This window comes from Xenopus tropicalis, chromosome 10, assembly GCF_000004195.4.
Source record: "Xenopus tropicalis strain Nigerian chromosome 10, UCB_Xtro_10.0, whole genome shotgun sequence".
Classification (NCBI taxonomy): domain Eukaryota; kingdom Metazoa; phylum Chordata; class Amphibia; order Anura; family Pipidae; genus Xenopus; species Xenopus tropicalis.
In genome coordinates, this window is record NC_030686.2 from 19,029,782 (window position 1) to 19,310,487 (window position 280,706).

General features: G+C 40.5%; 7 protein-coding genes, 2 long non-coding RNA genes and 1 pseudogene across 15 annotated transcripts in view; 6 read left to right on the forward strand and 4 right to left on the reverse strand.

The window, feature by feature from the left end:
- tgm3l.1 (transglutaminase 3 like, gene 1) overlaps nt 1–9,060 on the forward strand; it is an 18,099-nt gene extending 9,039 nt beyond the window's left edge. The window contains exons 9-13 of the mRNA XM_031894851.1: nt 1,048–1,287; nt 5,214–5,504; nt 6,704–6,864; nt 8,284–8,420; nt 8,612–9,060. Of these exons, the coding sequence (XP_031750711.1) occupies nt 1,048–1,287; nt 5,214–5,504; nt 6,704–6,864; nt 8,284–8,420; nt 8,612–8,762 (980 nt within the window). The 3' untranslated portion in view covers nt 8,763–9,060. The remainder of the gene's footprint in view (nt 1–1,047; nt 1,288–5,213; nt 5,505–6,703; nt 6,865–8,283; nt 8,421–8,611) is intronic.
- A 9,867-nt stretch (nt 9,061–18,927) lies between these two features.
- Nucleotides 18,928–45,889, forward strand: tgm3l.2 (transglutaminase 3 like, gene 2). 2 transcript variants are annotated; one of them, XM_004918780.4, is made up of 13 exons: nt 18,928–18,984; nt 22,135–22,323; nt 22,584–22,799; nt 27,820–27,932; nt 28,852–28,980; nt 31,374–31,548; nt 37,502–37,637; nt 38,683–38,786; nt 41,153–41,395; nt 43,148–43,450; nt 44,633–44,790; nt 45,161–45,294; nt 45,613–45,889. In XM_004918780.4, exons 1-13 carry the CDS (start codon nt 18,978–18,980, stop codon nt 45,788–45,790), a joined length of 2,085 nt encoding a protein of 694 aa, XP_004918837.1. In that variant the 5' UTR covers nt 18,928–18,977; the 3' UTR covers nt 45,791–45,889. The 2 variants fall into 2 exon arrangements, with proteins under 2 accessions (XP_004918837.1, XP_031750710.1); XM_031894850.1 differs by lacking the exon at nt 18,928–18,984 and having other exon boundaries at nt 22,177–22,339.
- A 5,546-nt stretch (nt 45,890–51,435) lies between these two features.
- tgm6 (transglutaminase 6) lies at nt 51,436–135,266 on the reverse strand. Of its 5 annotated transcripts, none has more exons than XM_031893973.1 (13): nt 71,454–71,500; nt 63,822–63,995; nt 63,197–63,445; nt 62,980–63,098; nt 60,326–60,454; nt 58,568–58,745; nt 57,988–58,123; nt 57,356–57,459; nt 56,773–57,015; nt 55,702–55,995; nt 53,823–53,983; nt 53,047–53,180; nt 51,436–52,229 (listed from the first exon to the last, which is right to left on the reverse strand). In XM_031893973.1, exons 1-13 carry the CDS (start codon nt 71,458–71,460, stop codon nt 52,049–52,051), a joined length of 2,109 nt encoding a protein of 702 aa, XP_031749833.1. In that variant the 5' UTR covers nt 71,461–71,500; the 3' UTR covers nt 51,436–52,048.
- Nucleotides 75,753–79,044, reverse strand: LOC116408074. The gene is made up of 2 exons (XR_004220719.1): nt 78,827–79,044; nt 75,753–77,604 (listed from the first exon to the last, which is right to left on the reverse strand). It is a non-coding gene; the product is annotated as an uncharacterized LOC116408074 (long non-coding RNA).
- Nucleotides 118,437–144,600, forward strand: tgm3l.4 (transglutaminase 3 like, gene 4). Its single transcript, XM_031894848.1, has 13 exons — nt 118,437–118,567; nt 124,711–124,851; nt 126,219–126,461; nt 127,366–127,484; nt 128,260–128,388; nt 130,014–130,191; nt 132,469–132,604; nt 133,219–133,322; nt 137,188–137,430; nt 138,577–139,281; nt 139,680–139,837; nt 143,033–143,166; nt 143,364–144,600. Exons 1-13 carry the CDS (start codon nt 118,561–118,563, stop codon nt 143,509–143,511), a joined length of 2,445 nt encoding a protein of 814 aa, XP_031750708.1. The 5' UTR covers nt 118,437–118,560; the 3' UTR covers nt 143,512–144,600.
- A 4,507-nt stretch (nt 144,601–149,107) lies between these two features.
- tgm3l.5 (transglutaminase 3 like, gene 5) lies at nt 149,108–180,741 on the forward strand. 2 transcript variants are annotated; one of them, XM_031894004.1, is made up of 13 exons: nt 149,108–149,398; nt 154,481–154,654; nt 161,644–161,886; nt 163,597–163,715; nt 168,269–168,397; nt 171,464–171,641; nt 172,911–173,040; nt 173,753–173,856; nt 174,763–175,005; nt 177,689–178,054; nt 178,300–178,457; nt 178,897–179,030; nt 179,525–180,741. In XM_031894004.1, exons 1-13 carry the CDS (start codon nt 149,392–149,394, stop codon nt 179,718–179,720), a joined length of 2,181 nt encoding a protein of 726 aa, XP_031749864.1. In that variant the 5' UTR covers nt 149,108–149,391; the 3' UTR covers nt 179,721–180,741.
- An 8,028-nt stretch (nt 180,742–188,769) lies between these two features.
- Nucleotides 188,770–201,887, reverse strand: LOC100485776 (BPI fold-containing family B member 4). Its single transcript, XM_031894611.1, has 17 exons — nt 201,819–201,887; nt 201,291–201,432; nt 199,887–200,421; nt 196,943–197,047; nt 195,936–196,079; nt 195,531–195,594; nt 194,924–194,984; nt 194,735–194,826; nt 194,474–194,659; nt 194,336–194,389; nt 193,595–193,765; nt 193,446–193,513; nt 191,519–191,561; nt 191,276–191,339; nt 190,108–190,184; nt 189,069–189,110; nt 188,770–188,975 (listed from the first exon to the last, which is right to left on the reverse strand). The coding sequence occupies exons 2-16, from the start codon at nt 201,415–201,417 to the stop codon at nt 189,087–189,089; spliced, it is 1,815 nt and encodes a 604-aa protein (XP_031750471.1). The 5' UTR covers nt 201,418–201,432; nt 201,819–201,887; the 3' UTR covers nt 188,770–188,975; nt 189,069–189,086.
- Nucleotides 201,888–211,576: 9,689 nt separating this feature from the next.
- On the reverse strand, nt 211,577–213,276 carry LOC116408035. The gene is made up of 3 exons (XR_004220684.1): nt 211,915–213,276; nt 211,754–211,817; nt 211,577–211,663 (listed from the first exon to the last, which is right to left on the reverse strand). It is a non-coding gene; the product is annotated as an uncharacterized LOC116408035 (long non-coding RNA).
- Nucleotides 213,277–252,502: 39,226 nt separating this feature from the next.
- On the forward strand, nt 252,503–259,964 carry LOC101733875 (coiled-coil domain-containing protein 77-like). Its single transcript, XM_031894840.1, has 4 exons — nt 252,503–252,568; nt 253,212–253,434; nt 259,453–259,525; nt 259,837–259,964. The coding sequence occupies exons 1-4, from the start codon at nt 252,531–252,533 to the stop codon at nt 259,947–259,949; spliced, it is 447 nt and encodes a 148-aa protein (XP_031750700.1). The 5' UTR covers nt 252,503–252,530; the 3' UTR covers nt 259,950–259,964.
- Nucleotides 259,965–260,253: 289 nt separating this feature from the next.
- Nucleotides 260,254–261,401, forward strand: LOC116408000 (annotated as a pseudogene).
- The last annotated feature ends 19,305 nt before the right edge of the window (nt 261,402–280,706 follow it).

Sequence of the window (280,706 nt, forward strand, 5' to 3'; positions counted from 1 at the left end):
ATTAGAATGGTTACATGTGGAGTCCAAAATTTAAATGAAAGAAAAATGTACAATTATGAGCAAGGGAAAACCATATGCCTTGCCAAGGTACACATCTCCCTCTGCCAGAAAATGTGGTAGTGCCCTCCCACCCAAAGAAGCAGCATATTTCTGATATCTACTATTAAACCTGCAATTGAGTTTGTGAGATGTAGGGCAGGTCTAACACTATCTATGGAAATACATCACATTACATTCTTCTAGCATTGCTTGCCCATAATAACTGTTAAAATCCTTATATGCAGCAAAAAAAACATTTCAGCCTATTTCAGGTTACTTAAACTGATACCTCTAAAAACCAGTGTGTCATATGGGGTTGTTTTGGGTGCTTTAAATGACCCACCTTTTACCAAACCAAACCTTAATGCCAGCACTTTAACACCTGACAAAAGCTGCTACAAACATTTTTAGGGTACTTAAAATGGTCCTATCTAGCACTGCCTATAAGTTAAGGCTCTAAGGCATCATTGAATATCATTAGATATAGGGCTAACATGCTTGCTGTATCAGATCAGGTGAAGAACTAGTGTGCAAAATGCTAATGTTTTCTGTGTAGTCAGGTCTTGGGTTGCTACCTGGGCGGTCACTGTCCTAGCGGGTAAAATATCAGCTAGGGCTGGGGCCAGTATTACAAATTTAACAGCAATGTAGCTGCTAGTAAAATTTGTAATAACTTCTGCCCTTGGCCTGCCTCCGATCCACCTCTGACCTGCCTCCCATACCCTCTCCCAGCAGCCTTTCTAGCCTGCCCTACTTACTATTTCCCCTATATGCGGCCCACCAAAGTCATGCCCCATTTACAACACAGCTCTGCCCTGATGTCATGGACCTGTCCCCTGGTGGACCCAAAAAGGGTGATAAGGACCTTGATCTGCACTTCTGGTAGTAGTGAGTTCCTGGTGCAAAGATGGTCACATAAACTCAGATGTGTTATAGCAGTGTTGGGAGGGCTATGATAGATTTGGGTAGACAACAATTTGCCTTCACCTTTTTGACATTTAATTTTAGGTACTTACTGCTGTGGGCCCGCTCCCGTGAAAGCAGTGAAAGAAGGTGACATGGATGTCAGTTACGATGTTCCTTTTGTGTATGCTGAGGTCAATGGAGATGTTATACATTGGGTTGTAAATGAGAAAGGAATAAAACAAGGACAGGTAGACACCATTGCTATTGGCAAGAATTTTACCACCAAACGCGTTGGAAGCAATGACAAAGAAGACGTTACAAGCCACTACAAACATGCAGAAGGTACTTAGAAGCACTATAATATATTTTTAAACATACTATTGAGATTTTTTAATTTTTTATTAGTTATTAAGTTAGGCATTTGAATTGTTTAATGATTATTTTACTCTTCTAATACTGTATTAACAATAGTAAGTGAGCCATAGTTTTACAGAACTTTTATTTAAAGCAACATAGGTGGTTCTTCACAGTGGGGACAGTGAGGTTGGGGAATACCCTTCTGGGAAATGTTGTAATGGCAAATTCTTTTAATGTCTTTAAGAGTGGCTTGGATGATTTCTTGAACAAGCATAATATCAAAGGCTATTGCGATACTATAATCTATAAATAGCATAAATATTGGTACAAACCGGATTCCAAAAAAGTTGGGACACTAAACAAATTGTGAATAAAAACTGAACGCAATGATGTGGAGGTGCCAACTTCTAATATTTTATTCAGAATAGAACATAAATCTCGGAACAAAAGTTTAACCTGAGAAAATGTACCATTTTAAGGGAAAAATATGTTGATTCAGAATTTTATGGTGTCAACAAATCCCAAAAAAGTTGGGACAAGTAGCAATAAGAGGCTGGAAAAAGTAAATTTGAGCATAACGAAGAGCTGGAAGACCAAATAACACTAATTAGGTCAATTGGCAACATGATTGGGTATAAAAAGAGCTTCTCAGAGTGGCAGTGTCTCTCAGAAGCCAAGATGGGTAGAGGATCACCAATTCCCACAATGTTGCGCAGAAAAATAGTGGAGCAATATCAGAAAGGTGTTACCCAGCGAAAAATTGCAAAGATTTTGCATCTATCATCATCAACTGTGCATAACATCATCCGAAGATTCAGACAATCTGGAACAATCTCTGTGCGTAAGGTTCAAGGCCGTAAAACCATACTGGATGCCCGTGATCTCCGGGCCCTTAAACGACACTGCACCACAAACAGGAATGCTACTGTAAAGGAAATCACAGAATGGGCTCAGGAATACTTCCAGAAACCATTGTCAGTGAACACAATCCACCGTGCCATCCGCCGTTGCCAGCTGAAACTCTACAGTGCAAAGAAGAAGCCATTTCTAAGCAAGATCCACAAGCTTAGGCGTTTTCACTGGGCCAGGGATCATTTAAAATGGAGTGTGGCAAAATGGAAGACGAGTCACGATTCGAAGTTCTTTTTGGAAATCTGGGACGCCATGTCATCTGGACCAAAGAGGACAAGGACAACCCAAGTTGTTATCAACGCTCAGTTCAGAAGCCTGCATCTCTGATGGTATGGGGTTGCATGAGTGCGTGTGGCATGGGCAGCTTGCATGTCTGGAAAGGCAGCATCAATGCAGAAAAATATATTCAGGTTCTAGAACAACATATGCTCCCATCCAGACGTCATCTCTTTCAGGGAAGACCCTGCATTTTTCAACAAGATAATGCCAGACCACATTCTGCATCAATCACAACATCATGGCTGCATAGGAGAAGGATCTGGGTACTGAAATGGCCAGTCTGCAGTCCAGATCTTTCACCTATAGAGAACATTTGGCGCATCATAAAGAGGAAGGTGCGACAAAGAAGGCCCAAGACGATTGAACACTTAGAGGCCTGTATTAGACAAGAATGGGAGAGCATTCCTATTCCTAAACTTGAGAAACTGGTCTCCTCGGTCCCCAGACGTCTGTTGAGTGTTGTAAGAAGAAGGGGAGATGCCACACAGTGGTGAAAATGGCCTTGTCCCAACTTTTTTGGGATTTGTTGACACCATGAAATTCTGAATCAACATATTTTTCCCTTAAAATGGTACATTTTCTCAGTTTAAACTTTTGTTCCGTGATTTATGTTCTATTCTGAATAAAATATTAGAAGTTGGCACCTCCACATCATTGCATTCAGTTTTTATTCACAATTTGTTTTTGGAATCCGGTTTGTATATATATTTATATGTGGGATTGTATAGATGGGTTGGTATGAGTGTGTGTATCTATATGTGCGCTGGGATTTGTTTGGAGGGGTTTGAATATGATGGACGGCTCTTTTTAACCCAACTAGTAGGGTTAACAATTTAACTGTACAGTGATCTGCTATTTTCCCAGCACTTAATTCTACCATTCTCAAGTTATCAATTCCATCCTGCTACCAAATTCTGCCTTTTAGCACCTTGTTGAAGGGATTTTGGAAGGAAAGTTGTACAGAGGCTAATTGAGTTTAGGTGCACCATAAACCTAGAATAAAGGCCAGCAGATCTATAATAATTTACTTTGCATTGCTAAAGGAAAAATATTAGGAATATAAAACAAAATCACATTTTAGCAAATTGACTGTATTAATGAAATATGATCTTCTAAATCAGGGATCCCCAACCTTTTTTACTTGTGAACCATACTCAGATGTAAAAAGTGTTGGTAATCCACAAAAGTATGAAAAAAGTTTTTTTGTGAATGCTAAATAAGCACTATCGTGGGCCATTTGGTAGCCCCATCTGGACTGCTAGCCTGCAGAAGGCTCTGTTTGGAGTAAGACTGTGTTTCTTTGCTTTCAAAATTTGCCTCCAAGCCAGAAATTTAAAAATGGGTACCAACTCTGAGGTCACTGATAGGAAAATCAAAGGGGAGAGCAACATGTTGCTTGCAAGCCATTGTTTGGGGATCACTGGTCTAAGGCATTCTGAAGGGGAATGTCCTTCAGGCAAGGGGCAGTTAAGGTACTGATACATACAGAAATGCGGTGTAGCGGAATGGACAGGGTATAGAAATAGTAACATAGTAAGTTGGGTTGAAAAAAGACGTACGTCTATCATGTTCAACCATAATGCCTATATATAACCTGCATAACTTCTAGTTGATCCAGAGGAAGGCAAAAAACCTGAATCTGAAGCCTCTCTAATTTGCCGCAGAGGGGAAAAAATTCCTTGCTGACTCCAAGATGGCAATCGGACTAGTCCCTGGATCAACTTGTACTAAGAGCTATCTCTCATAACCCTGTTTTCCCTCATTTGCTAACAAGCCATCCAGCCCCTTCTTAAAGCTATATAATGTATCAGCCAGCACCACTGATTCGGGGAGGGAATTCCACAACTTCACAGCTCTCGCAGTAAAAAAACCTTTCCGAATATTTATATGGAACCTCCCTTCTTCTAAATGGAGTGGGTGCCCTCTTGTCCGTTGGAAGGACCTACTGGTAAATAAAGCATTAGAGAGGTTATACCCCTTTTAATACAGCTAAAAACCTTGTTTGCCCTTGCAGCTGCTGCCTGGAATTGCTTGCTACAGCCAAGTTTATTATCTACAAGGACTCCAAGGTCCTTCTCCATTATGGATTTGCCTAGTGCAGTCTTATTAAGGGTCAAGATCCTGCTGCAAGGATGCCACATCCTGGATAGGAGTTGAAATGAACTCGAGAAAAGGAGTGGAGCAGGAACAGGTCTGGAGGGGCAAGAGCTAGGGACTAGCCACAGTGCTCAAGCATAAGCTAATGAACAGGCAAGGAAGTGAGGTAACTGAAAGTTTTATATACGTAGAGCAGAGTTGACTCTGATTGGCTGACCATTCAGACTATATCTGCTGATGTGAGATTGGAAAAGACAGGTGAAAAGTACTGAGTGAATTTGCCAGCTGCTTTCCTGGCCTAGTGGTTAGGGAGAGAAGCCAGAAACCCAAAGGTTTCTGGCTCGAGAGCCTTACAGAAATCTTTCTACTTCTTCCTGGCAGTGAATACGTTTCTTCTTAAGTCATCTGCTCCTTCCTAGTACCAAATGCCGTCCTTTGCAAGTTACCTACAGGGTTATTCCCAATAGTGAGTTATTTCCTTTTCAAGTCATCTACTTCTTCCAAGTATTTATTGAAATAATTTCATCTACTTGCTCCGCCTCCTAGTAAAGCATTCCATATGTTTCAACTCATCACTACATTCTGTCTTTCTTCAACTAATTTGTTTTTTCTACTATTTATAGGATCCCCCCAGGAGCGAACTGTCTTTGCAAAAGCAACCAGTGCAGTCAAGTCAAAGAGGCCATTCTCAGCAAAAGAATCAGGAATGGCTTCAGACTTTGAAGTATCCTTAAAGTTAGCAGAGACACCAATGATAGGACAACCCATCGTACTCTATTGTAGGATTTTGAATAAAAGCTTTGCAGCTAAGAAACTATCAGTAAATATGAGTGCCCAAGCAATGCAGTATAATGGGACACCCCTGGATCAGTTCTGGCGAAAGAAATTTGATGTGGACGTTTTCCCAAACCAAGGTGAGCAGTCAGGGTCCCGTTGAACTATGTTCATTTAATAAACACAATATGTTTAAGCACACAGAACATGCACCCATGTAGACTTGAATCATAAGTAATTGTATTTGAACTCAATTAGTATGACAAAATGGTGCAAATTTTGTGTTTGGTCTGTTTGGAGTGGATACTGTAACTCTCATGCCTTAATATATATATATTTTTTTTATTTTTTTTTTTTTAATCATTACAAGATTCATTTCTATAGGACAATGTGGAAAGTAAATTGGGAGAAACAAAATGCAGTGACCTAGAAGATAACATTTGTAAAGTCTGAAAATACTTTAACACTAGGGTGAAGGTTGAAAAACAGCTTATGTTTTGCATCATAATTTGTTTATCTTCCAAACATGTGAAATAGTTTAAAAACTTTCTGATGGATCAGTTCCAAATAAAGCATTTCAAAAGATTTTGGAACAGGAGGTATTAATGTCTAAATGCCTGCATTCTATAGTAAAGTAAAATATTAATACAGTTTCTTATTTAGTACCCAGCAAAGTGGGAGTGCTCAATATGTGCTAAATGCTCATATTTAGTAACCCATAACAATCAGATGTTCGCTTTCAAACAGCTAACTGGTTAATGCCACCTGCTGATTGGTATGGGAAACTAAACCTATAGAAGAATTAGCACGTATTATTAATTTAACCCATAATATAGTAAGTAGAGGGGCATGCATATCTGCCTTAGAGCTTAAGAATAATATTCGATATGTAGGGAACTTCTCATACCACCCCCTTGGTACCACCCATTAGACATTGCAATAGCAATGCAGCTGCTATTAAATAACTAACAACCCTGGAATATACTTGTAGGACTGCAGCCACTTGTTGCTGAACAATTGTAGTTGCTCCAGATAGTAAATGCTTTGCATTTAGACAGTTGACCAATGAGATATTGTTCTGTTTAATTGTCGTTGACCTTGTTGGTGCTGCATTATTCTATTCCGAACCCCATATCCCCAATTAGAGAATAAAGTTATCATAAAGGTTTTTAGGTTCAGTGTTGATTATCATTTGATGTTGGGCTGATGATTACAGAGCATCAGATTTTCATCTATTGCATCTATTTCATCATTACAGTATATATTGGACTATTCAAAGTTATTTGATTTAACTGACACTGCCCTGAGTTTATGTTCAACAAAGCAACTTCTTTTCCAGCCACTGATGGACAATTTCCGATACATCCCCTTCAGTACCAGCAATTCATAAGACCTGGTAACAGCATTCGAGTAACTGTTCTAGCTACTGATCTCCAGTCCAAACAGTTTCGGTTTGCAGCTCAGAATGTTGTACTTAAAGAACCAACCATAGATATAAAGGTACAGTATGTCATGGCCTACAGGTTGCCACTCCCAGTGCTTTATGTGTGTTTCAATGCCAAAGATTGTACTTTGTACCGTATAGAAGCTCTGTAAATTATGCCTCTCCAACTCATCCTCTCAACTTCCAATGCAAAAAGTGAAGCTTTTGCTCCAATTTCAAATCATATCAGCAGGGTATAATTACAGGAAGTAATGATGGGGAAATCCATACACTGACTGCCCTATGATTGGAAGGCATGTTCAAGCCTACTGCTCCTATAAAGAGAGGTACCATTCGACAACTGCAATTACTGACTGGCCACAACAGTAATAACTTATCCTCAGGAAGAAGAGAATTCTTTTGAATGTTTAGGGTCAGCTAGGTCCTCATGCAATATACAATACAAGTGGTTATAAAAGATATCTGAAGGAAAGGTTAAGTTCTACATTTTATTCAACCTTGGTTTTTTTATCCCTGCTTTACATTTTCAACAAACATATGGATCTTTATGAGTATGCCCAGCATAACATTTTATAGAATCCACAGAGAAGACAATCTACGCATCAGTCAACTGCTGAGGGCACTTTATCTCTTGAATACAGAGTTCTGCAGAACATTGCTATTTCAGCTATATATTGATATATAGATATATAGTTATATCTTCCTTTCCATTCCCCACTAACACTTGTTTATCAGCTTTCCTCATGTCTTTCTGTGCAATGGGAGATACAGCTAAATTAATGCAGTAGGGTGCATGCATCAGGTCACAAAGAAATATCTAGATCAGTGAGCCCAAACCAGTGGCAATTGTGGATAGTCATTAGCTCTCACAACTGTGCTCTCGCCCCTCCTGATCTGTTCCTACTCCAGTCATTTTTCCAGTCCATTCCTTTCCTATCTCTACACCCTGTCCGTCCCGCTGCACCCTATTCTATTACTGACCTTCAGTACCATAACCGTGCCTTGCCTGAAGGGCTTATACATTCCTTTTCAAAATCCCTTAGACCAGTGATCCCCAACCAGTGGCCCGTAAACATATTGCTCACAACCCCCTTTGATGTTGCTCCTAGTGGCTTCAAATTAGGTGCCCATTTTACATTTCTGGCTTGGAAGCAAGTTTTTGAAGCACAGAGACACAGTTTTATTCGAAGCAGATCCTCCTGCATGCCAGCAGTCCACATGAGGCTACCAAACAGCCAATCATCATGCTTATTTGGCATTCCCAACAAAAACTTTTTTTATGTTGTGGCTCACCAATGTAGCTCACAAATAAAAAAGGTTGGGAATCCCTGATCTAAAAGACCATACCTCCTGACTGCCATATTTCATTAAATTATTTGCTATAATTTGACTTTTTTAGGTGTCCTAGAGCCCCAATATTTTTTCTTTAGCAATGCAAATGAAAATTAATATCAATCTGCTGGACTTTATTCTAGATTTATGGTACACCACAATTTAACAGGCCTCTGAATGTACAGCTTTCCTTCCAAAATCCCTTCAATGAGGTGCTCACAAATTGTGTCATGAGTGCAGAAGGAGCTGGGCTGCTACCAAATGGACCTGCAGAGATATAGTAAGTATCAACCCCCATGAAGTTGCGTTAGCTTTTTATATTCTTCATGTAAAAAAACATATAAGCAATAAACTGTGAACAAACAGACTAGTATGGGACCCCTTTCTGCCTCCTATGGGACTTCCTTTCTGCCTTCTAAAGTGTATCCTTATATATCTGCCTACTTATTCATTGTGATTTTCTGCTTTCAGCATGGGCAACATCTACTCTCTTCGTGCAGGCTCTGTAGGACTTGTCTGTGTGCCAATAAAGCGAGGGAAATTGCAGCTGGAAGTGAGTTTCTCCTGTAATAAGGTTCAGCACATTAAGGGAAGTGCAACTATCATGGTGGCTGCTTTCTGAGAGATCCATGGAATTTGCATTTGTGACCCTGTGGAAAATTACCTTACCCAGTACTTTCTCATTTCAGCTATTTACTTGTGTTCTGTAAATGCCCCTTTTTTATTTGGAATTTGATTAAATACAAATTGTTGGGTTTCTGTAAATCCTTGACTAACAGTTTTCAGGCAGGAGGAACATGGTGAATGTGGGAAGTTACCTGAGAAAGCAAAGTTCCAGCAATTCTCTGCATTCTCCATGGAACAGTGCAACTCCGTACTCTCTTCCTGAGACAATACACAATAAATTATTTTGTACCCTATTTACTTGTCTTATCTTTGCCAAGGACACAAAGGCTTTAATCTGAAAATCAGAAAGGGGTTTCTACAGTGCATAACATACTGACAGTAGTTGTAGTTGTACAATTTGGATGGACCAGGCCAAGAATTATTATATGCCCCCCTGCAGGCTGCATAATCTAATATAAAAGTCTTTCTATTAAGTTAGCATTTGTATCTGTACAGTCATCCTCACTTTATCTCCCCCTAGTACTTTTTACTCATTTAGTTATTAGAAAACTCGCTCCTCGTATCTCATTCCATTCAGTCAACTTCTTCATCTCTCGTTTGAGCTGGTCTATCATAATGCCATTTCAATGCTCCTTCTGCTCTGCCATTGTGCCAGCCTCTTCTTCCCCTGTGACAAATTAGTCTCTTCTGTTTATACCCTCTTGTACTCTATCCTAGTTCTATTCACGCCTAAACTGCTCATGTTCTATCCACTTGTATTATATCTGCTTTGCTATTTTCATGTCCTCTCATTGTATGTCTCCTCCTTAACCCTACTGCCACCTCCACCAACCCCTACACAAATGCCCCTTTATAAGCCTCACCTCATAAATTCTTGTCTTTTTCTCTCTGCTACCCATATAATTTCCTCTTCAGCTGCCTGCAATGTCATTGGGAAGCATACCTGTATTTAGTATTTAGAAATGCCCAAATCACTGAGCCTGGGTATACACAAGAAATGTGTAGCAATCATCCTGCACAAAAACTCAAAATGCAGCAATGTTTTCTAATTCGCTTTATAATTAGTCAACAGCCTCTGGAACCCAACATAAGCCTAGACACAGGCTAATGGTCGGCCCTTAGAAGAAGACCCAGATTTCTGACATCCCCATTAGTGATGAGTGGAATTTTTCACCAGGCATGGATTTTTTCGAGAAATGCCCACAAAAATTTGCAGTGCATCAGTTGCCATTGGTGCCAATCTGCCATCGGTGAAATGGCCACAAAAATTTGCCCCTGAAAAAATTGCTGTGCTCGTAAAAAAAAAACATTTTTTTGTGTTTTACTAATTTTTCACTGTTTTACAAATTTTTTCACAGTTTTGCAAATTTTTCTGGCAAAACTGGACAGATTCGCTCATCGCATATCACTGTTCACTGTTTCTTTAAAACAAATAAAAAGGCTCTGAGGTAGCCTTCCAGCCTCTGAAGTTGGGGAGATTCCTACACCCCTGTACTGAATGGAAAATGCCAACTCCCAATTAATATACAACTTATTTATCCAATAAGTCCAGGGCAATGAATTGCAATGCAACAAACAATCACTAGATGGTAAAAGAGATCAAGCTAAAGAGTCCTATTCGTTTAAGGCTATATTTTAGGGTTGTATATAGCCTGGGCATATTATAATAGTTAACATGAAGAAGGCATAGATTATCTGGAATACATGGGTTACTGTGTAAAGTGTAACCCTGGTCCTTGCACTGGATAAGCTGAGTATTTTTCACTGAGCCTCTGGAGCTTACTTTTCTTTTAATCCCTCTTACTGCATCATTCTGCCTATGGGACGTGCCTCAAGACCATTTTCTGGTAATTCTGCAATTTAAAGCCTTTATAGACCTGTCTCTATCTGACTTCTCTCAATGCCTGCCCTGACCATGGACAGAATACTAGACGTTAGGGCTCATTTATTGATGGGCAGGCAATATAGAGCAATATAGTGAAAACAGACACGTCACCATGTTTTTTGCATTGCACTGTGCCCCACTGTAAGTGTCTGTGGGCATTCCAGAATGGAGCTCAGGAACCAGGACTACCCACATAAATACAGCGCTATCTGAGTTGGCTGCCCTGTAGTCAAGAAAGGTGGGCAGGTAGGTATATAGGTGGCCTCTCTTCCATCCCCCTATGAGTCACCGAATTTGTATAAACAGGTTACTATTAGTAATCCATAGCAACCATTAAGATGTTTGCTTTTAAACAGGTAACCAGTAAATTCTACCTTCTGATTGGTTGCTAGAGGTTACTGGCTTAACCCTCAGACGCGATTTCTGCGCTCCTGTGCACGATCTGCTGAGCACATTTGGAGATAATCACGCGTTAAAGCTGACCTCCTCCACTATAAATTTCTTATGGTGTGCCTCAATACTACCCTATCCCAGGCCAAGCAAGCATACTATAACACACTTATAAATAATAATAAATCAAACCCGCGGCGCTTATTCTCCATATTTAACGCGCTACTTCATCCCTCACCTAATGAATCAATCGTATCTGAACACACCCCCCAGGACTTTGCTGACTTCTTTAAAAGCAAAGTCGATTCTATCCGCAATCAATTTTCCCAACCCTCAGATACCAGTAATCTCAACCTTCCTAAATCTCCTCTCTCCATATTCAGTTCCTTCAGTCTCATAACAGAGTCTGAAGTTTCTCAGCTTCTCCGATCCTCTCCGCCTACTACCTGCTCGCTGGATCCTATGCCCTCATCCCTACTAAAACAGTGTGCCCCTGCCCTTACTCCAGCTCTTACCCACATATTCAATTCCTCTCTGGCTTCTGGTACTTTTCCCTCTCTCTTCAAACAAGCTTGTGTCAAACCCATTCTTAAAAAGGCTACACTGGACCCATCCTGCCTTTCTAACTACCGTCCTGTCTCTCTCCTGCCCCTAGCCTCTAAACTCCTGGAACGTCTTGTCTTTTCTCGTGTAACTAACTTCCTCTGCACCCATAATCTGCTGGACCCTATGCAGTCTGGTTTTCGGCCTGCGCACTCCACTGAGACGGCCTTATGTAGAGTGGCAAATGATCTCCAGCCTGCCAAGGCCAAAGGATGCTACTCGGTTCTCATTCACCTAGACCTTTCCTCTGCTTTTGATACTGTCGACCATTCTATTCTTATGCAAATTCTCCATTCTCTGGGTATCCGGGATCAGGCTGCATCCTGGTTCTCTTCCTATCTCTCTAACCGCTCCTTCTCTGTTGCTTTTACTAACAAATCCTCTACCCCTGTTCCGCTTAGTGTGGGGGTGCCTTAGGGCTCTGTGCTTGGTCCCCTGCTGTTCTCCCTGTACACTCTCTCTCTAGGAGACCTTATTTCTTCTTTTGGTCTTAAATACCACCTATATGCAGATGACATCCAGATATATTTAGACACCCCTGCACTAACTGCTGATGTCCAAACCCAGATTGGTAACTGCCTCCTGGCTATCTCCTCCTGGATGAACCGACGCAAGCTCAAACTTAACCTAGCTAAAACAGAGCTCATGGTCTTCCCGCCCAAACCTGGCCCTCCTCCTCCTTTCACCATTACTATTGATGGCATGACCATCAACCCTGTAAATTCTGCACACTGCCTTGGGGTTATCTTTGACCAGTCTCTCTCCTTCTCTAACCATATTAATAACACTGCCAAAACCTGCCGCTTTTTCCTCCGCAATATTGCCAAGATACGCCCCTTTCTTTCACAAGCAACAGCTAAAACACTAATCCATGCCCTTATCCTTTCCCGCTTAGATTACTGCAATCTCCTACTAACCGGCCTCCCAGACTCCCACCTCTCTCCCCTGCAATCAATCTTAAACTCTGCTGCCAGGATCCTCCTGCTCTCTCCTAAGAGGGATCCTGCAAAGCCTCAATTAAGCTCACTAGCATGGCTGCCTGTCAAGCAAAGGATAGCTTACAAAATCCTTCTGCTGACATTCAAAGCCCTTCACTCCTCTGCTCCTCACTACATTTCTTCACTGGTCTCCCTACATGTTCTTGGTCGTCTCCTCCGCTCCTCTCAGAGCCTCCGTCTCTTTACACCATCCACACCCACTGCGCTCTCTCGTCTTAAACCTTTCTATCTCGCTGCTCCTTACCTCTGGAACTCTATCCCTGAATCCCTCCGTAGGGAAAACTCACCCACTCTCTTTAAGAAAAAACTCAGCTGTTACCTTCTGGAGCACTAAAACATTATTTTGCCCAGTCCTGCGCTTAAGGGCAAATGCCCATACCAGGTGCACTCTTACCTTCCAGTTTGTGCCTGTATGTTACCCAACCACTCATATTGTAAGCTCTACGGGGCAGGGACCTCCTTCCTACTGTGTCTCATACCACATGGCACTTATATATATATACATATATGTATTTATTGTATGTATTTATTATATCACTTGTCCTCCCTGTGTGTAATTTTGTATTCTGTAAGACTGTACAGCGCTGCGTACCCTTGTGGCGCTTTATAAATAAAGTTATACATACATACATACATACTGTACCTGGGCAAACTTAGTGCCTTTTATTACATAACCCCCTAAATCCTTGGTTTATAAAATACTTTTATAGTAGCAGCATGGACTCTTGTTTTTAATGCCCCCCAGTTGAAAACAAACAAAAATAATACATTTGGTTTTGTAGACACCTTTTTTTTGTACTGGCTGATTACAAAGGCACTTGCTAATTATATAACCACTACATCCAACCTTGTTATACACACATTTTTTATACGTGTATCATGTTTCTTCCTTATCTGTTTGGCCACATTACAGGAACAAGTAGGATACATTTGTCAAGTAATTATCTTAAGGTGGCCATACACGTGGCGATCTGACGATGTTTCGTACGACCATCGGTCGCACGAAACATCGTAAGATCCGCCACACACCATTCAGGGCTGAATCGGCAGGTAAGGAGGTAGAAACAATAGGATTTCTACCTCCTTCTGCCGATTCAGCTCTGAAGGGAGAATTTTGGTCAGGCGCCTTCTATGGCGCCCGATCAAAATTTTCAAACTTGTCCGATCGGCGAGTCGTCCGATATCGGTACGAGGTTTCGTACGATAATATCGGTGCGTGTATGGCCACCTTTATACTGATTGTTGTGTGTCACCATCCCCAGCCGGCTTTTCCAGTTGGTGGCTCTGCAGTCTGGCCTTAAAGGCATGCTCTAAAATGTATTTTCCAATACACATGATTCACAATTTACAGTCCCAGTCACATATAAATCCTACCACAAATTAATTTGTGCATTAGAGTGGACCTGTCACCCAGACATAAAAAGCTGTATAATAAAAGCCCTTTTCAAATTAAACATGTAACCCAAAGTCATTTTTTTATCAACACATCTATACCCATTATATAAGCATTTAAAAGTCCCAGCTGTCAATCATATATTGCCTGACCCGCCTTTATGCCTTAGGCATAGGGGTGGGGCAGACAGTTACTTTCACTTTCAATTCAGAACTTTTTAGATGTCACTGCACTCCTCACATTCCCCCTCCCTCCTCACCATCTAATTGTGTAATCAGTGCATGGATATGGGTATCAGGTCCCCCCCATACTGGCACAGAAACAAGATATTGGCAGGATGCACAGCTTGCCTTAATAACCTGCCTGCCTGTTTTCTACAATTGTGAATTCCAGGGCTAAAGGAAATAAGTTTAAAATAACTTATATAGTGTAACTGAAGTTTATTTTGCTTGACCAACACAATAGAAAACAATTTGTAATTATTTCTTAGGGTGACAGGTCCCCTTTAATATCTGCCTCTTTTTTACAATACATATAAGCTCCTTGGCTAAAACTAAAAGCTTCTGTATTTCAGTCATTGCTAACTTCTAGCATCTTGTCTCTTTAACCACTTCTAAAATGACTTTATCTCATTAACTACTGTGATATGTTGTAATAACTGGCGTATCATGGCCATTAGCTTTGGATGAAACTTTTATCCTTAAGATTTGTATCTCTTGGTTGAGTGCAAATGGCAAAAGACAAAATTAAGAACAAGGAAATCTAAAGTCACTGGAAAGTGCTAATTTCCTTAACACCCCCCAGTGTCTTTAAGCACTTAACCAAAACCTGGGGCTGATACACCTCTCCTTTATGAAACATACCAACCTGGGCAGGGCTGGAACTAGAGGCAGAAGAGGAATGGAGATAACAAGTGAGGAGTGTCTTTCTGGGCAAGACAAGGGGCATGCCTCTGGCACCAATATCATTTGGCCTGGCACTGGACCTGGGGTACTTATCCTTAGGTCAGGTGTCTTCTCTCTTCTTCCCAGGTATATCTTTGACCAGGTCAAGCTTGGCATGTGCAAGGTCCTAAACTTTTAAGTCCAGGGTATTGCCACCTATTTGCCATATTTAACAGCATTATTTGATGCCGTTATATCAAACCAAATTGAGCCAACAGCAAAAAAAATCAGAGAGCAAGTAAATTCTGGAGGTATTAGTTGAAGATGGATTAAGATGGATGATTGCCAGTTTTTACACAGTGTTTTCAAGCAGCCACTGCTTTGTTCACATCTTGATAAATATGCTGTTTATTACATGCCAATACCTGCCATTCAGATTGTGATCTGTTATGTGTTTGACAGACATTTTTACACAGTTTTATAAAAAGGTCCCTTAGTTGTATCCATTTCTGAATTGTATTAATAATTTGCGATCTTGTACCACCAAGTTGCTTAGTGCCATGTCTTTCATTGCATTACGAAATGTTATTAAAAATAGAGCCTGCTACCAGTACAGGTATAGGACCCATTATCCAGAATGCTCGGGACCAAGGGTATTCCGGATATGGGATCTCCATACCTTAAGTCTACTAAAAAATCAATAAAACATGAATTAAACCCCATAGGATTGTTTTGCATCCAATAAGGATTAATTATATCTTAGTTTGGATCAATTACAAGGTACTGTTTTATTACTACAGAGAAAAAGTCAAGTCAGTTTTAAAATGTTATATTATTTGATTAAAATGGAGTCTATGGGAGAGGCTTTCTGTAATTCGGAGCTATCTGGATAATGGGTTTCCGGATAAGGGATCCCATACCTGTATCATGAAATTATTGATACCTGCAGCAATTCAAGATGTTACAATACAACACCAATCATTAACAGACTACAGGGGTAATTTATAAATGCAGCTGCAAGTTTAGTTGCGCTAAAATTTACTGTTATTGTGTGTATATATGGAGCTATTTACTAACACACTCCTTTCACATCCAGATATTTGTACCATGAGTAAATGCAGAATTGTACACAAGATGCAAAGCAACCCTGGAACTACTGCCACACTTAATACTGCTTCAATAGACACAACAGACTTGAACCCAAAGAATTGCATAAAAATAGCAGAATTGATGTAATCCTGACTCCTAAAATGTGAGCTGCAACTTAGAGATGATATACTACCATATGTACACACAATTGTGCTCCTTATATCAGATTTGATTCAATGAGAAAAGTTTTCATGGCTTATTATGTGAAAAATATCCTAATTAAGCACGTAAGGTTGGTAAAAAGGTAAGATAGACAGACAGACTGACAGACTAGCACAAGGGAGCCTGTCTATGAATATTTGGCTTTAAGGGTCATTAATCCAAAATAAGCTGGCAGTGGTTTGAATGGGAGAAGAGATATGTTCCCATAACTTATCTTTAAATATAGCATTGTCAGGATGCACACAGTATTCTATGATCAATCACATTCCTCTAGCTGGCCTGTGCAATTAGATGGTAGGCGACTTTAACTACTGTAAAATCCCTTATTGGCTTTCACCTTAGCATTTGGAATTGTTACTGGTAAATTCAGGTATGAAATCATTAGGTAAAGGGAAACGCCACCCAACACACAACTTAAGCCCTTTGAAAAGTAAACATATTTTTAAGCAACTTTGCAATATACATCAATTAAAAAATATGCAGCTTTTTCATGATTTGTAATGTAACAATATGGTTTGGAACAGTACCCTAAGCCTGGCCCCCTGTTCTCCTGCTGATCTGGCTGACTGATTTGAGACTCCAAAAAAAATGTTACAGTAGTCAACTGTCCTCAGCCTACTTTCAGCATGCATCCTCCAAATCCCACAATTCCCTGCACACGTGATGTCAGTAAGGAAAGGAACATCACTGTGCAATGCATTCTGGGTTATGTAATTCCTGCATTCTGTCTGTAAGATGTGGAGAAGTTGTTACAATTTGTAATATCAGTGTTTTAGTCCCTCCTTCCCTGCCAGGATTTCAAATGATGCAGAAAGAGAACTGTTTTGCAGCTGGATTTCAGAATATAAAAATGGTATTTATTTATACTTTATGAAGGAACAGATTACAGTGATAGGTATATTAGGGGTTTCTGTGTTGTGTGGAACACTTTAACAAATTTTGGTTCAGAAGCCAGAGTTCCCCTTTAAAACTCAATAGATATTTGGTGGCCAGGGCCGCCATCAGAAATTACGGGGCCCCTCACAACAAGATTTTCTGGGCCCCTCTCCTCCCACACCCTGCCCCCCAATGGCCCCTCCTCCAGTGACCCCTGCCATCAGACATTGGTAGCCAGGGCCCCCTAAAACATTGGTAGCCAGGATCCCCCCTAAACATTGGTAGCCAGGGCCCCCTAAAACATTGGTAGCCAGGGGTTACATTTTGAATTGGTGCCAGCCCAGGGCCCCCTATAACATTGCTGGTCCTCCCCCAGTGCCCTCATACTATGGCCCACTCCCCGCTGCTTCCTGCTCCCTCACTGCTTCCTCCAGCTCCCCCAGCATCCTCCAGCTCCCCCCAGCATCCTCCAGTTCCCCTCAGCATCCTCCAGCTCATTCTTCAGTTCCCCCTCCCCAGCATCCCTTCCCCAGCATCCTTCAGCTCCACCTCCCCAGCATCCTCCAGCTCCCCCCGCAGCATCCTCCCGCTTCACTCCCCAGCATCCTGCAGCTCTCCCCTCAGCATCCTCCAGCTCCACCCCTCAGCATCCTCCAGCTCCCCCTCAGCATCCTCCAGCTCCCCCCCAGCATCCTCCAGCTCCCCTCCTCAGCATCCTCCAGCTCCACTTCCCAGCATCCTGCAGCTCCTCCCAGTGTCCTTCCCGGCATCCTCCAGCTCCCCCCAGTGGCTCCCCCCAGCTCCGACCTCCTGCTTCCGCCTGCTTCCTCCGTCCTTCGGCTGCGTCTGTCCCCTGGCTCTACTGGCACCTGGGTAATTATAGCGGGAGTCATTAAGGAATCCTGGCAGATATCACAATGTGAGGGAGTGTCAGTGAACCCTGAGACCTATGTATTTCACAATTTTTTAGAAAGAAAATCTATTTCAAAGAAGACAAACTGGAATTAAAGAGGCACAGTCCACAAGTATAATTTCACGGTCACTGTATGTGTTTTGCTATCCTACTGCAGGGTCCTCATATTTGGGCTTAACATACAAAGTCGGACATTAATACATTAACCTCTGTAGAAAACTAACCAAAGTAAAAGGGGTGGTCCAGGTGCTCCAGCCCTGAGCCTGAGCTCAGGGGAGTGGATAAACAGTATAGAAATTTTTAAAAAAAGGAGGTACTGGGCATTACGCGTTTTGTGTCTGCCTGACAATCTTAGCCTTTGTCAGGGAGACACAAAATGCGTAAGGCTCTGGGATATGAATATTTAATAAAGGTTTTTTCAATCATACATGGGTTTGCCATCCTACTGCTTGGTCATTGTATGCAGGTTTACCACCCTACTTCATGGTTATCTTACGTGGGCTCAGCACCCTACTGCAGGGTCATCCGTATGTGGGTTTAGCACCCTACTGCATAGTCATCTATGCTATCCCCTATTCTCACACAAGAGAGGAATACACCTTTTCACCCACACTGCACCTTTTTATAATAATTTCACAGTCATTAGCTATATTCTAAATATGATCCCCATCTTCATTTCCCCACCTATGATATGGCATAAGCACTGCTTACACATACAGTTTTCTGACTAACTACCCAAACCAACAACCTCACCCATAATCTTGTGCAAGGATCATCTCCAGCACAAAGTCTTGTAGGAACAGCAAGGCTATCAATAAAACTGCGGGGATCCTCCCAGATCTTTTCATGTATTGTGCAATTAAACAAAAGCACAGGCTGCATTCCTATTAAAAAAACAACTCATAACCACAGAACCTGTGAAGTGTAATTCAGAGAAGCAAAAAGAGCTCAGCCAAGATGGCAGGTGAGTGAGACGTGGGCACACAAAACCAAGAGCTACCTTTTGAACTGGCTTTCTGTAATGGATGGTTGAAATCCTTAAGGATTTGAAGGACAAGCAGGGTTATTATTGAGCCTTAACCCACCTGTTCTCAGAGGTTTCCCTGTTGACAGCCAGGATAATCACTAGGGCTCGATAAGAGGGCAAATAGCCTCTCACACATATGCATGGAGTTAACTTTTCAGGAAATACACATTTTATTTGTCCTCTAATTACCACTGAAAAATAAAAGTGTTTATTTGGGGTTGTATTTTCTTTAATATATTACATTTCATCCCCAGAAGTTATTTCTCAACTTCATTTTTTCTCCAAACATTATTCGAATCTGGGATATTTTCCTGGTGACCATCTGAAGGGTCATTATTTCTAAGTGTTACATCATGACAAGGTGCTGTCGCTTTGGGAGAGTGTATCATATGAACAACATTCATGGTTTTAAAATAACAGTAATATAAAATATTATAGACATATAAACAACAACATTTTTAGTCTTAGATTATGGATAATAATGTAATAGAGCTCAATCAGGGAAAATATTATGCATAATAATGTAATAGAGCTCAATCAGGGACAATATTAAAAGGGTTGTTCACCTTTAAGTTAACTCTTTGTATGTTATAGAGTAGACAGTTCTAAGCAGCGTTTAATACTTTACAAATAATAAAAAATGAAGACCAATTGCAAATTGTCCTAGAATATTACGCTCTACATCATACTAAAAGTTAACTCAAAGGTAGCTCTATGGTTTGGTATTGAAATGGTGTAGTTTTTATGACTAAATTACACTGTGTACATTACAAATAATTAATTCTAACATTTAAAATTTTATTCTTGAACTAAAAAAATGTAATGTTTTAGTTGGAATATTGGTGTGTAGGCAGCCACTCAAGTGCAGTGTGCCTGATTCTGAGATTTCAGAAAGAGCCAGCGCTACACAACAGAAATGCTTTCAGATAAGCCATTGTTTCTCGTACGCAGTGTAAAGGGCCGATTCTAGCTGCCGATATCGGTCCCTTAGACCGATTCGGCAGCTAATCGGCCCGTGTATGGGGACTACCAATGGGCCTGCCCGACTGATATCTGGCCTCAAATTGGCCAGATCTCGATCAGGCAGGTTAGAAAATCTAGTCGGATCAGGGACCACATCGGCTCGTTGATGCGGTCCCCGCAGCCGTGTCACAATTGGCACTCCCACACCAAAATAGCCACCATCGCTTCAAAAATCTGTTGCGCGCGACATTTTTTGCCATTTTGCAAATTTTTTTGAAGAAGCAGGACAAATTCGCTCATCACTAGAAACTACAACTAGGCTATGCTGTATGTTGGATGTATCTATGCAATTTCATCTTTTGACAAAGCTAATGAGAAACATGCATCAAGGTGTTCTCCTATTCATATGTGCATGAACTATAGGAATAATAGGAAGGCAGTCGTATCATGTGTGCGTTTTTCATTCCATTTGGACTGTTAGCCAATCAGACTTAGAGGGTACACACTCGACCTCTGTATGGTTGCCTTAATCCTCCTCATATCTATTAGTCTCATTGTTAGGTATTCCATGCAGTAGTTTAGGAAATGGGTAAAATAAAGGGCACAGTATATCATCCTGTTTTAATCCCACAGTACACAGACTCTGATCCTGAGTGCATATCTAAAATCCCTGCTTCTAAAATAGTCAGATGTGCACCATGAAATAATGATTCATCCTGTTCTGTAATAGCAACCATTGGCTGTGAAAGCATCTCTGTTGCCAGCTTTCCGAATTGGGGACGCTTGCCAGGGCCACTGGGACTGGAAAACCTGAAACAGGGTCAGTCCTCCTGAAATGGGGACTGATGTTAACCTTATTAGATAACCATCACAACACCTGGTAATACCCTTTTTTAGAATGATTTAAAGGAGACATATCCTATAAAAATGATGAATGTACCAGTGAATTATACTCCTCTAGATATAGAAGGATTGTGCTTAAAAAGTTGTGTTTCTGACTGATTTATTGAGAAATTCCCCCAAAACCCCACTAGTCCCACCCATCTGTTCCACTTCCTGCTGGCTGAATTCTCTGGATGAGCTGGGGAGCCGGCGGCCCTCCGTACCCTGCACTGTAGGATAGGAACCAATCAGCAGCTAGGCTGACCTGATAGGGAACTGGAGCCTGTCTGTGCTTGTGTGAGTGCAGGGCTGTGATTGGCTCTCCCCCTCCTACTGTGCTTCTGGCAGGGACCGTTAGGACACGCCCACTCTTCATTTCACACTGGACAGAGAAGTGGTATGATTTATAGGGAGCTCCAATAAAGGGGCCATTGTTACAGATAGGGTTAATGTTTAGCCCAAAGGGAAACCAGCACCGGATATTATTCATAATTGCCTACAGGGTTAGGGGTTTTATTCATTTACCCTATATGTCTCCTTTAAACTGCCCCTACATATTCCAGGAAGTGAGAGTTAACCAGACAGGAAATCCAATTTAAATCTTTTCTCTTGGGCTGCCATTTTGTGATGGCGTGTGTGCTCCCTCAGAGATCTCCTGACAGGAAATAATGCAGCTCTAACTGTGAGGAAGTAGTGTGGGAGCAAAAGACAAAACTTTGTCCATTAATTGGCTGATATGACCTCACATGTATGTATGTGTGTCCTTGGTCATATGATCCCAGGGGAGGCCCTTAGTACTTAAAATGGCAATTTTCTATTTAGGATTACTCAATGGCACATACCACTAAAAAGGTAAATTTTTATGAAAATGGTTTATATAGATAAGGCAGGGTTTTACATATGAGCTGTTCTATGCACAGGGTCGGACTGGGGTGTGTAGAGTCCACCGGGGCCCGCGCCCATAGCGCCCCCCCTGGAGGGCCCCTCGTAGGGCCCCCCACCCGACATCCTTCCCTGAGCACGTAAATTTAACGCATCGGGCAGGGGGAGCGTCTGGGCAGCCGGGCCCAGTCCGACCCTGTCTATGCAACATATTTGTATAGAGACCTACACTGTACAGGGGTATAGTTTTCCTTTAAAAGTTCCCAATTTTTCCATTAGGATTTATGTTACTTAAAGCAACCTTTGACTGAAGAATGAGGATACGTTGTCTTTTTTTTAATATTGTTTCTTCTCTTGTAGGTTTCAAAGTTCTTAGCGCTGATCTTCAACTTGATGCTAACAAGTCAGCTCACAATACTAGCGCCTACATCAGCAGGGAACTTATTGTCCGCAGGGCAAAGGCATTTGGCATAGGGCTAAATTTCAACACCTCAGTGAATGCTGAAGACCGTCTGCAGTTCACCGCTGGTCTTATCACATCGAGCGCAAGTAAATTTGAATACATGTACGCAATCTTGCAAACAAATTAAAGGCTAACCTTTGAAACATTGCATTGTGCTCAGGAAAGCTTTTATTTAACTGGCCTGTTTTAAGAATCCAAATATATATGTAATTATCTATATATACAGTATTTGCTATAGTTTATAGCTAATAGCTGAGTCCTTTACAAATGAATAACTAGCTTTGCTTCAGCAGATGGCATGAGAACTGACAAATTCAACAAGTTTTTTTCTTCTTGATGTTCTTAGGTGTCTCTCTCCTGGAGTTTAATTTCTCCGATTCCAGATACCCAGCTATCAACAGTTGGGGAGCCCAGAGAGTGGCAACTGGTCGTAACTCAGTCACTGTAAATTTCTTTACACCACCGGATGCTGTAATTGGTCGTTATTTTCTATCACTACTGACAAGTGAAGGCCGAACGCGTTTTGCTTCCTTTGTACTCCTCTTCAACCCATGGGCACAAGGTAATATAAGATATCATATACAATTTGTATTCTATTTACACAGCAGAAAACATTATAAATTGAGTTTTTAATTATTGTTACTAGAAATAACAAGTAAAAATAATTCAAAACCTGCTTGAGCAGTTGCACAGTTTAAGGGAAAATTCTAGCCCCCAGGTTGAATCCTTAACCCACAGATAGTTTATAACATATTAAAGGAATACTGTTGAGATTTTTATGGCATACTTTTTATTTCTAAATTACACTGTTCTACCATTTAAAATTGTATTCTCAACCAACATTATAGTTGTAATATTGTTGCCTGATTCTAAACTTTCCGAAGGAGCCAGCATTACACATTAAAACTGCTTTCAGATAACCTATTGTTTTTCCTACTCCTGTAACTGGAGGAGTCCCAAGCCAGACTTGGATTTCTTACTGTTGGGTGCTATTCTGATATCTACTGGAAGTTGCAACTTGCTACCTTCCCATTGTACTGCTGATCGGTTGCTGGGGGGAAAGGGAGGGGGGAGATATCACTCCAACTTGCAGCTCAGCAGTAAAGTGTGACTGAAGTTATCAGAGCTCAGATTAAATGGCTGTGGCACCCTGAGAAGTTTCAAAATTAAATATGTTAAATTTTTGTGTTTTGAAAAAAACATATTTTCCCATGACATTACCCTGTTAAAGAATCTTACCAAACTGGAATATATATTAATAAATATTGCCCTTTTACATCTTTCCCCTTGAGCTGCCATTTTGTGTGTGCTCCCTCAGATCACCTGACAAATTGCAGCTCTAACTGTAAAAGGAAGTAGAGTGAGTGTAAAAGATATAACTCTCTCCATTCATTGGCTAATGGAATCTAATATATTTCCTTGGTTTGTTTGTATGTAGCATGATCATATGATCCCAGGGGCGGCCCTTAATACTTATAATGGCAATTTTCTATTTAGAATTACTCAGTAGCACATACTACTAGAAAAGTATATTTTTATGAAAATGGTTTGTTTAGATGAGCTGCTTTATGCAATATATTTTTTATGGAGAATATGTTTTGTTTAGGTGTACCTCCCTTTGGAGCCTATGATTAAATGATCATGAGTAAGCATGCAATGCATTAGGATATCCAAATGGGGCTGTCAATGTTTTTATGGATTGAAATAAACAAAGTTCAACCTTTTTAGAGTAGCACAGATGTTTATAATTGGTACATGTATTACACTCTTTTGGTCACTATGGGGGTCTTCTGGCACCTACTCTATATGGACTTTTCACTAAATTAAATTTTCTTTGCCCCTGTTTCCCTTTTTTTATTGTTATATATTTTTATATGTTTAGGGGTATAGTTTTCCTTTAACTGTGTTTCCTTTTATCCTGATCCTGATCCTGATACACCCTCATTAAAATTTTCATCATACCTGGAAACTATCCTTCCAAGTATGGGATTAAACTGCCCTTTACCTATTCCAGGTACTGAGAGTTTTAGACTTAAGTTTAGGCACATGTTTGATACTCTTAAATAAAAAGCACAAGATAGTAAAAAGAAAAATAATTTTAAGCAGACACAAAGGTCTCTTAGATTAAGGGATATATTTACTAATACAGCAAACCATGACAATGCCAACTCACCAAACATACACAAGAGTATGACAAGTTTCTGAAAATGAACTCTACATTGGTGAACGCCTTTCCAGCAGGTGCAATTTACCAGTGTGAAACTGAATATTCGCCAGTTTACCAAAAGCACAGGAACACATTTGGCCAAGAGAAATTTCTCCAGGTTCAGACTGGCAAACTATTATTATAGAGACAGAGCAGCTACTTTTGCAATTCATTCAATTGTATAGGGAAAAAATGCTTGTACATTATCTCTCATAATTTACGCTAAGAGAACCTGCTTCCCCCAGCCTCCTTCTGTCATGTCAAAAGATGGGTCGGGTATATTAATTGGGTTGGGTGCGAGTTTGAAGTGGTCAGGATTGGGTTGGGGGCAGGTCAACTTTTTTTCAACCCACACATCAATAGCCTTATGTATTAAGGCAAACTTTGGTGGAGTTAGATGAGGAGAAATTAAAAAGCTGCAAAACACACGGTTCTTACTGTTCTGCAAAGTCAGCAGGTTAACCAAAATGGAATGGAATGGATCTCTTATTGAATATGGCCTAACTAACATTTTTACAACCATTACTCAAGCTCAGTGAATGGTGATGGGCCTCAGTTGTAGAAGAAGACAATGATATTGACTTTTGACTTGAAATGCTTTATTTAAGGGGGCCTGTCACCCTAAGAAATCACATTAGTTGCTTTACTTACACTATATAAATGATTTAATTTAAATGAAATTATTGAATTTGAATTACAGTCACAGCAAGCAGACAGACACCATTTTGTGTACAGTGTTATCAAGGCAAGCTTTGTATCACTCCAAAATCTTATGCATTTGCCATCTAGGTGATATCTAGGAAGTGCTGAATGAAGAGTTAAAGTAACTGTAATTACAAATCTGAGCTGTCAGTCATATATTGCCTGCCCTGCCTCTATTTATAACAGGTATGTATGACTAAATTAAAAAAAAAATTGTTTAATTTCTAAAGGACTTTTATTCTACAGCTTTTTATGTGTGGGTGACAGATCCCCTTTAATAAAATGGGGCTCATGAATGCAACAGCAAGTGTTGTGCTCTAAAATGGCCACAACATTGTAAGTGTTCAATCAACATAAACAAAAATCTTCAGCACACCACTTACTTGCAAAAATACACAACATTGTAAGCACATTATTGCCATTCATAAAAGGTACTTGCACCTGTACATGCTCTTTGCACTTGCACTTTTATTGTGCAATGTCCCCACCCAGCCTACTATGACCAGTTACTCACATGGCATCATATTGACAGAGCGTAACCCTATAATTACTTCCAGCTTGGATACAGCAATTTTTCCAGGGTTTACTTGTGGGCTGTGTCAATAGGCACTACGGATTTGCACCAAATGAACTAAAGGTTCCAGCAAGGTAATTAGACCATAATGAATTATGGGGAAAAAATGCTAAAAAATATCATGATTATCATCTGAAAAGTGAACTAAAAGAAATATTGTCATAAGAAAACATGTTTAAAAAAAAAAAAAAAAATGCATCAGTTAATAGAGCTTCTCCAGCAGAATCCTGCATTGATTGATTTTGAAATTTCACATGGGGCTAGCCATGTTCATTTCCCAGGGTGCCACAGTCATGTGAACTTCAGTCACACTGAAGCAAGATAGCAGCTCCCAGAAGATATCAGAAAAGCACTCAATAGTAAGAAATCCAAGTCCAGCTTGGGACTCCTCCAGTTACATGGGAGTAGAAGAAGCAATGGGTTATCTGAAAACAGTTCTAATGTGTAGTGTTGGCTCCTTCCAATATTACAGCTAAAAAAAATTGTTGGTTCAAGAATACAATTTTAAAAATCATGACAGAATCCCTTTAATCCTATGCACTGCATTTCTGAATGATCCAAACAATTTGTTACTATAAGAGTAGGCCAAAGTTAGTGGAAATGACACGAATGGTGGTGATTATCTGCATCCACATTAAGATAACCAGTACCGGTATGGGAAGCAAATTATTGTAATTGTTAATGATTTCCTTTTCCTCTGTAATAATAAAACAGTAGTGTGTACTTGATCCCAACTAAGAAATAATTAATCCTTATTGGAGGAAAAAATTTTGGGGATTTTGGATTTATTTACTGTTTAAATAATTTTTTTAGGGGCCGATTCACTAAAGGGTGAAAAAACGCATGCCCTAAAAATATTATGACTTCTTATATTTGGAGAATTAACGATCGATTCACAAAAAGGACACTTGTCTGAATTAAGAAGCGATTTTATTGTCATTATTTATCAGGTGATGACTTATTTTTAAGCGATATTTAAAGCATGTGATATGTTTATGTGTCATTTCATGCGTGATTTCAAAATCAGAATATAATCCGGCCTGCTTCAAGATGTAAGAATCATGTAAGGAGCCTGGAAATCCTGAGACAATCCTCATGATATTCATGTTAATGTCTTGGATATTCAGAGAATGTTAATTTTTGCGATTCCTGAAAATATGCTCTTTGTCTAGGGGGGGAATTAAATGCCACATGGGTACAATCTATGGCACCTAACACATTTGGGGTGCCACTCACACAATAGAACTGTCTTTTTACAGTCTTCCGGTCATTTCTATTGATGGGAAACGTTATATAATTCCCAGACACTGAACATATTGCATTCAGGACCTGCCCAAGGCAACATAAAAATGTGGGCTGTGACACTCCACCATATATCCCTCCAACTTTCTGAAATATTCCTGTCCCGAAAAAATTAAGGCAGCACAGAAGTTTGACAATGCCAGGAACAGCATGGCTTCTGTGTGTTAGTGGCTGCAGATAAGGCTCCAGTACCTCATACAGGCTATAGATTGCTGCTCTATTTAACCTATAGCGCCTCACTATTTCCTCCTCTGATAATCCCTCTAGAGTTGATCTTTCCCTGAGAACTTGAGGATGCATCACTATAGAACGATCATATACTTGATTCTCTTCTTCTCAATCCAACAAAAATCCGACTGCAAACTCCATGTTGCCTTCACAAATGCTCACCAACCGCAGTGCTTTTGGAGTAACGCCTACTCCAAGTAGGTGTTAATATTAGCACTGATTATCGCCATATTTCATGCTTTTAATGCTTCAAACATGTCCGTGAATTATGCATTCGTATTATTTCTTTTAGATAATCATCGCAATGTGATGGACATAACGCTTTGCTATAAAATGAATTTTTTGAATAAAACTATGCGTTAAGCGTTAACGACCTTTAGTGAATTGGCCCCTTAAAGTATGGAGAGCCATATAATGGAAAGACCCCTTATACAGAAAACCCCAGGTCCCGAGCATTCTGAATAACTCTAGGGTTCCATACCTGTAATACAATATGGCAGGGTATTTAAGTTTAGAGTTGTCTTGTTTAAGCTAAACTCTCCCTCTCCTTCCCCTTTTTTCACATTTAAGCTGATGTTGTTTACCTATCTGATGATGCAGAAAGGCAAGAATATGTTCTATCAGAATTTGGTCTCATCTACTTGGCAAGCAATCCCAATCCTATAGCCTGGAACTTTGGTCAGGTAACAAAACACAGATATGATGCTTAAGAATCGATTGTTATAGTCCCATACTCAATTCACTATTTTGGGGGGCAGGACACATATCTTTTTGCAGGTTTTCATACAGTTATTAAATCCATCTCTCAATCTAAAGGAACAAATGACTCTTTCTTTGGTTTTTAACATTCCCATTAACTTGTCATTGTGATGCCAAACTCTTGAAATGACGCCATCCTGCAATAGATACAACTTTCCCTCATGGCTGCAATGATGATGGAATAGTGGGGAAAAAACTGAGAGATGTGCCTGAAACAGTTGTAAATGATCCCTTAACCCTTAATGTTTCTTAAGCTTTACATTTCATCCTTATGTATGAAGAAACTTAAGTAGTCATTTACTCTGACCCTGGATTCATGCACAAGAGCAATAAAGGGTGTAAAAGTTCAGTTAAAAATTCCTGATAAGATTAGAAACCGGGCACTAGGTACAGAGCATAGCACTTGAAGGTGCAAGGCAGCCCTGGGCTGTAAGTATTGGGCTCATTTTTGCTTGTGCCCCTGGCACTCTCTAACTTGTGCATCTGACTGATAGGCAGTTAGGGGACTCATAAGGGACAGGAGGGGATGCCTATGAGGTTCTGTCCAGCCCTCATTAATAAATCAATGTTGAATGCATTCATGGTACGTATGCAGGTCTTTGCGGGCATTTTGGAGCACAGATACCTGAGACAAGTCTTTATTGTGCAGAGCAACGAACAAAGTGTAACAAACATAGAAGATTGTGCCCATTTTTTAAATTTTGCACCCTGCCCTTCATATCATAAATCATCTCCATAGAAGTGATTTCAAACCTTGCATAATTATGTTGAGTTACTATATGAAAAGTAAAAAAAATGTATTACTGCTTACATGGAAAAACTTGCTATGTTTTATGCATTTAGTTTCAAGAGAATATTCTCAATGTAAGCCTTGCTCTCCTGGATTCAACGTCAAGTTTCCGCAGTAATGCAGCAGAAGATGTGAGAAAGCGCAACAATCCAGTCCATGTTTGCAGGGTCTTGAGCTCCATTGTAAGTATCCAAAAAATTACCCATTGCAAGTGAGGTTAGGTAACCCTTGTTCTTGAACATATGCTATTTCATTAAAAGGTAATTTTAGAGGCAAAAAAAAAATTGCAATATGCTGAGAAAAGGTCCTGATCATAATGTCTTTAAAGCAGCAATTTTCAATATATGGTGGTCAAGTGGAGGTGGCCCCTCAGCAACTGCTGGCGACACATCACAATTAATCAATGTAATTTCCCTGTTTGTACATGAGACTTTTGGGATACCAATGGTGACACTTAATAAGCACCACTGTGTGAAGGGCAAGCTTTGAAGTAGAGTGAGATCACCAAAGGAGCTTAGAGAGTGAGTGAATAACCTTACCATCCACTAATAATGGATGGGTACTTAAAAGAACCAGTAATACTTTTTGCTTTGTAAACTGTTCTCAACCATGCAAATATACTTCTTAGTTGATGTAAAAGTTTTCAACAAGGAAACTTTCCAGGTCAGAGAAATTCTGGCAGTTTTGCCAGTTTTGGCTCCTGTTTCTCTGTGCTGTGTACAGTCCTTTCTGTTCCGCGCTCCTTCTTGTAACTCCGCCCCTCCTTGAGCCATTTGTGCACTGGCTCTTTATTTTAGCAAATCATTCAGCAAACCAAGGGACTTGAAATCTTAAAAGCAGCCGTGTGTATATTACATTAGATTAGAGGCAATCAAACATAATGACTTTGAGTACCCTTTTCTGGTTTAAAATCTGGTAACGGAAAGAGATCCATCAAATAGTGTTACAATAGTTACTTGGTTTGAAGAATATCCAGAATAGCACAAATGGCATTTAAATTGTTTATTGATTGCCAATAAGGTTGTCAACTTGGAACCTCTGTATTTAATACTTACCTAGATATTGGTAAGAGACAACTTCAGCACATCTGCCTAAAGGGATTATGTTAGGGGAAAACATGTTTTTTTTTTACAAAACATCAGTAATAGCACTTCTCCAACAGAATCCTGCATTGAAATCTGTTTTTCAAAAGAGTAAACAGTTTTTTATATTTAATTTTGAAATTTGACATGGGCCTACACATATTCTTAGTTTCCCAGGTGCCCCCAGTCATGTGACTTATAGGTACCCTTATAAATTTCAGTCACACTTAACTACTGCACTGCAAGTTAGAGTGATATCACCCTCCTTTTCCTCCCAGCAGCTTATCAGCATAACAATTGGAAGGTAGCAAGATAACAGCTCCCTGGCACCTGCACTGCTAAAAATGTTTGCCCCACCTAGTGGTATTTATGAGAATAACACTCAAAAGTAAAAATCCAAGTCTGGCTCAGCAAAGTCATGACTCCTTCAGTTACATTGAGTAGGAGAAACAATCACTTATCTGAATGCATTTCTAATGTGTTGCGCTGTCTTTATCTAAAAGCACAGGATAAGCTGAAATGGCTGTCTATACACCAGTGTTACAACTAAAAAATACATTTATTGGTTAAATAATTACAATGTAAATGGTAGAATCAATTATTTGCAATATGATCAATGTAATATAGCAGGGGGCTCAAACTCAATTTACCTGGGGGCCGCAGGAGGCAAAGTCAGGATGAGGCTGGGCCGCATAAGGGATTTCACAAAAAAAAGTCCTTGTGTCTGTTCTAATTCTAATTGGCTTTCAAGGGATAATGCAAGGCACGGCGGGCGGGAGCTGCTGATTGCGGAAATGACGTTATGCCATCATAACAGTTATTATGGGAAGACGTTCTGTGTGCACAATTAGCGCAGCCACAAAATATTGTACCGAGGGCCGCAAATGGCCCGCGGGCCGCGAGTTTGAGACCCCTGTAATATAGTAATATAAACAATGCCATACAAATCATGACATTATCCCTTTAAGGGCTCTGGCACAAGAGGAGATTAGTCGCCCGCAACAATTCTCCCTTGTCACGGGCGACTAATCTCCCCCAACTACCATCCCAGCGGCGAAAATGTAAGTCACCGGTGGGATGGCACACGCTGCGCAGGCGATTTCGGCAAATCACCGAAAATACCTCGCGAGGCAACTTCGGCGATTTGCCGAGATTTGTTGTGGCCGACTAATCTCCCCGTGTGCCAGAGCCCTAAAGGGTTCATTAACACACCCTTTTTACCAGTTAAATGAGCATTGTAACATGCACTATGGTGTGCCCTGTTTCAGAATTGTGGTGCCAAAACAATGTTTACCATATTTGTTAAAAAAAAACAATAAAGATTATGAAGAACCATCATTTCTATTTAACCCCAAATTATAGTAAAATACAATATCAACATAACATTTGAACAGTAAAAATCCAGTTTGTTAGTATATGCTTGCTATCAATCCTTTTTTTTTTATTAAAAAAAACTTCTGTTAATAGTTTGTCTTTTGATCTATTTGATTTAGCTCAATAGTATGAATAACAATGGTGTTATAGAAGGTAACTGGAGTGGAGAGTATTTTGATGGAACAGACCCCTACGTTTGGAATGGAAGCACCGAAATCTTGAGAAGCTGGTATGGCCAAAGACAGCCAGTGAAGTACGGACAATGTTGGGTGTTTGCTGGAACCTCCTGCACAGGTATTCCAACAACAATTAACATAATCAACTCTTACATTATTTCAATTGCTTCCCTTAGTACTGAAAAGAGGGAATAAATGTGGCAAACCAAACACAAAATGCTAACACTAGCTGCAACAATATTAATATATAACATTATGTAAACTAGCGGGATCCATGACAGACACTTTCTTAGCTTAAAGCAGTTTATTTAACACAGGGGTGCCCATTTCAGCATACAAAACAAATCATAAAAAAAAATCCCTTGTGGACTACCAGTGAGAAAACACAACATGGTTGGGGTCACCCCTGTACTCACAACACTTCTGGGGGGTTTGCTCAGCCTCCGGGCTTTCCTTTCAGCTCCTTAGAAGCTCAGTCTTTTGGTCGCTTTCTCAATTGAAGGCTCCCTCTGCTCCTTGCAGTGGCAAGAAGCACCCCAGCCCCTCTGGGAGCCCTAAAACACAGGGAAGTATCCTTCCTGCTTTGTGCCCTGCTCTTAGAGACTGTTACACACCTTTCCATACAATTAAATAACTTTACACAGGACAGCCTTCCTGTGGAAAGTAAGCTCAAATAGGTGAGCTGGACTACTGGAATGGATCGCCTGATCCACTTGTTCCATCCAGAACACTATAGCTTTCAGGGCGAAACAGCAAAACCCTTTAAACAGAGAAAACATTCTCTGTTTATCATCATCTCCCTTAAAGCTTACATCTCCCACTATGGAGAACGCAAAGGGAAAACTCACATTTCCTCTCATTTGTTAGGTCACACCACCACAATAGCCACACTTGAGAACACCACAAGCAACATTTTACTGAGCAAAATTATGACACATAACATCATCTCATACAATAAAAAGAGAAATAGAGACATTTTTCATACACAAACTCAAATTATACCTTAAGGAGCAAGAGCATAAGGAACAAAATAAATGCCAAGGGGCAGAGCCAATTTTTTAAACTATGTGCTGAAGCTAAATAGGGTATAAGTTATACTGAAAATAGAAAGCTAAGGAAACAGATACAGGATATTAAAACGATGAGGAATGCAAGTATTCTCCAGAATTTTATTCCTTTTTAACGTAGCATGGTAAGAGATCCCGGACTAGGGGTGGCTACAGAGGTACCTAAGCAGGTGCCACTTCTGCCTACCCCTAGTTCCTGCCCTGCCTAACATGTTCCTGGTCATTCCTGTACTTAACCATAGACAATGAAAGCAATGATGAAGAGTTCTCCCTAAGAAATGGCTGTGAATGGACACAGGAAACTTTCCAAACCCTTTTCCAACACAGTATTCCTGGGGTTCAGAAGACCAAATGGACATTTAACTTACTTAAAATGATCAAGGAACAATGACATTCTCAAACTAGAAAGGGAAGTTTGAGAACAAACTTCATGTTGGGTTGAAAAACATGAAGTCACTGAATGGGCTCTGCCCACTTTCTCTAACCTTGGACAGCAGTTATACAGTAAAAACCACTGTGCAAAGTTTGGGGACCCTGGTTTTAATAGTGTCTGAATGGCAGCAACTTAAATTTCCCCACTGAAAGTCAACGACATCTGATTGGCGGTTGGTGGCTCCACCCCCTTTTTCTAACCTGGAACTGCAGTTACCCAGTGACTAACTCTGCAAAGTTTAGGGGCCCTAGGATTAATAGTTATAGAACGGCAGCAATTAAAATTTAAACCAATAAAAGTCAATAGGTGAATAGTGATTGGTGGTTCCGCCCACTTTTTCTAACCTTGAGTCGAAGTCACCCAGTGACAAACAGTGGGCACCCTGGCATAAATAGTGTGAGAATTACAGCACTTTAAATTTAAACCAATAAAATTTAATGGATGAAATCTGATTGGCTTTTAGTGGCCCAACCTACTTTTACTATTTTTGAACTGCAGTCCCCCAGTGACCAACTTTGCGAATTTTGGGGACTTTTTTTTTTGGGGCATAAACATTGTGAGGCTGACAGCATTTTACACTTCCCCATTGAAAGTAAATAGGTGAAATGTTATTGGCTGTTGGTGGCTCCACCCACTTTTTTTCTAAATTTGAATGCCAAATACCCAGTGACTAACTCTGGAAACTTTAACAACCCTGGAATTAATATTTAAATAATGGCATCAGTTTAAATATAAACCAATGAAATCTAATGGGTGGAAATGGATTGGCTGTTGGTGGCTCCTCCCACTTGTTTGGGAACCCTGACATAAATAGTGTGAGCAAAGCAACATTTTAAATATAAACCAAAAAAATTCAATAGGTGAAGTCTGATTGGCTGTTGGTGGCTCCACCCACTTTTTAAAACCTAAAAATGCAGTTCCCTAGTGAACCTGGCAGCAGGTTGAATTTCTCATTGAAAATCAATAGGTAAAATCTGATTGGCTGTTGTTGGCTCCACCCACTTTTTCTAACTCTGAACTGCAGTTACCAGGTGACTAGCTCTGCAAAGTTTGGAGACCATAGTATTAATATTTAAAGAATGTCCGCAGTTTAAATTTTAGACATATCAAGTGTGATATCTAATTGGTTGTTGTTGGCCCCACCCACTTTTCTAAACTTGGAACATAGTCACCTAGTGACAAACTGTGCAAAGTTTGGGGACCCTGACATTAAACATGTGAGAATGGCAGCAGTTCAAATTTTCCCACTGAAAACAATGAAAGAAATGTGATTGGCTTTTGGTGGCCCCGGCCACTTTTTCTAACCTTGAGTACAAAGTCACGCAGTGACTGACTGTGCAAAGTTTGCGAACTCTGGCATCAAACCAATAAAATTCAATAGGTGAAATCTGATTGGCTGTTGGTGGCCCCGCCCACTTTTTCAAAACTAAAACTGTAGTCCTCTAGTGACCAACTGTGAAAAGTTTGGGGACCCTGGTGTTAATACTGTGAGAATGGCAGCAGGTTGAATTTCCCCATTTAGAGTCAATAGGTAAAATCTGATTGGCTGTTGGTGGCTCCACCCACTTACAAAAATACAAAAAACCTTCAATGCGTAGTCACCCAGTGTCTGACTATGCAAAGTTTGGGAAGCCGGGCAACAAACCAATAAAAATCAATAGGTGAAATCTGATTGGTTGTTGGTGGCTCCGCCCACTTTTCAAAACTAAAATTGCAGTCCCCTAGTGACCAACTGTGAAAAGTTTGGGGACCCTGGTGTTAATTCTGTGAGAATGGCAGCAGGTTGAATTTTCCCATTGAAAGTCAATAGGTAAACTCTAATTGGCTGTTGGTGGCTCCGCCCACTTTTCAAAACTAAAATTGCAGTCCACTAGTGACCAACTATGAAAAGTTTGGGGACCCTGGTATTAATTCTGTGAGAATGGCAGCAGGTTGAATTTCCCCATTGAAAGTCAATAGGTAAACTCTGGTTGGCTGTTGGTGGCTCCGCCCACTTTTTCTTACCTTGAACCACAGTTACCTGGTGCCTCTGCAAAGTTTGGGGACCCGGTGTTATTACTGTGAGAATGGCAGCAGGTTGGATTTCTGCCAAGTCAATAGGTAAAATCTGATTGGCTGTTCACATCTCCGCCCACTTTTGGGCATCCAACAATCATCATATTTTCATTCAGGCTGACCCCATGACTGTGTGATTCAAGTTTGGGGAGTGTAGCCTCAAAGCTGTAAGTTTGGCAGTAGTTTCAATTTCCCCATTAAAGTCAATGGGTACAATATGATTGGCTGCTGTTGGCCCCTCCCACTTTGCAGATTTTTTTTTTTTTTTTATAAAACCTGAATGCGTAGTCACCCAGTGACTGTGCAAAGTTTGGAAAATCTGGCATCAAACCAATAAAAATCAATAGGTGAAATTTGATTGGCTGTTGGTGGCTCCGCCCACTTTTCAAAACTTAAACTGCAGTCCCCTAGTGACCAAGGGTAAAAAGTTTGGGGACCCTGGCGTTATTACTGTGAGACTGGCAGCAGGTTGGATTTCCGCCAAATCAATAGGTAAAATCTGATTGGCTGTTCACAGCTCCGCCCACTTTTGGGCATTCAGCAATCATGATATTTTCATTCAGGCTGAGCCCATGACCGTGTGATTCAAGTTTAGGGAGTGTGGCCTCAAAGCTGTAAGATTGGCAGCAGTTTCAATTTCCCCCATTAAAGTCTATGATTAAAATTTGATTCGCTGTTGTTGGCCCCTCCCACTTTGGGGTCATCCAACAAATGTTGCTGCTTCATTCGGCGTGACCCCATGATTATGTTATTCAAGTTTGGGGGGTGTAGCTTCAAAGCTGTAAGTGCGGCAGCAGTTTGAAAATCTTCCCTGTCAAAGTCAATGGGAAAATTGGGGGGTTCGGAGCGGCGCCACAGAAAGACGGGGGGCCGGATCACTTCGAAAAGCACAAGCAACCTGCTCCGCTATAGGGCGAAGATGTGTGGGGAGTTTGGGTATTGTACCCCTAAAACTGTAGGAGGAGTAGCGTTTAGAAAATGGGGGGCGCTAAGAAGAAGAAGAAGCGGAAGAAGCGGAAGAATAAGCTAAAGTCGAAGAACAGTATGTTGGGGTTTTCAACCCAACATAATTAGAGAAAGTAAAGAAGAACCTAACATATTTAAAAATCTACTAAACTAAGCACAAGGCCCAAATTGTGGGTAAGACATATGTAAGAAAAATGTTAAATTTAGTTATCTGTGGGCTTGTTGGTGGCTGGTTATGTTTTTCATAGGTGATCATATAGGGAGAAGATCCATTAAATGATCTTACAGTGTATGGCCACCTTAAAGGGGCACATTTTGTCTCACAGATACTGCTCAGCTTATCCAGCATGACCCACTGCATTTGTGAAACGACAAAACAATTACAAAATAGCAAAAAATCCACGCAATGTGCTTGTTGCACAACTTTTTTGCCACCTGCATCCTTTTTGATGCAACTGTGACTTTTTATATTGATTTTTCCGCAGCAAATTTTCAAGGAAGTTTTGTGAAACCAAATTCACTGTGAATCCATGCCTGAGAAAAAAACTGCTCATCACTACTTACGAGGAGAAGTAGAAGACAGTCGGAGCTGGCTTAGGCAACATTTTACCATTTAGTCAATTTGAGATTTTGGGATTTTTTCAAGCTTAGTGAGCATAAAAACATGATTCAAAAATTATAAATTCAAGGTGATAGAGGTTTTTTTTAACTGGTTTTATTCCACTGCTTTTCTGTTTATTTGGATCTTTTAATAGATATGGTAATATTCACTTTTTTTTATATTGAAAGATTATTCAAAGTAGAAAAAAATATGAAAAAAACACAAATATGAGGTTTTACTATTTAGTCAATTTGAGATTTCTGAATTTTGTGAACATTAAAACTTCAAAAATTATAAATTTGAGATATTAGAAGTAGAAAAAAATATGAAAATTACACATATATGAATTTTGATAAATAACATCCTCCTGTGACATTATAAGAATAATAAGGGCATTCATGATCACACATATGGGTTCACATTTACAAGTAGACTACTTAGTCTACTTGTAAATGTGAACCCATATGTGTGATCATAAATGCCCTTATTATTCTTATTATGAAAAGCAGTCTTTGAGAAAATTTAAAAAAAAACTGAAAAAATGGCACCTAGACAAAATATGAGTTCTCACTGTGCCTCTGTCTATTGATTGGCTAATATACTGTAGGTATTCCTGCTCAGGGTTTGGGTCTCATGGCTCTTAGGAGTCAGTAATAGTTTATTTTGGAATTATCCAATGGTACAAATTATTAGACAAATGTATTTTTGGTACAATGTAAAAAGGCTTGATTGATACAAACACATTATGGCCTGTGTTTTGTGATATTTCTATAGAGACCTGGAAGTTTTGGGGGTATAATTTCCCTTCAAGGCAGACATATCATAAAATAATAAACCAAAATACATTAAAGGTTTCAAATGAATAATAAATATTGGTTAGCCATTAAGCAGGTACCATAGGTTTGCCTTTGTATATGCATTAAATAAAAATATATAAAAACATTTTCAGTCAGCAGATCCCTTGGATTACCCTGCCGGGTAATTACTAATTACCAATCAGCACATGACACAGACCACAACCTAAGCATTGAACAATATTTCAACACCAGGGGAGAAGCAGTGCCAAGGAGTGAAGATAGTATCTGGTAAATATATAAAGCCTTTGCAAGACCTTGCAAGTATTTAAGTTTGTTTTCCTAAATTGTATAAACTTGCACATTTAATACTTGCTTATTTTATTAATTTGATAAACTTGTGCAATTAAAAAAACTTGAATACTTTAAATTTTCAAGTTTACAAACTCGAATAAAACTCAAACTGAATATATGGCTTGATTTTGCCTAGGACAGGCATCCTCAGCGTGGGGAGCAGGCGGAAACAGTGGGGACCGGGGAGGACTTTAGTCCGGCACCCCAACAGTCTGAGGCACCATGAACTGGCCCCCTGCTTAAAAAGTTTGAGGACCCCTGGCCTAGGACAACTCCCTTGACTTCTTTAGAAACTCAAATTTTTAAATTTTTTTGCACTTATACAATTATTTATTAATACTTAATAAATACCAGACATTCGATGGGGGCAGATTTATCAAAATTCGAGTTTGTAAAAAAAAAAACACAGACGTAAAAGAAAATAACTGTGACAAAACTCGTGTGACTTTTCTTTTCGAATGCTAGCTTATAAGAGAAAACACGAAAGAATATTCCGGCATCTCATACACTGATTCACATTGTTCCATTTATTTTCAATGAGGCAAAAAAACTTGTTTTAATAGACTGGGAAAATAAATCCTTATTAGAGACAATATTAATTGACTTCTATTGAACCTCAACAGCTTTTACGAGTTTATTCACTGATTTTTTCTTTAATAAATACCAGCTTTTTTGCTCTTAAGAATATTTTCAAGTATATTTGCATTTTTCGGTTTGCTTTTTTTTTTTGAATTGCGAAAAGAACACAGACTCGAATTTAGATAGATTAGCTCCCTAAGGGGTTTGCTCTTGCCACCCCATAGTGCTCTTGCACTTTCACCCAAAGGGCTCATGAATTGTACAATGAAATGGCAAATGAGCAGAATTAGTGACCCAACAGCATTTAAAATGGGACAATTATGTTGTGTCAAAGAGAGGCTGCATTCTATGAACTGAAATATTAATTTATAAATTAATAAAATAGCTGTTCCACATAAAACAGGAATTTCCATTGCTGGAATGAAAGCTGGTTTCTACGGTTAGATCTGGGAGACTTCTACAGTGGATGGCAGGTTTGGGATTCAACGCCACAGGAAAAGAGTGATGGTAAATATGGATTTCTTGTGTCAGAAAACAAAATACAGTGCCTAGGGTGATGAACACTCTTCAAAGAGAGGCTAAACAAAAATACATAAATTACCTCTATTTTAGGCATGTTTAGCATTTGACGGGCATCTAATTTGATGACACGCACTCCTTGGTCCACTAAAACTTGTCTTTATTGTAGAGATCTTAAAACAATGACTTTCATTGTTTTAAGATCGCTACAATAAAGACAAGTTTTAGTGGACCATAGAGTGCGTGCCATCTCTCTTCAAATTGATGTTCGTTTAATACCTCAGGCTACGGGTTCAGGGCGCTGCACCTGGACTACCACATGTCTTTGGTGAGTGTATTTCCCAATAACATTGCCAGGACTGTTTTAAAGTCATGTGTTGGAGGTGGAGGGTCCGGGGTGTATAAACCCAGACCACATAATTTATGGGGTAAGCTCATTATCATTTCATTTGTACTTAGTTTTGAAAGACAGCCCAGGGATTATATACACCGGTGCTCGTATTCATTCGCCCTCCTGTTACCGCATAACTGAGCCACTTAGTATTATTTTTAGGATTGAAGGGCACCTAAACCCAAATTGAAAATAAATGTAAACTTTCCCAGGGTTCTCCTCTGAAGACATTTACAAATTACCATTAGTATTTGCAATAGTTTCTGAGATATTAGCAGTTTTAGACTGCATGTTTGCATGTGCTTAGCGGCATGGGCTAGAAGATGAAGCCAGGAATTATTGCAGTATCAAAAATTGTTACTTCATAAAGTTAACCATTTGCCAACCATCCTTAAAACAAGCGGCTGCATATCTTGCTTGTTTGCTGCAAACAAGTTTATTTATAATAAGTACCCCTAGGCCCTTCTACATCAAGAATTTTGCCAGCTGTGATGCCAGGATATGGCAATACCACAGATCTTCACTATTTGGTTTTACTGGTTTTATTAAACAGTATAACACATAACATCAAAGTAAATCCACTGGGAAAACCTTCAGGTAGTTAGCCAACACAGTCAGCAACACAGGGGTTAAACATGCCCATCACAATACAACCCAGTACTTCCTGGAGCAAGTGGAGCAAGCAGTCCTTTATCCAACAGCACCCTAAAGTACAGTCATTAATCCAACAGGGCCCCCCTCAGTCACAGGGCAGCAGTTCCTCCAGAGTAAGAGATACAAACAGTTCCCTTACAGTTCACACTGCATGGGGGGTAACTGGGACAGGAATCTCTTACCAACTCCCACTCCTGGGCACCCACACAGAGGGGCAGGTACTTCCTTCTTCCAAAGTACCCCTTTCTCCAAAGGTGCAGCAGCTCCCCAACACCAGTAGTGATCCACTCTGCAGGCAATCTAGATCCTCAATGGTTCTGCTGGGGTCAGTTGCTTGGACCTTCCCTGATCCAGTAGCCAGTGACTTGCAAATGTTTAAATCCAAGGTGACTGAATACCATCTGCCACTTAGTTGCCCAGATGTCAGTGTATGATGCAATAAAAGATAATTTAAAAACTTCCTGAGTGTCCTGGAATTTGCTAAAAGAGCCAATTGAACAGTCTACTGAGGGAACCATGTAGTTGCCACCATATTCAGGGTAGCGGTAGCTCTAGAGTTCTTTTGCATCAATAGGCATAGTTGTGCACCATTGATGAGAAAAGGCAAGTTGGATGCAATGGCAGCCCTGTGAAATGTGCAGGAGCATGTTTGCACACAAGTACCTTAATGAACTGAGTCGCTATGTGTTCTCCATTCTGTCCACTACCCCCATTACTTCTTTGGTCTCTTATCAGAACATTATTTTATTATGCAAAGAAACAGTTGGTTGTGAATTGGACGGGAAACAGTTTTCCCGCACTTAAACACTAGTCAAACCTTGTTGATAAATCTCTTCTCTCCACTAGACTCATGAAGCACCAGGCTGGCCAGCCAAATTTGTGCCCCGTGGCTCGTTATCAGTCTTATGCATAGAAATTATATCAATTCTATCCATTTATCGTGAACTGGTCTGCTCTCACCTCCCTTTTTCCACCTAACTCTTCTTAATTTATATACCAGATGCACGTGCATTTTGGCCGTATGAAATCGCATATGGTGAAATCATAATCCACTTCCTTACTTAATAGATGTTCTCCTTAGCAAACATGAACGCGATATGTACAGTAATAGACATGATAATGGTTAAGTAAACTTTAAGCAGCATGAGTATTAAGCTTTGGAACAAACAGGGTGATTACAACAATAAATACACTTAAATACAAAGTACAGTTGACAAAGTTTAAGTGCAAAGTGTTAAAGAAACAAGAGGAAGGAGGTCCCGTAAAGCTTACAATATAAATATATTTATATGTGGTTTTGTATTCTAAGGACTTTACCAGCTTGGGCCCACTTCCCAACGTGCAGTAAAAGAAGGAGAAGTGGACCTGCTGTTCGATACCCCCTTTGTGTTAGCAGAGGTGGATGCCGATGTTATCATTTATATTGTGCAAGATGATGGAACAGTCACAAAAGCAGGAAAACGTGAAAATGATGTCGGTCAGCTGATCTGCACCAAGGCTGTGGGTCAAAAAGCAATGAACGACGTTACTCTGGAATACAAGTATAAAGATGGTACAGTATGGGTGGGGTAGGGCTATACGACTTACTAGAGCAAAGACGATAAATCGATTGGTTTCAGACAGTAGTCCCCAACAAGTGACTCAGGAGCAACTTGTTGCTCGCCAACTCCTTGGATGTTGCTCCCAGTGGCCTCAAAGCAGGTGCTTATTTTTTAATTACTGGCTTGGAGGCAAGTGTTAGCTGCATAAAACCATATGTACTGCCAAACAGAGCATCCTGTAGATTACTAGTCCACATAGGGCCTACCAAAATTCCAATCATAGCCCTTACTTGGCACCCCAGGAACATTTTTCATTATTGTGTTGCTCACCAAATTGTTTTACAATTGAATGTGGCTCACGTGTTAAAAAGAGTGGGGACCCCTGGTTCAAGATGTGTGTAATCAGGCAAAAATAATCATATATAGGTCACTTATACAAAAACCTATAAGAAGCATTCATGTTATTGCTAAAGTATTTATATTGTGACAGCTAACGACAAGTGAATTTTTTTGCCAGTGAAATTTGCATTTTTGCCAGCAGCAAAGGTTTTTTTGAATTTTTTTTAATTTTACGGTGTGTATGTATGTATAACTTTATTTATAAAGCGCCACAAGGGTACGCAGCGCTGTACAGTCTTACAGAATACAAAATTACACACAGGGAGGACAAGTGATATAATAAATAAATACAATAAATACATATATGTATATATATATATATATATATATATATAAGTGCCATGTGGTATGAGACACAGTAGGAAGGAGGTCCCTGCCCCGTAGAGCTTACAATCTGAGTGGTTGGGTAACATACAGGCACAAACTGGAAGGTAAGAGTGCATCAGGTATGGGCATTTGCCCTTAAGCGCAGGACTGGGCAAAATAATGTCTTAGTGCTCCAGAAGGTAACAGCTGAGTTTTTTCTTAAAGAGAGTTGGTGAGTTTTCCCTACGGAAGGATTCAGGGATAGAGTTCCAGAGGTAAGGAGCAGCGAGATAGAAAGGAACATGCAGGGAGACCAGTGAAGAAATGTAGTGAGGAGCAGAGGAGTGAAGGGCTTTGAATGTCAGCAGAAGGATTTTGTAAGCTATCCTTTGCTTGACAGGCAGCCATGCTAGTGAGCTTAATTGAGGCTGAGCAGGATCCCTCTTAGGAGAGAGCAGGAGGATCCTGGCAGCAGAGTTTAAGATTGATTGCAGGGGAGAGAGGTGGGAGTCTGGGAGTGTGTTTATTTTTTCCACTGTAAGAAAATACTGTTTTTTGTGCTGTTTTTTGTTTTGCTGGAAAACAGTTTTTTGCACCAAATGTAAGAAAAGACGCTGTCATTATTATGTTCCCACTGCCTTCCACATCAGTTAATCAGACTATAGCCATCCCCAGCTGGCATGTGTGGAGTGAATGGGCAAGATGGGAGCCTATATTTTCTATGGAGAACAGCTGTAGCCTAGTGGAAAGGAGCTTCTATAACAAAGTAGGGCAAGGTATATGTTATTGCAGAGCTAAAAGCACCTTAAATGCAAAGTAATTTCCCTTCCTATCAGCTCCAATGTATTTGGCAAATTCTTGGCAAAATTTCACACATTTTCCTACAGTTTAGCAAATTACTGATCATCACTTAGTGGCAAACATATTCTTACAGAAACTTAAAATGTTTCTAAGAATCCATTGCTGAGAATCTTATGTTTACATAATCCCGTAGGACTAGTGATCATTCTCGGTGTAGTATTATTGTTGCATTCATTAACATGCAATTTTTGTTCTAGGCTCATCTAAAGAGAGAGAAACGTATGAAAAGGCTCGGAGCAAGATAAGAGGTTCTGAATTTGAAGCTATGTCACGTGCTCTAGTCTCCTCCCCACCTCCCCCAGAGGTTACTGGGACAATTACTGTTGCTGGAACACCTACAGTTGGAGATGATATCAATGTGACTCTAACTCTAAAGAACATGACTTCGGATAACAAAACGGTTACCGTGAACCTGAGTGCGGCAGCTATTGTGTACAACCATGCCGTGAGAAAGCCAATTCTTAGCAATTCTGCAGCTGTTCAGCTAGGGCCAAATGAAGGTAATTTCTAAAAAAAAAAAACTCTACAAGACCTGAAATTCATCCTCTCTAATGTAAAGTAAGGATACACCTTAAAGAGAAAATTAAAATAATTGGTAAATTCTAATTTAAGCACCACTAAATAGATTTCTAACCAAATGGCCAAAATGATGAAACATAATGATAGCTCTTATACTAATGATATTTAGCTTTGACTAAATCTCATTAGTATAAGAACCAATAAATGTGATCCATTGAAGACAAAGTTTAAACTATACCATGCATTAGGGTTTGCTAGATTCTTATCCCTAATAGGAGTCTTAAGGTAGCCATACGCTATAAAATCTGCTCATTTGGCAAGCTTGCCAAACAAATGGGTCTTTACCCTGATATGCCCAGTTAAGGTGGCTGATATCAGAGTAATGTGATCATTTGTGCCAAACAATCATATAACAATTACAGTATGCCAAAAAAAGTAGCTCTACACTCGATGGGTCACTCTCCTACTGCACTCACCAAATGGATAAAACTTATTGACTCACAACTGGAACTCTACATGCTAACCTACTTAGCCAGAGGATCCCCACAAAAATTAAAAAAGATATGGAACCCCTGGCTTGACTAACCAGCAACCACAGTTTCGTAATGCTATTATATTTACACTCCTCACCCCCTTTCTACCCTTTCTTCTTTTTCTATTATTCTTCTTTATTATGTGTTACAAATATATAAATAAAAAAAGTTACTATTACAAAAAAAAATAATAATGATGGGCATAGTAGCCGTTGGAGCGAGGGCTGCATCAATGAGAGAAACAATGTGGCCCCTGATCCATCAGGAAAACCAAACCTGCCCGATATTGGTCTGGAAGGTCTGTTGGGGGGCCCCTCCCCATACATGGGCAGATAAGCTGCTTAATTGGTCTGAAGAACTTAAATCTGCCCTTGTGTGGGCACCTTTAGGGTTGTCTAGTCTTATCATTACTTGGGGCTTTTGTCTTGCACATGTTTATCACCCTTATTTCTCTTCTGAATTTCTCTTCTGATCATATTCTGGTTTTAGAGTCATGGATAGATAAATGGACTAGAAGCAGGGGCTCAAGATGACAAATATGTTGCAGTGGGTACTTACTTCTCTTGAAAAGTTATTCATTCAGGCTACCTATATCTATGCTAGTGTCTCTCTCTTCCAATATCTCTACAGCAAAGGGAGTGCCAGTACAGATCAAATATTCACAGTATGAAAAGCAACTGACCAGTGACAAGATGATCTATGTTACTGCTGTGTACAAGGTTGAAGGAAAGCCAGAGAAGTTTGTGGAAGCAAATATTGTCCTACTGAATCCAACTCTGCAAGTCAAGGTAAGACTGGCACATAAAGAAGCACTTAGTCAACCAAATTGCCAGGTTTAGCAATAAAAAAATGTTCCACTCCTAGGTCCATTGGTGTTACACAAGAAGTATCTAGCTGAGCAACACAGAAAAAGCCACAATAGACTGTGGGGTGTATGATGGTTCCAGAACTAAAACATGGTTCAAGACTAATATTAAATGTTTACAGTTTTCCATTCTGGTGCAAATTTCATTGGATTTATTTCTCTGCTATAAAACATGTTGTTCTTAATGCATAACTGACCACAAAGTACATAATGGTGTAATTTACACAAATTTCAATTAGTAGGGGCATTTATAAACATGCCTATATTATCCTTTCCTTCCTTTTACTCACCAGGCTCTTAAAACAGCTATCTTTGATAGTCCAATGGTGGTAGAAGTCACATTTAAAAACCCTTTATCAACACCTATCACAGGCTGTGTCCTTAAGGTTGAAGGCAGTGGTTTAACAAAGGATGTTATAGAGAAAAAGTAAGTATTAAACTGCTCATTTCATGCTATTCCATTCAGACTTTCTGTCAGGCGGGGAGTATGGAGCTATTTCTATTGACTCATCAGCTTTATGACTTTTTGTTCACAACATTTTTTTAAACAATAATACCAATTCTATTTTATGTTTATTTAGTGGAAAGCACTCAAGGCAGTTTCACTTTATTTCGTGCAACACTGGCTCACACTCTGAGACACGCATGGTCATAGGCATGTTTCCACTGCTCCTCGTTGGCAATAATTCACTAACGTATATAAACAGTAAAGCACTAATATTCTTTTTTTTCCATCTCTCCAAAGCATGGGGCAATTGGAACCAGGCCAAAAGACCAGTGTAAAAGTTGAATTTATTCCATACATGGTTGGTGATAAGGAGCTACTGGTCAATCTCGCATGTGACAAGTTCAAAGACATCAAGGGCCACCTCAGCATAAAAGTGCAAAGTTCCTCCAGTCGCCTTCGTGCATGTTGTTTCTAGCTGTGCTCCAGATGTAACTGGGGCTAGTATGCTCCCCAGCTTTACTATATACATTGTAGTAGAAAATAAATTCTTTCTGCCCAGTGCAGTAACATTTAACAATCTTTGTTGTTCTTGCATGTGTATAGTGATACAGTGATCCTTCTGCAGACTGTGAAACAATGAGCCTTAGCCACTACCTTAAAGGAACAGTAACACCAAAAAATGAAAGAGTTTTAAAGTAAATGAAATATAATGTACTGTTGCCCTGCACTGGTAAAAGTTGTGTGTTTGCTACAGTAACTCTACAATAGTTTATATATAATAAGCTGCTGTGTAGCCCCAGGGGCAGCCATTCAGGCTGGAAAAAAGGAGAAAAGGCACAGGTTACATAGCAGATAACGGATAAGCTCTGTAGAATACAATAGTGTTTTATCTGTTATCTGCTAAGTGCCTGTGCCTTTTCTCCTTTGAATGGCTGCCCCCATGGCTACACAGCTGCATTCTTTATATAAACCATAGTAGTGTTTTTGAGGCAAACACACCAGTTGTACCAGTGCAGGGCAGCAGTACATTATATTGGAATTTCTTTTATACACTTGAATTTGTTGGTGTTACTGTTCCTTTAAAAGCAACTATCTAAAGAATTAGCATTGTATCACTGTTTTTTATGCAGACATGACCTTTACAAAAATGTGTTTCCTGTTCAAAGGGGAACTCCACCCAAACACAAATTAAGCTTTTGGAAACTTTGCAATATACCAGTAAATCAATTTGTCATGGTGGTGGAAATCTCCATAGAGATTAGAATGAGGTTTGGAGTGAATACATACTGTTTGTCCTGGAAATACCTATAATTCTAACAGGAAGTATGTTCCAAGAATGTGTTCATATATATATTTAAGGAGTCCTTAACAAAGTGTTGGTTCACAAAAGGGGAGCTTGAATCCAAATAGTCAGAAACCACTGCTTTTGTGCAAATTTCTGTTCCAATATATAAAATACCCTACTGACCATTTAATGAAGTGTTATACTGATTGCTTACTTATATGTTATTATTTTAGTTACAACTATCCTATTAGTTGTGCAGGAAACAAATTTATACTGGGGCAACAAAGACACTTAATTTTAGAAAAGCAAATTTTAGCTCCTTAAGGGCAGCGCTTCAGGGCATAGATTGGGGCATTATGTTTTCTGATAAAAACACAGAGCAGAAATGGTTGTCATTTAAAATGATATTAAATCATTACTGTTCTCAATTTATTCCATTAATAAGAAAAGTGTTAAGAATCACCCTATGTGGCTTAACTCTGAGGTAAAGAAGTTAATAGGGAAAAAAAGGAAAGCTTTTAAGAAATATAAGTCAGAGGGGACAGTAGATGCGTTTAATGATTATAAACACTATAACAAGTGTTGTAAAACAGCAATCCGGAAGGCAAAGATAGAAAATGAGGAGCGCATCGCGGCCGAGGCCAAGACTAACCCCAAAAAGTTTTTTAAGTATATTAATAGTAAAAAGATGCAGGTTGAGGGTGTGGCCCCATTGAGTTATAATAACAATATGGTTACAGCGGATGCAGAAAAGGCAGATGTGCTTAACCAGTTCTTTTCTTCTGTGTATACAGTAGAGGAGCCAGTGGGCCAAGTCCCACCCAATAGCTTCACTGTTGCCTCAGCTCCAACTACACAGTGGTTGGCACAGGATATGGTGCTTAAAGGGTTACACAAGATAAATGTAAACAAGGCACCTGGGCCAGATGGAATACACCCTTGGGTACTGAGAGAGCTAGGGGCAGAATTGCAGTGGCCCTTGTTTCTGATATTCTCAGACTCGCTTTCATCAGGTATGATACCCAGGGATTGGAAGAAGGCGAATGTCATTCCCATATTTAAAAAGGGAGTAAGATCTCAGCCTGGCAATTATAGGCCTGTAAGTTTGACATCCGTGGTGGGCAAGTTATTTGAAGGCTTGTTAAGGGATCACATTCAAAATTATGTAGTGGAGAATGCCATTATGAGCAGTAATCAGCATGGCTTTATGAAGGATGAAGAATGACGATGAAGGATGAAGAATGACTGATCTGGAATCAGTTTGCTCAATCATTTTAGCTTGATTCTCTGCTGCATCATTAATTCTGGCAGTCTCTAGTAATTTAGCTAAAGTCATGGTGGGGTCTCTGAGTGTCATCTCAGCTTGGCTGATATGCACCCCTGTGTAAGCTGCATGCAAATTTATTTGTCTGCATCTACATGTAGAGGCAAGAGGGTTGATTCACTAAAGGTCGATAAGTTTTATCGGACGCTTTTTTGTGTTAAAATTGACGTGAAAAAAACACCCGATTTGCTAAAGTATTAATGCATGCGTTTGTTGCATATCGCGTGCGTTAAATTTCACGCTACCACATGCGTTAATTTTACCGCACCGCATTAATTTGTGTGCCGAAATAATACTAACGCATGATTCACAAACACTTAGGGGCACATTTACTAACCCACGAACGGGCCGAATGCGTCCGATTGCGTTTTTTTCGTAATGATCGATATTTTGCGATTTTTTCGGAAAAATGTCGTGACTTTTTCGTTACGTATACGATTTGTGCGAAAAAACGCGAGTTTTTCGTAGCCATTCCGAAAGTTGAGCAAAATCTGGCGATTTTTCGTAGCGTTAAAAGTTGCGCAAAAAGTTGCGATTTTTTCGTAGCGTTAAAACTTGCGCACCTTTTAAGTTTTAACGCTACAAAAAAGGCGCAACTTTTCGCGCAAGTTTTAACGCTACGAAAAAAATCGCCAGATTTTGCGCAACTTTCGGAATTTTTTCGCGTTTTTTCGCGCAAATCGTATTGGTAACGAAAAAGTCGCGACAATTTCCGAAAATTCGTAAAGACGCAGAAAAAATCGCAAAAAATACGAAAAAGTTGCAAAATGTTCGTTTTCAAATCGGAATTTTTCCAATTCGGTTAGACGTGCTAAATATCGCATTTGTCTGTGCGAAAATTAACACCTACTTGAGGCAGGCGGTAATTATAGAAAAGTACAGTTAATGAGCTTTTGGCAACACAATATGGTCTTTGCAGTGTGTGTTAAATAACGCAGACAGCATCGCGTCTAAATGAACGCAAATATACTTTTAGTGAATCATGCGCGAAAAATTAGACGCGATAAAATTTTTAACGCATGCTATAAATAGCACACGTTTTAACGTTAATCAACCCTAAGATGTCTTAGTCTCACATGATATTCATCAGTGTTTTCACTTGGTAACTGTTTTGGCTGTCTAAATTCAAAAACTGGATTTTTATGTGGAGAAAAGTAGTTTTTTTACGGCAGTTTTGGATGCATCATAGTCACTGTCACCCCCTGTGCCAGGCAGAGTTATAAAGATATGATATACCTGCTCCCCAGCATAATGTAATAGCATGGCTTTTTTTCAGGGATTGTCAGTAATGTACATTGCTTGGAGAAATACTTCAAAACACTTAAGCCATTTATCCCAGAGTGTTCCTAGGTTTGCTTGGGACTGATGCACATCAAAACAAGTTAGGCAGACTGGCCATGCTGTGTGCTGGACTGCTGACAGTTCCGTGGATTGTGAGTTGTATTACTGTGATACCTGTAGCTGATATGAAAAAGAAAGAACTAGCAGAACTAGAAAACCCACATGGAGATCTTAGATAGCAGGGTAGAACTCAGCTTTATTCATGGCTGCTCTCTCCACACAGTGTGTCCCTCCCCTTCACTTCCACTTCCTGTGTCACAATCTTTCTCATCACTCCACCCAGTGCTAAGCTGCTAATGCATGTTAAAATGAACAGTTAACATTCATGCAGGGATGGATGGAACAACATTACAGCTGCATTCCATCTCCTAACCCCCTGTTTTGTAGATCACAACATTCTTTTTGTCACCAATGCAATGCCCAACAACTGAATACACTGAATAGTGGAGATCCAAAATCGAAATGTGCCATTTCTAATCATATTGTAATCTTATAATTGGTAAGTATGATGTCCCTTTAACATATTGTTTGCCTGTATCTAAAAATGTGTGCTCAGAATTCATGTTCTTTGTGAAACTCATAATTTTTTTTTCTTTTCTTTAAAGGAACAGTAACACCAAAAATGAAAGAGCATAAAGGTAATTAAAATATAATGTACAGTTGCCATGCACTTGTGCAACTGGTGTGTTTGCCTCAGAAAGACTACTATAGTTTATATAAACACAGCTGTTGAGTGGCCATGGGGGCAGCTATTCAAAAGAGAAAAAAAAAATTGCTTAGCAGATAGATAAAACCCCTTTATATTCAACAGAGCTTATCTGTTATCTGCTATGTAACCTGTGCCCTTTCTCCTTGTTTCTAGATTGAATGGCTGTCCCTGTGATTACAAACTATAGTAGTGTTTCTGTAGCAAACACACTAGTTTTAACAGTGCAGGGTAACAATGCATTGTGTTTTAATTACCGTATATACTCGAGTATAAGCCGATCCGAATATAAGCCGAGGAATCTAATTTTACCTAAGAAAACTGGAAAATCTTATTGACTCGACTATAAGCCTAGGGTGGGAAATGCAGCCGCTACTGCTAAGTTTCAATAATCAAATTATTTAATAAAAGGACACTCACAAAAAGTGTGTAAGTAACAGGAATGATACTGAGAGTTTTACAGTGTATTAAAGCTCTCAAAGATAGAAACAAAGATATTTACATGTTAAATTATACAGAACCATAAGCAAAGAAACAGGCATCTTACACTTCTTATTTGTGCATTTACATGACTCCACTACGAATTGCCAGTTGTACACATCGAAAAGCAAAACTGATACCATAAGAAATTGCAATTATCAAAACTTCTGCTTACCTCATATCTTACTACATGCCCTCTCAATCCTATTAAATAAGTTCAGTCCTACCTCACGCCGCCGGCAACCACCTATCCCCCCTAACCACCCCCCCCCCGTGTGTCACCCGAGTACTCACAGTCCTACATTGCGCCGCCGGCATCCAGCCCAGTCCACGTTGCGCCGCCGGATGCTGGCCCGAGCTCTCAAAATCATACAGACTAGTACCGGCACATCAGTTGCAGCGCATGCAGGCACGTCGCGCGCGAGTACCTAACCCCATCCCCCGCGTGCGTGCTTGCATACAGTTGTTAGATTGAGAGTGCTAGGGCGACGCAGTGGGGGGTGCTCTGGGGGGTTGATCGGCAGCTAAGCGTGCCTGCAGCCTCGCACAACTGATGCGCCTGTACTATTTGACTCGAGTATAAGCCGAGGATTCCTTTTTTAGCACATTTTGAGTGCTGGAAAACTCGGCTTATACTCGAGTATATATGGTACTTTAAAACCCATTTCTTTTTTGGTGTTACAGTTCCTTTAACAATACTTGTTGGGTTCCAGTAAGGGCTAAGAGTGTATTTTGTCTCTCATCATTTTCTATAAAATATAATGGTAACAACACGTCCGGAATTCTCTTACATCACTTGTAACTACCACAAAAATTAGGTGAAACTCAGTCACCCAAAAATATGCAATTCAGTCAGTGTTAAATAAGCCCTTTGACTCTGGACATTTTGTCTTCCTTATTTTGGTGGAATAAGTCGCAGAACTTTAGCAATAAGCAAATGTTTTTGCCATAAAAAACACCTATAGATGGCTGCAGTGCCCTCTGCATAATTATTGGGTATTTTTAATTAAAAGATAATATTAGCAATGACAAATTAATTATAATTTATTAATAACAGGTTACAAATCACAAAGTTGTTTAAAAGAGGTAGATATTAGCAGTACTAGGACAAAGTGTTCTACTATCCAAGATCAAGCTGTTACTGTAACCCCCCCCCCCCCCCAGTAGGCGCAACATTTTTTAAGAATTTCTAAAATATTTTTTCCTAGGGGCTCAAGGGCTGTTCTAGGGCTCTGTACCAGCCCGGCTTTTCTAGGGCTTTGTTGCAGCCCAAGGCAACCACAGTAAATTAGCAGTGAAGATTTGAGCCTCAGAAAATGCCCCTAGTAGCTCCTCCCCAGTAGCATGGTTGGCTTATACACCAAGAAGATATTTGAGCATATTTGCTAGTGGTAGTTACTAAATGTAGCAAGGTGGTAGAGGCTGTTGGATTGCTGTAGTGGTACAGAGGTGAAATTAGGAGTTTGCGTCAGTAAGAGTATTGCAGTGACTAATGAAACAACATAAACAGACAACAAAGTACATCTCGCTCACTTGACATAAAAGATCATTTTAAATCAATAATGTAAACACACTTCAAAGCTGTTTTGGGGAAGTTTCAAGTAGGTACAGGGCTGTCTGAGACTTCCTGACTGTAAGTTATGAGGATTTTACCAGATCCTTTCATGTTTTGTATCTTGTCGCAGGAGAAGTTCACAAGCAACGTCCTAACACCTGTCTTCATAGGGGTGATCACAAAATTATGTTCACTTGATTGTCCAGGTTTGAGCGACGGGACCCTGGAAGCATTTCATAGTTAGTATTAGCAAACTATCATTATGCTTAACGGTATATAGACTTTTTTATGCAGCCAAAACTTAGCTGGTATTTAAAATTAAGCATCTGAGCATCTTGAGGCCACTGGAAGCAACATTCAAGGGGATGGTGAGCAAATTGTTGCTTGTGAGCCACTGGTTGGGGATCATTGTTCTAGGCCAGTGGTAGGCAAACCGTGGCTCGGGAGCCACAAGTGGCTCTTTAGCCCCTTGAATTTGTCTCTTCCAGGTGCGAGCTCGGCCTGCATTCTTCATTGCATGAACTTTACAGCGCAGATATGCTGTTTGCACATGTAAAAGTCACTGATGATGTCAGAGAGAAAATGGCCGCTGGTCTTTGGGTACAGGAGAGGCGGCGCAGGCAGGAGGCAGGATACGCAGTGCAGAGGCTTGCTCGTTTCATGCACGAGTGAGCCAATCTGCAAAAAATTTGGCTCTTAAAAGAAATTTCAATCACTGTTTTGTTGATATTTGGCTCAGTTGACTAATAAGTTTGCCCACCACTGTTCTAGGCTATAAACCCTACATATAGGTAGGGTATAAAGATATAAGACAGACAGAGACCATGCACATATTAAGTGCGGATAAGTTTCCAGTTCACCCAAAACGCATTCTAAACCCTATGCAAGTAAACTGGGTGCGTATTTTATAACACTGGTCATATATATTGCACATGTGAGCATTGCGGATACATTTTAAGGGCATTGCCGCCATTTTTTCCTCTAAATATGCTCCATTTCCATAAAAGGTAGGAATTGAATAGATCATCTGGCACACTTACTCTTTCTTAAGTATTTTGTCAGTTAGGCCATATCCTTCAACCCACAAAATGCAGGAGTTCAGGGTTTCCAATAAAGGGTTGACAATCACAATATTTGCATTGGATTCTTGGTTTATGATGGCCTTATCAGGAAGCTAAAAATAAATATAAAGGCATAAATGTTTTAAACATATCCCTGATTGTTGCAGCAATTGGGTATTAAAAAATATTTTGGCACATCAATGTTTCTATTATTATTATTATTATTATTATTATCATTTATTTATAAAGCGCCAACATATTCCGCAGCGCTGTACAATAATTTCTAGATAATTATGATTAGATTTATTTTAAAGCAAACAAATTCTGTTTATAGGACAAGACAAGACGACCAATATCCGAAGCTTTTGCAATATCGGTCGCCTTGTCGATCCTCCATACATGCAACGAATATCGTGCGAAACTAGGTTTTGGTGCGTGTATGGCCAGCTTTAAGGTGGCCAAACATGGGCAGATTTAAGCTGCCGATTTAAGTCCTTCAGACCGTTTTGGCATTTTATCTGCCTGTGTAAGGGGACCCCCAACAGACCTACCCAACCAATATATGGCCAAAAATTGGCCAGGTATTGATCAAGCAGGTTTGATTTTCCTATGCGACTGAGGACCACATTGGCTCATTGATGCGGTCCTCACTCACTAACAGTCGCTATAATTCGATCATTTGAATTAAAATGGCCAGGTGGTCAGTATCAATTTGAGGAATCTAAAAACTGCAGTTTAAGTGCCATACTGTTTACCGTGATGCTAAGAGGAGGCTTAACCAATGAGACATTCCTTTCAACCAAAATCCTTTCTTCTGTCCCCTCCACCTCACATAGGGCTGTCATGCATATCACACCGTTGTCAGTCATATGTTTACTATACTGGCCATATTTTACTGGAATTGAAAATCGTTTTTCTGTGAAAAGAATGGAGATACAGGATTAAAACATTTAATATAAGCATTTTCCAGTGCATAGCTAGTGCATTAAGACAGCTAGTCCTTCAGGACTAGGAAGTGAATCTCAGGGAACAAGCTGGGTACTAGACATTGCAGAATTCAGTTCAATAAAGGGGTATCAAAGGGGCCAGGCATGAGTCAGTATACCAGAAAGTCTAGATCAGGAACACATCTTGGAATAAACAATGAACAGCCTTCCACTCCTGTTGTTCAAAGGTTAATAGTAAGGTTGCAGCATCCCCTTTATCACTCAGGATTCCTTCTCCTCTTCTAACCCACTCACTCCCTCCCTCCCTCAAGAATTGACTTTGGTTAACTAATCATGCACAGTCAGGGCCGGATTTCTTTCCGAGGCGCCCCGAGGCCGCCCCTGTAGGTGTCCCCCTCTGCGCATGCACAAACGCGCCCCCAGCGCGCCCCATGCGCATGCGCGGCCTCTCCCCAATGCGCATGCGCAAACGCTCCTTTAAACTCCCATACGGAGCAGTGGGGAGAGGTCCCGACTGCTCCGTATGGGAGCCAAATTAAAAAATTTTCTTGCGGCGGGGCGGCATGCCGCCCCTAAACTTCTGCCGCCCTAGGCCCGGGCCTTTGTGGCCTCTCCACAAATCCGGGCCTGTGCACAGTTATTAAAAACTCAGGTTACCAAACATGTCTTCAAGTCTATCAGCCAATGAAGAGATGGCACTGCTGGTTTGCTGGTGCATTCTGCTAGAGAAACATGTCTAACATCCTCCTCTCCTGAGCTCAGTTTAACCATTACAAGGCACAATCAAAGCAGGACTTTTTATCAAAGTAAGTTCTGCCTGTGTAAGCCTGCATTCTTCATTGCATGAACTTTACAGTGCAGATATGCTGTTTGCAGATGTAAAAGTCACTGATGATGTGAAAGCTGTGATGGTGCTGGCGAAGGGTGGAGATATATGCAATACAAATGGTGTGGTTTGGGTGTTGGAATTGTACCCAGCTTATATACATGGTAGGAAAATGTAGGGTTTACATGGTTAAAAAACATTGACTGGTATCATAATGCGCAGAACTGGAGTGGGCACCTTCATGCGATCATCCATTTTTTTATAAATATATCTTATATGGATATGCTCCCCCTTGTACTACTTGCCTTCTGGCAACTTTAGACTATCTAGAGCAGGGGTGTCAAACTCAATCACATAAGGGGGCCGAAATCTAACACAGGCTTAGTTGCTGGCCAAATTTTTTATTAATATACTTAGTAAGATACTAAGGGGTATATTTATCACAATTCGTAAAAAGTGGAGTAAGCCATTACTGGTAATGTTGCTCATAGCAGCCAATAGATGCTATGCTACAGCTGAAATCTGATTACTGATTGGATGCCTTGGGCAACATTACTGGTAATGCTTCACTCCACTTTTAACACAGCATTATATATATACCACTTAGTCTTAGTTACTATGTGAGGAAAATGGAAATTGATCAGGCTGGATGGTCAGACACACTCACCAAGGGCCACATAAAACAGCCGGATTTGGCCCCCGGCCTTGTGTTTGACATATATGTCAACCTTTGGCCTTTTGGCCTTTTATCACAGATTGTATAGCCATGTGAGGCGACAGGTAACTAATTGTTTCTGTATAGATCTTTATGATGATTCAAACCGTTAAATGTGTATATTGTAATGCTGTGCCTGGACATACCTAAATTAGGACCTAGGCTGAGAAACTTTCCACCTGTCCAGATCGTATGTCTCTGTCGTCCAGTGTAGAGAATTGCTGAAGTGTTTATATACACAGTTACGTTAATGCTGTCAGGAGTCAGGTTTTTAAGGCTTAGTATAAGATTAAAATCTTGGCCAAAAGTAGCTATTTGGTCCAGTGTACATCTTCCAAATAATATATTTCCTCCTCGTGGCTTCTCCCTGGTCCTTCCCACGAAGGAACCTTTAGACAGCTTCAGAGCCTTTTCAAAGACTTTTATTTCCGTTTCAGATCCTGATGAGAAAACGAAGGTGAAGAGTATAGATCTTCATTATTCTTATTGTAATATTTAGCACTGATGTGTGATAATAATGTCAACTTTTTCAACTTAAAATAAAGTTGCAACTATACCCATCGCCACATCAGTAAGGCTTATAATATTTAGCAGTTTCTATGGTGGCCATACACCAACTAAATTAATTATTTTCTATTATCTATAATAGATTACATTAATGATCCTTAATTCAGTTTTTGGAAAAAAGGAAAAGTAAATAAATGCCTCAAATTATCTACTGATAATCATTCAAGAACTAATGCCATTAGCCTTTAATTTGATTGAAGAGCGAGGCTCTAGTCATGCACCCAACCTGATGATAGGAAGAATTTGGACTTAGCACCAGGATTTTTGTACTATCACTGACTAGCAATCAGATTTTAGATTCCCGGTTTGTAGGTTTCAGCATATAAAGGCAAATGATTTTAAAAAATCAAGAAGAAAAAGACAACCAATATCCCAAAGCCTCTGCATCTAAATACTACATTATACTGAAATCAGCTCCAAGATTAACATTTCCTCCATACATTATTGCATTTTAAAATAAAGGGCTTGGAAAATATCATTTTACACATTTTATGAGCATAAATAGTTAAATGCTATGTTTATATCTGAGAAAAACAGCATAATGCATGTTTGTGTTTTGCCTCGTCTGTCAGGTACTATATGCCCTGAAGGTACCTAAGAGGGATGTGCCCTCAGTAGCTAAAAATGTGAAAATTCAAAAGTCTTGCTACCTTTGGCATATTTGTAATTATTTGTGACATCCACTCTGTCGTTACTTCCTATGGCCTTTGTGCTAATAAATTTGCCGGTCTCCTTGGCATTGTTGGAAACCTGTTTCTTTGTCCCATTACGGTAGTAGATCCAGCAGGCAACATCGGCATTGACTGACGCAAACATGTATTTTACATCATAGTTAAGATTGATATCCCCTTCTTTAATGGCAGTTAGAGGAGCTGGGCCACATTGATAAACTCCTGGAATATCAAAGAAAAAAAAAAGATCCAAATAGGAACATACTGAGACAGACATAGCTGTGCAGGAAATCAAGGCTTGTAAACTTTAGGCCAATGGGCCAGATCTGTCATTTACGAGCATTTTTGCCATGTAGCTTGTCCACAGGCATCAACAGGCATCTTTATAGATAGACAGAGAGATGATAGATAGATAGATAGATAGATAGATAGATAGATAGATAGATAGATAGATAGATAGATAGATAGATATGGATGTATCATAACTTCGTGGATACATCACATTTCAAGAGCCACAGATAGTCTGTACATATTAATGTACTAAAAAATTGCATTCACTTACCATCACTTCTTTTTAGTGGAGTTGAATCTATTACCTGCCACCCATTATATGATTTCCCTAAATCTCTGCGTTTGAAATAGGCCTCATTCCAAACATGGAAATTCCTGTGAAAAAAGAGAATTTTTTTAGTTAAGTGTCTAGGGGTGATTGCATGAGGAGCGTTTTCATGATATTAAATAAATAGAATAATTAGAAGTAATTTTCTCCAGAGAGCCACATGTAGTAAACTATAACAAATATGGATGGATGGATAGATGGGATGGATTGTAGTAGTATTGGCCAGATCAGTAGAACTTCCATTTTACTTTACTATTCATTGTGCGACCACAACTGCATTGTATCTATAAAATAATACAAGCTTTGGAGCGTGACTTGTGTTGGCAATTAACCAACCATTTTTTCCATGTCTAAGGGGGAAAGGGAAGAAGACAGAATGTAAAAGGTTAACCACTGTGACTTATGCAGCATATTTACAAGATCGTCCAGTTGAGGTAGAGTAACATTTTTTCAAGGGGAGCCTCAGCTCATTTGGATCCACTTTCTGAATGATCCCAGTATAACCAAAAGAGGTTTTAGTGGAGTGCAATTTCTAAATGGCATTTGTTGATTTTTGATAAGAAACAGTTATTTACCACAGCTGATCCTCTTGATCATTTTGTCTGCTTCCTTGGCTTTTGTATTGTAAATCAATGAACAGATTGGCGTTCTTGTCTTGGCCTGAGTTGAAGTGTGTTATTACCCTTGTTGGAATCCCCAAGCTCCGGAGCACTAGCATATAATGTAAAAGCACATAATGTGAGATTGCTTGTTCGATGCATCCTAAAAAGAGTAACCTACTATTTACATCTACATACTATAACTTTCAATAAGTAATGGGCTTCCTCTATAATACACAGATACTGTATTTGTACTGCTAGTACTTTAACATGATGTTTTTGCTCATGGTAATCCAGAAGGGCCTGAGATGGTAAGCCAACTGTCTCCTAGGATTCCATACTTGAGTTAAATTGACCAGTAATGCTCATCCTTACACAGTTCATGAGTTGAGTACATTGAGTTAAAAAAAGACCAAAGTCCATCAAGTTCAGCTCCTTAAAATGATACCCAGTGCACATATATACACATAGCTATATAGTCTTATCTACATTCACATATATAAACTATACCTACCAATACTTTTAACACAATACAGGCAAAATAGAAGATTCTTACCTGTGCAGAGCATTCCTGCATACACCCAGCACTGACCATACTTTACAGGTTTGAATTTACTGTAATACCAGCTTTTCAGAATGTTCATACTGCCATTCCAACTGGATGGGCTCGCCCCATTTATATAGTCATCACTCCAGTTCTCCTCCAGGACACCGTCATCACCCTTACTGTTCATCTTGCAAAAAAAGAAAGAAACAATTTTGATGATATTATACTTAAATATGTTATCTGTTACCTGGAAACCCGTTATTCATAAAGTTCCGAATTATGGGAAGGCCATCTACCATGATTTTCTTTTTCTCTGTAATAATAAAACAGTAAATTGTACTTGATCCCAGATATGATCAAATTAATCATTATTGGAGGCAAAACAATCCTATTGGGTTTATTTAATGTTTAAATGATTTTTCAGTAGACTTAAGGTATGAAGATCCAAATTGCAGAAAGACCCCTTATTGGGAAAGCCCCAGGGTCCCGAGCATTCTGGATAACAGGTTCCATTGCTGTAGTTTTAATACAATTATAGATAGGCAATCCAGTTGAAAAAGCATTAAAGGACGCTGCCTTGGGGTCATCTTTGACCAGTCCCTCTCCTTCTCTAACCATATTAATAACACTGCCAAAACCTGCCGCTTTTTCCTCCGCAATATTGCCAAGATACGCCCCTTTCTTTCACAAGTAACAGCTAAAACACTAATCCATGCTTTTATCCTTTCCCGTTTAGATTGCTGCAATCTCCTACTAACTGGCCTCAGAGACTCCCACCTCTCTCCCCTGCAATCAATCTTAAACTCTGCTGCCAGGGTCCTCCTGCTCTCTCCTAAGAGGGAACCTGCTCACTAGCATGGTTACCTGTAAAGTAAAGGATAGCTTACAAAATCCTTCTGCTAACATTCAAAGCCCTTCACTCCTCTGCTCCTCACTAAATTTTTTCACTGGTCTCTCTGCACGTTCCTGGTCGTCTCCTTGGCTCCTCTCAGACCCTCCATCTTTTTACACCATCCACACCCAATGCGCTCTCTAGTTTTAAACCTTTCTATCTCGCTGCTCCTTACCTCTGGAACTCTATCCCTGAATCCCTCCGTAGGGAACACTCACCCACTCTCTTTAAGATAAAACTCTTCTGGAACAAAACAAACATTATTTTGCCAATTCCTGTACTTAAGGGCAAATGCCCATACCTAATGTACTCTTACCTTCCAATTTGTGCCTGTATGTTACCCAACCACTTAGATTGTAAGCTCTACGGGGGAGGGACCTCCTTCCTACTGTGTATCATACCACATGACACCTACTCCCTGTGTATTTATACATATTTATTGTATTTATTATAACACTTGTTCCCCCTGGGTGTAATTTTGTATATTGTAAGATTGTACAGCGCTGCATACCCTTGTGGCGCTTTATAAATAAAGTTATACATACATACAAGGACAAAGGATCATGTATGTAAAAGTAGTTTCAGAGCACAGAGACCTTAGCCCCTTAAATAGAGCACTAGCCTTCAGGCAGCACTCTATCCAACCGGGCTAGCAGGTGGAGTCACATAGGCATCCCCCCTCCTGTCCCCAAGAATTCCATAACTCTTAGTTAGGGAGCAGAAGGAGGCACATGCTGGAATGGGATCCCGATCTACAGCAGACAGTAAAGACAAGGAAATTAGATTGAATTCATGTCAAGGCTGTATCACAGCTCATCCCAATAGCAGATGGTCTTTCCACAATGAATATCTCATCTCTGTGGATCTAAACTCACCATAGCACTGAGAACTCTGCACACATACAGTGGGTCATTTCTCTGCGAGACGTCCAGAGCAGGGTCTTTCTTATAGTTTTGACTGCGGTCCAGGATAACCAAGCAAATATCAAGTATGTTTCTTTCAAACTACAGCATGGAGATGAAACATAATGATCATTAGTGACAAACCTTAAAATAGATGTGGGTGTTCTAGCTCTGAGGAATTCCTGAACAACAATGAAATCATACAAGAAAATGATCTTTAATTGTCTAGGCACAGTCATGAAATCTAATTACAAGGGACATAACTTTACTAATGATCAAAACAGTACATACATTTGGGATTGCCTACTTAAAGATCATCATATAGCGCCCCTATAATTTATCCACAGTTTAAGGTGCCTTGCAACTCCCAGGTATTTGATTCAAGTAGCTGAGATCATAGCATCTTTGTTATCGATTTGCGGTCATGTTGCTTGCCTCAACAGAAATATGTATTAAAATCATAAAGTAGGCTCCTGGTCAAAGCTTGTTAGTTTTTCAGTGATTATATGTGAATATATGCTTCATACCAAATAACTATATCCTACTCAGCCAAGTGAAGAATACAGTGAGAGTAATAATGGGCACAGTAAGCCACAACCTCATAATACATAAAAAGGGTTCATTTATGAACATAGCCACAATTGTTGTCACGCTTAAAAGGATGCAAGTTGTTGCATGTACTAAAAGGCTTCATTAAACATGTTCTTTGCATTTCCATATAGCTGCACCTGCCCCCAATGTGGAATCATATGCAAGTGCACTGATGCTGGGCGACCCTGGAGCTACGGGCATATTGAATGTGATATTAATTCCAGAGATTCCTCAGCTTACTGCATGAATAGGCACAAACATGCAGTCAAAAGATTGTATGGTAATGCAATTTAAACACCGAGCTCCATAGGTAACACCATAATTGTATCTGTAACTTGCACTCAGAGTTTCAGTTAAAAATCAAGTGCTTTTGCATTTAGCCTGGCAGCAATAATGCTGGAATTGTGGGGAACATGCTGCATTATGGGTAAAAAAACAGGGTGTATGCTTCCAAAATTGCGAACTGTACTTGCTGTGGTAAACGACTCCCAAAAAGGTAATGTAACCCCTATTTGCCTATAAAACAGTCAAGCACTAGCTAGAATAGGTTAGAGTATAGGGTACATGCGACTCTCTTAGACAGGATGGGCCTTCGCTAAATGGAAGCAACTACAACTCACTGTAGCTGTGTGCACTGGATAGATACCCTGTACCTCTTTAAGAGTCCTACAGCGACTGTGGATCAGGGTTAAGTTACTAGCCTGTATCCTGTGTCTTAACCGTGGCCTTATGCTAAGGCAACAGCACCTCTATGGAAGGGTACTTCCAGCTACTTTCCTGGTTGGAGCAACAGCTGCTCTTACTTCCTTCAGCTCACTACCTCACTCTCCTAAAAAGTGCTCGATAGCGTATAACTATATAACTGGTCCTCATTCATGGGGTCCCTGTCCCAGATGGCTACTCTAGGGTAGAGATGGCTTTACTGGGGCCCTGTTGATCCCAGGCTCAGTGGACCTTCACCTGAGAAGAAGGCAGCCAAAGAGGAAGACCCACCCCTTTGCTAAACACTATATTGGGAGTGCAAAGGGTGGAGTCAACCTGTAAACCAATAAGGCATAAGTGCATAATTCTAAACTCTCTGGGTCTTTGCTCAGTAACAGCATAAGCTAAGGAAGTTGTAGGGTTTAAAGCCATAGGGGCATATTAACCCTATGGGTCCCTACATTAACTTTAAAATTAAAAAACAAATGGGCGGCAAGGTGCAAAAGGGCAAAAACAGGTACACTGCACTTTTTCTTGCTCATGCTCCTCTATCAAACACAACTCTTTGCTCTTCTGGTGTGGGTACAAAGATCTGTTGGCAGGTGCAAATTCTGCTCTCTTTTTAAGGATGCGTGTCACCTTATATCCCAATTACCATCATGTCATCGAGAGTTAAGGAGCACCTGGCACATCTGCAGCCCTGTATTTAACTCCTGCTCTACACTATGTGCCAATAATGAAGCACCAGGTTCAGGGTATAAAGCACACGTTTGCATTGCACATAGATACAAAAATAGATAGATGCAACATAGATGCAAAAGCCACTAGGGCATAAAATAGTTACATAGGATTGAAAAAAGACCAGAGTCCATCAAGTTCAACCCATCCAAGTAAACCCAGCACACACAACCCACACCAACCAATCTATTTACTCACATACATAAACTATATATACAACCACTAATACTAACTGTAGATATTAGTATCACAATAGCCTTGGTTATTCTGATTGTTCAAGAACTCATCCAGACCCCTCTTAAAGGCATTTAACAGAATCTGCCATTACCACATCTCTAGGAAGGGCATTCCCCAACCTCACTGCCCTCACCGTGAAAAACTACCTACGCTGCTTCAAATGGAAGCTCCGTTCCTCTAATCTAAAGGGGGGGCCTCTGGTGCGTTGATTGTTTTTATGGGAAAAAAGAACACCCCTTATCTTCCTATAATCCCCTCTAATGTACTTGTACAGAGTAATCATGTCCCTGATACTCCTGTATCAGTCCTAATTTCTGTAGGATAGACTTTCACCCTTTGCTATATACTTATTAAATTACCTGATTATATTCCCAGTTAATAGATGTTATGTCTTCATCACTCCCTTGAAAGATAACTCCCTGTTCATTCATAACATATTCCTGACGCTGATCCTCTTCAGCCATGAACACTGCATCTCCTAAAATATTGAAAAAAGAGTAAGGGAAAATAAATATTCCTTATATCATTCATCTTCACTATAACATTTACTGTATGTCTCAGATTGTAGGATATTACCTTGTAGCCATGGATTGAAGAGAAGATTAAGGGCCCCAATTTGATGTGGAAGTGGCTTGTCTGATCCTCGGCACTGAACAGCTACACTTAGAATATAGCGCCCAATCACAGCATCAGAATGACTGTTTATGGTCACTGTGATCGACGTTGACTTTATGGATGTCAAAATGGCTCCCCATGATTGTAGATTCTCGGCCCTAAACAATGGGAACACAACTTTTGTTTTCGAAGTCTCTGATGGGGATGGACCTTTTTTGAGAGATAAGAAAAACATCTTTTCCTGTAATATGTTATAATGATGTTACAAAGTTATGCATTAACAATAGAACTAGGCTAGAGGATGTTGCATTCTTTAAATAGACATGGCCCATTGTGGCTTGTGGGTCTAGCAGTTCCCTAACTTGTGTGCCTAAATGATACACAAGTAAGGGGATGGGTGTATTGGTTATTGGTTTATTGGTTATTGGTTTATTGTATATATTGGTACATGCCTCCCCCTGCCTGTCCCTCTTGGATATATCTCTACCTAATGTTGGTGGTACTCTATTCAAGGACAATCCTCAAGTATCTGTGTATTTTTTGCAAATTGCGTTCTACATTGTAAATGACTCTTGGTAGCCATTACCTGTTTCGAAGATAAACAAAATGTTTTCCTCTGCTTGTAGAGGTCGGTTGAGCATGAGAGTAAGCTTGAAAGGTTGTCCTCTCCTGAGCACCAGATCATCGCTCTCATAGACATCTGTATGGTGGGCCTTTTCATTGACTGCATAATACCAGTCACAGGCAATGACCTGAGGGTCTAAAAAAAGAGTTTTGTTGAGAATCTAAATAATAATATAATAATCTAATCAGGAGTCATTTTAAAGATGGGGTTTCTAAGCACAAGGAAATGGAGACTATGATCAGTTCTCCTTTTAAAGCATTTTGTTCAAACAATGCAGCTTAAGCTGTTATGGTCTTATAACTAACATTATTCTTGTCTTGTGTTACAGCCCCAAAATGTTGCTTCTCTAAAAATGAACTAAACTGATAGAAAAATTGCTAAAAATAAAAGTATGGTGCCAGACCTGTCAACCCTCCCCCCCCCTTTTTTTTCAGGAGTTACACTAATCTTGCTTCCTTCCCCCGATCTCCCGTCACAATGCCGTTTTTTTGGCACCCTCATGGTTTTTTCGCCTACCCCACTAAAAAATGAGGTGCGCGCATACACAGAAGCATTCATTGGCAGCAGGAGAGCGATGTGCAAATGTGCAATGAACAATTTACAGCTTCAAGCTGTTCTTTGCGCATGCACAGTGATATCACTTCTGGTTTGTGAAAACTTTTGGCGGCACAATTTCCGCAGCAAACACTACTCAAAGGGTGACAGCTCTGTAAGTGCTACAATCCTAGGTAAACCAAGACAAAAATGTATAACTCAGGCATTCCTCATATGTCTTAGGAACTAAAGTACCCTTGATTTAGAATATGGAAGACGAAAGAGCTTTGTCTGAGGAAGAATAATATGGCAAACAAGGCAGAGCTGACAGGGCACTCAAATTTCTTTCCCCTACTGCTTTTGGGTTCAGTTCAAATGAATGTGAAACACACTATGGCAGACCGTATTGATCCTAGACAGGGACTGCTCAGGAACACCAGTGAGTCCTCCCAAACAATCCTTGTTTGGCACCTGCCATAGGCAGCATCGAATCTGGACTGAGATCCCCTGACCAACCCACAAAATTGTAACTGTCTGTGGCATCTTACAGCAGCCCTTCTGGCATTTGCCTGAACCCACAGATTGCCAGTCTGTGCCTGGGCAGCATCTTTTTCATTAATGCAAATAGGAGCCATGGGAAGGCAAGACCACTTTGTTTCTCCCTGTGATGATTATGGTGAGCCAAAAAAATGGTGTACCACAGAACAAATACTGAGATATTTAAAAAAGTTAAATTAACAAAGCATTATTTAAGCTTTAAGTATTTGGGATTTTAGACAATATCTCTTTAATCAGAAAGTTTTAGCTTCTAAAGATTACTCTAAACTGATCTTCAAAATGTTGAGGAAACTCTGTCCAAAAAATGATCCAGGTACTCTGATTTCCACCCACATTCAGACTTCGTAAATGTGTGTGAATGTGAGGGAATATATAAGCATTATATAAATAATTGATAATATTTGCTGCCATCTGATGCATGAACTGAGAGATTGAATGTGAAGCGATTACAGGGCAATAACCACTGAGGAACCAATTCGTGACCAATAATCATAAGCACAGAATGCAGCCCTGCCCTATAGCCTGTGTTGTGACATTTTGTGCTTTAAATAGAATAAGCTCTTGGCAGTGCTAATATAATGTGTGTTAATAAGGTGATACAGCAATATGTGCATGAGTCAATACATTATTCCCAGAACAACATTTGTGGGGAAAACCATTCAGACAGACCAGGCATAGAAAAGAATTTTATGTTTATAGGGCAGGTGCATAGTTGGGATTCTGAAACCCCCAAAACTGATGTAAACATACACAGAAGTCTTTTGAACCCTTTTAAATGAAATATTTGCAGTTTTAAATGGCAAACCAGACTTTGGCTTATTTCTTGAGATTCTTTAGCCTATAATTTAGTGCCCTGTTTTGCCACGAAACACTTAGGGCTACTTCTGATGAAATGCTTTTGTCTTTAAATAAACTTCTTTTAACTGCACTGCGTTGTTTTCTTATGGTCCAGTTTTGTGCCAGCCATTTTCACTATAAAGTAATAGTTTTCAAAATTCTCTCCTGAGCTGAAGGTCTGGGGAATCACTTAAAAGGTATTATAGACCCCAGTGTCTGAGTGACCCAAGAACAGGCTGCAGGGTGCTTACACTGAATATACCCCTGTAATAAGTACTACAGGCTAGAGAACTGTGCAGGCACAGTTAAGAGCAGTAACTCAGAAAGGTAGAAGCTGTTCAGATATTAGGGTAGTCTGTGGAGGAAAGAGCCAATTAGGTCCCACAACAGAGCAGTTTGGGAAGCCTAGCCAGTTCCTACACAGAAATAAGAGACACGCAGCACCAAGGAATGAGACTAAGGGGCTGATTTACTTACCCACGAACGGGTCGAATGGAGTCCGATTGTGTTTTTTTCGTAATGATCGGTACTTTGCGATTTTTTCGTATGTTTTGCGATTTTTTCGGATTCTTTACGAATTTTTCGGATCCAATACGATTTTTGCGTAAAAACGCGAGTTTTCCTATCCATTACGAAAGTTGCGTAAAAAGTTGCGCATTTTGCGTAGCGTTAAAACTTACGCGAAAAGTTGCGCATTTTTCGTAGCGTTAAGTTTTAACGCTACGAAAAATGCGCAACTTTTCGCGTAAGTTTTAACGCTACGAAAAATGCGCAACTTTTTACGCAACTTTCGTAATGGATACGAAAAACTCGCGTTTTTACGCAAAAATCGTATTGGTAACGAAAAATTCGTACAGAATCCGAAAAAATCGCAAAACATACGAAAAAGTCGCAAAATGTTCGTTTTCAAGTCGGAACTTTTCCAATTCGGGTCGGATTCGTGGGTTAGTAAATCAGCCCCTTTGTGAATGGTCAGGAAACAAGCCAAAATCATACACAGGGATCAACAACAATGCAATACCAGAGGATTAGGAATTAGCAGGGTCAGACAGGCACATTTCACAACAGTATATTCTAGCTAAAGCACAAATGCTAAACTCTCTCACAACAGAACCTGTTTGCTCAGACATGGAGCAAAGCAAGGCAGGGTCTGTTATAATCATATTTTTTAATAAATTAGGAGATATTTTTCTAAAATGTGAGTTTAGTTGTGGTAGGAAAAAAAAACACAAAAAGTATTCAAATATAAATTGTAATAAATCTGCTCCTATCTATGCATTTACTTCATATCAGTTAGCCCTAGGGTTGCTGACTGAGAGACTCTTGTGCCAATAGCCAGTCTAAAACTGCTAACATAAACCCTGAGTAAGCTTATATTAGTTCATTTTTTTGTTAAGATCTCCTTTAAAGAAGAAGGAAAGTTACAGTCACTGGGGGGGTGGGGGTGGGGTGCCAAAATGTTTATAATTAGTATAATTGCTTACCTGAAACCCCTTGCTGATGCTTCTCTTAGGAGAAAGCTGCCCCGGCTGGGGCATACGTGGCCGAGCGTTCCCCTCTCTCTTTCAGTTTTTCATGCATGCACAGTAGAGTGAAAAGCTGAACTTTAATAAAAAAGATGGCTTTTTCCCCAAACTGCGCATGTGCGGGCCCGGGATTTGCTGCTAAAGGGGAAGGAAGAGAATCACTCACCTCACTCACTCGAAATCCCTCCTAACTGGAGCACTGGTCGGAGATTTAGGTAAGCGATTAGAATCCTAACATTTGGCACCCCCTAATGATTTAGCCTTTCCTTCTTCTTTAAAATGTTTAAGGGAAATTATTGTAATGATAAAAACAACCATTAACCTGAAGTGAATGGTGAATCTGTTGAGTGAATGCATTGCGTGATGGCCTAGCAATGCATTTTCCATGGAACGCCGGAACACTGATACTTTATGGTCAGTTGAATAGATTCTATGATCTATGACCCTTAAAGTGTTACTAATCTGTTAAGACATCAGGGGTATTTAATATTTTATTTTTAGCCTTAATGATTACCTGCTGCAAACATTCAGTGAATCAGAGACTGATTTTTAATTTGCAATTTGATGATGCCAGCATGAGTCTGGGTATGTACAAATGCCAAACAGCATGGTTGGATCCTTATCCTGAATAATGCCACTACGTTAACAATACTAATCTCTTGGCATGCTAGACCTTACAGAATTCTGGAAACTGGAAAGTGGTTTGGCACAAAGCTAAGCACTTTTTGTACCCTGGGGTCAGTAGTCCTAAAGCCTGTGCTTTCAATGGTGGGAGGTGCACTAAATTTCTGAAATGTAGAGTTTAGATGTAGTTTAGTGTTTATGCACCATTTCTGCAAAAGCCAAATTGAACGAGCATGTGTCAAAAAATAGTTTTTTTATTGCTATAGTAGTTCTGTTTAAGTGAGTTTTAATTTAACTGACTTCACATTTTGTGATTGTACACTGTTGTTTTTTTAAGGCTTAAGTCACAGTCTGGGTTTCTGCTGCCATTTGTTTTTTTACCATTTTCATTGTTTGTCATTGTAAACATGCATCTTGCATCCTTTCATGTAGTGCAGCATAGGGCTTACCAACCTGTTTGGTGACTGTTCTCCACCCACTAATTAAGATTAGTAGTCTTGGAATGGAAACAAATAGTACTGAAGGAGTTATAATTCAATCTAACTGAAAGTTATATACCTTAAGTACCACTATAAAGTTTTTTTTTCATTTGGATATGTCTAATTAAAATATTAAAAGCTAAATGTGTCTGTATTTCCCTTCCCATTTAGATTGTTAGCTCTACCGGGCAGGGACCCCAACCTTCTGTCTCTTTGACACTTAGGTCTGTGGAATCTTTAATGCAACTGTACTTTGTATGTATTATAGTACTTTGTAATTATTTACTATTGTAATGACCCTTGGTTTGTTGTATTAACTTATTGTTATGCTGATTAGTGCTACATACATAAGTAGCACTGTTTAAATAAAAATCTACATACATACACAAGGCACCAGCACTCCCCCTCTCACTGCGGCAGCAAGGAGAAAGTGCAATATGCGGTAGGTGGGTTTTAACATCAAGTCTAGTAGCTCCCGACTGGTGTAGGCAGCCCCGGTGGGACCCAATTTTAGTGGCTTTTTATCTGACTGTATTATTAATATGCTATAAACAATATTCAGGTATGAGACCTGTTAGCCAGAATGCTCAGGACCTGGGGTTTTCTGGATAATAGATCTTTCTGTAATTTGGATCTCCATACCTTATGTCTACTAGAAAATTATTTATCCTATATCCTTAAAAATATTTTTAAGTCACATTTAAAGGGCATGTAAAGCCTACATTTGCCTACAATGTATATCAGTTGGGCACGTCTCCCCCACCCAAATGCCATTATTTGTACTGCATATATCCCCTCCGCTTGCTAGCACAATCACATTTTCCTAAAGCAAATAGCAGCTTTCACCCGGTGGCCATTTTTCCTCTGATGCATAATCAGATACATTTAAATCTGCAAGCAGCATACACACACAGACCCTTATTCAGCATACATTTCATCAAGAATACAGGCTCACACAGGCTGAACTGTCTTTGATAAAAGTTTTGCTTTGTTTGAGCACTGTAATGGTAAAGCTGAGCTCTGGAGAAAAACTGAAGCAGACAGCTAGAGCTGAGTTTCTATGGGAACCAGCAATGCCATCTCTTCACTGGCTGCTAGACTGGGGGGGCGTGTATAGTAATCTGAGTTTAGAACAACTGAGCATGCCCACAAGCCAACAGCCAAAGCAAATTCCTGAGGGAGGTGGGGGCGAGCGGGTTACAGGAGGAGAAGGAAATCCAAGTGATTAAGGGGATGTTGCAGCCTTACTATTAACCTCTGGACAACCAGTGTGGCAGGTATTGAAAGATTTCAAAGCGGCTGTTCACTGATTACATTTTTGTGTGTGGGGTTTATATGTCCTTTAAATAAAGATATGGTCTATGAATATTGAATAACAGAAGAAACATATATATAAACAGTGAGTTACTATCTATGCACACTAAAAAAAATGAGAGTAAGTGCATCGTGCAAAGTGCATTTTAGGATGCAGTTCGCTATGTTTTTTCCTTAGAATGCAGTGGTTTTCCCACCACAATTCTGGTGTAACTGTGGCCTAAAAGTAGATTTGCAATGATGGACTTCATTTCTGGCGCTTAATGCCAAGATTACAGTACATCTGAGCATGACATCACTGGTCTAAGTCTAATAACCCTAGGAGCTCCATTATTCACAGAACAACTGCATCCATTTTTGTGAGACATCAACTGCAGTCATAAAAGAGCTGTTAAACCTCAGTTTATCACTGAAGAAAATGCAATTGGAATCCAGCAATGATTAGATATTTGGAGGGGTAATGCAGTAAGCTAAATGAATGTTGGCTTAAAAGCAAAAGCCATGATCCTCAGTAACTGGATATTGAATACAATATTTGGATCAAATAAAATATTTCCTGTAGATCTTAAAGAAGGGGCATGACCCAGGAACGTTTGCTAGGATCTCAGTCACACGCTATTGCACATTGCAGTTGTGTGACTGCCATTAGGAAGTATGGCCTTCATTGTCCATAGCCTCATGCATAACTACATACCATAGCTGCCATTACCATACAGTACAGTTGCCTTTGCCATTGCTTCCATTTTCCATACTCATCCTACATTAACCTTCTGTGTCTTGCATTACCCACATATACACCGTGCAATGAATATTATTTCCATACACCCACTGTACAACCACATGCCATGGCTTCCATTACCCATATACCCACTGTACACTGACTCTCATCACTTCCATTACCCATAAACCTAAATAAATATATACAACCATATGCCACGGCTTCCATTACCCATACACCCACTGTACAACCATATGTCATTGCTTCCATTACCCATATACCCACAGTACAACCATATGCAATGGTTTCCATTATCCATATACCCACTGTAAACTGACTCTCATTGCTTATATTACCCATATACCCAGTGTACAACCATAAGCCTTGACTTCCATTGCACACACACCCACTGTACAACCATATGTCATGGCTTCTATTACCCATATAGCCACTGTAGATCGACTCTCATTGCTTCCATTACTTATACACCCACTGTACAACCATATGCCATGGCTTCCATTACCAATATACCCATTGTAGACTATCTCTCATTGCTTATATTACCTATACATCCACTGTACAACCATATGCCATGGCTTCCATTGTACACACACCCACTGTACAGCCATATGTCATGGCTTCCATTACCCATTTAGCCACTGTAGATTGACTCTCATTGCTTCCATTACCTATACACCCACTGTACAACCATATGCCATGGCTTCCATTGCACACACACCCACTATACAACCATATATCATGGCTTCCATTACCCATATAGCCACTGTAGATCAACTCTCATTGCTTCCATTACCTATACACCCACTGTACAACCATATGCCATGGCTTCCATTACCCATATACCCATTGCAGACTATCTCTCATTGCTTACATTACCCATACATCCACTGTACACTGATTTTTATCACTTCTATTAGCCATATTATACCCACTGTACATCCACCTGCTGTGGCTTTCATTACCCATAAACTAGAATACCAACCTGCCATGGCTTCCTATCTTGTTTCAATGATTCAGATAAGTCCCGGGAATGACAGTGACCAATATTTCAGGCTTTATTTATAAGTGTCATTTAATTTTCTCCTCCTATTTAGTTCAATTACAATTTAAATGAGTTGGGTGAGGCTAAATATCAGACTTACAATGTGCACTCATCTCATTACCTAAAGAATATACAGCACTGAAAGAGGATATTGATGAAGGAGAAAAGTCAGTGCCAAAATGCTGCAAGTTAGAAATAAATCCCATATTTGTTTCTTTTTTTAAAAATATGTACAGGTACAGTAGGTACCCCTTACTCAGAAAGGTGAAGGCTTAGGGCAGGGGTACACGGGTAGATTAGTCACGCCGCGACAAATCTCCATTGTCGCGAGCAATTAATCTCCCCCCGTTGCCATCCCACTGGCTAGAATGTAAATCGCCGGTGGGATGGCATATGCGGGGCCGCTATTTGCGGAAATCGCCCGAAGTTTCCTCTCAAGGCAACTTCGGCAACTTCAGCAAATCGCGGCGTATGCCATCCCACCAGCGATTTACATTCTAGCCGGTGGGTTGGCATTGCGGGGAGATTAGTTGCTTGCGACAACGGAGATTTGTCGCGGCGCAACTAATCTCCCCATGTACCCCTACCCTTACAGTATGGTGATGCAAATTACAGAAAATCCAAGGTCCCAAGCATTCCGAATAAAAGATCCTATACAGGTATGGGATCCAATATCTGGAAATTCATTATCCAGAGAGCTCCAAATTATGGAAAGGCCATCTACCATAGACTTAATTGTTTTTAAAAAAAAAATCCACATTTTTTAAATCTATTTCCTTTTTCTTTGTAATAAAAACAGTACTTTATACTTGATGGTAGCTAAGCAGCATAAATCCATATTGGTGGTCCAAACATTCTGGATAATAGGTCCCATACCTGTACCCTTATCTGGAAAGCCCCAGGCCCCAAATATTCTAGATATTAGGTCGCATACCTGTACCCTTATCTGGAAAGCCCCAGGCCCCAAATATTCTGGATATTAGGTCCCATACCTGTACCCTTATCTGGAAAGCCCCAGGCCCCAAATATTCTGGGTACCAGGTCCTATACCTGTACCTGTATTTGTTAAATTCAAGTGTCAGCTCTGCAAAGTCTGAAATTAGTAATGAACAAAAAAATTTTTTTTACACGACTGCAGCTTTTTTGTCACCCCATAAATTTTTTTTTGCAGCAGTTTCGCTGTTGTAGAATTTCACCGGGAATCCATGCCTGGTGAAAAGATCTAATATGTTAGGCAAACACAAAACTAAAGTGGGACTAGATTTCTTTTAGATTGCGGCATTCATTTTGGCATTCATTTATGAATATACATAGATATGCTGTATTTTTATTCTATCAGAGAGGTTCAGCAACCAAATAATGGTAATGACCCAGGTCTTCAAATTGGGAGCTCCCCATCTTGAATCTTGTCAGACCATCTTTTGAATATCAGTGACACTGCACATTCCCAGTTTAAGTTTTGAAAACCTAAATTAAGGGGTCATAAAAAATCATCAAGAATATTTCATTCAGATTACAAATATGAGCGAAGGAGAATCAAATGGCTGAACAAGACAGTAGAGCAGGAATGTTTTCCTTAAAACTGCAGAAATGTCCCTAAAATCTCTAGCGCCTTTGCACCTCATAGCTTTTATAGTTTCTCAGATTTAAACATATGGAAGGATTGATCCTACCTCTATCACATTCTTGTTATGATAACCAGAGTATTTCTAAATTGTTTAGAAGTTGTGGTTCTGCCATTTTGTATGTCCTGGCACTGTAATTTAGTAGGGAACTCAGGCTTCCAAACCATAATTAGTTAAAGATACACAGAAACCTCTAATATACCTATCACTGTAATCTGTTCCTTCAAAAAGTATGAATAAATGCCATTTTTATATGCCAAAATCCAGTTCTTCTCTTTCTGTATCATTTGAAATCCTGGCAGGGGAAGAGGGACTAAAACATTGATGTTACAAAGTGTAATAACCTCTCCACAGACAGCACACAGGAATCACCTTCCTTTTCTTATTGACATTGCACATGCAGGGAATTGTGGGATTTGGAAGACGCTGGCTGAAAGCAGACTGAGGACAGTCAACTACTGTTATATTTTATGTGAGTCTCAAAGGAGTCAGCCAGATCAGCAGGAGAACAGGGGGTCAGGCTTAGGTAACTGTTTCAAACCATATTATTACATCTAAAATCATGAAAAAGCTGTATATTTTTTAATTAATGTATATTGCAAAGTTGCTTGAAAATATGTTTTCTTTTTGTTTGGGTGGAGTTCCTTTTTAACAATTGGAGAATTGTAGGTTAGACATGATGGATATGTTATATCTAAGAATCGTTTAACAGTAAATATCCTTTGTACATTTGTCTACTTTTTTCCCATCGGGCCCCTTAGCTGTAGATGCCCTGGGCAAATGCCCTCTCTGTACATTACACTTGCGATAACAACAATCTGTGTCTTAGGCTACATTATTAAAAAGAAAGTTTATTATGAGTAATGCATTGAATAAAAATAGTTATTGATGCTATAACCATACTAAATAAAAAACTTCCAGAACAATATAGATGTGGATCAGTGATGCTTAAACAACACATAGCTTATCTGATATTTACTGCATCCGTGAACATCGCCATTATAGCAGCCTCCCTCTTAAAGGAACAGTAAAAACAAAAATGAAAGTGTATAAAAATAATTAATATATTATGTACTATTGCCCTGCACTGGTAAAAGTTGTGTGTTTGCTTCATAAACACTACTACAGTTTATATAAATACCCTGCTGTGTAGCCATGGGGGCAGCCATTTAAATTGAAAAAAGGAGAAAAGGCACAGGTTACTAAGCAGATAACAGATAAGTAGCATAGATTCCCATTATTTTCTACACAGTTTATCTGTTATCTTCTTATGTAACCTGGGCCTTTTCTCCTTTTTTAAAATTTAATGTCTGCCCCCGGGGCTACACAACAGCTATTTCTATTAACTACAGTAGTCTTTCTGAAGCAAACACACAACTTTTACCAGTGCAGGGCAACAGTACATTATATTTAGTATTTTTTAGTTTTAGTATTACTGTTCCTTTAAATATAAGTCATAAGAATTAGACCTTAACCTTTATGCTAGGATAATATAATTTACCTCATCTCCATGAATTTACACCACACCTCTAAAATAGAATTTACCCTTTAATAACCAAATCATTAGTAATTGTAAGTTTCCAGCCATCTGTTCACAAATTTCGTCTCTGCTCTGTTCCTATTATCTTTGTTAACCTTTATATTCTTACCTGAACATTGACTTCTACAGTGCATATTGAAGAACAAATCCTTTAGCATTAATAATTCTTCTAATTAATCTTTATAACATTTCTAGGTCCCTGTCAGCAGAATGAGTTTCTGTGTTATATCCTGTCGGAGTTAGTTATATCTATATATATATATATAATGCTCGTAATTCTATAATGACTCGTATCTATATACTCCAATGATCCTCCACTAGGGATATAGGATTCTCGCCCACAGTGAGTAAGTCGCTCTTTGATTTAAATAAATACTTACTCAAATCGAGCCTGGCCCCGAAGTTCCCCCTGGGCCTGACCTGAACCATTCAGATTCACAAAGGATATTAACCAGACAGCTTTATTAGAGGTATACATTAATACAGAGTATTACAATACAGAGTATTAAATAATAGCTCACACATCCTGAAAGCTCGTGAGGACGTGAGGGAACAAAGTCAAGTACAAAAATGTTGCCATTTAACCATTTCATCCTACTTGGGGCTGATCCCATGGCAGCCAATCATTAGCCTTGTTTTAGCATAACTGTGTCTCTCTGTCCATCTTTAGGGAAGGATTAAGTGTCTCACTGTCTCAGCACAATAGCCCAAAAAGGTATCTCTCTGGTAAGAAATCTACATCATCAGTGTCCCAAATGGTGTTTGTGCAGTTGGTGTTTCTGAGACTATTTGTGACATTCTTAACCTTGCATTAGGGATACTTGTGACAGGAGACAAGTACAGTAAATAGAATGACCTCTGGTCTTTATGTCTAAAATCAACCTACAAGTGCAGTTGTTCTGTGCCTGTGTCCTGTTCTATATCTTTGTCCTTTGATAATAATTAAAATAAACGTGTTTATAGCATAAATCTAAAACACCAATATCTACACTCCCCCACTTTTTTTCTTCTAATATAGGCAAAATCCATAAACTAGCATAGTTGGCTGAAAACAAAAAATACATATATAAAAAAGAGAAAAAAAAATTGCTCTACCAGACAAATACAAAATGCTACAATCACAGTGGACTTATTTCACATTATTATCAGCACATATAAAGTCATTTCATAGGTAAAATGGAGAAATCCATAGTCTATTTAATATCCGGATGATCCAGCACCACTGAGGACTAAGCTTAGCCCAGGATGGTATGGTGCATTGAAGAATATCAGTGCAGAAATGTCTTTGATAAAGTATGTTTAAGCATTAGTCCAAGATATCACTTTAGCATGTGCAATGGTGATGAGAGTCCATAGCAGAGTTGGTGCAACAAATTTTTGCGTCTGTGCATCTGTGCGTCCGTGTGCTTCACCACTGATATATTCTCATGTGTAGCCATTATACAGCAATTGGTTATTCAGCTGTTGAATCTGTCTGGTATATAGTTAAACAAATGTGCCATGTGCCAGTTAAAAGATTCAGCCGGAAATAGAAGAAAGTAAGTAAAGGAGTTATCTACAAAGAAATAAAGATATAGAATATGAGCTCACAGATAAAGGAATATTTTAAATCAAAACAGGATGATGGTTGGGGTCTATAGGCAAGGTATATGCACTATTAAGAAATAGCAATAACAAACATTTGGAAACTTAATAATATCCATCAATTAATTAATATATAGTCTGTCTGGTATATTTTTTTTTTTTTTTTTTTTTATAAAAATATATAGCATGCATAAATATACTCAAATACAAACATGTCATTTTACTCAAAGTAAATGCTGAGAAAACCAGGATTTTTGTTTTTACCAGTATATTTTTATAACTAGGAGCAGTTGTTAGCACTTCCCTGATAATGTCCTATTTGTGTTTCACAGTGACTTGTGGTCAATTATATCAATTAACCCTTAGCATTAATCATTTCTACTATGAAGATTATGTCTGCATAATAAGATTGAACTTATATAAATATAACATTTGATATATGCAGATGTAACTAGTTTATCCAGTTGAATTATGAATGGTATTAAAGATGATATACAGTTACAACAAACATTATTAAAAGTGTTTTAAAAGTTGTACTAAATTAATAAATGCAATGCGATGATACACTAATAATAATATACAAGTTACTTGAGAGTAAACTTATACAACATGACCTGTCACCCAACCACATGGTCTAGAAGTCAAGTATCAAGTGATACATGGATAACTGTGAGATACATCACATGTATATATTGATTGAAAAACAAACATTTTTTAGATATCAGACTTTAGATCATACTAGAAGTGATCAAATATACCATGTAACACATACTGTAATATTATTATAAGGGAATAGTTATGCAAAAATGTCTTAATAAGCCATGTACTGTATAGTATAAGGGTATAAGGTTTGAAAAAAAAAAATTGTATGAGATGGCAAAAATTTTAAGTCTTCTGCATTTCTTTGTATTTTATTTGCTGTCTTAGGTGAAATGAGTGTTAGGAAACAAATTGTTAGTCATATTAGTAAGGATACATTCATTCATGCATGTTAGTTAACATTCAACAAGAAAGAAAATAAATTAGTGACACTATAGGAATTATTAATGTTTGACAAGACTGTATAGAATATTAGAAATGAGACATATACAGGAAGAAAAATTGTTAGACGTGGACAATTTGGTTATATATAAATAAAACTACAGAAAAGGAATATTAATTAACAATAGAAAGTTAAAACAAATAAAGGCAGAATAAGAAGAATGAAACAAACAAACATAAACTTCTTTAGAGATGTCCAATCTCTCTTGCAGACTGACAGATATCTGTGCCCTCGAGGTTGAACAGCTGTTAAAGAGATAAACTGGTCTCCTAATCACTTTATGTCATTGTGTTATATCTTCTATTAAGAAAAGAAAAAAAAAATTAAGAAAAGTAATTATAGTGCATCTAAAACTTTAAATGCATACTAACATTACTGAAAACATTGACTTGAATATATGGAAACAAGATGTTTCGTAAAGTATTATTTGTATGTCCTTTAGCAGTGTCTAAAACTATTGAAACAGATCTGGTTCTCTGGTCAGTCTGATGCTTTAAACACCTACAAAATAAAACATACATTAGAAAAAATTCACAACAGTGCAGATGGTTTCCTTCAAATAAATAATACCAACACATTACTAGATTCCTAAGTCTGATACAAAAGAGATGTATAAATGCAAAATTGTCTAATTTAATTCATTTACAACCTTTTATAGAGATTATGGAACCCAGCATAGCTTTCTTCTACTATTAACCTAACCTCCATTGTCAAAGTAAATCAAGAGGTTTTCCTTTCTACGGTTAAACTTTTTACACTTTTGGTGCAATTCATCTGTATATCTTGTTGCTGCTGTTATGGTTCTTACATACAGATGGTTAAATACAAGTAATTCAAATGCTAAGTTGGGGTCAGTTGCAGCATTCAGATGTTCAAAACCCATCAATAACTTCTTATTACATTCAACTAACATTGGTGCAATATTGGATATTTTGGAGTCAGTTGGATATACTCTGTTAGTTGCATTAGTAAAGGTGCTACAATTATCAGTTGCTTGTTTAATGATAGCACATTTCTTATTATTTCTCCTCCTATTTAAATAACATGATCTGTCACTGTCAGCTGTCTGTTCGTTTATACTGTGCTGGAGGATGGCAGCTGATTGTCTACAATTTTTTAACTGAACCAGCAGTTTTTCTATATAAGTTTTCTGTAAACTGTTGCTGTCCAGCAGCTTTACAGTTAATGACAGTGAAGTGATTACTAAATCCATTGATTTACTTGTAATCTTCCCTGTTTTAATAAATCAAAACTCTATTAATGAGTATTAGGATACAGTAACCAGACTGTCCTCTATTCAACTTTCATTTCTCTTAAATGGCCAGCCACTTATTCTTAAAACATATAACAGACAATGGGTTACAAAAGGAAAAGTTAACAAGACAAGGGTTATAAAAGCTTCTGTGCTGCCTGGCGAAACAGTACTTTGAGATACATTATTCCTAAGACTAATGTTATCCCCACTGGGTTGCGAACCTTGTGGTACCACTCTATCCCAAGTTATAAAAAGAAACTTACTTACCGAGAGCTGAGAAATCAATCCTCTTGTGACAATCAGAACCACAGGACCGTGACGAAGCCCCCATAAATGTCGGAGTTAGTTATATCTATATATATATATATAATGCTCGTAATTCTATAATGACTCGTATCTATATACTCCAATGATCCTCCACTAGGGATATAGGATTCTCGCCCACAGTGAGTAAGTCGCTCTTTGATTTAAATAAATACTTACTCAAATCGAGCCTGGCCCCGAAGTTCCCCCTGGGCCTGACCTGAACCATTCAGATTCACAAAGGATATTAACCAGACAGCTTTATTAGAGGTATACATTAATACAGAGTATTACAATACAGAGTATTAAATAATAGCTCACACATCCTGAAAGCTCGTGAGGACGTGAGGGAACAAAGTCAAGTACAAAAATGTTGCCATTTAACCATTTCATCCTACTTGGGGCTGATCCCATGGCAGCCAATCATTAGCCTTGTTTTAGCATAACTGTGTCTCTCTGTCCATCTTTAGGGAAGGATTAAGTGTCTCACTGTCTCAGCACAATAGCCCAAAAAGGTATCTCTCTGGTAAGAAATCTACATCATCAGTGTCCCAAATGGTGTTTGTGCAGTTGGTGTTTCTGAGACTATTTGTGACATTCTTAACCTTGCATTAGGGATACTTGTGACAGGAGACAAGTACAGTAAATAGAATGACCTCTGGTCTTTATGTCTAAAATCAACCTACAAGTGCAGTTGTTCTGTGCCTGTGTCCTGTTCTATATCTTTGTCCTTTGATAATAATTAAAATAAACGTGTTTATAGCATAAATCTAAAACACCAATATCTACATATCCTACTTGGCCAAGGTATCCAAACACCCCTTTTAAAATATGTCCTCAGTTATAACACTCAATACCTCTAGAAACAATATTAGCACAAGATTTAATCATAGGGAGCATGGGGTTTTCACTATATTCAATGGCAAGAATAGGCTGGAGATCTTTATACATTGTCACCATCATTGGACAAACCGAGGTCCGTAAAGAAAGGGTTTTCTGAGATGGGAGTGGAAGAACTTGACTTGCTTGCACAAAGTCCTGACCTCAACCCAAATAAACACCAGTAGGATGATCGTTATGGCTGCCATGCCTGATCTCCATCATCAGCACCCAACCTCAATAATGCTTTTGTAATTAATGGAAGCAAACCCACCAACAGCTTTCCGGACTCTAGAGAAAAGCCTTTCTAGAAGAGTAGAGGCTATTATAGCAGAGAGGACAATTTATTTTTGTTAATATCCTTGGTGAAGAGATGTTCAGGCAACTGGATACGTTTGGCCATGTGGTGCACATTCTGTGAGCCTGGCTTTCAGAAACCGGAAGGTTACAGACACAGCACAAAGATGATGAATACATAGGTGCTAATTTACATCTTGTTTATATCTCTGTAATTTTTGGGGTAGGGCCAGATAATGTGACACCGAAAAGTTACACCCAACCTTTGGTAGATGAGTTAGATAATGATTTAATTACATGTTAAGCTATACATTTAAATTAAACTACAGTGGAACTTGTAATAATTTGGTTTAAATTAACAGATTTTTTTTATTTTTGTTTTGGACAATTATCAGCCATTTTGCCTAAAGTTTTACCACGCGGCAATCGGCAGCATAAAACTGGCGACATTTTGCTGTATAAATATTTATTCGCAAAAAAAAAACCAAAAAAACTATTTAAGAATATTTAGCCAAATACTTAGGGGTCCGTTTGCTAAAGTGGCTTAAATTAAGTGGGAGATTTTAGACACAGAATAAATGTCAAATATGTTATGGGCACTTTATTAAACGGGAACAAATATAATATTGCAATTATTCTGGCAACAAAACATTTGATTGGCAGTTATCACACTCGCCAGAAAATACGCTACGTCTAATTTAACGCAAAAAATGTGCGATAAAATTTATCGCACTTTAGTGAATCAGCCCTCTTGTGTTTTCACTGAATAAACACAGGGGAGGCTACCCACATTGTTTTGTGCCAGCCTAATAAAGTATTTTGGAGCTATAAAGGGGTGCATCGGCTTACACTGATACTAATGGCAAGTTTGTTGCACTAACATGGCTTCTTTATACCACAGTGCAATAATAAGTTAATCTAAACTAAGTGATGATGGTGGCTATCCGAACTGGTATAGTATGCTGCCCAAATATGCACCCCCACTCCTGCCCCTGTACAGTAAAAAGCAAAATGTTTGTAACAAAAGGTAATGCTCAACTGCAGGTTCTCAGGGCACATTTGGTAAACAAAAAGGTGGCCCCATATAGATACTTTGTTCAAAAGTTAATTCCTATAGAAAAGCTAAGCACGCAATTTACCATATTCTACTGACAGTGTGGTTAGTGGAGAGCAGTGTTTCATTGCAGACCTCTAAAAAGTAAATATAACATATGTTATTCTATGCTATTCTTCGTAGCATCCTTACTGCTTTATTACAGTAAAAATACACAGCTAATTTAACATTTTCTGCCTGTACCTGACTCTCTCAGTTTACTCAATGTGAGAACATGAGTATGTGAAACATCTAAATTACAGCAAAGATTGGGGGTTTATTTTCATGTAACATTAGCCAGATCCTTGGATCACCATGTGTGACTTGCAATAAAGCGAATAAGTTACAGTGTAAGGAGATGAAATATAAATATATTTAATTGTAAATAGTTTAAGCAATATTTAGTTTGGTCAGCAGATGGCACCAACTTTTAAGGTTGGCCTTTAGAGAATTTCCCCTGAAGGAGATTCTGAAGGGGCAGTCCCATGGCAGGCAGCCTGTATTGGGAAGCTCAGGAGTCAAGAACGTCCTTTTTAGCCAAGTGACATCAGGAGGCAGGACAGTCTTTGGAAGCCAGCCTGTGGGGACACTGTGCCTGTGACTGTGTCTGTTTTTCACAGTTAAGGCTGATGCCACATGTGACGTAGGGCTGATATTTTCGGCAAGCAGAAAAACGCTTGGCGGAAATTCAGCCCTACGCCTGCTACTTGTGCCTGCACCCGAATGAATGGAATACGCTTGGGTGCAGGCACATGTAGCCGATATACGCATGAAAACGCGAGAGAATGCTTCATGTACCTGCACCCGAAGGGTATTCCATTCATTCGGGTGCAGGCACAAGTAGCAGGCGTAGGGCTGAATTTTCGCCAAGCATTTTTCCGCTTGCCGAAAATATCAGCCCTACGCCACGTGTGGCATCAGCCTAAGGCCTGTCCAAGCTTCTATCCAGTGGTGGGATTAAATGTTACTTTAGTTTCCCATAAAAAAAAAAACATGAACTGACATGTGCATATGTCTGTAAAGGTTCTCATTCATTACTATATCTATAGTAATAAGAGAATGTGGATTAATAAGGTGTTGATTGATTAATAATAAAACCTTGTAGCTCCAATCATGCTAATTCAGTCAACACCTTACCTCCATGAAGTCTCTGACCGCAAGCTGATTATTCTAAACAAATTATCCTGAGTGGAGCAAGATGCCATGGTATTTTACTCCAGAAAGATCTTTGTACAAGTCATTCTGAAATAGGAAATCCAATTGGATGACTAGCAAAATGTCTTCAATGAAAAAAATACAGCAAGTCCAGTTTATTTGACTTATTACTATGGATATGGAACTTGCATGGATACTGCAATTCTTGAGATTGAGGCCACAAAGGACCATACAAATAGGATTTCTAGTACAACATATATGATTTAGGGAAACGTTTTATGTTAGGTATTACTCATGGTGATTAGTAGATTAGTATTAGTATCAGAAATTCTGTACTTGATTATATATTACTTAAAGGAAAGGATTAATTAAGATGCTAAATTTAATAGGTTTTATTGGCACCATAGAGATGTTGAAATGTAGATAGGAATGAGGTCAATGGCAACACATAGCTCATAGAAAGAGATGCTTATACCTTGACAAATTGATGGGTATGTTCCTAAGTCTAAGTTCAGTTCTTCTAATGTAAGGGCAACCAGCTCATGTGTGTTTTTGAAAGATGCTTTACTCTGTATTACATTGTGTTGACAGGAACCTAGTCTATATGATATATATAGGCTTTCATTATCCACATGACTATTAGTTCCTGCCCGTCACGCGTGGAAAAACACAACCTCTGCTGTTTTATTGTGAGAGGCTCTTATACTCATTTATTGTGCTGAAATATTAATTAATATTTCAATCGGCATTCAAATTAAAACACATGTTGAAATATTGTTACAGTATGGGATATACATCATGCTTATTATTTTTAACAAAATGACATAGCAACATATTCAGCAACACTGTAACTATAATATGAAATCAGACAAAACATGTCTGCATGTTTTCCACCATAAATCCAAGAATAATGAGTTTGGCTCATCTCTGGTTGAAACAGAATCATTGGACCGTAACTTCAAAAGCCTTTAACTTGTAAGATATACAATGCTATATGAATATGGAATATGTGTATGTAACTAGAATGTGCTCAAAACATAAAGGGTAATTTATGACCCCTGGAGGAGCAAGAGTGTCTCCTTGGCTGATGCACTCTGTACTGAGTACCGGATGAAAAATCCAGCACTCAGTAAAGAGGAACTGCTGCTTCTACCTTGCACAAGGTAGGGATGGGAGGGGATGGGAAGAGAGGATGCCTACATGACTTGCCCCTCTCCAATGGCACAACATACCCACACAGAGTTCAAAGTGTAACCATTTTGTGCTGGGACTGTGTTAGCAAAGACCTATAAACTGTGAAGTGATATACATGGAAAATCAAATAAAACTTTTTTTTATTAAAGCAGTTCAGCTTTGGCTGTGAAGATGCAGGAAGATACAGGAGGATGGGGCATTTTCACTGCAGGTCTGTCAGTCTTTATCAAACCATGAATCTGAGTGTGGACTTCTCAGGAATAAAACCAATCATATTGTGATCCAATGTACCAGTCACTCTGGCCAACCAAAAAAATCAGGTCTACTAACTATATGTCGCACATTCAAATACAGGTGGTACGGCAATGCCACTTCCAGGAAGTCTTAAAGGAATACTGCATTAAATCTGTTTTTCAAAAACACAAACAGATTTTTCTATATTTAATTTTGAAATTTTACATAGGGCTAGCCATATTCTTCATTTCCCAGGGTGCCACAGCCATGTGACCTGTGCTCTGATAAACTTCAGTCGCACTTTACTGCTGCGCTGCAAGTTGGAGTGATATCACCCCCCTCCCAGCAGCCGATCAGCAGAACAATGGGAAGGGAGCAAGATAGCAGCTCCCAGTAGGTATCAGAATAACACTCAATAGTAAGAAATCCAAGTTCGCTCCAGTAACATGGGAGTAGAAGAAACAATAGGTTACCTGAAAGCAGTTCTAATGTGTAGCGTTGGCTCTCTCTGAAAGCTTAGAATCAAGCACAATACATTGAGATGGCACCTACACACCAATATTACAACTAAGCAAAAATACATTTGTTTAGTTGTAATGTAAACAGTGTAATTTAGTTGCCAGCTATTGGGCTGTGTTTGGGGTCCTTTGAGAGAACAGAGCGAATATATAGATTAAGCATTTCATTAGTTATTTGCGATTTGCATATACAGTATATTATCCTTTATAATTTTTCCTTTAAGCAAATGTAATTCTGTATAGGTTTTGCAAACCTAAAACCGCTTCCTCCAAATCACCTTAACATCCCATGTCCCTCAGGAGCAAGAAGCGTAGAAGAAGAATTTTACATTTTACATTAACATTTATTTATAAAGCGCCAACATATTCCGCAGCGCTGTACAATAAGTGGGTTACATACATTGGACATACAGAGTAACATATAAAGCCATCAGTAACCGATACAGGAGGTGAAGAGGGCCCTGCCCAAAAGAGCTTACAATCTACAAGGAGAAAGGGTTGAGACACAAGGTGTGGGAATGGGCGTGACAGAGTTGTGAGAGGTGTGGCACAGGGTATAGCTAAACTAGATTAGGGTAAGCTTCTCTGAATAAATGTGTTTTTAGAGATCTCTTGAAGGCAGAGAGATTGGGAGAAAGTCTGACAGTTTCTGGGAGTGAATTCCAGAGAAGGGGGGCAGCCCTTGCAAAGTCTTGAATGCTAGCGTGTGAGGAGGGAATGAGAGAGGAGTTGAGGAGCAGGTCAGTAGAGGAGTGTAACAAGCGGGTTGGATGGTACCTAGAGATAAGTTCAGAGATGTAGGGTGGGGCAGAGTTATGAACTGCTTTGAATGTGAGGGTCATTAGTTTGAATTTTATCCTGGATGGTAGGGGAAGCCAGTGCAGGGATTGGCAGAGTGCCACGGCAGAGGAGGAGCGGTTGGAGAGGTGTATGAGCCTGGCAGCAGTATTCATTATGGACTGGAGAGGGGTCTTTGGAGGGGAAGGCCAATTAATAGGGAGTTACAGTAGTCCAGGCGAGATATTATAAGAGAGTGAATAAGAATTTTGGCAGCGTCTTGGGTGATAAATGATCGGATTTTGGAGATATTTCTTAGGTGAAAGTGACATGATTTGATAAGTGATTGGATATGAGGAGTGAAGGACGGGGCAGAGTCAAGGATAACCCCAAGGCACCGGGCCTGGGAAGATGGGGTGATGGTAGAATTGTTAACTGTTATAGATACCTCGGGAACAGCGTGGGTGTTGGATGGGGGAAAGAGAACCAGTTCAGTTTTAGAGAGGTTTAATTTAAGGTAACGTTGGGACATCCAAGTGGAGATAGCGGACAGGCAGGAAGAGACGCGAGTTAGAAGCTCTGGGTTGAGATCAGGAGAGGAAAGATAGATCTGAGTATCGTCAGCATAGAGGTGGTACTGAAAGCCAAAAGAACTGATTAATTTGCCAAGTGAGGAGGTATAGAGAGAAAATAGTAAGGGGCCCAGGACAGAGCCTTGAGGAACCCCGACAGAATCAGGCAAGGGAGAAGATGATTCCCCATTGTAAGAGACACTGAAGGATCGATCTGAGAGATAAGATGAAAACCAGGATAAGGCAGTGGCACAAAGGCCAAGAGAGCGGAGAGTCTGGAGGAGAAGAGGGTGATCCACAGTGTCAAAAGCAGCAGAGAGATTGAAAAGTATTAGCAGCGAGTAGTGTTTTTTGACTTTAGCTGAAAGGAGGTCATTTATTAGTCGGGTTAGAGCAGTATAGATTTATATGCTTCTATATCCCCACAGCCTAAAAGGGAACTTGAAATTACAATAATAATGTTTGTTGGCACCTACTTGTAGGTTGGTGGATCCACACCCATTAGTATAGTTAGAGCCAAAAAAGCAGTTTTGTTATCCAACAAATTTATTATTTACATCTCTCAGTCAACATAATTAGCTGTTGTCTTTTCTTTCTCCATGAAATAAGCCAGACAGTCATGTTCAACTGGAAATATTTATGCATCCATCTAGCAGAAACAGATTATTGTTTTAGCAGTATGTACTTGTTATCTATATGTTTTCGAACCACACCCAGTCGATTTAAGCTTCTCAGACATGGATCAACAAGGTCATTCACTTTGGTAGCTGGAGAATCATAAGTCACTTGGAAGGAAATGGACTATATTTTAGAGAGTCATGTCAGCATTTGTTTTCCCATCAATATCATGTACATTGTTTTGCAATTTGTAATTAAGTATGTATCAGTAACAATAAACTTTTTTTTCAAAAGAGGTCAGGTTTCCTAAATAGACAGACTGTCTGTTAGGTCAAATGTTTTCAATTGTATGAATATTGGGCATTGTGTTCAGAATGTATTAATTCATATTTTTAGTAATCAAGAAGATGGGAAATAAAGTACGGGGGCTCTAAAATGTACATAATGTATAACACCATCAACCTGGCCTAGCTCCAGGGCTCATTAAGGTACTGCCATCCAAACATGCCCCTGCGCTTCAATAAGGTTGCCAGTGTGTCTATCCTGCCTCTTCTGATGAATGGTGCGCAACTGTCCGTTGATGCCGGGGAACCCTGGAGCTACTGCCACCCTCAACCTGGCCTAGCTCCAGGGTTCCCACAGCAGACTGCAGGAATACATGTCACCAGACTTGTGGTAGGTGACAGCTGCAAGCAGTGTTTTGAATGAGTGCTCAAAAATGACTCAAGCCCACTAGATGCAACTCTGACCTAATTTGAAACCAAACGCAAGTTTGCCATATTTGTCAGCAGTAGACTGCTAGCATTAGAAGCTGTAACTGACAGGCTGAGAAGGCACAGTTAGGTTAGCAAAACAGTCAGGTTTAGGAACTTCAAGTAACAACATGGTCTGTTCTGCTCCAAGTGCAGAGACTTGCAACTAAACTGGTAAAGGGGATAGAAGATTTAAACTATGAGGTTAGCCTGTCGAAGTTAGGGTTGTTTTCTCTGGAAAAAAGGCTCTTGCGAGGGGACATGATTACTCTGTACAAGTACATTAGAGGGGATTATAGGCAGATAGGGGATGTTCTTTTTTTCCCATAAAAGCGTTCAACGCACCAGAGCCCCCCCCCCCACCTTTAGATTAGAGGAACAGAGCTTCCATTTGAAGCAGCGTAGGTGGTTTTTCACGGTGAGGGCAGTGAGGCTGTGGAATGCCCTTCCTAGTGATGTGGTAATGGCAGATGGCTGTTAATGACTTTAAGAGGGGCCTGGATGAGTTCTTGAACAAGCATAGTATCCAAGTGTATTGTGATACTAATATCTACAGTTAGTATTAATGTTTGTATATAAAGTTTATGAATGTGGGTGTACAGATAGGTAAGTATAGGTTTGTGTGTGCAAAGCAGCAGCATCCTGCATGGAACTTATAGTTTTGCACAATTTTGTGTCATCAGCAAAAATAGAAACAGTACTGTCTATGCCCACCTCCAGGTCATTAATAAACAAGTTAAAAAGCAAAGGACCAAGGACTGACCCCTGCGGTACTCCACTAACCACACTGGTCCAATTAGAAAATCTTCCATTTTCCACCACTCTTTGTAATCTATCCTTCAGCCAGTTCTCTATCCAATTACAAATATTATGTTCTCACCTCCTCATAAAAGGCGACTAAATTAGTCTGGCAAGATCTGTTATGCATAAAACCATGCTGGCACAAACTAATAGTATTGTGAACTGCAATGTATTCAAGTACCCTATCCCTTATTACCCCTTCCAAAAGTTTTCCTACTACTGATGTTAGACTAACAGGCCTATAGTTTTCAGGCTGAGAACGGGATCCCTTTTTAAATAACGGCACCACATTAGCAATCCGCCAGTCTCTCGGCACCATGCCAGACCTCAACGAATCCTGAAAAATTAAGTGAAGAGGCTTGGCAATCACAGCGCTCAGCTCATTTAATACCCTGGGATGAATCCCATCCGGCCCTGGACCTTTGTTTACCTTTACATGTTCAAGTCTCTTTTGAATTTCCTCCCGAGTGACCCATGCGTCAGTAGCTAAATTACTAGAACTGGGCATATTAAAAGGGAAGCCTTCATTAGCTGGCTCCTCAGATGTACAGGTAGATGAAAAATAAGAGTTCAAAATTTCTGCTTTTTCCCCATTCTCATCAAACAACTTACCCCCCCCCCGTGATAATAAGGTTCCCCCCCTTCTTGCTTCATTTTTTTACTATTCACATAATTACAAAATAATTTTGGATTCTTTTTACTCCTAGCTGCAATATCCCTTTCCATCTCTATTTTAGCTTGCCTGATAGCTTTTTTGCATGCTTTATTTGCTTCCTTGTACCTGATGAAAGTTTCTGCTGTCCCAGCTAACTTGAATGCTTTAAAAGCACGTTTTTTCTTACCAACCTCGACACTAACACTTTTATTCAGCCATAAAGGTTTTGCTTTGAGATGCCTCTCCTTGCTTACAAGGGGAATATACTGTTGTGTATACCTGCAAAGCAATGTTTTAAAGATGTTCCATTTTCCTTCTGTGTCTAACCCCATGAAAAGCCTTTCCCAGTTGACACATTGCAGAGATGCCCTTATACTGGCAAAGTCTGCACGTCTAAAATTGAGCGTTTTAGGTTACTCCCTTATAGAGCTGTCTCTGCAGCATTATCTCAAAGGAGACCATGTTGTAATCACTGTTCCCCAAATGCTCACCCACACAAATGTTAGAGATGAGTTCATTATTATTAGAAATCACCAGGTCCAAAATAGAGGTGCATGCAGTTCAGCTGTTCCACCCTCTTTCTGTGCAGGTAATTATTGTATTTATTATAACATTATTATTTATAAATAAAGTTACATACATACATACAATTACTTATAAAAAAAAGCAGTCCTATCAGCGAAAAATAATCAATATGACCTATAGGTAACTTTTACTGTATATACATATTTTGAAGTGTAGTTTTTTTAGTGTCAGTATCACTTTAAAGCAGAAAGACATAGTGGGCCTGATTCACTAAAGGGCGATAAAAATTATCGCACGCTTTTTCGCGTTAAAAAACGCAAAATAACTTGCGCGCGATTCACCATAGTATTATCGAGTGCGAAAAATCGCCATTTTCGCATGGGGTATTTCTCGCACTAGTTTTACCGTTTTGCGTTAATTTCCGCGCTGAAAAGAATACGATCGCATGATTCACTATAACTTTTGCGCGCTAAATATCGCATTCGGCTATACGAAAATTAACACCTACTACAGGCAGGCGAAAAATTTTACAAAAGTACAGTAAATTATTTTTTGCAATAAAATATGGACTTACAGTGTTATTTATTCAAGTCTGTGTTTCCCCCAGAGTGACGCAGCCGCCAGTTTGCAGCGAAATGTTCATTTTTAATACAGTAATTTTCCGCAAGTATTGGCGTGTATGGCTAACATGGCGTGCGTTCATTTGCGCGACTATTTCTATTTGGCTACAAGTGATGAAATGTTTCGCCAGGCATGGATTCGCAGCGAATTTTTGGACGTGCGTTGAATTTTTTCGTGGCGGATTTTTTCATGCTTTTCGCAAAACAATCCGCCAATGGCAAAACGCATGAAAAAATTTGCCACGCAAAAATTCATCGCACATCCAAAAATTGATACAAGTGTCAAAAAATAATAGTCACGGGCAACAATTTTTTTGCCCGCACAACATTTTTGCCGTTTCGTGGATCTTTCGAAAGATTTGCTAATTTTTCACTAAAGAAACCAGAACACATTTGCTCATCACTAGAGGCTACTATTTATAAGCATCTACTATTTATATGTGGCTAATATTTATATACACCATTTATATGCTTCGACAATTTTTATACACTATTTCTATGCTACCATTCATATTCGGCGATTATTCGCGTAATTTAGCGCATGTACAGGCAAATACCGCATTGAAATAGTCTTTTGCGAGTTAAATAACGCTTGCAATATCGCGCGTAAAAAAGCGCGAGTATGCTTATAGTGAATCGTGCGAAAAATCGCCAAAATTAAGCGGCGGTAAAAATTTTAGCGCACAATAAGAATAGCGCACGTTTTATCGCCCTTTAGTGAATCAGGCCCATTGCCTATTATTATTCTTTAATGTTAAAATCCATACCTAAAATGCCTTTGTAAAATAATTAAAGTGGTGAAGTGTCATTGAAGACAGTTATTGAGGCTTATTCCTCCCTAAATAGAATGGTTCTGGTGTTATACTGTGAGAGGGTTTCCACTTGCAACCACACCTCTCATAGTGGTCATACAGTTTGGTGCAATTTTGTATCAAAGTTGATGTCCCAGTCTTGAATGGAAGTATTTCTATCCTGTAAATGTCCTGTAAATGTATCCTGTAAATGTCTTAACTGGTAAGTAAGTTGCAGCACCAAATATGGTTTCATCCTTGCTGAAACTTTGTGAAACTGCTTAGCGACTGACCAGTGGAGGAAGAATAATTCATGTGAGAACAGGCCATAAACAGGTCTATTAATGTGAAAGATAGCAGTGACAAAACTATAGAGGGTGCAGATTAATAAAAACCTAGTTATTTTATGATAAAAAAGACAATCCAAGCTGGTCTTGGATGGAATGCTCCATCACAACACCTGGCAGGATATTTCATAACCTCACTGCCCTCACCGTGAAGCACCATTTGCACTGCTTCAAGAGAAAGTTCAGTTTCTAAAGTCAAATATCATTTTTTTCTTCTTCATGAGAAAATATGCCCCTCTATCTGTCTATAATGTCCTCTTCTTGACAAGATAAAATGTTGAATGACTGATTTAAGAACAGGGTTTACTCAAAAATGTTTTACTCTGCATTCTTGAAGAAACCTGCAAGTTGACACAAGTCCCTTATTTCATGATGAATAAAATACAAAGTCACATGAGCTACAAATTCAGCATATTTGCATGATATATAAGAAGTGTGAGCAGGGACTTGGGAATTATGACTTTTTATATGACATTGATTTTAGTGTAAGTGTATGTAACAATTAACCTTCCCATAAATTCAAAGGCATACTTACAGGCTGACTGATCCGTGGAGACCTGCAATGTAAGATTCCTATGTCATGACTTCAGTAAAACTTTCATAGTTTACATAGTTATCAGGGTGAAAATATTAGAGCTACCCATAAAGACTGGTGAGTCAAAATGAATGAGGCATCAATGAACTCACCAGTATGCATGCACTGATACAATTAAATGACATGTTACAACTTAAGTTGAGCAGCTTTAATTCAGTTATGGCAATTGCAAATGATCCAGCTCTTGTAACCTATAGCAACCAGTTTGTATCTTTTTACAGGTCTAATGTTTGTAAGCATTTGATTGACTATTAGACCTGAATCAAACTTTGCACCTTATTATATAATATACCCCAAAACTTGCTATTTCTGCTTTAAGATTAAGATTATATTTTCTACAACCATGGGGAAGAATTATGGTCTGGGCTGGATTTCATGCAGTTGGCTACAGTCTCTTGTCCAAATTTAAGTAAACATTAACTCGATAACATTCTTGACAATTTTATTCTTTCTACTTGTATCAAGAGTTTGGGTCTCTCCACTATCAGCACATTACCCCTATGCACAAAGTGAGGTCTGTACAAATATGTTTTGCTGACAAGGGAGTAAAAGAACTTGATTGGCCTTCACAGAGGCTTGATCCGTCTAACTATAGGTCAGAGGGAGGAAGTAGAACACCAACCATAAACCAGGCCTAATTACCCAACCTCAAAATGTTTAAACATCTATTTATACCATTGGTTTATATATGTAATGTTTGGCAGTCCTGTATACTCTGCATTAGCCAAGCTCTCTCTGTTAAATCATGCATAGAAATCTCTAGCAGCAGTGCTGTAAATGTAATCAAACATTTTAAGTGATCTTTTGTTACAAGGCACTGGTTCTGATTGTGAGAGTGTGTAAAGACAATCTGCCATAAAACATGATAGCAAAGCTGCAATTTTGGACAAAATTAATGGTAGACTCCTACAGGATGTCATGGTCAATGCAAAATCCAGGTCCAGATTTTTTCCAGGAAATAAATATACATTGGGATTCACTGGTCTAAAATGTAGAGGAACATGGTCAATAGGTAGTATAAAGGATTTGCCCCAATTTATCCTCTCATGAAAGGCCATTTGCTGCCGATCTAATTTTGGGCATGAGAATTTAGATAAATTATCCACAGCGGGCTGTTGAGACTGCTGGCACCATACATTTTAGAACTGAAGTAAAACAATTACATTTATAATAAATTATAATTATTTATCAGATTAATTAGAGTTAATGCATGAACGGGTGCAGAGAGTCACATGACATGCCAACCCAAACTCTAAAATACTGATTAATATACAGTGCATCTTTTAAACTGAAGTATTGAAGATATGATTTCCCTTAGCTAAATTCTGGGTTAAGTAATTGATCTCAAAATAGTATAAGGGAATTCTAATTGACATAATGATATATGAGCTCTTTGTTTTGATTTAATGATGTCTGTTAACATGTATGATAATGATTACTGCTGTTAATAATAATTATTTATTGTCACGGTGAAGTGAACACGCCAGCAAATGATTTACATTTTAGAAAAAAACATTATAACACATTATCTTAAGGGCTCTTACATACAGGAGTTTGAAAAATAGACTTCATAGCCTTTGGTGTCCGAAAAAACAAAATAAAAAAACTGTTAAAAAACACCCACTGACTCCTATGCATTCTTTTTACAATTTTTTCAGCAAAGCTCACAACTACTTAATAAACCTTTGCTCTTTATTTACATTTACAGGTATGAGATCTGTTATCTGTAAAAACCTTTAATACCTTGTACTTGATCCTAACTAAGATATAATTAATCCTTATTGGTGGCAAAACAATCCTTTTTGTAGGGCTGGGCGATATACCGTTTAATACCGAATACCGGTGTTTTTTTTTTAAAACTATATTCATTTTTCAGATACCGCAATACCGGGGTGTCAGGGTACTCACCCGTGCGGCCCGGTTTCGCACGCCTCCTTGCGTCAAAGCGCACGTACATGTCAAAGCGTGCACGTCCGTGACGCGCTGATGGTGCCGGTTCTGCGCATGCGTGGGGGGTATTTAAAGCTATCAAACGCCTCCTCCTGTGCTATGTTGTCTGCGGCCTTGCCTGGGAAACTAAGCCTGCCTGATTTACCTTACGACTTTCTGTTGCCGATCCTTCGCTTGCAGTAATTAATCTCTAATTTATTAGGAAATGGGGTTAACACCTAATCATGCATGGAAAAAAAAAATACCGTCAAATACCATGACACCGATATAATTTTGAAAAATACCGTGATATAAATTTTTGGTCATACCGCCCAGCTCTACCTTTTTGGTTTAATTCATTGATTTTTTTACTGGGGTATCTTTATAGAGAATTCGGGTTTTCCAAACTATTATATGGTTTAGCTCAATTGCCCAGTCTCCAATAGTTGGAGCCCTGGTACTCTTCCAGTGTCTAGGTATTACTGTTCTAGCAGCTGTTAGTGAAAAAGCAAAATATCCCTTCTCTACTGTTGAGAAAACCATGACTGAGAAGCCTTGGGGAAAAAAAGAGGGGTTTCCTATTAAGAGTGTCATTGGGCCAATTCTATGAGAAAGCGGGTAGTGTTAAAAACGATTGTCACAAATTGGGAGGGTGTTAATATGTTTTCTTTCTCGTATGCTTATCCAGGGTATGGCTGAGATGAGTGTGTCAAATATTGTTCTATTTGTAGCCAATCCTTTTACTGCGTGCAATGAAAGCCTACTACAATCTGATTGCAGACTGTGGATTGCCAGTAGGATTGTTAATCGGATAATCCAGTGCCACCCCTATTTTATCGTTTGTATAGTGTTTGTTTCTTAAGGCAAGTATGTGTGTGCCCCTGGATGAATTGGGTAACTGGTTAACTGTTTGGAAAAAGATTGATTTAGGTATGGGGATGTTTTGGAAGAGATCACCATTTTGGTAAGATAACCATTTTTATTAGGTTTATTTTCCCAAACCATAAGAGTCTGGGTTGATCTGCAGTCTTTAAATCATTTTAATCTGAGGGAATAATTTTTGATAATTGATTGTGGGAGCCGTGGAGATATCTCATGGTTCTTTGTGCCTCAGAGTACAGACTCTGGGAATTTGAGAGTTTTGGTTGCCACAGCAATTTTAAAATAAATACCACAAAGTTTGAAGCAATAAATGTCTCGCAACAGAATGTCTCTAACAGTAGAGACATTCTGTTGCAAGACATTCATTGCTTCAAACTTTGTGGTATTTATTTTAAAATTGCTGTGGCAACCAAAACTCTCAAATTCCCAGAGGAGTGGAGAGATGGAGAGGAAGGGGGATTTCAGGTACAAAAAGAGAGCCGCTTTGATTTCTGGGCCCCCCATCCTAACACCTTATAGCAGGTTGTTCTTTCTAATTGCTGTTAGCAGATGTTCCATTGTCAATATACTGTATATAATAAGAGAGACATGGGGCAGCCCTGGTGAGTTCCATTAGAGAGTGTGAAGGAGTCAGATAGGGTTCCATTGACATGGATTTTAGCAGTAGGGGTGCTGTATAATGCCAATATTTTTGATATGATAGTTGCCCCAGATTTAGTTGTATAAGAGTTTCTCATAAAAAAAATTCCAGTTTACTGGGTCAAAAGCTTTCTCTATCAATGGATAGGAGAATAGGTATCTTGGTTCTTTTTACATTGTGGAGGATAGAGAATGTTTTGAGTGTATTGTCTCTAGCTTCCCTCCAGGGGACAAACCCTATTTGGTCTGTATGACTTAGGTTATTCAGTAGAGGTTTTAGTTAGCCAGTTAGCCAGTATCTTGGCATATAATTTGGTACTGATGTTTAGTAATGATATTGGCCTATAGCTGGCACAGTTTCCTGGCTTGAATATCACTGTTATGGTTGCTTCAAGAAAGGACCAAGATGGTGGGTTTTCCTCCAAAAGGTATGTGTTGGACCTAGAGTGATGCAGCCTCCAGTTTGCATGGAAATGGTCATTTTAAAAAAAAGTAGTTTTACGAACGTAATGGTGTGTATGGCTAATATGGCGTGCGCGCGAAAAGTAGTGCACGTGCGTTAATTACCGCGTGCAACAAGTAGCACGCTGCGTTAATATAAAATATATATATATATATAAAATAGTCTTCACGACTTAAATAACGCAAACAGCATGGCGTCTAAATTAACGCAAATATCCTTTTAGTGAATCGTGTGTTAAGACGCGAAAAATAAGATGCACTAAAATTTTTACCGCATGCTATAAATAGCGCTCGTTTTAATGCACCTTGGTGAATCAACCCTATAGTCTTACTAACTGAGCATGTTTACTTGGTCTGGGTGTCTGTGCAGGAGTGAGGCATTATGGGAACTTTCTTTACACAGCTCAGCGTTTTTTCTTCCTGTTTTGCTTCTGATCTGAACGGGAGAAATATGGGGAGACTTAAGGGCACTATTGAGAGAACTGAAGGTATGCCTGCAGCTTGAGATTAACTCTTTATTAGCCTTTCCTTCTCCTTTAATAGGGGATATGATAACTATGAATAAATATATAAGGGGATCATATAACTTTCCCTGAATCATACTGGCTGATATATTAGATAGATTTAAAAAGGCTTGAGTAACTTTTTAGCAAGGGAGAAAATACAGGGTTATTGAAATATATCTAAGTTTAACCCTTTCCCTGCCATGAACATAGGTACTACATTGTTTTAAAAAAAGCAGTTTCCTGCCAACACCGTAGTACCTACGTTCTTTCTGCCTAAGTGATTCTCTCTGCACCGGCGGAAAAAGCCGCCGGTGCAGAGAGACAGATGTGCCCCCAACCCCTTCGGCAACGAGCCGAGGGGGTTGGGGGGGGATGGTCCTGCGATGCGATCATCGCAGGACCATCCTACAAGCAGCAGATGCACTTGTCCTGCTTCCCCCCTGAGCGCCGCCTCCCACCTACTTCCTCGACGACTGCAGCATGGAGGAGCAGGGAACCGATCTGACCTTCAGGACAGGTAAGTGTAATTTTATTTTTATTTATACACACTTTTACACACACTTACATACATTTATATACATTTATACACACATACAACACAATTTAGCACAGTTTTTTTTCCCACTTTGCACACCTATATACACTTATATACACTCATATACACTCAAATACACACTGTCACACAACTTTTACATGTGCACATGTATACATAAACTCACAAAAACTTTAAAAAACATTTTTTTTCATTTTACTTATTTTTTTTTTTCTTTTATTTCCCCCAAAAACTGTTTATTTTGACAGCGTGACTATTGCATCAGACATTCTGACCACTAATTATGCTGTCATGTGACTTATTTTGTTGTTTCATTGATTTGCACAATTTTTGTGGTTTTATTGCATTTTTATCCCTATATTAGTATTCCTGATCTGTTTTTAGCATAGCTTTGCCATGTGTAACTTTGGTGTACAAAAATAACTTTACCTATTTTGAATTCATCAGAATGTGTACTTTCCAAAAATATATGGTTTTCTGGGGGTCCCTGTGTAATTAGGGGGTCTTACGGCACAATACGCTGACAGGGGGCTCTGTGTGCAAAAGCTGAGTTGGCAGGCGAGAAATCCTTATGCGCTATTTTCATTTTGGGGTCAGTACATACTGCAGACTTTGGTATATCTATGCATATTGGGCATCAAACTGTTCAGTAGGCCTCTGGTGTTCCTATTTGGGGTGACTTGCCTTTGTACACAAGAAATTGTGTGAGATAAAAGCGACAAACTGCAACATTTTTATGCGATTTTCTGAAATGTCATAAAAACCACTAACTTTAGGAAAGCTTTGCAGATTGGTACTTTGGTGTAGAAAGGACTCTTTACCCATGTTGGATTTGTCAGAATGTGTACTTTCAAAAAATATATGGTTTTCTGGGGGTCTCTGTATAGTTAGGGGGTCTTACGGCGCATAATACGCTGTAAGGGGGCTCTGTGTGCAAAAGCTGAGCTGGCAGGCGAGAAATCCATATGCACTATTTTCATTTTGGGTTCAGTACACACCACAGACTTTGGTATATCTATGCATATTGGGCATCAAACTATTCAGTAGACCTTAGGTGTGATTAGGGTGATTTGCCATTGTATGCAAGAAATTGTGTGAGATAAATATATTTATGCGATTTTCTGAAATGTCATAAAAACCACTAGGTTTTACGAAAGCTTTGCAGATTGGTACTTTGGTGTAGAAAGGACTCTTAACCCATGTTGGATTTTTCAGAATGTGTACTTTCCAAAAATATAGGGTTTTCTGGGGGTCTCTGTATAGTTAGGGGGTCTTACGGCACATAATACGCTGTCAGGGGGCTCTGTGTGCAAAAGCTGAGCTGGCAGGCGAGAAATCCATATGCACTATTTTCATTTTGGGTTCAGTACACACCACAGACTTTGGTATATCTATGCATATTGGGCATCAAACTATTCAGTAGACCTTAGGTGTGATTAGGGTGATTTGCCATTGTATGCAAGAAATTGTGTGAGATAAATAGATTTATGCGATTTTCTGAAATGTCATAAAAACCACTAGGTTTTACGAAAGCTTTGCAGATTGGTACTTTGGTGTAGAAAGGACTCTTTACCCATGTTGGATTTTTCAGAATGTGTACTTTCCAAAAATATAGGGTTTTTAGGGGTCACCCTACATTTCTGCAGCTTCTACCCCTCATAAAACTGCCGTGTGTTTATGAATTAGGTAAAGATAAGCCATGAAATTATTGTGCACAAGGTATATTTGGGGGTCTCTAAGTGCCATGTGCTTTGATAAACCTATGTACAGTGAGCATCAAACTGTTCAGTAGACCTCTGGGGTTCATATTTAGGGTGTTTTATCTTGGTACCTAATGACCTGTAGAAAATAAGATGCTGCATAGTGGAAGTTTTGAGGTGATTTTTGGAAATGCCATAAAAATCGTCAAACTTAGGAAAGCTTTATGGCTTGGTACTTTGGAGTAGAAAGACATGGGTACCCATTTTAGATTCGGGGGAATGTGTACTTTCCAAAAATATATTACTTTCTGGGGCGAGTGTACTTTTTACTAGCTTTATCCCACATATAATGATGTAAATGTGTTGATTTTGCAGAAGCTGAAATGACAGAAATAATAGATCATATGGGGGTATGTTCACATTGGGGCCCCTATATGCCACATACTTAGGTAAACCTATACATATTGGGCATAAAACTGTTCAGTGGTCCCCTGGCGTTCATATTTAGGGTGTTTTATCTTGGTACCTAATGCTATGTGGGAGATAAGATGCTGGAAACTGGAAACTTTAAGTGAAGTTTTGGAAATGTTTTCAAAATTGGCAACTTTAGGAAAGCTTTGCGGCTTGGTACTTTGGAGTATAAAGACATGGGTACCCATTTTAGATTCGGAGGAATGTGTACTTTCCAAAAATATATGGATTTCTGGGGTGAATTTACTTTTTACTAGCGTTATCCCACATATAATGATGTAAATGTTGATTTTGCAGAAGCTGAAATGACAGAAATGACAGTATATGGGGGTATGTTCACATTGGGGCCCCTACATGCCACATACTTAGGTAAACCTATACATATTGGGCATCAAACTGTTCAGTGGACCCCTGGCGTTCATATTTAGGGTGTTTTATTTGGTTACTTTATGACCTTTAGGCGTTAAGATACTATAGACTGGAAGCTTTGAAGCGATTTTTTAAAAATTTCACAAATTTTGCTAAAAACCAATAACTTTAGGAAAGCATTGCGACGTGATAGTTTGGAGTAGACAGACAGCTGTGCTGTCTGTCTGGATTCCCCAGAATCTGTTCTTTCTAAAAATGTAAAATTTTCTGGGATAAACCTTCTGTTAGCGGAATTTTTGGCCTTAAAATCTAAAGTATGCAGCTTTCTGGAGCAGTGCTTTGGGAATTTGCTAGTGTACTGCTGGGAGTTTGTGACCTATACAAGTGAGAAATCTCCATAAAACTATATATATTTGGTATTGGCACGTTCAGGAGACATGGGACTTTCCAAATCAGGTGTATTTTTATGCATAAAATAATTTTTGTTTCTGGTATGTGTTTATATTATGGAAAATATTTTTTTAATTTTTTAGAAAAGTCCCTCCGAGGAAAGACCCCTAAAGTGAAACAGTGCAACATGTTCAAAAACAGTCTGGCAGTAGAAGTTCCGCTTTGTCCAAAACGGCTGGCAGTGAAAGGATTAAAACACAAAAGTTGATCCAGGGACTGGTCCAATTGCCGTTGACTGCCAGAAAGAAATGTTTTTTCCCTCTCTGAGGCAAATTGATGAGGCTTCATATAGGTTTTTTTGCCTTCCTCTGGATCAACTAGCAGCTAGCCAGTGAGCATTTTTTCTACTCTACTATGTTACTATTTTTTCTACTCTACTATGTTACTGTGTAACTTGTTAAAGAAGAAGGAAAGGCTAATAAAGAGTTAATCTCAAGCTGCAGGCATATCTTCAGTTCTCTCAATAGTGCCCTTAAGTCTCCCCATAATTCTTCCATTCAGATGGTCAGAAGCCTCATAGGAAAAAAAAACACTTAGCTCTGTAAAGAAAGTTCCCATAATGCCTTGCTCCTGCACCGAGACCAAGACCTCTGTACATGCTCAGTTTGTAAGAATATGAGAAAGCTTCCTGGTTCAGATCCCCATTCCTATGGGGGGGGGAAGGAGTTTTTAGCATTCTAGAGGGAGGGGGGGGGCAGGAGAGGGGAAAGAGAGGAGAGAGCTGCGTGTCTCTGGCACAGGAAAACAGAGACAACAATTATTTTGACAGAGGACTCTGTCAAGTGCTTATGGCTGTATTTACATAGAGCTTTCTAATATAGCTTACTTAGTTTTTACCTTTCCTTCTCCTTTAAGGTAGTGTTCACTTATTCCAAGTGATTATTATTCATGCTTGGCAACCACCCCATTTAGTAACATATAATCCAACATTTCCAGTATTGCGTAGACTAGACCAATAATAAGTATTATAAAAGATTTCTCTATCTCATTATCACCAAACCATCAACGAAGATGAAAACAGCCTGCTATTTTAAAGTACAATCCAATCCCTGCCATCAGAGCAGTGGCTCAGGACTTTATTGAACATAAATAAAGGATTATTAAATAAAGACTGAAGCCAGTCAGTGTACTATATTATCTGGAAACATATATAGGCGTTTAACCAAGTGAAGCATTAGGGCACAATATAAGGAAACTGACTAGGGGTAATTTATGACTGTAAGTGCAGTTGTCCACAGGCTGTATGAAATAATCCCATTCATTATAGATACTTACATTAAAAGCTGTTCTATGCACTCTGTGCAAATGGGAATTCTGATGAATCAGCTACAGCTATGTCAGGCACGTCAGGCACGACTACAATTATGCTGAAATTATAGTAAATAATATGCATTGTGGGTAAAAAAAAACATTTCTAAAATTGTACACTGCACTTGAAGGTCCTAAATTACTCTTATTAGGTTAATAAATATACTTTTTTTTTTCTTGATACACAGTTCCCTTAAAGCAGTGGTTCTCAATCTGTGGGTCGGGACCCCTTTGGGGCCCTAACGACCCTTTCACAGGGGTCACCTAAGACCATTGGAAAACACATATTTCCAATGGTCTTAGGAATAGTTTTATAGTTGGGGGTCACCACAACATGAGGAACTGTATTAAAGGGTTGCGGCATGAGGAAGGTTAAGAACCACTGCCTTAAAGGGATAAACCACCTATATGTTTGTTATAGAATGGCCTATTCCTACCAGCTTTGTGATTCTTCTACGCCTCTTTCCAGCTTTTAAAAGGAGGGGTCACAGTCAAAAAACCTATCACTCTAGGAGGCTACAACATTGCTGTTACTCTTTATTCACATACTATTTATATGTGTGTATATATATATATCTATATATATATATATATATATATATATATATATATCTGTGTGTGTACCTTTTTTATGGGGCTTTGTGTTTGCTTGTTAGTGTTGAATGATCGGCCAATCATGTTTAATATATAGGGTGGAGTGTTTGTATTCATACCTACTTTTAAGTTTTATATTGATGAGTGAATAAATATATTACTGGTGGTTTCGGCTGGGGTGACTGTATGTATTGACTTTACATGACTATATATATATATATATATATGACTATAGCTGTACAGTACTTTAAATGGAAACAAAATTAATATAACTTATGACATTTTAAGCCTTTTAGTCATATCTTGTGCAGCTCATACAATAACCATCATGTGAGTGATGTGGTCAGGCATTGGTGGAAAATGAATGAAAAATGGGGGATGACTTATAAAGAAATGTATACATATCAGGTGTCAGGAAAAAAAGAAACCCGTTATCCAGAAAGCTCCAAATTATAGGAAGGCCATCTTCCACAGACTTAATTTTAAGCAAATAATTCTAATTTTTAAAAAAAGATTTCCTTTTTCTCTGTAGTAATAAAACAGGACTATGTACTTGATGGTAACAAAGCTGCAGGGATCCATATTAGGGACAAACAATCCCACTGGGTTTATTTAATGTTACAATGATTTTTAGCAGACTTAAGGTATAAGGATCCAAATTTATAGAAAGACCTTTTATCCAGGTCCCAAGTATTCTGAATAACGTATCCTATACCTGTACTACAATCTATGTTTAATATATGTATATAGCAGTTGGCCGTTTTGGGGCTATAGACTGACTACCTTAAGATGAGCATTCAGCCCTTTTTTGTTTGTTATTTACATCTAGTATAAAGATTTCCCATAAAGTTAAGGTCTCCAGATCACAAAAGTTCTCCAGTACAGGGTCACATGGTTCCCTGTAGGCAATCTGAACAAGAAAGCATGGAGCAGAGAAAGTAACTAGAAAAAAGGTGGCAATGCATGGTCAGATCTGCTTGTGTGGTGGGGTCACCAAACAAGTGGATTTGGGCCCAATTTGGCCACCCATATGCTCGACCAAATTGGGCTTATCCGGTCCATCCACTGGAGCCTGCGAGGACCTGACAAATGAGGGGGCAATTTTGGGGCTCACACTGCCCCAAAACGGCCTTCCCAATGCCCCCCTCCCCAATTCACAAATTCAGTGTTGGAATGGGTTGGGTGGGCTGCAATCCTAGTACAGAGAGCACAAATACATTCTCTGGTTTAATAACTGGAATTGCAGCTCAAAGTTGCCAGGAATACATTTTTGCTGCCCCTGGGGTGGGGTGCTGCCACCTGAGGCAAAATGCTCCCCTTATCACAATGTAGCAAGACCCCAGTCACCATGCTGATGCACACCCTGTCCAAAGGGATTTTCAAACCTAGTATTTTTATCAGTGGGAAAGGCCCATTAGTGGACCCCATACACAGGCAGTTAAGCCACTGACTGATAGGGCCAAATCTTAATCTGCCAATCAAATCTTAATGTATGGCCACCCTAAGCTAAGGCAGGGGGCTGTGGTTACTAGTGCACAATTTACTTATTGCCCACGTTTTACTATATATGGGATTTATTTTGTAATTTTTCATGAAATTGGGTCATCCCCACTGTCTTGGTCTACCTCTGAACCAAATGCAGTGATCCAGGAGATCGGGATTGATACAGGCTATGATGAAAGGCCAATCAGAAGGAAGAATCTGTAAAGGCAGTGACCAAATTGATATACACAGAAAAGGATCTGGCCAACAATATAAATAAACAGGTAAGTCACAAATAACAAGGGTCTATTTAGAATAGCTTTGGCACCAAGCAATGCATGCTAGGCACCATCTTGCATCATCTCCTTGCTCCCTCTGTTGTTAGTCTATATCGTATTTGTTTGCATTAATATTGCAGGTATTCTGCTCATGCCAAGAGGGCATTATGAGGGCATTAAGAGAACACCACCACTTTTGTCAAAAGACACAAAGTGAAGTGTTTAATACTTGAAAGAACCTCCCTTAGAAAATATCAAGAGCATTCTGTTCCTTTTCAATAAGTGATTATGTTTTACTTATATAAATAGTTAATGTCTTAGTAACTATATAATTACATATCCAGATAAACATGTTCGCTAATATAGGAGTAAGTAATTATAATATAAAGAAATTATAGCAATTCATCATACAAGAGTGCCCTGTTTTGATGCCTTTTTTTCATTAATGAATTGCCAAGAGAATAAACGCAAAGCACTCATGGAATTTGACCCGAGAAGTACAAAATATTTGTTTCATCATTTTGCCATCAACATCATTTCAATCCACCCGAGAAACATAATAAAAAAAATAATACCCACTGCAAGTGTGTTTTATTCACAGCAGGTTTTTTCCACAAAATAAGCTTTAATAGCACATAACATATTAACAAACAGATCAAAGTTTATTCCTCTGAAACCAGAAAAGACTGGTTCACTGACAGTCTGCTTATATAGTGAATAAAGTAGCCCCTATTGTAAAATATAGGGATATTATAAGCCACCGAGGAGTTCCATGACCATATAAAAGGGACGAGGCCGAACCGAGTGCTTTTATATAGGCCATGGAATAATATGAAAGATATACAAGTTTGTACAATATACAAGTTTTAGTGAGTCATGTGTCAGAAATTACATCACTAAGCTCCGTATATAAGTGATGACATCACTAAGCACTGTTTATATGGACAAATTATTCTATACAAATTTCAAATATTTAACTCACATTTTCTTCTCCTACACTCCCAAAACTGGCCAAACAAGCTACCCTGATTCCTGTCAAGAGCTGACTCACACCCCTTCCCCTTTGCCACAGGGGATGCTATGGCTTATTATTTCTAGCACCTGTAGTGGCTTTTTCAGCCCAAGTGAACACAGCCTTAATTAATCTTGGCATCTGCTATCTCATTTAGCATTTCTGGGAGTTTTTCCAGTCTCTGTGCCACAGTAAATATATTATATTTATTGTTATATATCAATTATCTATGACGACATCACAAAACTTTGCCATTTAAACCTGTGTTTTTTAAAAAAAATTTAAACCAGATGAGGTTTTACAGCCTTATCGAATGCAATCAACTTTTTTACTGCAATTCGACACCATTCATTTTTAAGTAGTCAAATCTGACCACGCCTTATCCCATTGCTCTGTGCAACTCACGGTGACTTTCAATACTGCATGAAATGAACTAAGCATAAATAAGAACACACATTTATTTAATTGCACTCTCAGCTCTTCTACCATAATCCTTGTTTCCAAATCCATACCTCAATTATATCTGCCTAAAATTCATTGCTACAGTGCTCCTTTCATCCGCTTGCAGTAACACTAAAATCCTCTTCCACCTTGCTCTTTTCATAGTAATGTCAGGATTAGTGATGCGTGAATTTTTTTTCAGCAAGCATGGATTTGCAGCAAAGTTCTGCATTTCACCATTGGCTAATTGTTTTGTGACATTTCAAAGAAAATTTGCCGCGGAATAATTCGGCGCGCGTCAAAATAGGCGTGGTCACATGAAAAATGCCCGCGACAAAGACATAGACACGCGCAACGAAATAAAGTTGTGAGACAAACGTCTTTCACTCATCACTGGTCAGGATAGTCCATCCTTTTAAAGGAAAACTATACCCCCAAACAATGCAAGTCTCTATAAAGATATGTTCCATAAACAAGCTCATATGTAAAACCCTGCTTCATCTAAATAAACCATTTTTATATAAATATACTTTTTTAGTAGCATGTGCCATTGGGTAAACCTAAATAGAAAATTGCCATTTTAAGAACAGTGCTCACAAACAAGCCAAGGCACACATACATGCTAGGCCCCATCAGCCAATTAATGGACAGAGCTTTGTTTTTTGCTTCCACACTACTTCCTGTTACAGTTAGAGCTGCATTATTTCTGGTCAGGGAGGGAGCACACAGCCCATCACTAAATAGTGGCTTAAGAGAAAAGATGTAAAAGGGCAATATTTACAGATATACAGTATACATATATATTTCAGTTTGGCAAGATTCTTTAAACGGTCACTTAACATAGTATAAATTATCTGTTGGTTTATTATTAATTTTGGGGGTGTAGTTCTCCTTTGAAAGGAAAGCAAGGGTATGGATCCCCTACATACAATCTGCATGGCTGGATATGTTTTAATCATTTTGCTTTCAATATAAAGTAAGGACTGTGGGAACAAAAATGGAAGATATACCCTGTATAAACAAGCACAGTGCTCTGTATAAGGCTAATTGCACCTTGAATGTGTGTGCCCTGACAGCCATGGGAGCATTTGTTCTGTGGGTGCCCAGACAGGCTGATCCCATACCATATCAGTGTACACACATACAAGGTGCATTAGCTTAAATCTAAAGCAAGGGTTCAAGCTTCACAGCCAGAGCTGGGCCAAGTAGCTTTGGTGTCCAAGGCAATACTACTTAGCCCCTTACAAAACCCTAATGCTTTTCAAGCCGTACACTCATTCCCCCCTTCTGTCACACAGTTGTCACACCAACCACCCCCTCCCCGCTGCTTGATGTGCACACCAACCCCTGCCCCCCCCCCCCCCCCCCCACCACTCAACATGGCCTGCCCTTGGTCTCCAATTACAGCCCCGTTACACACAAAGTGCAAGTCTCTTCCTCCTACACCTAGTCCTGACCCTGTTCACAGCTCCTACTTAACCTGGGGCACAAATTTGTGACTAATGCATGAGAAAAGCTAATATTGTGTTAAGATTTGGCTAATTATATGTTTTAGAACAAGCATTTTACAGCTGTAAAATCCATGTAGACCTGTCATCACCATGAAGCTTTGGCTGCCGTTCAAGCAATACTCTGGGTACCCGGCAAGTTATATATAATACAGTTCTAAATCATCCCACTCTGGGGCATGGATTTTTCCACACCCTTCTAAATTATGTAAACATAGGGCCCACTGTACAGATCAGTCAGTGTAGTTAGTGTAACAGTCTGGCTTTTTGCCTAAACTTATACACGTGCTGGAAGAGTACAAAATCATGCAGCATCCAGGTCCCAGCCTGCCAGCACCGAAACTGGTCATGTAATTGGGATTGTCAAGTAAGTTGCTGGCTGCTGAGAAGGCACCTGGATACTGGATACTAAATCTTGCCTGAATCCCCAGTGGAATTTACTGATCAGAAAATTGGTGTTTTGGGTGCTCAGGAACTGAGCTGGGGAAGTAACATAGTAACATAGTAAGTTGGGTTGAAAAAAGACATACGTCCATCAAGTTCAACCATAATGCCTATATATAACCTGCCTAACTACTAGTTGATCCAGAGGAAGGCAAAAAACCCCATCTGAAGCCTCTCTAATTTGCCGCAGAGGGGAAAAAATTCCTTCCTGACTCAAAGATGGCAATCGGACCAGTCCCTGGATCAACTAGTACTAAGAGCTATCTCCCATAACCCTGTATTCCCTCGCTTGCTAAGAATCCATCCAGCCCCTTCTTAAAGTTATATAATGTATCAGCCAGTACAACTGATTCGGGGAGGGAATTCCAGAACTTCACAGCTCTCACTGTAAAAAATCCTTTCCGAATGTTTAAATGGAACCTCCCTTCTTCTAAACGAAGTGGGTGCCCTCGTGTCCGTTGGAAGGACCTACTGGTAAATAAAACATTAGAAAGGTTATTATATGATCCCTTTATATATTTATACATATGTAACCCTATTTTGGCTACTGTTGTACTTTAAACACGCAATCACCTGCGTGTGGCGCTACAGGAGCCCTGAGCCCCCGCTTGTTATGGGGGACAGGTATAATATAAATGAATGGCGTGCCTCCACCCAGGGCAGGTATAGGTAGAACTATATGTCTCCTCCCTGGGAAAACTCTATGAGGTCCTCCTTGGACCCGGACTCCCAGCAACTCCCGGTACCTTGCCCCTCCCTTGGGGTAGCTGCTTACCAGGCAGTTGAGGAACCTCAGTATATGAACAGCCAAGACACTGGTTAAAATGGTGAACCAGATGAACTTGTTTATTGATGATGCAGGCAGAACACTTTAGAGGATGTCACACAGACGGCTCAAGTCACACACTCTCTCTTTGGGCTACCCCCGGTACTCCCGCCGGATGCTTCTACCTAGGAACTCACCCCGGTCCACGCGTAGGACCCCTTCACTGGGAACACTCCCAGGTGCTGACTTGGCTCCTCTTACTACACACTACAGGTCCTGAACTCCAGCCATGAGTGCTGGGAGGTCTTAACCCCTCTCTCTCCTGTTGGGGCTATCGCTGCCCGTTCTCTCTAGCCTGCCTGTCACTCCTAGAGTGACCTGTTACAGTACCTCCTGTACTAGAACACAAGCCTGTTATACGCTTCTTTACAAGAAGCAGTCCCAGGACTAAGACCTTCACAAAATGGGTGTCAGCCCTTTTTATATTGCAGCACACTGCCACCTAATGGTTGCTGCTGCATAACAGGGAAACTCCCTTTTCACTCATAAACACTCAGGACCACCTTTAGGTGTCCAAATCTCATAAGGCCACCCTCATGGTGCCTGTCTAAAGGGGAACTAATCCTGAAGGGGTCCAATTCTTTGGGGTCCCTACACATAGTTATCATAGTTACATAGTTACATAGGGTTGAAAAAAGACCATTGTCCATCAAGTTCAACCCATCCGAGTAAACCCAGCACACAACCTATACTAACCAATCTATACACTCACATACATAAACTATATATATACAACCAGTAATACTAACTGTAGATATTAGTATCACAATAGCCTTGGATATTCTGCTTGTTCAAAAACTCATCCAGGCCCCTCTTAAAGGCATTAACAGAGTCTGCCATTACCACATCACTAGGAAGGGCATTCCACAGCCTCACTGCCCTCACCGTGAAAAACCACCTACGCTGCTTCAAATGGAAGCTCTGTTCCTCTAATCTATAGGGGTGACCTCTGGTGCGCTGATTGTTTTTATGGGAAAAAAGAACATCCCCCAACTGCCTATAATCCCCTCTAATGTACTTGTACAGAGTAATCATGTCCCCTCGAAAGCGCCTCTTTTCCAGAGAAAACAACCCCAACCTCGACAGTCTCACCTCATAGTTTAAATCTTCCATCCCCTTAACCAGTTTAGTTGCACGTCTCTGCACTCTCTCCAGCTCATTAATATCCTTCTTAAGGACTGGAGCCCAAAACTGCACTGCATACTCAAGGTGAGGCCTTACCAGGGACCTATAAAGAGGCAAAAATATGTTCTCATCCCTTGAGTCAATGCCCTTTTTATACAAGACAGCACTTTATTTGCTGTAGTAGCCACAGAATGACACTGCCTGGAATTGGACAACTTGTGATCTACAAAAACCCCTAGATCCTTCTCCATTAAGGATGCCCCCAACACACTACCATTCAGTAGATAGTTTGCGTTTATATTATTTCTACCAAAGTGCATAACTTTGCACTTGTCAACATTGAACCTCATTTCCCAGTTTGCTGCCCAGTTTTCCAATTTTGTCAAATCGCTCTGCAAAGCGGCAGCATCCTGCATGGAACTTATAGTTTTGCACAATTTTGTGTCATCAGCAAAAATAGAAACAGTACTCTCTATGCCCACCTCCAGGTCATTAATAAACAAGTTAAAAAGCAAAGGACCAAGGACTGACCCCTGCGGTACTCCACTAACCACACTGGCCCAATTAGAAAATGTTCCATTTACCACCACTCTTTCTACTCTATCCTTCAGCCAGTTCTCTATCCAATTACAAATATTATGTTCTAGGCCAATATTCCTCAATTTGATCATTAACCTTCTGTGAGGTACTGTATCAAACGCTTTAGCAAAATCTAAGTAGATGACATCAACTGCCATTCCAGCATCAAGGTTCCTGCTCACCTCCTCATAAAAGGCAACTAAATTAGTCTGGCAAGATCCGTTACGCATAAAACCATGCTGGCACAAACTTATAGTATTGTGAACTGCAATGTATTCAACTATCCTATCCCTTATTACCCCTTCCAGAAGCTTTCCTACTACTGATGTCAGACTAACAGGCCTATAGTTTTCAGGCTGAGAATGAGATCCCTTTTTAAATAATGTCACCTCTTAAGCGCCTCTTCTCCTCTTCTTCATAACTGAGACTTTCCATACCCTTTACCAGCTTAGTTTCCCTTCTCTGGACCCTCTCTAACTCAATAATGTCCCGTTTGAGCACTGGAGACCAAAACTGAACAGCATATTCTAGATGGGGCCTTACCAGCGCTCTGTAAAGGGGAAGAATAACCCCCTCCTCCCGTGAATCTATACCCCTTTAAATACAGCTCGAAACCTTGTTTGCCCTTGCAGCTGCTGCCTGGCATTGCTTGCTACAGCCAAGTTTATTATCTACAAGGACTCCAAGGTCCTTCTCCATTATGGATTTGCCTAGTGCAGTCCCATTAAGGGTATACGGGGCTTGCATATTTTTACATCCCAGGTGCATGACCTTACATTTATCCACATTAAATCTCATCTGCCACTTAGCCGCCCAGATTGCCAGTTGGCCAAGATCCTGCTGCAAGGATGCCACATCCTGGATAGAATTGACTGGTCTGCAGAGTTTTGTATCATCTGCAAACACTGATACATTACTTATAATACCCTCCCCTAAGTCATTTATGAACAAATTAAACAAAAGTGGACCCAGTACAGAACCCTGAGGGACCCCACTGAGGACCTTATTCCAAGTAGAGAAGTAACTCACATATTTCTTTCTTTATTCTATGTATATATTGTAGCCTAATATTTAGCTTCCATTCAACCTATAGTATAGGTGTACCTTAAACAGCGAGGTATAGAATCTTCTTTGTTTGACTTGCAAGAGCTCTTGAGCAAATGTAAATGGGTTTATTTCTAATTCATACAATACGGTTGTTGAGGAATTAATCATTTAAAATGCATCATCAAATTTAGTACACAATTGTCAGTCTAGGACTTGAAGGAAGGTTCTTAAAGGGGAACTCTGGCTTCTGAACTAAAATAGGAGCCCCACACAACACAGAGACTCCTAATATTTTATTCATTTGATGTTTGGTGCAGGAAACAAATTTACACAGGGCAACAAAGACACTGAATTTTATGAAGGCAAATTTTAGCTCCTTAAGGGCAGCGCTTCAGGGCATAGATTGGGGCATTATGTTTTCTGATAAAAACACAGAGCAGAAATGGTTGTCATTTAAAGTGATATTAAATCATTACTGTTCTCAATTTATTCCATTAATAAGAAAAAGTAGAAGTGTTAAGAATCAACCTATGTGGCTTAACTCTGAGGTAAAGAAGTTAATAGGGAGAAAAAGGAAAGCTTTTAAGAAATATAAGTCAGAGGGGACAGTAGCTGCGTTTAATGATTATAAACACTATAACAAGTGTTGTAAAACAGCAATCCGGAAGGCTAAGATAGAAAATGAGGAGCGCATCGCGGCCGAGGCCAAGACTAACCCCAAAAAGTTTTTTAAGTATATTAATAGTAAAAAGATGCAGGTTGAGGGTGTGGCCCCATTGAGTTATAGTAACAATATGGTTACAGCGGATACAGAAAAGGCAGATGTGCTTAACCAGTTCTTTTCTTCTGTGTATACAGTAGAGGAGCCAGTGGGCCAAGTCCCACCCAATAGCTTCACTGTTGCCTCAGCTCCAACTACACAGGGGTTGGCACAGGATATGGTGCTTAAAGGGTTACACAAGATAAATGTAAACAAGGCACCTGGGCCAGATGGAATACACCCTCGGGTACTGAGAGAGCTAGGGTCAGATTTACAGTGGCCCTTGTTTCTGATATTCTCAGACTCCCTTTCATCAGGTATGGTACCTAGGGATTGGAAGAAGGCGAATGTCATTCCCATATTTAAAAAGGGAGTAAGATCTCAGCCTGGCAATTATAGGCCTGTAAGTCTGACATCCGTGGTGGGCAAGCTATTTGAAGGCTTGTTAAGGGATCACATACAAAATTATGCACTGGAGAATGCCATTATGAGCAGTAATCAGCATGGCTTTATGAAGGACAGGTCATGTCAGACCAATTTAATTGCTTTTTATGATGAGGTAAGTAAGAAGCTGGACAGTGGGGATGCAGTAGATATAATCTATTTGGATTTTGCCAAAGCATTTGATACCGTTCCCCACAAACGACTGCTTTCTAAGCTAAGGTCTATTGGTCTTAGTGAAGTCGTTTGCACATGGATAGAAAACTGGCTACAGGATCAGGTACAGAGGGTGGTTGTTAATGGCACGTTCTCTACTTGGAGTAAGGTTCTCAGTGGGGTCCCTCAAGGTTCTGTATTGGGTCCACTTTTGTTTAACTTGTTCATAAATGACTTAGAGGAGGGTATTATAAGTAATGTATCAGTGTTTGCAGATGACACAAAACTCTGCAGACCAGTCAATTCTATCCAGGATGTGACATCCCTGCAGCAGGATCTTGACCAACTGGCAATCTGGGCGGCTAAATGGCAGATGAGATTTAAGGTGGATAAATGTAAGGTCATGCACCTGGGATGTAAAAATATGCAGCCACTTATACCCTTAATGGGACTGCACTAGGCAAATCCATAATGGAGAATGACCTTGGAGTCCTTGTAGATAATAAACTTGGCTGTAGCAAGCAATGCCAGGCAGCAGCTGCAAGGGCAAACAAGGTTTTGAGCTGTATTTAAAGGGGTATAGATTCATGGGAGGAGGGGGTTATTCTTCCCCTTTACAGAGCGCTGGTAAGGCCCCATCTAGAATATGCTGTTCAGTTTTGGTCTCCAGTGCTCAAACGGGACATTATTGAGTTAGAGAGGGTCCAGAGAAGGGCAACTAAGTTGGTAAAGGGTATGGAAAGTCTCAGTTATGAAGAAAGACTGGCCAAGTTGGGTCTGTTTATACTGGAGAAGAGGCTTAAGAGGTGACATGATAACTATGTATAAATATATAAGGGGATCATATGATAACCTTTCTAATGTTTTATTTGCCAGTAGGTCCTTCCAACGGACACGAGGGCACCCACTCCGTTTAGAAGAAGGGAGGTTCCATTTAAATATTCGGAAAGGATTTTTTACTGTGAGAGCTGTGAAGTTGTGGAATTCCCTCCCCGAATCAGTCGTGCTGGCTGATACATTATATAAGTTTAAGAAGGGGCTGGATGCACTCTTAGCAAGTGAGGGAATACAGGGTTATGGGAGATAGCTCTCAGTACAAGTGAGGGAATACAGGGGTAGGGGAGATAGCTCTCAGTACAAGTGAGGGAATACAGGGGTAGGGGAGATAGCTCTCAGTACAAGTGAGGGAATACAGGGTTATGGGAGATAGCTCTCAGTACAAGTGAGGGAATACAGGGTTATGGGAGATAGCTCTCAGTACAAGTGAGGGAATACAGGGTTATGGGAGATAGCTCTTAGTACAAGTGAGGGAATACAGGGTTATGGGAGATAGCTCTCAGTACAAGTGAGGGAATACAGGGGTATGGGAGATAGCTCTCAGTACAAGTGAGGGAATACAGGGGTATGGGAGATAGCTCTCAGTACAAGTGAGGGAATACAGGGTTATGGGAGATAGCTCTCAGTACAAGTGAGGGAATACAGGGTTATGGGAGATAGCTCTTAGTACAAGTGAGGGAATACAGGGTTATGGGAGATAGCTCTCAGTACAAGTGAGGGAATACAGGGTTATGGGAGATAGCTCTCAGTACAAGTGAGGGAATACAGGGTTATGGGAGATAGCTCTCAGTACAAGTGAGGGAATACAGGGTTATGGGAGATAGCTCTCAGTACAAGTGAGGGAATACAGGGTTATGGGAGATAGCTCTTAGTACAAGTGAGGGAATACAGGGTTATGGGAGATAGCTCTCAGTACAAGTGAGGGAATACAGGGTTATGGGAGATAGCTCTCAGTACAAGTGAGGGAATACAGGGTTATGGGAGATAGCTCTCAGTACAAGTGAGGGAATACAAGGATATGGGAGATAGCTCTTAGTACAAGTTGATCCAGGGACTGGTCCGATTGCCATTCTGGAGTCAGGAAGGAATTTTTTCCCCTCTGCGGCAAATTAGAGAGGCTTCAGATGGGGTTTTTGCCTTCCTCTGGATCAACTAGTAGTTAGGCAGGTTATATATAGGCATTATGATTGAACATGATGGACGTATGTCTTTTTTCAACCCAACTTACTATGTTACTATCTTAGTATGTAATATACCTATAACTTTAACCTGGTATTATCATTTTTATAGGCTAAAATCCAGCTGCAAAACAATTTTTCTCTTTCTGCATCATTTGAAATCCTGGCAGGGGAGGAGGGACTAAAACATTGATTTTTACAAATTGCAACATGCAGGAACTACATAACCCACAATGCATTGCTCTGTTCTGCTCCTTTCCTTATTGAAATCACGTGTGCAGGGAATTGTAGAATTTGGAGGATGCAGGCTGAAGGCAGGCCGTCGACTACTGTTACATTTTATTTGAATCTCAAAGTAGTCAGTCAGATCAGCAGGAGAACAGGGGGCCGGGCTTAGGGAACTGTTTCAAACCATATTATTACATTAAAAATCTTGAAAAGGCTGGGTATATTTTTAACTGATATATAATGCAAAGCTGCCTGAAATTATCTTTACTTTTTAAAAAGTTCGGCTTGAGTGGAGTTCCCCTTTAAAAGTACCCTGAGCTTTCATATTTTGGCCAAAGTTACTGTATGTCACTAACACATACTTTATAATTATCGCGTAGTATTTAGGATAAAGTAGTCTGTTCAGAACCAATTTTTCTCTTTTTTTGTGTGCAAATAATGAAGGTATGTATTGATCATGGCAACTGGTCAGCTTCAGAATGCAGGTTTGTGTAAACACTAATATAAAGCAGCTGGTCAACACTGTAGTGTAGGACAGATGAAGTGCTTGAAATGTGTTTTATTTTTTGGTGTACATTAGCCCTGTAGTCTTAAATACATAATTGATTATCGTGATCTGTATTTGAGTGATTGCATGTCTGTGGGAAGATTAAACAATGATAATTAGCAAATTTGAATAAATAAATGAGTTTAGGCTTGTTTCACAGATGAGATTAGTAGATGCAACTTGTAGATGGCTAGACATAGGTTTCATTGTTTTTATAGGGGCAAAAAGTTCCCATGTCCCCTAGAGCCTAAAGATGGCCTAGGGCAGGGATCCCCAACCTTTCTTACTGATGAGCCACAGTCAAATGTAAAAAGACTTGGGGAGCAACACAAGCACCATAAAAGTTCATGGAGGAGCCAAATAAGGGCTGTGATTGGCTATTAGGCAGCCTCTATGCACCCTATCAACTTACAGGGGGCTTTATTTGGTAGGAAATCTTGTTTTTATTCAACCAAAACTTGCCCCCAAGTCAGGAATTCAAAAATAACTCCCTGGTTTTGGGGCACTGAGAGCAACATGAAAGGGGTTGGGGAGCAACATGTTGCCCCCGAGCCACTGGTTGGGGATCACTGGCCTAGGATTATTGATGAATTGTCTGAATAATTTGCAACATGCCATACATTTTGTTGTATAAAGTTGTATAGACTTTACATCATAAGATAGTACCTACTTTTTCTAACCAGAATGCTGGAAGGACCTAATTACTGGTTAGAATGTCATTCTATATAACAAAATCTTGAATGTGAGTCTTTTACAGACTTTAAAATAACTTGCCCACCATAGATGTCACACTTATAGTAAAAACTCCAGGCTGAGATCATTATACCTTTTTAAATGTTGCAGTTACATCAGTTTTCCTCCAATCCATAGTTACCATATCAGATTGATTAGTATGAAAAGTAAGCTCTCCCAGTACTGGAGGGTGACCCCAGGGCCATATTGATATTAACGTAGTGTAAACATTAAAGTTTCATATCCTGTGTTAGCTACTGACTTGATTGACCTGTGCCACTTTTTCCAGCAAGCGTGGGTCCTAAAAATCGGACTCTTCTGTTCTATACACTGAAGAAAACATTAGCTTTCACAGAGTCCCCTATTTCCATTTTTTCGTAAGCTACTTGATAAACATTTGGGGATTAGTTTTTTTTTTACAGGTGACACATTAGTTTCTCATTTTCTATTTTTTAATATGAGATTGCCTCTATACATTTGGGGATTGGTTTCTTGCATGTGAGACATCAGTTCCTTATTTTCAATTTTTGATTTTGTTATTGCTGCTTTACAGCATTTAAAAAAAATGGTCAGCCTCCTTAGAGATCACTAGATGCAGTAAATCATTATTTCTGGTTGGCTCCTCAACAATCTCTGTCATAAAACTATAATACAGCAAGTTTTTAAACTAGCTGCAATTTACAGTAGTTGGCTAATAGCCAAGATTGAATCAGATGGTATGCCAGTGCTCAAATTGGTAGCCTCTGATTTAAGTTTTGATGTAAATGATGAGGGATTTTAGCCAATAAATTCAGGGATGGAAGCCAGAAGTATAAAGCTGAAAAAAAGGTATAATGTGGTACACAGTGGTGCAAGTGGGTGGTGTGATCAGATGATGGCTCTGAGAAAAATGGAGGAGTCATCCTAGAATGTATGGCTATGGTATTAAAGACATGCGGCAAGGTGCAAAGAAATGAAGGATATCATGAGAATGATTCTGTAAGTTATTCTTTGCTTAATTAATAGCCACGATAACAATTTCGATATAAGAGGCATGTGTTCTCTCTTAGATGAGAGGAGGAGGATGTTAGCAGCATAGTTTAAGAAAGAATGAAGAGGGAGAGGTGGGATTTAAGGGGTTTGATTAGCCACAAGTTTTAATAGTCCAGTCTTGATAGCATATGTTATTTTAGCTGTTGCATGAAAGAAAAATGGGTGGATTTTGGCAATACAATGTACTGCTTATGAAGGAGCAACTATTTTTGACCATGGTGTCCCTTTAAAACTCCATTTCTTCAAGCAGGCAGACAGGTAACTGGGCTGTCTATTGTGGATACTCTTTTGTTTCAATTAGAATATGTAGAACAGAACAGAGATGACCCTATTCCTGACATAAGAACAACAGACTGTGCCTAAATAATCACCAAAAAAAGTGAACATTGAGTCTGGTATGTTAATTAATCACTGGATATTTGGAATGCTGATCAGCATAATAATTACCGTATATTACACAAGCAATAGAAATACCCTATTATGAAATCTAATTGAAGAATATTTTATGTTAATGTTCAGATGATCATGTATACAGAAAATATTTATACATTCAGAAATGTGTTATCGAGGCCATAGATCCTGCAGCCACAAATTTGTGGACTTCACACAAACGGCCCACACAAATATATATGAAATACACACAGCCTACACTAAGTTCTCCATTCATTAATATTATACAGTAGATGAAAACACATAAGGGCTCTTTTACTAGCCCTTAAGCCCCTTTTCTTCTTTGCACCCTTTATTTCTGTGAGTTCCAAAAGGTCCTTGGTCTCCAAACTGAGCTTTCCTGATGAATGCAATGCTGCCTGCAGTCAGCAAGCCATGAGTGGTGGTATTTATAAGCTACACCTATAAGTTACCCCTCTCTTGCCCCCTACTTTGCTTGTCATTCAGATAATGAAGTTGTGGAATGCCAGATGGTACAGGCTGCAAAGGAGCCCTATACTTAACCCTTACCATAGGATTGCTGCTCTCAAGTACAGAGCACAAATATGCCCTGAACACAAGCACTTCTTGAATGAGCAGGGCTCTTGCACTTGTGCCAAGGGCATTAATATGTGACCCTGATTATCTATAATGCCCAGACAATCAAATTTTCTGTAATACTACAGCCAGTATATAGATCAGCCAAACGTGGTGTTCAGAGTAGTATCTGTGATAGTAGAGCAGTCTATTATCTATGATTCAAGATAGTACATATATTATATGTATGTATGTATGTATGTATAACTTTATTTATAAAGCGCTACTTATGTACGCAGCGCTGCACAGTAGAATACATTAATAATGTAAAAAACATTTTCGTTTCACAATTTAATTTGTTCATGCTTTTTCAATTTGTATCTTTTAATAAGTTAATAGACATTTGTAGTGTCAGTGGAAAGGAGTTTAGATGTGATTTTAAATACCTCTACACCCACAAATGTCAGAATGTTTATAAATGTGCCTCCATAACTTTTTATACCCTTAACCCACTTACTTGGTTTTTTTAGACTCCTTTTAATTCAATAATAACTAAAACTGCAGCCCAAAACCATCCTGCAAGAATTTGCCTAACATAGTCTCATTAAGTGGCTTGAATATTTTTACATCCCAGTGCATGACGTTAAATTTATCAACACTGAATCTCATCTGCTATTTAGCCGCCCAGATTGCCTGTTTGTTGAAGTCCTGCTGCAAGGATGCCACATCCTGAATGTAATTAATTGGGCTGCAGAAATTTGTATCCCTTGCAGATACTAATTAATTGCTTCGTGCAGGGGTCCCCAAACTTTCTATTACCCTTAAGCCACATTTAAGTGTAAATAAAAGTTGGAAAACAATGCAAGCATTCAAATATTTGTAATTGGCTATTTGTAGCCCATATGTGGACTGGCAGCCTACCTCATCGTTTTGATGCAACTAAATCTTGCCTTCAAGCCAGGAATTCGAAAATAAGCACCACTGAGAATAACATTAGTGACACTGTGTAAATAAAAATAAACATAGAGACATCTGTCACAGTCTTATCAAAATTATACACCTTCAATTCAGTGATGAAACAAAATACAGAAGTGTCCCATTAAAGGATGAAATTTTGGAATCCTGAACAGCTCCACAGAAAAATATTCACCCTGAACAAAAAATGTGCACTTTCTCTGGGCCTTACAAAACCTGAAGTACATAGATGTCCATTTACTTAAAAAATATCCGTAAATTCCCATGAGTGTATACATATTGTTCCAATAAAATATAACCAGCGAACAAACAAATCAATTAGAAGCCCATCTGAAAAGTCCATGACTGCATCTCATGTAAATGTCTTATAAAATACATAATTGTGGCAGCCTATCACATACTGTAAATACTAGTACAGAAGAACCAGGCCAGGCAGGTTTGTGAGATTAGGCTGAAACCATTCCAAGAGCTTGTAAAAACAGATTTTAAATAATGGTTTAAGCACTGAGTATAGAAAATAGGTTAAACATTTACAAGGTACGGCTAAGTGTGCATGGTACTTCAATTAATAAGCACCAGAGACATGTGCCAAAAAAGATCACATGGCCCTCAACTGCATTTCCGCCCTATCTGTGAGGAATACACCTGGAAGAATGAAGGCATGTCCCATTAATACTGCAATAAAATAGGCAGGCATAGGAATTTTAATAGTCTCTGCACTTAAGGATGATACAAATAATGGTAGATTTGCAGCAAGAGAGTAGTTTGCCTCGGCTTTCCGTACATGACACAACAAGTAGAAGAAACTCGGGTTTACAATGGAAGGTAAGCCAAGCCATTCTTATTAACCTTTCAAGGAACCCACATGGGATTCACACTGGATTCCTACTGGTTTACACAATTCTCTGCACAAGCTGCAATACACAGCTTCTCGGTATGGACCTCAGTGGATGCTTGGATTGGCTAGAAAATTGCTAGAGCACCAAATGAAGATTATAATATTTATGTGGTAAAGTATACAACATTTATTTTAGTTCAGCAACCTACTTAAAGGCAACATAAAAGAAAAATAGGCAGTCACATTTGGGCTGTTGAAAAATAATGCAGAGGCGACTAGTGTACTGATGATGCCAGAAGACAAATATACTTTATCGGTCACAAGGAGACTTTCCTGCCTAAAATACTTAAATGCTATGGTGTTATTCAGTGGTTGTATGTTGATCTCCAACCTTGAATGTTGCTCCCAGGGGCCTAATTTTTTAATTTCTGGCTTGGAGACAAGTTTTGGTTGCAAAAAAACAGATGTACACACAGAGGCAACCAAATAGCCAATAACAGCCTTTATTTGGCACCCCCCAGGGTGTTGATCTCCAACTCTTTTTACAACTGAATGTGGGTCACAGGTAAAAAAAATTGGGGACCACTGGTGTAATTGTAATTCTAATAGCATTGTAGTGGTGGTGTCAAAGACACTGGGAGGCTGCAATCTACTCCAGTAACACCGAGACACCCTTATGAGGATACTGGGTTGTTTTAATGTAATGATGGGGTTCTAAGAGGTTTGATATCCTGGTTTGGGCAGTGAAAAACTGGAACAACTTGTTTTCTGAAAATAGCAGGTCTTGATGCTCTGTTTGGAAAGATTATGATATGCTTCATAGGGGAATGCAAAACTGTTTTGCACATGGGGCAATTGGGAGGCTTTATATATAATGCTGTTAATTTAAGAAGCTATAATCATTATTTCCTATGAGCTGTTTATTTATGTGACACTCCAAAATGTTTATGCACAGATGGTCACGATAAATAGGATAAGTGTCTGGTCTCTCTCTATATGTATATATATATATATATATATATATATATACATACAGACACACAAATATATATATATATATATATATATATATATATATATATACATATATATATATATATATATACATATAGAGAGAGCGAAAGAAAGTGAGGAGCTTCTTTAAAATTTTGTGTTACAGTATATGACATATGCCACCACTATTCCTGGAGTGTGTGGATTGTAGGTTGTGTGGCTGCATATAATTGTTGGACTGTTTATTGTTGCAAAACTGGTAGCCAGAAATTGCCCTAAGGAAAGTAATTGTGCAGCTAAGATTAGAGGGAATGTTATCTGTATAGACTGTGTAAATAATAAGCAGCTGTGTTGATCTGCTTAGGGTATTCGGAGGACATAATATGTGAGCTGTTGTATATCACATGGAGGGGAGACTGTAATGCACTGGGGATTACATGCGGAATATTGCTTGGGAGACTGTTCTGTATTGCTAGAGATACTGAGAGGTGCTTCTGTTGTGCTGAAAATCAGTGATCAGTGATCCCTAACCAGTGGCTTGTAAACAGCATGTTGCTCACAAACCCTTTGGATATTGCCCCCTGTGGTCTTAAAGAAGGTGCTTATTTTTGAATTCCTGGCTTGGGGCAAGCTTTGAATAAAAACCAGGTGTACTACATAACAGAGGCTCTTGTTGCCTGTCCTCCTGTCCACATAGGGGTTACTAAATAGCCAATAACAGCCTTTATCTGGCACCCCATGTTGTGTTGCTCCCCAATGCTTTTTACATTTGCATGTGGCTCCCACCTGTAGATAACAGAAAACTAGGGCTATTCTTAATACTACCAACAGAGGCAGGCACGCATAGATGTAGCTCATTGTTCTCATCAATCAGATCCATTTAAATAAGGGTGCTCTATTTCTACCATTATGTATTGGGGTTATGTGGGTATGGAAGTGATTCTTTTCATGCTTCTAAATTTCCTACAACTTGTGTCCATGCATTCACTTAAGGGGATCTATCGTGAAAATTATAATTTAATATAAGCTTCATCTCACTGAACTTATCTAATTATAATCAATTTAAAATTCTGTACCAATTATAAAATAATAAAGTTAATCTTCATGCTGCCCATCTCAGCAATCTATCTCTCTGTGCAGTAGGTGGAGTCAGGTAGGTCTACTACATCCTTTGGGGGGGTTGCAGCTTCTGCAACCCCCCCAAAGGATGTAGGTATTAATTTACTGCGTATGCGGTGGAACTATGTAACATTTTATATAGGTTACTATATAAATTTCAAATTTGGAACCAAATTTAGAACATGTATTAGAGTTCACTCTTTCAAAATAAAGGCTCTGATGGAAACCCTGTTTCTGTGCATGCAGGGTGTGTGCTAGAGTCAGTTATTTTGTTAGTTTTTATGTGTGCTTGAGTTGGTTATTTAAGTTAGCTCTAAAACATCTAAAAGATGCATTAGACCTACCTGTCAATCAAAATCTGACCCAGACCTCAGGTTGCGGAGAGTGAGATACTGAAGAAAAACTTGATTTTTTAATAAGCAGCACAGAATATTTAATTTATTATAGTTAGAAAGTTTCCTATTTCAGTCAGATGAAGCTAATATGAAATTTTTATTTTCACGATAGATCCCCTTTAAGGACTATATATTTTTACAGATGTGGTGCATTTATCCCTATTAGACACCAGCAGCTGGGTTCCAAATTTGAAGTTTATATAGTAACCTATATAAAATGTTACGTCGTTCCACCGCATACACAGTAAATTAATACCTCTCCTCCATACTGGCACTGTGACTAAAACTATCATTAGATACCTTGGGAGTAGGCACCTGTGGTCTAGGCACACAAGCATGAATCTATGTATACCTAGCAATTTAGTTAGCCTAACACCTGTATTTTTTTTTTTTATTAAGCACCAATTTAGATGATTGATGGCTCAAGTACACATTTAGCTAGTGAGTATGTGGCTTACATCACCTGTAGATTATGTGTAAATTTTAAATTACTTTTAACCTAGAAGGTGTGATCATGGGTTTTTGTCCAAAAAATGGGTGCACAGTTTGAGGGAGTAACTAACAGAAAAAGTGACCTGTCAAAGAATCTTAGGAAAGTATCATATACATAAATAAATATTTCAATTTTACATCTAGAAAGAACCATTGCATAATGTTTTTCATGCTCACCCAAGAACAAACCCATGAGCAAAACCCATGTGGCTTTCTATAACAGGAAGAAGTGTGGGAGTAAAACCATGCCTAATATCAACAAGAAATAATGCCTGCCCTTAGTTTGAGTAGGGTAAATTTATGAGTCAAAAGGACTTTGGCACTTAAAACTTCTTGGTATACAGATGTTTGGAGTACATGCTAGTATTAAGATAGAGTGTCCGTACAAAAATGCAAAATGCAGCCAGGTCTGCATTTTGGTCCTGTGCTTCCCTATGCACCGGATCTCTCTGAGACCTCGGCGTATGCGCAATAGAAGTGATGTCATGACGCAATGTGCCTGTGCATGACGTCAGTTCCATTTTATGCCGCAAAAGGTACTTCTAACCCCCACACGACTGCAGCTGTATTTTATAGGAAAGTATCAGGCAACAGTGGATGCCAATGTTTTATTTACCATAACTGCCCTAGGCAGAGGCCCTTAAGTGCCTATTTGGTAAATACACCTCTACAAGCAATTGCTGGGGGCCTGATAAGAGGTTAAAAAAAAAACTTTTATTCCTAATATTTATATTTAGGGAGGACTAATAATTTTGCTGTTGGATCCATACTAACTAACAAAATAACACAAAATAAAAATATGGGAATAATGTAATATAATAATATGTGAAAGTTTGCTGCAGACCTGGGAACCCATATCAACCAATGGTCTATTTGATTTCATGCAAGAGGCCAGTAAAAAGTATTTTTGGGTTATGTCCTCAGCAGTTACAAGCTTACCTTCAGATACTGTTGTAAAAATACAATACATGACTGCTTATTATTTTTACTATTGTTACTACAATATATTAGCTTTCTTTTTCTCCTTAAGTTCATCTGCTCACCTGGCAATCTGTGGGTTCTGACAAATGCCAGAGGCTGCGGTAAGATGTCACAGACAGTCACTATTTATATGGCTGGTTGGGGCTGTATGGGCTCTGTGTACTTGAAATTCCAGGGCCTATTTTGAATCCCAGTCCAGACCTGATTATAGGGATTGAAACAGGGGATTGGGATTGTGATAAAACAATGGAGCAAGTAGAAAAGTCTGTTCAGTTGTGGAAGAGCCAACGTGACTGAAGAACTGTTTTGATGTGGGATGAAGGATACTTATCATGTTGCTGGATCTGGGCAATACATGATATGGTGCTCATCCTTTAGGACAAGTAATCAGTCCATTTTATATGACTCTATGGCTGTCCCCCAGTTCTAAAATTAGGGTGGAAATAAAACTCTGTTGCTAATACTTTCGGCTGCTCTCATAGCTATTTTTAACTCCATGGCTTCAATAAATAAAGTCCTAAGATTTAACAGTCCTTTATACGTCACATACACAGATTTACAAGTAAGACATTTAGTAAAATGTACCCCTATCAATCACTCCAACAATGTTTTGGAAAAAAGTGTTGGTACAATACAATTCAGCCTATATTTCCAATAACTTCTTTCTGTGAACCTTGCATGTTGAGAAAGCAAGCAGAAAACAGATGATAATCCATTTTGCAATATGGAAGCTTGGGAAAAGGACTATGAAGATTTTCATTCATCTAGGTCATGGTATATCTAGTATAAATAAATCTAAAGCCACTGGATTTGTTAAGTAATCATTGAAGACATTTCACTACTCATCCGAGCAGCTTCAAAAGGGACCAATTTACTTCAGGGAGAATACGTTTTGTAACATTTTGCACCAGATTTAGACAGATGAGCAAGTAAATTATGTTGTGGTTTATCCCAAGGAAATTCAACTCTAAAGGTGGCCATACACGCACCGATATTATCGTACGAAACCTCGTTTCGTACGATAATCGGTGCGTGTATGGTATGTCAGCGAGCCGACCGATGTCGCAGGAAGCTGCTGAAATCGGTCGGCTCGTCGATCGGCCAGGTTAGAAAATTTTGATCGGGCGCCATAGAAGGCGCCTGACCAAAATTCTCCCTTCAGAGCTGAATCGGCAGAAGGAGGTAGAAATCCTATTGTTTCTACCTCCTTACCTGCCGATTCAGCCCTGAATGGTGTGTGGCGGATCTGACGATGTTTCGTGCGACCGATGGTCGTACGAAACATCGTCGGATCGCCACGTGTATGGCCAGCTTAACAATGTCTAACAGGATTGAGAGTAGGAGAAGATCAGGCCAGAAATCTAGAGATAATTTAAAAAAATATTGTTAGGCTAGGTAAATTTACAAAACCCTGGGGAGGTCATTTACTAGTGTTCATATTTTAATTTTTTTTCCAAACTCTTGCTCATGTGCACTAAAACTGGAATTTTTGTGGAAAAAAACACAAAAGTAGGAAAACCACGAATACCAAAAAAGCATCAAAACCATGAAAATCACTAATACAAAACTTCACCATCTAAAAGCTGTCAAGGTCTTTTGATTCCAGATGCTCCATTCGTGTTTTTTGCTTTTAAGTCAAGGTCATCAGAACTTCTTTTGCGTCACAGTATTAGACGCCCCATTCACTGAATAATACAAAAAAATTACATTTTTGCTTTTTTTCAAGGTCATGTAGAAGTCAATGGGCGGCTGTCCTGTTTCCAGTTGAAACATCTTTTTTTGTTTTGTGGCTTTTTTGGCATTTGTGGTTTTAAAAGCCACTAGAGCCACAAAATAAATGGGCCTCCCCATGTTCTGTTGCTTTTATTTTGCATCAGTTTCAGGTTTTAGTCTTTTTCCATTTAATTTGTTTTTCAATGAGCAACATAAGTCACACACTTTGCCTTCCCTTCTGTATTCGTATATAACCAATACTTGGTTTCCCAGACCTTAAAGCACCTCCTTGATAAGACTGATACAAAAATACATAAGTAAGAAGCTTCTATACAGTATATATTCTTGCTGTTGCCATTTAGAATTCTATTGTCAATGCAGCAAGTAAAACAGTGACATATGTGGAAATATATCAATATTGTGTTTATTTTGTATAGAATCCAACAGGAAAGGGCATCATACTGAGATGTACAACAGCCCTGAACTAATTTTACGGAGAGGTCAGTCATTTTGGATAACACTGGACTTCGACAGGCCTATTCAAGAATGGGAGAGCATTGTGTTCACCGCACAGACCGGTAAATAATTACCTGTGTTTCAGAGCATAATAACCAATAATTAACCTCAGTCTCACACATGTTTTCTGCCTGTTCAGCCAAAACTCTATTTTGCTAACACCCATATATAATCACTGAAATAATACCAGGCATTGGCCCCTTCTTTCTCATCATGTCAAAATGTTTACTGTTACAAGAGGGAAAATGTTGGTCTTCTCTATTGGTGGTGATTTATCTTCTAAATGCTTTAGTTTAATTAAGTTTCAAGTTTATTGTCATATACAAATAACAATGAAGCATCATTACTGTAATGAATTTAGTTTGGTTTCCACAAGGAAAAGGCAATGGAATTGGCAACCACAAAAACAGTAGCTTTCATTTATGTAAAAAAAAAACACTTGTTGTCTTATGTTCTATGGTGCATGTGGTGTTAGACCTGCCATTAAGTGCCATGTACCCCTATAGGGCCATTATCCCTTCCTAGCAGTGTCCCTTAAAATGTCTCTAAAAATGTCTTCCTTAAAGAAATACTGTCATGGGAAAACATATTAAAATCTGTTTTTTTAAATCTGACATGGCGCCAGACATATTCTTAGCTTGCCAGGTGACTTAACCATGTGACTTGTGCTCCAATAAACTTTAATCTCTCTTTACTGCTGTGCTGCAAGTTGGAGTAATATCATCCCCCAACCTTCCCCACCAGCAGCCGATCAGCAGAAAAACAGAAAGGAAGCAAGACAACAGTTCCCTGACACCTGTATTGCTACAAATGCTCCTATGATCTATGAGAATACCACTTAATAGCAAAAATCCCAGTCCAGCTCACCCAAGTCATGACTCCTCCACTTATTTTTTAACCTCTTTTTTGGAATTGATGCATTGTCTGTTAAGGAACTTCTCTGAACTTTATTTAATCTAGTTCCAACGTGTCTAACTTTGGGGTGGGAAATGATTAATGTATAGGATGTTTTTTCCCCCTTTTTTTATCTGTATACTGATTGTGTATAATAAAGTATAATTTTTTATTTTTACAAACATTTTTGATAGTTTGTGACACATAAGTTCACATTGTTTAAGAATTTTGGAGCGCGGGCACAGTTAGTATTATACTCCTTCACTTACATTGAGTAGGAGAAACAATAGCTTATCTGAAAGCAGTTCTATTGTGTAGTGCTGAAAGCTCAAAATCAGGCACAATGCACCTGGCTTCCTACATACCAATATTACAACTAAAAAAATACATTTCTTGGTTCAGGAATAAAATGTTGAATGGTAGAGTTAATTATTTGCTATGTAAACAGGGGTAATTTAGAATTAAAAAGTATACCATAAAAATCATGACAGAATCCCTTTAAAAACTTGTTTTCTGTTTCTTGTCTTTACTGAAGGTCCTTTGAATGCAAAGTTTTACAACATCAATGTAGAATTCCCTTTGTCGAACTCATGGTCCAGTGGAAGATGGAGCGCTGTCCTGGAGAGCGCTCCTGGCAATTCTCTACGAATTATAATGTCCAGCCCAGCCAATGCAGTCATAGGACGCTACAACCTTACTGTTCAGATATGTATTATGGGCAATACATCAACATACTCGCTTGGAAAGTTCATCCTGCTTTTTAATCCCTGGTGCCTTGGTAATTCTTGGTTAAATCCATCATTGACTTATAATAATTGTATAAATTTAAATTGTTAATAGGCTAGTAATTTTTTTTATAAATTCTGTCTTCCATTGTTGGAAAAAAAGCTTATCCCTATGTAATTTTCTTTTTTAAACTTAAAGGAGAAGAAAAGGCTAAGTCACTCGGGGGTGCCAAAATGTTAGGCACCCCCAAGTGACTTAAATCGCTTACCTTTTACCCCTGACTAGTGCCTCTGTTAAGAGAGAACAGCACCAGCCCGGGGTAGCAGCGAGCGCTTCCTTCTCCCGCGTTGGCGCACTGCACATGCGCAATAGAGTGAAAAGCCAAACTTTAACAACAAAGTCAGCTTTTCACTCTAATGCGCATGCGCCGGCCCAGGGAATTCGCCGCCGAAGAAACATGGAAGAAGTAAGCACTCGCTACAGGTACACCGGGCTGGTGCGGTTGTAATAAAGGGGGTGAACCTTTATTTGTTCGCTCTGTGCTTCTGATCGCTCCTCATTCTGTGTCCTCTGGGTAGGGTAGGGGGAGCGCGCTTGCTTGTCACACTGATAACAGCAATGCGTATGCGCCGCCTAAAGTGTCCCGGTCACACAGTCAGTGCAGGAGCGATGCATTATGGGAATCCTTTTTACCCAGCTCAGCGTTTTTTCTCCGTGTTTGGCTTCAGATCTTCTGAACAGGTGAAATATGGGGAGACTTAAGGGCACTATTGAGAGAACTGAAGGTGTGCCTGCAGCTTGAGATTAACTCTTTACTAGCCTTTCCTTCTCCTTTAACTTGGGGATGATTTATCAAAAGAAAGGTACATGGTTTAAAAAAAAAAAAAACTAGCTTGCCAGTCCCTCTGAGACTGAAATATCCATGTTTCTAGATTAACTTCACTTTATTTACTTAGATGATGAAGTGTATATGGCTAATGAAGATGAGAGGAATGAATACATTCTGAATGACAATGGCATCATTTTTATTGGCAGCGACAAGCATATAGCCAGCCTAGCCTGGAACTTTGGTCAGGTAATCTTTCTTCATTTGGCATAATTGTCCCTAATTATACCTAACCAGTTTTAGCTTCCGTTTGAAGGATTTAAAATATACCATCATCAAAACAAAAAAAGGTTTTGTTCTGTGCCTGAAACATAGTTTAAAGGGGAACTCCACCCAAACACAACTTAGGCTTTTTGAAAAGTAAACATAATTACACGCAACGTTGCAATATAAATCAATTAAAAAATTATGCAGCCTTTTCATGTTGTTTAATGTAATAATATGGTTTGAAATCTAAGCCTGGCCCCGTTATTCTGCTGATCTAGCTGCCTACTTTGAGACTCAAAAAAACAGTCCTCAGCCCAGGTCAGGTCCTAAATCCCACAAATCCAGTACATGTAATGTCAATAAGGAAAGGAACATTTTCCTTATAAAGAACTTACATTATACTTTTTGAAGAAACAGATTATAGTGACAGGTATATAAGGGGTTTCTGTGTTGTTTGGGACTCTTTAACAAATTTTGGTTTGGAAGCCGGAGTTCCCTTTCAAGTTGAGTACATGTTTGAATACATTTTTTTCTTCATTAAAAGAAAATATCATGGTTATTTATTAGCACTAGGCAATTTTATCACAACAGTAAACAATTGCACAGTAGCTTTATTGTTATTCTGCTTGCAGTAAACTCATCCAAAGCAACATTCTTATAGGTTGTTGGGGGTTACTGCATTAGAGCTATTTTCACAATGTTTAGATATCTATACTATAGTAATAGTGGTATCCATCTTCTGTTTTGAATTGGTCAGTTTGAAAGCAACATTTTGAACATCTGCCTGGATATGCTGGACAGAAGCCTGAACTATCGTAATGATCCAGCAGCAGACTGCTCCAAAAGAAACAGCCCAATGTATGTGGGAAGAGTTATTAGTGCAATGGTAAGCAATACTGGAAAAATGTGAACTATATATAATACACAATAATGACCAAAAATGGTAAAGTAATTATTTACTGTGATAATGTCAAGGTTTAAGCAGTAAAGCTTATTATGAACAGCCTCCCCCAATGATATGCAGATGGCAATATTACGTGGATTCGAACTGCAATTTACTATTTACAGAAGTGTCCAAGTGCAAGATGTCCATCTGTGTTTTTTCTTGAGACTGAAGCTACTCTATATTTGGTCCTGTGAGGCAGACAATTAGATTTCTAATATACTTTCCCCTCCCTTCTCCCTCGCTGTTTTGTTAGCAGGAGTCCATTATGCAGGGGGGTTGCTAGTAATATAATTATCTGCCTCACAAGGACCAAATATAAAGTAGCTTCTGTATCCCTGTTTGGCCTCTTTAGCTCAAGTATGCTGGGCACAAGCCCTATTCATTACACGTGTGTATATTAATAGTTGAATTTAGTGGACAAATAGGCATTTCCTTTTTAAAGTTGTACTGATTAGTTTTAGCTAAAAAGAAAAACAGAAAACTCAGGTCGTGGTAGTTCAAAAACAATGTGCCTCAACGTGCTAAACAGTAGGATTTGACCAAATATATTGGAAAGTACAACAGAATATAGATGTAGAAAGAGAGAACAAAAATGGAAGAAGGCTAAAAGGCAGGCTGTGGGGTAAATACCATTGTGTCAGACCTCCAAAGGCTACACATCTTGTTGTTAAATGTTAGGTAGTTTCCAGAGCTAGAAATGTAGCTAATCTGTATGTCTATGAACCCAATATATTTTCAAATTTGTCAGAATCCTCTGCTCAGGAAGGCCAACTCTTAGAGGGGAGGGCCTCATTTATCAAGGTTTTCCAGCGCTTTAGGATAGTTGTTGTGGTTAACTTTGAGGATAGTTCTTCAAATAGGAAATTTAAGAAAAATGGGCAATTGTTTGGTGTAAAATGAGCAAAAACACTGGGAAATCTGGCTAAAGCACCAGCTTTGGAATTGGCGGTAAAAATGGTGTAAAATGCAGGAAACTTTTTCTGTTGGAACATAAATCTGACTGTGACTATACACATATATTACACAAGTGAGCCATATTATTAAAAGAATATTATAGCTCCACCTCCCCAATTTCTTTTTTCTGAAAGGGTTGTGGATAGAATTTGCAGATTTGGCTGTGGGTGTATCATGCTCATTGGGTCGTGAATTGTAATGTAAGCTTTATTTTTACTCCTTTTCTACTTTCCCACATTCCGATGATGTTTCCTCCAGTCTGTGATAACTGGAAAATGTTGTTAGTTTCGCTTTTATATTATTGGTAAAAGTGCACATAATTGGCTGCCTATTATGGTGCCTTTAACTGTTTCACAATTTGACCTTGTATGTACCCAAAGTGACACTGTCAGATCCTAGATTTATTCTGGAAATCCAAGAAGGCAATTTAAAGAATAAAGATATCAGATATTTTCTGAAAGCTGGGTAAAGGTTAAAAATAAAATAAAAGGCAAACTTGTAAATTCTCCCTAATCATCTATTTGTCTGAGTGAACTGTCTTATTCATACATGACCCAGCTCCAGTATTGTATTGCGAAGGTTCTTTTCTGATATTTTTATCATCTTAATAGATCAACAGCAATGATGACTATGGTGTGCTGGAAGGAAAGTGGGAAAAAGAATTTTCTGATGGTGTTGACCCAAACAGTTGGACTGGAAGTGTGGAAATTCTTTTGAAGTGGCAAAAGGAAGCCTATCAGCCTGTCAAATATGGCCAGTGTTGGGTGTTTGCAGCTGTCATGTGCACTGGTATGTCTATAAATCCAAAGAAAAAGCACTTCATTATATTTTTTGGTATAAAATTTATAACCAGCAAAAATATGAAGTTTGCCTACAAAGTAACTTAACGCAAATTACTTTATTAAGAGCAAGAAGCTAAGAATTACCAAATAAATTCTTTTTAGACAAATTCAGGGTTTGGTTTAGGATTGCTTTGCCCTACGGAATCCAAACCCTAAAAGGGGCATATCAAATTTTGTATTTGTGTAATTTTAGAGATGTTTTCAACCTTCACTCACATTTTTGAAAAGCACAAATGTTTCCTTACTTATAAAAAATATCCAATTAAAAAATGTGGACACAAAAACGTATAGATAAAAAGCAAATACCTCATATCGTAACTTTGTTTCACTTTAATAGCTTAAATAGCTCCCACCAAAGATAGAATACCTCGAAGTGAAAGCAACAGAAAAAAAGCCCAAGACAGCTCCCATAGATTTCTATATGACTTTGCAAGATTTTAGATTTACATTCGCGTTTTTTGTGGTTTTGACACATAATAAATTGCAAAAACAAACGCGATTTTTTAAAGTAAAAAAGACTGTAATTATTAGCACAAAAAACATGAATCACAGGAAAAACAATACAACCATTGACACATTAAAGTTTTTTTGCTCTGATTTAATGCTAATAAGCATTTGGATTTAGTTCTGTATCAACTGAATCAAAAAAATATAGTCCAAATAGCTAAGAATAAGACTACTAAATACATTCTTCTCTTCCTACAATTCTTCAGAAGAATGAAACAAATGGATAAAATATGTAAAATATAACATAGGGTTTGTAACCTCTCCAAAATTACATTTCTTTTAAGATATTTTACATTTTGAGCTGTAAATACCTGGGCTTCATACAGTCTCCTTGAGGGCTGCTGCATGTGAAATTTAGGGGCCAAAGGAAAGGGGCCCTGTAATCTGCTGAAGGGAAATGTCTTTTACATTTTCAGTGCAACCTCAGGGTGACAACTGGTAAGATTGGAGGATATCCATATAGGGTTGTCACCCAGCCGATATTTTACCGGTTTAGCACCCGCCAAGGCCAGGGTTGGTATTACAAATTTACCAGCAATGTAGTTGCCAGTAAATTTGTAATATCCTCAAATTTAACACCTGGCCTGCCCACCTAAGACCTCATCCCACCCAAATCCTACTTTTTCTCTTCCTCAATCTCCGCTTGATCCATTCTCTAGAACTCCGTTGCATCATAGCTCTGCCCCTTTGTACATCACCTGCCCTCTTGTCATGCCCTCATTTACTTCATGGCACGCCCCCTTTCAGCACTGCCCCCGGCCAGCCGGTAAAAATATGTTTAAAAAATGGCAACCCTTTATCCAATACAGATTCTATTCTGATTAATCTGGTTGCATTTAATTTATTCCTGGACCACCATCATAGCAACTACCCTTTGCCCCAGGCTTCTATTTCAGAAATTAATATATTAAAAAAGATAAACTACATGAGAGAAGTTATAAGTAATAAGGCCAGCATATTCTTATATCCATAAAAATCCATATGATAAGGAACCAGAACTAAGAAACATTATGGGCACCAAAATGTATTATGTTGGTACCTGGGACTGTAGGGAGGTGAAGCTAGGCTGAAGTGGGGCAGAAGGACTGACTTGTTCCTAGGGCCCCCTCCACACTTTTTCAGTACCCAGGCAGTTGAAGCCCCACCCCCTTTTATTATTTCTGGTATTCTATCCATCCCCACTGCCGTATAGCTTTCAGATGGGACTTTGGGGATGAGGTTTTGTTGTCATATGTTTCATATCTGTTTATGTTCCAGTATGAATAACTTTTTAGGTGGGGAATTGTTGTATTTTATCAATGTTGTCACAACTGTGGTGATGCATTTTGCCCTTGCCATTGGTTTAATTGTCTGTATAGTTATACCTTACATGCCCATCACCTAGTGATAGCTGACACTGGTCAACTAATTAGAAAGGAGTATAATATTTCAGGTAAAAAGTGTCTTTTTACTGCAACTAGAGACTAGATTTCATACTTTTATGTATGGTCTACAAACCCTGTTAATGACACCATAACATCTAAATGAATACAATCTAGCACATTTAGGTCCCCCACCCAACCACTAATCTTTATCTTGATTTTTAACACTTTTCTGTGTTTTAAAAATGTACTGACAAAGCATTAGTAAAACATTACAAAGGGCCATAATTTAATTTTATTTTAGATTTAAAAAGTGATAGAAATAATTTTGTTTTGCATTTGGGATATTTTTCCAGCCCTCAGATGCCTGGGCATTCCAACCAGAGTGATCACAAACTTTAACTCTGCCCACAACACTGACGGAAATCTATGCGTTGACTTGCACTATGATAATGATGGAAAGTTCATGGAGATTTCTGATGACAGTATCTGGTAATATTATAGCAATATATTTATAGTGAAAGACATTAACCTTGTCATTGCATGTACCTAGTACAGGTATTTTAATCTAATTATAGTATAATTATTTTTAACATTTACTTATAAAGCGCCAACATATTCCGCAGCGCTGTACAATAAGTGGGTTTCAGGTGAAGACAGCCCTGCCTAAAAGAGCTTACAATCTACAAATATATGGGGCCTATTATCCAGAATGCTTGGGACCTGGGTCTTTCAGGATAAGGGATCTTTCCATAATTTAGATCTCTATGCCATATGTCTACTAACTAATCATTTTAACATTAATTAAACTCAATAGGGTTACTTTTTGCTCCAATGAAGATTAATAATATCTTAGTTTGGGCCAAGTATGAGGCACTGTTTTATTATTACAGAGAAAAAGCAAATCATTTTTTAAAAAAATTGAATTATTTGATTAAAATGGAGTCTATAGGAGACGGCCTTCCCATAATTTGGGGCTTTCTAGATAATGGATTTCTGTCTAACGGATCCCACACATCATGCTTTGATAAAAAAAGTCTATGCATTGTGTGTGAGTCCAATAGTAATGTGTATGTCTATATTTATATATCTTAATTGTTTTTCAGGAATTTCCATGTTTGGGATGAATCCTGGTTTTTGAGGAAAGATCTGGGACAGTTCTACGGCGGTTGGCAGGTCCTGGATTCAACCCCTCAAGAACAGAGTCAAAGTTAGTATTATCTGTATGTCAGTAACAATACATACATCATATAATCATGCTGGGCTTCATTTAAAAATTGGAGGGTAGGTCTGACCTGAATTGCCCCCATACATACAGCACTGCAAGGCAGGGCCGCTGCTGGCCAAATGGGTGCCCTAAGCAGAAATTTACTTTTGTACCGCCTCCCCCAAATATTACGAAAGTGCCCCCATAGACAGTAGCCCCACACACAGTGCCCCCAATTGCCCTTAGACAGTGCCCCCAATAGAAAGTGCCCCCATACACAGTGCCCCAATTGCCCCCACAGACAGTAGCCCCCACACACAGTGCCCCCAATTGCCCTTAGACAGTGCCCCCAATAGAAAGTGTCCCCATACACAGTGCCCCAATTGCCCCATAGACAGTACCCCCCATAGACAGTACCCCCCACACACAGTGCCCCCAATTGCCTCAAACACAGTACCCCCCATAGACAGTAGCCCCCACACACAGTGCCTCCAATTGCCCCCATAGAAAGTACCCTCAACAGACCAAGTCATTGTCGGCGGCTCCTTCTCTCTTATGCCGCGGCAACAGGCACTTCTATTAGGTTGCACCGCGTCGCTGATGTGTGACGTCATATGTACGGGCGCAACCTTATAAAAGGGCCTGTCGCTGCAGCACAAGAGAGAAGGAGCTGCAGATGATGACTTGGTCTGTTGGTGCGCAGACTGCGCACTCTGCATATAAATAGCGGCGGTACTGGGCAGGGCCGGTCTTACCAACTGCGGGGCCCAATTGGAACTATTTTTGCGGGGCCCCCTTAGTACATTGTGAATTATGCTTAGTGCAGAAGATTCCCTATGTTGCCATAGTTTTATAGTTTTTTAAGCTGTTCCTGCTGAATTGTGCTTAATACAGGCACAACTCCCAATATTTTAAAAATGTAAATAGGGACATTTGCCATGCCCATGGAAAGAATGCAATTTGCCCTTCAGTGTACTCCCATTCCCAGACTCACCCAACACTAGCAGCACAGAGTAGCACTGAGCAGTGTTCATGTGGCTATCATATGGAGCAAACTTAGGGGGCTGTTCCTGCTGAATTGTGCTTAGTACAGGGGAATCCCTATGCTGCCATAGTTTTATGGTATCTCTCTGTAGAGGCTATGAGCAAACTTAGGGGGCTGTTTCTGATGAATTGTGCTTAGTACAGGGGAATCCCTATGCTGCCATAGTTTTATGGTATCTCTCTGTACAGGCTATGAGCAAACTTAGGGGGCTGTTTCTGCTGAATTGTGCTTAGTACAGGGGAATACCTATGCTGCCATAGTTTTATGGTATCTCTCTGTACAGGCTATGGGCAAACTTAGGGGGCTGTTCCTGCTGAATTGTGCTTAGTACAGGGGAATCCCTATGTGCCATAGTTTTATGGTATCGCTCTGTACAGGCTATGAGCAAACTGAGGGGGCTGTTTCTGCTGAATTGTGCTTAGTACAGGGTAATCTTTATGCTGCCATAGTTTTCACATACAATATTTGTTGTGGCCATAAAGTGTCCGGGTCCCATTGTGTCTCCCAGTTTATTGCAGTTATATAACGAATGTGCAGCTGGGGAACATAATTAAATGGTAAAGGCGAGAAGCCTACATATAGCAGATGCTCTTAGGCAAAGATGTCAGCCATTTGGACTTAATACATTACAAGCAGTGTGACTGCTGGTTTATATACAAAATAATCTTAGCAACAGCTTGAATCATTACCTGCAGCTGCTCCAGGGCTCATTTATCCCCCGCTCAGTTATTTAAAAAAAAAAAAAAAAAAGCATGTCCACAGACTTCTAGCTACAAATACCCCCACACTCCATTGAAAAAGAAGTAGCTTTAACTCCCCCCTCTCTCCCTCCCTTCCACCCGCACGGACTTCTAGTTACATGTACCTGATCGCATCAACACAAGAGGAGAACTCCTTCACAGGGGGCTGTGTGTGCCTGTCTGCCTTTGCAGTTGCACAGTGAGCGCAGAGGTTCAAAGGTCATGCCCTGTGTCCAATCGCATTGCAGCACAGCCCCCTGTGAAGGAGTTCTCTGGTGTTGATGCGATCAGAGGTAGCTGTAACTCCGTGCGGGTGGAAGGGAGGGAGAGAGGGGGGTGTTAAAGCTACTTCTTTTTCAATGGAGTGCGGGGCCCGATTGGGAGCAATAGGTGCAATCGGCCTAGGGCCGGCCCTGGTACTGGGTGCCCCCCTGGGAGTTGGTGCCCTACGCAGACTGCGTAGTCTGGGTATAGGGAGCGGCGGTACTGCTGCCAGGATTCAAAAGTGCAGTATTCATGAGGGGTAGGGCTGAGTGGTGCATAAGTGTACCCCATACCACCCCCACTAGCCCCTTAACATCATTGTTAAAGAGGAACTCTGGCTTCCAAACCAAAATTTGTTAAAGAGCCACACACAACACTGAAACCCCTAATATACCTCTCACTGTAATCTGTACCTTACAAAAGTATGATAAAATACAGTTTTAATTGCTAAAATTCTGGCAGGGGTGGAGGGAATAAAACACTGATGTTACAAATTGTAACAAGTTCTCCACAGCTTACAGACAGCATGCAGGAACTACATAACCCACAATGCATTGCATTGTGATGTTCCTTTCCATATTGACATCAAGTGTGCAGGGAATTGTAGGATTAGGTGGATGCAGGCTGAAGGCAAGCTGAGAACAGTCGACTACTGTTACATTTTTTTTGAGTGTCAAAGTAGTCAGCCAGATCAGCAGAGCAAACCAAATTATTACATTAAAAATTATAAAAAAAATGCTGCAAAGTTTCTTAAAATTATGTTTACTTTTCTAAAAGTTCAAGTTGTGTTTGGGTGGAGTTCCTCTTTAATCTGGCATCAGTTGCAAAGCCCATCAGGACCCTGAATGGAAGTGCTAACTAAAAGAGCACTAAAGCTGGCCATACACGTGGCGATCTGATGATGTTTCGTATGACCATCGGTCGCACGAAACATCGTCAGATCCGCCACACACCATTCAGGGCTGAATCGGCAGGTAAGGAGGTAGAAACAATAGGATTTCTACCTCCTTCTGCTGATTCAGCTCTGAAGGGAGAATTTTGGTCAGGCGCCTTCTATGGCGCCCGATCAAAATTTTCTAACCTGGCCGATCGACGGGCCGACCGATTTCAGCAGCTTCCTGCAACATCGGTCGGCTTGCTGACATACCATACACGCACCGATTATCGTACGAAACGAGGTTTCGTACGATAATATCGGTGCGTGTATGGCCACCTTTAGTATTGTAATTCTGCACAATGTGTCTCCCCCTGCCCTTTATGAATACAGTGCTGCCATTTTGTATGATTCTGCCCTTTTTTGCACATAATGAATGACCCTAATGCCTCTAATAGTCAAAATGAATAGTTCTATTGTGAGAAGAACACCTTATAACACCACTGCTAGTTGAGGTGTCACAAAACATTTAGCCATAGAGGGGCATCCTCGCTTGCATGTCTCATGAATGCCCTGAATCCAGTTGCTGGTTTCCTTTATGTGCTTTCTCTATCAGCCATCAACTGTGGTAGGGGATATAATTTTGAGGCCATAGGTGTCCTGTAACGTTTATGGGGAATAAATACCTCAACTTGGGCAAGCAATGTGTCATTTTTCACTTGTGTAAATAGAACATTTGAAAGAAGGAATGTTCTGTTCAGTAATGCATTATTGTTTGTATAATAGACAATACAGACGAAATATTTAACCTTGAATCTGTGTTACATTATTTAACATATATAACCTACCTTCTGTGTGGATCATGGAAGCAATAAGGCTACATGAACATTTTTTACTAAAGTTCAGCAATTTTATTAGCAATACTATTTTTGTCTTGTTCTTTAGATGTTTATCGCTGTGGCCCTACGTCTGTCAACGCTGTGAAAGAGGGAGATGTGCACCTGCCATATGATACTCCATTTGTCTACTCAGAGGTGAATGCTGATCGTGTTACTTGGGTCTGCCACAAAGATGGCAGAAAGGAGCAAGCCCACAGTGACACCAAAGCTGTGGGCCAATTTATTAGCACCAAGGCTGTTGGAAGCAATGAACGTGTGGACATCACACATTGCTACAAATATCCGGAAGGTACGCAAACTCATGCAACGGACTAAGGGGAAGAAGCATACTCATGAGCTCATTCAGTTGGATTTAGCACAGATTATGTTCCATTGTGAAGTTATAGATTCTAGGCCTTCAGGTCCCTGTAGTTTCCATAGTGGGCGATGCACAGTTCATGTCAGCCTAAGGGGCTGTTAGGAAACGGTCAGAGACAGACTATTATAGTTTACTTTCAATCTGTGAATAATTTATGTCTGTGCAAACAAATATATGTGTATATACTGTATATATATATATATATATATATATATATATATATATATATATATATATATATATATAGTAAACAAGTCCGAGGCAACAGGCACTCATGTTTGGTGCAGTGTACGTTGGCCTGGGTGCAGTATTAGAAACAGAAATCCAGCATGCAAAAAGTAAATGCCGCACTCTTTGAGAAAGGCTGTGGAAGCAGCCGAAATGTTAGATTGACGTTTCAAATAAACAAATTGTGTCCCTTAGTCTCAAGTTATGAAACTAATACACATTATATTATTTTGGAGTTCTTGGGTGGTCTACCAGCCTTTAAATTTATAGAACCATGTATGGCCTGCAGGTCTCCAGTAGGGCAACTTTGCCTTACCCACTGATAGTATAGATTGGTAAGTATAGGTTGTGTGTGTTGAAGGGTTGAACTTGATGGACTCTGGTCTTTTTTCAACCCTATGTAACTATGTAACTTGCAGTGGACCCAACAGCCCTCTGAGTTTTGTGTATAGATGCTTGAGGAGTTATTCAGCATTGTAACTTGACATTATTAGTGAATAAATCAAAAATATGCAAGATATCCAGTATTCTCAATAATAATGTAGCAGATATAAATATGGTTAAATAAGATTGTAGCAGTTGTAGATACTAGATGAGGAACAACACAAAAACAATTTGTCACAGGTACCCCACACTTACCCATTTGACTACTGGGCTACCAAACCAGTGAAGAAGAAAGCTCACAGTAATATGTAGAAGTTTTCCTACAAACTACTTTTGGCAATCTTTTTATCCAACCAATGATTTGTTTAAAAAGGGCCACATTATTTGAACAATTCACTGAAAACAATATAGACCTAGATGCTAAGAATACCTTAACTAACAATCTTTATATTTTCTCCCAAACAGGTTCCCCTAAAGAAAGGGAGGTATTTGATAAAGCCAATCGAAAACTATCTAATTATAGACCACCAACAGATAAACCCAATGATGTAAATAACACAAGAGATAGAAGAGCAACAAATGAGGTATTAATGGACAATGCAGAAAACTCAAGGCCACGGTCAAATACCCTGCCATCAAGACCAACAGCAAATACGTTACGTCCATCAAGACCTACACCAAATGTACCACTTTCCAGACCCATGTCAAATTCAGTTGCCTCAATACCTTCAGCTGTTGATTGGCCATCAAGACCCAGAACCAATACAATGTATTCAAGAGGCATAGCAAATGGATTCTCTTCAAGATCTACAGAAAGATTATATAATCCGAGAACACCACCACTAAATACATTCCCAGAGAGACCACCACCACTAAATACATTCCCAGAGAGACCTCCACCACTAAATACATTCCCAGAGAGACCTCCACCACTAAATGCATTCCCAGAAAGACCTTCATTAGATGGGCCAGATATTGCCGGAAAATTCAAGCTCCTTGGTCCACTTGCAGTGGGAGATGACATTAATCTTCTCTTATCTCTAAGAAACCTCACTCCTTACCACAGACAAGTAATTGTAAACCTAAGTGCTTCTTGCATCCTTTATACAGGAAGACGCATAAATGACATCTTTCAGGATCAAAAATCTCTAATTATCAACCCAAGTCAAGGTATGATCATTATTACTTTGCAATTCATGTTGTCCAAAAGAGTGACATTTATATTCCCTTATTCCTTTGTAACTGCCACTATAACCACTTCTTTTTAATAGATTTACAATATCTAATCTATTAATCTAATATATTTACAGTATCTTTACAGTATCTAAGGATGGTATTATGAAGGGGTTATACAGGATATATATATATATATATATACTGTATATATATATTGTGCACTCGACATTGTTTACTTGCATTTACAGTGGTATGTGTTTATTTAAGAGATCTATATATTTATAAATGAAGCAATCGGGTAATGCTTACCATATAAACTAGGTGGTAAAACTGACTGTAACATAGAGATAATATGCTAATATTTATATTAATTTTTCACATTTATTTTTCAGAGGGGCATATATCTTTACAAATCCCATACTCCCTCTACGGCAACTTTCTCACTGACGGAAACATGATACAGATGGTTGCCGTTTGTGAATTACCATTCCGTAAGAAAGTGGTTATAACAAAGGAACTAGTCTTAGACAACCCACCAATCAGCATCAAGGTAACTTGTTTGAAAAAAAAATACACACTGGGATAAATTGGCATGTGTCATTCAGAATGCTTGGGATCTGACCTTTTCCAGATTCTGCAATGTAGAGCACCATGTGTAAACGTAGTATATTTCTTTTTTTATGGTTTTTGGGCACCAAGGTACATTTGTTTTTTGGGGGGGGGTAGCAAAGAGTCATGATTACAAAGAAAGTGGAAAAAAAAAGCTCACAACTATGGTGCAAACACTACAACATTGTTTATTGATACATACTGTAAACCAATACTTTCAAAGCACATATGCAGAAATTTGAGGGAATATCAGGAAACCTGTTATTACTTAGTTACATAGGGTCAAAAAAAGACCAGAGTCAATTAAGTTTAACCCTACCAAGTAAACCCAGCACACACAACCTATACTTACCAATCTTTACTATCACATACATAAACTATACATACAACCATTAATACTAACTGTAGTTATTAGTGTCACAATAGCCTTGGATACTATGCTTGTTCAAAAACTCATCCAGGCCCCTCTTAAAGGCATTAACAGAATCTGCCATTACCACATCTCTAGGAAGGGCATTCCCCATCCTCACTGCTCTCACCGTGAAAAACCCACCTACGCTGCTTCAAATGGAAGCCCCGTTCCTCTGATCTAAGGGGTGACCTCTGGTGCATTGATCATTTTTATGGGAAAAAAGATCACCCCCTATCTGTCTATAATCCCCTCTAAAGTATTTGTACAGAATAATCATGTCCCCTCGCAAGCGCCTCTTTTCCAGAGTAAACAATCCCAACCTCGACAGTCTAACCTCATAGCTTAAATCTTCCATCCCCTTTAGCAGTTTAGTTGTAGTTGCACGTCTCTGCACTCTCTCCAGCTCATTGATATGAAGGTTGTTAAAGACTGGAGCCTAAAACTGCACTGCATACTCAAAGTGAGGCCTTACCAGGGACCTATAAAGAGGCAAAATTATGTTTTCATCCCAATGCCCTTTTTTATACAAGACAGCACTTTATTTGCTTTAGTAGCCACAGAATGACACTGTCTGGAATTAGACAACTTGTTATCAACAAAACCCCTAGATCCTTCTCCATTAAGGAAACCCCCAACACACTACCATTCAGTAGATAGTTTGCGTTTATATTATTTCTACCAAAGTGCATAACTTAGCACTTGTCCACATTGAACCTCATTTTTCAGTTTGCTGCCCAGTTTTCCAGTTTTGGCATCTGAAAAGCGGCAGCATCCTGCATGGAACTTATAGTTCTGCACAATTTAGTGTTGTCAGCAAAAATAGAAACAGTACTCTCTATGCCCACCTCCAGGTCATTAATAAACAAGTTAAAAAGCAATTGACCAAGGACTGACCCCTGCCGTACTCCACTAACAACACTGGTCCAATTAGAAAATGTTCCATTTACCACCACTCTTTGCAACCTATCCTTCAGCCAGTTCTCTATCCAATTACAAATATTATGTTCTAGGCCAATATTCCTCAATTTGATCATTAACCTTCTCTGAGGTACTGTATCAAATGCCATTCCAGCATCGAGGTTCCTGCTTACCTCCTCATAAAAGGCGACTAAATTAGTCTGGCAAGATGTAACGCATAAAACCATGCTGGCACAAACTTATAGTTTGGGCAGCAAACTGCAATGTATTCAAGTACCCTATCCCTTATTACCCCTTTCAAAAGCTTTCCTACTACTGATGTCAGACTAACAGGCCTATAGTTTTCAGGCTGAAAACGGGATCCCTTTTTAAATAACTGCACCACATTAGCAATTCGCCAGTCTCTGGGCACCATGCCAGACCTCAACAAATCCTGAAAAATTAAGTGAAGAGGTTTGGCAATCACAGCGCTAAGCTTGTTTAATACCCTGGGATGAATTCCATCCGGTCCTGTACCTTTGTTTACCTTTACATGTTCAAGTCTCTTTTGAATTTCCTTCCGAGTGACCCATGCGTCAGTAGCTAAATTACTAGAACTGGGCATATTAAAAGGGAAGCCTTCATTAGCTGGCTCCTCAGATGTATAGACCCCTTCTTGCTTAATTTTTTTTACTATTCACATAATTAAAAAATAATTTTGGATTTTTTACTTTTTACTCCAAGACTTGCTTTATTTTGCTTCCTGACCAAGGTCCCTGTGGGGGACTGAAACATTGAGGTTTGCAATGTTCCTTCTTTTGATATTTCAATAAAAACTGACTTTTTAAACCTACAGTACAATGAATCCTGTGAGTGCTGACATTACTTTTACAATATTTTGGTTAAAACAGCTCTTGCACCCAGGTTCTGTTTTTGTTAGTGGAGTGCACCATCATATATATATGCTAAATGTGTTCTTCTTTAGGGACAAACCTGAAGAAAAACACATTTAGGGGCACATTTACTAATCCACGAATCCGAATGGGAAAAATTCGGATTGGAAACGAACATTTTGCGACTTTTTTGTATTTTTTGTGATTTTTTCGTCGCCGTTACGACTTTTTCGTAAATTGTTGCAACTTTTTTGTAGCCATTATGACTTGCGCAAATTGTCACGACTTTTTCGTAGCCATTACGATTTGCTTGTATATTGTCGCGACTTTTTCGTATTGAGCGCTCGTAAACGGCGGGCAAACCTTTCAGACTTTGCATGATTTTGGAAGCCTCCCATAGGACTCAATGGCACTCTGCAGCTCCAACCTGGCCCAAGGAAAGTCATGATACAGAAGCTTGAATGAATCCCAAACTTTCGTACTCGGCGCGACTGCTACGAAAAAGTCAGGACAATTCGCGCAAGTCGTAACGGCTACGAAAAAGTTGCGACAATTTACGAAAAAGTCGTAACGGCTACGAAAAAGGCGCGACAATTTACGAAAAAATCGCAAAATACCGATCATTACGAAAAAAACGCATTCGGACGCTTTTCGGACGTTCGTGGATTAGTAAATTTGTCCCTTAGTGTTCAAAACGTTGGATTAATAAAGATTTTTTGTTCTTTTTTAAGTCCCTGTGTGCGGCATTCTGTTTTTCATTTACATAAATTTTTGGCCAGCATCTGGGGCAGCTAATTGTTTGTAGGGAGCGCTCCTTTTGTTTCTTTTATATAAATAAATAAATATATATATATATATATATATATATGGTCTAATTTTAGTTTCATGCACCTAAATTATACTGATTTCTGATTTTTCTGATGTTTTTTAATAGCCCCTAGAGATGGCAGTCCTTAACAGGAAAATGATAGTGGAAGTCCGGTTTACAAACCCCCTGTCATTTGTAGTCAAAGACTGTACTGTAGCAGTGGAAGGAGCTGGGCTTATTGATCGACAACTCACGGCTGTGTAAGTAGTGATCCATAAGACTTCAATGTGATTCTGAGCAATATGTCAGGCATTAGAAGCCACTGAGAAATTCTATGTTTATATAAAAACACAAGGTCCTAGGGCCTTAATATTTTGGGAGGTATATTGTATCTACTTTCTATTAATGACTTTATATATGAGTGTGTGCCACTAACATATATTTTTATTCTACCCAGGGTGCCCTACATCAAACCTAAGCAGAATATAAAATTCAAGGTGGAGCTAACCCCATTCAGGAGTGGAACAAAGCAAGTGATAGTGCATGTTAAATGTAGATATTTTTCAATTAAGGGACACCATCTGCTGAATGTGGTATCTTTGTAGCTTTTTTTTCTTGGCATATCTATAATATATTTATACTGTATTTTTCACTGTCCGCAACTACAGGTTACATCCAAAACACAGATTTGAAAAGTTGTACAGTGCATGGCAATAATGGAGTCAATGCTGCACAATTGTTACCCAGTAATGAAGGTTATATCAGTATCTAGAACATGTATGAAGTTCTAGTTAATAGAAACAGACTTCCATTAACATGTTACTGTGGCAACCAGAATAATTACCTAAGTAATGATTCATGAAGAAATGCTCATTCCTATCAACATACACTCAGACACCACATTAAAATCGCCCATAAAGATGACATTACCAGCAATTAAACACAAAACATGAAGTCATCAAAAATATACCAAGGTAGAAGAACCAAATGATACATAGAAATGGAATTTCATTGAGTAACAGAGGTTAAAAAAACACCCTCTATTGCTGCATGAAAGTCTACTGAAACCAAAAGCAGCTTAATATCTAAAAATGTGGTCCTGTTTTAAATGTCTTGCCTAGAGCTGTTTGTAGGTCCAAGGCAGTGCCATTCCCTCATCAATCAGTGCATGATCAGGAAATTTGTACCCACCCCTTGCATTCATCTCCATCCCTATCCAATGGCATATTGGGTGAATCTGTTTTTATTTCCTTCTATATAGGTACCCAAGGAATAGCTAACGCTGCCTCTTTAGGCACTGGCCCTTGGGTGCCAATATAGAAATATGGCCCTGATCTTAAGAGATAAATAAACTGTATGAACATGCATAAATCAAGAATAGCCTCCAAACAGGGATTTTATACTAAACAATTATTTTCTGGCACTACTGATTAGCAGACACAATTGAACTGCTGAGAATTTGTTTTATTTAGACCTATAAGATAGTTACAGGACCAAGAGAATGTTTTACATTGTTAAGAAATGAAGTCTTTTTACGGCTAATAACTTATTTTGACAGCAAGCTAAATAGCTCTCTATCAATTGAATGAAGCACTTTTTGACTCATTTGTTTTAACCATAGCAGTTAAATATGTAGCTGGGTCTATTTTTATTTAACATGTATAGATTTTATAATACAATAAATATAATCTGTTAAAACAAAAATCTTAATTTTTCTTTGATTCGGTCTTTCATGTATCTAGCGTTTCAGTTGTCATTATGCATATGGCCCAAAAGCCCAGATAAACAAAAATCCAGGCCATTGATTAGTCATTATCAAACTACTCATAGAATTATAGTTTTGGTAATGGGTTCATTACAAAGAGCTGTGAGCAACTCTGATGCTAAGTTATTTAGTTATGGAAACTAGTGGGCTCCTTTCAAATACCCACTAAATCACACTTAGGGGCATATATAGTATAGTGTGTAAACCAAATTCTAATTACTGATTGTTTGCTATGGCCAAACATCACTGGTGATATTGGCTTACACATTGTAATAAATATGCCACTTAAGGTAGGGCGGCTAGAGGGCCACTTATGCTGATCCCTGCAATGAATAACTGGAAGGCTCTGCCAACCATAAAGATGGGCACAACTCATTGTGATTCATCCTGGGAGTATTTTGATGTATTCAGCAGGATCAGAATAACTGGCTGCTGGTAACTGTGTTGAAAGATCACAAGTGGATTATAAAAGCAAAATGGATGTGTGGGAGGTTTGTGTTCTTGGGCCACAGAAGTTGTGTATTTTGGTAACCGGCTGAGGACTATGCAGGAGTTTAAAATTTCACCCCCTGCACCCTTGTGTCCCTTTGTGCGGGTAACCATAATCAGGAGGGGATTACTGCCTACAAGTACAAAGAGTTGCACTTGTGAGAATGGAGAAATTGAATTGCCAATTAACTTAAGGGGTCGGTTAATTCTAGTCAAAACAATAATGCTTCATGCCTGAGTTTTGCACTTTGCCCGCTTGTAGTAATTTCACCAAACATTCTTTGCTTGAAGTTAGGTTCTTAGTGGGGTGCCACAGGATTCTGTGTTAGGCCCACTTTTATTTAATTCATTCATTGCACTGCAAGCACTGTTCATCCTGATGAAACAAAAGACAAAGGCCAATAAATTCAATCCAGCATGTGACATCCTTGCAGAAGGATCTGGACAAGCTCAAAATCTAGCCAATTTAGCTGCAGATGAGATTTAGTCTTGAAAAATGGAAGGTTATATTTTGGATTTAAAAATATGCTATTCCTTGATGGACATGGGCCTGGGGTTACTTGTGGGTGATATCCTTAGCTGTAGCAAGTCATGCCAGTCAGCAGCATGAAGGGCTAGCAAAATACTGTCCTGTGGGAGGGTAGATTTACCCTCCCCAAGGAAGGAGAGGGTAAATCTACCCTGTCTAAAATATGCCATGCAGTTTTGTCTCTAGTGCTTAAAAGGGATAATAAAAAGAAAGAGAAAGTCCAGATATGGGCAACTAATATATTAAAAGGAATAGAAGGTCTCAGTTACAAGGAAAGACTGGCCAAGCTGGGGTTGGTTACACTAAAAGCGCTTAATGGGGGGTTAGATAATATATATAAATATATAAGGGGACCATACAATAAACTCCCTGGTGATCTATTTACCAGTAGGTCCTTCCTGCAGACAAGACAAGGGCATCCATTCCGATTAGAAGAAAGGAGATTCCATCTTGAATTGCAAGGCTTTTTAACAGTAAAAGATGTGAAGTTGTGGGATTCTCTCCCTGAGGCTGTTTTACAGATGTATCACAGATACATTAGTTCCAAAGCCATTTGGATGCCAACAAAAATACAGAGTTAGGACAATTGAACTTGATGGGCATGTGGCTTTGTTCAAACTCTGATATTTGCAACACAGTTTATAACATAGACCACTGACCGTAGACCATTGAAGAGACAAGTAACAAGTCCTGAAGAGAATATTGCCTTTACACGACGAAAAGAAATATAAACAAGGAGTGTCTGGTTGAACTGGATGCTCTGCAAGTTATAATAAAGAGTCCTATTGTGCTGACTCATAAACAAGTTGCTGCAACAAGTCTGGGTGTGACTGATCTCAGGTATCATTTATTAAATCCTCTCTTTTCCTGTTCTGTGCGGTTTTTGGTAATGAATACACAAAAGGTAGATTTTGCATAAGGAACTGCACATTTAAACATCCACGCAGAAGTTAAAAGAGTCGTTTAACTTTTAGTATGATGTAGACATTAATATTAAAAGACAATTTGCAATTGATCTTAATCTTTTATTCTTTAATAGTTTGTGGTTATTAAGAGTTTTGTTTGGTGTTTTAGCAGCTATTTGGTTTACCCTAGAAACTAGGCAGTTTCAACAAGAGTTGAAAATATGAATAAAAAAATACTTATTTTATATGTTACATATTAGTGAAATGATGACTTACTCCTATATGTAATAAAAGGCACTAAGTTTGCCCAGGAACAGTAACCCATAGCAACCAATAAAATGTAAGTTTTTAAACAGGTGACTAGTAAATGCTTTCTGCTGACTGGTTGATATGGTGGGTTACTGCTCTCAGGCAAACTTAGTGTATTTTGTTACATAACCCCTTTAATGGCTAAACAATCTTTTAATACATTTTATAACATTGTTTGTGGGGGAAACCGCTGCCTTAGGGTTACTGGTGCTAAACTACTGGTGGCAATACACTGGCCAATAAAAGCTGCCAACTAGGCCAGATCTTAATGAGAGGGTCTGACAGGAACCACATCATCATGTTGATGTGGTCCTTATCTGATTGGCTCCCGTTTGGTCCAGCATGTGGGTGACCAAATTGGGCCCAGATCTGCTCATTCAATGACCTTGCCAAATAAGAAGATCTAGAAATGTATGCCCAGCTTTGGTGCTGTGGCAGACAGGGACCTTAAAAAAGATCCAACATAATTAGTTTTGGTATCTCATCTATTTTCTAGAACCTAGTGATTATTCTCTATAATTTGATCCCCAACCAGTGGTTCATGAACAACATGTTGCTCACCAATCCCTTGGATGTTGCTCTCAGTGCCCCCAAACCAGGTAATTATTTTTGAATTCCTGACTTGGTGATTTACTACCAAATAAAGCCTCCTTTAGTGTGCATGGAGGCTACCGAATAGACAATCGTACCCCTTATTTGGAACCTCAATTAACTTTTATAATGCTTGAGTTGCTCTCCAAGTCTTTTTGCATTTTACTGTGGCTCACGAGTAAGAAAGTTTGGGACCCCTGCCCTACAGCATACATTTTTGAATTTGGGTGAATGTTTTTTGACAAAGAGACATTTTGAGGATCACTTTTATTTGTGTAACACAAATTAATGACTTTCCTAGGGATGTGGTAAGGGCTTAAAGGTGAAGGAAAGTTAAAAATGATTAGGGGGTGCCAAATGTTAGGCACCCCCCAGTGATTGTAATCGCTTACTTATTTCGCAGGCTGGTGCTCTTGTTACAAGAAAAACACACCAGCCCGGGGTAGCTGCAAGCCACTAATCCTATTCCCACTCTTATATATCTTCAGGATCTCAAGGACTTTTTTTGTTAAAGTTCAGCTTTTCACTCTACTGTGCATGTGTAAGTGGCACAAAGAAAGAAGAAGCAGAGGATCACTGCCTCACAACTACACCGAGCTGGTGTGTTTTTTTCTCCTAACAGGAGCACCAGCCAGGTGATAAATGTAAGCGATTACAATAACTGGGGGTGGCTTAACATATGACACCACACAGTGATTTTTAACTTTCCTTCTCCTTATTGTTTGGGATGGGTATATTCACATAAAGTGCAATAAAAAGTGAATTAAAGTGATACTGATATGTTCCTATCAAAGGTACGCTTAAGACAAATCCCAGCAGTCTTTTTCCTTTTTCAAAGAAACTCTATCTTCCTGTTGCTCCTGCCCAACAATACTGCTCATAGGAGCAGGCCTATGACCATCTATTTGTTTTCGTGTGACAGGACAGTGTTTATGCTTGACAAGAAGATATTGCTGGCCTGGTTTGGCTAGGGAGGCTTTCTTTAAGCAATTTTTTTACTTTTTCCATTTAAGTCTCCTTGGAGGTCCACCTTTGGAGAACTTTTTACTATTTCATAACATGTTTACAGATATAGTAAACTTCTGGCTTATCAGTCATCAAAGCTTAGTTCTAAAACTATCTAAAAAATATAAGTTTTCAAGTTGGAGTTTCATTTGTATGTAAGACTTTCTAAAAACCTTACCCTAACTTGCATTTGAACTGAGCTCTCCCTGCCACTGCTCCTTGCAACAGGGGTGGACCCATGGTTTGGGAAACACAGAGATAAAGGGTAATGCTATAAAAGGTGCAATGGTCTGACCAGCTAACAGGTTACCAGACAAGGGCAAACTTTGCTAGATTTGTGAAAAGTAAACACTAACCAGCCCTTGTTGGCTTTGGACCATGGTCTCTGCCAGTTTTAGCTGATTATGAACAATAAAGATGTGTTGCCTATTATCTGTATACTAATACATACAGTTATATTTATACTGATGGCCTCTGTCAAGGTGTTTAGTCTGCAATTATTTTCTGTGGGAGGAAAACCTCCCATTTGGTTTTCTTCAACAGTGATTCAGAGGAATTAGAATAGTTCAAGCTCCAGTCAGATATTTGTGCTGCCCGTATTACCTGCTCAACTGGAAGCCAGCATTCTTATAAAACCATCATGTTTAAAACAAAAGGTCTAAACAAAAATATCAAAATAATTACTCAACCTGAAGAGGTAAATAAAGCCAGGGGGGCATGACCTCCTCCCACAGGCACACCCAGGCTCGGCGTTTAATTGGCTGGCAATCGTTAGTGTGTGCCACATCATTGTTAGTAAATAAGTCCATGTCACTACCGATCATCCAGAATAATTTTTTCTGTTTCGATTCATTATAAACCTGAGGAGAGTGCACAAAAGGCTGCAAAAATCATGACAGGTGAGTAAAATTTCTTTATTTTGTTAAGTACAGAGTAGGGAAATTAGTTAATGAAAGGGATTACGAAGCTTATAGTCATTTTGATTATAAGTTTGTGCTAACAACCAGTTTCTACAGATTTGCCAACACGTTGGTAGTAAAGCTTTACTTTTTATTAAAGGGTGTATGCCAACATTTTGTTCTAAAGAAGAGAAGAAGAGAATGCTAGTATCTACACAGAGAGAGAGACGGAGAGAGGGAGCGGGAGAGGGAGAGGGAGAGAGAGAGGGAGAGAGAGAGCAGGAGAGGGAGAGAGAGGGAGAGAGAGAGAGGGAGAGATAGAGGGTGAGTGAGATAAAAGGAGAGAGTTTGCTATTGGACTCCTATTGCATGGATATCATTATTTTGCCTTGCAATGTCTATTCTTCCTTCATATATGAATGAATTAATGTAACTTTATTGCACTCTCTATATATCAGGATAGTGGAGATTTATATGGCACACAGTGAGCTCCCAGGTGCTGTACTTTTACATTATTTGTTACTAGCACCCAGGCAGAGGATATTTTTTTAGTGTTAGTGCTCCTCCTTTGGGGATATACTATATATATATATATATATATATATATATACATAACGAAAAATTCACGGAAGTCGCACACACAGGACTTATACAAAACAAAACAAAAATGTTATTGCCAGAGAAGTGAACTGCTCTGGCAATAAAAAAATTTTTTTGTTTTGTATAAGTCCTGTGTGTGCGACTTCCGTGATTTTTCCTTGCACACTTTTTTCTGAACGTTGCACCCAGGCAACGTTAACTATCTGTTTCGTGAGTGCCGGCAGTCTCCATTTTATATATATATATATATATATATATATATATATATATATATATATATATATACAAGAACAAAAGGAGCACACAAATGCCCAGGGTGCTAGCAAAAAACATATAGAGCAAGACAGTGAGCTGCACACACTAGGACTTAAAAAAATAGAAAATTTATTTAAGCAAAGAAATCCAACGTTTCGAGCACTAACTGTGCTCTTCCTCAGGGAGGAAAAAACCAAAATATATATAGTTTTATGGAGATTTCTCACTTGTATAGGTGAAAAACTCCCAGCAGTACACTACCAAATTTCCAAAGCACTGCTTCAGAAAGCTGTATACTTTAGATTTCAAGGACAAAAATTCCAATAACAGAAGGTTTATCCCAGAAAATTGTACATTTTTGGAAAGAACAGATTCTGGGGAATCCAGAATAGGCACAACTGTCTGTCTGCTCCAAACTATCAAGTCACAATGCTTTCCTAAAGTTATTGATTTTTATCAAAATTTGTGAAATTTTTAAACAATCGCTTCAAAGCTTCCAGTCTATAGTATCTAATCTCCTACAGCTCATATAGTAACCAAATAAAATACACTAAATATGAATGCCAGGGGTCTCCTGAACAGTTTGATGCCCAATATGTATAGGTTTAGCTAAGTATGTGGCATGTAGGGGCCCCAATTGGAACATACCCCCATATGATCAATCATTTCTGTTATTTCAGCTCCAGCAAAATCAACACATTTACATCATTATATGTGGGATAATGCTACAAAAAAATACGCTCACCCCAGAAAGTCATATATTTTTGGAAAGTACACATTCTCTCGAATCTAAAATTGGTACCCATGTCTTTCTACTCCAAAGTACCAAGCCACACAGCTTTTCTAAAGTTATCAATTTTGATGACATTTCCAAAAATCCCCTCAAAGCTTACAATTTGCAGCATCTTATCTCCCACATAGCGTTAGGTACCAAGATAAAACACCCTGAATTTGAACACCAGGGTCCACTGAACAGTTTGATGCCCAATATGTATAGGTTTACCTAAGTATGTGGCATGTAGGGGCCCCAATGTGAACATACCCCCATATGATCAATCATTTCTGTCATTTCAGCTCCAGCAAAATCAAAACATTTACATGATTTATGTGGGATAAAGCTAGTAAAAAGTAAGCTCACCCCAGAAAGTCATATATTTTTGGAAAGTACACATTCCCCCGAATCTAAAATGGGTAAACATTTATTTTTGCTCCAAAGTACCAAGCTGTAAAGTTTCCTAAGTTTGCAGATTTTTATGACATTCAGAAAATCGCATAAAAATGTTGCAATTTGTCGCATTCATCTCTCACAATTTCTTAATAAAGATCAGATAAAGGCAAATCACCCCAAATAGGAACACCTAAGGTCTACTGAACAGTTTGATGCCCAATATGCATAGATATACCAAAGTCTGCGGTGTGTACTGACCCCAAAATGAAAATAGCGCAAATGGATTTCTCGCCTGCCAACTCAGCTTTTGTATACAGAGCCCCCTGCAGAAACTTGGGGCGGCAGCACTTGGGGGAAGGAGGAAACAGGAAGAAGCAGCAGACGCGATCGCGTCTGCTGCTTCTAGGATGGTCCTGCGACGATCACGTTGCCCAGGGGGCTGTCATCAGTAGAAACTCTCTGCAGCGGCGGAGAGTTTCAAATGCCGACGACGTATGGGATGTACGGGGCAGAGAACTAATGTTTCGGCTGAAGCCCCAGCCTTTGCCGACAAAGTCCTGCGTGTGTGGATCATGCTTGTTGAACATCATATATATATATATATATATATATATATATATAGTGTTGCTACAAATTGTGGGGTAGGTCATTTGTGGGGGTCATGAGATCTACCACAGTTAAAATAGTGTGACAACTATCATTTGGTGGAATAAGCAAGAAAAAGTATCAATCAATGTTTAACAAATACACAATGCAATATATAAATGCAGTGCCAAATTCACATTTAATGCCCACATAACATTATTCAAGTGCCAACTTCAAGTTTAATGTGAAAAGATTGTAGTAGTTTTTACTTCCCTTTTCCATAGCCCACCAACCCCTTGGATGTTGCGCTTAATACCCCCAAACCAGGTAGTTATTTTTGAATTCCTGAGTTGGTGGCAAATTATGGTTGAACATGATGGACGTATGTCTTTTTTCAACCCAACTTACTATGTTACTATGTTACTATGAATAAAGATTTACTACCAAATACTACTACCAAATAAAGCCCCTGTAAGCTGATAATGTGCATAGAGGCTACCTAATAGCCAATCTTATTATTAAAGGTTGGTTATCCCTGTCTTAGGGGATAGGTAGGGAGTAAGCTGAGGTACCACCCCCTAGCCATCCCTCACAATTCCGTATTAATGGAGAAAATGGGACGTTTGTCTGTTTTTTTGCTCTTTAAATGACCCTAAAAGAGCTCATTTACCAGCACTGGGCAAATTTGCACCTGGGTAGTAACACATAGCAACTGAAGGTAGAACAATAAAAGCAAAAATGTAATTGGTTGCTATTTGTTACTTTTCAAGTACAATTTTGCCCAGTGTTGATAAATGTCTGTCATATTTAAAACTGACTGTCAGAGAAGTGGTTAAAGACAGTTGACTTAAACACTAGTGGGGCTCATTTATCAAAACCGGGCAAATTTGCCCGTGGACAGTAAGCCATAGCAACCAATCAGTGATTGACTTTTTTCTGCCAGCTGCAGGTAGAACAATGAATGCAACAATTTGACTGATTGTCATGGGTTACTGTCCACAGGCAAACTTGCCCAGTGTTGATAAATGATCCTCAGTACTGGCTCATATATAAATACCAAGCAAATGTGCACCTGGGCAATAGCTCATGGCAACCAATCAATGTTTTGCTTTTATTCATCTACCTGCAGCTGGCTTAAAAAAAAAGGTAATTGCTGCCCAGGTGTCAATTTTGCCCAGTCTTCATAAATGTGCCTCACTCTCTCTAAAGCCCTGCACCCTGCCTGAGAGATATGTTGCTGGCTGCTATCCCAAAAGATAAGTAAAAGACTTAGCGCCCCAATATTTTGTACCAACAGGTTTGGGACCTATTATCCAGAATTCTCTGGACCTTGGGTAAAAAGGGATATTTCCGTCATTTGGATTTCCATAATTTTAGTCTACTTAAAAATTGTTGAAACAGTAATTAAACCCAATAGGATTGTTTTTGCTGCAATAAGGATTAATTATATCTTAGTTGGGATCAAGTACAGGTACTGTTTTATTATTACAGAGAAAAGGGAATCATTTAACCATGAAATAAACCAATAGGGCTGTTCTGCCCCAATAAGGGGTAATTATATCTTAGTTGGGATCAAGTACAGGTACTGTTTTATTATTACAGAGAAAAGAGAATCATTTAACCATGAAATAAACCAATAGGGCTGTTCTGCCCCAATAGGGGGTAATTATATCTTAGTTGGGATCAAGTACAGGTACTGTTTTATTATTACAGAGAAAATTGAATCATTTAACCATTAAATAAACCCAATAGGGCTGTTCTGTCCCCAATAAGGGGTAATTATATCAGTTGGGATCAAGTACAGGTACTGTTTTATTATTACAGAGAAAATTGAATCATTTAACCATTAAATAAACCCAATAGGGCTGTTCTGCCCCCAATAAGGGGTAATTATATCTCAGTTTGGATCAAGTACAGGTACTGTTTTATTATTACAGAGAAAAGGGAATCATTTAACCATTAAATAAACCCAATAGGGCTGTTCTGCCCCCAATAAGGGGTAATTATATCTTAGTTGGGATCAAGTACAGGTACTGTTTTATTATTACAGAGAAAAGGGAATCATTTAACCATGAAATAAACCCAATAGGATTGTTCTGCCCCAATAAGGGGTAATTATATCTTAGTTGGGATAAAGTACAAGGTACTGTTTTATTATTACAGAGAAAAAGGAAATAATCTTTAAAAATGTAAAGTATTTAATTAAAATGGAGTCTATGGGAGATGGCCTTCCCAATAACAGATCCCATACCTGTACCATATGTATACAGATATTACAGATAAGGGATGTTAAGAAATAACAAGTGCAAAGTTTGCTCCAGGTATAGTAACCCATAGCAGCAAATTGGTAAAATTAACTGTCCTGCTGTCTGACATAAAACGTTTTCCAGCAAAGAGCTGGCAGGGAAAGTGGGTAACACCTTTTCCATATTTTTTAAGGTCCTAACAATTTCCTTATTATATTTAATTTATAGTCTTAAGATTAAGAAAATTTAGCATGGAAGAATCCTCCAACATGGCGGAACACAGGACTAACTATTACAGCAGCAGTGACCTGATCTTGAGACGAGCGCAGGCCTTTAGAATAATGCTTTACTTCAATAGGCCTCTTCAGGAAAAGGACAAGGTGGAATTCACTGCAGCTACAGGTAACACCATCTAATGAGATACTTTCATTTGTTTCCGCAAAATTTATAACTGCCATCTTAGTTACTGTATGCATTTCATTAAAGGGGTTGTTAACCTTTGAATTTACTTTTTGTAGGATGTAAACATTGATATTCTGAAACACTGCATTTGGACTTAATTTTTTAAAGTTTTTGTTTTTTCAGTTATTTAGCTTTTTATTCCGCAGCTCTCTAGTTTGGTATTTCAGGAGTTATCTGGTTGCTAGGGTCTTGTTTACACTAGCAACCAGGCAGTGAATAGGAAAGTTAAGTAATAAAAAGTAACAATAACAATAAAATTGTAGCATCTCAGAACAATAGTTCTTTAGGTGCTGGGTTCAGTGACCCCCTTTTAAAAGTTGAAAAAGGCAGAAGAAGACATAAATCAAAAAATGAGTTATAGTTAGGAATTAATGAAGCAATGGTGTTGGACCATAGAGATGTAGCGAACTGTTCGCCGGCGAACTAATTCGCACGAAAATCGGGTGTTCGCAAGTTCGTGAACTTTTAGCGATGTTCGCAATTTTGGGTTCGCCTTAGCTGGAGCCAAATTTTGACCTCTCACCCCAGAGCCAGCAGATACATTGCAGCCAATCAGGCAGCTCTCCCTCCTGGACCACCCCCAGACCACTCCCTTCCATATATAAACCGAAGCCCAGCAGCCATTTTACATTCTGTCTGTGTGTGCTTGATGAGCTAGCATAGGGAGAGAGCTGTGCAGGGGTTTGAGGGACAGTTTAGGTAGCTTTGCTGACTAGTAATCTACTTTCTACTGCTCTGTATGTAGCTGCTGGGGACAGCTGTCCTGCTGATCTCATCTGCTGTAACCCAATAGTGCTTTTTATTTGCTTTTATTTTCTGATTACTGATTACAACAACGTATTTTTCAGAGAAATGTTTGCCCTTGATCCCCCTCTGGCATGCCACTGTCCAGGTCGTGGCACCCTTTAAACAACTTTAAAATCAGTTTTCTGGTCATAAATGGCTTTTCTAGGTTTCAAAGTTCGCCTTCTCATTGAAGTCTATGTGTCACGGTCGGCACCCAATACCAGAGCTAGTGCCGAGCACCCTGGTCTCAGCTCGTGCTTCACCAGTAGCGTGACCGCCTTTGGCTTCGGGAGGAGCCCTCAGCTACTCGGATGCCACCTGGACTTATACGAGAGGTGCAAGGCAGGAGTTCTGGCTAGCAATGGGGTACGACTGTAGAAAGTCAGTTAGGCCAAAGATCACGGTACAAATAGGGTTAAACGAGGTCGTCGTCAGGCAGGCTAGGTCGGGGCGGGCAGCAATCAAGGATAGTCAGACAGGCAAGGCTCAAACCGGGTAATCAATACAGCAGGATGAGACGAAATCGTAGTCAAAGTACAAGCCGGGGTCAGATATGGATAATCAGAATAGTCAGGAGCAAGCCGGGTCAAAACACAGGAAGGCAACAAGCAGGATACAGAAACAAGGCTCAGAAAAGCACCAGGATCAAATCCTATCACGGGCAATGAATCTAATACAGATGGCCCTTTAAATATTTTGAATTTCGCGCCTTTGCGCGCTGACGTCATGACGTCATGCGGAAGTGCGCGCGCACCTAGGAGACAGCCGGCACAGAGAGCAGACGGCGCGGCGGGCGTCCCCGCCGATGGCAGCGCGGCGGGCGTCCCCGCCGTGCCGGTAAGGCACTTTTCCTCACATTACCCCCCTCTCTAGGGGGGGCCACTGGACCCCCAGGCTTCTCAGGAAACCTTAAATGGAATTGCTTCCTAAGGCGGTCAGCCTTGATGTCATCAACTGAGACCCAGGAGTTCTCCTCAGGGCCGAAGCCTTTCCACCTGGTAAGATATTGTAACTTACCTCTCACCAGGCGGGAGTCAAGGAACTCCTGGATCTCATATTCAGGCTGACCTTCAATCAGCACCGGGGGAGGAACGGACAAATGACGAGTGTTAGCAGCAGGTTTAAGGAGAGAAACATGAAAAGTATTAGCAATCTTGAAATTAGGAGGTAACTGCAGACGGACAGAAGATGGGTTAACTATTGCAATGATGGGATATGGACCAATAAACCTGGGTCCCAGTTTGGGAGAGGGAACCTTTAACTTAATATTCTTGGTTGATAACCACACTAAATCCCCCACCTTGTACTGGGGAGCATCCCTACGGGATTTGTCAGCAGCTTTTTTCTGGGCTAGGGAAGCTGCAGATAGTGACTCATGAACTAGCGACCAGATTTCGGAAAACCTTAAGACAGAGGAATTGGCAGAAGGTACGGGGGAATTAGAGCCAGAAAAAGAAAATGCTTTGGGGTGTAACCCATAAACGACAAAGAAAGGAGACCTCCCTGAGGAGGAATGGGTAGCATTATTGTATGCAAATTCTGCCCAGGGAAGTAGTTCAGACCATGTGGACTGGTTATCGGACACATAGCACCTGAGATACTGCTCAAGGGACTGGTTCACCCTTTCGGTTTGACCGTTAGTTTGGGGGTGGTAGGCAGAGGAAAAGGATAATTCCGTCCCAACTAAAGAACAGAAAGCACGCCAAAATCTTGACACAAACTGAACTCCCCTGTCAGAAACAATATTCACTGGAAACCCATGAAACTTAAAAATATGAGTAATGAATAAATCAGCCAGGGTTTTAGCAGAAGGGAGGTGTGGGAGAGGAATAAAATGAGCCATTTTACTAAATCTATCGACCACCACCCAAATTACTGTTTTACCCTGAGAAGGGGGTAACTCCACAATAAAATCCATAGAGATGTGGGACCAAGGCTTCATTGGGATGGGTAAGGGATTTAACAGACCCTGGGGCTGCTGATGAGATGATTTAGACCTCTGACAAATTGGACAGGAATTGACGAAAGTTTTAGCATCCTGCTTGAAGGATGGCCACCAAATATGGCGGGACAATAAAGAAATGGTTTTTGCAACTCCTGGATGACCTGCCATTTTAGAATCATGAACCTCTCTTAATACTTGTTCCCTAAACTCCTCAGGGACAAACCATTTACCAGATGGGGTTTCAATAGGAGCAGAAGATTGTAACGGGGACAATAAGAAAGAGAGGTCAGATTCCAAAGTTGCAATAATTAGCTCCCTGGGAATGATGGGAGTACACTCACTAGAGTCGGAGGAAACAGAATTGAAACTCCTAGAGAGTGCATCTGCCTTAGTATTCTTTGACCCGGGCTTAAAAGTTAAAGAAAAATTGAACCTTGAAAAGAATAAAGCCCACCTGGCTTGCCTTGGGTTCAGGCACTTAGCGGATTCAATATAAAGTAAATTTTTATGGTCGGTATAGACCGTAACTAGATGTTTAGCCCCCTCTAGGAGATGACGCCATTCCTCGAAGGCCAATTTCACGGCCAACAGTTCCCTGTTCCCTATGTCGTAATTGACCTCTGCAGGTGAAAACTTTCTAGAGAAAAAGGCACAGGGATGCATCTTATTTGTTATCGGGTGTCTTTGGGAAAGGACTGCCCCAGCTCCTACCTCAGAGGCATCTACCTCTACAAAGAAAGGGAGAGCGGAATCGGGAGATCTAAGGATAGGGGCAGAACTAAACTCTTTTTTGAGGGTTTCAAATGCTTGTACAGCCTCAGGAGGCCATATACTGGGATCAGCACCCTTCTTGGTTAGATTTGTGATGGGAGCTACAATTAGAGAAAAATTCTTAATGAATTGACGATAATAATTGGCAAAACCAAGAAACCTTTGTATTGCGCGTAACGAAAAGGGTTGGGCCCAATCTAGGACAGCTCTCACTTTGCCTGGATCCATCTCTAGACCCTTGCCGGAAATAATAAAACCCAAAAACTGGACAGTAGAGACTTCAAAGGTACATTTCTCTAGTTTTGCATACAGGTTGTTCTCCCTTAGTCTTTTTAAGACCTCACACACATGTTTACGATGTTCATTTAGATTAGAAGAGAAAATAAGAATATCGTCAAGGTAGACCACTACGAATACCCCCAGCAGGTCACGAAAGATGTCGTTGACAAATTCTTGAAAAATTGCGGGGGCGTTACAGAGCCCAAAGGGCATTACTAAATACTCGTAGTGGCCGTCCCTGGTGTTAAAAGCAGTTTTCCACTCATCCCCCTCTCTAATACGGATGAGATTGTATGCGCCTCTAAGATCAAGCTTGGTATAGATCTTGGCAGCTTTAACCTGATCAAATAACTCAGAAATTAGAGGAAGAGGGTAGCGATTTTTAATAGTGACTTTGTTTAAACCCCTGTAATCTATACAAGGACGGAGACCTCCATCCTTCTTACCCACAAAGAAAAACCCCGCCCCTGCAGGAGAATTAGAAGGCCGGATAAAACCTCTTTCGAGGTTTTCCTGGATATATTCCTTCATGGACTGGGACTCAGGTAGGGAAAGAGGGTATGTACGACCACGAGGGGGAGAGGAACCTGGAACCAGATCAATGGGACAGTCATACTGTCTGTGTGGGGGTAAGGTTTCGGCCGCCTTTTTGGAAAAGACATCGGCATAAGCCGAATAGGCTGCAGGTAACCCCTCAAGTGAGGTGGCTGCTATAGTTGAGGGAATACAAATACCCCTACAACAAGAACCCCATTGAGACACCTCCCCAGTAACCCAATTAATCTGGGGGTTATGAACCTGGAGCCAGGTTAAACCCAAAATGAGTGGGGAAGAGGCACCTTCAATAAGAAAAAGGACTATCTCTTCAACATGGAAATTGTTCACACATAAGGATAAAGATACAGTTTTCTTATCTACTACACCAGACCCTAAAGGTCTTTTGTCCACCGTAAATAACCTCATGGGAACACTTAGAGGGACCACAGGAATGCCATGTTTAGCAGCAAATGTGGCCTCAATAAAGTTACCCTCTGCCCCAGAGTCCACGAAAGCAGACAAGTTAACAGAGTCCGTAGGCCAGGACAGTTTGACCGGTAGCTGCACCTTAGAGGCAGATTGGGGAGAGGAAACGCCTGCACCCAAATGAAGCTCCCCTTCTTTATTTAGGCTTGGGCATTTCCCGGCCTCTTGGTGCATTGATTGAGAAAATGACCCTTGTCCCCACAATATATACATAACCCAAGGGTCCGCCTGCGTGTCTTTTCCTCAGGAGAGAGATGGAATAGGCCTAGTTGCATAGGCTCCTCCTGAGGTGGAGACACCGAGGAAGCCGAAGACTTAACATTGGTCACTAAGTCAGGTTTCCCATAAGTAGCCCCAGAGAAAGCAGTATGACCCCTTTCACTCCTCTCCCTTTGTCTCCTATCGATCTGGATGGCTAGGGACATGAGATCATCCAGACTGGACGACAAGGGGTAATTAACCAGGCTATCTTTAATAGAGTCGGATAGCCCGATACGGAACTGACTGCGCAAGGCCGCATCGTTCCACTCGGTCTCTCCTGCCCACCGGCGGAACTCTGTGCAATACACCTCTGCATCCCGTCTCCCTTGGCGCAGTTTACGAATCGCCAAATCGGCTGATGATGCACGATCCGGGTCGTCGTAAAGAAGTGCCATAGTATCAAAGAATACCTCAAGGGAAGAACGAGCAGGATCGGAAGGAGGCAGTCTAAGGGCCCAAACCTGGGGATCCCCCACTAGAAGGGTCATAACAAATTTTACTTTTTCCACACCAGAAGGGAAAGAATGAGGGAAAAGCTAAGATATAGTTTACATGCCTCTTTGAAGACGAAAAATTTGGACCTGTCCCCAGAGAATTTCTCAGGAAATGCAATTTTAGGCTCCTGGGGCCTATAGGTGTTACCTCCCATAGCAGATGCCCCCACAGAAGGGGAAAAACTAGGAACAGGCTGCTGCTGCGGAGATTGCGAAGTCTCCAGCTGGCGGGTTAGGTTGTGAAAACCCTGCAGGAGATAATTCTGTTTTTGCTCCTGATCCTCCAAACGCTGTAGCAGGGCAGTAAGAAGCGCTTCCGTAGTAGCAGATGGAGTGGGGGGAGCAGCAGCGGACTCAACGTGATCTTGGTCCTCCATGGCCCGTGATAATGTCACGGTCGGCACCCAATACCAGAGCTAGTGCCGAGCACCCTGGTCTCAGCTCGTGCTTCACCAGTAGCGTGACCGCCTTTGGCTTCGGGAGGAGCCCTCAGCTACTCGGATGCCACCTGGACTTATACGAGAGGTGCAAGGCAGGAGTTCTGGCTAGCAATGGGGCACGACTGTAGAAAGTCAGTTAGGCCAAAGATCACGGTACAAATAGGGTTAAACGAGGTCGTCGTCAGGCAGGCTAGGTCGGGGCGGGCAGCAATCAAGGATAGTCAGACAGGCAAGGGTCAAACCGGGTAATCAATACAGCAGGATGAGACGAAATCGTAGTCAAAGTACAAGCCGGGGTCAGATATGGATAATCAGAATAGTCAGGAGCAAGCCGGGTCAAAACACAGGAAGGCAACAAGCAGGATACAGAAACAAAGCTCAGAAAAGCACCAGGATCAAATCCTATCACGGGCAATGAATCTAATACAGATGGCCCTTTAAATATTTTGAATTTCGCGCCTTTGCGCGCTGACGTCATGACGTCAGCGCGCATGCGCCTTTAAGATGCGGAAGTGCGCACGCGCGCGCAGCTAGGAGACAGCCGGCACAGAGAGCAGACGGCGCGGCGGGCGTCCCCGCCGATGGCAGCGCGGCGGGCGTCCCCGCCGTGCCGGTAAGGCACTTTTCCTCACACTATGGGGTTCGCAAAGTTCGCAAAAGTTCGCACTTTTTGGCAGAAGTTCGCGAACTTTTTTTGTGAGGTTCGCTACATCTCTATTGGACCAGTCTTGAGCTGACAAACGTCATGTTGGTCAAAGTGAAAGTTAAGCTTGCATTGGAAAGAGACATTTGCATGGAAACTGAAGATTTCAAAGTAGATAAAATGCTTTTTATGTGTTGATGTATTATACACAGGCCCATCTTTTTGTATTCTTTCCCTTAATGTGTTCTTCTTTTGTATGTATAAATGCTCATATATTCCATTCCTAGGACCTGACCCACAAGAAGCTGATGATACAATGTGTATATTTCCACTGTTTGGTTCTCAAAGCAAAGCTTCTTGGACAGCCGAAGTTGATTCCATTGACTCTAACTGCGTCACTGCCATAATTACCAGCTCCGCTGATGCTGTTATTGGACGTTATAAACTGCAACTTTACACCACATCCAGTAAAAAAAAGTCATACTTCAAATTACGCGAGTTTGTACTGCTCTTTAACCCTTGGGCTGAAGGTAAGATGGAGGTTTCCAACAGCTGTTAATGGCAGGATAAAAAAAGACACTAAACAAAGAGACTGGAGGTTTAGCAAAGACCAGCAGGCTAGGTTATTTACTAGAGCAATGATCCACAACCAGTGGCTCCTGGCAACCAACACCTTGGAAGTTGCTTTCAGTGCCCCCGAAGCCAGATAGTAATTTTTGAATTCCTGACTTGGCAGCAAATTTTGGTTGATAAAAACAAGATTTACTACCAAATAAAGCCTCCTATAAGCTGATAAAGGCTACCTAATAGCCAATCGTAGCAGTTATTTGGCACCTCCATGAACTTTTATGATGCTTGTGTTGCTCTCCAAGTCTTTTTACATTTGAAGGTTGGGATCCCTGCACTAGAGGACAGACCCAGTAACCAAAGTACCAGATCATAAACCCCTGGTTGATCTGAACCTGATCTGGAACCACAGAACCCTGTTTGCTCAGGCAATGTGCCTCAGTGGGCAGGATCTATAAAAGGCTTCCTCTCAGTGCTGGTTGGAGACAGACAAGAGCCATTAACCCTTACCCTTGCTAACATTGTATTTCCCATGGAATATAGTCCAGTTTACAGGATTCAATTAGTCACTCAATTAAATACACAAACTTTGTTTTACAAAATACTGGGGCCATATGCTTACAGCAATGTAAGCTCTAAAATTCTATTTTAAGCCCTAACACAAGTTTGACCAGTTCTATCTAATTACAATTAATTATCTTGCAAGTTTTATAATATATTCACATATAAGGGTGATGGTTCACTGGGAGATTAGTTTCCCACGGTTAAATCTAGGCTACTGTGGGTCACTAATCTCCCCAAGATGCCTTTCCACCATCAATAAAGTAAATCACCAGTGGAAATGCATACGCATAGTTAAGTTGCCCAAAGTTTCCTTTAAGGGATGCGTATGACTTCCTACTGATGATTTACATTATTGCTAGTGGGAAGGCATTTTGGGGAGCTTAGTTGCCCATGGTAGTGAAGATTTATCATGGGCGAATTATCTTCCCAAGGGCCATAAGCCTAAATGATTTTTTTTTTTCATCAACATGTTTGATGGCTTGTAGGAAAATTACATGTGTTAGAGTCACTTAGGGGCAGATTTACTAATGCACAAACGGACCGAAAGGGTCCAAACGTGTTTTTTCGTAATGATCGGTATTTATGCGACTTTTTCGCCACCGTCGCAACTTTTTCGCATGTCCCGCGATTTTTTTGTCGTTACGACTTTATCATATATTTTCTGGGATTTTTTCGTCGCTGTCACGAAAAAAACGGATTGGTTTTTCTGCCGTTTACAATTGTTCAATACGGAAAAATCGCGATGGCGACGAAAAAGTGACACAAATTACGAAAAAAACGCAACATTTTTGTTTCAAATCCGATTTTTTTCCCATTCGGGATTCGGATTCGTGGATTAGTAAATGTGCCCCTTAGTCTGCCCGAGACCATATGATAACTGGAGATGGCCCAGAAAGTTATTGGGTAAAGTTTGAAGGGTGTTTTCTGAAAATAAAGTTTGACATTCATTTTTATGATTTGACATAAGGAAGCCGAAATAAAATAAAAATATGCCACTCGCTTTAAAAGTGAGGTATCTTAGCCCTATGGGCCATTGTTCTGTTTGAAAAATGAAATGATATGTTAATGAAAGAAAAACATAAACTAATTACAGGCCATATTTTTCATAGATGATGTAGTGTATATGGAGGATGAAAACGAGAGGTGTGAGTATGTCTTGAATGACCACGGTATCATCTACATTGGACACGAGGAGATGATCGATGAGCAGGGTTGGGACTTTGGCCAAGTAAGCACATTTGGTTTCAAGCAAATGCACAACCACACAATGCTAGAATTCAAGCTGGTAAAATGCAAGTGTGGAAGTAGAAACAATTCAGAAATGATCTGAAAAGGGATTGCAGATGTACAGTAAAACTGCATATTAGTTTTGATTGCTTCAGATTTTTAAATGAAGTAAAATACTTTTTCTGACCTATTAGGAGTCACGTTTGGTTTGTATACTAACCAACGAGTGCTTCTTTCTTAGATCTAACATATGAGGGTTGATTCGCTAAAGGTCGATAAGCGTTATTGCATGCTTTTTTGCGTTAAAATTGACACAAAAAAGTATTATCGCATGCGTTAAGTCGCATAACGCGTGCATTAAATATCGCACAACCGAATGCATTAATTTTAATGCATTACGTTAATTCTCGAGCAGAAATAATACTAACGCATGATTCACCAACACTTGGACGCGCTAAATATGGCATTAGTCTAAGCGAAAATTAACACCTACTTGGGGCAGGCGGTAATTATAGAAAAGTACAGTTCATGAGCTTTTGGCAAAACCATATGGACTTTGCAGTGTGATTTATTCAAGTATGTGTTGGCCCTAGAGTGATGTAGCCTCCAGTTTGCAGGGAAATGGTCATTTTCAGAACAGTAGTTTTCCGAAAGTAATGGCATGCATGGCTAATATGGCGTGCGGTTTTTGCACGCCCTGACAGTTTGTGCGCACTGTGTTAATTAGCGCGTGTTGCATCAAATACCGCACGAAAATAGTCTTTGCGACTTAAATAACGCAAACAGCATCGCGTCAAAATGAACGCAAGTATCCTTTTAGTGAATCATGCGTTAAGACGCGATAACATTTTTAACGCATGCTATAAATAGCGCTCATTTTAACACACCTTAGTTAATCAACCCTATGGTCTATTGACTCTGCTAAGCCTTTCAATTTCAGGTTAAATGTACTGAATTCAGTTAGTGAAACACAACTTTAAACTGTTGGTGTTATTAACATCTAAAGCAGTGATGGTGGTTTGCGAACAACAACTAGCTCACCACCCCCATTGATGTTCCTCACAATGGCCTCATAGTAGGTGCCCATTTTTAAATTCTTGGCTTGAAGGTAAATTTTAGAGGCATAAAGACTCAAGTTTACTTAAAAAGAGATTTTTGCAGGCTAGCAGTCCCATGTTTGGTTTCCCCGCAGATCTTTTGCTCATGCCTGTGTGGCTTCCCATCACTTTTCATATTTGAGTGTGGCTTCCAGATAAAAATGGTTGGGGACACCTGATTAAAAGGTTATCACCGCACAATTTAACAGTACTATTGTTGTATTCCCTTGGTGTGCATAGACATAGTTTTACAAAATTGACTTGGTTACTCAAATATGTAAAGCAAGTTGTAACATTCAGGTAACTATTTCCATAAAGGACATACATTGCAAAACTTCAACTGCTGTTTTCCACACTGGGAAATTAAATGTGATTGCAGAACTCACTTTCTGAAGTCAACCAATCAGGAAACCAGTTTCCTTCCATTCCAAAATACATTCAATTCTATAAATATCTTAATGATTTGAATATGTGTAATATATTTTTAATATGTGTAATTACAAAATACTGTAAATAGACAGCGTATCTTTTAATTTACAGTCATTATAACATGTAAAATATATCAAAAGGCATCACTTGAAAAGTAACCCATATAAGTGGTTGTAAAGGTATGTGACATGTTATCCAGAATGCTTGGGACCTGGCGTTTTCCAGATAAGGGATCTTTCTGTAATTTGGATCTCCATACCATAAGTCTGCTAAAAATCATTTAAATATTGAATAAACCCAATAGGATTGTTTTGCCTCCAATAAGGATTAATTATATCTTAGTTGGGATCAAGTACAGGTACTGTTTTATTATTACAGAGAAAAGGGAATCATTTAACTATTAAATAAACCCAATAGGGCTGTTCTGCCCCCAATAAGGGGTAATTATATCTTAGTTGGGATCAAGTACAGGTACTGTTTTATTATTACAGAGAAAAGGGAATCATTTAACCATTAAATAAACCCAATAGGGCTGTTCTGCCCCCAATAAGGGGTAATTATATCTTAGTTGGGATCAAGTACAGGTACTGTTTTATTATTACAGAGAAAAGGGAATCATTTAACCATTAAATAAACCCAATAGGGCTGTTCTGCCCCAATAAGGGGTAATTATATCTTAGTTGGAATCAAGTACGAGGTACTGTTTTATTATTACAGGGAAAAAGGAAATCATTTTTAAAAATTAGAATTATTTGCTTATAATGGAGTCTATAGGAGATGGCCTTTCCGTAATTTGGAACTTTCTGGATAACGGGTTTCTGGATAAGGGATCTCATACCTCTATCAGGTAAAAATAAATAATTCATATTGTTGAACTAAAAATGAAACAGTAGATTTAATGATTAGAGAGAACTCAGTGGGGCAGAAATAATTAGAAAAATAAAGAACAATATGAAAAAATTTAAATATATGGGGTTGAATATCTTATCCCCGGCCGCATGTGGAGAAGCACTAAGAGGTGCTCACTGCTTATTTGGAATGCACTTGCAGCTCAGTTGTGCAAGGCTGACTTGAGCATTTTGGTCAAAGACACCTCTTCGTTGGAGGTCTTTACATCCTCCATAGGCTTAATAATACTAGGAAGTTTCACTGGAGGATTTTACTCTCTCCCCTTGCTTACACTGAAGATGTAACTACATTTGAAGAACCATGTGCCACAGATAAACAAAGAGATGGCTTTACCTCAAAAATGACTTTCATGAATTAAGTGATTTTTAATTAACTGCCTCTGGAATACCCCTGTTGTCCCTCTGCTAGAGGTGGCTCATTCCATCTTAAAGCCATTTGAAGCAATGTATTAAAAGTTACAGAGTGGGCACTTGGCAACCCATGAGATGTTTGCTTTTGAACTGTGATCAATGCTACATACTGTTTTGGTAACTAAAACTAATGTAAACATTGAGTCTTTTATTACCAGCAATGAATGTAAGCTAGGGCAGTAATACCACAGGTGTTATCAAGATGGCAACAGGTATGGAGTGAAAAAGTCAAAGATTATGTGACTATTTGTAAGAATTAATTCCACTAGTGAAAACCTACATGCTTCAACTAACAAGACTTCCAGTCTCAGCACAGTGACTTTACATTGCATTTATTGCTAGTAACCCATGGGCTCAAACAATGGGTCTCAGAACCCACCCATCAGGATGACCATACCCTTGACCTCATCTTTTCTCACCTCTGCTCTCTAACTAACCTTTTAAACTCTCCTTTCCTTCTCTCTGATCACCATCTCCTGACACTCACGCTCTCTCTCTCGTACACCCTTCTTCCTCCTCCAAATCCTACCGCCAGATGCAAGAACCTTCATCACATTAATCTTCAACACTTTTCATAAACTCTGCAGCCTGTGCTCTCCTCCATCTCTTTATTCACTGACCCTGAACTTGCTGCATCTTTCTACAACCACACAATCACCACTGTCCTGGACAACTTTGCTCCTCTCTCCACCCACCACCCACATTGCACCAACAGACAACCCTGGCACACCAAACACACAAAACAACTCCAAAGGCAGTCCCACAGGCTTGAACGCTGTTGGAGAAAAAACTACTCCGGGACTAATTTTGACCACTACAATAATGTATTACACAACTACAGGAATGCTTTGTACTCTGCAAAGCAGTCCTACTTCGCCACTCTCATATCCACACAATCTCACAATCCCAAACAGCTGTTCAAAACTTTCCACCCAACCCACTGCTGCCTCCTCTATCACTTCTGAGGACTTTGCTAGCTATTTCATAGATAAAATTCTAAAAATCCGCACGGAAATAAATTGGAACTCCAAGGACATCACACTATCAAACATTCCCTCAGCTGTTGCTTTTCTGCGCTTACAGAGGAGGCTGTCTCTCTTCTCCTGTCTAAAGCTCACCTTACCACCTGCTCTCTTGGTCCTATTCCTTCTCATCTCATTCCTCCTCTTTCACCTATATTTGTTCCAACTCTCACCTCTCTCTTTAATCTCTCTCTCTCACCTTTTCATTCAAGCCTATAACCTAAACCCTCACAAATTACCCACTGAGCACCCCTAATCTTCCCTCATACACACTAACCACTGTTTTTCACTCCTCACTCCATACTTACTGTCACTTTACACACCAATGTGAACTCTAACGCTGTGCTAGTTACCCTGACCTTATGTATCAGCCGCCCTAGCTTTTAGAATGTAAGCGAGCAGGGCCCTTTTGTGAACCGTCTACATGTTACATGTTAACTGTTCTGTCTTTTGTACCCCTCCCTTTATTCTGTAAAGCGCTATATAAATAATAAAAATAACTGTGCAAAAGTGTGCCATAGAAAAAGTAAACAACTCCTATATCTACTGATAGGGATACAAACTGTCCAACTATCTTCTCGTGCTCTGGTCTCATCTTCTGACCATCATAGTTATTTACCTCCTTTTAATTTGCTCCACTGTTATCATCCTTCATATGGTCATTCATTTTTTTTGTCATTTTTCTAGTTTGAAGAAAATATTTTGGACATCTCTCTCCAGATCTTAGATAGGAGTTTAAACTATCAGGATGATCCAGTTTTGGATTGTTCCCAGAGGTATGATCCTGGTTATGTAGGGAGAGTACTTACTGCAATGGTGAGTAAATGGATATTATTCTTTCTAAAGGATCAGCACTGTATTTTTTAGCATTTTGCTTTTGTACAAACATTTGGATGAACTGTATCTTAGTTCCCTCTGCAATTTATATTGAAATTGACTTTTTCTATAATGCATTCTAGGCTTATTTGCAAATGCTCTTGATACCAAAAATTCTCTATTTTCTACATTTCTCACTCAAAAGAAGCAGGGAAGAAATCCAAATATCTGTAAAAAAACGCACTAGCCAAAAAAAAACCATAAGCACATTGTCTAGGAATATCACTGCAGACATCAAATTAGTAATGGATTTCAGTTAAAGGGATTGTCATGGGAAAACTAGGTTTTACAAAACGCATCAGTTAATAGCATTCCTCCAGCAGAATCTTGAGCAAAACAGAGCAAACAGATTTTTTTTACATTTAATTGTAAAGTGGGGCTAGCAACGTTCTTAGTTTCCCAGGTGCCCACAGCCATGTGACTTGTGCTCTAATAAAGATCAGTCTGTCTCTTTACTACTGCACTGCCACTTGGAGTGAAATCACCCCCTCCCAGCAGCCGATCAGCAGAACAATGGGAAAATAGCAAGATAACAGCTCCCTGACACCTGTATTGCTAAAAATGCTCCCTGCCCATGCTACTGGTAGATATGAGAATTGCACTCAGAAATAAAAATCCAAGCCCAGCTCAGTCAAGTTACAACTCCTTTAGTTACACCAAGTAAGTTTCAAGACCTGCGTGTGCTCGAACTCTGGACCTCTGCCTGTTATAAGGACTTGAATTGTTTACTGCCCGCCTCTGACCACTGGCCTGTTGTAAGGACTTTCATATGTGTTATTGCTCATTTCATTATCACTCCTTATAATAAATCATGTTTTACCATAACCACATGTTTCCGGCCTACCAACAAGTGAAGTACCCACTTTATCTGTATTACACAGCATATAGGCTCCTACCTGCCAGTCACCCACCTGTGGCTTCACCTGACAGTAAGAGAAACAACAGCTTATCTGAAATCAGTTCTGTTGTGTAGTGCTGGCTCTTTCTGAAAGTTTAGAATTAGGCATAATGCATTAAGATGGTTGTCTACACACCAATATTACAGCTAAAAAAATCACATTTATTGGTTCAAGAATGAAATTTTAAATGGTAGAATGAATTATATGTAATGTACAGAGTGTAATTTAGTATTAAATACTACACAATAAAAATCATGATAGAATTCCTTTATGCCTTTCATAGAGAAAATAACAATCATGTTATTCAAAATACAATCCTTATTGCACACTAAAACACAAATAGAATCTAATTTATTTTTACTTATTCCCGAGTAAAGATTCTTAAAAAGTTAAAGGAGAAGGAAAGGCTAATAAAGAGTTAATCTCAAGCTGCAGGCATACCTTCAGTTGTCTCAATAGTGCCCTTAAGTCTCCCCATATTTCTCCCGTTCAGATGATCAGAAGCCAAACAGTAAGAAAAAACACTGAGCTGTGTAAAAAAGTTCCCAAAATGCCTCACTCCTGCACAGACACCCAGACCAAGTGAACATGCTCAATTAGTAAGACTATGAGTCAGCTTCCTGCTGATTGGCTCAGATCCACATTCCTAAGGGGGGGGTGAGTTCTTAGCATTCTTGAGGGAGGGGGGAGCAGCAGAGAGGAGATAGCTGAAAGCTGCGTGTCTCTGGCAGAGGAAAACAGACACAACTAATCTTTATTCAGAGAAGTCAGTGCAGCGTTTCTGTGAGTGCTTATGGCTGTATTTACACAGACCTTTCTGATAAAGCTTACTTAGTTTTTACATTTCTTTCTCCTTTAAGAATGTAAATGGTAAAATGGAAGAGGGGGAGTTAACGGAGCTGGATGAGAAATGTAATGTAATTGGAATTGTAAAACATTAAGGGGGGAGGGTTATGCACATATGTTAATCATGATTTCATAATATAAAGTAGAAACCTAAATAAGCATGGGATGGACATACAAACTTTATTCATACAGTGCATTATACCAAAACCAAGACCCAGTTATACAGAGGCAGAAATGTTTATTATTATTACATTGTCTTATTCATTTGATACAAGTCTGGACTAAGAATTTTTTAAAAATAGCATTGCACCTGTTTGCCTATTATTGATCAAACTCTATCTGCCCCTAGTATGCATTCTACATCTGCTGTAAGAAAAGAACTTGCTTAATGCTGACCAAAAAGTTTGTAAAAATGGGACTCCCTTTTAAAGGAGAAGGAAAGAGTTAATCTCAAGCTGCAGGCATACCTTCAGTTGTCCCAATAGTGCCCTTAAGTCTCCCCATATTTCACCTGTTCAGATGATGAGAATCCAAACAGGAAGAAAAACGCTGAGCTGTGTAAAGAAAGTTCCCATAATGCCTCGCTCCTGCACTGAGACAGCACAGACTGCACAGATACCCAGACCAAGTGAACATGCTCAGTTAGTTAGACTATGAGTCAGCTTCCTGCTGATTGGCTCAGATCCACATTCCTAAGGGAGGGGAGTGAGTTCTTAGCATTCTTGAGGGAGGGGGAGCAGGAGAGAGGAGACAGCAGAGAGATGCATGTCTCTGGCACATGAATTACAAACACAAGAAATCTTTTGACAGAGAACTCAGTGCAGCGTTTCTGTGAGTGCTTATGGCTGTATTTACATAGACCTTTCTGATAAAGCTTACTTAGTTTTTACCTTTCTTTCTCCTTTAAGGCTCTCAAAGAAATAAATTACCTCCAGTATTTATGAGGTGCTCATGAGAAAGTAATTTAGATAGCATCTGTAAAGGGACTGGAGATGTACAGTAAAACTACATATTACTTTTTATTGGTTCAGATTTTTTAATTAAGTAAAATACTTTTCCTGACCACATCACATCACTTTTCCTGACCTGAGTCACATTTGGTTTGTATATTAACCAAGATTTGGCCATTTACTCTGCTAAGCCTTTCAAAGATTTTAATATCTGCTAGTATCTCAAGTTTAACATATTGAATTGTAAATGCTCGAAGCATCTGTGATGCTTAACAGAAACATTTAGACATTCTGTTGTGATATTCATGCAGATAAACAGCTTTGATGATGATGGAGTACTAGAAGGGAGGTGGACTGGAAAATTCACTGGTGGTGTTGATCCCCAACACTGGATTGGAAGTGTGGAGATTCTTATGAGATGGTACAGGGGAGGCTACAAGCCAGTCAAATATGGACAGTGCTGGGTGTTTGCAGCAGTCATGTGCACGGGTGAGGTTAATTGCAAAATCAGAAGTTGTTTTTATGGATACATGGTAATATTCCTCGCTGTCAATAACCTTCTGGAGCCCCCTATAGTCTGGTTTTAGACAACAACATTCCACAGAAACTACTCTAATCCAGCTACTAATACTTCTTGATCTCTCGACTGCTTTTCACACCCTCTCCTCCTCCTGCCTTGTCCTGATTTTCTTACCTCATAAATCGTTCTTTGAGTGTCTCTAATAATGGAGCATTATCTCCCTTCCCTTTTTTCTGTTGGGGTTCCTCAAATGTCTGTCCTGATCCCCTTATTATGTTCTCTCTATACTTCCTCCCTTAAAAAACTCACCTCTGTGCTGATGATAGTTAGATCACTATCCTCTCCTCTACTAACCTGCTCCTCAACTTCTCTCTCCTTCCCTCCTCACACACTTGCATTCAAGACTTGGCAAGGCCTGAACACCTTCTCTGGAATTTGCTCCCATGGTCTGTCTGACTTTCTCCCAATTTATCTGGCTTCAAAAGATCTCTTAAAGCACATTTATTTAGAGAAGGGTATCTTCATTTAGTTTAGCATAGCTTCAGTGTGCTGCTAAATGCAATACCCTATGCTACATACACCTTGCTTACTTCTGAGTTTCCCCATTCCCACACCTTGTGTCCATCTGTTCCTATGCCATGATGCCCTCCAGTGAAAAAATCAGCCACTTTTTTCCACATTTTCGATTTTGTAGTAGCTTTTTTTTTTTACAAACTACAATATATTGATGAGTGGGTGCATAATATCTGTTTCTGACACTACATTCTTACTGCATTCTTACTGCATATTAACTAGCCTTGGTCTCCTTGTACTAGCACCTGGCTTTGTTAGTATTTTTGATATTTCTAAAAGGAGGATGGGGTATTTTACTTTTCATAATTTTCCAAACTAGTTTTAGTGCTTGTTAGTATTTCCCAAATAAGAAAGGGGGAGGAAACAATGCATATGACTGAGCATTAATCTTTTCCCTTAGTATAGTTGCTCCTTTAGTAACTGAAGGAGAGCAAACATCCTATCATCACTTCTTCAGAGCTATCTTTCTCATCATCCTTAACCAAAATGGCCAATCATTCACGGATATCCTTCTCAAGACTACCCTCTACATTTGCTACATTGTTTTGTAATATATCTATTTAACTGTGTAACTTTCTATACCCATTCTAGTAGTTATTTCTTAGGCTTCCCTTACATAATGAGGGTAAATATATCTCTGTTTGCTTTGCCCTTGTGTCTTGCAGTACTTCGGTGTTTAGGAATCCCAACAAGAGTAATCACCAACTTTGCTTCTGCCCATGACAAAGATGGAAACCTGGGTATTGACAGCATTTATAGCAGCTCAGGAAGAAATATGAGCAAAGACACCATGTGGTATGACACATTCTAAAGATTATGAAGTGCATTAAAGGGGTAAATATGTTCTAGATATGAATTAATCCATGCATAGGTGAGCTTAATGCTATTTTATCAAACAATCGACAACAAAAGTTAACAAAAAGGCCTGTCCTTCCTATTATGTGTTATGGTGTCCACACAACCTTGCCTGATGTCTGAGTTAGGGAGGAAATCCATACATGAAGAAGTTATGTTCCCCTTTTCAATATATATGGGGGGGGGGGGAACAGACTCAGTTTATATTTTTGGTGGAGTTCAAGTTTTTGACCAAGGACATTAGAAACTTATTTGACCCTTAGAAGCTCAATCTACTCATAAGTAACCAGCGGAATTTACTCTTCTGCTCACTACCAACTATAAATATTATTTCAATGACACATAAAGTGACTTTAATAAAGTACACTATGCATTTTAATATTCAAGTATTAATAATATTTAGAGGGAACTAAAGTTAGTATGTTTTTTATTCTCATTTTTTACTTTTTCTAGAATAGTGCCTACAGAATATTTTTTCCTTTGACTTACATAGTTACATTGTTACAGTCCAAGATAAAATTGGATAACAGGCAGTTTTAATGTAGATTAAATAAAAACTATTAATGTCAAAGATATATCATAGTTAACTAAAAACTTTGCTAAAACAAATGCATTTCCAGTATATATTTATTTCCATTGTCCCTTTTGAAAGGAACTTCCATGTCTGGAATGAGAGCTGGTTCAGAAGAAATGATTTAGGCTCAGCCTACAGAGGTTGGCAAGTGCTAGATGCAACTCCACAGGAGTTAAGTGAAGGTAGGACTTTAGAGTTATTTGAGCTTCACAGCATAATAGATGTTATTGTCCAGAAACAACAAGGACTCATTTTCACTACCGACTTTGGTTTATTGCAGTTAGACCTACTGCCTTAGATGCAAGCTCTCAAATCAGTACAATGTCAATAGTGCTAGAAAACTGGCCTGTTTGGACAAGTTGGATCTCCTACTCAGGGCTTGTATCCAAGGTCAATATAGATGCAGATAGTGTGCTTGAGTAGTTTATAGTAACAAACCTTCAACAAGCAAACATAGTTCCCATTGCCACCAAAAATAGACCTGAAAATATATGTACATTTTTTGGTCTGTTTATTACATAAAATACAAAATATGTGGCTGTTACAGCCCCAAATTGGGCCTGGTATTATTACTGTTGGACTGAAGTATGTAGTGTGAATGGACCTTACAAGATGCTTCTTTAAACTATGTAAATGTGCATATTCAAGATGCTCTTTGCCATGTTTTTTTGTCATAATTCTAGCTTAATTGCAGCCAGGGGGGGTTTTTATCTGATGCAATTCTGGATGATGCATCTGAACGTATAGAATTGCACATGTGTGTTTTTGGATGCAATTGCACTGATAATTTTTAGATTCAGAATTGAGGAATTTCTGAAGTTTGTCATCATATTGGGGCTCCAAGGTTTCCCTGTGTCAATAAGCTGCACTTAAACACAATTTGGAACAGGGGGCGGAATGGACAAAGCAGTACACATGCAACTACAGAGAGGTGCAAGCTTATATTAAAACAAATATGGGGATAATAGTACTGAAAAATGTGAATAAACCTGAAAACTGTATACAAAATCCCTATCCAATGTTGGAAGTCTCAGGAACTGAAAAACCAAGATCTTATGCTGGCCCTATGTATCCATTGTCTGTTCTAGGTACGTATTGCTGTGGTCCAGCTTCGCTCCATGCAGTCAAAGAAGGAGACGTTGATAAGGACTACAACGTTCCCTTTGTTTTTGCTGAAGTGAATGCCGACCGTAACACCTGGGTTTATTATGCTAAAGATGTGAAAGAGAAAGTGTACACTGATTCCAAGTCTGTGGGGAAACACATGAGCACCAAGAGCGTTGGTGGTAATGAACGGGTTGAAATTACCAACAACTATAAATATCCAGAAGGTGAGAAATAAAAATAAAACTTTTTCTTCCCATTTTCTTTAAATTTCAGACAAGTAGCGTTTTCTTGCTGCAACACATTAATCACACTAAACTGTTGACTTATTTTTCAATGACTTTTCCTTTTGTCTGAAACATTTTGGTTAGTATATTTGGTAGCTATAATTCAGTATTTTCAGAATAAGCAAAGCCGATGGTGACTAAACTGTGGTGCTTTGTTTTTAAAAACCAGCAATTATAGCTTGTACTTTATGGAAGTGTATATACGCTATGGGGCACATTTACTAATCCACGAACGTCCAAAAGCGTCCGAATGCGTTTTTTTCGTAATGATCGGTATTTTTCACGACTTTTTCATCGCTGTTACGACTTTATCGTATATTTTTTGGACTTTTTTGTCGCCGTCGTGAAACATTCGGATTGGTTTTTCCGCCGTTTACTATAGCGCAATATGAAAAAATCACGATGGCAATGAAATAATCGCACAAAATACGATACAGTCACGACGGCGCCGAAAAAGTCGTGACAAATATGAAACAATCGTGATGGCAACGAAAAAAATCGCAAAATTTTCGTTTCCAATCCGTTTTTTTCCCATTCGGGATTCAGATTCGGGGATTAGTAAATGTGCCCCTATGTGTGATGGAGATACCATTGTATAGCTGGTTTTTATAGCATCGCTCATCACTTCTAAGGTACAATGGCACATTTATGTTTGAGGCATACCTGCTGTCAATTTCTTAGTGATTCAGTGGCACAATATAATACTATACATATTCTATGAAGCAGAATGATTAGTAAGTGGGAAAATCCTATGATCCAAGTATATGTAATTTGTTAGGTGAGTTTGACTTTGCTTCAGGTCTACCATGTGGCATATTGATATAAATATATTGAAAAAATGTGGTACATATTGATATGTTGTTTTTTTTAACCTTCAAGTTAGATATTCTATACAGGGCCGAATTTCTAATTGGGATGCCCGCCCACTTCGACCATGCATGCGCGCACCCCCAAACACCCCCACGCATGCACGTCACAAACTTACGGAACATTGGGGAGAGGATGCGCTAAAGTTTCGGCGCGTTCTCTCCTCATTGCTCGGCATGCGGGCAAAATTTCCCTGTGCGGCAGGGCGGCATGCCGCACCTACATTTCTGCCGTCCTAGGCCCGGGCCTTTGTGGCCTCGCAAAAAATCCAGGCCTGATTCTATAGCGCAAGTTAAAATAGAATGATGGGTAAATAGGTGAAACCTTCAACACACATGAGGTGCTCCTTATAACCCAGAGTGCTTTTTATTTAAGACACATTCAAACAGGTAATTTGGTGGGACTTTTAAAAAGTGATTTCTGTGAGGTACTCTTCAGGCACATTTACTAAAATTCCTTTTTTTCTGGCCTTGAAAGTCGTATAAACTCGACATGATATAAATTTGAATTAAACTCGATCATTGCTGTATTTATAAAATGTCAGGATAATGCTTGAATCATTTGTACGAAAAGTTTACATTCGAAAATACCAAATTTTACAAGGTAAAAGTATTGTTAAAACTCGAAAAACTTGAGTTAAACGCATGTCCGTTTCCATAAATCCTCTTTATTTTTCCAGGAATTGCTCCAGCAGCCATTTTAGGAGCATTGGCACTCTTGAAAAAAGAATAATGTATTTAAGTTTTACTTGAAACTGGGTGAAACTGAAAACAATGAGGGCATTAACTTCCCCTTGAAACTGTGTGTGAAAGAGAAAACAAGGAGGGGATTAAGTTCTACTTGAAGCTGGGTAAAACTGAAAACAATGAAGGGATTAATTTCTCATTGAAAGTACAAAGACAGGATGTCACTGACTATACTATTTCCCTACTATTCTAAGCCTCCATAGGCCTCAATAGTACTCGACAGTGCCAATTTATTTATTTTTTTACAGAAAAAAGTTAACTAAACATTAATAAACCATGAATTATGGAAGTTATCTTCAAAAAACTAGAATTTTTCGGGGAACAGTAATGAAATAATCGAGTTCTGGCAAAAACCCATTCATAAATCTCGAAATTATGTAGAAATAAGAAAAAATCCGACTTTATCTGAAAATTGCTTAGTAAATTCATGTCTAGGGGGCAGATTTACTAAGCCCCGAATACGAATCCCGAATGGGAAAAAAACAGATTGGAAACGAACATTTTGCGACTTTTTCGTATTTTCTGCAATTTTTTTGTTGCCGTCACGACTTTTTCGCGAATTGTCGCGACTTTTTCGTCGCTGTTACGCCTTTTTTGCATATTGTCGCGACTTTTTCGTATTGAATGCTCGTATATGTCGGGCAAACCTTTCAGACTTTGCATGATTTTTGAAGCCTCCCATAGGACTCAATGGCACTCTGCAGCTCCAACCTGGCCCAAGGAAAGTCACGATACTGAAGCTTGAATGAATCCGAAACTTTCGTACTCAGCGCGACAGTACAATTATTTTGCGGCGGCGACGAAAAAGTCGCGACAATTCGCAAAAAAGTCGTGACAGTGCCGAAAAAGTCGCGTCGGCGACAAAAAAATCGCAAAAATACAGATCATAACGAAAAAAACGCATTCGGATGCTTTTTGGACATTCGTGGATTAGTAAATGTCCCCCTAGGTGTACTTAAATGATTTAATTATACCACAAACCTCTCTAAAATATATAATTTATACCCTAGGAACTGAGAAAGAAAGACAGGTATATCTGAAGGCTCGCAAGAAGTTGCTGGACATGGGAGTTCTGAAAGATGAAAATCTTGGTAGGCGGTTTATTGGAAAAAAGCGTTATAAGAAGCGAGGCCGTGCTTCTGAATCAGCTGATGACAGCGAAGAGCCAACTGAGTTAGGCATAATTGGAAAATTTCAGTTGGTTGCACCACCAAAATTTGGCGATGATGTCAACTTAATATTGAGTTTAAGAAATTCTGGTCAAAAGAGCGAAGCACTGAAAGTGAAATTAAGTTCCTCTGCTATTAAGTACACTGGAAGGCCAATGTCCGAGATATTTTCTGATCAAACCTCTGTGACCCTTGGCTCCATGAAAGGTAACGCTTACAATAATTTATTTGACTGAAAGTCTGGATAACAGATAACCTTACTCTTATTTTCACTGCCTAAAAGGCATCATTTCACAAGTGGAATAAGTGAAGTAACCTGAAGTTGGAGGAAAAATATTTTTGGGTTAAATCGCTGTCATAAAAACATCAAATTCCCAAAAGCCATATTGTGAATATGACAATTTGGTTTACTTTGGCCCTAAATTGTAATAATGAATCTATTATTTTGACAGAGAAACAAATCCCCATCAACATTGCTGCCAGTCAGTATGAGGAGGAACTGACCAAGGACCATCTCATAGAAGTGGTTGCTCTTTGTGAATTAAAATCCAAGAAGAAGATGTTGGTTCGTAGAGTTGTTTCTATAGAAAAACCTCCTCTTCTTATCCAGGTACAACTTTTAAAGGGCTGTGTGTTAAAAGCAAAATGTGTAAATAAATGAATATCTACTAAGTATGACTGAAGTCACAGTGGCAGGAAACAAGTTAGAATAGAACAGAAAAATATAAATGTAGACATACATATACAATTGCACATATAGTAGAAATCTCCCTCAAGAATCTCTCCTTTACTTTTCATTCTGGACCCTTATTTTAGTGCATAAGAGAAAGGGGGTGTCTCTATGAAAAAGCAGTAGCTATTGCCATAATTTAGATCACATAGTTATTTTTATTTTGATAATGTTGGTGCGGTTGAAACAGTGTTTGTGAGCTCATGAACTCACTGCTCTATAGTAGCCAACTGCTGTTGCAAAATGCTGGCTCTTATAGTTTAGTGGTATATTACTAATTCATTTTTGGAACATATTCTTCTGTGCTTACTTCCTGCAGGTTCTTAGCTATCCTGTGGTGGATGAGCTGTGTGAACTACAAGTTTCCTTTAAAAATCCCCTTTCTGTGCCACTAACTGATGGGATTTTATTGTTAGGAGGAAGCGGTCTCATCAGGAAACAGATCAAGAGACGGTGAGTAGTGTTAGTGAGCCAAAGTATTTGGGGTAAGCAGAGGAACTGCCTTATTTATTGGTCAACCAAGATATAGGTGTACTGTGTATCAAATAATGCTCATCACAATCCTATATTTTAAGAAGTTTAATGAGGAGCTTAATGGTACAATGCAAATATGGGATTGAAGATTGGGTGCCTCATTATACTGTAGGTCACTGAGAGGGAACAGTATATCATATTAGATAAGCAACAACCATAACATTAAGAAAACAGACTACACTGAGAGATCTTCTTTCAAAAGAGATATTCTTTCAAAGCAGATAGCATTTTTTCCTTTACTGTTATGAAGGAAAAACAGGGAAGGGAAAATAAATCTTTCTCATCCAATATACAAATTCTCCTAGATTAGTGTCTTCTTTGGAGTGTAAGATAAAACTGAGAGATTCTGGAATTTGCAGTTATATCTACTGGTACCGCAACAGATATTGACTACCTACTGTCTCTAATTACAGAGTGCCAAAACTTGGGCCCAAAGCAGAAGGCAGCATTGTTCTGGAGATCACTCCTTACAGGTTTGGTACCCAGCAGCTGGTGGTAGATTTTATCTCAAAGCATTTCTCAGCTATTAAAGGATTTAAGAGGATAGAGGTGGCAGAAGACCATTTAGAAGACATTTCAGAAGAAATCATAGTAATTGAAGATGATTAACTGGATAATGAACTCTACTGATATTCCATAATTCATCCATATTAAACAGCATGCCTGAAATGTTTATCTGGCCTATACCATGTTTCCCTACTACAAGGTAGCAACCACTTCAAAATACTGTAAATCCTACTCATAAGTAAGTCCTATTGACCAGTGTACCAGGCACTCTGTAACTTGAGTGATAGCACCATAGATGTTATTATCTAGAGCGTATAAAGCACACTTTCTAAAGGAAAATCTAGATATTGTTCTCCACAGACATGCATGGAACATATTTGGGCACCTTCCATATGAGGAAATGGAAATATGCATTGTAATAATAATAATCTGTGCACCACAAGATCCCTCAAGTTAATTATCTGAGTTAAAATTCTTACACTCTAACATGGGGTATCTCCTCTCTTTCTACAAACCAACAGTCACAAAACAGACAGCCTATTGGTTTCTATGGCAGCCCTGACTTCCGGGACAGGGTGAGACATAGAATGAATATAAATTGGCTTCTCGGTTCTTCTTTAAAGATCAAGTACCTTGTAATTGTCTTCCTGTGCTTCTGGGTAATTTGCTATTAATGAGAATGTATGAAGAGAATGATTAATCAGCCATGCTGAAGGCCGCATGTGACCCTTCTGTGATTAGCTGTGGCCCCTATTCTAGGTTTACAAAAGAAATGTTGGGTATGTTGGCAGCTACCTCTCACTTGAAAAAAGGAAACAAGGATCACAGACTAAAATATAGGATCAAAGGGCCTGGCTCACAAGAGCTTATAATAAAAAATGGTCTAAGTTTCTGGATATAACATAAGTATCAAGAACTCAAATTGACTGATTTTAAGATCTGATGATCGCCATAAAAGTAATATAGTGGTACAGGGTGTGTGTTTTCTTTTTGTTATTTATATTATCTCTAAACTTATTTGTTACTGAAGGATATATTGCAAAATTTGATTGTTTTTGTGTAGGCTAATCAATATGAAGTTGATGTTGCACTTTAAACAGAATAAAAATTGTCCTGAATAATATATTTCTTTATAAATGTGTGGGATTGAGTGATAGAATTTGGATTAATTAACATCATTAAAGAAACTTGGACCCTACATTGGAAAAGAATGGATTTAACACACATATACTGTATATACCCAAGGTAATGGTAAAAATTATGAAAGTGAGGTGCCATCCTATAGGAATGATATGTAGAAAGGTATTGTAAGCATTCAGATTTATAGGATCCCAGTGGCTGGGAACCAAGTGCAAATTAAAGGCAAAAACCTTACTGATTAGGCACGCAAAGTAGTCACAGAACTAGTTAAACGAACACAGGCTAGTTCTGGGCACACTTTCAGAATAAGTTACAATGGAACAAGTGAGGGAGAGTGTGTAGAGAACTTCACCTGCCCTGAAGACACACCGGCTGGAAATGAGGAGTTGCTTCTCAATGGAGGAGTGAATGCAGCTTAATATCAGAACTCCAAAGAGGCAAAGGCCAGGTAATTCAGTAGGGACAGAAGCAGTAACCAGAGAACATGGCAAGGGGAAATACAAGAGTGTGGTCAGACAGGCCAATATTCAAACCCACTAGTGAATTACTAGAACACTCTGACTCCCTAGATCTGAATTCTCACACAGAAACCTGTTTGCTTAGACAATGTGCCTGGGTGGGCGGGATCTATAGAACGCTTCTTCAGAATGCTGATTGGAGGTAGACAAGGAACCATTAACCCTTACCTTTGCTGGGGCAAATTCCTAACAAAGAAAAGGAATGTTGCAATAAAAGCAGTTTTATACTGTTAGAGAAAGCAAATGAAAAAAAATCTTCAGAGCTTGAAGTTGTAATTTAGCGCTGGAGATGTAAAAGTTGGGTCACCATGCTGTTGAAAGTGAATTCCCATGATACCCTTTAATACAATACACAGTAGTAATAAGAATGAGGGACATAATTACTTATAACCCAACTTTTGGGTTGTGAAGCTGACACCTGTGAGGTTATGAAAACATAATTCCCAACAGTTTTGTAATAGTTTTCTGTTCCTGCTCATTCCCAATAAAGAACTTCTACTGTACAAATGGAAACTGTGTAGTGACAGTATTCCTCATCAGCTAGCTTTTTCCCTCACAAAGTTAATTTGTAAATTATGTAATATATTTTGAAAAAAAATATATGTATAAAAAATATGTACAAAAAAATAGTATATGCAAAAATGATGCAGCTGCTTGAGATCGCAGCACTGAGAAACATTACTGGCAGTACTCCTCCATAATGTTAGTCTGGAGCATAGATGTTAATTCTGTTCTTTTCTTCAAATCTCTGGGCTGGATCCAGCTTGGGGAATTCCTGGCTGAAAGGTAAAACAAAATGTGAAACTCTACTGAACTTACCTAACCAGTTACTTTACTATATATACTTTGGACACACATAAAAGTTAATTCTAATTGCAATAAAGGCAATAAAAGTTAATTCTAATTGCCAATATAGTAATTAATCATGTATTAGTATTGTATTGCTTGTATTAACTGTTTGTATGTTCCCCAGTGGTTCTGTACCTACAAGAATTGATGGGTGAATCTGTCCCATTTTGCTTTGCTGAAAATTCTCAAAACGCATTGAAGTCACTGGGTGTTTTATTCCACAGTAACTTTTTTCAATACATTGAAGTCCATCGGAATTTTTTTGTGGTTTGCCCATCACTACTAACAACCCCCTTAACCTGAGAATGAAGCTCAAGTGCTCCCTGCCATCTCTTCCCCTTCTTACTGGATAGGTGAGTGTGTGAGTGGGACAGGTAAAGCTGGGAGTTTAACTCTGAAAATCCACTAAGTCCATTCACATTATAGTCTTATCATACTCAGTGGAAATGACAGCAAGTGCGAATGCAATGAGCTAGGGACTTAATAATGTAAATGTTTGGGCTTGGGTATTAGATAATCCCTAGATTTCTGAAACCTTGTAAATTCTCTGCATTCTAGCCCTTAAAAACAGACTTTTCTAACACGGTTAGTGAGAGAATTTAGTAAATAATGGTAAAATCATAGTTTATATTTAGTAGTGCACCTTCAAGGCCCCTTTGCAGTCTGTATTGCTTTTAGGCTCAAAGCAAAGGCATACTTCATTATTAAAAAATAAAATGTTGGAACAAATGTACTATTGCCCATAGATATTTGTAACCCTATCCACACCACTTCTGGCTCTTTTGACAGTGTTACACTCCACGTGTGGCGCTTACCTGATGGCACAGGACAAACCTGAATCACTCTGCAGTGGTATTGGGAGAGACTGGATACCTGGTACTTATTAGCACAGTGCCTCCACCTAGTGGGATACGGGAGTGCACCTATGGGTGGCCCCACTAGGAACAATTATACTGCACACACAGGACTTGATAAATGAATAAACTTTTATCTGAAATAAAAGGGAAACTAATACAGATAAAACTCCTAACAAAGTGGCAATAAGGGCCTTATTAACTACCTTTGCCAGCGTAAGCTATCTCACTAACTATGTAAAGTCCTTTAGCTCAGTCCAAAAGAAACAGTCTATATACCGTAAATCTTCGAGCGCTCCTTTATTACTTTCACTTTAACTATACTCACTCCAGAAATTTCTGTGGATGCTTTATACAGAACCTTCAGGCGAGTCCAGCACCTACAGACATGCAGTGCGACTACTAGCCCCTTTAGATACTCAGATAGGACCCCCCTGCAGGTGTTTGTTGCTCCAATCAGGACTCCTCACACGACCTCTGTCTCTCTAGGTACAGGATCTGCCTTCCCCTTACCAGCCTGGTTCAAAGGACAGCTTCCTCTTGTACTGTTCAGCTCTCTAAGCCCACGTGCAGCTTCCTGAGCTCTGGAGCTTTCTTTCTCCTCCTCCAGACTTCCTCTGCCAGGCTTTCCAGCTTCCTTTTTCTTTTGGTGGCTCCCACCAGTTCCTGCAGCCCTGAGCCTGCTCCCCTACAGGGAACAGCTGCAGGAAGGGGGTAAGTGCAGGGATCCAGCACTACCTCCCTACATATTATAAATGTAACCTTCTTTCACTGCTGCATGAGATCTAGCACACATTCACTTGCGTGTGGCGCTACAGGAGCCCTGTGCCTCCGCTATCTGGAAGAGCAGGTACACTGATAAATGGCGTGCCTCCACCCAGGGTCAGGACAGGTTGGACTGCGGTACCCCTCCCTGGGAAAATTATCTGATCCACAACACACACACAGGAAAGGTTGATGGATTTATTGGCGGACGCAATACCTTTACATTTGCAGGGATAGATACAGTCTGTCAGCCAGGGGCAACTTTACTCACATAACATAGCTGGTACTTTCTGAACTACTGAGGGGAATCCCCCACTTATGTGGCAAGTACTTCAGAGTCTTGAGAAGAACTCCCTTTGGCTTTCTGTGCCCTGAGAAGAGCACGCTTTGCTCTTCAGAGCCCTTTTAGAGCCCTTCCGCACTCTAAAAGAGCGCGCTTTCTGCCACTGGGGGGTTCCCAATTACTTTCTTATACAGAACACTTTGTAAGCTACCAGCACCTTGCTTGTCTCTCTCTGCTTCCTTGTTCCCAGCAGCCCCTCCTTCTCTCCCTTCCTGTCAGCTCACACAGTGGGTGGGGGCTCCTCCTCCTTGCACAGTAACAACACAGAGGAGAGACAAGTGTACAGAGCTCCCCTACAAATAGCAAATAGCAGTACAAATAGCAGTTTTTGGTGAGTACAAGTAGGAGTGTCTATCTCAAACCCTGCAACACAACTGTATTAAAGGGAAGGTAAAGACACTACATTGTGCATTAGAGATTTACCTCTTTTCTCGTAAAGGACTGTAACGTTGGTATAACTGAGCAGAATTCATATTATTATTACAGTTTTTAAATTGTATTAGCGACCAATCTGAAATCTTAATAAAATGACGAATAACTAGCTACAATGTGGCCAAAAGGCTGGACAAAAATTCTTAGTAAAATAAAACCCCTAAGTGAACACTGAAAATGGCTGTAAATCATTCATCAAAAAAAAGCACTAACTTTTACTAGGTTTATTGAGGTAAAATTGAGACTTTAACAGACTGACCCCTTTCTGTCAGTAACACTTAGTACAATAATACAATTAAAGTGATAATGACACCAAAAAATGACTTTTAAAAATATGAACCTACTTCCAAACCCACTTATAGGTCATGTTGACTGTTTTTTCCTAAAAGTCCTGCTTCTCTACATAAATCCTACTGAAGATCCTGAACCCGACTGTATGGCAACCTGACAGTAGCTTCTTAATCTGTCTAAAGGACTACGTCATAAACTGGGAGGATTCAGCTTGCCGTTTGCTTCAAAGAGTTCCCCCTCCCTCGCTCCCCACATTGTGAACTAGATAGCAGGCAGGCTTGATCTTTCCATTGCCTGCCTGCTTCAAAGGGCTGCCCACCCTTTCTGCTCTTCGCACGAAGAATTTAAATAGCTTTCCCGTGCCTGCCTGCTTCTAAGGGCTCTTCCTTCCCCCTCCCCATTACACATAGACAACGGAGTTAAGCTTATGTCACACACCGGCAGAAAGCAGAAGGGGCGTTGCAGGTTTGTGATTGGGCATATTTATTCACTTGGGGGGCATTTAAATTAAAGCCCGGAAGAGGGGAACAAACATGGTTGCTCCGTGGGTCTGTAATTCGTGCTACCATAAAAACTTTGAAGATTTAGTTTATAAAGAATTTAAAGCTGATACAAATTAAAACAGCAGGTGTAAAAATAATTTTTAATTGGCTGTCAGTATCACTTTAAGGGATAATGGAAACGATGAGAGAAAAAGGGGGCATAGTTATTACCATACAGTGTCTGAAAATTAATGTTATCTCTTGTATATTCTGACATTATGTTCTAATAACCTAATAATTACATTGTAAAATATATGCCCCTAGGGGACAGATTTATCAAAATTAAAATTCAACGTTTTGAATTCTATTTACAATTAACTATTTAATGGTCTAATTATTTACAACACTACGGGGCCCATTCATTAAAGTACGATGGACACGATTACCAAAAATTTTTCTAAACTTTAGAACTTTAGAACTGTGCTGTTAATGCTAATATTGTTAAAAAAGTACAACTTTTTTGTGATACGTTCGTTATTGCACAAAAAAATCGCACTTTGCACAACGATAGCAAAAGTTTCCTTATTCATTCAAGCTTTGGTATTGGTGACTATCTTTTGGCCAGGTTGGAGCTGCAGAGTGCCATTGAGCCCTATGGGAGACTTTCCTTGGGCCAGGTTGGAGCTGCAGAGTACCATTGAGCCCTATGGGAGGCTTTCCTTGGGCCAGGTTGGAGCTGCAGAGTGCCATTGAGCCCTATGGGAGGCTTTCCTTGGGCCAGGTTGGAGCTGCAGAGTGCCATTGAACCCTATGGGAGACTTTCCTTGGGCCGGGTTGGAGCTGCAGAGTGACATTGAGTCCTATGGGAGACTTTCCTTGGGCCAGGTTGGAGCTGCAGAGTGACATTGAGTCCTATGGAAAGCTTCCAAAATCATGCATTGATGTTTCAAAGTCAGAACGGTTTTCACGCCGTTTATGATCGTTCAGATACGAAAATTTTGTAACTTTTGGATCGCTACCACGATTTTTTGTACGTCCAAGAAAATAATTTTTGTAACATTTTCGAACATCAGAAATTATCGTGGTTAGTACAATTTTTTTCCAATCGTACTTAGAACAATCTGAAATTCGTACTTTCATGAATGGACCCCACTGTGTCCCGTTCTGAATTACTTAGGGCTATACTTGACTATAATAAACTGATTCTTGCTGACTGTTGGAGGGTTCAGCAATTTAGAATTGCTCACTTGGGATATAGAAAATGTTTCTCAGAGATGAGACTGTGCTGCCCCAGCAGTTAATATTTCTGTATTAGGTTTAAAGTTAATGGTTTATATGTATTTTCATTGTTACGCTGCTACCTAGTGACCAAGGTCGTACTGCAACTTGTTTACTTCTAAGTCTGTATACCCTCCATCCCCTTCAATGTGACATCAGTTCCTCCCATCATGCCATTCATGTTCCTGCTTTCTATGTGTGAGGAGCTACTCCAGGGGTTGGGAAAGCAATATTCCTTTTGACCTCCAACATTTGGTCATCCACTCCAGCATTTGTCCATCCACCCCAACATTTGTTCGCTGGGGGGAGCTGGAGGATACTAGGGGGGAGCTGAAGGATGTTGGGGAGGACACTAGGAGGGAGCTGTAGGATGCTGGGATGGAGCTGGAGGACGCTGGGAGGAAGCTGGAAGATGTTGGGTGGATGCTGGGGGAGCTGGAGGATGTTGGGTGGATGCTGGGGGAGCTGGAGGATGTTGGGTGGATGCTGGGGGAGCTGGAGGATGTTGGGTGGATGCTGGGGGGAGCTGGAGGATGCTGCAGTGGGGAGCATGTTTTAGGGGGTCCTTGCTCTGGCACCAATTTAAAACGTAACACCTGGCTACCAATGTTTTAGGGGGCCCTGGCTACCAATGTCTGTCATGATATACAGGTGCCACAGTGCATAATGCAATCCTTAGGACCACAATATGATCAGATCTTTAAAATACTTCATATTTAAATTTAGTTATGTGATGAATAGATCTATTATTCCTATTTTAATATTGCCAAGATATTGTACTGTTGGAAACAATTACTGTTTTTTTGAAGAACAGGCACTCATTGAGCAAATCGTCAGGCAGACTTCTTGATTAAAAAGTAACTTTATTGGAGTACCATAATCACCTTACTCAATTCGTGTTCAAAGACACTTAATTATAGGCCTGCCTGACCTTCAAGCTGCCATTACAGACATAGCTAGGGTAGACATTTTTCCAAAATTTTACCCTGATCTTAAGGCATAGCAAACAGGGGATTCTGTGACCATATAAAGGCACAAAGGCTGCAGGCCGAATTACACAAGTACCGTAACTTAATTCAGCCACAGCTCTTTTGCCTTCTTTTAAGAAGGTTATGAGAGTACAAGAGTGCCATTTAAGATAATAAGTATATGCAGGAAAAGTTGATGTACCGTGTTAGCCAGTCAAAAAATGTTTACAGGGTAACCCTTTTGAAATAAAAAATAACAAAAGTGGTATAAAGGTGATACCTTTATTGGCTAACTAAGATAACCATAGCAATTCAATCAGCTTGAAAAAGGAACTAGAATGTTCTGAAAGCTTGCTATGGTTATCTTAGTTAGCCAATAAAGGTATCACCTTTATACCACTTTTGTTATTTTTTATTTCAAAAGGGTTACCCTGTAAACAGATAATAAGTAGGTAAGTATAAATAAGTAGCTTTATGCCCAGAGTGGCTGAGGACGAACATTGTTTCTTTTCTTTTGTGTTACAGAATTTTTGGTCTTAGCTAACAAAATAAAAGTTACATTTTAATGTATATAAGGCGTGCCATTTCATTTCTATAATTGAGTTGAGGATGATGGCATCTTGTGTAAGGCTGATGCCACACGTGGCGTATTTTCTAATTCTCTCGGCGGCTGAAAAACGCCCGATATCATCATCCATAGAAATAACTTGAAAAGACTCGAAGCAAACCACACAAAGCGTAAATACCCTAGAAAACGCCTTTTTCGGCGTTGGCCGAAATACGCCAGTATTTACACAGCGAGCTATTCCTATGTATACACAAAGGCAGCTGCCAGACCTAGCGGAAATACGCAGCGTTTTTTACTATTTCGCACTATTAGCACCATGGAAACGGGATTTGCTACGTCACCAGTACTAGGCTGAAAACGCCATAGTCAGGGGCTGTGTGGCTTGTGCGGCGTTTTGAGGCTGAGAAAAAACGCAGCGTAAAAACACCACGTGTGGCATCAGCCTTTGCTTGAAATTGAAAACTGAAACAGTAACACCTTTATAGCAGTTCCCTATTGTTTTTTTCCATTAGAGAAACTAAGATCCAGGTGTGTATATGAGCCTTATAATGTTTCTAGTTAAACTCAATTTAGAGTTGAGTGAGTCTCTCCCTTCAAGGATGATAATAGAAGGATAATAATAACATCTTACCTTCTGTAAAACAAAAACTCAGCTAAACAAACTTAGGTCCAACGACTAGCACATATTTTTATTATAATGTTGTTAAATTATCACAAGGACATTTAAACATCAGATTGCTAAAACAATAATTTTACAATCCCAAAATACAGACCACTCAGTATTTTATTTTTTCCTATTTATCTTCAGGATCGGTGCCAGTTCCCACCTCCCTCCTGCAATGCTGGTGTGGAATCCAACACAGGATCGTCTCCACAGATGCATGAATAAAAAGAAATGTTATATGATATATAATACAGCTGGGAAATTTATATTATTATGCAAACTGTAAAGTAAATTTTACCTGGTATTATTTAGACAATTATTTCGACAACACCAACAAGTTCTGTTAAATAAAAATTCAACCTGATTAGACACCCCCATTAATCAAGTTATCATGAAAATGGTAAAATATTTGAGCTAAGGCACAAGCGATATTTCGATTGGTCGTGCAATACTGCTCCTCATAGACAATGCGAATGAAAGCCTTACAAAGAGTATTACTGCAAGGATATGAGTTCCAAATCATCTCTAAAAATAAAAACATATAGTTTCTAGTAAATTGTATAAGGACAATATCACTAAATTGGGGCCGATTCACTAAAGGCCGAAAAAACAAGTGTTATTTATAGCATGCGCTAAAAATATTATGACTTCTTATATTTTGAGAATTAACAATCGATTCACAAAAAGGACACTTGTCTGAATTAAGAAGCTATTTTATTGTCGTTATTTATCTTGCGATTACATGTGAGACAAGCATGTGAGATTTTTATGCCTTATTTTGTAGCACGGGATATTAGTGCACGCTATTACCCACGTAACCAAGGCAACGTGAAAATGTGGGCTGTGACACTCCACCATATATCCCTTAAACTTTCTGAAAACTTCCTGTGCCGAAAAAATGAAGGGAGCACAGAAGTTTCACTATGCCAGGAACAGCATGGCTTCTGTGTGTTAGTGGCTGCAGATAAGGCTCCAGTACCTCATACAGACTATAGATTGCTGCTCTACTAAACCTATAGCGCCTCACTATTTCCTCCTCTGATAATCCCTCTAGAGTTAAACCTTTCCCTGAAAACTCAAGGATGCATCACTGTAGGACGGTCACATACTTGATTCTCTTCTTCACAATCCAATAAAAATCTTGTTTTTTGCACATGTGATATGAGTAGTAACGCATGCAAAATTGCTTAAATGAATCGTTAATTAATAAACACTTTTTAATGCATAAAACAATGCGTTTTGTGAATCGGCCCCTTTATCTCAAAATTGCTTAGTAAATGTGCCCCATACTATATATATATATATATATATATAAAGGATTAAATAGGTATCCTTACATCCAAAATGTCTATATTTGCATCATTTAAGTTTATGTCCATCAGCTTCGGCAGAGGGAAACCATGTCCTACAACAACTAAAATAGAAATATGAATGTGTTAAAAATGTATGTAAAAAAGTACATATATTTTAAGGAAGGAAGGTTCTCTATGGGGATGTTATAGGGATGCTACATATGGATTGACTTTTGAAGGCTGGTTAATACCATTTAAAGATAAACCATACCCCCCAGAATGAATACCAATAGATAGCTTACTGTATATAATGTTAAGTGACCTATAATTCCTGGCTTTTGGGCAAGTTTTGGTTACATAAAAACCAAGTGTACTGCCAAACAGAGCCTCATGTAGGCTGCCAGTCCATATAGGGGCTACCAAATAGCCAATAACCGTTATTACTTGGTAACCCCAGGCACGTTTTATGGTTGTGTTGCTCCCAAAGTCTTTTTACATATGAATGTTGCTCACGAGTAAAAAAGGTTGGGGGATCCCTGTTGTAGACGGTACTATTCTAATAAAATTGCAATTGGTACTCATTTTTTATTATTTTTGGTTTTGTAAAGCTCATAATTTTTAATGTAAATAACACCCATTGCTAAAGCATTTTTAACTAAAATCTAACTTAAAAGTGTCAAGAAGGGTGTTTGTGGACAATGCTGGATTTTTTTGTGGTCTACAAGTCACCCACCATAGATTTTATTTTTCTGACTGGAACTTAAAGGGTTAACAGCCCAGCTTTTGTTGTATTGATACAAAATTGTATTGGATACAACTGTTTAAACTGTCTGCATTGAGAAGTATATTTATAAAGGTTTATAGGAAAATGTAAAAGGAAATGTAGACTTGAAAGCAGCCATGCTGCCACTTCGTACATGGTATTTTGGTATAATTTTAATGAATTTTCAATACATGGATTCGTCAAGATCATGCTGCTAAATATTTATCTTTTTTCTTTGGTGAAAAAATATTTTAACAAACCTATTTAACCTGACATTTTATTTTTGTTTTAAATTCATCAGAATTTAACAATGAAATGGCATTTACTATGCTACATTAAGGCAACTTAACTTAAGGTCTGAAAAAAGTTACGGAAATAACTTAATTGAACCACAATGAACTAGCTAAGTAAATACAAGCTAATCAGGTCATGTGATAAAGACATTCTTACGGTTTAATGCAGGCAAGAAGGCGAAGCTGACAATGTTACCAACGAGGCCCTCTAATGGAGAAACCTATCATAACACAGAGTGATCATGAGAGGATCCAAATGAATTTCATCTCATACATTAGTCTATAAATCTTGGGACACACTTAGATTCATTTATGATTAAATTATGGGGAACTGATAAATAGCTCAACAATTTGATATGTTTTTAACATGTATGTTTATAAATAAATTGATGATATTTACCTCAAAGCGGCCAACCGTGGATGATACTAATGAAAGATGGATGCTATAAAAACAAATGAAACATCTCTAAACTCTTTGAGAGGGAAATAATGTAGAATATACAGTTAATAATCTCTTGAAAGCTCAGTAAAATATCAGAGAGGTTTTAGCCACTAGGACTAATAGTACACAGAGGTTTAAATAAGTCACATGTCCTTCAAATTCAACCTTTTTCTCCAAGTGAAACCTACCTAACTGCTAGGAAAGAAATGTGTATCCCCCAGCATACAAATAGTGAATACACTATATATTAACCCCAATCACTAGTGATATTACTTTAATGGGGGATTTATTATTGCAGCAGAAGAGACAGCGTAAAAAACCCAAATCCTCTAAAACCACGAGGCAAAGAAAGAACTTCCAGTTGTAAAAAGGACATCTGCCATTGCATTTGGATTTGCTGTGACATAATAAATTCAACTAGAAAGGGAAGTTTGAGAACAAACTTCATGTTGGTTTGAAAAACATGAAGTGGCAAATACCCAGTGACTAACTTTGGAAGTTTAACAACCCTGGAATTAATACTTTAATAATGACATTAGTTGAACTATAACCCAAAGAAATTTAATGGGTGGAAGTGGATTGACTGTTGGTGGCTCCTCCCACTTTTTCTAACCCTGAATACGTAGTCAGTCAGTGACTGACTGTGCAAAGTTTGGGAACCTTGACATAAATAGTGTGAGAAAGGCTATCCACTATCCCAGCCGAACCGAATCCGAATCCTAATTAGCATAAATTAGCATGTGCTAATTAGCATTCACAAAATTTCACAATGCTAATTAGCATATGCTAATTAGGATTTGGATTCGGTTCGGGATTCGGCTCCATCAGGGTGGGTTCAGGGGTTCGGCAGAACCCAAAAAAGTGGGTTCGGTGCATCCCTAATTTAAACTTATGAAGTCTATGTCTATAGGTGAAATCTGATTGGCTGTAGTTGGCCCCACCCACTTTTCTAAACTAGGAATGTAAATAGGTAAAATCTGGCTGTTGGTGGCTCCACCTTCTAACCTTGAACCACAGTTACCTGGTGCTTAACTTAAGTTTGGGGACCCTGGTGTTATTACTGTGAGAATGACAGGAGGTTGGATTTCTGTCAAGTCAATAGGTAAAATCTGATTGGCTGTTTATAGCTCTGCCCACTTTTGGGCATCCAACATTCAGGCTCAAGTTTGGTGAGTGCAGCCTCAAAGCTGTAAGATTGGTAGCAGTTTCAATTTCCCGATTAAAGTCAGTTGGTGAAATTTGATTGGCTGTTGTTGACTCCTCCTACTTTGGGTCATCCAACAAATGTTGCTGTTTCATTCAGGGTGGCTCCATGATTATGTTATTCAAGTTTGGGGGGTGTAGCTTCAAAGCTGTAAGAGTGGCAGCAGTTTGAAAATCTTCCCTGTCAAAGTCAATGGAACAATTGGGGGGTTCAGAGCAGTGTCACAAAAAGACGGGGGGCGGCATCACTTAGAAAAGCACAAGCAACCTGCTCCGCTATAGGGCGAAGAAGTGTGGAGAGTTCGGGTGTTGTACCCCTAAAGCTGTAGGAGGAGTGGCGTTTAGAAAATAATGGGGGGCGCTAAGAATAAGAAGAAAAAGCAGAAGAATAAGATGAAGTCGAAGAACAGTATGTTGGGTTTTTCAACCCAACATAATATTAATCAAGTTTTTTTAACCACAAAATTGGGTTTTCGGTGACAAAAAAGCCAGACCGAAAAAAAAGCAATAGTAAATGCCACCTTGTTAAAGGGACCTCTTCGATTTTTGATTTTTCCTTTCTGTTCTCTGGGTCTAACATGTAGCTCTCCTCTAGGTCTTTTAATGAACTTCAGCTATCTGGCTTCTATCTGACTGCAATACTGGATCACTGGAGCTAATAAAACTGTCAATAATATTTTACCTGTCCACAGACAATGATATCTTCAGATTGTCCTCCGATACAGAGAACTGGGCATTTAAATGCACATCCTATATTGAAAAAAGTGACAAGAATCAGAATACTTTATAAAACACCTCAAAAGGGTTATGACAAATATATACTTTACTTACAGCCCCAAGGACACAGAGAGAATGCAATGCAGAATTGGAATTAGCTACAAATATTTCCGCATTAACAAACAATGTTACTGCTCCTTGTTTCATCTGCAGTGAGACCACAGGAGCTCCAGGGACAGTTATCTTGATGATCAGAGGTCTTTCTTCTGTATACATTGCAGCTACCTATGGTAAAAAAAAATATATAATTATATAATAACCCAAGACCTACTTGACATACTACCTATTCTAGGTACAAATCTGACTATATTTTTATATCACTCTCAAGCTTTTCCAAAAATAGCCTAAAGTTTGAGATACTAGACACTTAAACCCAGACACACCCAATTCACAAGTTACCTTTAGTTTAGTTTTACTAATGGGTTGGTTACTGCTGTACAGATAAATGCATTATCCCAGTGTTTGTAATGTAATGTCAATGTTTTTGCAGTCTGGTAGCTAGAAATTCTGCAGGTGGCAAAACACTCAATCTGCCATTACCATTAAGCTCTTAGTAGCTTGTTCAAGGACCATAAAATATAGAATTCTGGGACTGCAGTAGTCACAAAGGTTTGGAAATGATATTTAAAGGGAAGAACCTTACAAGACACTTATATATTACTTGACCCCTCCTTTTTTTTGGAACATCACATTTTTCTTAGCCTGTCCTTTAGAACTTCCCTTTGAGATGTTATTACTTCTTGCATATGAAACAAACCAAACATTACTAAAAAGACAAGAACAACAAATTCTTACCTTAGGTATTATACCACTCAGGATTGATGTTGTAAGTGGTGGAATTCCAGGGACCTAAAAGAGTTGTTACACAAACTATTGAAAGATGAACATATATTTTCCATATTGGTGTGTTGCCATAACTGTACATATACTCACATCTCCATTTGCTATGTCAATATCCATTAGACCCTCTTTTTGGAGAGCAGTTAAGACACTGCCAAGGAAATTAGCAGAGAGGCCAAGCTGGGATTCAGTTGCTTCCATCATGGGTGGTAAGGCCACTGGTTCTGAGTAACCTGTAGGATAATCAATGAGGCCTCCACCAAGCAGGTGTACCAGTGTCTGGAATAAAAAATAAAACTTGTTAGTTGTTAACACTGAAAAAGAAAATCTCACCCTTTACAGAATTTAACTTACATTTAAATCCAGCTCAATGAACTGCCCAGTCACTATGGGAAGACTTGAGACCGTATATTGGATGCTGCCAATTATACCAAGAGGACATACGGCTGTGTAGATATAAAGGAAAAAAACACATCATCAGCAAGGTCTGACCTATTGAGGTACAAGCCACTTTACTATAGAACTTCTTTCTATCAGACTTACAGTTGACAGTGAGGAGAAGCCCATTCACAAGATCGAGGACAACATTTAGAACTGGACACAGCTGCAGAGTACAGAATAACCAAGTGCTGCAGTCAAGAGTATTACAAACATACAGTCGACTTATATTACTTTTCTGAACTGCTGATATTGAATATGGTAAAAAAAAACTCCCTGCTCACACGCTCCCCACAGTGCCCTCCGGCTCCCTGCTGCGTTTGCAGGTTTACAGGTAGTTGCCAGGGGTGAGGATGCAGGGGGGGGCTGGGTAAATTACCTTGGGGGCCCAGATCCGGCCTGCGGGTCGTAGTTTGAGGATCCCTGCCCTATACCATGATAATACCATGGGCTCCATTTTATCTCAAATGAGGACCACTTTTGGGGAAAAAAACTGCAGTTTTCTCCATTACCAGTAATGGATTCACATCTGAGGGATGGTTTTATCATTTTAGATAATTTCAAATGTGGGTTCTTCGTTTCATGGTCAACTGAGGCAAAAGTGTGGGTGACGTTTTTTTTCATTTTTGTTAAAGTTGAGTTATTTAGTGATGGGTTGAAACTCAAAAATGTTTTTCAACCCATGAAATTAACTTCTAGATTTCCTACTTACCAATCCAGGTAAGATATGCCGAAGCAGGTTACCAACCAGGCCATCCAAGATTCCTGATAGCAATCTGCGTCAACAGAAAATTTATATTTATTAATTTTTTGTATCCTACATTTGCATTATATAGATGTAAAAATGTATAAAAGTAATTGCCGTTTGAAAAGTATTTGATTTTTCCTTTCTGTTCTCTGGGTCTAACATGTAGCCCTCCTCCAGGTCTTTTAATGAACTTAAGCTATTTGACTTTGCAATACTGGGTCACTGGAGCTAAGAGTGCAGAGAATGTAAACAGCCAGACAGATTTGTTTTCATAGGACAGTTAATTAGCATTGGTTTTGGGTGAACAAACCCTTTCAAAAAATGCTTTATTATTAAGTAGACTTGCAGAACAGATATTCTTTAACTCACCCCCTTAACAGTCGGACATTTATTCCTCCTAGAAGCATTTCACAATCATCGATGACAAGTCTTGGCACCCCTGATGCCTCTTGGGTAAGCCTGGCCCTCGCTGTGATGTTTACTTCCACCAAAATATCAAGAAATCCTAAAAGGCTTAAATAAATTGAAGATAATTATATATCATTAGAGCAAGTGAAATACAGGCCTTAAATGTCTAAAATCCCCATACCTAAAGATGGCCATGATGGACAGATTCATGAGTCAGAGTCACCAAGTAGATCTTTGGCTTATTCAGCCACCCGCATTATAAGACAAAGGTATCTAATCTCTCTATTTTTTAGTTAAGTCAAAGGCCAGATCAAATTTGAACTTGTGTACTGCAGTCAAGTTGATATAAATCAAGAAAGTTGACAGTTTTGGTGAAGAAAGTCTAAACTGGCAGCCCAATCATGTATGACCAATAATAGTGTTTTAGTGGCAGGGAGGTGGTGGGGGACTACTGGTGGCAAGCAAGGGGGCAGAGAAGTCTTCATTTTTGTAGGAGGGCATAAAGTTATAATACCCCCAGTGTTTTCACAGATACTAAGGATAATTTACAAACACAGCCATAAGTGTGATCGCTCTAAAATGGATAAAAATGTGCTTATTACTGTATTCAAACGTATTTGTTGCACTTCTTTTAAGTTAAGCCAAGCGCTATTGTGTCCATCCTGCATCTTCTGCTTAATTGTGCTCAAGTGTACCTATTGATGAAGTGGAACCATGGATATGGTGGTAATTCCATGGTTCTCACAGTGGGTTGCACCAAAAGAATCACACATAAATATAATTAAATGATTACATTTAAGGCATCAGGAGCACAAGAGAGGGAGTCATTTCTTGTGTGCCTATGGTGATGGCACATGCAAATACAGCACTGTACATGTCCCTTAATCATTTACTGACAAAAATGTCTTTGGCTGGATATGCTATAGCTGTCACAGATAGCTAACAAATGGCTGGACTTGCAGCTTTACCTGTTACCCTCAAGTGCCACCTTTGTGTACACGTTAAGATGGACACCAATTCCTGGAAGAAGCTTCAGGGAAACTTTTGGAAGAGTCAGATCTACAATCCGAAGGCTGAAAAGTAACAGGATAAATATAAAATCATTTCAATATGTAATTTGAAGTAGCTTGGGGAGTTATAAAATATTTTTTACTGAAGCTACTATACATTTTCTTCATACAGTCTTAATTTCGAAAAAATATGTGTATTACAAAAAAAAGTTCTTATCGTCACACTTTTTAGAAACATAGCACAGAAAATCTAAACATTAGAGTGGGTGGCATAAAATAAGCTGGAAAGCCTTATAATGTAAAAGAAATACAGTAAATAAAGGTATACATGCAGAGATATGGGATCTATTATCCGGAATGCTTGGGACCTAGGGTTTCCAACCTTAGTTCTGCTTAAAAACGTTTATTTAATAATCTTAATTGGATTATGTTTCCACTAGTATAGATGCATGCAGCTTAGTTACAATGAAGTGCAAGGCACTGTTTTATTATTAGAGAGAAAAAGGAAATAATTTTTAAAAGTTAGAATTATTTGCTTAAGGTGGACTCTATGGGAGATGGACTTCCTGTAAATTGAAGCTATCTGGGTAATAGGATTCCAGATAAGGCATCTATTACCTGTACTTCCTGAAATAAAATAGCCTTTGTTATAGCTCTTACTAGTAGGTGGAGAGTTCTAGTAAGAGTTATTATAGCTCTTACTAGTAGGTGGAGAGTTCTTCACCTACTAGTAAAAGTTATAACAAAGGCTATTTTATTTCAGGAAGTACAGGTAAAAGATGCCTTATCTGGAATAATATTACCCAGATAGCTTCAGTTGTAGTAACAAGAAAATAGTTAGGGAATTCACAGCATTCCTCACCTCTAAAGCCTCTATCATTGGTTGATTTGGAGGTAATGAGAATTTACATCTGACCTGAAGAATTACATAGTAAGTTGGGTTGAAAAAAGACATACGTCCATCACGTTCAACCATAATGCCTATTTATAACCTGCCTAACTTCTAGTTGATCCAGAGGAAGGCAAAAAACCCCATCTGAAGCCTCTCTAATTTGCCGCCGAGGGGAAAAAATTCCTTCCTGACTCCAAGACGGCAATCGGACCAGTCCCTGGATCAACTTGTACTAAGAGCTATCTCCCATAACCCTGTATTCCCTCACTTGTACTGAGAGCTATCTACCCTACCCCTGTATTCCCTCACTTGTACTGAGAGCTATCTCCCATACCCCTGTATTCCCTCACTTGTACTGAGAGCTATCTCCCATAATCCTGTATTCCCTCACTTGTACTGAGAGCTATCTCCCATAACCCTGTATTCCCTCACTTGTACTGAGAGCTATCTCCCCTACCCCTGTATTCCCTCACTTGTACTGAGAGCTATCTCCCCTACCCCTGTATTCCCTCACTTGTACTGAGAGCTATCTCCCCTACCCCTGTATTCCCTCACTTGTACTGAGAGCTATCTCCCATAACCCTGTATTCCCTCACTTGTACTGAGAGCTATCTCCCCTACCCCTGTATTCCCTCACTTGTACTGAGAGCTATCTCCCCTACCCCTGTATTCCCTCACTTGTACTGAGAGCTATCTCCCATAACCCTGTATTCCCTCACTTGTACTGAGAGCTATCTCCCCTACCCCTGTATTCCCTCACTTGTACTGAGAGCTATCTCCCCTACCCCTGTATTCCCTCACTTGTACTGAGAGCTATCTCCCCTACCCCTGTATTCCCTCACTTGTACTAAGAGCTATCTCCCCTACCCCTGTAATACCTCACTTGTACTGAGAGCTATCTCCCATAACCCTGTATTCCCTCACTTGTACTGAGAGCTATCTCCCATACCCCTGTATTCCCTCACTTGTACTGAGAGCTATCTACCCTACCCCTGTATTCCCTCACTTGTACTGAGAGCTATCTCCCATAACCCTGTATTCCCTCACTTGTACTAAGAGCTATCTCCCATACCCCTGTATTCCCTCACTTGTACTAAGAGCTATCTCCCATAACCCTGTATTCCCTCACTTGTACTGAGAGCTATCCCCCATAACCCTGTATTCCCTCACTTGTACTGAGAGCTATCTCCCATAACCCTGTATTCCCTCACTTGTACTGAGAGCTATCTCCCCTACCCCTGTATTCCCTCACTTGTACTAAGAGCTATCTCCCCTACCCCTGTATTCCCTCACTTGTACTAAGAGCTATCTCCCATAACCCTGTATTCCCTCACTTGTACTGAGAGCTATCCCCCATAACCCTGTATTCCCTCACTTGTACTAAGAGCTATCTCCCATAACCCTGTATTCCCTCACTTGTACTAAAAGCTATCTCCCATAACCCTGTATTCCCTCACTTGTTAAAAATCCAGCCCCTTCTTAAAGTTATATAATGTATCAGTCAGCACAACTGATTCGGGGAGGGAATTCCACAACTTCACAGCTCTTGCAGTATTTATTAACCCCTAAATGCAGATTTATGCCCTCAAGAGAAAAAACTACAGAATGATCAACTGTCTTCAGTAGCAAAAGTATAGTTTCATCAATTGTTTCTCAAAATGCCACAATTTATTTGAGTGACCAACTGCATAGTTATATTTTACCAATCGATCTTATGGCTAGAAATAATTTTGTAGTTTCTTTTCTCACGTTATACCCTTTACTTAGTTAAAATGGCATATATACAATACATTTGAATTTTTTAAAACAATGGTAATAAAGTACTGTATGTCATACATGGAATTTGCAGTACTGTGTCCATTTGCCCTCAGGTAACATATAGGGGCAACAAAACAAAAACTTCCAGATTAAAGGGCGCTGATCTAAAATATATTTAATATACTGAATACTTGTTTGGTTAGGTTATATTTTTATTTTGTGTAAAAAAAAAAACCATTATATTACACATACCCTGTTATTACTTGCACTGTGTTAAGGAGGCCTCCATTACCAAGTATTCCAAGCAGACCACCTCCTCCGAGTAAGTTGCCTAGTAATCCTCCAGAATGGCCTCCATTGCCTCCACCCCCAAGAAGACCTCCAAGGAGTCCACCAAGCAGCCCACCCCCGCTTGCTGCACCACCACCATTTGCAACAAGACCTACATTTGGATCAATACCTGTGCTACTAGGAATATTTCCTCCACCACCTCCACCCCCGAGTAGCCCTCCAAGAAGTCCTCCACTACCAAGAAGTCCTCCAAGAAGTCCAGAACCTCCTCCACCACCAAGAAGTCCTCCAAGAAGTCCAGAACCTCCTCCACCACCAAGAAGCCCACCAAGCAAGCCTCCTAAAAGACCTCCTCCTTTACCATCACCCAAAATACCACCAAGAAGGCCCCCACCACCACCAAGCAATCCCCCAAGCAGACCTCCAAGGAGGCCACCACCTCCAGCCGGTTGCCCACTGTTCTGTGGACTGCTTCCTTTCATTTGTTCTGAAACAGCTGAAACATTTACAAGGCATAATTTTAATAACGTGCTTGCAAAAATAAAACTATTAAAACTATATAGGAATATTTTCTTATTTCATTTAATTGGAAGTCAAATTGTGGGCAATGCTTGACTTTTTGTAGACTTGTGAAGAATTAGGTTTCAAATGTTGCCAAGACAAAGTTTAAGCAATAGCTTTTTAGCTGCTGATTCCAACAGTGTTACAGTTACTTCATCCTTCTTTCATCTTAAAGACAATGCTGTATTTTCTTTTGTTACCGGTGCTTATGGCATAGCAGTAACACAGCCTGAGAATCAGCCGGGACTTTTGTAAATGTGGGGCTCACATAAATATCAAATACTATAATGATACTATAATGCTCCTTCTGACCAATGCATCTCTTTTGTGATGTGTTATGGTAGTCCAATGGTTAGCATTCATGCGCTTCTTAAAGGAGAAGGAAAGGCAAAGTCACTTGGGGGTGCCAAAATGTTAGGCACCCCAAGTGGCTTTAATCGCCTACCTTTTACCCCGGGCTGGTGCCCCTGTACAGAGAGAACAGCACCAGCCTGGGGTACCTGTAGCCCTTCTTCCTGGCTCCGTGCACGCGCATGCGCAGTAGAGTGAAAAAGCCGAACTTCAACAGAGAAGTCGGCTTTTCACTGTACTGCGCATACGCCTGTCATTAGTCGTTCCAAAATGCAGGCGGAAGGAGGAAGCGCTACGCTCCAGGTACCCCGGGCTGGTGCTGTTTTCTCCGTACAGGGGCACCAGCCCGGGGTAAAAGGTAAGCGATTAAAGTCACTTAACATTTTGGCACCCCCAAGTGACTTTGCCTTTCCTTGTCCTTTAATAAATGCATGCCAAAGTAAATTGCCTTACCATTATCAAATGCTTTTTTGGATATCCGGAGAACTGCACCATGTTTCCGAGGGACCCCCACACAGTTAATGAAATGAGACTGAACCAGCAGTATGCACACAAAGAAAACTCTGCACAGCTTAAACATCTCTGGACCAAGTGCCTATTTAGAACATCAGGATTAAGAGTATTAATGTAAAAGAAATTATATAGCAACATGAGATTTATACTGATATAGTACGGTGAGCAATTCAGGTTTCTGGTCAGAGAGAATTAGAAAAAATAGGAAAATAGAAAATGTGGACAAATGACAAATTGCCCCGGCCCTTGCTTTTATCGTCTTAGGGTGCTCAGATCTAACTTTTGGTTGTTATTGGCAACAGCACTTTAACAAGTCCTTATTTTCTTAAATTGTCCCCTTGTCACATGGAAATATATGATAATGAATGAGTAGGTGGTATTGACTATATATTTCTGCTCTTCATAAAGAGCTACATAAATGAGGGGCAGATACCATCCCAGTCCCCTACTGGCCTTCTTTTATCTCACCTTGTTTTAGCCCAAATATCAAATTCTGATGATCTTGTGCATATTTTCTTCTCTGGTGTGGCTGCTGGTTGGAGTAGGAGATTCTTATATGCTGAATGAGATTATTGAATATAATCCTCTCAATTTAATCAACAGCAACATAAAACCAACCGTGGGTTCTTAGGTCATCAAAAGTAAACACCAGTAATAAGTCACGGTTGTGTTACAAAACTGGAGGCAAACAGTTAGCCCTTTATTTTTCATAAATAGGATAACCTTTATCTTTGGTTGTAAACCCTGTCCCACAATTATGCATGCCCCAAGCCTTAATCATGTACCATCAAGTCATGCTTTCATATTGGGTTGTGGATATAGTCTTTAAAGGGAATCTATGGAGAACTATTGAAAATGTAACTGTCAATTCAAAATTCTGAAATAATCAAGTTATTCTTCGGCTTTGCCCTCTCCATTTCTTAATGCAGGAGTCAGAGCCATCATTTAAATACCAGGTGAGAAACAATGGTGTGCACCTGCTTTCACTGGTCAATGTGTTTTTGAAAATATCATAAAAGTCCTGCAGAGATTAAGGAAAGTTGAGAAATTCTGTTGGTTTGCAAGGTATAAAGAAGATAAAACATAGAAAACTGGTGTTCTGGTTTGGATTTGTTGTTGCTTATGGGTAGTAAGTTACATTATAATCTTTTTGGAGACTTCATCCAGGGATTGGGGTTCTGACCACAATTATGTTAAGCTTGTAATTATGCATGTTAAGGCAACATGTGGTTGACAAACATGTAATTGACAAAAGTATCACAATCAGAGAAATACCTACATTAGGAGAGACTGGACTTAAGAGAGTGACTTAGAGATGACAGGTTATAAATACGGTGAAACGTAATTCAGCAAGAGAGCAAGATGAGTTAGCAAATCATGTGCGAATTTCTGAAATCAAGGCCTCACATAACCCCCTCCACCAAAACCTTACGGCCTTGAAAATTGCCCAACAAAACTATGCTAATTACTAAACATTAAAATCAAAAAGGAAACAACTTTTTGCCAAAGCAGCCTTCTTTGAGCAAGGGGAACATGCAGGTAAATTACTGGCATACCTCGCAAAACAACATTCATCCCCTCCAGTAATAACAGAGCTGGTAGACTCAGAAGACACTCACCATACTATACCTGAGGCAATAACCTCCCTATTAACAAATTTCTATAATGAAATTTATCAATCTAAAATAAGCAACACTGAAAGAGACACAGGAATTTTGAAATAACCTAGCCCTTCCTAGACTTCCAGAGGACTATAAAAAGCAGTTAGATAAAGACTTTACTGTCACTGAGCTGTACGAAGCCATAAACTCATTCCCAACTCGTAAAGCAACAGGTTCGGACGGCCTCCACATTGAATTCTATAAACGCTTTAAAGAGGTACTCGGTCCCCACCTTTTAAAAACACTACTGTGTGTTAAAGAAGAAGGTGTTCTCCCACCTTCTAGTATTGTTAAATAAACCTGGGAAAAACCCAACCCAAATGGATGCATATCATCCTATCTCTCTCTTATCAGCAGATATAAAAATATTAGCAAAGGTCCTCTGCGCTAGAATGAATAATGTACTGAGCACCATTATCTCAGAGGACCAAACAGGATTTATGCCAGGCAAGTCCACGGCCCTTAATATTAGAAGACCCTATATAAATCTTGCCACAAAACATGATAATCAGGGTCAAAGATCAATAGCGGCACTAGATATTGCCAAAGCTTTTGATACAGTAGAATGGCCACCTGTGGCAGGTGCTTGCACAATTTAATTTTAATTTAATTCATAAATTATATTAAATGGGTCCAACTCATGTATAACTCACCCAAAGCATCCTTGATAGTAAACGGAATGCAATCTAACAAATTCCCACTAAAACGGGGCACGCACCCAGGTTGCCCAATGTCCCCACTCCTATTTGCATTGGCTATAGAGCCCTTTGCCCAAGCATTCCGGCAGTATACTGGTATACAGGGTTGGTGTATTGGAGACAGAGAAGAGCACATACAATTGTATGCAGATGACACCTTAGTCTATCTAGGTGACTGGACCGAATCTCCACAAAACCTCTTCTCCCTAACAGAAAAGTTTGCGCAAATCTCTGGCCTAGTAACCAGCCCCACAAAATCAATAGCTTTTCTAGTAGACCCACTCATAGATCAGCACGCCCCTCCGGAGTTCCCATTTCCACTTGAAAACCAGTTCACATATTTGGGAATTAAAGTGAAACTACCTTTAACAGATTTCTATGAACTCAATGTAAACCGCCTGATGGGAAAAACACTTGCCAAAGTAAAAGCTTGGGAATCACTTACACTAGGTCCAATGGGCAGAATCCACTTAATAAAAATGATTCTCTTACCTAAATTAACTTATGTGCTACTAAAAAGCCCCCTTCAAATAGCAAAAAGTTTTTTTTTACTAAACTAGAGGGTATATTCCGCCAGATAATATGGCCTAAATCCCGTCCCAGACTGAGTCTGATTACACTCACCAAAGATAAAGATAAGAGTAGAGCTTCCCAATATTTACTTGTGATACTTAGTGGCTCAAATGAGTCACTTTGCTACTTGGGTGGAAGAGGCATCAGACTCTTTTCCATATGCAAGCTTTACTGGTGGGGAATAAATGCACACCCTTCCAATTAAAAAACCCTCCAACACAGTATACCAGAATGTAGTAATACAGCACGCTGGATTTATTTGGACTAAGGCGACTCAAATTCTTAAATTCACAGGCTTCCTTCTGCAAACCCCCCTATGGTGTAACTGCTGGTTTCCGCATGTTGCTAAACTAGGGGAAATGCCAATGTGGATGAATTGCGGAATCGTCAGGATAGGGGACGTATGGCAAAATGGGACAATGGTTACTTTTAATCATCTTTAAGAAACCTTTCAGCTCCCCTCCAATCAGTGGCTACAATACATGCAAATACAAAAAAAGATATTACTACAAAACAATAAAGCAACTATCCAAATATTGCAAAACTCACAGTAGACATAATAATGCGAGGCTCCACAAAAGGGCTAATCTCTTCACTGTATGCTAATCTGCATAGCAAAGTGTTTAACAAACCCCTAGAGAAACTAAAGGGGAAAATGGGAAACAGACCTGGGCACGCTAGATGATGATGGTTGGGATGAAGTGCTGGAATCTCCTCTCACAGCATCACTTAACTATAGAGATAGGATGATACAACTATATTTTGTACACAGAGCGTATTACACTCCAGCTAAGCTGCATCAAATATTCCCAAATACAACATCAGAATGCCCTAGATGCCATGTAGAGAACGCCACACTAATGCATATGGTGTGGGAATACTTGGTCCTGGGTAAATACTGGACCAAGGTTTTGAATAAGCTTGACTTGATCCTAGAGGTGAAATTCCCAAGGTGTGTCTGCTAGGCATAGGACTTAAAGAACTACTCACACAACATCTTAGTGTATTCACCAGAGAATGTTTATTTTTAGCAAAAAAAAGCAATAACAAGGAAATAGAAAGACTCAACACCCCCCAAATATTTACATTGGCTCTCTGAAGTCGAACACCTATGTACATTGGAAAATCTAATATATAAAGCTAGAGGAGCTCCCAAGAAACACGAAAAAATATGGGGAAAATGGCTAGAAAAATCCACTTAGAGAGCTATAGGCGGTATTTTCTTAAAGCATTTTTAAGATAATATGTTTGTAAACTGTAATATGTGCCAACATCCTGAGGGAAAGGGGTAAGGAAAATGCATACAAAAGAAAAAGTCACAATGTATTTTCAAATGCAACATAACTCGCAACTATTGTTACTGCAAAACATGTCTTATACTTGCATTGTGTAACTCTGCCTCATAATGTGATGTACATATGCTGAAACTGCTGTAAATTCTTTTCAGTAAACTTGAATTAAAAAGAGATGACAGGTTAATAGCAGGAGAACAAAAAGATTTTTTGCAATAATACTCTACTAAATATTGCATTTTCTGGACCTTGCTATTGTTCCCGCAAAAGTAAATAAGTCCCAAAGTTTTTTTGTACTAAAAACTATTGTGTTGTTTGTCAGTATACACAAAATATATAGCGGATTAGCACAAATCACCTTTCATCAGCACCAATGTGCAAGTTGCTTCTATTTATGTGAATAAGGCAGCACAAAACTCCATTTGCTGAGTGTAACCATGCATGTGAACATCTTCTGCAGCAATGTGTGCAGTTGAGAGCCCTGAAGATATAATATATGGACATAGTGGATAGCAAGGCCATCGTCTAGGAACAAGTTGGAAATACTGGACAGAGATGCTACCCTGTTTCACAAATGACAAAAGGGACAGGGCTTGCAGGGATGGATGGAGATAAGCCAGACCATGGGCATGACTGAGGTATAATTTGTTGTAACTAGGGCAGCCTGGGAGAGAGGAACATGCTAAGTATGATTTCTGATGATACCCTATGGATAGCAAGGCCACTACACAAACCAGCTAAGCTTAAATTGTCTGGAGCAAAACGTTACACCAATTTTGTGGGCAAGATCGAACTGTAATTCTAACAAAATATTAACCAATGTGGGGAAAACACTGCTTCTGTGTTTTTATCCACTTGTCTTAACTAATAAATGATACCCTTTTATTTTTGATGATATGGTCCCTTTAATTCATATTAAGAAATTATTTGATAATTCCCTTAATCTAATAGGAGGATCCAGTATTGTTTTCATCTTTACTCCATTCTACAATGGTCTTGGGTAATGGTTGTGTTTATTTACCTAGTGCATTCCCTAAATCAATCTCTGGAAATCATAAGCCAATTGGTCATGGTGCAGACAATGGCAACCTTAGTATAACCCATAATATTCAAGCACAAATGTATGTACTGGGATTATAATACTGTTTGTACCCTCAGTCAGGAAGGTTGGAGATATTGAAGAAGGATGTAACTTTACTCTCGAGGTTACAACACTCATAACCTGTGGAATTGGTGTTTCCCTTATTCATTCAGTAGTCCAGGGGTGTCAAACTCAATTGCACAGGGGGCCAAAATCCAAAACACACTTTAGGTTGCGGGCCGAACAGGATAAACATTTATTGAACACACTAAAACTAAACTTTTAAAACTTTGTGCTTTTCAGCAATAATATGTAATATATATATATATATACACCACTGCCCATAGTTATATAGATCTCTTAATGATATTAGATCAAGTATATTAATAGGGTCTGGGTGAGAGGAGACTACTAGAAAGAAGGTAATAGTGCAATAGTGCAAAACGATCTCTATCGCTACTTTGCTCGTCTGAATAGAGCCCTCAGGGGAGCTACACAATATGAAACTAAAGTCCCGTCTGGGAACTTACTTGAAATAGAAGTGGAAAGAAACACGGGTGTGCTTCTTGGCGTGCTAATCACAACCAATAATATATAAAATGATCTCGCGGGCTGGATATTATTACATGCCGGGCCGGATGTGGCCCGCGGGCCTTGAGTTTGACACATATGCAGTAGTCAGTCTACTGACAGGTAACTATTCCTGCTACTGAACTGCTGCCGTATTTACAATCTTTCCAGAGGACATAAATGGGATTAGCATTAAAAAAGGTTTCTGAAGGTTTTTTACAATAAGAATGATGTAGTGGAATTCTCTCCATAAAACAGTTCTACTGGCAGTTACATTCATAAAAGGAAATATAAAGCTACTGGTGTTAATAGTCTGATTGCCATGTTGGAGTCAGTAATACATTTTTAGCCCTTTAGCCTTTGTCCCTCAGGTAAATGGGACACAGCTAGTTTTAATTTCTTTTATCTGCATAAACTAGTTTAGGGAGGATTTATTTTTGGAAAAGTATTAACTTCGGGTCCTTTTTTGGCCTTTACTACTATTAAACAATGCAGTGGGGTTTTTTTTTATTTTTAAACATTTACACCTTCATTAAATTCCTTGTCCAGTGCAGCCTGCAGCCAATGACAGCATCTTTTATGGTAACTTCTCCACCTTACCAACCAGTTTCTGGTTTTACAAGAACCTTGCTCCTGCTCTAAGCCACGTCATTTGCTCTGTAGTTTGAAGCGATTCAAATCAATGACCCAACATCCATGTTTGTTCTTGAATAATACTAATATCTTACTACTAGATATGCACACTAACCTTTGCGTGGCCAGATTTATCAAGGACACTCTGCCCTTTTCAGGGTTGAAATGTGAACCAAGAAGGAAGCAATATTCAGGAGAGCAGCCCAAATCAAAAATACAGTATCCAAAGGGTTAAGAGTCTGTTTGAATCTATTTAAGGCAAAGGTGAGGGCAGGCAGGAATCAGAATATTCAAATAAGAAAGCCAGGTATGAAAATATTAAGTAAAATAAAATTTTACATAACAAGAACTTACTAAGTAAGACCTATTCTTGAGCACTGAACCTGGGTCCTTGGCATCCGTGACTTTGTGCCCATTGGAGCCGCCATCTAGGATACAGGGCTGGAGGGGTAAGAAATTTCAAGGAGAGGGTAAAGAGCACCCATGATACGTTTAAACAGAAAATCAGGACTAAGCTCTATTTCATCCAGACAATCGGGCTTGTGATTAGTTATACCTGCTGTAGCACAATACCAGAATAAACCTTAATGGCAATATGCCTCTCCCTGAATGCTCTCTGAGACAGATCAGAGTATAACAGGGACTGTGTTCACTCAGGCTACAAAGCAACTACAGATGGTGAGAGATATTAGGGTGGATTCACTAAAGTGAATCAACCCATCGCATGCTTTTTTGCGTTAAAATTGACACGAAAATGCATGATTCCCTAAAGTATTATCGCATGCGTTGAGTCGCATATCATGTGCGTTAAATAACGCGCAACTGAATGCATTAATTTTACCACATTGCGTTAATTTTCGCGCAGAAATAATACTAACGCATGATTCACAAACACTTAGACGCGCTAAATATCGCATTAGTCTATGCGAAAATTAACACCTACTTGGGGCAGGCGGTAATTATAGAAAAGTACAGTTCCTGAGCTTTTGGCAATAAAATATGGACTTTGCAGTGGGATTTATTCAAGTCTGTGTTGGCCCTAGAGTGATGTAGCCTCCAGTTTGCAGGGAAATGGTCCTCTTCAAAAAAAGTAGTTTTACACGTAATGGTGTGTATGGCTAATATGGCGTGCACGTGATATGTAGCGCAAATACCGCACGAAAATAGTCTTCGCGACTTAAATAACGCAAACAGCATCGCATCTAAATTAACGTAAATATCTTTTTAGTGAATCGTGCATTAAGACGCAAAAAATTAGATGCAATAACATTTTTACCGCATGCTATAAATAGCGCTTGTTTTAACACACCTTAGCGAATCAGCCCTATTACCTGTTATAAATAAAGGAGAGAGGCTTGGGGTGAGTGGTCTGTCCAGGAAGGATAAAAAGAAAATGAGAGAGCAAGCTTATTGGCATATTAACATTTACTGGATTGTGTTGCACTAATAGTAGCTAATCCACAGTATCTCTCTCCAAGAGCAGAATTCCTATGTATTCAGACTGTCAGTGGACCAGTCTGATTTGCTTTCAAGAGATCTGTGTTTGCAAATGTGCATGCAATTGAAAACTGTCCTGTCTTGTGGAAAACCCTGCTGCGTACGAAACACAGATGTATACCTACTTGATTTGAAAGTCAAAGTGTTAAAAGGCATATACAAAAAAATCGGTTATATTTGTCTTGCTATTGCAATGAAATAAAAAAAAAATGTCTGAATAGCAACAGACTTGAATTTATTTATAATTACATGTTATAAGGCTTCTGAGAAATATGACACCTTTCATATTGTTGAATTTGAAATACTGTACACAATTTAAAACAATATCGATGAAACAAGGCTTATTTGAGGTTTTCTAAATATGGTACAAGGAGTTGTGGGTTGGACTACAGGATTCTTCAACAAGTGTGAAAATAAAAACAGTTGATTTGATTGATTATAAAGCCGTTATTAAAATGAAGAAGAAGAGTCACTTCAGAAGGTGTGCTTGTAGAACTAAATACAATTTGGTCTGCTGTTTCCTTGATTGGAGAATCTGCTCTGGCTCTTTGACTCAGTATTTGCAAACATTGACTGAAAACACAAGTAAATCCTGAAACGTAGAGAGAAAAAAGTGACATGAGGAAGACAAGATGTTTATCATGGCCCCCTGTCACGGAAAGGAAAACCGCAAAAGACCTTCACTCCTCCACATCTTGCTACTTCTCTTTACTTGTTTCTCCATATATTCCTAGTAACTTCCTATTATGTTCCTCATCTCCATCTGCTATGTTCCTCATCTCCATCTGCTATGTTCCTCATCTCCATCTGCTATGTTCCTCATCTCCAACTGCTATGTTCCTCATCTCCAACTGCTATGTTCCTCAACTCCAACTGCTATGTTCCTCATCTCCATCTGCTATGTTCCTCATCTCCATCTGCTATGTTCCTCATCTCCATCTGCCATGTTCCTCATCTCCATCTGCTATGTTCCTCAACTCCAACTGCTATGTTCCTCATCTCCAACTGCTATGTTCCTCAACTCCAACTGCTATGTTCCTCATCTCCAACTGCTATGTTCCTCATCTCCATCTGCTATGTTCCTCATCTCCATCTGCTATGTTCCTCATCTCCATCTGTATTGTTCCTCATCTCCATCTGCTATGTTCCTCAACTCCAACTGCTATGTTCCTCATCTCCATCTGCTATGTTCCTCATCTCCATCTGCTATGTTCCTCAAAGTTTTCTTACACCACCCACGTGAACTGCTGAATCTGCCTTAAAGGCCATGTAAACCCTAAATGTTCCTACCAGGTATATAAGCTGCCACATTTCCCCCAACCCAAATGTGTTATTTGTACTGCATATATCCTCTGTGTTCATCAGCACCTTCACATTTTCAAGATTTCAAAGAGGCTGTTCACAGATTACATTTTTTTTGTGGGGGTTTACATATCCTTTAAACATTTCTCCCTTGCGGCTTCTTACCCTCTGGTAATCAATGAATTCCCCAAATGGATCGTACCCTCAGCCTTTTCAAAAGGTGAAAGGTGTCCATTCCTTTCACTGATAGCCAGCACCCCAGCTACTTTGACTAGCAGCACTTATTACTCTCTTATTTGTGTCTGTAAGTAGCCCAACCACTTTGATTGTAAGTTTAATGGAGCAGGTATCTCCTCCCTCCTGTGTCTCTTATGTTTTGCCAAAAAATTATTCAAAATTTTTTGCCTAATTTCAGTAGAGGTCTCTGCCACCTTTATTTATTCTTATACACATAAGTAGCAAGAATGGATGTGTTCTAGCAGCCAGGGCACATGGTCTTATTATGTTACGGGAATAATTAGTTAACAATGGCTGGTAATGGAATATGCCATGTATAGTATAGGTATATGATCTATTATCTGGAATTCTTGGGACCTGGAATCTTTTCCAAATTTGGATCTCCATACCTTAAGTCTGCTTAAAAACATTAAGACATGAAATAAGCACTATAGGATTGTTTTGCCACCAATATGGATTCATGCAGCTTAGTTACATCAAATATAAGGAATTGCTTTGCTATTACAGAGAAAAAAGAAAATATAAATTTTCTGGATATCGCTTTCTGGATAATGGGTTTCCATATAAGGGATCCCATACCTGCATTTGCAGAAAAAAAACGTCACCCCTTTGCCAAGCAAAATACAGCAGGAAATGTTATTTTCTTTTGAAACAGCATTATTTTTGTTCCATATAATATTCACCTTGATTGCTTTAATGCGACCTTTGGTAAAATCTATATCCAATAACTTTACCATATCAGGGAGAGGGACACCTGCTTGGAGAACACCTAAACAAAACAATAAAGCCAAATTAGGAAAGTGTAATTTTATTTTTGAAGTATTAAGCCAATAAACCAATAAGGAACGTTAATACATACCATTCACTGAGTGTGTGTACAGTTCATGAATCACTGAAAGGATAAATTCATCAAGGTCTTGAGCCTAACCATAACAGATATTAGCAATATCCATGTAAATCTTACTCATTTTCATTTTAAAGCCTAGTCAATCGCTTTGGCTTGTGCAATATGGTACTTACTTCAAACTGGCCGACTGATGATGAATTCAGAGAAAGGAAGATTCTCGGCACAAATAATAAAAAATGATGAGTTTGCAATAGAGAAAATGGTTTTAGACACTGTGATTAAGAGGTTTTGGATGATATAGCAAAGATAAAATAGCACATTTTGTGAGATCTATTTCATAGTACGATCATATAACTAAGGTGATGCTCATCATTGTAACCATCATGAATACATGGAGTAGACATATGCAGTTAAGTCTATCCATAACTAAGGGGAGCAAAAAGTGCTCTGATTAACAGCTGATTTTTTGGACTTGCGCCCTGATCTTAACACACAATAAATGGGCCTTCATTCAGCTTCACCAAACACATTCTAGATCCCTCATCTCCCCATTTGTACTGGTCAGGTGTTTATCGCCATGTGATAGACAGTACTGGTACATGGGTGCTGCACCACGGCAGGAGAAGAGAAGGAAGGGGGGCCAAACGAATGGAACCTGGAATGTAACTGGGGAGCAAACTTGGGTCTTAATTTTAAGCTGTATAAGAAATTATAATGGCAAGCCTTGCATTAATGAAAGAAAATGAGCTGCACTTGTCTAATTCTGCCCTTTCATGGGAAACAAATATTCTGAACATATAAATAATGAATATGAAATAGTATGTATAGTATGTATAGTAATGAAATAGTACACAACATGTCTCTATGCCTTTTATATAGGTACCCTATTCTAGTCTTTATTTTTCATTCTTAATGAAGATTGAAATTGCATTGAAGGTGGTCCATTCAAATTACAATTAAATATTTGTACCCCTTCTCTACTGAAAGTAAGAGGATAAAGTAATAATAGAAAAAAATCTAGTAACCCCCAGCAACCATTCAGCAGGTATAATTCCTTGGTCACCTGTTTGTCAAAAAGCATCTGATTGGTTGCTACGTTTGGGTACACCTGGAACAACCTTGCACCTTTCATTACATTACCATGTATAGATTATTTTGTACCTATAATGTACTAAAAAGTCCTGGAATAGGGCCCATTCACTTACCTGTCTAGTGAAAGCTTGCAGTGGAGACTTGTTTTATCTATGGAAAACTGTAATCTGAAATTCATGTGCTACAAATAAATATAATTGTGGATATTTGTTTTAAACAACATCATCACCAGTTTCTAAAAGCTGTTTACATTTAGGAACAGAAAAGTGCACTGCTACCATACTTACCAGATTCACCACAAACAAAGACTGCTCTAAAATGTCTTGTAAGTCTGCCCTCATTTCCATGGTTGAGTAAAGGTGGAGAATGGCTTTGGCCGGCTCCAAGGTGACCATTGGTGTTTGATCCACCGTTATGTCTAATTTATAGTTCTGAAATGCTGGTGAAAGCTGTATATTAAGAAAAAATGCAACTTTATTACTGGGCAAGCAAATGTAGGCTTGTCCAGGCACCATATATAAAGTGCTTTGTTTCTGTTTTTTGTTACCTGTGGCACCAGTGGCACCTATATTAATAGGTGCAAAGCAACCTATTTTAAAGATGTTTCCAGCCAGAAAAGAGAAAAATTGCTCCATTTTGATTTCAATTTTCAATAAATAAGCCCGAAGCAGTACTTTTTAAAGCACATACTTCTATATTTAGATGAGTACAATTAATTGGCACAATATTGTTTTTTACACAATATGTCCCCTTTAAGGTGATAATAAAATAACAGGTGAAAAGTTTGGTCAAGGGTTAGTTACTTATGGTAGCCATTGGCATATTCATTTTCTGCTCTCTGCTACAGGCTACTAGACGTTAAACTTTATAATAGTTATTTTTCTTAGTTCATGAATACTCAGGCTGAAATCTTTTTTCTGTCTATCAATGCCCATAAATGTTATATAAAGGCACCAACCTCAGGAATGATTTCTCCAAGCTTAGATAGGGACATTACACCTGCCTCTGTAAGCTAAAACATAGAGAAGGAAATCAGTGTTGCAACAGTTTTCTCTTACAAATATATATTAATTTCACCTTATTGTGCCCTTGGTAGCCCTGTTTGGCTTAACGCCAGTTTCATTGTTTCACCCTCAGGTCAATAGTTGTGTCATGTTAATGGGCTGTGCAGGATTGCATTCAAGACCCTATACAGCCCTTGCCCAAAAGTACTTTCTAGCCAGCCAAATCTATATCTGGCCAAACTGTGACAAAATAGGCAAGTATATTGGCCTCTTACTGTACTACAAATAAACTGCCAACTTGATCAGAAAAGGCAGCAGAAGGTTGGCTCATGCGTTAATGGCAGGGGAGGGCCAAGCTGACTGGGCTTACCCGGTCGGCCACCTCGCCCCTGCACCTTCCCCCCCTCGCTCGGTGCACATGCGCAGTTCCGTCAAGTGCGGTGGGGGGGGTCATTGCCCCCACCGTGTAAAGACAACCGATGGGGGCAATGACAAGGGAGCGCGGACTAGGGGTAGACAGGAGAGGTTCCTGCCTGGCGCCCTCCAATCATTGCACCCTAGGCAGGTGCCTCTTCTGCCTACCCCTAGTTCCGGCTCCAGTTAATGGCCATCTCAAGCAGTTCTCATTCTAATGTGTATCATCTAAAATTCTATTGATATCAAGCTTGCTATGGTTAGCTAAGTTAGCCAATAAAGGTATCACCTTTATACTACTTTTGTTATTTTTTATTTCAAAAGGGTTGCCCCGTAACATTTTGGCTGGCTAACACGGTACATCAACTTTTTCTGAAACCATGAATAAACTCGTTTTCTCTTAAACTATGAATGCCAAGTGATTTATCAAAAGTGCCTTTAAAAATAAGCCCGAATGATAAAAACACAGAAAAAATGTGAAAAACATTACTTTTTTGGGGGGGTTTTTGAACAAATAAAAGCATCAAAAACCCAAAAACCTCTAAAAGCACACAGAAAGATTATTAAAGCCTAATTCACTATATGGTGATGCAAAACCAGATAATATGAAATATCGCGTGTACAGGGTGTCCATTTAATTTACACACATTATTAAACCTGAACAACAGATTAGCCAATTGAAAAAGGACAGCCACTGGCTTCTACATAACCTCAACAGCTTTTAGACTGCATATTTTTACTTTTGAATTTGTCGTAGTTTTGACACATAATAAAAGATGAGAAAATCAAATTTTTTCCATTAAAAAAAAAGTTTTAGGGCAAAAAAAAAATCAATCATGAAAAAAACATTAGTGAATGCCCCCCCTTAGTCTATACACATAGGATTGAAGACTGTTTGGTATAGAATTAGGATAACACAAGAATATTGTAAGGGCAACAATGACTTTTCCCTTACTTTCATTTCACTAGCTTGGAGGTTGAAAGCTCCCTCTTGCTGCAGGACCATCATGGAACAACCAAGAAAATCAGCTGTTAGGGCTAAAGAAGTGACACCAGAAAATGATGGCAAGTCAGCAACATTTGACGTGGTAGTTGGTGGACTGATGATGTCTTCTCCATGAAGAACTTTGATCTACCAAGGTTAATATAGATAGTTGCTCACATGTCAAATGTTTGGATACTGCATTCTAGAATCACTTTGCTATATAGGCACAAATTCAATAGAGAAGCCCATGCAGTAACAAACAACTGAAAATATGAGCACTTACATTCAGTTCTATTATCATGTGTTCCTTGGTGACAGCTGGCAGCAGAGAAGACACACTGTAGAGTAGGTTTCCAGATTTACCAAAAGGAAAATCAACTGGAATTAAATCAAACTTAGTGGTTAGTGTTTGTGTATGTGGGCAATGGACACTCTTGAGGTGACCCAAACACTTTGTATTAAAATGACTGCAGCTGTTGGAAGCTATTGGAAGCTTTCTATGCAATGTGCAAGTGGTGAATCATAAAAGAGGTATAATATAATCTGGGTGAAAAATTAAACTTCATTTACTTTTAAATGAGTCATCTTTTTGGAGAACTTAACTATGGTGATATTTGAATTTGAGCCTGTAGTGGCCCCTCCATCTTTTTCTTCTCCTCTTCTTTCTTCTACTACTCCATTTCCTATTTCCTCTACAGAAGGGATGCAGATATGCAAAATGCAATTTACTGGACACAAAGGGGGCTTGTAGGGGTGTGGGTGGGGGCTTGTTTGGATCTGGACAAGGTTTTGGCATAATGGAACTCTGTTTTAATCATTAGCAGGGTTCTTAGCCCAAGGGACCCACGTTTCCTAGGTGACCAATAGACCACTGCTAACTAAAGGTGGCCATACACGCACCGATATTATCGTACGAAACCTCGTTTCGTACGATAATCGGTGCGTGTATGGCATGTCAGCGAGCCGACCGATATCGCAGGAAGCTGCTGAAATCGGTCGGCTCGCCGATCGGCCAAGTTAGAAAATTTTGATCGGGCGCCATAGAAGGCGCCTGACCAAAATTCTCCCTTCAGAGCTGAATCGGCAGAAGGAGGTAGAAATCCTATTGTTTCTACCTCCTTACCTGCCGATTCAGCCCTGAATGGTGTGTGGCGGATCTGACGATGTTTCGTGCGACCGATGGTCGTACGAAACATCGTCGGATCGCCACGTGTATGGCCAGCTTTAGTCGTATGAAGCCCCATGATTCCTGTTAGCAGCCCTATTTGCAGAAGAGTGTGAATACTCAATACAATACAATAATGCATTGTGCAGGACACATAATGTTTACTCAGTTTAACACTTACTGTGTTTCAAGCACAGTTTCTCATTCACAGACAAAAGCACACAGTCCACTGCAGGGCACAACTGAAAGACAAGGCAGAGAAGCAAAAATGTGGTGGAGGTGATTACATTTAATACTTAAGCTTTAAGTTTGGTCCCCATAATTGGCCTTGATATTCTTGGAATCATTATCTGTACCTACACACTGGCACTCGCCTTCCAAAGGTTCATGCACTGTTCATGACTGTCTTTAAATAATTGGATGTGCATAGGTAGCAAATACTATTTAGATATTGACCTGCTTTTAATGTTGCAATGCATATAAGTGTGTATGTAATGCTGTTTGGCACAATATACTATAGGGGGCAGCACTGGGGTCTTGAGTTCAATCCCAACCAGAGCACTATCTGCAAGGAGTTTGTATGTTAACCCCGTGTCTGCGTGGGTTTCCTTCGGGTACTCGGTTTTCCTTCCACACTCCAAAAACTTACAGGCAGGTTAATTGGCTTCTGATGAAATTGACCATAGTGTGTGTGAATGTGATAGGGACCTTAGACTGTAAGCTCCTCTGGGGCCAGGACAGTTGTGAATGATGAATAATCTCTGTAAAGCTCTATGGAAATGTGTTGGTGCTATATAAATAACAGGAAATAAATAAAATAAATAAATACAAATACTTTTCCATTTCCAAACATCATCCAAATTGTAAATGATTTCATAAAGGTAAGTAGAATGCAAACTCATAATACTCACTGTCCTAGGCAACAGAGTTTTAAGATTTTTATCCAGGAAATTCTTCATCACGCTTGGAAGAACACTTTGGGAAAAAAATATAATTTCAAATACTGGTTATTGCAGGGTTATGGAATTCACTCACCAAATCATTTGTCTAATTGCTTGCTCACTACTGACAGTTTATCTTGTCAAATGGATTTAGTCCAAAACTGCACTGTGCCTCCACTCAGCTTAACCAACTGAATACAACCAAGGCAAAGAGGGAAACGTTTTAGACAACATACCCTTTTGGAATGTTGGCTTTAACTTCAATAAGATTGGTTTGGCATTCATCTCTAGTAAATTGTGGGCAGTTTGATTCATTTGTCTTGAGGCTTGTAACTGTGACAATGTTGACTTCCATTTTCATTTCTGTTCTCCCACCTAGAAAGCTATTAAACCAATAATACATTGTTTTATATACTCTGTTCCTTTACGTCAGTAGCAATATTATCAACCTGAAATTCTTAACCATACTTCTCACCTTTTTCCACTGATATCAATTTTGTTTATCACAGACATGTTGATGCCAGTCCCTGGTAGAAGGCTCAGTGAAATCTGGGTGAAATTCAGACTATCCACTTTAATGCTGTAGTTAAGGTATATGACAAAATATATTTCAAAGGACAACTTTATATAGTGGAAACTGAAAGTGATTGCTCTTTTTGGGAGTGGACAATATAATGCTACTAAACCCTATTTTAACCTATTTGTAGATATTTAATTTCCAAGATTACTTGAAATAATTGAATTGTAAAAAGCCCAGCATTTAAGATAGATTTTGAGAGTAAACAGAGTAAACATACTGATATAATACAAAATATTATAAAATATTATTGCATAAAACTAAACAAGTGTTCTTAACCATGTGAAGAATGTGACTATATCAGAATTCAGATGACAGAGGTTCATTAGAAAGACCCCTGGCTGGTAATTTTATCTGAAACGAAATACTGGCCCAAGGAGAAAACACCTTTATTTACCCAGTGATGTCTAATACAGCAACCTCCCCATTAAATTAGCCTTTCCTTGTCCTTTAAGTGACCAAAACATTGAATTGCACAAATAAACCACATAAGTCATAAAAGTGTAGCACTTCTTGTTCTTTATAATATATCTGCTGTTTTCTGAGGTCTTTCTTACTCTTTTATTCCTTTCACAGGGCTCCCTTTTTTGCCGAAGGTCTTCATAGCTGATGGGGACTGTGCCAATCTTTTCAGCATTTCTTTGTTCGTCAAGATTCCTTTGACAACTGAAAATAATGATTCATTAGTTTTTTTTAGAGGTTGCAAATATGTGCTATTGTGATCCAGTCCCTTTTATCTCAGTGTGCTTAACAGGTATAGACATTCTAAAGGTCCCCATACACGGTAAGATCCGCTCGCTTGGCGAGATCGCCAAGCGAGCGGATCTTCCCCCGATATCCCCACGTATGGGTGGGCGATATCGGGGAGCTTGAAGTTAAAAAAAAAATAATCCGATTATGTAGGCAGCAATGGGGCAGTCGGGGCAGTTTGGGGACCGCATCAACGAGCCGATGCGGTCCCCGATCCCACTGGATTTTCTAACCTGGCCGATCGATATCTGGCCAACTTCAGGCCAAATATCGGAAGGCCAGCCCACTCTTTTCTGCCCCAACACAGGCAGATAAGCTGCCGAGTCGTTCCAAGGGACCGATATCGGCAGCTTCTATCGGCCCGTGTATGGGGCCTTTAGTTCTAAAGCTCTAAGATGACCACCCACAAAAAAAAAACAGCTCAATTCACTATGATTTTACCCAGAATTACAGCATCATAACACTCACTGCAAGTGACTGCAAAGTCCCCATTTGTAGACAGAGGGCAAGTGGCATCATGGGTGTACAAGAGGCAACGCAAGGATGTCTTCCTACACAACCTTAAATTGTGTGGTATTTTACTGCCACAAAAAAACTTGTATACCGCAGCCCACAATAGGCCTGGTCAATGGCAGATGTAGAATACATGGTCCCGGCTACTCAATACAAGAAATAGACAGAAACAAAAATACTGACATTAGTTTGCTCCTAAGTATGATATTTTATACATCTTTTGTTGAAAATATATATTGGGCTGTGTGATAATATAAGAATAAATATATTATCAAATATTGAAAATGCAGGTTTCAAAAGAGTCCCTTTTTATTTGTGACCATGTCCATTTAATCATCTGACCTCAGCTGACTTACTTTTTTTAATTTTTTTGTTACATTGTACGTTAATATTATAAAAAAGAAAAGGTGATTTTTGTTACTATAATCGATTCCACATTTGGACATTTACTATGTTACATGTATATATGTATATATATAGGGAATTGCTAACTTACACTTTCCCTGTGACTTTAAATCTGGGACAACCAAAAACATGACTGCAAATGGACAGTTCCCAGTCACAGCCTGGCCCAATCAGCAGGAGGGATTTACTTCTGACCTTGTGACCCTGCTGAGAGAGGTTTGGAGCCAAAAAGATATGAAAGTGAGGCAGATCTTGTCCAGGAAGACACATTACTACACATTACTACTGAGAGCTGCCTGAGATTTCTGCATCTTTCCTGTGAGTGTTCCTGTGGATCTGTACAAGTAGGGAGCTAGGGTTCCACCTGTAGAACAACTACCCATATAGGGAACCCCATAATCAGAGCATAGGGAGTTAGTTAACCCTTCCCATTCAGCCATTTAGTGAATGGGATTAGCGCAGCAGGCCTGAGCTATTGCTAGGGTAGTAATCCCTGTAGGATAGTTAGGACTTCAGCCCTGTAGTGAGTTGCCAGCGTGTACACTGGATCTGGATGTGGGATTCCCCATCAGCCTCCATGCATGACACCTGCAGTGAGTCTCCATCAGGATCCCAGGAAGACTTTCTCTAACCCAGCATCTCAAGCTCAGTGAGGACTAAAGCTGCCAGACTGCTTCCCTGCATCTGCTCTGCCCCACAGGATCTGTTCCCCTTTTATGCGTACGTGCCCTACCTGTCAGTACAGGAATACTGGGGTTAAGTTCTCCTCTCTGGAGGCAGGACAAACGCTAATGAATTATTGAAGCTCCTCCTCTTCCTGTGTCTCCCTCTATGATCAGTTTTTTGTTTGTCCTGCTCAGAGATAGGACACATTTTACAACCTCCTCACAACAATATATTTCAAGACTTCAGTAAATCCATTCCAAGGTGAGCCCTACAGTAAGTGTGCTCCATAACAAATCACCGCTACACTAACATCCAAAATCTATCCTGGGAAGCTCAATACTTCCACATTGAGAAATTCTGGAACTGTCTAAACGTGAGCCCCCACGGGTGTGCGCTCCGTTTCCCCCACAAAGCCAGGTATACACCTGCTAAGTGTGAGCCCTCTGAGGATGTGTTGCTCCACTTCCAGCCTCAGCGTGTCTGACACAGGTGAGTCCGCGCTAGCAGCGTGAGCCCCCTCCCACCTCCCTTCCGGGTGCGCCACTCACTCATTGGTCAACAGCCCTACAGCTGTCTCACATCAGAATACAGACAGACAACAGCACAGCAGTTGCTTACCTCAACAGACAGGGCGGTACACGAAGCGCGGAAGCCATGGCAGAGATTTCCCACATCATCCAATGGGCAGAAGCCAGAGCGACCCACATATCAGCCATATCCCGACTGGACTACTGTAACCTGCTACTAACCGGCCTCCCTAACTCCCATCTTTCCCCCCTACAGTCTATATTAAATACTGCTGCCAGAATTCTTCTCCTCTCATCCAGGAGAGTTCAGGCCCTTCCTCTGCTAAAGTCCTTATCGTGGCTTCCTATTAAACAAAGAATATCTTACAAACTCCTTCTCTCAACCTTCAAAGCTCTACATTCCTCTGCTCCCCTCTACATCTCTTCCCTTGTGTGTCTGTATGTTCCTGGCCGACTACTTCGTTCCTCGCAGAGCAATCGTTTGGTTGCGCCCCCCACTACTACTACTGTTTCCCGCCTTAAACCTTTCTGCCTTGCTGCCGCTTACATTTGGAATGCCCTCCCTGATTTCCTCCGGAGAGAATCCTCCCTCAGTCTTTTTAAAACTCCATTATCCTCCATTATCTTATATGATATCTACAAGTAATAGTAATCCCAGACCTCAGAGTAGACGCTAAGGACAAGGCGGATACAACCGCAAGCACACTGGACCCAGTTAGAGCCCTCAAGGCCTCAGACTCTCTGTTCCTTCTCTTTGAAGGACCAAGAGCCAGGTTTCCAGCCACTAAATGTTCAATAGCCAGATGGTTAGTACTACTAATATCAGAGGCCTACAACCAAGCGGGTAAACCCACTCCCATGCCAGTAAGGGCACACACAACCAGGAAAGTCAGTACTTCCTGGGCGCTTTACCATGAGGCATCGCTAGAGACTCTCTGCCAAGCAGCCACCTGGTCTTCACCGCACACATTTACAAAGTTTTACAAATTTGATGTGTTCAACTCGGCACCAGCAGACTTTGGCAGGAAAGTGCTACAAACTACAGTGGCACCTACTTAACTCACTGCAAATATCTTCAATTTTCTTGGGTTAAACTCAGTTCTGTTTCCCTACCCTTTTTCTTTTTAGGACGGCTTTGGGACATCCCCAGTCGTCCTGCACTGGTGGGGCTGTACGCATAAAAGGAGATTTTCTTACCTGATAAATCCCTTTTGCATAGGCCCGTACTGTCAGTGCAGCATCCCACCCTTTGTGATGGTGCCAGTTAATGATGTAACATAGTTAATTAAGAAGTTAAATTGTTAATGCACCAGTGTCTCCAGCATAGATGTTACAACTGTCCTGCCTCCAGAGAGGAGAACTTAACCCCAGTCATCCTGCACTGACAGTACGGGCCTACACAAAAGGGATTTATCAGGTAAGAAAATCTCCTTTTACTGCCACCGGGAGTTTGGTGAGATTTTACAGTTACACACCCCAGGGTGCTAAAATCTGGTGTTGCAAAACATAACTCTGCTACCACTACCTTCATACAAGAAGTGTACACTCAAGGTTCTTAAAGTGACAGTGGACATTTCTTACACAGAGTGGAATATTGTCAAATATTACATCTGTTATGTTGAAACTGTTATTCATTGCTTTCATTTCATTGCACCTTGCATATATTACAATTAGTTTCATATCTATCAATTGTGTGGTTTATTGTCTATTACATATGGTATATTAATCACTGCTGTTACAGTTCCCAGGGAGTTGTTGCCCACTGGTGCATGGTTTAGCCCTGGGTGGTGGCACATAAACTTTCCAAACCCTGCAAATCTCCCACTTAGAGGAGGCTTGGGATTTTTCCTGTGTGGCCCTGGATATCAGTACCAAGAAAGGGTTACAAATAATTTAATACAAGAAGGCCTGGAGACCAAAAATTTGAAAAAGGGAATGGAAAGTCTCATTAATGAGGAAAGACTGGCAAAATTGGGAATTTTGGAAAAGAGATCTGGGAATTTTGACACTGGAGAAAAGGTTCTAAAGGAGAGAGATGGGGACCATAAACTAAATTCTCTGATTCTTTAATCACCAGTTGGTCCTTTTAGAGGTTGCAAGGGCATCCCCTTAAAGGGATACTGACAACTAAGCAATGGCTGCTATTTAAGCAGCATTTAACATTTTAATTTAGAGTCAATTAAATTAAATTAGTGGGTCAAATAATTTAAAAAAACACGAACACCAGGTAAAGACCAGTTACAATTTGTCTAGGAATATTAACAACTGCCTCTGCTTTAAAAGTAAAGCAATAGTACTGAGTGGTTGTAAAAGGAAACATCTAACATGTATAGTAAAAATGCCACAATCATCAAATGCAATAAACTGCTCACCATTTTGTAAAGCACAGCCATCCAACTGCAAGTATGCCTTGGGATCTAGGCTTTGAGACAGGGGCAGGAGGGGCAAAATGAGCAGTATGTACCACCTTGGACAGGTAATCATTTTGCAATCTGAAACAATAAGACAGATCAAATTATGGACTCCACCAGCACCATCACAAGCCTGCAGCCAGTACCAGAACAGCACAATACCAGGACAAATACCCTAACAAAACAAATACACCTTATCTGATTGAAATGAACAGTCCCACCATTTCTGACCTTAATGCCACCACCAAATCAGAAAAATCTGTGCCATGTGTCCTTTTAAATAACATGCTAACTTTACACTACCCAGTGTTTTTCTAAGATCCAACCATTTGCTTTGGTCCAAACCGATATCATCATTTATGTAAAAAAATCAAATTGGACACAATAGTTTACACATCTTAAACATTTCGATATAGATAATTTTCTAATGTCTCCCATTGTTTACTCTTATACTCACCATCTACAGCTTGGTAAAACTCAGGCAGAGTGGTTGAGTCTCATCCAGTAATGCTTATATAATGCTGAGTTCTGCAGCCTGTGGAACATAAACTTCCCACTTCTTAGGAGATCTTGTGTTTGCCATTGGTTTCCTGGATATTGTATGAGCCAAGCACAATTTCATCAGCACCAGTTAATATTGTTTATATTAACCAGTTAATAACAGTAAATATTATACTAATGCTTAGGTACTGTACTTTCAAATAACCATGGGGAATTAAGGTTTGAGGGTTAAATGTATGTCAATTACAAACATGAATGCCAGGTCTTTCTTAATAGCTGTATTGCTATTTCAGACATACAAATTAAATTGTAATTCAGTTTTTTCTTTAACATTGCCTTTTGTAACAGCATAAATAGTGTGCTGTTGAGAAGGATCAGAAAATAAATGATGCCTTCTCTGTAGATCTAATTGCAAACACAAAAGAAATGTTAGCTCAAATCAAGCACCAGCAGCAGTCAATATACATGATTTGCATACTTGGATGCTGCAATACAGATAGCAACGACTGTGACATATTAAATATAAGCATATTTGTAATTTTTCCTATCAATGATGTGTATTCCACTGACCTGTTTTCTTGGAAATATATAGATTTTAGATAGACATTTCTTATAGTAATAATACAATTACAAAATGGTAATATGCTTTCTACACTGTATAAACCATATGACTGGTTCTAGGCCTAGAATGTCTGCAGAAAGAGATCTCATCCTTAAGAGAGTTAACTGTAGTTATTTATTAGAGGGAAGCAGGTACTAATCCCCCCATTTCCTGACAGTAAGCCCATTGCAGGAAGAACGTCTGTGCACTAACTAGGTGATGGAATTGTAAAAGGCATTTTGTCTTTCTCATGATACATCTAATATGCTCCTATTATCAAATTTCATAACTCCCATAGATTAAAACTTTAGATCCTGGAAATGAATTCTAATGGATGAATAATTCCTTAAAAAAAAGTACAGGCACATGTGTACTTACTGATAATGTGATTAACCTAATCTATTTGCCAACAAGACTAAGCTTCAGTGATGGATAATTTTAATACTTAAACTCAGGAAATAAAGTTCATGATCTTGTTAGGAAAAGAATGAGGTAATTTACCACTTGGCATACAAATTGAAAGGGACAGTTAAAGACAATATATTGCTGAAAAGTTCTCATGAATCTTAATTATTCAATTGTGTTGTTTTTCCATTTATTTCAAAATACCAGTATAAGATCTGTCTGTAATGGTTTTTATTCATCCAGGTCACAATATACAGTATCTAGTGGAGATAAATCTGAAGCAACAGGACTTTTTGAGAAATCTTAAAAAAGTTTTATCACTAAACTAAGCGGCTTGAACTGAAGAAGCGTCTTGGATGAGTGGTGAAACAGTCCCAGAAATATACATACCAGAGTTCCCAGCTGATCCTGACAATCTCTCAGCTAATGAAACTTTTGTTTAGCACTTTTTTAAAAAAAAAATTGCCCTGTGGTGTGGCATGCCCTCTGACACTTAAGAAAGCCCAGGTGTAATGAGCCATGGAGTAATGACATGGTAAGAACAGGGCTAGGAAAAGGGAATCAGATTGCCAGGTAAACAGTCCTAGAATGAAAACGGTAGCACCTGGCTTTCCTGTTTATATATGAGCACCCCATGTAGTATTATATTTCACATTAAGTCAGAAAGGGTATTCAGGGGTAGTCCTGCAGTAGAACAATAACATTTTTCTGAAGGCACGTAATAGCTTTTGCACAGTGCTGAAGGAATATAACCCAAAGGTCTAGTGTTCTGGAGGCATCCCTTAAAAAAAGAGGACAGACCTATTACACCTTAGGTTGCAGGATAATTTAGTACTAGTTTTGCTAACATTAAAACAAAGAACAATGATGCAGTATTTTATTAGATGATGATTTTGAGCAATCTGTTCAAGTAATCTAGAAACATATTTCTTGTCCGCTCTCTCAAAATGTTGTAATTGATTCTATTCCATCATTAAATTTCTAAATATATTGCAGGTCACATGACACAAGGGTAACCTCCTGCAAGAGGAAGACATTAATAGGTAGAGGCAAGTTTATGGAGTTGCTTTTAGATAATTATGTGGCTAATGCAGGCTATTATTAGCAGTTAATATAAACTTAAAGGTCATGTGCATGCAGGGCTATGGAACACAAAATGTATTCTTGAAATCTTAATCTAACATTATTTATAAAACTTATAGGGGCCGATTCACTAAAGGTCGATAAAACAAGTGCTATTTATAGTATGCGTTAAAAATATTATCACTTCTTAAGTTATTACACTTGGCATAATTAAAAAGCAATGTTCTTGTCGTTATTTATCTGGCGATGATCGATTTTCAAGCGGTATTTTCCGCCATATGTGATATTAGTGCCTGATATGGCATGTAAGCATTACGCATTGTGTAACACATGATTTCCGCCATTTCGTGCAGTTCCGCTGTGAGGATGGAGAGTGCGGAAGGTGCAGCTGCACAATTACCGCCTGTAGAGCGACCCAAAAACCCTTTGGCGAGGCAAGCAATGGAGAGGAGGGATGAGAGTGATTTTGAAGAAAGCAGTGGTGGAAGAAAAAAGGTCCCAAAAATGAAGCAACAGCAAGGTAGGCTGGGGCATGAGAGAGCTGAGAGGAGATGCTGAGAGGGCTCACAGGTGCCAAGAAGCAAACACACTGCAAAACACCAGCAGAGGCCAAAATCTTCCAAAAAAAAAAATTGGTACCAGCAGGGAAGAAAGCAGCTTCTTCATTAGAGATTTAGGCCACACCACCAAAGCTGCACGTGAAGGGACACTTGAAATACCTCTTCCCATTACAGAGAGCAGTCAAGAGTTCTGCAGAAATTCTAAAGAAAACAAAAAAAACCTGTGCAAATATTCCTACTTCTGCTCCGTCACATTTCTCCAGCAGTGACAGTGAGGAAGAGAGGCCTGGCTACATTTGCAGCCCACAATTTTCTGAAGGCACAGATAAAGATTATCAGCCAGAGGAAGCAAGTGAAGTGGAAAGTGAGGAACTCAGTGAGCAGAAATCTAAAATCTAAAATTTTCTGAATTTGAAAATGAGGCTCTAATAGAAAAGTTAGTGCAAGTGTATGACAAAATACTGTAATTAGAAAATATGCCGCAAAAACAGCTACAGCTGTGAAAAACAGATACTGGAACAACATAGCTGACCATGTGAACAGTGTCAGGGTCTGTCTCAGGAGTGTGCAGCATTGCAAAAAACAATATCAGGACATCAAAAGGGTCCTGAAGAAAAAACTTGCAGAAGAATCAAGATATAGGTAAACATCTTACATTGCTATTTCTATTTAACACTTGCTCATCTGCTTTTCTCCTCCTTTTTTGCTTCTTTCCTGCTTTCTTTACTTTTATGTTATGTATATATGTATGTTATGTATGTACATACATACATACATACGTACATACGCACGCCTATCATTATGTGCGCTACTTATGTATCAAAAGCTGTACAACAACAAATTAAGACAGTAAATAGGGGGGTCATTAACCCTTTGGGCGCCAAGCACGTAGCTCCTACGTGCTGCTATAAAAAGGCGTTGAATGCCCAGCACGTAGGAGCTACGTTTTATTTACCTTTCGCTTGTTCTCTGCGCTCGCTGCTTAGTCCGAGCGCAGACAACAAGCGGAAGGTAAGGAACCCCCTAGACAACGCGCAGAGGGGGGTTACTAGTGGCCCCTGGGGCGCGATCGCCCAGGGGCCCCATAGAAAAAGTCGGGCACGTATATTCTACGTGCCCGACTTTTTCTCCTCTCTCCCTTCCTTCCTGCGCGCCCCCCTCCGCCCCCCTGCTTCCTGTTACTCACCGTTTCTGCTGCTGTGGCTGCATCTTCTGCCTGCGTCTGATCTGCAGCGATTCCAGCGATCTGCAGCTCCATGGATCCCAGGTATGTGCTACTTACACACACAAACACACATACACACACATATTACACTAATACACACTTATACTCACACTTACATTCACACATATACATTTTCACACATTCATAGCACTTATTACACTCAGTTACTTGCACACACACACATGCACACATGCACACAAAACACATTTTGCCATGTGTACACACTCACTTACTCACTCACTCACTTTTGTAATTTTTTTTTTTTTTTTATCGCATCGTTTTTATTCTTGCCTAAAAAAAAATGTTTTATTGCGTATAGCGTATTCGCTAACCGCACTGCGCAATACATTTTGTGTATTATTTTGGTGTTTTTATTACATTTTCTGTGATTTTGGTGCCATTTTATTGCCTTTTTTAGTTATGCATAGTTGTTGTTTGCTTTACTTTGTCTGTAAACCTAATTTGCCCAAGCCAGAATACTAAAACTGTGATTCTATTGCAGATATCACTAGGAAAAAAAAAAAACATTGATTTTAGTTTTTTGGGGGGGGGATTTTAGCGATTTTACTGCATTTCATATTGTTCTTTGTTACTTGTCTAGCACATGGACATTTTGTCTGCTGTATTTCAATTTGGCTTCCTCTGTGCCCCACATAGTTTAGTAAATCTATGCATATTGGGCATCAAACTGTTCAGTAGACCCCTGGCATTCATATTTAGGGTGTTTTAGGTTGGTACGTTATGAAATGTGGGGTACATAATGGGGCAAAATGCAAGCTTTGTGACGATTTTCAGAAATGTTATAAAAACCGTTCTGTTTAGCATAGCTTTGTAGTTTGGTAGTTTGCAGTAGAAAGATGTATTTACCCATTTTTGTTTTCTCAGAATGTGTACTTTCAGAAAATGTATGGTTTTCTAGGGTTTCTGTACTGTTAGGGGTTCTTATGGCACATAATACACATACCGGGTGCAAAAACTGCACGAGCCGGAGCGTCATTCGTGAAAACTCATATGCACTATTTTCATTTGGGGGCCCCTGTACTCCGCATAGTTTAGTAAATCTATGCATATAGGGCATCAAACTGTTCAGTAGACCCCTGGCATTCATATTTAGAGTGTTTTATGTTTATACGTTACAAATTGTGGGGGTACATAATGAGGTAAAATGCAAGCTTTGTGACGATTTTCAGAAATGTCATAAAAACCGTTCTGTTTAGCGTAGCTTTGTAGTTTGGTAGTTTGCAGTACAAAGATGTATTTACCCATTTTTGTTTTGTCAGAATGTGTACTTTCAGAAAATGTATGGTTTTCTAGGGTTTCTGTACTGTTAGGGGTTCTTATGGCACATAATACACATACCGGGTGCAAAAACTGCACGAGCCGGAGCGTCATTCGTGAAAACTCATATGCACTATTTTCATTTGGGGGCCCCTGTACTCCGCATAGTTTAGTAAATCTATGCATATAGGGCATCAAACTGTTCAGTAGACCCCTGGCATTCATATTTAGAGTGTTTTATGTTTATATGTTACAAATTGTGGGGGTACATAATGAGGTAAAATGCAAGCTTTGTGACGATTTTCAGAAATGTCATAAAAACCGTTCTGTTTAGCATAGCTTTGTAGTTTGGTAGTTTGCAGTAGAAAGATGTATTTACCCATTTTTGTTTTGTCAGAATGTCTACTTTCAGAAAATGTATGGTTTTCTAGGGTTTCTGTACTGTTAGGGGTTCTTATGGCACATAATACACATACCGGGTGCAAAAACTGCACGAGCCGGAGCGTCATTCGTGAAAATGAATATGCACTATTTTTATTTGGGGGCCCCTGTACTCCGCATAGTTTAGTAAATCTATGCATATAGGGCATCAAACTGTTCAGTAGACCGTAGGTGTTCCTAGTTGGGGTGATTTTCCTTTTGTAGGCAAGAAATTGTGTGAGATAAATGCGGCAAATTGCAACATTTTTAGGCGATTTTCTGAAATGTCATAGAAACCACTAGCTTTAGGAAAGCTTTGCAGATTGATACTTTTGTGTAGAAAGGACTCTTTACCCATGTTGGATTTGTCTGAACGTGTACTTTCCAAAAATATATGGTTTTCAGGGGTTACCCTACATTTCTGCAGTTTCTATCCCACATAAAAACTGCCATGTGTTTATGAATTAGGTAAAGGTAAGCCATGAAATTAGTGTGCACTAGGTATATTTTGGGGTCTCTAAGTGCCATGTGCTTTGATAGACCTATGTACAATGGGCATCAAACTGTTCAGTAGACCTCTGGGGTTCATATTTAGGGTGATTTATCTTGGTACCTGATCACCTATAGAAAATAAGATGCTGCATATTGGAAGTTTTGAGGTGATTTTTGGAAATGTCATAAAATTGGCAAACTTAGGAAACCTTTGCGGCTTGGTACTTTGGAGTAGAAATACATGGGTACCCATTTTAGAGTTCGGGGAATGTGTACTTTCCAAAAATATATGACTTTCTGGGGTGAGCGTACTTTTTTGTAGCATTATCCCACATATAATGATGTAAATGTGTTGATTTTGCAGAAGCTGAAATGACAGAAATGACGGATCATATGGGGGTAGGTTCATATTGGGGCCCCTACATGCCACATACTTAGGTAAACCTAAACATTTTGGGCATCATACTGTTCAGTGGACCCCTGTCGTTCAAGTTCAGCGTGTTTTATCTTGGTACCTAATGATACATGGGAGATTAGATGCTGCAAACTGGAAGCTTTGAGAGGATTTTTGGAAATATTATCAAAATTGCCAACTTTAGGAAAGCTTTGCAACTTGGTACTTTGGAGTAGAAAGACATGGGTACCCATTTTAGATTCGGGGGAATGTGTACTTTCCAAAAATATATGGCTTTCTGGGGTGAGCGTACTTTTTTTGTAGCGTTGTCCCACACAAAATGATGTAAATGTATTGATTTTGCAGGAGCGGAAATGACAGAAATGGCAGATCATATGGGGGTATGTTCACATTGGAGCCCCTACATGCCACATACTTAGGTAAACCTATACATATTGGGCATCAAACTGTTCAGTGGATCCCTGGCGTTCAAATTTAGGTTGTTTTACCTTGGTACCTAATACTATGTGGGAGATAAGATGCTGCAAAATGGAAGCTTTGAGGGGATTTTTGGAATTGTCATCAAAATTGCTAACTTTAGAAATGCTTTGCGGCTTGGTACTTTGGAGTAGAAAGACACAGGTACCCATTATAGATTCGGGGGGATGTGTACTTTCCAAAAATATATGGCTTTCTGGGGTGAGCGTACTTTTTTGTAGCGTTATCCCACACAAAATGATGTAAATGTGTTGATTTTGCAGAAGCTGAAATGACAGAAATGATGGATCATATGGGGTATGTTCACATTGGAGCCCCTACATGCCACATACTTAGGTAAACCTATACATATTGGGCATCAAACTGTTCAGTGGATCCCTGGCGTTCAAATTTAGGTTGTTTTACCTTGGTACCTAACACTATGTGGGAGATAAGATGCTGCAAAATGGAAGCTTTGAGGGGATTTTTGGAATTGTCATCAAAATTGCTAACTTTAGAAATGCTTTGCGGCTTGGTACTTTGGAGTAGAAAGACACAGGTACCCATTATAGATTCGGGGGGATGTGTACTTTCCAAAAATATATGGCTTTCTGGGGTGAGCGTACTTTTTTGTAGCGTTATCCCACACAAAATGATGTAAATGTGTTGATTTTGCAGAAGCTGAAATGACAGAAATGACGGATCATATGGGGTATGTTCATATTGGGGCCCCTACATGCCACATACTTAGGTAAACCTAAACATATTGGGCATCATACTGTTCAGTGGACCCCTGGCGTTCAAGTTCAGGGTGTTTTACCTTGGTACCTAACACTATGTGGGAGATAAGATGCTGCAAAATGGAAGCTTTGAGAGGATTTTTGGAAATATTATCAAAATTGCCAACTTTAGGAAAGCTTTGCGACTTGGTAATTTGGAGTAGAAAGACATGGGTACCCATTTTAGATTCGGGGGAATGTGTACTTTCCAAAAATATATGGCTTTCTGGGGTGAGCGTACTTTTTTGTAGCGTTATCCCACACAAAATGATGTAAATGTGTTGATTTTGCAGAAGCTGAAATGACAGAAATGATGGATCATATGGGGTATGTTCACATTGGAGCCCCTACATGCCACATACTTAGGTAAACCTATACATATTGGGCATCAAACTGTTCAGTGGACCCCTGGCATTCAAATTTAGGTTGTTTTACCTTGGTACCTAACACTATGTGGGAGATAAGATGCTGCAAAATGGAAGCTTTGAGGGGATTTTTGGAATTGTCATCAAAATTGCTAACTTTAGAAATGCTTTGCGGCTTGGTACTTTGGAGTAGAAAGACACAGGTACCCATTATAGATTCGGGGGGATGTGTACTTTCCAAAAATATATGGCTTTCTGGGGTGAGCGTACTTTTTTGTAGCGTTATCCCACACAAAATGATGTAAATGTGTTGATTTTGCAGAAGCTGAAATGACAGAAATGACGGATCATATGGGGGTATGTTCATATTGGGGCCTCTACATGCCACATACTTAGGTAAACCTAAACATATTGGGCATCAAACTATTCAGTGGATCCCTGGCGTTCAAATTTAGGGTGTTTTACCTTTGTACCTAACACTATGTGGGAGATAAGATGCTGCAAAATGGAAGCTTTGAGGGGATTTTTGGAATTGTCATCAAAATTGCTAACTTTAGAAATGCTTTGCGGCTTGGTACTTTGGAGTAGAAAGACACGGGTACCCATTATAGATTCGGGGGGATGTGTACTTTCCAAAAATATATGGCTTTCTGGGGTGAGCATACTTTTTTGTAGCGTTATCCCACACAAAATGATGTAAATGTGTTGATTTTGCAGAAGCTGAAATGACAGAAATGATGGATCATATGGGGTATGTTCATATTGGGGCCCCTACATGCCACATACTTAGGTAAACCTAAACATATTGGGCATCATACTGTTCAGTGGACCCCTGGCGTTCAAGTTCAGGGTGTTTTATCTTGGTACCTAATGATACATGGGAGATTAGATGCTGCAAACTGGAAGCTTTGAGAGGATTTTTGGAAATATTATCAAAATTGCCAACTTTAGGAAAGCTTTGCGACTTGGTACTTTGGAGTAGAAAGACATGGGTACCCATTTTAGATTCGGGGGAATGTGTACTTTCCAAAAATATATGGCTTTCTGGGGTGAGCATACTTTTTTGTAGCATTATCCCACATATAATGATGTAAATGTGTTGATTTTGCAGAAGCTGAAATGACAGAAATGATAGATCATATGGGGGTATGTTCACATTGGGGCCCCTACATGCCACATACTTAAGTAAACCTATACATATTGGGCATCAAACTGTTCAGTGGACCCCTGGCGTTCATATTTAGGGTGTTTTATTTGGTTACTTTATGACCTGTAGGGGATAAGATACTATAGACTGGAAGCTTTGAAGCGATTTTTTAAAAAAATCACAAGTTTTGATAAAAACCAATAACTTTAGGAAAGCATTGCGACTTGATAGTTTGGAGTAGACAGACAGTTGTGCCTATTCTGGATTCCCCAGAATCTGTTCTTTCTTTTATGGGATAAACCTTCTGTTAGTGGAATTTTTGTCCTTGAAATCTAAAGTATGCAGCTTTCTGGAGCAGTGCTTTGGAAATTTGGTAGTGTACTGCTGGGAGTTTTTGACCTACACAAGTGAGAAATCTCCATAAAACTATATATATTTGGTATTGGCACGTTCAGGAGACATGGGACTTTCCAAATCAGGTGTATTTTAGTGCATAAAATAATTTTTGTTTCTGGTGTATGTGTTTATATTATGGAAAATATTTTTTTTACAAATTTTTTAGACATTTAGAAGCCTATATCTTGTTACAGAATTGGAATTACACAAAAATTCCACCATATTTTGAAAGCTTAGGATGTCCCGAAAAAAACGATATATAGTGTTCCTGGATAAACTAAAAGCCCCCCCGAGGAAAAGCCCCTAAAGTCAAACAGTGCAAAATGTTCAAAAACTGTCTGGCAGTAGAAGTTCCACTTTGTTCAAAACGGCTGGCAGTGAAAGGGTTAACATAATATTTTCAAAAATAGTTAATGCCCTGTACTCTCCTTTATGAAGGAGGATCCTTGTGGAAGCATTGTTTAATACAGTATATATGGGAGAGCCATGGGAGTTAGCGAGGCCATTTATAGAACACATTATAGAATTAGGAGTTTCTCCTCTGTCTTGGCAGTAGATGATGTATCACCCTCAAGAGCCTTATTTATTGGGTGTCTGTCTGCTGCTTTCTAATTGGTGCAGCACTGATATAGTGTGCCAGTACCATCTTGTCTTACTAACCTGATATCTCACCATATAGCAGTTCCACGCCCAACAAATTTTGACAATTTGGAGGAAATTATGGGTAAGCAATGTGTAAGCAAAATTCATAAAGATGGATTCAAGAAATGGCATGATAGAGAGAAAGGAGCCAGAGTGATAGAGAAGAGCAATAAAGTGATATTAGGATAAAGATGATTTCTGGTGGTAATAAATACTGTAGTAATGTAGTAGATGCAAATGCTGTTTGTTATTTTCCCTCATCTCTGGAGCAGCAGCCCTAATGTGGCCAATATGACTATAGATAAAACAGCTATGCTTTTTCCCAGACCAAAAAGAACTGTGATGTTACTTTGCTGTGCTGTTAGGTTGAAGACACACAGAGCTACTAGTAGCAACTACTTGTGGCTACAAAAATAGATAATGCTGATCATTTACTGATAACTGTCTCTACATGTGTTTTAGCAGAGGCAATTCTCAGTATTGTCTATGGCAGGGTATCTTCTGGCATTTAGTAGCCGTGACAAGTAGCTGCTACTAAGTAGCTCCTTGCGTCTTCACCCTTACTTCTGCTTGGCCTAGAACATAATATTTGTAACTGGCTGAAGGATACAAAGAGTGGTCGTAAATTGAACATTTTCTAATTGGACCAGTGTTGTTAGTGGAGTACCGCAGGGGTCAGTCCTTGGTCCTTTGCGTTTTAACTTGTTTATTAATGACCTGGAGGTGGGCATAGAAAGTAATGTTTCTATTTTTGCTGACAACACTACATTTTGCAAAACTAGTCCCATGCAGGATGCTGCCGCTTTGCAGAGCGATTCAACAAATTTGGAAAACTGGGCAGCAAAATGAAAAATGCGGTTCCATGTGGACAAATGCAAAGTTATACACTTTGGTAGAAATAATATAAATGCTAGTTATACACTAAATGGTAGTGTGTTGGGGGTATTCTTACTTGAAAAGGATCTGGGGATTTTTGTAGATAACAAATTGTCTAATTCCAGGCAATGTCTTTCGGTGGCTACTAAAACAAATAAAGTGCTGTCTTGTACAGTGTCATGCCAGCAGTATTGCCCTGGCATGGTAAATTGTTAAAGCTGGCAGCATTTGCTTTGTGTCCACAAGACACCCTTAATTAACCCAATACACACTATCAACATCTGGTTGCAGGCTCCCGTAAAGACCCTTAATTAAATATGCAACCAGGGACTGCGGGAAGGTGACAAATTCAGCAACCTCATTAGACCATCCATAGCCAGCCATTTGTTGGGGCAGGAAGCTGGTGGCCTTTGGTTTCTTTGATCTGTTGATCAAAGCAAGGCAGAGTGTGGACCTAGGAACAGCAGGGGGTGCAGCTAGGCAAAAATATGGATTATAGAAAGGGATACATATCTCCTTGGCCTTAAGGTTCACATCCTCATAAATCATATATTGGTTATGAGGGGGTCCCATGCTTCCCAATGATACCAAACAGGGACTGCCTATACCCACTAATTAGGAGGGATAGTTTTTGGGGGACTGGGACATGAGACACCCCTCATGTTTGGTATCATTTTGATCACCCACATATGGGTTAAAACAAGCCCCTATTTTCATAATAATATTGGGTACTGATAATAATATTGCCCCCCCCACGGTAATGAGGGAGGGGCCCAGCAGGAGGATAAAAAGGGCACAGACCCAGGTACTAGTTAGCTCATTCTGAGGTCCCAATCTGTTGGGGGATGGGCTCAGGATTTCCAAACTCTTGCCTCAGGAGGACACAAAAGATAACTCAGTAACGTACTTAGGGTTTTCTCTGTGTTTTATTTCCTTTTATTTTATTTACTGTTTGTGTGTATATGTCTCTTTTTGTAAAACCTTTTTTGCACTGTTTACCTTTGTAATATTAAATATAAAATTTAATAAGTTCTGTCCTTTGGCTCTATAATGATCTCCACATACCTTGTTTACATGTGAATGTATTAACTGCTTGGCTGTATGTGTGTTGAGTAGGGGGGGCAGATTCTGTGTACAGGCTAATTAACTAGTTAGAAACTACAGTAAGAAAGCTTGTGTGATATATTTGTGTATTAGGTTCCTATCGCCTGTTAATGATAGATGGTGGCAGCGAATAGTTATTTGGGGCGGTGGTGTGTTTGGGGGTGCTTGATGTTAGTCTAACCTGTGTGAAAGGTGTATCCCCTTGTTGCCCCGTCCCTGTGTAACCCCTTGTTGCCCCGTCCCTGTGTCATACGCATCTGAGAGTGGCATGTTCCTGACATACAATCCATACCTGCATAAAAAAGGGCATTGACTCAAGGGATGAAAATATAATTTTGCCTCTTTATACAGTGGCTTGCAAAAGTATTCGCCCCCCTTGAATTTTTCCACATTTTGTCACATTACAGCCACAAACATGAATCAATTTTATTGGAATTCCACGTGAAAGACCAATACAAAGTGGTGTACACATGAGAAGTGGAACGAAAATCATACATGATTCCAAACATTTTTTACAAATAAATAACTGCAAAGTGGGGTGTGCGTAATTATTCAGCGTAATTATTCAGCGTAATTATTCAGCCCAGTCAATATTTTGTAGAACCACCTTTTGCTGCAATTACAGCTGCCAGTCTTTTAGGGTATGTCTCTACCAGCTTTGCACATCTAGAGACTGAAATCCATGCCCATTCTTCTTTGCAAAACAGCTCCAGCTCAGTCAGATTAGATAGACAGCGTTTGTGAACAGCAGTTTTCAGATCTTGCCACAGATTCTAGATTCTCGATTTAGATCTGGACTTTGACTGGGCCATTCTAACACATGGATATGTTTTGTTTTAAACCATTCCATTGTTGCCCTGGCTTTATGTTTAGGGTCGTTGTCCTGCTGGAAGGTGAACCTCCGCCCCAGTCTCAAGTCTTTTGCAGACTCCAAGAGGTTTTCTTCCAAGATTGCCCTGTATTTAGCTCCATCCATCTTCCCATCAACTCTGACCAGCTTCCCTGTCCCTGCTGAAGAGAAGCACCCCCAGAGCATGATGCTGCCACCACCATATTTGACAGTGGGGATGGTGTGTTCAGAGTGATGTGCAGTGTTAGTTTTCCGCCACACATAGCGATTTGCATTTTGGCCAAAAAGTTCCATTTTGGTCTCATCTGACCAGAGCACCTTCTTCCACATGTTTGCTGTGTCCCCCACGTGGCTTGTGGCAAACTGCAAATGGGACTTCTTATGGTTTTCTGTTAACAATGGCTTTTTTTTCTTCTTGCCACTCTTCCAACAAGGCCAACTTTGTGCAGTGCATGACTAATAGTTGTCCTATGGACAGATTCCCCCACCTGAGCTGTAGATCTCTGCAGCTCGTCCAGAGTCACTATGGGCCTCTTGGCTGCATTTCTGATCAGCGCTCTCCTTGTTCGGCCTGTGTGTTTAGGTGGACGGCCTTGTCTTGGTAGGTTTACAGTTGTGCCATACTCCTTCCATTTCTGAATGATCGCTTGAACAGTGCTCCGTGGGATGTTCAAGGCTTTGGAAATCTTTTTGTAGCCTAAGCTTTAAATTTCTCAATAACTTTATCCCTGACCTGTCTGGTGTGTTCTTTGGACTTCATGGTGTTGTTGCTCCCAATATTCTCTTAGACAACCTCTGAGGCCGTCACAGAGCAGCTGTATTTGTACTGACATTAGATTACACACAGGTGCACTCTATTTAGTCATTAGCACTCATCAGGCAATGTCTATGGGCAACTGACTGCACTCAGACCAAAGGGGGCTGAATAATTACACACACCCCACTTTGCAGTTATTTATTTGAAAAAAATGTTTGGAATCATGTATGATTTTCGTTCCACTTCTCACGTGTACACCACTTTGTATTGGTCTTTCACGTGTAATTCCAATATAATTGATTCATGTTTGTGGCTGTAATGTGACAAAATGTGGAAAAGTTCAAGGAGGCCAAATACTTTTGCAAGCCACTGTATATCAGCAGCTAGAATCGGCCTTTGTATGGCCATCTTAAGAGTGGTGCTATTTCAGATTGTATCCTGTAAACTTATTAAACACATTCAACTGTTCATTACATTCATTAATATATTATGGCAATCATAATATAAAAGGTACAGCTTCCTTTTCTGCTGCTAAAATTGTGGAAACCTTGGGGCAGTAATATGGTCCATCTCATCATCATTATCAAAGTTAGCATTCCCTGACACCAGTGCCTATCTGGCAGTACATGTTTAATTTATGAATCTGACATGGATGCCAGTGAGTTTTGGTTATACAGATTTGATTCTCTAATATATTTCTATTGACTTAACTGCAGCTCCAATTTTTTTGAAAGGTATCGTGGCCCGCTATTTTTCGTAATAGAGTCTTCTTTTATTTCTCTGCCCTCCATCTTCAACAAGTTATAATAGATTAATCCCATTGTGTTTTGTTCTCGGGCCTCCAAAAACCTCGTAGCCTGAGGCCTCCAACAGTCTTATTTTTCATTGTTTTAGGGGTCCATTCATTAAAGTGGTTCTTACTGACTACGATAATATCGTTAAAATAGTACGACTTATCTATGGAACATACATTCTTCCACGAAAAAGTCCTACTTTTTCGTTATTCATTCAAGCTTCGGTATTGTGACTATCTTTTGGCCAAGTTGGAGCTGCAGAGTGCCATTGAGTCCTATGGGAGACTTTCCTTGGGCCTGGTTGGAGCTGCAGAGTGCCATTGAGCCCTATGGGAGACTTTCCTTGGGCCGGGTTGGAGCTGCAGAGTGCCATTGAGCCCTATGGGAGACTTTCCTTGGGCCGGGTTGGAGCTGCAGAGTGTCATTGAGCCCTATGGGAGACTTTCCTTGGGCCGGGTTGGAGCTGCAGAGTGCCATTGAGCCCTATGGGAGACTTTCCTTGGGCCGGGTTGGAGCTGCAGAGTGCCATTGAGCCCTATGGGAGACTTTCCTTGGGCCGGGTTGGAGCTGCAGAGTGCCATTGAGCCCTATGGGAGACTTTCCTTGGGCCGGGTTGGAGCTGCAAAGTGCCATTGAGCCCTATGGGAGACTTTCCTTGGGCCGGGTTGGAGCTGCAGAGTGCCATTGAGCCCTATGGGAGACTTTCCTTGGGCCAGGTTGGAGCTGCAGAGTGCCATTGAGCCCTATGGGAGACTTTCCTTGGGCCAGGTTGGAGCTGCAGAGTGCCATTGAGCCCTATGGGAGACTTTCCTTGGGCCAGGTTGGAGCTGCAGAGTGCCATTGAGCCCTATGGGAGACTTTCCTTGGGCCGGGTTGGAGCTGCAGAGTGCCATTGAGTCCTATGGGAGGCTTCCAAAATCATGCACTGAAGGTTCAAAGTCAGAAATGTTTTCCCGCCGTTTACGACTGTTCGGATACGATAATTTTGTATCTTTTGGATCGTAACCACGATATTTTCTTACGTCCAAGAAACTAATTTTCGAACATCAGAATTCATTGTGGTTACTCCGAATTTTTTCCAATCATATGTTTACCTAATGAAAAATCATACTTTAATGAATGGACCCATTAATGTACAAAACCCCTAAGTCTAAGAATGATTGCCTGCACATCCACCGCCCCCTGAAGAACTTATGAAACGTGTTCTTGCATTGAAATTTCTTGCATAATTTTGAATGATCTTCCTAGAGCCAATCCTTATTCTGTTTATCTCAACTACATTTGATCATTTCGTAACATTTGCTTTCATTTTCTTGAATCCCAGAATTCCAAGCAAGTCTCCAGCTGACATTAATATCAAATATCCAATTTTCTAAAATTAAAAAATGCAATTTTGCTTGATTTCCATAGTACCGGTATCTGCTTAAATCTGAGATGGAGAGATAAAACTAATCATCCATCTGAGTTTGTTAATCATAAATCTAAAACAGCGGTTCTCAACCTGTGGGTCGGGGCCCCTTTGGGGGTTGAACGACCCTTTCACAGGGGTCGCCTAAGACTGTTGGAAAATACATATTTCCGATTGGTCTTAGGAATAATTTTATGGTTGGGGGTCACCACAACATGAGGAACTGTATTAAAGGCTCGCGGCATTAGGAAAGTTGAGAACCGCTGATCTAGAAAATCAGGATTTCATGATCTGAAAACTCAAATTGCGCTACCTCCGTCTTTGATAAATGTGCCCCTTGTTTCTAAAAAAGCTCCATCCTCACTTCAGTGACTATCATTTAGTAGGATATTGGTCAAATATGCTTAATGATAAAAGTACCCGGATCAAGCTATTTAAGAACCAAGGATACATATTTTATTTTGTGTGAATATGTAAATATTTGCAATAGTGTATTGGCTGTGACTCCTGGCTGGGCTGACAGGGCTGCTCCCCCATCCCTTAAAGGCAATGGCATCGGAAATGTCCAAGAGAAGTGTCCAAAGACCAAATGCAGGAAGAAAACCCCATTACCGAGTGCAAGGAGAGACATTTTTGGTCAGGATTATCTGTAATTGCTCTATGTTGGTATTGCCAAGTGCTCCCATATATTCCAGCTCAACGAAGAACCATGCAAATGGCTTTCTTTATGCAATTATTTTATATAACGGCAGTGTAAAGACAGAAAATAAAACTGTAATAAAAATGTATAATCTTTCGCATGAAAAATGAAAAAAAAAGCAAAAGTTACTGCAACTATTTTATTTTCTTATTTTGACTTGTAAAAGAGAAATATATGTACCGGTATTTCTTTTTCTGTTTGTACATGGAATGTAAACATTTGTTGTAACTGTATATATACATAAAGTATATTTATTATCCACATACGTCCATGGCAAATCAGATTAAAAATAAAGTTTTCTGACATTTTGAGATGAATTCTTTTGATGAAATCGTTCTTTGCAGTTGTCTGGAAGATTGCCCTATTAATTAAATGGGATCTATAGAATATATTCTAAATCAGTGTGGTCCAACTTTTTTCATGTAGTGAACAACTATCTCAAACACTATAAGGCTCATTTACAAAAAAGGGGCACTTTATTTTGTCCAATTTGTTTGCTGGGCCAATTACAGGTATAGGACCCATTATCCAGAATGCGGACCAAGAGTATTCCGGATAAGGGGTCTTTCCGTAATTTGGATCTCCATACCTTTAAGTTTACTAAAAAATCAATAAAACAGTAATTAAACCCAATAGGATTGTTTTGTATCCAATAAGGATTATTTATATCTTAGTTGGGATCAATTACAAGGTATTGTTGTACAGGTATCGGACACGCAGGCAGGGTAGGGAAGGCACAGTATGGCATACACAGGCAGAGTAGGGCAGGCAGAGTATGGCACACACAGGCCAAGTTTGGCACAAACCAGCCAAGAATGGCACACACAGTGAAAGTATGGCACACGCAGGCAGGGTAGCGAAGGCAGGGTATGGCACACACATGCAGGGTAGGGCAGGCAGAGTATGGCACACACAGGCAGGGTAGGGCAGGCAGAGTATGGCACACACAAAGGCAGGGTAGGGCAGGCAGAGTATGGCAGGTTTTTGCTGTACTACAACCATTAATATGGGTATGGTCATGTGATAACATGGGTGTGGTTTCAAGTGGGTGTGGTTTCAAAAAGGGGAGTGGTCAAAACTGGCTTCCATTATCGGCCCTCCACCACGTAGGTCGGAAAAATTCCGGCCCTTGGTACAACAGAAGTTGGACAGCACTGACTTAGTACATTGTTCTCATCAGTCCCGGTGGAGCTTACAATTCACATTCAATGTGGTCACTTTTACCAGGAGTTTACAGAACCCTGTATGTTTTTGCAGTGTGGGAAGAACCTGGGGTTCCTAGAGGATACCCACGCAAGCATATAGTGCCCTGGCTGGAATTGAACATAGCTCAGTTCTTCAAGGCAGCATTGTATGTTTTCCTGCAAATGGTTTGTGTCATTCTCCAGTTTCTCTAAGCCATATGCCACGCATCGCCCTAGCTCTGCTAACTACCGTATATACTCGAGTATAAGCCAATCCAAATATAAGCTGAGGTACCTAATTTTACCTAAGAAAACTGGAAAAACGTATTGACTCGAGTATAAGCCTAGGGTGGGACATGCAACCGCTACTGCTAAGTTTCAATAATCAAATAAATAACAGATAAATAAATAGAAAACTTTAGGGAAAGAAAAATGCTACAGCAGCAGACAAAAGCAAGTTTGGGAATGCTAAGGAAGCTGCCATACTAATTATCAAGTACTTGGACCCCAGTGTACAAGTCCCACAACAGTACTACAATAGTAGTTACAAGGGCAAAATAATTCTTGATGCTGGACTTAATACAAATTTAATTTTTGTAAATAACACATCACAACAAAAGGACAGAACAAAATCATAATTACTATGTTTGTCAAATGCAGGTTTACCTCTAGTCTTCAAGGCTGCCATCACAATGCCACAATTGCCCCTAGGGCACAATTTGGACGTAACATTTGGGGCCGAGCTAACAAGCTCAGGTCTTAACGAAGCAAGATGGGGAAGGTGAGAGGAGGTATTGGTTTTGCCATTGGTACTATTAATTATCAACTACTAATCCCACCCCTCCAGCTGACAGTACAGAACTGACTCAAATTCAATTACCAATGGCACCTCCTAATGCGGTTTCACCCAGGGCTGTGGAGTCGGAGTCGAGGAGTCGGAGTCGGAGGCAATTTTGGGTACCTGGAGTCGGAGTCGGCAAAAAATGAACCGACTCCGACTCCTACTAAATTTAAATGGGAATAAAAAAATAAATAAATAAAGCAAGTTTAAATGTCCCAATTCACAAACAGTCATAATTAATTACTTCTCTGCTATAAGAATAAAGCCCAATGCACGCAGTGCATAAACGAACACGCTGAGCGACCATGAAGCTTTTCATTGACTGTATGCTTCACTAAATGGGACATAACGCACAGTTAAGGTGCGGCAGCTCCACTGCGTCGGGTTCCTCTGGGAACCCAGCCTAACTCTCACTGATAACTAGAAATACCTGTAAACGTGAAGGGAATGGATAGTCCATAGTTTAAGACTGAAGCTTTAAGACATTTGAAAAACTGCTGTAATTCAGCTGTAATGTTAGCTTAAACTTTAAACATGACTATGGGATTCTAGGGAAATCATTAGAAGTAGGAGTATAGATAACATTGTCTATCAGTTTATTATCAGTTCAGTCGTGTTTTAAGTGCCCCTTCCCCCCTGCCCCTTCCTGGATGTATAAAATACATTAGCACAGTGCTGTCCAACTTCTGCGGTGCCGAGGGCCGAAATTTCTCGCGCATACATGGTGGAGGGCCGCTAATGGAAGCCAGTTTTGACCACTCCCCCCTTTTTAAACCACACCCACTTCAAACCACACCCATTTTATCACAATGGTGGTAGTGCAGCAAAAACCCAAAGGCTTGGTCCTCACTGCAGGGATATCAACCATCATTCATATGTGAAAAAATTATATTATGTCATATTAAGACACACCCTAAAATCCATATGACTCCTCCTCCCCTGTGGATAGCACAGCAACCCCCAGCATATAATTACACACCTTAGGGACCATTTAATGGCTATTTCCAACTGCTAACAAACTCCCAGAAAAAAACCCTGCCAGGTTCACCTCCCACAGGCACCATAGGGTAGAAAGAGTATATGGCACACACAGGCAGCACTCTGCCTGCCCTACGCTACCTGTGTGTGCCATACTCTGCCTGCCCTATGCTGCCTGTGTGTGCCATACTCTGCTCTACCCTGCCTGTGTGTGCCATACTCTCCCTGCCATATGCTGCCTGTGTGCCATACTCTGCCCTACCCTGCCTGTGTGTGCCATACTCTCCCTGCCATATGCTGCCTGTGTGCCATACTCTGCCCTACCCTGCCTGTGTGTGCCTTTGCCATACTCTCCCTGCCATATTCTGCCTGTGTGTGCCATACCCTGCCTGCCCTGCCTGTGTCTGCCATACTCTGCCTGCCATATGCTGCCTGTGTGTGCCATACTCTCCCTGCCATATGCTGCCTGTGTGTGCCATACTCTGCCTGCCCTTCCTGTGTGTGCCATACTCTGCCTGCCATATGCTGCCTGTGTGTGCCATACTCTGCCCTACCCTGCCTGTGTGTGCCATACTCTCCCTGCCATATTCTGCCTGTGTGTGCCATAATCTGCCCTACCCTGCCTGTGTGTGCCATACTCTGCCTGCCATATGCTGTCTGTGTGTGCCATACTCTGCCCTACCCTGCCTGTGTGTGCCATACTCTGCCTGCCATATGCTGCCTGTGTGTGCCATACTCTGCCCTACCCTGCCTGTGTGTACCATACTCTGCCTGCCATATGCTGCCTGTGTGTGCCATACTCTGCCCTACCCTGCCTGTGTGTGCCATACTCTGCCTGTCATATGCTGCCTGTGTGTGCCATACTCTGCCCTACCCTGCCTGTGTGTGCCATACTCTGCCTGTCATATGCTGCCTGTGTGTGCCATACTCTGCCCTACCCTGCCTGTGTGTGCCATACTCTCCCTGCCATATGTTGCCTGTGTGTGCCATACTCTGCCTGCCATATGCTGCCTGTGTGTGCCATACTCTGCCTGCCCTGCCTGTGTGTGCCATACTCTGCCTGCCATATGCTGCCTGTGTGTGCCATATACTCTCCCTGCCCTATGCTGCCTGTGTGTTCAATACCCTCCCTGCCCTATGCTGCCTATTTGTGCCATACCCTCCCTGCCCTATGCTGCCTATGTGCCATACTCTGCCTTCCCTATGCTGCCTATACACAGGCAGCATAGGCCAGGCAGTACTTACAATGTCTGAGGTGTGAACAGACGAACAATGTGGGTGATTACAGCCTGAGCAGGAGGTGTGAACAATGCAGGGGGTGAACAATGCATAGATTAAAAGGTGTGAACAGTACAGGGGATTAGATGTTTAAATAATACAGAGGGATTACAGCCTGAATCTGAGGTGAGAACCATGCAGTTAATCTCAGTACTGATACCATTTAAAGTGGGCCGCCAGTTGGACAGCACTGCATTAGCATATTAAAAACAGAGGAGTCGGAGTCGTGGAGTCGGAGTCGGAGTCGGGAGTATCAGAAACTGAGGAGTCGGAGTCGGAGAATTTATCTACCGACTCCACAGCCCTGGTTTCATCTAATCACTGCCTCTTGGAACAAGAACAGTATTGAGAACTTTTAATCACCGAGGAAAGTGGGGAGGTGCGTTTACTGACTATAATATTTGATCAGTGTTATCTCTTTTCCCTGAGCCAAAGATCCTATTAAAATAATAAACATTCACATGAATGTGTATCTGAACTCACCCTGTGGGAAATGTTTCTATCGCTAGTCACTCGGGTTCTCATTCCAAAACAAATCACTTCGGGCAACTCAAGCGTGTCAGTATAGCTACCGGTAACTCCTCCCACTGGCGCTCTATCAGGTACGGAAGCCTGCTGAGGCCAGAAGAATAAAGAGCGTTCCGAGTGGGACTCAGCGGTTGCTGATTACGAAGGGGAACCAGGTAGGGAAAGGAAAGAGCAGGCAAGGAACCGCTGGGAATAGATACTGTGCAGGCGGCTGCTATAGGACTGCACGCTGGAGGGAAGCCGTTGCTGCCACAGGACTGCACAAACCCACCTTATGCACAGGGAACCCCCTTGACTTTATATTTATTTGCACAACGAACTCCCAGATGAAGCACACGCCGAGCTGAGGTGCAGGATTCTGTGGCAGCATCTTGGTGGCGTCACCACTTGCACATGTAGGGGGCACTATTTTAGGACACAGGTATACTCGAGTATAAGCCGAGGGTTACTTTTTGAGCACATTTTGGGGGCTGAAAAACTCGGCTTATACTCGAGTATACTTGTGTCCTACCATGACTTTTTTCAATAAACACTTTTTGCATTAAGCCCCTGTGTGTGTGATACTCTTTCTATACATTTTTACATTTAACCTGCACTTAGGGCATTTGAACAGGTGTAGGATGTGCTCCTCTATATATTTATATATATATATATATATATATATATATAAATATTATGTATGTATATGTAGTATACAGAGTATTAGTCTACTGGCTTGACCAGTAGTAAGGGTGAAGACACATAGAGCTACTTAGTAGCAGCTACTTGTCATTGCTACTTATCGCCAAAAAATACCCTGCCATAGACAATACTGAGAATTGCCTCTGCTAAAACACACGTAGAGACAATTATCAGTAAATGATCATCATTGTCTATTTTAGTAGCCGTGACAAGTAGCTGCTACTAGTAGCTCTGTGTGTCTTCACCCTTAATCACTCAGGCAACAAAACAACCCAAACGCACTCTGTGTGCCAGTTTGTATTATTGTTGGATTTAAAGCAAGTAGATTCCAGTTCAAACCAAGTCTAATTTTTTCATGTAAATGCACACACCGCCCACACACACTCACCTACTCATTCTATGCATCCCATTTGCACACCCCAGGTGACATATGTTTGTGAAGGGATACTTTACCTTTAATTTGCACAGTTTCAGGTCTCTAATCGTGCTTTATTGAGAGTAATTCGCTCTTTAATGTCTCTTAACTTGGGTTTAGTCTTGAGTTCCGGGTCAGTGTCTCTTATGTGTTCCATCATGGAAATGCAATGTTACATGGGTCTGTTATAATAGACCTGGACCTTGGTATCCTCTGTTTCCCTCAAGTGCCTGCCTACCTGTACCCAACCATCAGGTTTCCTATAGGTAATTCGCCTCCCTCTGAATGTCTCTAAAAACTATAACGTCAGTTGGGGGCAGGATAGACCCTGTGAACTGCAGTGACATCAGTACTTGGTTAGAAGACCAATCCAAACCACTTTTGGGGTATTCCGTGGTACCTGACCAGGCAGAACTCTAGCAGGGCCTATTCCAGTTGCTCAATGCATTAATAAATAGGGATGCCTTTTTGTTTTTACATTCACCCGAATCCCGAATCTTCTGTTGATAATGCATATTCTAATATATATATAGAGAGAGAGAGCGAGAGAGAAATCTTCACCTCTCTGCTACCCTAGCCTGGTTCATAGTCCCCTTTGCCTTCCTGGCCACTCCTTGATAGGTTGGGGGGCTACCATACTGGCTTTCACATCATCTCAAACAGAACTCTAGCTGAATAGGTGGTTTTACCACTCCCTGGCACAAGTACTGCGCTCACCCTGCACCAACATACAGTTGCTTTTCATTTTTCACTGAAGAAGAGGTTGGGTAGAATGCTGTTATTTTTAATGAAAAATAAAGCTGTTAGCTTGATAAGCCAGCGTACTATCTTCCTCAGAGGCCATACACATGAATGGTCAAATTGCATTAGGTCAGACAGCTTAAAAGGCAAATCCATACTGTTCTGCATCACCTTAGGGGTTATGGCTTGGCCTTGCTTTCTTGTGCGGCACGGGACATGGCAACCTAGGTGCGGGCAGCTATAGCAACCCAGTGGGAGTATATGTGCAGTAATCTTTTGCCCCTCTTTTTTCCCTAACAGCACAAGCTGCAGTAGGAGATGCGTGAGGAAGAGATCTCGGAGCTGCAGAAGGCGCTAAGTGACATGCAGGTTTATCTGTTCCAGGAACGAGAGCACGTGCTGCGCCTATACTCGGAGAATGATAGGCTGAAAATCAGGTAAGAGAGCTCCTCATGTAAAAATAAAAAGGCGCTGACAAATGAGAGCACATCATTTGCTCTATTTTAATAATATATATATTTGTTAATGTAGTACTTTATGTACTTGCATTATGTATTATAATATTTAACTGGGCTGCTCAGTACTGTCTTTAAGTCAGGGGTGGCCAATACGTCGATCGCGGTCCACCAGTCGATCCCCCGTGAATTTCTGGTGGACCGCAATGAAGCCAGGGATGCGTAAGTGCTGTGTGAATGCATACGTACACATTCACCCCGCACTTACGCATTCCCCAGTCATCGGTCGGTCGCGACCGTAAAAAGTTTGGCCACCCCTGCTTTACGTGATCAAAAATATGAATCGCTGCCTGGGGGACTAGTGATGCTTGTATGTGCCCAAAACCCATGGGTCAGGCAGCTGACAAAAGGAGGACCTGCAGCCTTGGCCCCCATTCCTTCCCCTCTTTCTACATCTTCGGCCCCCTTTCCGTTCTGTGATGTCAAGTTACAGTTGGGTATGTGCCAATCATTCTCAAACCAGCCTTCACTTCTGGGGCACCTTTTGCTCAAAGATTGCACTGGGTGCTGGGAGTCTGCAAAGTCATTAAGTCTGTTTTGACCCTGGCCCTGCAACAAATTATGATGCTCCTGAAGCAACTTTCTTAAATGACCAATGGATATTCTTGAGGTTGGGATGATCCCTATGAACATGGCACAGCAGATGTTGGTGTGTGGATGGCGCATCACTTGGAAGACTGAGACAATCACATTGATGCAATAAACCAGGGATCCTCAAACTTTTTAAGCAGGGGGCCAATTCATGGTCCCTCAGACTGTTGGGGGGCTGAACTAAAGTCCTCCCCCCGTGTCCTGATTCTATGACCTGCTCCCCCCCTGCATCCTCCGGCTCCCCGCTGCGTCTTCCCGCTCCCTGCGGCTTCCTCCGGCTCCCCCTGCTCCATCAGGCTCTCCCCTGCTTGCTCCGGCTCCCCCCCATGCGTCCTCGCTTCAGATCATAGTGGGGGCCGGGTAAATTACCTTGGCGGCCATAGTTTGAGGATGCCTGCAATAAGCAATGGGTTGTTCCCAAGCACTTATAACCTTCATTCAAAGACAGGAACATGAGTGCATATTTCTTTTTGCTCATTGTAGAGAGTAGGAGGATAAGAAGAAGATCCAGAAGCTCTTGGCATTGGTTGGGCCCAGTGAGGGGGACGTTACTTACTTCCACAAGGAGCCCCCAAACAAGGTTAGTGCACCTGTGCAAGATGTTTTGCCATAAATGCAGCTCTGATATGTACCCCTGCAAAAATATGTGCTTCTCTGTGTCTTTATCCCACTCCTTGGGGGGCACAGGTACCGTGGGGTAAAGGGCCCCTCTCATCAGCAGGCAGGACACTGATGACATCAGAGTTAAGGACCCTCCTCCACTCCCTCTCCCAGTCACCCCAGAAGGGAAACAGTTTTTTTAAGTTTCTTTTTTCCATGGAGGTCAGGAGCAGCTTCTAGGCAGGCCCATCTAAAGAAATCAACCGGGGTGTGGCCGGGTCAGACTCTGTCTCCCAACCAGTGCTAGGAGTAAAGGCGCCTGCAAATAAAGACTATGTAAGCACCTTCCCAGTATACTAGGGGCACATTATAATGAAATCTGGCCCCGGCCATACAAATCTGCCTTTGGTTTACATACTAACAAATGTACATGTATCTGGCTGTACCAGGCAGAACACCTGCACCTCTGACCTTGTGTCTTATATATGGTATGGGGTGCTTATCTGCATTTTACATTAGTGTAATATAGCCAATGGCACCCCAGCACATACATTTTTAGAGGGTGCAGTGGGAGTCAAATTGCTAGTGTGGAGCACCCAATGTTTTCACCTTATCCCATGGCAGAAGGGCCCCTGTATAAGGAACAGAACCAGTGGCTAAATCAGGGGTGGGCAAACTGTGGGCCACATCCGGCCCGTTGGTCTTTTTAATCTGGCCCGTTGGTCTTTTTAATCTGGCCCGTTGGTTTTTTTAATCTGGCCAATTGGTCTTTTTAATCCGGCCCGTTGGTCTTTTTAATCCGGCCCGTTGTCAACCCCCCGGCCCGTCTTTTGGCCCCTGAGCCAAAAAGTTTGCCCACCCCTGGTCTAAATGTTCTAGGGAGTAGAAATGCTGTGTATTTAGCAGCCAAAGCTAGCCATGTATGGGCTGACATAGGCTGTCAAATTGGCCCCTACATATAAGGTCAACATCTACTTGGCCTCTTTATGGGGCCAAAGCAAAGGCCTGCCCAGTCAGGAATATATATTGTGGAAATCAGAAAGATATACATCCATGATGGGAAAGGTGCAAATCACTTGGTGCAAAAAAATAAAATAAAAACAAATTCAACAGTAAAGTTATTGCCATCATTCAAACATTAGCTTTAATGATTAGATAAAAAGGAAGATGAAGGTACCTGATTGGTTGCTCATTTTTTAGTATGGAGTGATTCAGATCCTGTTGGGCTGACCCAGAAATCAAAAATATCAATTCCTGAGACCAGTCATTGCCAGAGTAGCCATTTACAGACTGTATATAGAGGGAAAGTCTGGTAAATCTTACATCAATAATGATAATAAACAATTATAATACATATATTGCATGAAGGTAAAGTCATTATGTTTGTATGTATAACTTTATTTATAAAGCGCCACAAGGGTACGCAGCGCTGTACAGTCTTACAGAATACAAAATTACACACAGGGAGGACAAGTGATATAATAAATAAATACAATAAATACATGTATATATATATATATATATATATATATATATATAAGTGCCATGTGGTATGAGACACAGTAGGAAGGAGGTCCCTGCCCCGTAGAGCTTACAATCTGAGTGGTTGGGTAACATACAGGCACAAACTGGAAGGTAAGAGTGCATCAGGTATGGGCATTTGCCCTTAAGCGCAGGACTGGGCAAAATAATGTCTTAGTGCTCCAGAAGGTAACAGCTGAGTTTATTTTAAAGAGAGTGGGTGAGTTTTCCCTACGGAGGGGTTCAGGGATAGAGTTCCAGAGGTAAGGAGCAGCGAGATAGAAAGGTTTAAGACGAGAGAGCGCAGTGGGTGTGGATGGTGTAAAGAGACGGAGGCTCTGAGAGGAGCGGAGCAGACGACCAGGAACATGTAGGGAGACCAGTGAAGAAATGTAGTGAGGAGCAGAGGAGTGAAGGGCTTTGAATGTCAGCAGAAGGATTTTGTAAGCTATCCTTTGCTTGACCGGCAGCCATGCTAGAGAGCTTAATTGAGGCTGAGCAGGATCCCTCTTAGGAGAGAGCAGGAGGATCCTGGCAGCAGAGTTTAAGATTGATTGCAGGGGAGAGAGGTGGGAGTCTGGGAGGCCGGTTAGTAGGAGATTGCAGTAATCTAAGCGGGAAAGGATAAGGGCATAGATTAGTGTTTTAGCTGTTGCTTGTGAAAGAAAGGGGCGTATCTATTATGACACAATTCGTTTTGGAATCTAACGCAACCTGAGAGAATTGTAGTTTAAACATATGTTGGTAGCGCCATCAAGCTGTAATAGAAAAAACTACAATTCCCAGAAGACACCTGGCGGGAGGGCCGGCCGACTCAAGTATCGCCCTAGCTGATTGGATGCTTCAATGGTTCTGTATTGACCTGGGTGTGTGATTGGTTAAGCTTGCGGAGGCGGGTTGTTTGGATCGTAGAGTTAGGGGTGAGGTAACTGGCGGTAGGAGACCTGCGTAGTGCCTTGTAACAGAGCTCGTAAGGTACAGGTACAGGTACGTACAGTGTGACATCTGGGGGACAGGGGTTATATACATTTATGCACAGCTATAGTGCCATTGGATAGGTCTGTATGCTAAATAATGTGCCATACCCCGCACTTTACCCCCTAACCAATCATAGCTCTTATTTGGTACCCCCAGAGCTTTTATTGTGCTTTTTTTGTTCCCCAACAATTTATGTGGCTCATGGATTTAAAGGTTGGGGACCCCTTATATATAGAGTAATATTCTGAAACAATTTTCAATTGGTCTTCAATTTTTATTAATTATTTAAGTTTCTGTTCAGCAGCTTTCCAGCTTGGAGTTTCAGAAGTTACTTGGTTGCTAGGATCCAAATTACCTTAGCAATCAGGGTGTGGTTTGAATAAAAGACTGATAAATGAATAGGAGAGGGGCTGAATGGAAAGATACGTAATATAAAGTAAAAATAACAATTAAACTGTAGCCTCACAGAGCAATAGTTAGAGCTGTTGAGAGGCCATTACAAATTATCAAGCAGAAAATGAGGCTGGCCTGTCCTATAAACTGATGCTACAAGTCTGATTATTACATTCTGCTACTAATTGCACTGGTTTCAGAACTGCAATGTTATGTGAATCCGAATGAATTACTAATCAGTAACTGTTGCATTTATATTCTATATATACAGTATATTGTCCGTTGGTCCCTAAGCTCAGTAACTGAGAGCAGCACAGAGCAAGGGCAGGGAATCTGCAGAAAAGAAGATGGGGGGCATCTGGGGGCATCTTTGAAGGCACAAAAGGGCTGTGGTTGCCTTGGGCCGGTACAGAAGGCCAAAACATAACCCATAAACATTTCTAGCCTATTGCTTTAGTTAAGCTTTAGTTCTCCTTGAGCATCCCATAAGCCATGATAGGTCCCTTATATGTATCCATGGCAAATAAAAAATCCTATATAGACACCCCCTGAAGCTGCTGCCCTCAGCACTGGCCCCCGGGGGGTTATACAGAAGATACCCTTTGTATTCACTGATTTCCCAGCAAGAGAGTTAGGCTACCCACCTATTGTCCGGCTTTAACCCTATTAAACCAGTCTACAGTATATTTGGTTAGGGAATGTTAGGCCAATTTTGACCATACTAGCCAACCATCTGTACGTTTTTAGCAATTCACTTACCACCTTTATCTTGTTCCTATCAATTAATCTCTGTATGTCTTCACTTTTTTCTGTAGCTGTGAATTGAAAAAGGCTGGAAAATATGGACTTTTCACCCCACCGTGGCATGAATGAAGGAAGGTAAGTCAAAATCCAATTTATTTATAACACCGTAAGGTCCGCACTCCCATGAACAGTCCACATTCACAATTCACAAACGGGTGCTGCACTTAGTTTTATCCAATATCCATTCCCAATGATTATGCGCACTCATAATCATTGGGAATGTAATATATATATATATATATATATATATATATATATATATATATATATATATATGTCATGGGTAACATATTTTTGACAGAGAAATTAGTACCCTGGATCGTTTGTACGGGTATAGGATCAATTATCCAGAAATTTGTTATCCAAAAAGCTCCGAATTATAGGAAGGCCGTCTCGCATAGACCCCTTTGTAAGTAAATAAGTAACATTTTCCAAAAAAACTCTGTAGTAATAAAACAGTAACTTGTAATTGGTTCTTACTAAGATATAATAAATCCTATATAAACAATCCTTTTAGGTTTATGTAATGTTTAAATTATTTTTTAATAGATTTGTAGTATAGAGAACCAAATTACAGAAAGACCTTTAATCTGGAAAACCCCAGGTCCAGAGCATTCTGGATAACAGGTCCCATACCTTTAATAGGCTGCTCTCAATGCAAAATTGTGATCCTAAAGTTGGAGGTGCTTGTATGATTTTATCTATATGGTTTTGTTAGGTACAGGTCTCCTTCCCTTCAAGATACCACCATGAGCTCCAGCCACACCCAGAAGAACCGAGGGGACTCCACTCCGCTGCCTCCAATCAACGAGTGCCTGGCTTTCCTGCGGCCGTCCAGAGAGCTGTTAGAGTATTACCGCAAGAAGATCGCTGAGTTTGATGAGGAACATGAGGATCTGGTAAAGCAACTGGAGCAATACAAAGCTACCTTTGAGGAGCAGGTCAGTATACGCCCTAGAAAGAGCAATACTGCTGATAACTATTATTATCCTTTATATAGCGCTGGTGTATTCGACTACACTGTACAGAGATCACTTAGTACATTATTTCATCAGTCCCGGTGGAGCTTACAATTCACACCCACTGTGGTCACTTTTACCAGGAGTTTAGAGAACCCTGTATGTTTTTGTAGTGTGGGAGGAAACTGGGGTTCCTAGAGGATACCCACGCAAGCATATAGTGCCCTGGCTGGAATTGAACCTAGGAGCTCAGTTCTGCAAGGCAGCATTGTATGTTTTCCTGCAAATGGTTTGTGTCATTCTCCAGTTTCTCTAAGCCATGTGCCACGCATCGCCCTAGCTCTGCTAACTAGGTACCGAGGTTCCTAATTTTACCTAAGAAAACTGGAAAAATGTATTGACTCGAGTATAAGCCGATGGTTACTTTTCGAGCACATTTTGGGGGCTGAAAAACTCAGCTTATACTCGAATATATACGGTAACTATAAACCCAGTGAGAATGAGGAATGAATGGATATTAGGAAGTTGTATCAGGAGTCAGAACCAGCAGTGCAGGGAAGGGAAAGGGACAGACAGACATAGTGACAGTTACACATAACTATAAACCCAGTGAGAATGAGGAATGAATGGGTATTGGGGAGTTTTATCAGGAGTCAGAACCAGCAGTGCAGAGAAGGGAAAGGGACAGACAGACACAGTGACAGTTACACATAACTATAAACCCAGTGAGAATGAGGAATGAATGGATATTGGGAAGTTGTATCAGGAGTCAGAACCAGCAGTGCAGAGAAGGTAAAGGGACAGACAGACAGTGAGAGTTACACATAACTATACACCCAGTGAGAATGAGGAATTAATGGATATTGGGAAGTTGTATCAGGAGTCAGAACCAGCAGTGCAGAGATGGGATAGGGATAGACGGACACAGTGCCGGTTACACATAACTATAAACCCAGTGAGAATGAGGAATAAATGGATATTGGGAAGTTGTATCAGGAGTCAGAACCAGCAGTGCAGAGAAGGGAAAGGGACAGACAGACACAGTGACAGTTACACTTAACTATAAACCCAGTGAGAAAGAAGAATGAATGGATATTGGGGTGTTTTATCAGGATTCAGAACCATCAGTGCAGAGAAGGGAAAGGGAAAGACAGACACAGTGACAGTTACACATAACTACAAGCCCAGTGAGAATGGGTACTGGAAATGCCAGGGTGGGGCTGTTTTTGCCTCAGGGTACTGGGAATGCCAGGGGGGCTGTAAGGTTCCACAGACAGTCACTATTTATTGGGCTGGGGGGGCTGTTTGTGCCTCTGGGTACAGGGAATGCCAGGGGGGCTGTAAGGTGCCACAGACACTCACTATTTATTGGGCTGGGGTGGGGGCTGTTTGTGCCTCTGGGTACTGGGAATGCCAGGGGGCTGTAAGGTGCCACAGACACTCACTATTTATTGGGCTGGGGGGGCTGTTTGTGCTTCTTAGTACTGGGAATGCCAGGGGAGCTGTAAGGTGCCACAGACACTCACTATTTTTTGGGCTGGGGGGCGCTGTTTGTGCCTTTGGGTACTGGGAATGCCAGGGGGGCTGTAAGGTGCCACAGACAGTCACTATTTATTGGGCTGAAGGGGGCTGTTTGTGCCTCTGGTTACTGGGAATGCCAGGGGGGCTGTAAGGTGCCACAGACAGTCACTATTTATTGGGCTGGGGTTGGGGCTGTTTGTGCCTCTGGGTACTGGGAATGCCAGGGGGGCTGTAAGGTGCCAAAGACAGTCACTATTTATTGGGCTGAGGGGGGCTGTTTGTGCCTCTGGGTACTGGGAATGCCAGGGGGGCTGTAAGGTGCCACAGACAGTCACTATTTATTGGGCTGGGGTTGGGGCTGTTTGTGCCTCTGGGTACTGGGAATGCCAGGGGGGCTGTAAGGTGCCAAAGACAGTCACTATTTATTGGGCTGAGGGGGGCTGTTTGTGCCTCTGGGTACTGGGAATGCCAGGGGGGCTGTAAGGTGCCACAGACAGTCACTCTTTATTGGGCTGGGGGGGGCTGTTTGTGCCTCTGGATACTGGGAATTCCAGGGGGGGGGGCTGTATGGTGCGACAGACAGTCACTATTTATTGGGCTGGGGGGGGGGGGGGCCTGTTTGTGCCTCTGGGTACTGGGAATTCCAGGTGGGCTGTAACGTGCCACAGACACTCACTATTTATTGAGCTTGGGGGGCTGTTTGTGCCTCTGGGTACTGGGAATGCCAGGGGGGCTGTAAGGTGCCACAGACACTCACTATTTATTGGGCTGGGGGGGGGGCTTTTTTTGCCTCTTGGTACTTGGAATGCCAGGGGGGCTGTAAGGTGCCACAGACACTCACTATTTATTGGGCTGGGGGGGCTGTTTGTGCCTCTTGGTACTTGGAATGCCAGGGGGGCTGTAAGGTGCCACAGACACTCACTATTTATTGGACTGGGGGGGCTGTTTGTGCCTCTGGTTACTGGGAATACCAGGGGGGCTGTAAGGTGCCACAGACAGTCACTATTTATTGGGCTGGGGGGGCTGTTTGTGCCTCTGGGTACTGGGAATGCCAGGGGGGCTGTAAGGTGCCACAGACAGTCACTATTTATTGGGCTTGGGGGGGGGGCTGTTTGTGCCTCTGGGTACTGGGAATGCCAGGGGGGGCTTTAAGTTGCTACAGACAGTCACTATTTATTGGGCTGGGGGGGCTGTTTGTGCCTCTGGGTACTGGGAATGCCAGGGGGGCTTTAAGTTGCTACAGACAGTCACTATTTATTGGGCTGAAGGGGGCTGTTTGTGCCTCTGGGTACTGGGAATTCCAGGGGGGCTTTAAGTTGCTACAGACAGTCACTATTTATTGAGCTTGGGGGGCTGTTTGTGCCTCTGGGTACTGGGAATGCCAGGGGGGCTGTAAGGTGCCACAGACACTCACTATTTATTGGGCTGGGGGGGGGGCTTTTTTTGCCTCTTGGTACTTGGAATGCCAGGGGGGCTGTAAGGTGCCACAGACAGTCATTATTTATTGGGCTGGGGGGGCTGTTTGTGCCTCTTGGTACTTGGAATGCCAGGGGGGCTGTAAGGTGCCACAGACAGTCACTATTTATTGGGCTGGGGGGGCTGTTTGTGCCTCTGGGTACTGGGAATGCCAGGGGGGCTGTAAGGTGCCACAGACAGTCACTATTTATTGGGCTGGGGGGGCTGTTTGTGCCTCTGGGTACTGGGAATGCCAGGGGGGCTGTAAGGTGCCACAGACAGTCACTATTTATTGGGCTTGGGGGGGGGGCTGTTTGTGCCTCTGGGTACTGGGAATGCCAGGGGGGGCTTTAAGTTGCTACAGACAGTCACTATTTATTGGGCTGGGGGGGCTGTTTGTGCCTCTGGGTACTGGGAATGCCAGGGGGGCTTTAAGTTGCTACAGACAGTCACTATTTATTGGGCTGGGGGGGCTGTTTGTGCCTCTGGGTACTGGGAATGCCAGGGGGGCTGTAAGGTGCCACAGACAGTCACTATTTATTGGGCTGGGGGGGCTGTTTGTTCCTCTGAGTTCTGGGAATTCCAGGGGGGCTTTAAGGTGCCACAGACAGTCACTATTTATTGGGCTGGGGGGGGCTGTTTGTGCCTCTGGGTACTGGGAATTCCAGGGGGGGGCTGTATGGTGCGACAGACAGTAACTATTTATTGGGCTGGGGGGGCTGTTTGTGCCTCTGGGTACTGGGAATGCCAGGGGGGCTGTAAGGTGCTACAGACACTCACTATTTATTGGGCTTGGGGGGCTGTTTGTGCCTCTGGGTACTGGGAATGCCAGGGGGGCTGTAAGGTGCCACAGACAGTCACTATTTATTGGGCTTGGGGGGGGGGCTGTTTGTGCCTCTGGGTACTGGGAATGCCAGGGGGGCTTTAAGTTGCTACAGACAGTCACTATTTATTGGGCTGGGGGGCTGATCTGCAAACTTAGGAAAGCTTTACAGCTTGGTACTTTGGAGCAAAAAGAAATGTTTACCCATTTTAGATTCGGGGGGATGTGTACTTTCCAAAAATATATTGCTTTCTGGGGTGTACTTTTTTGTAGCTTTATCCCACATAAAGGATGTAAATATGTTGATTTTGCAGGAGCTGAAATGATACATCATATGGGGGTATGTTCACATTGGGGCCCCTACATGCCACATACTTAGGTAAACCTATACAAATTGGGCATAAAACTGTTCAGGGGACCCCTGGCATTCAAATTCAGGGTTTTATCTTGGTACCTAACGCTATGTGGGAGATAAGATGCTGCAAAATGGAAGCTTTGAGGGGATTTTTGGAAATGTCATCAAAATTGCTAACTTTAGAAAAGCTGTGTGGCTTGGTACTTTGGAGTAGAAAGAAATGGGTACCCATTTTAGATTCGGGGGAATGTGTACTTTCCAAAAATATATGACTTTCTGGGGTGAGCATACTTTTTACTAGCTTTATCCCACATATAATGATGTAAATGTGTTGATTTTGCAGGAGCTGAAATGATAGATCATATGGGGGTATGTTCCCATTGGGGCCCCTACATGCCACATACTGAGGTAAACCTATACATATTGGGCATCAAACTGTTCAGTGGACCCCTGGCATTCATATTTAGGGTGTTTTATTTGGTTACTTTATGACCTGTAGGAGATAAAATACTATAGACTGGAAGCTTTAAAGCAATTTTTTAAAAAAATCAAAAATTTTGATAAAAACCAATAACTTTAAGAAAGCATTGCGACTTGATAGTTTGGAGCAGACAGACAGTTGTGCCTATTCTGGATTCCCCAGAATCTGTTCTTTCCAAAAATGTCCAATTTTCTGGGATAAACCTTCTGTTAGTGGAATTTTTGTCCTTGAAATCTAAAGTATGCAGCTTTCTGGAGCAGTGCTTTTGAAACTTGGTATTGTACTGCTGGGAGTTTTTGACCTATACAAGTGACAAATCTCCATAAAACTATATATATTTGGTATTGGCACGTTCAGGAGACATGGGACTTTCCAAATCAGTTGTATATTTGTGCATAAAATAATTTTTGTTTCTCGTATGTGTGTTTATATTATGGAAAATGTGATTTTTTTTTATTTTTACACATTTAGAAGCCTATATCTTGTTAGAGAATTTGAATTATACAAAAATTCTACCATATTTTTAAAGCTTAGGTTGTTCTGAAAAAAACGATATATTGTTTTCCTGGGTAAACTAAAAGTCCCTCCGAGGAAAGGCCCCTAAAGTGAAACAGTGCAAAATGTTCAAAAACTGTCTGGCAATACAAGTTCCGCTTTGACCAAAACAGCTGGCAGTAAAAGGGTTAATGCTATTCAGGAGACAACATAAGATCTCTGTGTTTTTTCCAGCTCATGATCAAATGCGGACATTGATAAATAAATGGCAGACACCAGTCAAAAATGTCCCCACGGTCCCTGTGTCCCCCTAGACATGGGAGAAAAGGAGATTAATGTACTTACTGTTAAATCCTTTTCTCTCCAGTCGTAAGGGGGACACAGGGCTTCCCTCCCCCCAACTCTTGTTCAAAATTGCCCTTAGTCTTGTTGAGAGTTGTTAGTAGGTTATGTTCTAGAGCTTATTTCTCTTTATTACAAACTGGCTCCCTTCTGGAATGGTGGGATAAAGGAGGAGGACGGTCCTCAACTCTGTCATCAGTGTCCTGTCTCCTGATGTCCTCTTTGTTTAGGAACCCATTGGTGCTTAATTAACAACACTGGGCTGGTTTGCCTCTGGGCAGTAACCCATAACAGTAACCCATTTTTCAGCCGCATAACAAGAATATCCATGTGAGCTTCTCGGTTTTGTCTTAGATATGCCTGGCCATGTAACAAGCAACAGGGAGATTCTGAGCTTCCTAACGACATAAGTATTGGGTGGGCACTGATGGGTTTCCAAATTCCAGGGTAGGTTGCTAATAAAAATAAAAAATCAGCCCAGGTTTTTATCTTAAATTAACTTTCCCTTTAATTCGTCTGCGATTGCAGGTCACCATTCCCCAACGTGCTGTTCAGTCTGGGGATCCATACGCCCGGAAACTGCAACGTTCAGGCCAGGCAGGTTAGTGACTTGTGTGCTTTAAAATGTGTTTAAACCTGGCCTTCGTTTCAATGTTTTTTTCTTTTATATAAAGAAGCCATGGCTTTAAGTTTCTATAAGTATTATTATTAACATTTATTTATAAAGAGCCAACATATCCCGCAGCACTGTACAATAAGTGGGTTCCATACATTGGACATACAGAGTAACATATAAAGCAATCAGTAACCGATTCAGGAGGTGAAGAGGGCCCTGCACAAAAGAGCTTACAATCTACAAAGTATGACTCTTTCATATATGTCAGTAGGTGACCCGCTGCTTTCCACTTACAGGTACCAAACAAGCACCCCTGAAAGCACCGGGGAAGCAAGACAGAAGCAAAGAGGGCAAGAAAGAAGATCCCCAGATTCTTTTGCTTCAGGTGAAGCTGCGTTTGAATATTTAATTATTCCTTGGGTCATTCTGTTCATGTAATGTGTGAAACAGATATTGGGGTCAGGCGAAGCCCTAGGCAACCCGGTCGGCCACTTGCGATGTGTCATTGCCCCTGGGGGCAATGACAAAGGAGCGTGGACTAGGGGTAGGCAGGAAAGGCTCCTGCCTGGCACCCCGCCATCATTGCGCCCTAGGCAGCTGCCTTTTCTGCCTACCCATAGTTCCAACCCAGATTGGTGTTCCTGCTGTTGGATTACAAGACTACCTTCTTGAAAGTCAACTGAATTCAAGTTGTTATCTTTTCCTCTGACCAGATGGAGGCGCTGCAGGCCCAGCTGGAAGAGCAGACACGACTATCCAAAGAGCAGATAGAGACTCTGTTAGAGGACAGGAAGGTCCGCATGGAAGAAACCCAGAGGCAGCACCAAAGAGACCAGGACAAAATGAAATCTATGACAGATAAGTGAGTGTGTGAGAAAAGTAGAGAAATCCATAGGTCTCCTACACCTAGGGGCTGATTTACTTACCCACGAACGGGTCGAATGGAGTCCGATTGCGTTTTTTTCGTAATGATCGGTATTTTGCGATTTTTTCGTATGTTTTGCGATTTTTCGTTACCAATACGATTTTTGCGTAAAAACGCGAGTTTTCGTATCCATTACGAAAGTTGCGTAAAAAGTTGCGCATTTTTCGTAGCGTTAAAACTTACGCGAAAAGTTGCGCATTTTTCGTAGCGTTAAAACTTAACGCTACGAAAAATGCGCAACTTTTCGCGTAAGTTTTAACGCTACGAAAAATGCGCAACTTTTTACGCAACTTTCGTAATGGATACGAAAAACTCGCGTTTTTACGCAAAAATCGTATTGGTAATGAAAAATTCGTAAAGAATCCGAAAAAATCGCAAAACATACGAAAAAGTCGCAAAATGTTCGTTTTCAAGTCGGAACTTTTCCAATTCGGGTCGGATTCGTGGGTTAGTAAATCAGCCCCCTAGGGTTGGGGAAATCAGCCCCCTGTTGTACATCGCTGGCTTCTGGAACCATCACTTTCAATCTTTCCAAGGCTGAATAAGACCCAGAAATTGCTGTACGAGAGCACCAGAGATTTCCTGCAACTGAAATTTGAGTTCCGAGCCAATGAGAAATCTTGGATGGCCGAGAAAGATCGGGAACACGAGCGAGAGATCCTGCGTCATTGTCATTGGCCGAGAAAGCAAGTCGGCACTCGCACAGTGAGGAAGTGAAGGTAATTCCCATGTATGTGTGAATAAAGGATATTATGGTATTAGGTCTGCTTGCTGGTTCTTATGCCTCTTCTTATACAGTCTCTTACAGAGCAGCTGGCACAAGCACATCGCCTCGCTGAAATGTACCGGGAGCAGTGTGTGACTTTGGAGGATGAGCTGGGAAAGATACGAGATGAGGGAGACGTGGGCAGGGAAATCTTCAAGGTGAGTACTTAATACCTTTTAAAGGGGTGTTCACCTTTGAGTTACCATTTAGTACAGGGGTCCTCAAACTTTTTAAACATGGGGCCAGTTCATGGTCCCTCAGACTGTTGGGGGGGCCGGACTGTAGTCCTCAAACTAGGCCCCTGCGTCCTCAAACTAGGGCCTGATCCCTGCTGCATCCTCCCACTCTGTTCCTCTGTTCTGTGTCCTCCCAATCCCTGCTGCGCCCTCTGGCTCCCTGCTCCCCCGCTCTGTCGTCCAACTCCCTGCTCCCCCGCTCCGTCCTCCAACTCTCTGCTCCCCCGCTCTGTCCTCCAACTCCCTGCTCCCCCGCTCCGTCCTCCAACTCTCTGCTCCCCCGCTCTGTCCTCCAACTCCCTGCTCCCCCGCTCTGTCCTCCAAATCGCTGCTCCCCCGCTCTGTCCTCCAACTCGCTGCTCCCCCGCTCCGTCCTCCAACTCTCTGCTCCCCCGCTCTGTCCTCCAACTCCCTGCTCCCCCGCTCTGTCCTCCAAATCGCTGCTCCCCCGCTCTGTCCTCCAACTCGCTGCTCCCCCGCTCCGTCCTCCAACTCTCTGCTCCCCCGCTCTGTCCTCCAAATCGCTGCTCCCCCGCTCTGTCCTCCAACTCCCTGCTCCCCCGCTCCGTCCTCCAACTCTCTGCTCCCCCGCTCTGTCCTCCAACTCTCTGCTCCCCCGCTCTGTCCTCCAAATCGCTGCTCCCCCGCTCTGTCCTCCAACTCGCTGCTCCCCCGCTCCGTCCTCCAACTCCCTGCTCCCCCGCTCTGTCTTCCAACTCTCTGCTCCCCGCTCTGTCCTCCAACTCCCTGCTCCCCCGCTCCGTCCTCCAACTCCCTGCTCCCCCGCTCTGTCCTCCAACTCCCTGCTCCCCCGCTCTGTCCTCCAACTCCCTGCTCCCCCGCTCTGTCTTCCAACTCCCTGCTCCCCCGCTCCGTCCTCCAACTCCCTGCTCCCCCCCTCCGTCCTCCAACTCCCTGCTCCCCCACTCTGTCCTCCAACTCCCTGCTCCCCCGCTCTATCCTCCAACTCCCTGTTCCCCCACACTATCCTCCAACTCCCTGCTCCCCCGCTCTGTCCTCCAACTCCCTGCTCCCCCGCTCTGTCCTCCAACTCCCTGCTCCCCCGCTCTGTCCTCCAACTCCCTGCTCCCCCGCTCCGTCATCCAACTCCCTGCTCTGTCCTCCAACTCCCTGCTCCGTCCTCCAACTCCCTGCTCCGTCCTCCAACTCCCTGCTCCCCCACTCTGTCTTCCAACTCCCTGCTCCCCGGCTCTGTCCTCCAACTCCCTGCTCCCCAGCTCTGTCTTCCAACTCCCTGCTCCCCCGCTCTGTCCTCCAACTCCCTGCTCCCCCGCTCCGTCCTCCAACTCCCTGCTCCCCTGCTCCGTCCTCCAACTCCCTGCTCTGTCCTCCACTCCCTGCTCCCCCGCTCTGTCCTCCAACTCCCTGCTCCCCCGCTCTGTCCTCCAACTCCCTGCTCCCCAGCTCTGTCCTCCAACTCCCTGCTCCCCCGCTCCGTCCTCCAACTCCCTGCTCCGTCCTCCAACTCCCTGCTCCGTCCTCCAACTCCCTGCTCCCCCGCTTTGTCCTCCAACTCCCTGCTCCCCCGCTCTGTCCTCCAACTCCAAGTTGTCATGCAGCAAGTTTATAAACTTGTTCCCATTTACTGTCCTGGCAGTACTATTGCCCCAGTCAATATCAGGGTAATTAAAATCCCCCATTATTATCACTTGCCCCAAACTAGCAGCCTTTTCTATTTGCAACAGGAGCTGGGCCTCCTCCTCTTCGCTTACATTAGGGGGTCTATAGCATACCCCTACAATTAGTTTGGTAGCTTCTTTACTATCTGTGAGAAGCTCAACCCATAAGGATTCAGCTCCCTCTAGCCATCTTTTCCCCCAAAGCAGCTGCCCCATCATCATTGAGGTGCAGCCCATCCCTGGCAAAGAGCCTGTAGCCGATTGAGAAATCAGCCCAGTTCTGGAGAAACCCAAAGCCCTCCTCCCTGCACCAATCTCTCAGCCACGCATTAATCTCCCTGAGCTCCCGCTGCCTTCTTAATGTTGCTCATGGCACAGGTAATATCTCTGAGAAAATTACCTTGGAATCCTCGCCCTCAACTTTGCACCTAGCTTTTTAAAATCGTTCTTGAGGACTTCCCCCCCTCCTCTAACTTTGTCATTTGTACCTATGTGTACCAAGACCGCCGGGTCTTCCCCAGCCCCTCCCAACAATTTGTCCACTCGTTCCACCACATGCCGAACCCTAGCACCAGGCAAGCAACACACAGTTCGGCATGTAGGGTCTTTGCGACAAATTACCCTATCCACCTTTCTAATAATTGAATCCCCTACAACTATAGCCTGCCTTCCCTTCCTAGCACTATTCCCCCCACCTGTATTAGAGGTGCCGGCTCCCAGGGTGCTCTGAGAGTCAGCCCGCTCCATACATGCTAGCTCAGAGCTGTCTTCCCCAGCATCTTCACCTAAAGCGGCAAATCTGTTGGTTTGTACAAGCTGTGAACCAGCCCCCCTACCCCTGCGTCCCCTACTTCCCCTCTTAACTGTTACAAATTTGTCTCCCTCATTAACCTCCACTGTCCCTTCTCCACCCCCCACTACACCGGCCCCTGCCCGTTATTCAGAATGCTCGGGACCAAGGGTATTCTGGATAAGGGGTCTTTCCTTTATTTGGATCTCCATACCTTAAAAAAATCTAAAAATCAATAAAACATTTATTAAACCAAATAGGATTGTTTTGCATCCAATAAGGATTAATTATATCTTAGTTGGGATCAAGTACAGGTACTGTTTTATTATTACAGAGAAAAGGGAATCATTTAACCATTAAATAAACCCAAGAGGGCTGTTCTGCCCCAATAAGGGGTAATTATATCTTAGTTGGGATCAAGTACAAGGTACTGTTTTATTATTACAGATAAAAAGAAAATCAGTTTTAAAATTGAGTCTATGGGAGACGGGATTTCCGTAATTCAGAGCTTTCTGGATAACAGGTTTCCGGATAAGGGATCCCATACCTGTACTATGATATTTGGAGCAGCAGTTACATTTTCTAGCCAGTAGAGTGAGCTCAAACTTCATAACACTGCTATTGCTGTAGTAGAAGATTAAACACACACAGTGAGACGACTCAAACAAAACTAAGAAGGAACCCCTGTGGGTAAGGGCCCTGTGGGGGTGAGAGGAGATGTGAATTAATCTTGGTCTCCTCTTTTTGCTTTCCTTTCAGGTGACGCTGAACATCGGGCCAGACCAAGATCTTGCCATTCTGGATGCAGTGCGGCAGGGCAACAAAAAGACACAAAAAATTCAAGGGGAACTGCGCAACTTAATGGACAAAATCTATGGCCTGGAGAAAGAACTGAGAATCGGATAGAGCACAAGGGAGACTGACGGAGCTGCCACACTAAATGAGGAGCCGCAGGTAAAAGTCAACCCTGACTCTACCTCTAGGATTATATAGTGTGTTCAGCCCACGAAGGAAGATTATAAGTGTGCGGATCTTCTACCGATATCCCCACCTACGGGTGGTGGATATCGGGTGAATTTAGGCTAATCCAGTCGTTTGGCCCCTGGGGACACAGACAAAGATTTTCTTAGTCAATTTGCAATTGATATTAATTTTTTGTGATTTTTTCAGTTACAGGTATAGGATCCCTTATCCGGAAACCTGTTATCCAGAAAGTTTCGAATTACGGAAAGGCCATCTCCCATAGACTCCATTATAATCAAATAATTCTAATTTTTAAAAATGATTCCCTTTTTCTTTCTAATAATTAAACAGTACCTGTACTTGATCCCAACTAAGATATAATTACCCCTTATTGGGGGCAGAACAGCCCTATTGGGTTTATTTAATGGTTAAATGATTCCCTTTTCTCTGTAATAATAAAACAGTACCTGTACTTGATCCCAACTAAGATATAATTACCCCTTATTGGGGGCAGAACAGCCCTATTGGGTTTATTTAATGGTTAAATGATTCCCTTTTCTCTGTAATAATAAAACAGTACCTGTACTTGATCCCAACTAAGATATAATTACCCCTTATTGGGGCAGAACAGCCCTATTGGGTTTATTTCATGGTTAAATGATTCCCTTTTCTCTGTACAGGTATGGGATCCCTTATCCGGAAACCCGTTATCCAGAAAGCTCCGAATTACGGAATGCCATCTCCCATAGACTCCATTTTAATCAAATAAATCAGAATTTTAAAACTGATTTCCTTTTTCTCTGTAGTAATAGAACAGTACCTTGTAATTGATCCCAACTAAGTTCTAATTAATCCTTATTGGGGGGAGAACAATCCCATAGGGTTTAATTAATGTTTTATTAATTCTTTAGTAGACTTAAGGTATGGAGATCCAAATTACAGAAAGACCCCCTATCCGGAAAACCCTTGGTCCCGAGCATTCTGGATAATGGGTCCTATACCTGTAATAATAAAACAGTACCTGTACTTGATCCCAACTAAGATATAATTACCCCTTATTGGGGCAGAACAGCCCTATTGGGTTTATTTCATGGTTAAATGATTCCCTTTTCTCTGTAATAATAAAACAGTACCTGTACTTGATCCCAACTAAGATATAATTACCCCTTATTGGGGGCAGAACAGCCCTATTGGGTTTATTTAATGGTTAAATGATTCCCTTTTCTCTGTAATAATAAAATAGTGTGCTGTTGAGAAGGATCAAAAAATAAATGATGCTTTCTCTGTAGATCTAATTGCAAACACAAAAGAAATGTTAGCTCAAATCAAGCACCAGCAGCAGTCAATATACATGATTTGCATACTTGGATGCTGCAATACAGATAGCAACAACTGTGACATATTAAATATAAGCATATTTGTAATTTTTCCTATCAATGATGTGTATTCCACTGACCTGGTTTCTTGGAAATATATAGATTTTTGAATCACAAATCAATGCAATAATACAATTACAAAATGGTAATATGCTTTCTACACTGTATTAACCATATGACTGGTTCTAGGCCTAGAATGTCTGCAGAAAGAGATCTCATCCTTAAGAGAGTTAACAGTAGTTATTTATTAGAGGGAAGCAGGTACTAATCCCCCCATTTCCTGACAGTAAGCCCATTGCAGGAAGAACGTCTGTGCACTAACTAGGTGATGGAAGTGTAAAAGGCATTTTGTCTTTCTCATGATAGTCCCTATTGACCCTAAATATGAACGCCAGGGGTCCACTGAACAGTTTGATGCCCAATATGTATAGGTTTAGCTAAGTATGTGGCATGTAGGGGTCCCAATGTGAACATACCACTATATGTACTGTCATTTCTGTCATTTCAGCTCCTGCAAAATCAACACATTTACATCATTATATGTGGGATAAAACTAGTAAAAAGTACGCTCACCCCAGAAAGTCATATATTTTTGGAAAGTACACATTCCCCCGAATCTAAAATGGGTACCCATGTCTTTCTACTCCAAAGTACCAAGCCGCACAGCTTTTCTAAAGTTAGCAATTTTGATGACATTTCCAAAAATCCCCTCTAAGCTTCCACTTTGCAGCATCTTATCTCCCACATAGCATTAGGTACCAAGATAAAACACCCTAAATATGAACGCCAGGGGTCCACTGAACAGTTTGATGCCCAATATGTATAGGTTTACCTAAGTATGTGGCATGTAGGGGCCCCAATGTGAACATACCCCCATATGTACTGTCATTTCTGTCATTTCCGCTCCTGCAAAATCAACACATTTATATCATTATATGTGGGATAGCGCTAGTATAAAGTAAACTCATCCCAGAAAGTCATACATTTTTGGAAAGTACACATTCCCCCAAATCTAAACCGGGTACTTTTGTCTTTCTACTCCAAAGTACCAAGCCGCAAAGCTTTCCTAAATTTGGCAATTTTGATAACATTTCCAAAAATCCTGTCAAAGCTTCCAGTTTGCAGCATCTTATCTCCCACGTATCATTAGGTACCAAGATAAAACACCCTAAATATGAACGCCAGGGGTCCACTGAACAGTTTGATGCCAAATATGTATAGGTTTACCTAAGTATGTGGCATGTAGGGGCCCCAATGTAATTATACCCCCATATGTACTGTCATTTCTGTCATTTTAGCTTCTGCAAAATCAACACATTTACATGCTTTGTGGGATAATGCTACAAAAAAGTATGCTCACCACAGGAAGCCATATATTTTTGGAAAGTACACATTCCCCTGAATCGTAAAGTTTGACGATTTTTATGACATTTCCAAAAATCACCTCAAAACTTCCACTATGCAGCATCTTATTTTCTACAGGTCATTAGGGACCAAGATAAAACACCCTAAATATGAACCCCAGAGGTCTACTGAACAGTTTGATGCCCACTTTACATAGGTTTATCAAAGCACATAGCACTTAGAGACCCCAAAATATACCTTGTGCACACTAATTTCATGGCTTACATTTACCTAATTCATAAACACATGGCAGTTTTATGAGGGGTAGAAGCTGCAGAAATGTAGGGTAACCCCTAAAAGCCATATCTTTTTGGAAAGTACACATTCTGATAAATCCAACATGGGTAAAGAAGACTTTCTACACCAAAGTACTAATTTGGAAAGCCTTCCTAAAGTTGATGGTTATTATGACTTTTCTGAAAAAGGCCTAAAATTGTTGCAATTTGCAATATTTATCTTACAGCATTTCTTACATATAATGACACATCACCCTAAATATGAATGCCAGTGGTCTACTGAACAGTTTGATGCCCAATATGCAAAGATTTACCAAAGTATGTGGTGTACAGAGGCACCCAAATGAAAATAGTGCATAGGAATTTTCTCAGCTGCCAACTCAATTTCTGCAAAAAAAGCCCAATGACCGTGTATTATGTGCTGTAAGACCCCCTAACTGTACAGAAAAACCCAGAAAACCATATGTTTTTGGAAAGTACACATTCTGACAAATCCAACAAGGGTAAAGAGTACTTTCTACACCAAAGTACCAATCTGCAAAGCTTTCCTAAAGTTAGTGGTTTTTATGACATTTCAGAAAATAGCATAAAAATGTTGCAATTTGCCGCATTTATCTCACACAATTACTTGCATACAATGGCAAATCACCCCAAATAGTAACACCTAAGGTCTACTGAACAGTTTGATGCCCAATATGCTTAGATATACCAAAGTCTGTGGTATTTACTGAACCCTAAACGAAAATAGCGCATATGGATTTCTCGCCTGCCAACTCAGCTTTTGCACACAGAGCCCCCTGTCAGGGTATTATGTGCCATAAGACCTCCTAACTATACACAGACCCCCAGAAAACCATATATTATTGGAAAGTACACATTCTGACAAATCCAACAAGGGTAAAGAGTCCTTTCTACACCAAAGTACCAATCTGCAAAGCTTTCCTAAAGTTAGTGGTTTTTATGACATTTCAGAAAATCGCATAAAAATATTGCAATTTGCTGCATTTATCTCACACAATTTCTTGTGTACAAAGGCAAGTCACCCCAAATAGGAACACCTAAGGTCTACTGAACAGTTTGATGCCCAATATGCATAGATATACCCAAGTCTGCAGTATGTACTGACCCCAAAATGAAAATAGCGCATAAGGATTTCTTGCCTGCCAACTCAGCTTTTGCACACAGAGCCCCCTGTCAGCGTATTATGCGTAACACCCCCAAACTATACAGAGACCCCCAGAAACCCATACATTTTTGGAAAGTAGACATTCTAAGGAATTCAAAATAGGTAAAGTTATTTTTCTACACCAAAGTTACACCTGGCAAAGCTATGCTAAAAACAGATTAGGAACAGTTATACAGGGATAAAAATGCAATAAAACCACAAAAATTGTGTAAATCGATGACAACAAAATAAGTCACATGACAGTGTAATTAGTGGTTAGAATAACAGATCCAATAGTCAGGCTGTCAAAATAAAATTTTTAGGGGAAAAAACTAAAGACAAAGGGGTAAAAAAAAAAGTAAAAAAAAAAAAATCTGTATACACAAAAAATTGTGTATACATGTGTGCACACATCTAAAATTTGTGTGATAGTGTGTAAGTGTGTATATAAGTGTGCTAAAGTGTGCTAGAGTGTGCAAAATCGGACAAAAAAAAAAGTATGCTAAATTGTGTGTAGATGTGTATGTAAATGTGTGTAAGTGTGTGTATTAGGCAAATAAAGAGCACTTACCAGCAGGGATCGCAGGCAGGCAGTCCTCTCTGCAGTCCTCGCAGCACAGGAAGTGCGTGGGCGGAGCTAGGAGGAGCAAGAAACAGGGGAACAGACTCGACAAGCAGCAGATGCGTGCGATCGGCCTGCTGCTTGTAAATACTTACCAGCCCCCTTGGCTCCTTGCCGAGGGGGTTGGGGGAACAGCTGACTCTCTGCACTAGTACCAAAAACGTAGGTACTACGTTGTTGGCATATAACTGCTTTTTTAAAACGACGTAGTACCTACGTCTTTGGCAGGGAAAGGGTTAAAAAAAGAGGACAGACCTATTTTGCTAACATTAAAACAAAGAACAATGATGCAGTATTTTATTAGATGATGATTTTGAGCAATCTGTTCAAGTAATCTAGAAACATATTTCTTGTCCGCTCTCTCAAAATGTTGAGAGTGGTTGGAGCAACCAACACTTGGCGGAAATCCAACCTGCTGCCATTCTCACAGTAATAACACCAGGGTCCCCAAACTTTGCAGGGTTAGGCACCAGGTAACTGTGGTTCATTACCTCCACCAACCAGGGCTGGGACTAGGGGTAGGCAGAGTAGGCGCCTGCCTAGGGCGCAATCACTTGGGGGCGCATATTAAAGGGAAATTTTTTTTTTTTTTTTTAACAGTATTTACACCACCGCCGCTCAAACCCCCCTCTGGCATGATTAATTTTCTTTAAATGTCCCAGCAGCAGGAACCGAGCGGCGCGCACCTTCCCTATACTGGCGCTTAATCCGTGCGCCTGTATGACACGCATGCGTATTGGGCACGCCCCCCCTACGCATGCGTGTCATTGAAACACAAGGCGCCAGAAGGCGCAGAAGGCGCTTGGGTGCGGCGGCGGTCGGTTCAGTTGTGCTGTGGGCTGGCTAAGTGAGCAGGACTGCTGGCCTTGGCTGACTGGGACCTGGGATTTCGAGACACTGCTGCTGCTGACACAGTTACAGATGCTGGGGCCTGGGGGCGCAATATGAGGGGGGCTTGGCTGCTGGCACAGTACAGATGGGGGGCAATATGAGGGGGGCTTGGCTGCTGACACAGGTACAGATGGGGGGCAATATGAGGGGGGCTGGGCTGCTGGCACAGTACAGATGGGGGGCAATATGAGGGGGGCTTGGCTGCTGACACAGGTACAGAGGCTGGGGCCTGGGGGCGCAATATGAGGGCGGCTTGGCTGCTGGCACAGTACAGATGGGGGGCAATATGAGGGGGGCTTGGCTGCTGGCACAGGTACAGATGCTGGGGGCGCAATATGAGGGGTGGCTTGGCTGCTGGCACAGTACAGATGGGGGGCAATATGAGGGGGGCTTGGCTGCTGGCACAGTACAGATGGGGGGCAATATGAGGGGGGCTGGGCTGCTGGCACAGTACAGATGGGGGGCAATATGAGGGGGGCTTGGCTGCTGGCACAGTACAGATGCTGGGGCCTGGGGGCGCAATATGAGGGGGGCTTGGCTGCTGGCACAGTACAGATGCTGGGGCCTGGGGGCGCAATATGAGGGGTGGCTTGGCTGCTTGCACAGTACAGATGCTGGGGCCTGGGGGCGCAATATGAGGGGTGGCTTGGCTGCTGGCACAGGTACAGATGCTGGGGCCTGGGGGCGCAATATGAGGGGTGGCTTGGCTGCTGGCACAGTACAGATGGGGGGCAATATGAGGGGTGGCTTGGCTGCTGACACAGGTACAGATGGGAGGGCAATATGAGGGGTTGGCTGCTTCTGGCACAGTACAGATGGGGGCAATATGTTGGGTGCTGGCACAAATACATGGGGGCAATATGATGGCTGTTGGCACTGGTACATGGGGGCAATTGGGGGCTTTTTTTATGTGGCATGATAATGGCAGCTACCCATTTTTTAGTTCTATCTTACTTGGGCCGTGGCTGGGCTTCGGGTGGGGCAATACATGTGACTGTGCTGTGACTGGGGGTGGTTGCTGCTGTGCTGGAACTGATTAGGGTTATGTGTGCTGTGACTAGGGGGTAGGGGCTTTTGTTTTAGCACTGATAAGGGTTATGCATGCTGTGACTAGGGGTGGGGTGGTGTTTCATGTGTGCTGTGATTATTTGGTTTTAAGTTTGGGCTGATGTGCTGCCTGTGACTGTTTTGTGTGATTTATTATAAAAAATTAAAAAATATACTTTAAAATGCAGAAATAAATGCCAGATTTGCCAAGATTTAATAAGAAGCTTTTTGATGTTTTTAATGTATGGAGCTAAATATTTTTTCACTAAATGGGCTGTTAATAAGAATTTAGCGTGCCTTAACTGTAAATCATCAGGCCATTCGTGTGACATTGACTATTTGTCCTAGGGCTGGGCTTTAGATCTCACTGTTTTGTTGCTTATCAATATGATGTTTGTGCCTTTATAATGTTGATGATGCCTCGTGGCTCTGGGTATCATTTTTATGCCTGTCCTGCTCTGTGTTGTGTCTACCATTCTGTGATGTAGATAGTGACAATTTGCAGTTGGTCTTGATTTTCTTTGTGATTTTTTCAATTATGTAGATTTTTGTTTAGCAGCTCTCCAAACATTTCCAGCAGCTATAGCAACCAAGTAGTGTTTTGCGTGATAGACTTAAATATGTTAAAGAAACATTTAGACTAAGGGGCACATTTAATAACCCACGAACGGGTCTAAATGAGTCCGATTGCGTTTTTTTCGTAATGATCGGTATTTTGCGATTTTTTTTCGTATTTTTTCGGTGTCTTTACGAATTTTTCGTTACCAACATGATTTTTGCGTAAAAACGCGAGTTTTTCGTAGCCATTACGAAAGTTGCGTAAAATCTGGCGATTTTTCGTAGCGTTAAAACTTGCGCAAAAAGTTGCGCTTTTTTCGTAGCGTTAAAACTTACGCGAAACTTTGCACCTTTTAAGTTTTAACGCTACGAAAAAGGCGCAACTTTTCGCGTAAGTTTTAACGCTACGGAGAAATCGGGCGATTTTACGCAACTTTCGTAATGGCTACGAAAAACTCGCGTTTTTACGCAAAAATCGTAATGGTAACGAAAAATTCGTAAAGACGCCGAAAAAATCGCAAAAAATACGAAAAAGTCGCAAAATGTTCGTTTTCAAGTCGGAACTTTTCCAATTCGGGTCGGATTCGTGGGTTAGTAAATCAGCCCCTTAGTGTTCTGCTGTCTTCTGACCCCTTTATATGTGTGTTATGTTATGTGTATACTATGAGAATATATATATATATATAGTATCATAGTATATTGTTTGAATGGGTATACTGCTATCCATATTTATAATGTACATAGTAGCTGAGGTTGAAAAAAGCCAAAAACAGTACTTATGTTAGTTGCTTCATTGAATAATACCAAACTACCGTGTGATTGAGAGGAAGCAAAACATCTGAATCTGCCTCCAGTTTGCATGAGATGGGGAGGGCTGGGGTAATTTTTACTAACCCCAAAAAGGCAATAGCTTTAGTCCCTGGGCTGAAAGTGTTAATATTAATAACATTGTTTTTTTAGTGAGGATTGAATTTCACTGCTTTACAGCTTCACTGTAACAACCCTTTTTTGTGTCTGCTTACTTAGTGCCTACTGGTCAATAAAGCAACAGGGAGTTTATTATATGGCCCCCTTATATTAACCAATCCCAACTGGGCCAGCCTTTCCCCATAACTGAGCCCATTCCCTTTATCAGCTTAAGGTCCCCATACACGGGCCGACTATAGCTGCCGATATCGGTCCCTTGGACCGATTCGGCAGCTAATCGGCCCGTGTATGGGGAGAGCAGAGCGGCCTGGCCGACCGATATATGGCCTGAAATTGGCCAGATCTCGATCGGCCAGGTTAGAAAATCTGGTCGGATCGGGGACCGCATCGGCTCGTTGATGCAGTCCCCGATCCGACTGCCCCATTGCCGCCCACATAATCCGATCGTTTGGCCCCAGGGCCAAATGATCGGATTATTTTTTTTTTTACCTAAATGCTCCCCGATATCGCACACCCGTAGGTGGGGATATCGGGGGAAGATCCGCTCGCTTGGCGACATCGCCAAGCGAGCGGATCTGCTCGTGTATGGCCACCTTTAGTCGCTCTTCTCTGTACTTTCTCTATTTCATTACTGCCCCCCCTTATATATTTATATATAATGACCCCCCCTTAACTGTCCCTTCCCCAGTGTAACCAATCCCAACTGGGCCAGCCTTTCCCCATAACTGAGCACATTCCCTTTATCAGCTTAGTCGCTCTTCTCTGTACTTTCTCTATTTCATTACTGCCCCCCCTTATATAAAAAAATATATATATAATATATATAAAAAAAAAAAAAGAGTTAAAAAAAAAATTTGAAACCATATGGTAAGGTGTGAAATTGTAATGTGGGGGGGGATGATTGAAGCCCTTGCCTAGGGTGCCAAAATACCTTGGCCCGGCCCTGCCACCAACTCCCTTTGTGGGATGACGCCCATGTCGTTCCCCCCGGCGTGGATCACCAGAATGTCCGGAGCCAGCCGGATCTCATGTTCTGCATGAAGGTAAGGCCCACACCTTTCCACCTCATGCCAGGTACACCATACCAGTGAAACCGAACCGTGCCCTCCGGAAAGCCCAGCTGCAGACCATGTTTCCTAACTGCGGCTCGCCATCTGGCCCAACACACGAAGGAATGGCCGATCACCCACACGGATCGTCCTTCTGTAATCAAACAAACATAAACCAAAACCAACACTGTGTCAGCATAAATTTTTTTTTTTTTTTTTTTAAAACATGCTTAGGCCAGCAGCCCGTACGTAACTCTGGAAACGCAGGGATTCCCACCTGCCGATTTTCTTTACCACGTCATCGCCAAGCCCCATCCTCGCGGCCTCTGTTGCCGCTCCAATCCGGAAGGAGTGTGTACCAAACTCTTCCGGTTTTACCCCAATGGCTTGCAGACCTATACGCAGTACCTTTCCGAATTGGAACCGGGTCAGAGGACTACCATCCTCATGAATCAACAGGGAACGACCCAAGTTTGGTCTCACCTCCATGTATCTTTGCATGAATCCTATTGGGCAAGCCCGCCCCCCATCCAATCTGTATAGTGTGATCACGGCACCTTTTCCCCATATGTCCGTCTTTGACCTCCCCAGCCTGATGACAACTCTTTCCCCGTCAACTTGTGTGTCTGCGACTTCCAGGCCCCCCGAAACTATTTTGCTTTTATTTGTTAGCTCTCCTTCTCTAAAAGCTCCAAAAAAAAGCCAAGGCAAATGCCGTCTGGAACAACTGAACTTCAAATTCAGACGAACACACCTGAATAAGCATGGATTGCAACTTGCTCAGCAGTTCGAATGAAATGGGGCGCCTAGCATCCCTGGAAACCTTTCCTCTCTTGAAACCCTTGATTGCCTGCCTTATGAAGAACTCCTTAGTCAGATCTTCTACACCTGACAGTTTGAACAGGAATGCCAGTCCTGCCATGCGCTTCTCAACTACCGCCGCTGACTTTTTTTGCTCCACTAGCCACGTTACGTACCATACCAGCGCGTCCCGTCTGTCCTCCCTGGTCCTGAAACTACCTGCCCACTTCTCCAGCTGCCACCACTCTTCCCACGCCTTACCATATGCCACCCAGGTGGATTCCGCGACTGACGCTTTCACCAATTCCATTAGTCGCCGTCCCCCAGCCGCCACAGCTGACTTGGGAAAGGAGTCCCCTCCTTCTCCGCTGTTGGTGCCACCTGCCGAATTCGCTCCCATTGAGAGCGAGAGAGGGCGTCAGCGATATCGTTCTTGCACCCTTCCACATGGCGAGCCCTGCAACTAACGTTCAGCTTAAGACAGCACAAAACTAGGGCCCTCAGTAGCCTGAGCACCGGTTGATAGGATGCCGACCAATTGTTGATACCTTGTAGAACCCCTATGTTATCCGAGTAGAAAACTATCCTCCTATTTCTTAGCTCCCTTTCCCAAATGAACATGGCCACTACTATGGGGAACAGTTCAAGGAAGACCAGGTTGCGCACTAGCCCTGCCTCCACCCATTCCTGTGGCCATTGGGCTGCACACCACTAGCCTGCCAAATAAGCTCCGAAGCCCTTACTCCCTGCTGTGTCTGTGTAGAGTTCCAGTTCCTGCGCCGTGGTTTCTGACGCCCGGAACAGAACTCTACCGGTGAAACCAGTTAGGAATGCTTCCCACACCCCCAAATCTGTCCTGACCTCCTTGTTTAGCCTCACATGGTGATGTGGTGCCTGTGTTCCCGCTGTAGCCTGTGCTAGCCTTCTACTGAACACTCTGCCAACTGGAATGACCCTGCAAGCAAAGTTCAGCTTGCCTAGCATGGACTGCAGCCTCTGGAGAGTAGCTTTCTTGTCCCTACGCAAACTGCCCACTTCGCGCGTGAGGTCCTCAACCTTTTGGGTTGGGAGCCGGCACTCCCCTGCCACCGAGTCAATCTCCAAGCCCAAGAACCGCATCACTGTTGCTGGCCCTTCCGTCTTATCTGCCGCTAGTGGGACCCCGAAACTAGCCGCGACTTCCTGAAGCGTTTCCAACAGATGGAAACAGGTATCTGCATTTGCCTGCCTGACGCAGAAAAAGTCGTCTAGGTAGTGGACCATTAAGCTACATCCTGCCCTCACTTTAACGACCCATTCCAGAAAAGTGCTAAAGGCCTCAAAATCGGCGCAGGATATAGCACAGCCCATTGGCAGGCATAGGTCCACAAAATAAGCCCCTTCAAACCAGCAGCCCAAGAAGTGATGGCACTCTGGATGTATCGGAAGCAAGCGGAAGGCCGCCTCTTTGTCGGCCTTCGCCATCAGTGCGCCATGCCCCGCCAGGCGCACCAGGTCAGCCGCCCGGTCAAATGACGTATATGACACTGAACATAGTTCTTTGTCAATGTCGTCATTTACAGATTCACCGTTTGGGTGTGAGAGATGGTGAATAAGCCTAAATTTCCCGGGCTCTTTCTTAGGGACCACCCCCAAGGGGGAGACCCTCAGGTTGTCCAGGGGTGGGTTGCTGAAAGGGCCCGCCATACTGCCCAAATCCACCTCCTTACTAAGCTTATCCCTCACTATGTCCGGGTGCTGCGCTGCTGACTTCAGGTTGTGTAATACCATTTTTCCCTCCCTCTCCTGGAATGGAATCCTGAAACCCTCCCTAAACCCCTCTCTCAGAAGTACCGCGGCCTCCCGTTTACCGTAGCAGTCGAGCCACGGTAACATCGCGCCTAACCTCACCGGGGTCTTCCCCTTTTGCAGTTTCCCCTGGCTTGCCTGTCCCCTTCCCCCTCTTGAAGCAGCGGGCATATGAATGGGAACCTCCGCAGTTGGAGCATTCGTGCTTGTACTTGCACGCAGTGCCCCACTTGCAGGTGCTCCCATTAAATTGCCAGCAGTATCCAGGCTTGGTCGGGGCTGAGGTGGCTCCCTGTTGCAACCCCCTGGCCCCCTTTTGAAAGGGACCTGCTCTCTGTGCCATCATGAGTTTGAGCCAGAGAGTGATGTTCATCTGGTCCCATCTCATGGTAGGATTTGCAGCTAGCCGCTGGCGGAACTGTTCGTGTACCGCCACCAGGCTAGCCCTCCATATGTCCGGAATGCCTCCCAAATGCTATCTACATAACAGGAGAGCGCCAAGCATTTGTCGGGGTTTTTCTCCCCGATAATACTGGCCAAAATGCAGAAGGCCCTCAGCCAGTTGCCAAAGGTTTTTGGCAACTTTCTGTAGCGCTTCTTCTTCTCCTCCTCCTCCTTTTTACTGTCTTTTTTGTCGTCTTCCTTAAATTCTAGCACTTCGTCCAGCGGAAGTAGGGAGAAGATTTCTACGAACTCCCCTTTCCAAATTTTTTCCTTTTGTTCCTGCTTGATGTATACCCCGAGTGGACCCGCAAAGGCCATGTAGGCATTTTGGCGGGCCGTTTCTGCTATGCTGCTCGTGAGCTCCTCCCTTTCCTTTTCCCTTTCTTTTTTCCCATCCTCAGTTTTCCCGCCCTTAGTGGCCCCTAGCTCGCTTGGTGGATCCTTGGCTGCCTCCACCCCTACGTCTGTGGATATCACTGGTGCTGTTGGGGTTGCCACCTGCTCCACCACTGGTCCTGCCTTCCTAGCCCACACCTGTGAGAAGTTAGTGGCCCTTTCCCCTACTTGCCGGCCCTCCCATCCTGCCAGAAAGTGTTTTAGCCCCTCCAGTAGTGCTGTTGTGTTGCTCCCTTGCCCCCCTTCCGTGTCTCCCCTTGTTTCTCGCTCACCTCCTGACCCACTGGCCGTCTGGGCACACTGGACCGTTGTTGAACTGCCACTTCTCGCTGTTCTGCCGTCCTCACTGGCTGTCGGCCTCTGCTCTGCTGGTCTCCTCTAGCTCCTGATGCTGGACCGACTCCGGGTGTCCCTCTCCTTGTCGTCAACCGGCTCCTGGAACCTCGCTGTCGCTCTCGTCTGGAGTTCCTGGCTCCAGGGCTCGCCCGCCCCGAGCCGTCCGAACTGCTTCTGTGGGAAAAGAAAGAGCGAGAGCGCTCCCTCCTCCAGGACCTCCCCCGATCCCTGCACCTGCTCCTCTGGCGTGCTCCCCCTGCGGACCCTCTGTAATGGCCTGCACCTCTGATGCCGCGTGGCCTGCTCCCGGACCTCCCCCGGAGTCTCGCCTCCCTGGACCGGCTCCTTCCAGTGCCTACACGTCTGTCCCTGCTGCTGCGACTCCCATCCCGGCTCCTCTCCCATGTTGACCTTTCCGTGGCCGTGAGCGTCCTGCCCCTCACCGCGGGTGTCCTCTCCCGCCCGGATCGCCCCGCCCTCGGGCTTGGCTCGCGTGTCCCGCTGTGGCCCCTGTCTGATCCCCTGCCTCCTGCCCTCCCGGGTTCTCCCTCACTGTCTGGGGTTCCTGGTCCCCAGCAGGTGCTGGGGCCGTGTCGCGCTGCCCTCCCAGCTGACCCTGGGGGCCGGCGGCCTGCTGTGCTCCTCTCCCTTCTTCCCTGCTGCCACTTTACTCACGGCTGTGGGGCCCCCTGCACTTCCCCCTTCTGTTAGTGCCTGGGCCGTCCCCTCCTCCCGGACCTCCGGTGTGGCGCCGCTGTCCCCGGGTGATGACGTCACCCCTGCGCGCCGGGTCCTCTCCCTCGTGACGCGTGCGCCCCTGCTGGGCGCCTGCGCCCCTCTTGCTGGGCCGCCCGTCTTGTCCTGCTGCTCCCCTCCGTCCCCCGTGTGACCGCTCACTTGCCTGCTCTCCTGTGGATGCGCTACGGCCCCGGATTCCCCGTCGGCGGTGCCTCTGCGTCATTGTGCCGCTCCAGTCCCACACTCGCTCCTCCCTCTGCGTGGTCCTGGGCTGTTGCTGCGCCTTCTGCCCCTTTTGGCCCGTTCTCCCTCCTCAGATGGGCCAAGGCGCTGGGGGGGGGCTTGGATCTCCTCGTCGCCCTCCGCGGCGGGTCCGGGGTCCCGTTCAGAAGATCTTGCAGCTGGCTCGGATCCATTCCGGTCCCTGCTGCTGGGCTGCCGCACGGAAATTCTGCACCAGGCGACCCAGGTTGTGGCCGTCTCCCTCCATGCTGCTCCGTGGATGCTGCTGCTGCTGTGCTGTTGATCCTGCTCCTTCTCCCGCCGGAATGATGTGAGTTCACATCCGGGGAGGGTCCTGCCTTTTCTTTTGCCCTGCCTGTACCAACTGTAATATCCTGTGGTGGGAGGGGGTGAAAAGGGGGGTGGCTTTTCCTCCTAACATAGTCATGCCCTGCTTCCCTAACATTTTATTCGGGTCATTGGGCTCCCTTCAGTGACTTCACGTTTTTAAACCCAACATGAAGTTTGTTCTCAAACTTCCCTTTCTAGTTTTATTTACTGTTTGTGTGTATATGTCTCTTTTTGTAAAACCTTTTTGCATTGTTTACCTTTGTAATATTAAATATAAAATTTATTAAGTTCTGTCCTTTGGCTCTATAAAGATCCCCACATACCTTGTGAATGTATTAACTGCTTGGCTGTATGTGTGTTGAGTGGGGGGGGGGGGGCAAATTCTGTGTACAGGCTAATTAACTAGTTGACTGTTAGCAGGAGATTGTGTTATAAATTAACCCTAACTACAGTAAGAAAGCTTGTGTTATATATTTGTGTATTAGGTTCCTATCGCCTGTTAATGATAGATGGTGGCAGCGAATAGTTATTTGGGGCGGTGGTGTGTTTGGGGGTGCTTGATGTTAGTCTAACCTGTGTGAAAGGTGTAACCCCTTGTTGCCCCGTCCCCGTGTAACCCCTTGTTGCCCCGTCCCCGTGTCATACGCATCTGAGAGTGGCGTGTTCCTGACATACAGGTATAGGACCGGTTATCCAGAATGCTCGGGACCAAGGGTATTCCAGATAAGGGCCTTTCCGTAATTTGGATCTCCATACCTTAAGTCTACTAAAAAATCAATAAAACATTAATTAAACCCAAAAGGATTGTTTTGCATCCAATAAGGATTATTTATATCTTAGTTGGGATCAATTACGATGTACTGTTTTATTTCTACAGAGAAAAAGTAAATCAGTTTTAAAATTTTTAATTATTTGATAAAATGAAGTCTATGGGAGACAGGCTTTCCGTAATTTGTAGCTTTCTGGATAATGGGTTTCCGGATAAGGGATCCTATACCTGCATAAAAAAAGGGCATTGACTCAAGGGATGAAAATATAATTTTGCCTCTTTATAGGTCCCTGGTAAGGCCTCACCTTGAGTATGCAGTGCAGTTTTGGGCTCCAGTCCTCAAAAAGGATATTAATGAGCTGGAGAGAGTGCAGAGACTGCCACTAAACTGGTAAAGGGGATGGAATATTTAAACTATGCGATTAGACTGTCGAGGTTGGGGTTGTTTCCTCTGGAAAAAAGGCGCTTGCGAGGGGACATGATTACTCTGTACAAGTACATTACATGGGGATTAGAGGCAGATAGGAGATGTTCTTTTTTCCCATAAAACGATCAGGCCACCTTTTTAGATTAGAGGAACAGAGCTTAGTTAGTATTAATGTTCATATATATATAGTTTATGAATGTTGGTGTACAGATAGGTAAGTATAGGTTTGTGTGTGCTGGGTTTACTTGGAAGGGTTGAACTTCATGGACTTTGATCTTTTTTCAAGCCTGTGTAACTAT

Excerpts from the sequence above, each read along its gene's own strand:
- tgm3l.5 (XM_031894004.1), top strand. Across the intron at positions 175,006-177,688 it reads CAACTATAAATATCCAGAAG|GAACTGAGAAAGAAAGACAG; the intron begins GTGAGAAATAAA and ends TTTATACCCTAG. Across the intron at positions 178,458-178,896 it reads AACCTCCTCTTCTTATCCAG|GTTCTTAGCTATCCTGTGGT; the intron begins GTACAACTTTTA and ends TACTTCCTGCAG.
- tgm6 (XM_031893973.1), bottom strand. Across the intron at positions 58,746-60,325 it reads GCAGAGTTCTCAGTGCTATG|ATGAACAGTAAGGGTGATGA; the intron begins GTGAGTTTAGAT and ends TTTTTTTGCAAG. Across the intron at positions 58,124-58,567 it reads TGCAGGAATGCTCTGCACAG|TGCTCCGGAGCTTGGGGATT; the intron begins GTAAGAATCTTC and ends ATTATATGCTAG.
- tgm3l.2 (XM_004918780.4), top strand. Across the intron at positions 43,451-44,632 it reads TCAGCTAGGGCCAAATGAAG|CAAAGGGAGTGCCAGTACAG; the intron begins GTAATTTCTAAA and ends ATATCTCTACAG. Across the intron at positions 44,791-45,160 it reads ATCCAACTCTGCAAGTCAAG|GCTCTTAAAACAGCTATCTT; the intron begins GTAAGACTGGCA and ends TTTACTCACCAG.
- tgm3l.4 (XM_031894848.1), top strand. Across the intron at positions 127,485-128,259 it reads TAGCCTGGAACTTTGGTCAG|TTTGAAAGCAACATTTTGAA; the intron begins GTAATCTTTCTT and ends TGAATTGGTCAG. Across the intron at positions 133,323-137,187 it reads CCCTCAAGAACAGAGTCAAA|ATGTTTATCGCTGTGGCCCT; the intron begins GTTAGTATTATC and ends CTTGTTCTTTAG.
- LOC101733875 (XM_031894840.1), top strand. The coding sequence starts at position 252,531 with ATGGACTTTTCACCCCACCGTGGCATGAATGAAGGAAG. Across the intron at positions 253,435-259,452 it reads AAGCTACCTTTGAGGAGCAG|GTCACCATTCCCCAACGTGC; the intron begins GTCAGTATACGC and ends CTGCGATTGCAG. Across the intron at positions 259,526-259,836 it reads GCAACGTTCAGGCCAGGCAG|GTACCAAACAAGCACCCCTG; the intron begins GTTAGTGACTTG and ends TTCCACTTACAG.
- LOC100485776 (XM_031894611.1), bottom strand. The coding sequence starts at position 201,417 with ATGTTTAAGCTGTGCAGAGTTTTCTTTGTGTGCATACTGCTGGTTCAG. Across the intron at positions 200,422-201,290 it reads CAAAAAAGCATTTGATAATG|CTGTTTCAGAACAAATGAAA; the intron begins GTAAGGCAATTT and ends TAAATGTTTCAG. Across the intron at positions 193,514-193,594 it reads CTCTCTGTGTCCTTGGGGCT|GATGTGCATTTAAATGCCCA; the intron begins GTAAGTAAAGTA and ends TTTTCAATATAG.